At 42.6% G+C, this 275,000-nt stretch overlaps 10 protein-coding genes across 21 annotated transcripts in view; 7 read left to right on the plus strand and 3 right to left on the minus strand.

Annotated features, from left to right (window-relative positions):
- Positions 1–1,161, plus strand: part of boka (BCL2 family apoptosis regulator BOK a) — a 19,507-nt gene extending 18,346 nt beyond the window's left edge. The window contains exon 5 of the mRNA XM_062997214.1: positions 1–1,161. This exon is cut by the window's left edge and continues 321 nt beyond it. The gene's annotated coding sequence lies outside the window, so the exon portion shown is untranslated.
- A 4,033-nt stretch (positions 1,162–5,194) lies between these two features.
- On the plus strand, positions 5,195–26,877 carry atg4b (autophagy related 4B, cysteine peptidase). Its single transcript, XM_062997210.1, has 13 exons — positions 5,195–5,240; positions 14,186–14,287; positions 15,219–15,290; positions 15,384–15,482; positions 15,996–16,097; positions 16,200–16,272; positions 18,033–18,112; positions 18,656–18,846; positions 18,921–18,999; positions 19,449–19,594; positions 22,476–22,532; positions 25,369–25,462; positions 26,323–26,877. Exons 1-13 carry the CDS (start codon positions 5,231–5,233, stop codon positions 26,394–26,396), a joined length of 1,179 nt encoding a protein of 392 aa, XP_062853280.1. The 5' UTR covers positions 5,195–5,230; the 3' UTR covers positions 26,397–26,877.
- Positions 26,878–26,881: 4 nt separating this feature from the next.
- Positions 26,882–31,218, minus strand: dtymk (deoxythymidylate kinase (thymidylate kinase)). The gene is made up of 5 exons (XM_062997212.1): positions 30,969–31,218; positions 28,900–29,008; positions 28,577–28,667; positions 28,024–28,221; positions 26,882–27,060 (listed from the first exon to the last, which is right to left on the minus strand). The coding sequence occupies exons 1-5, from the start codon at positions 31,096–31,098 to the stop codon at positions 26,950–26,952; spliced, it is 639 nt and encodes a 212-aa protein (XP_062853282.1). The 5' UTR covers positions 31,099–31,218; the 3' UTR covers positions 26,882–26,949.
- Positions 31,219–33,203: 1,985 nt separating this feature from the next.
- On the minus strand, positions 33,204–41,869 carry agxta (alanine--glyoxylate and serine--pyruvate aminotransferase a). The gene is made up of 11 exons (XM_062997211.1): positions 41,680–41,869; positions 39,371–39,563; positions 38,859–38,923; positions 38,680–38,780; positions 37,136–37,206; positions 36,039–36,123; positions 35,843–35,941; positions 34,812–34,881; positions 34,193–34,288; positions 33,503–33,631; positions 33,204–33,403 (listed from the first exon to the last, which is right to left on the minus strand). Exons 1-11 carry the CDS (start codon positions 41,836–41,838, stop codon positions 33,296–33,298), a joined length of 1,176 nt encoding a protein of 391 aa, XP_062853281.1. The 5' UTR covers positions 41,839–41,869; the 3' UTR covers positions 33,204–33,295.
- A 1,569-nt stretch (positions 41,870–43,438) lies between these two features.
- Positions 43,439–53,679, minus strand: zgc:103559 (Allantoinase, mitochondrial). The gene is made up of 11 exons (XM_062997213.1): positions 53,488–53,679; positions 50,459–50,610; positions 50,244–50,358; positions 49,895–50,041; positions 49,126–49,171; positions 48,387–48,480; positions 48,063–48,249; positions 46,763–46,901; positions 46,252–46,424; positions 43,798–43,830; positions 43,439–43,698 (listed from the first exon to the last, which is right to left on the minus strand). The coding sequence occupies exons 1-11, from the start codon at positions 53,632–53,634 to the stop codon at positions 43,549–43,551; spliced, it is 1,383 nt and encodes a 460-aa protein (XP_062853283.1). The 5' UTR covers positions 53,635–53,679; the 3' UTR covers positions 43,439–43,548.
- Positions 53,680–58,700: 5,021 nt separating this feature from the next.
- On the plus strand, positions 58,701–139,619 carry kif1aa (kinesin family member 1Aa). Of its 11 annotated transcripts, none has more exons than XM_062997215.1 (50): positions 58,701–58,903; positions 69,027–69,175; positions 77,381–77,454; positions 78,404–78,583; positions 79,720–79,788; positions 80,529–80,707; positions 80,900–81,011; positions 81,839–81,916; positions 82,102–82,167; positions 82,272–82,289; positions 82,384–82,462; positions 83,200–83,278; positions 84,476–84,618; positions 85,911–85,949; positions 88,495–88,628; positions 90,293–90,372; positions 91,005–91,080; positions 92,543–92,622; positions 92,716–92,822; positions 93,774–93,851; positions 94,809–94,989; positions 95,094–95,166; positions 95,684–95,774; positions 95,860–96,008; positions 98,108–98,286; positions 98,521–98,658; positions 103,078–103,196; positions 105,096–105,181; positions 105,256–105,391; positions 106,474–106,627; positions 107,845–107,935; positions 110,855–110,973; positions 111,091–111,146; positions 111,701–111,919; positions 116,685–116,793; positions 119,559–119,625; positions 119,785–119,869; positions 119,959–120,064; positions 120,601–120,627; positions 122,384–122,498; positions 123,387–123,520; positions 124,818–124,879; positions 126,731–126,876; positions 126,962–127,165; positions 129,977–130,048; positions 130,331–130,455; positions 130,695–130,838; positions 132,189–132,381; positions 132,836–132,954; positions 134,334–139,619. In XM_062997215.1, the coding sequence occupies exons 2-50, from the start codon at positions 69,070–69,072 to the stop codon at positions 134,374–134,376; spliced, it is 5,319 nt and encodes a 1,772-aa protein (XP_062853285.1). In that variant the 5' UTR covers positions 58,701–58,903; positions 69,027–69,069; the 3' UTR covers positions 134,377–139,619. The 11 variants fall into 11 exon arrangements, with proteins under 11 accessions (XP_062853285.1, XP_062853287.1, XP_062853288.1 ...); XM_062997217.1 differs by having other exon boundaries at positions 105,262–105,391; XM_062997216.1 differs by lacking the exon at positions 58,701–58,903 and adding an exon at positions 58,966–59,095.
- A 6,760-nt stretch (positions 139,620–146,379) lies between these two features.
- scly (selenocysteine lyase) lies at positions 146,380–159,625 on the plus strand. 2 transcript variants are annotated; one of them, XM_062996492.1, is made up of 14 exons: positions 146,380–146,462; positions 147,891–148,047; positions 148,670–148,773; positions 150,345–150,454; positions 150,525–150,625; positions 151,076–151,253; positions 152,755–152,882; positions 153,540–153,686; positions 156,322–156,428; positions 156,559–156,595; positions 156,673–156,756; positions 156,859–156,961; positions 157,242–157,317; positions 158,892–159,625. In XM_062996492.1, exons 2-14 carry the CDS (start codon positions 147,946–147,948, stop codon positions 159,043–159,045), a joined length of 1,431 nt encoding a protein of 476 aa, XP_062852562.1. In that variant the 5' UTR covers positions 146,380–146,462; positions 147,891–147,945; the 3' UTR covers positions 159,046–159,625. The 2 variants fall into 2 exon arrangements, with proteins under 2 accessions (XP_062852562.1, XP_062852563.1); XM_062996493.1 differs by lacking the exon at positions 147,891–148,047.
- A 1,697-nt stretch (positions 159,626–161,322) lies between these two features.
- LOC134316175 (espin-like protein) lies at positions 161,323–189,924 on the plus strand. The gene is made up of 10 exons (XM_062996494.1): positions 161,323–161,616; positions 162,661–162,851; positions 165,199–165,385; positions 165,461–165,643; positions 165,732–165,863; positions 181,068–181,211; positions 184,127–184,259; positions 184,469–184,602; positions 186,237–186,401; positions 186,494–189,924. Exons 1-10 carry the CDS (start codon positions 161,323–161,325, stop codon positions 187,931–187,933), a joined length of 3,003 nt encoding a protein of 1,000 aa, XP_062852564.1. The 3' UTR covers positions 187,934–189,924.
- Positions 189,925–193,311: 3,387 nt separating this feature from the next.
- Positions 193,312–202,592, plus strand: klhl30 (kelch-like family member 30). The gene is made up of 8 exons (XM_062996495.1): positions 193,312–193,376; positions 194,603–195,420; positions 196,248–196,437; positions 197,284–197,370; positions 198,705–198,860; positions 200,119–200,307; positions 201,019–201,164; positions 202,199–202,592. Exons 2-8 carry the CDS (start codon positions 194,647–194,649, stop codon positions 202,442–202,444), a joined length of 1,788 nt encoding a protein of 595 aa, XP_062852565.1. The 5' UTR covers positions 193,312–193,376; positions 194,603–194,646; the 3' UTR covers positions 202,445–202,592.
- A 1,986-nt stretch (positions 202,593–204,578) lies between these two features.
- The window catches only part of crocc2 (ciliary rootlet coiled-coil, rootletin family member 2), a 75,505-nt gene continuing 5,083 nt past the window's right edge, over positions 204,579–275,000 (plus strand). The window contains exons 1-33 of the mRNA XM_062996496.1: positions 204,579–204,626; positions 206,538–206,685; positions 207,082–207,203; positions 229,031–229,198; positions 229,292–229,375; positions 229,456–229,562; positions 231,422–231,566; positions 232,726–232,832; positions 233,185–233,391; positions 234,453–234,549; positions 234,773–234,862; positions 234,973–235,122; positions 239,719–239,918; positions 240,000–240,182; positions 242,036–242,180; positions 247,567–247,713; positions 249,045–249,275; positions 251,985–252,178; positions 253,177–253,304; positions 254,535–254,704; positions 256,072–256,251; positions 257,497–257,631; positions 257,870–258,013; positions 261,268–261,506; positions 262,450–262,609; positions 265,018–265,185; positions 265,264–265,648; positions 266,288–266,418; positions 266,769–266,889; positions 268,205–268,368; positions 269,582–269,833; positions 269,977–270,165; positions 272,382–272,531. Of these exons, the coding sequence (XP_062852566.1) occupies positions 204,579–204,626; positions 206,538–206,685; positions 207,082–207,203; positions 229,031–229,198; positions 229,292–229,375; positions 229,456–229,562; positions 231,422–231,566; positions 232,726–232,832; positions 233,185–233,391; positions 234,453–234,549; positions 234,773–234,862; positions 234,973–235,122; positions 239,719–239,918; positions 240,000–240,182; positions 242,036–242,180; positions 247,567–247,713; positions 249,045–249,275; positions 251,985–252,178; positions 253,177–253,304; positions 254,535–254,704; positions 256,072–256,251; positions 257,497–257,631; positions 257,870–258,013; positions 261,268–261,506; positions 262,450–262,609; positions 265,018–265,185; positions 265,264–265,648; positions 266,288–266,418; positions 266,769–266,889; positions 268,205–268,368; positions 269,582–269,833; positions 269,977–270,165; positions 272,382–272,531 (5,289 nt within the window). The remainder of the gene's footprint in view (positions 204,627–206,537; positions 206,686–207,081; positions 207,204–229,030; positions 229,199–229,291; positions 229,376–229,455; positions 229,563–231,421; positions 231,567–232,725; positions 232,833–233,184; positions 233,392–234,452; positions 234,550–234,772; positions 234,863–234,972; positions 235,123–239,718; positions 239,919–239,999; positions 240,183–242,035; positions 242,181–247,566; positions 247,714–249,044; positions 249,276–251,984; positions 252,179–253,176; positions 253,305–254,534; positions 254,705–256,071; positions 256,252–257,496; positions 257,632–257,869; positions 258,014–261,267; positions 261,507–262,449; positions 262,610–265,017; positions 265,186–265,263; positions 265,649–266,287; positions 266,419–266,768; positions 266,890–268,204; positions 268,369–269,581; positions 269,834–269,976; positions 270,166–272,381; positions 272,532–275,000) is intronic.

Below are 275,000 nucleotides of genomic sequence, written 5' to 3' on the forward strand. Positions count from 1 at the left end.
TCGCTTATATGAGTCCGATGATGCGTGTGGTCGGTCTGTAACGTGTTTCATTAATGCTATGCTGTCTACGTTCAACGTGTGGCACTTACCAGCGTGTCTGTGTGTACCGCTGGACTCGCTGTACTCCTCTACCCTTTTAGTCCAGCAAATGAACTGACCCGTGGGCAGTACCGTCCTTTTTTTGGTCCGCTGTCTGAACGCTTGAGCTGACGTGTGCTAATCAGGGACTCGTTTTGAGATGGTACGCTCGAGTGGAAGACGTGGACGTGTTAGAAACACAGAACACACAGATAATAAAACACACACACACACATTTAATGTGTTTATAATGCACTGTATAATGCACATAAGGCACTCGAGTGAAATAGGGTGGCTAGATTTGGTTAGCTGGTTCATGCTATGTGCTTCGTAAGGCTAATAAAAAAATGTAAATGTAATGTAAGGACGCGCTTGTGTGCAAAGAGGGTTCATTAATTTATTTGTTCTCATTTTTGATGGACACGTTTACATCGTTCAGGGGAGCACCTACAAGACTCAAGCAGGGTAAAGATCTATTCGTATCCAATTCCCAGATGGTATTTCACCTCCACTCCTGATCGACACGTGTGCAGCACCGACCGCTTCTTTTTACCTGCTTGCTGGGTTCATACAGAGATCCGTATCGTGCACGGAGAGTCACGCACTGATCTCCGGTATCCCCCTTCTCTGTTCAGCAGTTATGAGGAACCCCTACAGCCCTCCCTCGCTCGGACCAGCCAATCGTCGCCCTTGTAAGTGCCCAGGCAGCCGAGATTCCATCATGAGAGTATACGAGGGTTCTTCAAACGTTTCTGCACTCTTTTTAACTCTATTTATTTAACACCGTCAGCAAAAAATGTGTTTGGTTGAGCTCGTAGCCACATGAAAATCTTCTTCCCCTTAAAGCTTCCCTGAGCACCCAAAAAGGTGGAAATCAGATGGAGCTAAATCCGGACTATAAGCATCTCTCGGTCTCTCAGACACGAGCGATTCCTCCTCGGTGGTGTTTATGTTATTCTCAATCTTCTCGTAGATCTTGTAAACGCGGCGTACGTGTGTACGAGTCTGTACGAGTCTGTACGTGTGTGTCTGGGTGGCAGAAAGGAAGTCGAGGGATTAAAAGCATTAAAGAAGTAAACAGAACGAGCCTTTTTATTTCTCATGCACTGTAAACACAGGACGGCAGCGATCGGGAAAAGCTTCAGTTATATGTCGGCGCAGATCTCGTCCCACCGCTACAACAAGCCTGAAGATGATCCGCTTCTAACCGTCTGAACTGAGACGTGATCACTGCTGACCTGTAGTTCAACTTCCTATTGTTTTGTTTGAAATGTAATTCTGTGAATAACGAACGCGTCAAACATCAAAGTCTGCAAAATAAAAGCTGATAAATGGTTTTGTTTGTTTTGAAATGTGACTTTGGTTCCATGCGTGACAGGAACGGTAGTTACTGCTTACCCATGATTCATCAGATCAAGTTCAATATCAAACACAGTCATGGACAATTTTGTCTCCAGTTCACCTCACTTACACGTTTCTGTACACACAGACACAGGGAGAACATACCAAGCTCTGCACAGAAAGGACCCGGATCGCTCCAGCAGGGAATCGAACCCAGACGACGATCAAATCAAAGTTTATTTACATTTACATTTTCAGCACTCAGCAGACGACTTTTATCCAAAGCGACTTACAGTACTGTGACTGTACACAGTCTAAGCAATTGAGGGTTAAGGGCCTTGTTTAAGGGCCCAACAGTGGCAACCTGGCAGTGGTGGGGCTTGAACCAGCGACCTAGTCCAGTAACTTAACCACTGGGTGTCATATACAGGTCATACTTGGCACGGTACACCTAGTAAAATGTTTATTATAACTTCTCGGTCACATTAGTACTAAGAAGAAGAAAAAAACGTGATGTAAACAATAGAAATAATAATAAATAAATAAAAATAATTAATAAATATATAGAAACACAACTGTGCCACTGTGTTTACCCTGTTCTTTAATGGTCAGGCCCCCCACAGAGCAGGTATTATTTAGGTGGTGGATGATTCTCAGCACTGCAGTGACACTGACATGGTGGTGGTGTGTTAGTGTGTGTTGTGCTGGTACGAGTGGATCAGACACAGCAGCGCCGCTGGAGTTTTTAAACACCGTGTCCACTCACTGTCCACTCTATTAGACACTCCTACCTAGTCGGTCCACCTTGTAGATGTAAATTCAGAGACGATCGCTCATCTATTGCTGCTGTTTGAGTCGCTCATCTTCTAGACCTTCATCAGTGGGCACAGGACGCTGCACACGGGGCGCTGTTGGCTGGATATTTTTGGTTGGTGGACAATTCTCAGTCCAGCAGTGACAGTGAGGTGTTTAAAAATCCACTCATACCAGCACAACACACACTAACACACCAGCACCATGTCAGTGTCACTGCAGTACCCTAAATTTACCCAAGCACCTTTATTTATTATTCTTTTTTTTATCTTTGATTTATATCAGCTTTATTGTTACTATTTTATTGAAGTTGTTTAATATGTGCTAAGATTAAAAATTCCACAGTAATAAACGATCCTTTATCACATTTTATGATCTTATCACAAAGGATGATTTACTATGAATGTTTAGCACACATATTTAATGTTTAGATGTCTATATTCACTTTGAATGTTTGGTGTGTACATAAAGCTTTAATTTATGTATTTTTATATGTATATATTGAATGTAATTACGTTTATTTACTTTGTTTACCACAGAATTTGGTTTACTATTATTTTATAAATGGTGATTCAGCGCCATCTGGTGGTGAGTGGTGATACCGCTGCACCGTCACTCCTGTCAACGTGGCATCGCAGGTCAAGTTTCATCATCAGGAGATGAGATGAGAATGATCCTCACACCAGATCCCTTTCAGTTGTTTATCCCAGCCCTGTTTACAAAACAATCTTTACCAGTTACATTAACATTATGTAGAATCTTGTATATAACAGTATAAGTAAATTAGTACATAAATAATAAAGGTGTGATGAGATGTCCACATGAGAACGTTGAAGGTTTTACACTTTAGTTACATTCATGACAGGAACAGTAGTTACTCATTACACAAGGTTCATCACTTCTCTCAAGGTTATATCAAACACAGTTCTGGACAATTTAGTATCTCCAGTTCACCTCACTTACACTTGGGGAGAACATGCAAACTCCACACAGAAAGGACCTGGCCCCACCTGGGGATCAAACCCTGGACCTTCTTGAACATTGAAGGTCGTCTTACTGTATGACAGGACTTGTGGAAGGACTCAAAAGACCAAGGATAAGCTGGATTGACAGCATCATGACATGGATCCCATTATCAGGCGCTGTTGGAGAAAGCTGACCCAACTGTGCAGCCATGACGTGATTTGGTTGGATCAGCAGGACGATGATCCAAAATACACATTAAAATCAACACACAAATGTTTTCATTCTCATGTTTCCAGTTTTATTCTTGTCAGGGTTGTGATGTGTCAGCGATCCCCTAAATCACTGGGTGAAATGCAGTAACACACCCAGAACAGGGCTTTCAACGTCCCCATTTAGCCAATCATGTCTGTATGTAGATGTACGACCATTTGATAGCATGACTGGGGATTCGAACCCTGGGTCCTAGTGAAAACAAGCTAGCATAATACTCCCCTACACCACCCGAGCACCTAAGATTCAAGTTCTCCAACCTTAACCCCATAGACAACTTGTAGAATGAGCATGAACCTTAGAATCTGAAGGTCAGGAGAGATTCTGTATGGAGTGTTCATATCAAGGTGAGTAGTGCTTTCACAGCACCGCAAGAAGGGCCTGGGTTTGATTCCATAGCCTGGCGGCTAGAGTGCTTTCTGTGTGGAGTTTGCATGTTCTCCTTTTACCGCATGGGTTTCCTCTGGGTGCTCCGGTTCCTTTTAACAAGTCCAAAGACTCGTTTACTGCCTTTTGCTCAATAAATCAGACCCACCACAACCCTGACCAGAAAAAAACAAACAAAAGAATGAATATATTAATTAATTAATGTATTTATTAATTCAATAATTAATTAATGGTATTAGGATCTTAGCAAAGGGAATCTACACAAACTACTAAATCAGAGGGTGCCAAGAATTTGAGAAAAATATAATTTTAATTATAAGAGTTTTTTTTATTTTATTTTATTAATTGTATTTCTAATACGGGAATGATGATAATAATACTAGTAATAATAATAATACTAATACTACTGCTACTACTACTACTACTACTACTACTACTACTAATAATAATAATAATAATACTAATAATAATAATAATACTGCTACTACTGCTACTACTAATAATAATAATACTGCTACTACTACTATTATTAATACTGCTACTAATACTTCCACTACTAATACTACTACTACTAATAATAATCTTACTACTACTACTACTAATAATCTTACTACTAAAACTAATAATAACACTACTACTACTACCACTAATACTACTACTGCTAATAATACTAATAATAATTTTACTACTACTAATAATAATACTACTATTAATACTACTACTCCTAATACTAATAATAATTCTACTACTACTAATACTACTAATAATTTTACTACTACTAATAATAATACTACTATTAATACTACCACTAACACTACTACTAATAATACTAATAATAATTTTACTACTACTAATACTACTACTAATACTTCTACTAATAAAAATAATACTAATACTACTACTAATAATAGTTCTACAACTAATAATAATAATACTAAAATACTACTACTAATAATATTAATATCATAATAATAAAAATAATAATAATATTAATAATACTACTGCTACTACTACTACTAATAATAATTGTATTTGTTTTGTTAATAAGCGTTTCCTAACATAACAGAAGGTCAGTATTTCATACATAACTTAAATTTTTTTGTTAAAAAAATAAAAGTTTAATAATTAGAAATAAATAGCAAAACAAAGCTAAACTAAACAAACTCTACATAAATAAACCGAGTTTCCGTGTTTGTCAGGAAAAATTCATCATTTTCAAGAAAGGTGATTGGTTTAGAAATAAGCACCCCGCCCATGTGTGTGATCTGATTGGATATACGGAGGTTGTGTTGGTGCTCTGTAAGTTCCTATTGGCTGGTGAGTGTGTGAGCGTCAGAGTGAAGCTAACAGGCTAGAGTGTGTCAGCAGTGACGGGATGGATTCAGGTAAGATTTTATATAAACAAACACACAAACAATTATATATATACACACTATAAATATATACACTACTGAATCATTATATATACACACTACTGAGTCTAACACTGTACTGTACTGATACATTTATATACACACTACTGAATCTAACACTGTACTGTACTGATACATTTATATACACACTACTGAATCTAACACTGACTGTACTGATACATTTATATACACACTACTGAATCTAACACTGACTGTACTGAATCATTATATATACACACTACTGAGTCTAACACTGATTGTACTGATACATTTATATACACACTACTGAATCTAACACTGTACTGTACTGATACATTTATATACACACTACTGAATCTAACACTGACTGTACTGATACATTTATATACACACTACTGAGTCTAACACTGACTGTACTGATACATTTATATACACACTACTGAGTCTAACACTGTACTGTACTGATACATTTATATACACACTACTGAATCTAACACTGTACTGTACTGATACATTTATATACACACTACTGAATCTAACACTGTACTGTACTGATACATTTATATACACACTACTGAATCTAACACTGACTGTACTGATACATTTATATACACACTACTGAATCTAACACTGTACTGTACTGATACATTTATATACACACTACTGAATCTAACACTGACTGTACTGATACATTTATATACACACTACTGAGTCTAACACTGTACTGTACTGATACATTTATATACACACTACTGAATCTAACACTGTACTGTACTGATACATTTATATACACACTACTGAATCTAACACTGTACTGTACTGATACATTTATATACACACTACTGAATCTAACACTGACTGTACTGATACATTTATATACACACTACTGAATCTAACACTGTACTGTACTGATACATTTATATACACACTACTGAATCTAACACTGACTGTACTGATACATTTATATACACACTACTGAATCTAACACTGACTGTACTGAATCATTATATATACACACTACTGAGTCTAACACTGATTGTACTGATACATTTATATACACACTACTGAATCTAACACTGTACTGTACTGATACATTTATATACACACTACTGAATCTAACACTGACTGTACTGATACATTTATATACACACTACTGAGTCTAACACTGACTGTACTGATACATTTATATACACACTACTGAGTCTAACACTGTACTGTACTGATACATTTATATACACACTACTGAATCTAACACTGTACTGTACTGATACATTTATATACACACTACTGAATCTAACACTGTACTGTACTGATACATTTATATACACACTACTGAATCTAACACTGACTGTACTGATACATTTATATACACACTACTGAATCTAACACTGTACTGTACTGATACATTTATATACACACTACTGAATCTAACACTGACTGTACTGATACATTTATATACACACTACTGAGTCTAACACTGTACTGTACTGATACATTTATATACACACTACTGAATCTAACACTGTACTGTACTGATACATTTATATACACACTACTGAATCTAACACTGTACTGTACTGATACATTTATATACACACTACTGAATCTAACACTGACTGTACTGATACATTTATATACACACTACTGAATCTAACACTGTACTGTACTGATACATTTATATACACACTACTGAATCTAACACTGACTGTACTGATACATTTATATACACACTACTGAATCTAACACTGTACTGTACTGATACATTTATATACACACTACTGAATCTAACACTGTACTGTACTGATACATTTATATACACACTACTGAGTCTAACACTGACTGTACTGATACATTTATATACACACTACTGAATCTAACACTGTACTGTACTGATACATTTATATACACACTACTGAATCTAACACTGTACTGTACTGATACATTTATATACACACTACTGAGTCTAACACTGTACTGTACTGATACATTTATATACACACTACTGAGTCTAACACTGTACTGTACTGATACATTTATATACACACTACAGTACACTGACTGTACTGATACATTTATATACACACTACTGAATCTAACACTGTACTGTACTGATACATTTATATACACACTACTGAGTCTAACACTGACTGTACTGATACATTTATATACACACTACTGAGTCTAACACTGACTGTACTGATACATTTATATACACACTACTGAGTCTAACACTGTACTGTACTGATACATTTATATACACACTACTGAATCTAACACTGTACTGTACTGATACATTTATATACACACTACTGAATCTAACACTGTACTGTACTGATACATTTATATACACACTACTGAGTCTGACACTGACTGTACTGATACATTTATATACACACTACTGAGTCTAACACTGACTGTACTGATACATTTATATACACACTACTGAATCTAACACTGTACTGTACTGATACATTTATATACACACTACTGAATCTAACACTGTACTGTACTGATACATTTATATACACACTACTGAATCTAACACTGTACTGTACTGATACATTTATATACACACTACTGAATCTAACACTGACTGTACTGATACATTTATATACACACTACTGAGTCTAACACTGTACTGTACTGATACATTTATATACACACTACTGAATCTAACACTGTACTGTACTGATACATTTATATACACACTACTGAATCTAACACTGTACTGTACTGATACATTTATATACACACTACTGAATCTAACACTGTACTGTACTGATACATTTATATACACACTACTGAATCTAACACTGACTGTACTGATACATTTATATACACACTACTGAGTCTAACACTGTACTGTACTGATACATTTATATACACACTACTGAGTCTAACACTGACTGTACTGATACATTTATATACACACTACTGAATCTAACACTGTACTGTACTGATACATTTATATACACACTACTGAATCTAACACTGTACTGTACTGATACATTTATATACACACTACTGAGTCTAACACTGACTGTACTGATACATTTATATACACACTACTGAGTCTAACACTGATTGTACTGATACATTTATATACACACTACTGAATCTAACACTGTACTGTACTGATACATTTATATACACACTATAAATATATACACTACTGAATCATTATATATACACACTACTGAATCTAACACTGTACTGTACTGATACATTTATATACACACTACTGAATCTAACACTGTACTGTACTGATACATTTATATACACACTACTGAATCTAACACTGTACTGTACTGATACATTTATATACACACTACTGAGTCTGACACTGACTGTACTGATACATTTATATACACACTACTGAATCTAACACTGTACTGTACTGATACATTTATATACACACTACTGAATCTAACACTGTACTGTACTGATACATTTATATACACACTACTGAATCTAACACTGTACTGTACTGATACATTTATATACACACTACTGAATCTAACACTGACTGTACTGATACATTTATATACACACTACTGAGTCTAACACTGTACTTTACTGATACATTTATATACACACTACTGAATCTAACACTGTACTGTACTGATACATTTATATACACACTACTGAATCTAACACTGTACTGTACTGATACATTTATATACACACTACTGAATCTAACACTGTACTGTACTGATACATTTATATACACACTACTGAATCTAACACTGTACTGTACTGATACATTTATATACACACTACTGAGTCTAACACTGACTGTACTGATACATTTATATACACACTACTGAGTCTAACACTGACTGTACTGATACATTTATATACACACTACTGAATCTAACACTGTACTGTACTGATACATTTATATACACACTACTGAATCTAACACTGTACTGTACTGATACATTTATATACACACTACTGAATCTAACACTGACTGTACTGATACATTTATATACACACTACTGAGTCTAACACTGTACTGTACTGATACATTTATATACACACTACTGAATCTAACACTGACTGTACTGATACATTTATATACACACTACTGAGTCTAACACTGACTGTACTGATACATTTATATACACACTACTGAATCTAACACTGTACTGTACTGATACATTTATATACACACTACTGAATCTAACACTGTACTGTACTGATACATTTATATACACACTACTGAATCTAACACTGACTGTACTGATACATTTATATACACACTACTGAATCTAACACCGACTGTACTGATACATTTATATACACACTACTGAATCTAACACTGACTGTACTGATACATTTATATACACACTACTGAATCTAACACTGACTGTACTGATACATTTATATACACACTACTGAATCTAACACTGTACTGTACTGATACATTTATATACACACTACTGAGTCTAACACTGACTGTACTGATACATTTATATACACACTACTGAATCTAACACTGTACTGTACTGATACATTTATATACACACTACTGAGTCTAACACTGTACTGTACTGATACATTTATATACACACTACTGAGTCTAACACTACTGTACTGATACATTTATATACACACTACTGAATCTAACACTGACTGTACTGATACATTTATATACACACTACTGAATCTAACACTGTACTGTACTGATACATTTATATACACACTACTGAGTCTAACACTGACTGTACTGATACATTTATATACATACTACTGAATCTAACACTGTACTGTACTGATACATTTATATACACACTACTGAATCTAACACTGACTGTACTGATACATTTATATACACACTACTGAACCTAACACTACTGTACTGATACATTTATATACACACTACTGAGTCTAACACTGACTGTACTGATACATTTATATACATACTACTGAGTCTAACACTGACTGTACTGATACATTTATATACACACTACTGAGTCTAACACTGACTGTACTGATACATTTATATACACACTACTGAACCTAACACTGTACTGTACTGATACATTTATATACACACTACTGAGTCTAACACTGACTGTACTGATACATTTATATACACACTACTGAGTCTAACACTGACTGTACTGATACATTTATATACACACTACTGAGTCTAACACTGACTGTACTGATACATTTATATACACACTACTGAGTCTAACACTGACTGTACTGATACATTTATATACACACTACTGAATCTAACACTGTACTGTACTGATACATTTATATACACACTACTGAATCTAACACTGTACTGTACTGATACATTTATATACACACTACTGAATCTAACACTGTACTGTACTGATACATTTATATACACACTACTGAATCTAACACTGACTGTACTGATACATTTATATACACACTACTGAGTCTAACACTGTACTTTACTGATACATTTATATACACACTACTGAATCTAACACTGTACTGTACTGATACATTTATATACACACTACTGAATCTAACACTGTACTGTACTGATACATTTATATACACACTACTGAATCTAACACTGTACTGTACTGATACATTTATATACACACTACTGAATCTAACACTGTACTGTACTGATACATTTATATACACACTACTGAGTCTAACACTGACTGTACTGATACATTTATATACACACTACTGAGTCTAACACTGACTGTACTGATACATTTATATACACACTACTGAATCTAACACTGTACTGTACTGATACATTTATATACACACTACTGAATCTAACACTGTACTGTACTGATACATTTATATACACACTACTGAATCTAACACTGACTGTACTGATACATTTATATACACACTACTGAGTCTAACACTGTACTGTACTGATACATTTATATACACACTACTGAATCTAACACTGACTGTACTGATACATTTATATACACACTACTGAGTCTAACACTGACTGTACTGATACATTTATATACACACTACTGAATCTAACACTGTACTGTACTGATACATTTATATACACACTACTGAATCTAACACTGTACTGTACTGATACATTTATATACACACTACTGAATCTAACACTGACTGTACTGATACATTTATATACACACTACTGAATCTAACACCGACTGTACTGATACATTTATATACACACTACTGAATCTAACACTGACTGTACTGATACATTTATATACACACTACTGAATCTAACACTGACTGTACTGATACATTTATATACACACTACTGAATCTAACACTGTACTGTACTGATACATTTATATACACACTACTGAGTCTAACACTGACTGTACTGATACATTTATATACACACTACTGAATCTAACACTGTACTGTACTGATACATTTATATACACACTACTGAGTCTAACACTGTACTGTACTGATACATTTATATACACACTACTGAGTCTAACACTACTGTACTGATACATTTATATACACACTACTGAATCTAACACTGACTGTACTGATACATTTATATACACACTACTGAATCTAACACTGTACTGTACTGATACATTTATATACACACTACTGAGTCTAACACTGACTGTACTGATACATTTATATACATACTACTGAATCTAACACTGTACTGTACTGATACATTTATATACACACTACTGAATCTAACACTGACTGTACTGATACATTTATATACACACTACTGAACCTAACACTACTGTACTGATACATTTATATACACACTACTGAGTCTAACACTGACTGTACTGATACATTTATATACATACTACTGAGTCTAACACTGACTGTACTGATACATTTATATACACACTACTGAGTCTAACACTGACTGTACTGATACATTTATATACACACTACTGAACCTAACACTGTACTGTACTGATACATTTATATACACACTACTGAGTCTAACACTGACTGTACTGATACATTTATATACACACTACTGAGTCTAACACTGACTGTACTGATACATTTATATACACACTACTGAGTCTAACACTGACTGTACTGATACATTTATATACACACTACTGAGTCTAACACTGACTGTACTGATACATTTATATACACACTACTGAATCTAACACTGACTGTACTGATACATTTATATACACACTACTGAGTCTAACACTGTACTGTACTGATACATTTATATACACACTACTGAATCTAACACTGTACTGTACTGATACATTTATATACACACTACTGAGTCTAACACTGACTGTACTGATACATTTATATACACTACTGAGTCTAACACTGACTGTACTGATACATTTATATACACACTACTGAGTCTAACACTGTACTGTACTGATACATTTATATACACACTACTGAATCTAACACTGACTGTACTGATACATTTATATACACACTACTGAATCTAACACTGTACTGTACTGATACATTTATATACACACTACTGAATCTAACACTGACTGTACTGATACATTTATATACACACTACTGAATCTAACACTGACTGTACTGATACATTTATATACACACTACTGAATCTAACACTGACTGTACTGATACATTTATATACACACTACTGAGTCTAACACTGACTGTACTGATACATTTATATACACACTACTGAGTCTAACACTGACTGTACTGATACATTTATATACACACTACTGAGTCTAACACTGTACTGTACTGATACATTTATATACACACTACTGAATCTAGCACTGTACTGTACTGATACATTTATATACACACTACTGAATCTAACACTGTACTGTACTGATACATTTATATACACACTACTGAATCTAACACTGACTGTACTGATACATTTATATACACACTACTGAGTCTAACACTGACTGTACTGATACATTTATATACACACTACTGAATCTAACACTGTACTGTACTGATACATTTATATACACACTACTGAATCTAACACTGACTGTACTGATACATTTATATACACACTACTGAGTCTAACACTGACTGTACTGATACATTTATATACACACTACTGAGTCTAACACTGTACTGTACTGATACATTTATATACACACTACTGAGTCTAACACTGTACTGTACTGATACATTTATATACACACTACTGAATCTAACACTGTACTGTACTGATACATTTATATACACACTACTGAGTCTAACACTGTACTGTACTGATACATTTATATACACACTACTGAGTCTAACACTGTACTGTACTGATACATTTATATACACACTACTGAATCTAACACTGTACTGTACTGATACATTTATATACACACTACTGAATCTAACACTGACTGTACTGATACATTTATATACACACTACTGAGTCTAACACTGACTGTACTGATACATTTATATACACACTACTGAGTCTAACACTGTACTGTACTGATACATTTATATACACACTACTGAGTCTAACACTGTACTGTACTGATACATTTATATACACACTACTGAGTCTAACACTGTACTGTACTGATACATTTATATACACACTACTGAATCTAACACTGACTGTACTGATACATTTATATACACACTACTGAGTCTAACACTGACTGTACTGATACATTTATATACACACTACTGAGTCTAACACTGTACTGTACTGATACATTTATATACACACTACTGAATCTAACACTGACTGTACTGATACATTTATATACACACTACTGAATCTAACACTGACTGTACTGATACATTTATATACACACTACTGAATCTAACACTGACTGTACTGATACATTTATATACACACTACTGAATCTAACACTGACTGTACTGATACATTTATATACACACTACTGAATCTAACACTGTACTGTACTGATACATTTATATACACACTACTGAGTCTAACACTGATTGTACTGATACATTTATACTATTCTTGTCTCTCCTAACAGCCACTCTTACCTACGACACATTACGCTTCGGGGAATTTGAGGATTTCCCAGAGACGTCCGAGCCCGTCTGGATTCTGGGGAAACAGTCCAATGCTCTAACAGGTACGTGGGACTTGTTTTCTGCTGGTGTCACCAGATATTTTTTTCCATTATTTTCTTCACTTTTCTAGAATGAATATCACAATGTCACACCACAGGACATGATGTCACACCACGGGACATGACATCACACCATGGGACATGACAGCACACACACCATGGGATATGACATCACACCATGGGACATGACAGCACACCATGGGACCATGGGACATGACGGCACACACACCATGGGACATGACATCACAGCATGGGACATGACATCACACCATGGGACATGACATCACACCATGGGACATGACATCACACCACGGGACATGACATCACACCACGGGACATGACAGCACACCATGGGACATGATGTTGCAGCACAGGACATGATGTCACACTGCAGGACATTATGTCACACCACAAGGCATGACGTCTTACCGCAGGACATGACATCAAATTACACCCCAGGACATGATGTTGCACCACAGGACATGATGTCACACCACGGGACATGATGTCACAAAACTTGACGGCACACCACAGGACATGATGCCTTACTGCAGGACGACGTTTTCATCACGGCGCTTTATTTACTGGGAGTATTACTGTAGGATCTCGTACATTTTAAACCTTACAGAGCAAAATAAAATAAATCTGTATAAAATAATAAAGCCAACAAACATGTCCAGCTCTTACTGATTTATGTTATACATCTTTGCATGTTCACCTTATAATAAAATACTAATCAAACACGTCGTCTATCTAAAAGTAAAATCGGTACATAAAACATTTCTTTTTGCATCACTTTTTGGAGGGAAAAACTCGTCTTAATAAATATTTTATTTGATTGCAGTTAAATCAGGAGTCATGTGACCCACAGCACGTTTGTGCTAATAAAATGCTAATAAAAAACCCACAAGGTTTGTTTGTTGTTGTTTTCCAGGAAAAGCAGAGATCCTGTCAGACATCACCTCACGCCTGTGGTTCACCTACAGAAAAAACTTCCAGCCGATCGGTGAGATCCAGCACACACACACACACACACACACACACACTGATGCTGATGTTAGAATAACGCCGTGATGTAAACGCTGTGGTGCTCTTGCAGGAGGGACGGGACCCACCTCCGACACGGGCTGGGGCTGCATGCTGCGGTGTGGACAGATGATCCTCGCCGAAGCGCTGATCCGAAAACACTTGGGTCGAGGTACGTCCGCCCCGCCAGAGGTGTGTATGTGCAAGTGTGTGGGTGTGTGTGTGCGAGTGTGTATTTGTGTGTGTGCATGCATGTGCAGGTGCATGTGTGGGTGTGAGTGAGTTTGTTCGTGTGTGTTTGTGTGTGTGTGTATGTATGTGTATGTGCAAGTGTGTGTGAGTTTATGTATGTACAGTATGTGTGTGTATGTGTGTATGTTTGTGAGTGTGTGTGTATGTTAGTGTGTGTGTGTATGTTAGTGTGTGTGTGTATGTTAGTGTGTGTGTATATGTTTGCCAGTGTGTGTATGTTAGTGTGTGTGTGTGTGTATGTTAGTGTATAGGTATGTTTGTGAGTGTTTGTATGTTAGTGTGTGTGTGTGTTCGTTATGGCCCTCGGGGGATTGGATATGACTAGATTGTGAACAAAATGGGGGGGGGACTTCAGTGATATTATATGTGTGTGTGTGTGTGTGTGTGTGTGTGTGTGTGTGTGTGTGTGTGTGTGTGTGTGTGTGTGTGTTAGACTGGAGGTGGGAGAGTGGTAAGCGGCAGAGAGACGAGTACACCAGCATCCTCAACGCCTTCATAGACAAGAAGGACAGCTACTACTCCATCCACCAGATCGGTACAGATCACAGTCCTGCACTGACGGTGCACTAGCGCATTAGTAATGCTTTACAGATCACACGTATTGATTGAGGAACTTACTGGTCTGTTTTTCTTCCAGCTCAGATGGGGGTGGGAGAAGGGAAGTCCATAGGTCAGTGGTACGGACCAAACACGGTGGCGCAGGTACTCAAGTAAGTCGTGAAGCTCGTACTGATACTGATATTGATGTGAAGAACTCTGACGTGTCTGTACATGACTGTGTATCCACTAAACATCGTCTGTTACACTATAGGTGATCAGTAGTAAACAGGCGGTTTTATAGGTAAAACCAGGAGCTTTTAAATACATTTAAAACTATCCAAGGCTGTAATAACAATAATATTAAAAATGTCCCCCAATATACTGATGTAACATATTTAAATAAACAGATTCCTCTCACTCGCTCTGTGTGATGTTAGGATCTGTCCACAGATTTGTGTTCACATCAGCTGTTAATATGACAGACAGAAAGACAGACACAGCGACAGATAGAGGCCTACAGAGAGAGAGCGAGAGAGATAAAAATGCACAGACAGACAGAGACACACAGATACAGACAGAGAGATAAACAGACACAGGCAGGCAGACAGACAGACAGAAAGAGACAGACAGACACTCACAGAGACAGAGACAGAGAGTCAGACAGATACAGACAGACAAAGACACAAAGAGACATAGACAGACAGCCACAGACAAAGGCACACAGATAGACAGAGACACAGACAGACAGAAAGAGACATGGACAGACATACAGACACATACAGACAGAGCCAGAGAGCCAGACAGATACAGACAGAGAGATAAACAGACACAGACAGACACATAGACAGACAGAGACAGACACAGGCAGGCAGACAGACAGACAGAAAGAGACACCGACAGAGACAGACAGACACTCACAGAGACAGAGGCACATAGACAGACAGAGACACAGAGACAGAGAGTCAGACAGATACAGACAGACAAAGACAAAGAGACATAGACAGACAGCCACAGACAAAGGCACACAGACAGACAGAAAGAGACATGGACAGACAGACAGACACATGCAGACAGATACAGACAGACAGATACAGACAGAGACACGGACATACCGAGACACAGACAGAAAGACATAGACAGACCGACAGACAGAGACACAGACAGACCGACAGACAGTGACACAGACATACAGACACAGACACTCACAGAGACAGACAAAGAGAAAGATAAACAGACACAGACAGACTCTCAGAGAGACAGACAAACAGAGGCACCCAGACAGACAGAGAGAGATACAATCAGACAGATACAGACAGAGACACGAACATACAAAGACACAGACAGAAAGACATAGATACAGAGAGACTGACAGACAGAGACACAGACAGAAAGACATAGACACAGAGAGACCGACAGACAGAGACACAGACAGAAAGACATAGACACAGAGAGACCGACAGACAGAAAGACATAGACACAGAGAGACCGACAGACAGAGACACAGACAGAAAGACATAGACACAGAGAGACCGACAGACAGAGACACAGACCGACAGACAGAGACACAGAGAGACCAACAGCTCTTCTGAGAAGCTTCACATAAGTCCTGAAAGAGTGTCTGTGTATGGGAATTTGTGCCCATTTAGTCAAAATATAACAGCATTGAAATAGCTGGGTGCTGACGTTGGTCAAGAAAGCCTCAGTTCCTCATGTTCCGGTTCAGTCAGGGCTCTGTGCAGGACGCTGGAGTTTCTTCATGTTTTTATAGAGCTCGCTCATGCTGGAACAGGAACAGGCCTTCCCTAAACTGTGTCTCAATGTTCTGTTCATGTAATGTATTTGGGATTTAGAATGTAGTTTAGGGTGGAACACAGTTCTGTTCTAAGTATAAGCTGGTGTGGTAGAACGTGTTGGTGTTTCTCTATCGCAGGAAGCTGTCGGTGTTTGACACATGGAGCCGACTGGCCGTTCATGTCGCCATGGACAACACTGTGATCATCGAGGAAATCAGTGAGTCTGTAATAATAATAAATAATAATAATAATAATAATAAAAATAATAATAATATTAATAATAATAAATAATAAATAATAATAATAATAATATAAAATAATATTAATATTAATAATAATAATAATAATAAATACTAATATTAATAACAATAATGATAAATAGTGATATGAATAATATTAACAATAATAATAATAATAATAATAATAATAAATTATAATAATAAGTGATATAAATAATAATAATAATAAATAATAATAATAATAATAAATGATAATAATATTGATATAATAATAAATAATAATAATAATAATAATAAATAATAATATTAATAACGAATACTAATAATAACAACAACAATAATAATAATAAATACTAATAATAACAACAACAATAATAAATAATAATATGAATAATATTAACAATAATACTAATAATAAATAATAATAATTATAATAATAATAGTAATAATAATAATAATAATATTAATAATATTCCAGTATGCTCACGTCGTTAATGTGTGTGTACGTGTTCCACATGCAGAGAGGTTGTGCATGCCCTGGTTGGACTTCGACAGGGGTGCGAGGGCGGAGTCTCAGGAGATGAACGGGTACGCCGAGGGGGCGTGTGCGCTGCCCCAGGAGGAGGCGGCCGTGTGGAAGCCGCTCGTCCTGCTGGTTCCCCTGCGACTGGGCCTCAGCGACATCAACAAGGCCTACATCGGAACGCTGAAGGTGAGGCGGGCGGTTCCAGAACTCCGGCCAGGGTTCCGGATTTCGGGGTTCTGATCGTGTTCCTGTTTCCGTAGCAATGCTTCATGATGCCTCAGTCGCTGGGGGTGATCGGCGGGAGGCCCAACAGCGCTCATTACTTCATCGGATTTGTCGGTATGTGTTCTCCTGGCTGAAGTTTGGGCGTGTTTTGGTAATGTGGTGTCACTCCTGGGTTTCCTGGCTATATGTCAGCCTTGCTCTCAATGCTTATTAGTTGGCTCTGGACCCACCGTGACCCTGATCAGTATGACGAGCATACTGTTTAATAAAGATGGATTAATTAGTTAAATTATGCGGATTGTAGGGTGCTCGGATGGCACAGCAGTTTATTTCACTCGCCCACTATAGCTGGGATCCAGGGTTTGAATCCCCACTGTGCTATCAGCCGGTTGGGCATCTATATACGGACATGATTGGCCAATGATTAATTTCAACAAGGCATTTCTACATGCAGAACTGCCACTTACTGGATGTTTTTTGCACCGTTCTGTGTAAACTCTCCAACCTGTCGTGCTTAAAAATCCCAACACGTCTGTATGATGTTTCTGCCCCCCCCCCCGCAGGCGAGGAGTTGATTTATCTGGACCCCCACACCACTCAGCCGTCCGTGGAGCCCTGTGAAAGCGGGCGGATCCAGGACGAGTCCTACCACTGCCAGCACCCGCCGTGCCGCATGCACATCTGTGAACTCGACCCCTCCATAGCCGTGGTGAGTAGCGCCCGACCCGAGTGTCGCCATCAGTGGGATTTATTCTAGTCGGTAGAATCGTGACTAACACACGCCCCCTCCGACACGTGTGCAGCACCGACCGCTTCTTTTCACCTGCACCGGGTTCATATGGAGAGTCACGCACCGATCTCTGTTATCCCCCGTCTCTGTGCAGCGCCTCGACCTTCCAGTAGAGGTCGTAATTGCAGCAGTTCCTACATGATAAGTCACCTCCTCGTTTCTACACTCACTGTCCATGTTATCAGCTCCACTTACCATATAGAAGCACTTTGTAGTTCTACAATTACTGACTGTAGTCCATCTGTTTCTCTACATGCTTTGTTACCCCCTTTCATGCTGTTCTTCAGTGGTCAGGACCCCCACAGGACCCCCACAGAGCAGGTATTATTTAGGTGGTGGATGATTCTCAGCACTGCAGTGACACTGACATGGTGGTGGTGTGTTAGTGTGTGTTGTGCCGGTATGAGTCGATCAGACACAGCAGCGCTGCTGGAGTTTTTAAACACAGTGTCCACTCACTGTCCACTCTATTAGACGCTCCTACCTAGTCGGTCCACCTTGTAGATGTAAAGTCAGAGACGATCGCTCATCTATTGCTGCTGTTTGAGTCGCTCATCTTCTAGACCTTCATCAGTGGTCACAGGACGCTGCCCACGGGGCGCTGTTGGCTGGATATTTTTGGTTGGTGGACGATTCTCAGTCCAGCAGTGACAGTGAGGTGTTTAAAAATCCACTCATACCAGCACAACACACACTAACACACCAGCACCATGTCAGTGTCAGTGCAGTGCTGAGAATCATCCACCACCTAAATAATACCTGCTCTGTGGTGGTCCTGTGGGGGTCCTGACCATTGAAGAACAGGGTGAAAGGGGGTAACAAAGCATGTAGAGAAACAGATGGACTACAGTCAGTAATTGTAGAACTACAAAGTGCTTCTACAGGGGTTGGACAAAATAACTGAAACACCTGTCATTTTAGTGTGGGAGGTTTCATGGCTAAATTGGACCAGTCTGGTGGCCAATCTTCATTAATTGCACATTGCACCAGTAAGAGCAGAGTGTGAAGGTTCAATTAGCAGGGTAAGAGCACAGTTTTGCTCAAAATATTGCAATGCACACAACATTATGGGTGACATACCAGAGTTCAAAAGAGGACAAATTGTTGGTGCACGTCTTGCTGGCGCATCTGTGACCAAGACAGCAAGTCTTTGTGATGTATCAAGAGCCACGGTATCCAGGGTAATGTCAGCATACCACCAAGAAGGACAAACCACATCCAACAGGATTAACTGTGGACGCAAGAGGAAGCTGTCTGAAAGGGATGTTCGGGTGCTAACCCGGATTGTATCCAAAAAACATAAAACCACGGCTGCCCAAATCACGGCAGAATTAAATGTGCACCTCGACTCTCCTGTTTCCACCAGAACTGTCCGTCGGGAGCTCCACAGGGTCGATATACACGGCCGGGCTGCTATAGCCAAACCTTTGGTCACTCGTGCCGATGCCAAACGTCGGTTTCAATGGTGCAAGGAGCGCAAATCTTGGGCTGTGGACAATGTGAAACATGTATTGTTCTCTGATGAGTCCACCTTTACTGTTTTCCCCACATCCGGGAGAGTTACGGTGTGGAGAAGCCCCAAAGAAGCGTACCACCCAGACTGTTGCATGCCCAGAGTGAAGCATGGGGGTGGATCAGTGATGGTTTGGGCTGCCATATCATGGCATTCCCTTGGCCCAATACTTGTGCTAGATGGGCGTGTCACTGCCAAGGACTACCGAACCATTCTGGAGGACCATGTGCATCCAATGGTTCAAACATTGTATCCTGAAGGCGGTGCCGTGTATCAGGATGACAATGCACCAATACACACAGCAAGACTGGTGAAAGATTGGTTTGATGAACATGAAAGTGAAGTTGAACATCTCCCATGGCCTGCACAGTCACCAGATCTAAATATTATTGAGCCACTTTGGGGTGTTTTGGAGAAGCGAGTCAGGAAACGTTTTCCTCCACCAGCATCACGTAGTGACCTGGCCACTATCCTGCAAGAAGAATGGCTTAAAATCCCTCTGACCACTGTGCAGGACTTGTATATGTCATTTCCAAGACGAATTGACGCTGTATTGGCCGCAAAAGGAGGCCCTACACCATACTAATACATTATTGTGGTCTAAAACCAGGTGTTTCAGTTATTTTGTCCAACCCCTGTATATGGTAAGTGGAGCTGATAAAATGGACAGTGAGTGTAGAAACAAGGAGGTGGTTTTAATGTTATGGCTGATCGGTGTACAACATGCATGTATGTGGGATCCATTAAGGTTCTCAACCTTTTTGGACATGCGCCCCCCTTCGTGTGCCAACCGCGAACTTGCCCCACAGGTTGAAAACCCCTGCATTAAAACAGCGACAAAGTTCACTAGGGGGATCCAGGGTCCGAATCTCAGCGGTGCTATCGGCCGGTCAGGCGTATCTTAGAAATAGATTTAAACTCGTGCCGCTATTAATCAGGTTTTAATAAACACTGCTTGAACTGGTTGACCTCTGGGTGGCGCTCTCACATACAGCAGATCTAAAACTCTCCCCGTCTTCTTTCACCTACGTCGCGCCTACGTTAACGTTCCCCAGTTTCTGGATGAACGCGGCGGCTCCAGAGAAATGAAAACTAGATGACGGAGCGAACGCAGAAGATTTCAGGAGCGCTGGGAATGAGATCGGAGGGAAGTGGGTATGTTTAATTTAAAGACGTCCCCCCAACAAGAAAAGTTTGGATAAGTTTTGTACGTAATTAAAGCTGTAGGTCATTTTGAACGCAGCTTCGTTCAGTGATGGAAATTATTTCACTTTTTGGATCTTTCAGGGTTTCTTCTGCCAGACGGAGGACGACTTCGATGACTGGTGTATGCACATCCGCAAAGTGAGTCCCTCTTTAGGTCTTCAGGTCAGCTCTGAAGGTTGCTGGTTCAAGCCCACCACCGCCAAGCTGCCACTTTTTTTAAACCTCAAGCGCTCGAGTTGTGTTTACATTTAGCGGACACTACAGGGAAGAGAGTCATACTGTGGTTGCATTACATTAGGTTTCACAACAATCCTCTTATTTCTCAATTATTTGTCATTATACCACTAGCACTGCTCATTGTCTGCATGGTTTCTCTGTAGCTCGGTTATGGCTCTCAAACTCAAACTCAAAAGAAGCTTTACTGGCAGGACAAATAAGGACGTTCGTGTTGCCAAAGCTCAGTTACAGAGAAATAATAAAAATAACAATAAAAAAGAACAAATATATACAAAACAGTTACATGTGCAATAATATAAAATAGAATAAAATATTATTATAAAACGGATAGTTCCGGTCCTAAAATCTGATTGGCTGAGCCCAGAGCCGTAGATAGAGAGAGTTGCGACACTCCTTGATCTCGCCGCCACGCGGTCACGTGGTTCATGTCACCCTCCAATAGTTCCAAACAAACCCGGCGCTGTCATGTTCTCATATGGGACCGGCAGCAGTAAATGAAATATTAAACAGTAAATAATAAACATTTGTACCATTTCTGGGTATTTTTACCTGCCTTTACATTTACTGCATCTGCTTTAATGTCAATTTGGTATATAAAGTGGAAGATTGATGTTTATAATGACTTAATAGGTCGTTCTTGTTAACACACAGTACATTATATTAGCATACATTACATAATGCCATATCATTAAGTAGTTTCAACAGTTTTTTATGTTTTGTTTTTTACATAAACTAATCTCACTTCACTTTCCTGAGGATTCATAATAATAATCATTTTGGCTAAACACTAAGTCATGTGGCTGGATTCATAAGGTTTACCTGCACTAAATGAACAGGTTCATAAACACACTACCGTACCTGTAACATTATAGTGCAGGTACATGAAATAGCTTCATTCATCTATTTCATGAGTAAGTAATAATTTATTTCTACATGTAATACATGAATTAATTCATAATGAATATGCACTAGTTCATTTAGTCTAATGTATGTGGTGGACAAGGTACACAAACCATGTAGGTGAGTTGAAGTAGAGATATCCAAGGTAAAATATTACTCCAGTAAAAGTAGTAGTAAAAGTAAAAATACCTCCACTAAAGTACTAAACTAAATTTACCTTCAAATGTACTTAAGTATGAAAGTAAAAGTAGCATGATTTATTATGGCTCTGATGTTTTATTATCATTTCTGTAACAAGACTCTTGATTAATCAACTTTTAATTAATCAATTTTAGGTGAAAATTTAGCTGACTAAGCTAAATTGGGTTATACCTATTAATTAAGATAAACATGTAACATTTAGTGCTGAGCAAATGCTAAACAATAACAGTATTAAGTATATTAATGACATTAAATTCATAATTTTTTTAAAACAAAGCAACAAACAGCTAAAAATGCTTGATAAATAGTAAAAATGAACGGGGCTCTATGGGATGTTTGAAACTATACTGAGCTCCACAACCCGGAAGCTGCACAGAAAATATGTCCCGCCCCCATTACAACGGTTCCCTATGGGAGAGTCGCCCCTCTGTTCTCTCTACCGCTCTGGCTGAGCCACGTTCGAAGCCGTTGTAAAATCCCCGATAAACGCGCACCTAGGACCGCCTCACATCATTCCATATTAATACGCCACTGAATAGAAAAGTTAATGTTATTTTCGCCCTCATGTTGCCTAGCAACACTGTTAATCGGACTATTTTGCGTCCCGGAAGAACGCTTTATTGTAAGTTTATACACAATAAATACATTTATGATTAAACATTGTTGTATTTATTATATTTTATGTTGACCGGCGTTTTATAAAAGCAATAAGCCACTCGAGACCGTGCGTTACTGTTATGATTTTAGCACGGGGAAAGAAGTCCGCTTCGCGTCGTGCCAAAAACGTCGTCCCCGTGCTAAAATCACAGTAACGCACGGCCTCTCGTGGCTTATTGCTTTAATAAAACAGTGCAAAAGAATAACAATAAAAATTACAATATTTACATTAATGAGGTAATGAGCTCTCTCTCTCTCTGTGTGTGTGTGTGTGTGTGTGTGTGTGTGTGTGTGTGTGTCGCTTGCTCTCTCCGCGATACTGAAAGTGATTTGAATTTCGACAATAAACAGCTCTTATTTATTATGACTGATTGATTCCCTCTACTGATGGAAGCGGAATGGTTGAATTACAGCCGATAAGAACAGCACAGAAATATAAATATGTATATATAACGGCTCCCAGAGGCGCGACTCGCTTCCTTTTGTTCATTTTAAAGAGCCGTTCAATAGAATCGGATCGTTCGCGAACGACTCATCACTATAGGCGACGCACGCAACCCGCGTTGACGTTGTAGCGTGGGGAAAGGGGCGTGTGAGACAAGTTTTGATGTTTGAGGCGGCTGATGGTCTACATTTTCATGATAAGTTGACTTTTTTGTATTTTAAATGTATTTCATAATATCAGTAACGTCAGAATAGTTTTGACGGCACCCCTGACGAAGCCAGACGGCACCCCGGGTGAGAAAGGCTGGTCTAAGCAAATCAGGGTTAAAAGGCCTTGCTCAACCTGGCAGTAGTGGGGTTTGAACCAACAACCTTGTACTTACTAGTCCAGTATCTTAACCACTAGGCTACAACTGCAGCGCTATCTTCTCTCGGTTGCTTCGGAAGTCGATTCAGATCAAAGCGGCCGGTAAACGCCGTAAATGTAAACGCTCGACGTTCGATTTCTGATCGATTAACGTTTGATTTTTTACAGTTATCAGGCTGTCGAGAGGGACTTCCCATGTTCGAGCTGGTCGACAGTCAGCCGTCGCATCTGACCAACAACGAGGTCCTTAATCTCACTCCAGGTAAAATTACTTCTTTATTATTCGGGCGCGCTGGTTAAATTAGGGCTGTCGGGTTTAATCCCTTCATTATAATTCAAATGAAGCCCATAATGAGATAAAATGGGGTCATATAAGACAAAAAAAAAAACACTTATGTACAATTATATACTTATTTATGAAGTTTAAAAGCTTATGGAACACCTACAGTCCTGATCAAGCATTTAACCCTCCAGTTTGACTTCGTTTGGCCTTGCAGTTCTCACACAGATACCATGTTATTAGTTTATTACTGTGGAACTGTTGCTTGTGCTGCTTTCGGGTCGTCCTGCGACTCTCTTTAGTCGACTACTGACTTGTATCGGCGTTCAAAGCACTGTCCGGGGACAATCTGTGGCTCGCCATGTATGTTCCCGCTTGTGTGTCTTCCTACCAGCTGTATTGACAGTGACGTCCACTATCAGACGGAAGGTTTAAGGGTTTTTGATCCAGCCCCACCGAGCAGACACTGCCGGGCCCCTGAGTAAGGCACTTAAACCTTCAGGGGCCCGAATAATGTCTGATGCATACACACACTTCCGGCGACACGTGTGCAGTGTCTTTTCACCTGTATCAGGCAGAGTTCGTACGGAGATGCGTATCGCGCACGTAGAGTCACACTGATCCCCGTCTCTGTGCAGTAGCATCAACCAGCCAGCAGAGGGAGTAACTGCAGCAGCTCTATGCCAATCGTATGCATGTGTAGGTCGTCTGGCTGGCTGATAGCACAGCTAGAGTCAAGCATGCACGTCGCCTCGTTCAGCTCCATTAACCCAATAATAATAATAATAATAATAATAATAATAATAATAATAATAACTTCTCCCGCTTGCGACTCCTTCCAGATTTTTCCGAGTCCGACCGGCTGGAGCGCTTCTTCGACTCCGAGGACGAGGAATTCGAGATCCTGTCCCTGTGAAGCCGAGGGAGGAGGAGAACGCTCGGAACGCGGAGCTCGGTGCCCGAACCTCCCTCAGCCCGAGACAGTCGAGAAGGAGAAGGAGCAGAACCACTGACCACCGGTCCCGTCCGTCTGGCATAAATCTCAGCCTCCCGCTCCCCGGGGTCAGGGGTCGTGGTCTCCGGTCCTCGGGATCGTCTCAGTACGTGCATAATCACACTTAACGTAAAGCCGTCTTCGGTCTTAACTCTATTCGTACACTGTTTTCACGTGATGGTGCCTTTCTTTGTCGCTTGAACCCCGACGCGGATGAATCGGCTCGATTTGGAGCGCGTGCTTTTCACCGCCACCGCTAACGTCTCATGTCTAGCAGCTCATACAGCCGACGGCGCGGTTACGGACCGAGTAAATCAGCCTGTGCGCGTTATTATTATTTATCATCATTCATTTACTCGCTGCATTTTAAGCAAAATGTAAAATAAAAATGTACAATGAGGAACGTGTGGATGGAGTTTTATCTTTATTTATATAAAAAAATCCAGCCTGTTCAGGCTTAATCAGGCTCAACAGTTCATTTCCAGAGTTCTCCGATAGGCAGGTTGGCGGCGGCGTTGATGGCGTTCTCGCTCAGCACTTTAATCTCACTGTGCACTTCCTCTATGCTTCTTGCGGCATCAATGACCTGAAAAAATAATGAATAATTTAATTAGTGACTAAGCTGGAAACAGCACGGCTTAAAATCTGGGCTCATCTAGGAATCAGCCAATCAGAGCGCTTCTTAATTATTATAAACTTAAGGATTAAATCCACCACTGTTGGACCCCTGAGCAAGGTCCTGAACCCTCAACTGCTCCAACTGTATTCAGTCATAATTGTAAATCGCTTTGGAAAGACAATTAGGGCAGTAGTAGCTCAAGTACCAGACTAGTAATCCGAAGGTTGCCGGTTCAAGCCCTATCACAAGCCCCTAAACAAGGCCCTTAACTCTAAATTTCTCAAGTCACTTTGGATAAAAGCGTCCGCTATATGCCACAAATGTAAATACAGTAACGTCTCTAAACCTATTAAAAAAACTACCTAGACGCCCTATAAACCCCAATAATCAACCCCGTAACGTAGCTAATACAACACGTCCTTTAATACTTCACTATTTAACTGTCTTCATAATCCATTTATACATTTATTTAATCATTAATTTACTTTAATTACTCTCGTTTCTGGTCAAAAATTCAAGTTTGAATACAGTTACGTGATACAGCACCACCATGTGGCGGAACGCTGGAACTGCAGGTACAGACCGTCATGTAAATATGGAACATTTTGTAACTTTAATGATATTTTATACATTTTAATGTTTATTTTTATGTGATTCTAAAATTGTTTGTTGTTTTAGGTGATCAGTTTTATTACTACTTTTTTAATTACTACAGTACATTCTTAATATGTAATATTAATATTTTTTAGCTAAATAGTAACAATACAGTCAATAGTTACAGAATCTAATATCATACAAAGGCTGGGGAGATACTCGTCTCTGATTGGCTGGCAGGTTTCACCTTTTAACATAGATAGAATGTTCTAAATAATTGGGACACGTCCTTGCGCGTCACCCTGCACACGACACAAACCGACAGTGGTTGTTTACCTTCCAGTTGATGGACGGGTCGCTGATGAGCTGTTCGAACCTCTGCTGCACCGTCGCCTGAAAAGCGTTCGTCTCATAGCGCTCTCTCCCAAACTCGCCGCGTTCTGCTGCCACGGCGGGGTTCAGCTGCAGGAACATCACCAGGTCCGGCTTGGGCAGCCCCACGTCAGGGTTCTTACACCAGTCCAGAGAGAAACCCTAAACACGCACGGACAGTTAGAGCAAACATGCTTGTTTTAGGAATCCGTAGTAGTCAAAACGAACCTAGTGCTGACATCTCACGCTCATGGGTTCAAATCTCAGCTGTGCTAACAGCCGGCCGGGCACCTATACTGACGACGATCGGCTGGTCCTCATAAATGCTGCAATTACGACCTCTGCTGGCTGATCAATGGTACTGCACAATAATGGGTAGGGATAATGGAGATCGGTCTGCGACTCTCCGTGCGCGATACGGATCTCCGTATGCACTCTCCTTGTGCAGGTAAAAAGAAGCGGTACTGCACACTTGTCAGGAGGAGGTAGTTTTAGGCTTGTGGATTTTGTCACTTACGGGTTTGGCGCTGGTGAAAGCCACTCCGGAGAAGGCGTAGCGGTCCACCACCAGGTTGATGCCCAGATCCAGCTTCTTCTTCATTAAAGGACTGATGGGATAGAATAAAAATGAGATGCTAGAGATTATCTGAACATCTGATAAGGAAATAAATACAGATTTACTGCAAATAATAGAATCAAATCAAATCAAAACAATTTATAGTATTTTCCACTATGCCAGGCTTTCGATTATATTCGTTTAATATTTATACTGAACTGAATTAAACCCAAACTCTGTAGGTAGAAAACTCACGAGTTAACCAAAGGCAAAGAGGAACTTACACCAGCTCCCAGCGGTTTGCTGAGAACAGTAAGTGTACTGTATGGTCCTCCAGGTTGCTCCTTTTCTCCAGGTACGAATTAATCAGCTGGCCGATCTGCGTCGTTCTGTCTGTAGACAAAAAAAAAATACAATGATTAACAGCCAGCCTCCTTATTTACCCTGATATGTGCAGGTAGGACGTTAGGGAGTGAGGTAGGAGAGACTGAGATGATCTGAGCATGTGCAGAGGAGGGATGAGAGTTCTGTGGGGAGAACGGATGAGGGTTGGGGTGACGAAGGGAACGGAGGTGGTGGCGCATGCTTGCCCACCAGTTCTGACATCTCAGGCTCACGGGTTCAGACCTGAGCTGTGCCAACAGCCGACTGGGCGCCTACACTGACGGTGATCGGCTGGTCCTTATAAGTGCCGCAGTTCCGCCCTCTCCTGGTGGATCGATGGTACTGCACAGGTGCAGGTGAAAAGAAGCGGTCAGTACAGCACACGTGTCGGAGGGGGCGTAGTGGAGATCAGCGATCTGCTGTCGTGCCCCCTAACAGGAACAGCCTGTCTCCGTGCACTTGGTCCCTGGTCAGGAAGGGTAACCAAATTTAGCACGGGTGCTCGGGTCACTGGAAATGACCACCAAGTGTGGGACCACAGATTTAAACATGGTGTAAAAGATTAATCAGTGGACACTTTTAATCACAGGACCCTGTTGGCTTTATATTTTTGCGATTGGCGCATTGATTCTGATGTGTTTAAGAAAAATCCCACCACTGCTGCACCTGCTACACTTAAATAGGTACAACACCTACATGCCCAAAAATCATCTGGTCAGTGGGTGTCCGGTAATATATTGATTAATATTAGGGATACAGGGGTGACAAAGAGTATAAAGTACCATAAAAGGCTGCAGGAAGTATAAACAGGTTCACCTGCATACAACAATCAGTGAATGTACCTGTCAGACAGGTGTAGCTGCTACCTGCTCTAACACGTTCACCCAACAGGGGGCGACAAAAGCACGTTCATTTAAAAAAGAGGTCGAGAGAAAGCGAGGACACAAATGTTTGGACGAAAATATGAAACTTTAAGACTCTAAACAGTTTCTTAATCAAAACAGGAAGCTGCACAGCAAGTCTGGAGAACACAAAGTTCGGAAATGAGTCCTTAAAAGTCAACAAAATAGCAAACAGTGAAAATTCTGTGTGTATGTGTGTGGAGCTAAAGTGACAATAGAATTGAAATGATGAGGACCTTAAAAATCTCCTCATGTAGCCTGAAAGTCTATTTAGAAATCAGAAGGAATGTAAAGTATGGAAATACAACATTTTTAACAAACGAAGAGGATCCGAGGGGAGAAGAGAGACCAGAACGAGTAAGTACAAGTTAAATTCAGTCATTTTAGTGTTAATTGTGCTACTGTTCCATGTTCCTGACTGAGATCTGACTTAATTACACCTAATCAAGATAATAAATGTATGATGTTAGTAAGATAAGATCAGATATGATAAGATGGACTTTGTTGTCATTGTAGTTATACAACGAATCTTGGTACAAGTACAAAATATATATGACTATATAATACAGAGCACTTACATAGTAAAAAAAAACGGGACTAATAATACTATTAAGCAAAATACCTCACAAAAGTACAAATTATTATATTAAAACAAATAATAAACAAAGAAAGATTAACAGAACTAGTAGTTTTGTAGTTATTAGTCTGTTTTCGTCAGACGTTCTGTGACATCTCGTATCTTCGGTTTCAGCTTAATGAGTAGGATTATTTCTTCCAAACCTGGCAACCCTACTGTTGTTGTTGTTAGGATTATTTCTTCCAAACCTGGCAACCCTACTGTTGTTGTTGTTGTTAGGATTATTTCTTCCAAACCTGGCAACCCTACTGTTGTTGTTGTTAGGATTATTTCTTCCAAACCTGGCAACCCTTCCTATTCCTTACAGCTATCTGAGACTGATGCAAATAAACCTGTGCAGTTGCAAAATGTGCAAATTTATTCAAACTCTGCGCAATACAGTAAAATAAAGTTAATTAAGGAGATATTAATGCTAATGAATGATAATTACCGGGGAATCTGAGGAGTTCTGCTGCTCGGCCGCTCTGTTGAAGTGATTGTACCAGTTTCTTACACTGTGTAGTTTTTCCTGCCTTATCGACACCCTCAAGAACGATCAGCGCCCCCCGACTACCCGCCATTATCACGATTATTACTGTAGAAATGTATAAAAATATAAACTATAATAATAATAACAATAATAAAAGCACGGCTGGTGATGTAAGTCTCTTCCCGCGTAACAACGTCTTCTCTTTCGGCGGGTTTATTGGCGGGGGGGGCCGAACACTGAGGAGGTGCACAGCGCCCCACCCGGACAGAGACGAAAACACACCGAGTCCGTCACTTAACGTTCACGGTTTCGTTTTGTTCTCGTCGTGGTCGCGGCGGGTCCGGTTTCACCTGGAAACTCGGGGCCCTGGGAACCCCGAGAAATTCCAGCGTGTTCAGAAATCTGTTGTAGGACTTTAACATCAATGCAGGCTTGATGTAATAAAAAAATAAACACACCTTCATCGGTCTGTGGTACATTAACACTGTGTGCCAACAGCACCCTCTAGTGGAGACACTTCTACCTGCCGAACTAGAGCGGCTTAGTGGCTTATGGGGCAGATCCATCAAGTGCTTCACATTTAAAATGTTGAAGTTTAAACATGAATTAAAAAATACATTGTGCATATTTGCCACATGCAAATACTATACTCTGAAATGAACGCATCACAGATTCACCTTTTTATAGAGTATAGTTTGTATTTGCATGTGGCTGTTGCTTGGGGTATAAATTCGGTATAAATTATTATTATTATTATTGTTTTACATATAAATATGCACGGAGGAAAAGAAACACGCGTACACCATCAGTTTTCCTTGAACCGGAACTGTCACAACAGAAGTTATGCTTTATTTTCTTATCTGTCAGCATGTCCAAATAAAAGCACTTACAAGTAGTGTATTCATCAAATGAGAGCATATATTAACACAACTCTAACAGTGGCAAATATGCAAAATTGTGGTTGGGACGGGGGCGTGTTGCCCCCCTGTGTTCCATCAGCGTTCCTGGTAATGAGACGTTTTAATGTGTGAGGAACTGAGGACACTAATGGAATTTTCTCCATTCTTGCTCGCCATCGTCCGATTCTCTTCATGATGCGCTGGACCTTTTTTAATAGGAGACAGATCTGTGCTCAAGCACACAGGCCAGTATAAAGCCTGTCTTGCTAAATTTATTATAGACTCGCTGGGAAAAGACCTCACACGTGTGTAAGGTGCAGTTTAGTTTGTGTGTCCAAATATTGGTGGTGTAATAACGAAGTATGAGCTCTTTTTCTCAAGTTAGGTTAGACAGTCGCAGATTTACTTACCAACCCATTTTCAAGACAGACTTTTCAAGAAAAGCTGGACATCGTTAAGAAAGGACGGGCGACCCCAAAGTTATCATGCCTGTAAGAACAGGGGAAAGGATTCGTTCACCACTTTCAACTGAGTAAATAAAACAGGACAGGCTTGACTTTCAGCATTAGTATTGATGGCGATAGAAAAGGACCTACTATTAAAACGCACGGATACTCTATACACCAGGGTAATTGCTGTTGTAGCCTAGTGGTTAAGGTACTGGACTAGTAAGCAGAAGGTCACTGGTTCAAACCCCACCACTGCCAGGCTGCAGCTGTTGGGCCCTTGAGCAAGGCCCTTAACCCTCAATTGCTTAGACTGTTTACTGTAATTCGCTTTGGATAAAAGCGTCCGCTAATGCCTAAAATGTAATTGAACTTTTCTTAAGGAAAGAAAGGAGGATGGATTTTGTGTATAAATAATCAGGAGTTTTGGTGATAATAATGCAAACTCAGCACAGAAAGGATCCAGACCGCCCCGCCTGGGGATCGAACCCAGGACCTTCTTGCTGTGAGGCGACAGTGCTACCCACCAAGCCGCCCCTGATACAGGAATTATTATTATTATCATTATCATTATCATTATCATTATCATCATTATTATTATTATTATTATCATTATTATTATTATTATTATTATTATTATCTGGGTGATCCTATGGATAGTGTTTCTTTAGAACATTGTAACAGCAGAAATTATTATCAGTTGTAAAAATAATTCATTTTTTGCAGCATTTAATCTAATTCTAATAAAATCACGACCTTTTTTAACACGTCACTGTGGGATCTGGAGTAGAAACACTGCGACCTGCTGGTCCTCCACTGTTTATCATTTATCCTGATTAAAAAAAGACGACTTCTGTTTCTTTAATCATTCTTTAATATTACTTTCTAATAGATTTTATTTGTGGAAGCGTGGGTGATGCAGCGTGTTCTAATCTCCACACTCTCACACTTTACTCTTATGGCAGCGCTGTAGAGCGTCGGCGAGAGCTCCCAAAATCATCTCCACGTTCTCCTTACTGCAGTTACATCCCATCAGCCCCACACGCAGCACCTGGAAACATCAACACCACTCGGTCACGCCACGTACACGCTATAGAACGTCAATCAGTGCGTTAATCCCTTCAGTTCAGGTACAAACTGACGTCCTCACCATGCCGACGGAGGGGCCGAGTCCTCCCGAAATCTCTATGCTGTGATTCTTCATGATGTAACCCGTGATCTCTTTCCAGTCGTAACCGGGCGGCGCTACGATGGTCGTAACGGTGGGCAGTCGAGCTTTCTGTCGGACAGGGCACAAATTCCCACAGACACACTCCAAATTAGCAGATGCTTTTATTTAAAGTGACTTACAATTATGTCCGAGTACACTGAGCTACTGAGTGAGGGTTAGGGGACTTGCTCAGGGGTCCAACAGTGCCAACTAGACAATAGTGGGACTTGAACTGACAACCTTCTGATTACTAGTTAGTAACAGACAGAATGGGCACACATTCCCACAGACACACTCCATAGTACATTTACATTTGGGACATTTATAGCGGACGCTTTTATTCAAAGCAGCTAAGGGTTCAAAGGGTTAGGGGACTTGCTCAGGGGTCCAACAGTGCCAACTAGACAATAATGGGACTGGAACTGGCAACCTACTGATTACAAGTTACCACTGCCCTGCTTTTTTACATCCATTACTAACAGGTGTATACAATGATATAAAATAAACGATATGGCAACAGTTTAGGGAAGTCCCCTTTCTCTTTCAGCATAATTACGCCCCTGAGACGTGCAAATTCACCTATTAATGATGTTAATCAAGGATCTGTGGATGTTTTAAACTCAGTACTACCTTCTCCTCCACAAAAAGCTTCAGTCCCATCTTCTCCAGCCCCGTGTGGAAGTACTCGGCCACCTCCTGGTGTCGTTTCCAGGATTTTTCAAGCCCCTGTAAAAGCCCGAGTGTGTGTTATTAACATTTATTCATTCATTTCTGTTCTACTGCTTTATCCACTTTAACTCGAGGAGATCAGAATTTCAGTGCTGGTGCGCTGGTGCTTTTTTTTGGTCCGCATATTAGACTTGTTACAGACATCCTTCCTGGTCCAGCATTCCTGTTTCTACCCTGACAAGTGCGCCTCCCGGTGCTTAGGCTGTTTTTGGACTGTTTTGGAGAGCACCGGTGAGATTTGAACCCTGGATCTGGACATTTTAGCACTTTTTAGGCTGCTGTCGCCTCACAGCAAGAAGGTCCTGGGTCCGATTCGCAGGTGGAGCAATCCGGGTCCTTTCCGTGTGTAGTTTTGCATGTTCTTCCTGTGTCTGTGTGGGTTTCCTCCCATAATAAAAAGACGATGAATCTTGTGTAAGAAGTGTAATGACCTGTCCTGTCATGAATGGTCACCAAAGAGTGTAAAACATGACGTTTAAATCCTAATAAATAAATATTTTAGGAGGGCGGGGACTCTTACGGTCTCTGCGAGGATGGCCAGACCTTCTCTCAGACTGTAGAATGCGATCACAGGTCCAGTGTGGTGATACCTTTCAAATAAAACATTTGTTATTATTGTTTAATTCTAAACTCTTCGAGTTCGAGTCTCAGCTCTGCTACCGGTCGACTGGGCGCCCCCTAGCAGACAAAATCGGCCGCTAGTCTGCTGGGTGGGAAAAGACGGGACTTAAATAAAAAAGTGGGCGGGGTCTTCGAGGCTGTGTAAAGACCCTGGTTAGTAGCCCGAGGCACCTGTACAGAACTGCAGGAACGTGGAGATCAGCGTGTGACACTCCCTGAGCCAGACCGACCTCAAACGCCGATCCACCAAAGTACGGGGGGATAAGAAGGGGTTAGAGGACTTGCTCAGGGGTCCAACAGTGCCAACTAGACAATAGTGGGACTTGAACCTTGAACTTGTTTACTAGTCCAGTATCTTAGCTGCTGAGCTACCACTGCCCTGCCCTACCACATCCATTACTAACAGGTGTATAAAATGATAAACAAAACCCTGGTGAACACTCAACTGTGACTCTACTGACAGAATGGGCACAAATTCCCACAGACACACTCCATACTACGTTTACATTTGCGACATTTATAGTGGACGCTTTTATTCAAAGCGACTTACAATTATGTCTGAGTAGAGTTTGAGCTACTGAGGGTTAGAGGACTTGCTCAGGGGTCCAACAGTGCCAACTAGACAATGGTGAGGCTGAAACTGGCAACCTTCTGATTACAAGCTTTCACTGCCCTGCTTTTTCACATCCATCGCTAACAGGTGTGTATACAATGACAAAAGGTAAACGATATGCTTTTAATACGATGGCAACGGTTTAGGGAAGTCCCTAAGAAGGGGTCGGTGGAGCGTGCACACGTCGGAGGGAGGGCGTGTCAGGAGAATATACTCTCCTCAGACACCATCGGGGGCTCCAGCAGAGGAAGAGGAACTGGGTATGACTAAATACAGAGAAAAAGGGAGAACATTAATGTTCTCTTTCTGGTACTTACATACGAGCAGGTTTTCCATCACAGCCCCAGTAATTAGCGAGCCAGGTCAGGTCCAGGAAGTACGACACGGGCTTCGTCTTTCTGTTGAAGATTTTATTGCTGTTTTTTTTAAATAAAGAGAAATACAGAGAAATCAGGAAATAATAAATCTTGTAGATTATTAGAAGATCATTTTTAGAGGTAATCCCTCTCTCACCATGCTCTCTCGCTGAAGGAGATGGGTGCGGTGCCCGGAGGAGCGTTCAGAACCTTCTGAGAGCCGGTGTACAGAATATCGATAGCTGTAAACAACAATACTCAACATATTAAAAAAATGCATGTTTAGTCTGTCTTAAAACCTGATGATTCCCCCTCTGCTCCCCTACAAGCTACCTGGTCAGCTCCTCAGTAGAGAGGATTCTAATAAGACCGGGAGCTCATAATCAGATTATTTAGACGCTCTACCTTTACGTCTCTGCGGTTTTAGCTTACTAAACCGCTAGCACGCCAGCTAACGTCTCCCTCCGTGTACCGAAAACGTTTTTTGTGCCGCACTGAATGCTGGGATTGATCTTCAGCGCTGAGGAGGCGTTCAGCTTCAGCGCTCAGTCAGATCATCACTCAGAATTAAGGCGCCTCAGTAGGAGCATTTTAAGGGAGCTGAGGATTTAGACACGCCCTCTTCTCGGGGTGTAGGATGACTTCAGTACTGTCTGAATCCCTACAGTCCTCCCACCCTCGGACCAGCCAGTCACCGTCCGTGTAGGCGTCCGGCAGGAACCAGGAACCTACACAGACAACAATCTGCTGGTCTGAGGGAGGAAGAACCGTAAGGATTCCTCATAACTGCTGCAGTTACGCCCTCTACTGGCTGATTGATGGTGCTGCACTGAAACGGGGGATAATAGAGATAAGTGTGTGACTCTCCGTGCACGATACGGATCTCCGAATGAACCTGCCAAGTGCAGGTGAAAAGAAGCATTTATATTAGCTGACACATACAGTATATCCAAAGCGACTTACAATCATACTGAGGGTTAGGTGCCTTTCTTAGGGGCCCAACAATGGCAACTTGTAACTGATGGGGCTTGAACTGGCAACCTTTTGATTACTAGTCCAGTTCCTTAACTGCTGAGCTGTTACTGCCCATTAGTCAGTGCTGCACACGGGTCGGCAGGGGCGAGTGTTAATTACGACCCTCCTTGTTTAGGAGTGGAGGTCTGCAGCAGTAGAAGGGATATACGATAGGGGAATTAGTTATGACTAAATTGGGAGGGGAAAAAAATGAAATAATATAAATGAAGTACGATATACCTTGCTTGTCCATGTAGACAGGAGCGCCCCCTAGTGCTGCCACAGAGTCAACCAGAAACAAACAGCCGTATCTGAAACCAACAGCACATCAGTACATCACACAGAGGAGCTGATAGATTAAAGCTGGATTGATCAGGGAAGTAAAGAGGTACAGAGGAACCAACATTTAACGGATTTCGTATTTAACGGACAAAATCTGGAAAATCGAATGTCCTGTCTGATTGTTTAAAACTCATGTGAGAAGCGTACAGAGACCAGTAGTTCAGTAATCGTCCGCTAGGCGGCGCTCGTCTCTCTGTTTACATGACTGAGAGGCTTTATTTTGTTGGGAGGCTCACTTTGTTCTCGCCTTTTTCTGTGTTTTATTTACTTACAGGCTTTACACGACATATTTACATATACACCGATCAGCCATAACATTAAAACCACCTCCTTGTTTCTACACTCACTGTCCATTTTATCAGATCCACTTACCATATAGAAGCACTTTGTAGTTCTACAATTACTGACTGTAGTCCATCTGTTTCTCTACATGCTTTGTTACCCCCTTTCATGCTGTTCTTCAATGGTCAGGACCCCCAGAGGACCACCACAGAGCAGGTATTATTTAGGTGGTGGATGATTCTCAGCACTGCAGTGACACTGACATGGTGGTGGTGTGTTAGTGTGTGTTGTGCTGGTATGAGTGGATCAGGCACAGCAGTGCTGCTGGAGTTTTTAAACGCCTCACTGTCACTGCTGGACTGAGAATAGTCCACCAACCAAAAATATATCCTGCCAGCAGCGCCCCGTGGGCAGCGTCCTGTGACCACTGATGAAGGTCTAGAAGATGAGCGACTCAAACAGCAGCAATAGATGAGCGATCGTCTCTGACTTTACATCTACAAGGTGGACCGACTAGGTAGGAGTGTCTAATAGAGTGGACAGTGAGTGGACACGGTGTTTAAAATACCAGCACAACACACACTAACACACCACCACCATGTCAGTGTCACTGCAGTGCTGAGAATCATCCACCACCTAAATAATACCTGCTCTGTGGGGGTCCTGTGGGGGTCCTGACCATTGAAGAAAAGCATGAAAGTGGGTAACAAAGCATGTAGAGAAACAGATGGACTACAGGTAGTAATTGTAGAACTACAAAGTGCTTCTATATGGTAAGTGGAACTGATAAAATGGACAGTGAGTGTAGAAACAAGGAGGTGGTTTTAATGTTATGGCTGATCGAGTCTTATTCTGCAGCTTTGCAGCAACAGTAATCGAGTTAACACCACTTTTCTGAAATATTTCATATCTCTATAATCAGACTCATATTAATAGGCTGGTATGTAAATGTTCTACAAAAATTGATCATTCTAACATTACAAGCTTTAACTTTACACTAAAAATGCTTTATTTTTATTCAAAATAAGCATCTTTAGATCAGTACCGTGTACAGAGAGTCAGGCACTGCTCTCCGTTATTCTCCGTCTCTGTGCAGCAGCTCGACCAGCCAGCAGGGGTCGCTGTTCATGTGTGAAAAATAAACCCCTGTGTGCTCTTACTTGTGACAGAGGTCTCCGATGTCGTCTAGCGGGTGCACCACTCCTGTCGAGGATTCTCCGTGGGTGAGAAAGAACAGGACCGGCTTATATCTGGCTAACGCCTACAGATTTGGAAAAGACGTGTCAGATAAGAGTTGTGCCGACCCTAGAGGCGTGTTTTTAAATAGTCGTGGCGTTACCTGCTCTATTTCATCGTTCGTGAAGTAGCTGCCCGCCGTCGTTACAATGGTGTTCACTTTAGCACCTGTTACACAAGAAATAAACAAATAAATCAATACAGGTCAGGATGCTCACCAAAAAGGATCATTTAAAAATAATAAATGCACTTTTGTATGTACAGTAATCAGCTATCAGCCAGCTGGGCGTCTACACAGACACACAGAGTGGAACAGTGTGTGTTTTCTCATAACTGCTGCAGTTACGCCCTCTGCTGGCTGATCGATGGTGCTGCACAGAGACGGGGGATAATGAAGATCAGTGCGTGACTCTGTGTGCATATGAATCCTCCTGGTAGGTGAAAAGAAGCGGTCGGTTCTGCACGCGTGTCGGAGGAGGCGTGTTTCACTCACGACCCTCCTCCGTCAGGAGTGAAGGTGAATTGGATATGACTAAAATGAAGGTTGTGGTGCATGTGGGGCCTGAGACCCTGGTCAGATGGCAGGAATAGATAATTAAGTATTAAGACTTGTACCGATCCTGCGCGCGATCTCGGCGGCTCTCTCGCCCCAGATTCCGTGGACGGCGATGAGGACGCTCTCTCCAGGTTCCACCGCGTTAAAGATGGCACACTCCATGGCGCTGTGACCCGGACCACTTACGGCCAGAGTCACCCGGTTCTGGGTCTGAAACGCGTACTGGATCCCACTCTTAATCTGATCCATAATCTTAATTAAAAATAAATAAATATATATGTTTACATTTACAGCATTTAGTAGAGACTTTCATCCAAAGTGACTAACAATACTGTGAAGGGTTAGGGGCCTTGCTCAAGGGCCCAGCAGTGGCAGCCTGGCAGTGGTGGGGCTTGAACCAAGAACCTTCTGATTACTAGTCCAGTATGTTTTCTGATCTGGACTGTGTTTCCAAAAGTACTGAGCCTTATCATAACTAATAACAGGAACTTTCTGAGTACACATTCATTCATTCATTGTTTGTCTTACCACCGCTCAATCCTGGTCAGGGTCACAGTGGGTGCAATTCATTGGGCAAATGGCAGGAAACAGCCCTGACAGGTCGTCAGTCCATCACAGTGCAAACACACACACACACACCTAGGTGGAATTCACTCAATAACTTTCTTAACCACTTGGGGGGGGGGGGGGGGGGGATTCTGGAGCCCATCCCAGCTTTTCAATGGGTGCAAGGCACACAGTAACACCCTGGACGGGGCGCCAGTCCGTCGCAGGGCAGACAGACACACACACACACACACACACACACATTCACCTATAGGCCAATTCTGTGACACCAATTAACATGACTGCATGTTTTTGTACCTTGGGTGGAAACCCACACAGACACGGGGAGAACATGCAAACATGCACAGAAAGAACCCAGACCTGGGGATCGAACCCAGAACCTTCTTGCTGTGAGGCGACAGTGCTACTGACCGAGCCACCGTGCCGCCCCTAGGTGGAATTATGTCAGTTAATCTGTGGGAGGAAACCGGAGCTCCTGGGGGAAACCCACACTGACACAGGGAGAACATGCAAACTCCACACAGAAAGGACCCCGGAGAATCGAACCCAGGACCTTCTTGCTGTGAGGTGACAGTACTACCCACCGATTAAACATCGTGTTATGCATAATATCCATTATTATATTATATAACTGAATGATTGGAGGGCGGCACGGTGGCGCAGTGGGTAGCACTGTCACCTTGTAGCAAGAAGGTCCTGGGTTCGATTCCCCAGGGTTCGTTCGGTGTGGAGTTTGCATGTTCTCCCATGTCTGTGTGGGTTTCTTTCTGGTGCTTCGGTTTCCCACAGTCCCACAGTCCAAAGACCTGCAGTCAGGACAATATACCCTAGTGGTGTGTGTGTGTGCCCTGTGATAGACTGGCGACCTGTATGGATTGTTTCCTACCTTTTACCTACTGAATCAGACCCACCGCGACCCTGACCAGGATAAAGCAGTGGTTAAACAGACAAAGAATGAATGAATCGATGATTGGAACATTTTGTTGATTATAAACGGCTCATTGTTGGTTTGATTAAATAGAATAAAATGTACTGGATCAAAAATATGTGGACAGCAATCCTAATATTGTCCCTTATTATTCTCGGGCAGCTTTTTAAAGCCATTAATAAGCTTGTAGCACTAATCTAGGTACATCTTTCACTAGTTTACTTATAGTAGGTATAATAGATCCCAGTTTTGTTATTGTTGTTTTGTTCTGTAGACGTTGTTTTCAGTACATCTGTGTTGTATATGATTATAGGCAGCATGGTGGTGTAGCTGGTTAAGTGGGTGGCACACAGCATTGTAGTACCTAGGGACCTTGGGTTCATTCCTCGCCCCCAGTCTACAACTATGAGGCGTTTAACTCCCATAACCAAAAAACATGAAGGTGTGTGTGTGTGTGTGTTTCCCTGAGATAAACTTTTTTGGGGGTGTGGGTGGATTTGTGCAGCTTGACCCACAACAACCCTGACCAGGCAAAAATAGTTATTTAGCATTTATAATTAAATACATACAATAAAAAAATCTAATCAAATAAAAATTCATTACAAACAAACAAAAAACAACAGATTTAATACTGTAACATGCTACACTAACACTTAACTACAATAACTAGAGAATTAAAATGTGTAGTACTTTATTTTATAATTTATCGTATTAACATCATAATTATTAAAGTTGTGGCTAAACTTGAATCATTTCTAAAACTTAAACATTGTGTTTTATTAAATCTTCCTAACGCAGTACAGTTTTATCTTCATAAATAAATGAACTAAATAAAAGAGGTGAAAGGTCAGTGCCTCTCCTGTGGTGATTTACCTCCACAGTCTCTGGGTGTAGGTGTCCCAGCATGGGTTTGGCCCCGGCGGTTAGGATCCGTGCAGGTACGTTGGAGGGTCCGGGTCCCAGCAGGAGGCGGTTTGGGACAGTCAGTGGTTGTAACAGACATTGTGGTGGTGGGACGGTGAGAGAAGACATGCTGAACAGGTACTGAAGCTCTACTGAGACTGAAACATGTACAGAACTGAGCAGGGGGTTTAGTGGGAGTCCAAAAGGGTCAGAAGAGCTTCAGAGTCGCTCTGACCGATCAAGTGCATGATGATAAACTTCCTACAACCTGGTAAATAATCAATGTACAGCAGTTTTACTGTATAAATTAAATCCCCAAAACTCAAAAGATTTTTAAGACTGAGATCACAAGAATAAAAATATTTTTGTGAAAGTCAAAAATAAAAATGTGTTTGCAGTGGAGTACAGATTATTATTGTTCCCATCATGTACTGTACAAATTCTGAACAAAATAATAATAATAATAATAATAATAATAATAATAATAATAATGGAAAAAAGATAATAATATATAATAATACTAATACCAGTAATAATATATTAGATTATTATTATTATTATTATTATTATTATTATTATTATTATTATTATTATGGGAGGTGAGTACATTTATCATGAATTACATTTGGAGAAATTGGTGCTGTAACGTGTTATTATTTAAATGTGGATTATTTTAATAAGAATTATGATTATTATAGGGCTGCACCAGCAGTTGTACACCAGGTGATACACCTTTAAACTCTCTGCTCTGCTGGTTACTGAATATCAATCATTAACATTTACACTCTAACACAGACACGACCTGTGGGAGAGGGACACATCTAAAACTTTTTAAACCAGATCTGCTCTCTGTGTGAACGAGAACGTTCACGTACGTACGTTCTGTTTCAGATCGTTTTAATAAGAATGTTAAAAATATAAATGTACAGGTTGGACAGGTTAAAGGTTGTAATGCAAAGTTCAACCAACAAACCCATAAAGGAATTTAAACACTTCTCGTACTGGTTTGTTTCAGGCGTGAGTTTGGACGGAAGGTTTAGACTCGAGGGGCAAAATTGATTTTTGTTGTTTCAAAACTACGCAAACAGAAAATGTTAGTTTTAGCTATCAGCAAGTTTTCTTTTGGAATTACTGACAGTCCATTCGAGTAAATTTGCTGCTGTGGTGGGAAAATATTTACACTCAGTGTCACACTGTGCAAAAAACTATAGTATAAGGAATGTGACATATAGACCATATAGATGACTGTAGAGATCACCATATAGTGGCATTTACACCATATAAATCACCATTTAGTGGCATAGTGACTATATAAATGACCGTTTAGTGCCATATAGTGGTATAGTGACTATATAGATGACCATTTAGTGACCATACAGTTGTATAGTGACTATATAAATGACCACATAGTGACATAGTAGTATAGTGACTACCACTGTATGGTCACTAAACGGTCATCTATATAGTCACTATACCCTATATGGTCATACATATATAGTGACTATATAGATGACCATTTAGTGACCAAACAGTTGTATAGTGACTATATGGTGGCATTTTTACCATATAAATAACCATTTAGTGACATATAGTGGCATAGTGACTTTATAGATGACCATATAGTGGCATTTTCACCATATAGATGACCACATAGTGCCATATAGTGGCGAAGCACAATACTCTTCTCATGTGAATGTGAAAAGTAAAATAAACTCCATTAAACTAGTCGTTTACATTTTTATTATTATTATTTTATTTTCTTAATGATTTAACACAATGCACTATACACTCATGCTAATAAAGCTTGTTGATTGTTAGAAGGGTCTGAGTTGCTGCTGTTCACAGATCAGTTCCACTGGAGGTCTGGTTTATGAGTAACAGTTCTCCCAGCGGTCGAGGATTAAAGGTGCCGTTGAGGTAGACGATCTTTCCTCGAAGTACGGTGGCCTTTATCTCTCCACACAGAGTCATCCCGAGATACGGAGTCAGCTAAAATCACACAGAGAGTTCATACATTCAGATTTACACAGTCTGATCACGTCAGACTCTGTGTAGGTGAATCGAATGAAGTAATAATAATAATCTTACTTTATTTTTGTGCTCAATGTTTTCTTCCGTTATCTGGAATAAGAAAGAAATATGATATTAAAAATAAATCCAGAGGCTCAAGAATTTTCATTAACAGAAGTTTTAGACTTTTTCCAGTTTTGCTCCCCTGTCATATTCTGCCTAATGGTGTGCTGCACTTTTTCAATTGGAGGCAAGGCTAGACTGCAGGCAGGCCAGTCTAGCACCTGCAATCTCCTAATATGAAGCTACGATTAGAGTTGCCAGATTGCAACAGTGGTTTCCAGCCAAAAACCTTTTCAAAGGAAAAACCGTCCAAAAGAACACAGGATAAGCAGATGATATTCAACATTTTAAAAATATTAAACCACCATGACCTACAAATTAATATCCTAAAATGTACAGATCAGTCATTCTAAATGATAAAGGACAAATTATTTTTGCTTGCATGTCTCTGAAGTAGCCTACCAAGTTTTTAAAATGCATTATTTATTATAGATCACAACCCTTTGCAAGGAAATAAGAACAAACTTGTATTCCCTTCATATTCAGCTCAGCATCACGTCATTCCAGTTTCCAACTGGAGAACTTTGTAAAAACCGTTAGTCTAGAAACGAGTCCAAAAAAAAAACCTAGCCTATGCTGTTGCCGTCTAACATATGAATCACTGTATTGATGGGCGTGGCAACGGTGTCTTTTGGACTGGAAAGAATAACCTGTCAATCAAACTTTTGACAGCGGGTTGGATGTGGTGGGAGAACGTAGGCCTATTTATATTCCAGCTGCTTTAGAAAGCTTAGTTGTTTATTTATATTTTAAGCCGCCAAAATTATTACAAACCAGCCCAAATTTTGTCCACCCGCCAAAGCGTGTTTTTCCATGCCAATTTCCAACAAAATCTGCCCAATCTGGCCGCTCAGGCGGCGCAGGGGTAAAAACACGCGCTGCAGCCGGAGCTGGATCTCGAGTACCTCGTATCGAATCCAGCTCTGCCTCACCGACCGGGGCTGAGCGGCTATATGGACAACGATTGGCCTGTTGTTCAGATGGGCGGGACTAAGGTCGGAAGTGGGTCTCTCTCTGTCAGAATGGTGCAGTTACGACCTCTTCTGGCTGATTAGAGGCGCCTACACAGAGATGCGTAAGAAGTGCTCTTAGGGTGTGTCTCTCCGCACGCAACGCTAGGTGGCGCCACACTCGTCAATGTGTGGGTGGCAAGATGCATGCGGCTTGCTGCTCATATGTCGGAGGGGATATGGGTCAGCTTCAATCTCCTCGGTCAGGGCAGGGATCGGCAGAGGCAGAGAGGATGCGTGATGCAAATTGGGCAATTGGACGCGCAAAAAGGGGAGAAAAAGGGGAGAAAATGCATTAAAAAAAAAAAACCGGCTTTGTACAGTAGACCCTTGACTTACGAATTTAATTGGTTCTGAAGGGCTGTTCTTAGGTCAAAATGTTCGTTTCCATTAAATAATCATGTAAATAGAATTAATCAGTACCAGACCTCCCAACCCCCCCTTACCTAACTAAGAGTAACAGTAATATAATATAATATAACAGTAACAGTAATGTTACTAACAGTAATAGACATTCCTGTAATAAACAATAATAAACAACAATACACAGTAGTACTGTACATAAACACACATCACATTTCAGTACAGTACGTGTGCTGCACCATACACCATAATACATTTACTTCTTTTATATAAAATGTATCTACCAGAAACAACAATAACTCTCATATTTCTCTATTATTTCCTTCTTTATTTCAGTAGTGTTGCATTTTGTAGGTGTAATTTCACCTTCTCTCTCACTCACTGTCCCCTCTGTCTGATACACAGTGACACCTACTGGCAGGATGAATTATACAACAACAAAAAACTGTGCTCTCTCTGCACCTTCTCTGGGGACATTTTAATATAGAATTTTACAAAATATAAAGAAAACATCCAGAGACGGTGCGAGGCTTCATGTTTTCCAAACTCAGTTCCCTGAGTCGTGTGTTTAGCTGCTTTACACTTCCACACTTTGGACGTTTTGCCTAAGCGATTGCTAACTGAATTGCCGTAGGATTTCATACAGCAGTATTTTAAATCGTTAGTCAGGAAACCAAATTTGGACATTTTTGGAAAGACAACAACAAGCGGCAAGAAGGTCCGATGTGGGTTCGATTCCTAGGTGGGGCGATCAGGGTCCTGTCTGTGTGGAGTTGGCATGTTCTCCCAGTGTTTGTGTGGGTTTCCTCCAGGAGCTCCGGTTTCCTCCCACAGTACAAAGACGTGCAGTCAGGTTAACTGGAAATACTTGGAATTGTACTGTGTGTGTGTGTGTGTGTGTTTGTTTCCTGCCTTTCGCCCAATGAATCAGACCCACCGTGACCCTGACCAGGATAACCCCCTCCCACTCTGTCCTGATTAAATACCAAATTAAAGCAGCTGATTGATATTAAATACTAAATCAAGTTGAATTCACCGTAAATTCCTTCTCCGGATCCCAGATGACCAAGTCGGCGTCGTGACCCGGTACCAGTTTTCCCTTCCGGTTGTCAAGGCGACAGAGGCGTGCCGGTTCATCACACATGAGTTTTACTACATCAGGAAATGAAAAACCTCTCCGACGTGCTGACGTCCAGAACAGAGGCAGACCTGCGAAATGAGGATTATAAATCACACCGACAGGAAAACAGCACCGGCGCGTTATTACCAGCACGTTACTGGATACACAAACACCACCAGTCACTATTTAATATCAATTCTTACACTCAGGTAATAACCACAGAGGAAACGTCGAGGGTTAATTATTATTTCTGAGACATAACCACGTTTACTCTGATCCGTGTGGACCGTGTGTTCAGTGTAGTGACTCTGACCTGCTCAGTAAACATCAGATGCTTCAGCTGTTAATGATTACTCAGTGATTACTGACCCGGTAAACAGACCCGGTTAGAACATAAAGTCTGCAGGACCTTGACCCACCAACGTACCAAACTGCAGGGACGAGATCCCGCCCCAGGCCTGACTGAAGTCCCCTCGGTCCATCAGCTTTAGATCAGGGGTACAGGGGGAATGATCGGACACGACCATGTCTATATCACCGGCTCTGAGCGCACACCACAACTGCTCCTGTTAGGGAGGCAAAAATACTATTGATACTACTAGTTATAAAGAAAGAAAAATAAATAATAATAATAAAAATAAAATAATAATATTAATAATAATAATTAATGTATATTAAAATGATTATAATATTATATTAAATTAAAACAATAATAAAATGTATAATAAAATAATAACTATCTAACTTTGATAATAATCATTTAATAATTATAATAATATTATAATAAAATAATTATCATCATAATAATAACTTCTATTTTAATAAAATAATAATAATAAAATGTATATTAAAATAATAATAGTAATGATAATGATGATGATAATAATAATAATAATAATAAATAATAATATCTACTATTTTAATAACATAATAATAATAATAATAATAATAATAATGATAATGATAATAATAATGATAATAATAATAATAATAATAATAATGATAATGATAATAATAATAATAATAATAATAATAATAATAATAATAATGATAATGATAATAATAATGATAATAATAATAATAATAATAATAATGATAATAAAGATAATAATCATAATAATAATAATAATGATAATAATAATAATTATAATAATAATAAAGATGATAATAATAATAAAGATAATAATAATAATAATAAAGATAATAATAATAATAATAATGATAATAATAATAATAATAATTAATAATAATAATAATAATAATAATAATAATAATTAATAATAATAATAATGATAATGATAATGATAATGATAATAATAAAAATAATAATAATAATAATAATAATAATAATTATTATTATTATTATTATACTTGTAGGAATTAAACTTTGTGCTATTTGTAAACAGTTTCAGGTCTTAAAATAATCTGTACAAATAATTGCATATTTAAAAGTTCATGGAACATTGGTCTCCCTGCACCTTCTACTCAAAGGTTTGTCCAATGGTACAGGTCCACCTAAAGTGTAGAGCAGCAGGGGGCGGGGATTACAGTACCATGCCTCTCTGTGCCTCCTGCTTCTCTACATGTTACATAAAAACAGGTCTGGGGCTCCTGATCCTGTGTTTTTCTGAGCATATTTGAACTCACAAGCTTGAGATCTCAGCCCTGGTCCAGGAAGGACCTGGAATTTGGCCGGAGTGTGTGATGTAGAGTATGTCTGATCTAACCTGGTTGGCTGAGTCTCGGATAGGTGGGCAGCACTTGAACTGGGTGGCTCCTGATGGGACGCTCTCTGAGTTCAGGGTGAGATAATGGTGGGTCGTCTCCACCGTTAAAAGAGCTCCAGACTGACGGGCTGATCTGATCACGTCCAGAGCCTGAGCTGAGGAGAGGTGCACGATGTGGCATCGAACTCTGGCATCGGGATAAGAATTTTAAGAAGTTTAAATCCAGTTCAATATCTATTTCTCATAATGTATCAAATTATATACACAGAACCTATATACAGTATATACAGTATATATCATAACGGCAGTGTTAGCTGAACGTGCCTGTACTGTAGGCAGAGCTGTGCGACGGTTCGAATGGCCTCCAGCTCCATCACATCAGGTCTGGACCTCAGAAAAGTCGAGTACTCTCTCAGATCTACACAAACATATATTTACATTTATCACAAGTGACTTATAACTGTGACTGAAAACAATCCAAGCAATCGAGGGTTAAATGCTTTGTTCAAGGGCCCAAGAGTGGCGGTACTTGAACAAGCAACATTCTGAATACTAGTCATGTACCTTATCCGCTACGTCTGCCCTGTATGTAAACATTATTCTTCATTATTTTTGGTCATTTTAAATGATATCTTGTGTATTACTGTTATATCTAGGCGTCAATTATATTGTCAGTTATATATGTCTGATCAGGTGGCCGAGGCCCTGGGATGGTCGTGTCTTGTCCTCGGTGTGTTGCTGCAATGCGCCCAGTAATTCCAGGGACCCACCATGACCCTGACCAGGATAATAAGCTTTATTAAATAAAACAATTCGGACTCAGGGGTAAAACACGCTAGCACACCAGAGCTGACATCTCGAACTTGCACAAACTTGACTGGTCAGTAAGAGGGAGGATCATAATGGTTCCTCATAAATGCTGCAGTTACGACCTCTGCTGGCCGATTGAGGTGCTGCTCAAAGACGGGGGATAACTGAGATCAGTGCGAGATAAGGATCTCCATATGAATCCGTCTGGTGCAGGTGGAAAAAAGGCGGTCATAAAATAATACAATTTACTCACCCCCGTTCTTATTCACTGGTTGATTGACCTCCTTTTCTGCATGAAACTAAATAAATTAGAAAACGACAAGTTACTTAACCCAGAAAAAAAAAAAAACATTCGGTGTAGGAACATCGTTTATGATTTAAAGTGGTGTTTTATGAGCCTCTCCAGAAAATCTCTTATAAATGTGTGGGAGTGGGAGTGTATATTTATATTGTTGTTTTTTAGATGGAGCGTCCCATTAAAAAAAACCCCCAAACGTTATTAAAACAGAGCGACCGCTTTGTGATCTTTTCAGCTCAGAAGCTTCTCACAAGACTTGGAAGTACGTCTGTGTGTGGGAATTTGTGCCCAGTTAAAACATGACATCATTTGTATGTGTACGGCTGGGCGCTCATTGATCGGTTGGTGTTCTGGTTCATCCCAGAGCTGTTGAGTGGGGCTGAGGTCAGGACTCTTCTTCTTTATGTCTCCATAAAGCTTGATCATGCAGGAACAGGAAAGGGCCTTCCCTAAACTGTTGCTGCAAAGTTTTATAAACTGTTTATTAAATAATCATCATGACTGTTTAATGAGAGCAGAGATCGTTCGAATGGGAACAATCAGAATTGGCCTTCCTGACGCAGCCCTCCTGTTTCTATCCGGGCCTGGGACCAGCACTGAGAGCACACTGATGAGTGCACCTCCCGATGGCTGGGCTGTTTCGACCACCCCTCTCATACATTAACCGATTATTTAGTCGATAGCATCCCTGAGATTCGAACTCTGAACCCCTGAATGCACATACCAGTAAAACACTCCCTGTGCCCTGGAGTCGTCTCATGGCAGCGTGCAGGTCAGCGTCGCTCACGTGAGGGAACTCGTCCACGCCGCTGTGAATTAGGAAACATTTGAACCCGGCCACGCCCGCCTTCACCATGGGCTTCAGCTCCAGCTAAACCAGAGACACACAGAGGATGATAATGATTATTATTATTATTATTATTATTATTATTATTATTATTATTATTATTATTATTATTATTATTATTATTATTATTATTATTATTATTATTATTATTATTATTATTATTATTATTATTATTATTATTATTATTATTATTATTATTATTATTATTATTAATTATTACTGGTACCTGGTTGCCAGGGACGACTCCTCCCCAAAATGCTGTATCCACGAAGCACTGGCCAGTAGCAGCTTTCAGCTTCTCTTGAAAGTGGGCGAGGCTGGTGGTGGGCGGGATGCTGTTCCTGTAGATGATGAAACAGAACTAAAGCTGTGTGTTCTCTGGAGGTCATTTAGGAGTGAGCAGTATTCAGTGTGTATTTATGTGTGTGTGTGTGATCTTACAGGGGCATGTCTACGATAGTGGTGACCCCTCCTGCAGCCGCCGCCCGCGTTGCAGTCCAGTACCCCTCCCAGCTGGTGCGACCAGGTTCGTTAACATGAACATGGCAGTCTACTATACCCGGCATCACCAAACTGTCCCCGACATCCAACACCTACAACCCCAATTCCAATGAAGTTGGGACGTTGTGTAAAACATAAATAAAAACAGAATACGATGATTTGCAAATCCTTTTCAACCCATATTCAATTGAATCCACTACAAACACAAGATATTTAATGTTCAAACGGATAAACTTTATTGTGTTTTGCAAATATTCACTCATTTTGAATTTGATGCCTGCAACACGTTCCAAAGAAGTTGGGACAGGGGCATGTTTACCACTGTGTTACATCACTTTTCCTTATAACAACACTCAGTAAGCGTTTGGGAACTGAGGACACTAATTGTTGAAGCTTTGTAGGTGGAATTCTTTCCCATTCTTGCTTGATGTACAACTTCAGTTGCTCAACAGTCCGGGGTCTCCGTCGTCGTATTTTGCGCTTCATAACGCGCCACACATTTTCAATGGGAGACAGGTCTGGACTGCAGGCAGGCCAGTCTAGTACCCGCACTCTTTTACTATGATGCCACGCTGTTGTAACACGTGCAGAAGGTGGCTTGGCATCGTCTTGCTGAAATAAGCAGGGACGTCCCTGAAAAAGACGTTTCTTGGATGGCAGCATATGTTGCTCCAAAACCTGTATGTACCTTTCAGCATTAATGGTGCCTTCACAGATGTGCAAGTTACCCCTGCCATGGGCACTAACCCCCCCCCCCCCCCCCCCAATACCATCAGAGATGCTGGCTTTTGAACTTAGCGCTGATAACAATCCGGACAGTCCTTTTCCTCTTTGGCCCGGAGGACACGACGTCCATGATTTCCAAAAACAATTTGAAACGTGGACTCGTCAGACCACAGGACACTTTTCCACTTCGCGTCGGTCCATCTCAGATGAGCTCGGGCCCAGAGAAGCCGGCGGTGTTTCTGGGTGTTGTTGATATATGGCTTTGGCTTTGCATGGTAGAGTTTTAACCTGCACTTGTAGATGGAGCGATGAACTGTGTTCACTGACGATGGTTTTCTGAAGTGTTCCTGAGCCCATGTGGTAATATCCGTTACTGAATGATGTGGGTTTTTAATGCAGTGCCGCCTGAGGGGTCGAAGGTCACGGGCATTCAGTGTTGGTTTTGGGCCTTGCCGCTTACTTGCACAGATTTCTCCAGATTCTCTGAATCTTTTGATGATATTATGGACTGTAGATGATGAAATCCCTAAATTCCTTGCAATTGCATTTTGAGAAACGTTGTTTTTAAACTGTTGGACTATTTGCTCACGCAGTTGTTCACAAAGTGGTGAACCTTGCTTGTGAACGACTGAGCCTTTCGGGGACGCTCCCTTTATACCCAATCATGACACTCACATGTTTCCAATTAACCTGTTCACCTGTGAAATGTTCCAAACAGGTGTTTTTTGAGCATTCCTCAACTTTCCCAGTCTTTTGTTGCCCCTGTCCCAACTTCTTTGAAACGTGTTGCAGGCAAATTCAAAATGAGTGAATATTTGCAAAACACAATAAAGTTTATCCGTTTGAACATTAAATATCTTGTCTTTGTAGTGGATTCAATTGAATATGGGTTGAAAAGGATTTGCAAATCATCGTATTGTGTTTTTATTTATGTTTTACACAACATCCCAACTTCATTGGAATTGGGGTTGTAGAATCACAGCACAGAGAATCAAAACACAAAGAATTGCAGCACAGAGAATCACAGCACAGAGAATCACAGCACAAAGAATCACAGAGAATCACAGCACAGAGAATCACAGCACAGAGAATCACAGTACAGAGAATCACAACACAGAGAATCACGACACAGAATTACAGTACAGAGAATCACAGTACAGAGAATCACGACAGAGAATCACGACACAGAATCACAGTACAGGGAATCATGACACAGAGAATCACAGAGAATCACAACGCAGAGAATCACAACACAGAGAATCACGACACAGAGAATCACGACACAGAATCACAACACAGAGAATCACAACACAGAGAATCACATAGAATCATGGCACAGAGAATCACAGCACAGAGAATCATGGCACAGAGAATCACAGCACAGAGAATCACAGAGAATCTTGGCACAGAGAATCTCGACGCAGAGAATCATGGCACAGAGAATCACGGCACAGAGAATCACGACACAGAGAATCACGACACAGAGAATCACGACACAGAGAATCATGGCACAGAGAATCACAGCACAGAGAATCACAGAGAATCATGGCACAGAGAATCACGATGCAGAATCACAGTACAGAGAATCACGGCACAGAGAATCACGGCACAGAGAATCACGACACAGAGAATCACAGAATCATGGCACAGAGAATCACAGAGAATCACGACAGGTTTTTACATTCATGGCCAAATATTTACATACACACATAGTCTTAGAAGCTTTTTCAGGGTTAAGGGCCTTGCTCAGGGGCCTAACAGTGGCAATTTGGCAGTGGTGGGGCTTGAACTGGTAATCTTCTGATAATCTGCTGTGTCAAAAATATAAATACAGCACACCTAACTCCCTTTTTTTACCTCGACCAGCAGCTTTTATATCTACAGTGGTAAAGAGAACTGAATGTTGGTGGTTTTCTACTACGAAAGTAACTTTTTAGTCCAGTATTAGTTTAGTACATACTAATGCATTTCCAAAAAAGTTGGGACGTCTCGTAAAACACAATAAAAAGAACAATGTGACAAATTTAGTTGGTTTTCTAGTACAGACTTGACTTTTTTTCACAGATCGACTTCGTTGTAGGTTGTCAATAGAATTCAGAATTTGATTTCAGCAACACACTCCAAAAAAGTTGGGACGGTAACTAAATACGAGCGAAACACCATTTTTAAACAGTCCACACAGACTCCTGCAGTATCCTGCGTTCTCCACCAGGTGTCTCATCTCACAACTCCCACACACTCACCTCCTCAGCTTCATGTGGGGTCTCTCCGGGGTCGGACAGGATGTCGTGGATCTTCCCTTCCTTTATGGTGACGAGTGCAGGTCGAATCTCACGACCCACCAAAACCCTGCGGCTCCTCACAGCGCTCACGGAGGAACCTGCGTCCATCCCGCCGTCTCTGTCCGTACAGACCACGCGAGGTGCTCCGGTGTTTGTCCTGCACTGTAAGTGACCGGTTCAGTGACCCGCGGCCTGCGAGTGAAGTGCTAGAGTCCATTTAAAGTTTATCTACCTGCTTATCTCACACAAACATGGGGAACTGAGAGGGGAACCGAGAGGGGAAACGAGAGGGGAATCGAGAGGGGAATCGAGAGGGGAATCGAGAGGGGAACTGAGAGGGGAACTGAGAGAGGAACTGAGAGGGGAACCGAGAGAAGAACTAAGAAGGCACCCGAGAAGGGAACCGAGAGAGGAACCGAGAGGGGAACCGAGAGAGGAACTAAGAAGGCATCCGAGAAGGGAACTGAGAGGGGAACCGAGAGGGGAACCGAGAGAGGAATCGAGAGGGGAATCGAGAGGGGAACTGAGAGGGGAACCGAGAGAAGAACTAAGAAGGCACCCGAGAAGGGAACCGAGAGAGGAACCGAGAGAGGAACCGAGAGGGGAACCGAGAGAGGAACTAAGAAGGCATCCGAGAAGGGAACTGAGAGGGGAACCGAGAGAACTGAGAGGGGAACCGAGAGAGGAACTAAGAAGGCACCCGAGAAGGGAACTGAGAGAGGAACTGAGAGGGGAACCAAGAGAGGAACCGAGAAGGGAATTGAGAGGGGAATCGACAGGGGAATCGAGAAGGGAACTGAGAGGGGAACCGAGAGAGGAACCGAGCAGGGCGGGTTGCTGAAAATTCAGCACACTACTGACATCCAGCCCTCATGAGTGAAATGTTCATGATTTAACATTCCGCGGCGGCCCGCTTTACTAGCTGTGCTGCATACTGTAAGGTAGCAGCTTTGATGATGATTGGCTGGTCTGAGGGTGGGAGGGCCGTAAGAATTCCTCATCACTGCTGCAGTTATGACCCCTGCTGGCTGAGCATCGGGGTGTGACTCTCTGTGCGCGATACAGATCTCCGCATGAACCCGCCACCATGATGCAGGTGAAAAGAAGCGGTCTGTACTGCACACGTGTCAGTCAGGAGAGGAGGTGAAATACCAACAGGGAATCGGATACGACTAGATCGGGAAGGGGGAATAAATAAATAAACCATTCATTCATTCATTCACTTTCTGTTTTACCACCGCGTTATCCTGGTCAGTGTTGCATTTGGTACAATTCACCATGAAAAAGATGGGGAAACTTGGGCATTGAACCCAGGCCCTTCTTGCAGTGAGGCGACAGTGCTACCCACCGAGCCATGTGCCGCTAGTTAAATAAATATAAAAATGAGTACATAAATAAGTAAATAAATCAATGAAATAATTAAATAAATAAAATCATTAAATTAGTTATTTAAATAAAAATAATTAGTTAATTAAATAGATAATTTAATAAATAAACAAAATAAGTAAATACAAATTAAATAAGTAAATAAAAATAATTAATGTAATTAAATAACTAAAATATTTAAATAAATAAGTAACTAAAAAAATTTAAAAATGAAAATAAGTAAAGACATAAATAAATAGGTAAAAATAAGTAAATAAATAAATTAGTAAAAAAAATAAGTAAATAAATAAAAAGGTAAAAATAAATGAAAAAACACATAAAAAAATAAAAAAAAATAAAAAAATAAAATCAGTAAGTAAAAAATAAATAAATAAGTAAAGACATAATTATTTAAAAAATAAATAAATTAAAAAGGTGGATAAAAATAAATAAATGAGTAAGTCAGTAAATAAATACATAAGTAAATAAGTAAAAAGAAATAAATGAGTAAGTCAGTAAATAAATAAGTAATAAAAAAGTAAATAAATAAAATAAGTGAATAAAAATAAAGAATTAAAACACATACAATAAATAAATAAATAAGTAAAAAGAAATAAATAAGTTAGTAAATAAATAATTCTTAAAAAAGTAAAATAAAAAAGGTGAACAAAAATAAATAAATAAGTTAGTAAATAAATAAATATGTAAATAAGTAAAAACAAGTAAATAAATAAATTCAATAGTCAATAAATAAGTCAGTAAATAAATAAGTGAAAACAAGTAAATAAATAAATTAGTAAATATGTAAATAAATAAATAAGTAAAAGGCTTTTTAGACAGCAGATCTGCAGGCCCGGTTCTTTGGTTAGATAAATTATTCAGCGCTCTGCTCCACTGAGCTCAGACACTGGAGGAAGGAGGAAGGAGGGACGGACGGAAAGAGAACCACGGCGGTCAAATTATTGGAAACATCATCCTTTTGACCCTCGACCTTTAAAATCTTGTTCTATTGGTGTGGGAAGTGGATACGCCGTGTTATCGAAGCGCCCCGTCAGCGGCTCATTACGGTGATGAGTGACGGGTCTTCTGTATTTAAAAGCCTGGATGAATCACACGCCAACAGCTCATCATGATGTCAGGCTTAACCACCAAACACCAAACGATACAGGCAAAAGTATTGGGACGCCTCGTCTAATCAATGAATTCATGTGTGTCCTGCACAGAGCCCTGAATGAACAGTTCTGGGATGAACCGGAACACCGACTGATCAGTGACCAGCTGTACAAATTCCCACAGACATACTCCAGAGTCTTGTGAGAAGCTTCTCGAAGAGCAGATGCTGTTATAGCACGATGAGGCGTCCGAATACTTTTGGCTGTATAGTGTGTGTGTTAGAGTGGTTCCTCAGGCCTGACCACTGTGTGTGTGTGTGTGTGTGTGTGTGTGTGTGTGTGTGTGCGCATGTTGCATTGTGTTTCAGTCTGGATGAAACCTGAGTGGTGCGTGTTCCGCCCTCGCCGCTTTAATTCCGGACGCGCAAAGTCACTTTGCTTCAGTCAGTCATTGTATACGAGCAAATAAAAGCATAAATCCAGCCTGCAGCGTCCAGAGACACAATGCATCATGGTTAATCCACATGGTTGGGGAGGAGGGGGGGTCTATCAAGGCTATTAGGGCACACACACACACACACTTTACATTCATGGCTTTTAGGAGGGTTCTGAGCTCTCCGAGTTTGAATCTCCGCTCTGCTACCGGTCGGCTGGGCGCCCCCTAACAGGCACGAATGGCAGTGCAGACGGTTCAGCGGACAAAATTGGCCGCTAGTCTGCTGGGTGCGAAAAGACGTGACTAACAAGTGGGCGGGGTCTTCGATGGCGTTTTTATATTCACCTTGTGCTTCCTAAACAATGCAAAACTATTTTTTTATGCTCCCCCCGAAATTTCCTCCCAATCTAGTCGTAGTATTTCAGTTCCACTCCTGTTTGATGAGGGTCGTGACTGACACACGCCCCCTCCGACACGTGTGCAGTACCGACCGCTTCTTTTCAACTGCACCGTGTGTGTGTGTGTAAAATCTATTTCTGCCTTTGCCCAATAATTCTATCATTTTTAACATTTTTCTTTTAATGTATTTTTTACTCAGTGTAATAATATTGCTTATTTTAATTGATCTAAACAGTTGTTTAGATAAATGTGATCAATATGTACAGTAAGTAAATAAATAAGCAAATAATTAAGTAAACAAATAAGTAAATAAATAAATATGTAAATAAAAAAGTAATTAAATAAAGAAAAAATGGATTAAATAAATAAATAAATGACTAAGTAAATAAATAAATAAATCTTTTTAAAAATTAATTTCTGCTTTTGCCCAATAATTCTATAAATATTTCTAAATGTTTAAAAATGTTTAAATTATTTCTAAATTTCTAATGTTTTTTTTTTCATTTAGTTTTGGTTATTTTACATTCTGAAAAGATTGTTTAGATAAATGCGATAAATGCATACAGTAAGTAAATAAATAAGTAAAATAAATAAATAAGTAAAATAAATATATAAGTAAATAAATAAACAAATAATTAAATAATAAATATGTAAATAAAAAGTAATTAAATAAAGCAAAAAAAAAAATTTAAATAAATAAATAAACCCTAAAAATCTATTTCTGCTTTTGCCCAATAATTCTATCATTTTTTTCTAAATGTTTAAAAATGTTTATTTAATTTCATTTTTTATTTTAAATTCTGAAACTAAACAATTGTTTAGATAAATGCAATAAATGCATACAGTAAGTAAATAAATAGTTAAATAAACAAATAATTAATTAAACAAACAAATAAATACATAAATAAACCTTTTTTTTAAATCAATTTCTGCTTTTGCCCAATAATTCTATAATTTTTTCTAAACGTTTAAAATGTTTTTAATTTATTTTTGATTATTTTAAATTCTGAAACAAAACGATTGTTTAGATAAATGCAATAAATTCGTACAGTAAGTAAGTAATTAAATAAGTAAATAAATAAACCTTCTTATAAATCAATTCTATATAATTTTTTTTAAATGTTAAAAAATAAAATAAAATTCTGAAACTAAATGATTGTTTAGATGAATGTGATAAATATGTACAGTAAATAAATAAGTACATAAATAAATAAGTAAACAAAAATTCATTAAATAAATAAGAATCAATTCTGCTTTTGCCCAATAATTCTGTAAATTTTTTTTAATGTTTAAAAATGTTTATTTAATTTAATTTAGGTTATTTTGAATTCTGAAAGAAATGATTGTTTAGATAAATGCAATAAATGTGTACAGTAAATAAATGAATAAATAAATAAGTAAATAAATAAATAAACCTTCTTAAATATCAATTCTGCTTTTGCCCATAATTCTATAAATATTTCTAAACATTTAAAAGTTTTTATAATTTATTTTGCAGTGTATTTATTTAGGTTCCTCTCGGCTCCTCCTGAACCTGAGCTGTATTCTATATATTTGTGTACGTTCCGTATCTGTTGCGTTAATCCCTGAAGCCGGCGTGTGATGGTTGTGATGCCGGATAAACGGATGAGGCCGTGTTATTGTGTGCCGCGTTCCCTCCCTCAGGATTCTGATCCCTCTCCATCACCCTCCCCCCCTCAGTCTCCTCCTACTCCGCCTCGCTCTCGTTGGTCCTCTCTCTCCCCCCTCTCTCGCCCGTCCTGCTGCACCGATGGTGCTTCCTCCCCCCCAATGATGTCACTGCTTCAGTCCGGCTCAGCATCACCGCTCTGAGCCATTTTGGCTCCTGCGTTAGAGAGAACAGCCCGTTCCTGTCCTCCAGAAAACCTTCTCGCTTGGATTACGCAAGTCTATCCGGGCCTCCGGACCCCCTTTTACCCCCCTTCAGGCCTCCGTCTCCACGGGGGGCTCGAGGACGAGGGGGTATTCGTGATTTTCCCACGACCTCTGGGAGCCAATCAGCAGATCTACAGCGGAGGAGAAGGACTGGAGGAGCGGTGAGAAGGTAAACGCCGAGGGTTCGATCAGGTTTCAGGGTACTGCGGTTTTTATGAGGCTCAGATGGACCCGCTCTGGGGTGCGGCTCCAAAAACAAGCCCGTCGTGTTGGTAGAAATGACAGATCAGGGCAGACGATGGATATGATTATGTGTGTGATGTGGGCGTCCGTGATGGATGCCCGGTCATACGTGGAGCTGGTAGGTCACCAGGAGACTGGAAGAACATCCGACACCGCCTGACGTCAAATGAATGAAACACTTCAGGTCACACGTGGGGTCAAATTACCACAGATGAGCCTCCCATGTAATTCGGCACTGAGCTGTGCTGTGGTGTCTGTAAATTTGTTTAGGATGCGAGATCTAACCTGGTTCAAATCTGAACTATTTAACACATCGAGGGTTCTTTATTTAACATGAATTTTATATCAGATAAAGATAATCCGGCAATAAATGCTCATATTCCGTGGTTTATCATTAACTGTTTCATCTATTTATTTTCTAAATGCGCATCAGGGGCAAAATCAGCTGAATCATGTCATAAATTTACACCCACCATTGGGCGACCAAACTGAAAAACATTTAATAATAATAATATTTGACTAAATTCTTGTATTTTCTGGATTATTGATCTTTTCTCTGTCCAGTATTTAAAAAGAAATAAACCAAAAATGTGTGTATAACGTGTTCTTTTAGACGTTTTAATATAATTATGGCACAAATCGTTGAGGTTCTGGTGCAATAAGAGAATATTTGATGTGTATTATTATCAAAGTGATGGTCACATGACCATAAATCTTTGTATTTCATGGTTTAGTGGTAAGGCAGTTCAAATCTCTGCTGTGCTATCGACCGGTCGAGCCTCGAGCTAACGTCTGAGGAAAGGGAAGGCGGTTGAAACAGCTTAGTCATTGGGAGGCGCACTTGCACTTGTCAGTTCGCTTTCAGTGCAGGTCCCAAGCCCAGATGGAAATCTAGCATATATAAGGTTACGGATGCACAAATCCCCACATGCTGAGGTCCATTATGAATACCTAGTCACAAGGCCGTAATTATAACATCAGCATTTTCATCGGTTATTGATGGCAGGAATGTTTTAGAATGGCAGGAGACCCCAAACCCCCCCACCCTCACCCCCTGGTAGATCTGGACCCCTCCCCTTAAAAACAATTTGATTCATGGATGCGCTCTTGCCTGGTCATGCTCCTGAATCGACGTAATCAGCATCATGATATAATAAACGACACCCACCATCAGGTGATCCAAACCAGCCGCCACCCACCATCAGGCGATATTAGAACCAGCCGCCTAATGCGCTGTTTGGTAACGCCATCCTGGTGGCATCACTTCTGAAGATAAAAGATGCATACGTGCCCGATTGTCTGGACCATCTTGGAGAAAACAGGATATACAGTATCAGAGCGGTCGAGGTTCATCCATCGCTCTAACTCATCTCATCACCAGGATCCAAATAGCCGTTATGTCCTCTGGCATGGACCGCTGCGCCTGTTGTCTGACCATGCTGATTTGGCCTCTAAGGCAGATGTTCAGTACGTTCCTGTCCGTCACATGCATCGTTTTTATGAAATGGGCATCAGCGTGAACATTTTTGACTCTTCACTATATATATAAATCGTAATATTTGCTGGCTTCGTGGCTGCCATGGTGATTCTCCAGTCTCACGATTGGTCCATGGGTGGGGTGGCGGCTTTCTGGTTGTTGTGGCACCACCGGGTTTCCTGTGATGAGCTTTAGGGTCATGTCAGTGGCTGTAGCAGTCACACCCGGTAGTCTCTCTCGTGTTCCTTCTTGAGACTTCTGGAGGATGAACATGAATGGGTTAACGTCTGAGGAATGGGAGATGATCAAAACAGCTTAGTCATTGGGAGGTGCACTTGCACTTGTCGGTTCGCTCTCAGTGCAGGTCCCAAGCCCGGCATCCAGGGTAAAAACTGTACCGAGTCTGGTACGACGATCAGATCTGCTGTGGCTTTGGATAACTTAAATATTTGAACACCATATATACTGTATAAGGTTACGGACGCACAAATCCCCACACGCTGAGGTCTGTTATGAATTCCTAGTCACAAGGCTGTAATCATAACATACACCACCTCTCCCCTCATAATGTTAGGATTCGTCCATGTTTCAATCAGTTATTGATGGCAGGAATGTTTTAAGATGTACCCCCTCACCCCCGGGTAGATTTGCCCCACCCCACCCAAAAGAATCGATTCATGGCTGCGGTCTTGCCTGGTCATGGTCCTTAATCAACATAATCAGCAGCACGATTTAATAAACGACTCCGTCACCAGCAGGTGATTCACATCATCATCATCATTTTTTAAATCAATATCCACACGCTGAGTCAAAATATTAGAACCAGCCGCCTAATACACTGTCACAACTTCTGACCTGCCAAAACATGGACTCCACCAGCCATCCGAAGGATTCCTGTAGGATCTGGTACCAGGGCGTTACCAACAGGTCCTTAAATTTCACTACAAGGCATTCTGGTGGCATCACTTCCGCAGCTTAAATATGCCCACGTGGCCGGCCGTCTGCACCATCTTAGAGAAAACAGGATTCGTCAGAGTGGTCAAGGTTCATCCATCGCTCTGATGCCAGTGTGCCCGTGTGCCAGCCGTTAGAAAATACGTGTTTGTTTAAGCTAATGTGAAGCTTTGTGCTTTTGAAAGCTCGCAGTGTTCAGTACTCAGTCATTCACTCTCAGAAATGTAAACAGCATCAATGTAAACACCAACATGTACATTTGATCTGAGGCAGAACCACCAACGTTAGGTTAGTTTTACCTGGAGTAGGTACACATGTGGCCAAAAGTTTACATACACCAAGGCTAATGAATGAATCTGCTCGTGTTAGTTGTTGCCATTCCTGAGGCACAACACTCCTATTGATCCAAGCTTGGGACCTGCACTAAGAGTGCACTGATATGTGCCCCCCCATCCCCAATGGTTCATGTAACGCATTCTGTATTTGTGAGCCCAGTCCGGGATTCGAACCTCTGGAACTCTACGCCACACCAATCCACATCTATTGCTAATGTCTATCAAACTCTACACATTTTATCTCATTATACTTTTATATACATATATATTATATATATATTATATTATTATATAAAATAATAATATAATTAATATAATGACATAATAATAAAAAAAAAAAAAGCAATAGCAATAAAAATAGTAATAATAATAATAATAATAACAACAACAATAATAATAATAGTAATAATAATAATAATAATAAATAATAATAACAACAACAACAATAATAATAATAGTAATAATAATAATAATAATAAATAATAATAATAACAACAACAACAACAACAACAACAACAACAACAATAATAATAATAATAATAATTACTACTACTACTATTAATAATACAAAATCAATAATAATAAATAATAATATTCATAAATAATTATAATAATAATATAATAATAACATAATAATGATAATTAATAATAATAATAATAATAATAACATAATAATAATAATTAATAATAATAATAACATAAAAATAATAATAAATAATAATAATAATAATAATAATAATTATTATTATTATTAATAATAATAATGATTAATAATAATAATAATAATAATAATAATAATAATAATAATAATAATAATAATAATAATAATAATAATAATAATAATAATAATAATAGGCAGTTGTAGCCTAGTGGTTAAGGTACTGGACAAGTAATCAGAAGGTCACTGATTCAAGCCCCATTACTGCTAAGTTGCTGCTGTTGGGACCTTGAAAAAGGCCCCTTAACCTCCATTGCTCAGACTGTAAGTCGCTTTGGATAAAGGTGTCTTCTCAATGTTAAAAATGTAAATGATAATAATAAGTAACAAAAAATTAAGAGTTTATTAGTAAATAAAGTGACATCAGTTAGTGGATCAGTGGTGTAAGTTCTAGGAAAAACAATCCTAATGAGTCCAACATCAGAAGATCTGAGTCGCCTCCACTGTAGAGACACTCGTTGTATAGTTTGATGGTCTGGTGTCTCCTCCAGTGTGTTTTCCTCTCCTGTGTCCATCATTTAGAGATGTGAACCCATCTCGATCTGATAAGAACCGGGTGTTCTTAAACGATGGAATAAATAAATCGGTTAGGCTAATCCAGTCTTCAGAATGGAATCTGTGCAGCTTCATCTGTTTTTATACCATTTTAAAAGGTTAAATACATGCTAAAAATGATCCGTGTCCATAAATGATTGAATAACAGATTCCACATCTACAAGTTTCTTGGTGAACATTTACTTTTTTTCTGCTGGACTGTGGGTGGATGATCGGCTATTCTGGTAATTTTGTTATTTCTGTGGTGCTAAACGGTGACTCAGTCGTGCTGCACATCTCCATCACATGGATCCAATGCCAAGAACAAGCCAGTAGGTGTATTGGCTACTGTAAACGTGTCCTAGGTGTTGGGACACCTCGTCTAGCTGAGGCGATCACATATCGGTCAGGAAGTACAGAAAGTAATAAAGATGCCACAGTGGCTTGTAGATTGGATTTCACTGAATGACAAGATTGGCTTAGTCTTATATAACTGTGATCCAAATCATGTGTGTGGGCAGCAACAACAGTTTCAACTCCAAAAAGGCTGTCCACAAGAGTGTGCCTGGGAATTATTACCCATGCCGTCTTTGCTTTGAGGCACAGCAGTAGAAGGTCCTTCCCTAACTATTGCCACAAAATTGGTAGCGTATATTTTATGTAATATATAATAAATAAATAAATTAGGTATAATAGCATATATTTAATATATAATATATAATACATAAATAAATTAGGTATATTAGGTATATATTTTATATAATATATAATAAATAAATAAATTAGGTATAATAGCATATATTTAATATATAATAAATAAATAGATTAGGTGTATCAGGTATATATTTTATATAATGTATAATAAATAAATTAGGTATAACAGAACATATTTTATATATTATATAATAAATAAATTTGATAAAATAGCATATATTTTATATAATATATAATAAATAAATGAGGTATAATAGCATATATTTTATATAATACATAATACTGTAAATAAATTAGGTATAACAGAACATATTTTATATATTATATAATACATAAATTAGGTATAATAGCATATATTTAATACATTATATAATAAATAAATTAGGTATAATAGCATTTATTTTATATATTATGTAATAAATAAGTTAGATATAATAGCATATATTTAATATATTATGTAATAAATAAATTAGGTATAATAGCATATATTTTATATAATATATAATAAATTCCCACAGACATACTCCAAACTCCTGTGAGAAGCTTCTCAGAAGAGCAGCTGTTGTTCTAGCTGAAGAAATACTACTGTGCTCAGGTGTCCAAATACTTTTGGCTGTATATTTTTGAATCTAGAGACATGTACCATCGTCCCAGCGCTGCTGCTATAACGAGACAACACATACGAGCGTCTTTTGTTTAACTACAACTCACAGGGACTGAGCAGATTGTAGCGCAGCATGATAGTGCATTATGGGAACGACGGCGGCACCGTTAGCAGCGTGTACGAGGACTGAACGTCGTCTAAATAAATAAAACCACAGGGAAGATACGCGGGTTTAAACACCGCCTGTATGTTTATTAGCTTAGTCACACACAGTGATCATTGAATAGAGTGAGCGTCTCCCTTTTTCTCCCAGTTTAGTCGTAGCCGGTTCCTCTTGCTCTGCTGGAGACCCCGATGGTGTACGAGGAGGGTATGTTCTCCTGACACGCCCTCCCTCCAATGTGCAACGCGCTCCACCGACCCCTTCTTATTTGCCCGTACTTCAGTGGATCGACTGCTGAGGTCAGTCTCACACATGGAGAGTCACGCACTGATCTCCACGTTCCTCCACTTCTGTACAGGCGCCTCAGCCTACTAACCAGGGTCCTTACACAGCCTCAAAGACCCCGCCCACTTTTTAGTCCCGTCTTTTCCCACCCAGCAGGACAAAAGTACTGGGGCACCCCGTCTAGCTGAGAAGATCACATATCGGTCGCTCTATTTTAATAACGTACGTGTTTATAACGGGATGTATGACATGCTCACGGTCAGCTGGAAGTCGTAAGAAAAGTGGAGAACTTGCCAAACTCCAGATATTAATAAAGGTGGCACAGTGGCTAAGTATGTAGATTGGATGCCATTTTATGATATAACTGTCACGTATGTGGGCAGCGGGCTGCACGGTGGCTCGGTGGCTAGCACTGTCGCCTCACAGCAAGAAGGTCCTGGGTTCGATCCCCAGGCGGGGCGGTCCGGGTCCTTTCTGTGTGGAGTTTGCATGTTCTCCCTGTGTCTGCGTGTCTCCCACAGTACAAAAACATGCAGTCAGGTTAACTGGAGACACTGAATTGCCCTATAAGTGAATGGGTGTGTGTGTGTGTGTGCCCTGCGATGGACTGGCGCCCCGTCCAGGGTGTTACTGTGTGCCTTGCGCCCATTGAAAAGCTGGGATAGGCTCCAGCACACACTTCCTGCGTCCCCCCGCAACCCTAATTGGAAAAGCGGTTAAGACAGTGAATAAGTGAGTGAGTATGTGGGCAGCAGACTAGAGGCCTATTTTTGCCCGCTAGGGAGCGCCCAGCCGACTGGTAGCAGGGCTGAGATTCAAACCCCTGTTGAGCATCCAAAAGCAACAGTGGCAACAAAAAACTCTTAAAGTATTATAAGGAAGGAACCTTGAGTTATCAGGGGCGAGGCTTGGAGGGTATTGGAGGAAGCTGACCTGTCTGGGTGGACAACCATCACAAAGCCATGGTGGCGTAATGTACAACATCATCGTATTTCAGTTCAGTCTGTGCTAGAATGAAGTCTCAGAGTGAGTTCTGGACATCGGGAGTGCAGCCGAAATTCCGATCATATCAGTCCTTATCAGTCCAGTTATGGTGTGTGTGTGTGTGTGTGTGTGTGTCACATTTAGCCAGACTAGCAGTTCTTTTGTCGCTGCAGGACCCCGGATACACCTCCACTAACAGTAGCTGACTCGGCATCCTCTTTTTGTACCGTGGCTCAACTCGGCTTAACCGAATTACAGCCAAGGGTGTCAGAAACGATCCACCAGTCAGAGCGTCTGTGTGGCTACGGGACCACCAATGCCGATTCCTGCTCTGATTGAGGAGAACGAAGCTAACCCACGCCCCCTGCGACACATCTGCAGCAGCTGTACGCATCTTATCACCTACACTTTGACGAGTGCAGTGCAGCTCAGCTCTGTGTATGGAGAGACACACCCTGACAGCACTCTCTCCCCGTCTCTTGCATCCTCACCCAGATTCACAGATGAAACGTCCTTTGGTTACACTACCTTTGGTTACGTCTTTTTTACACCATGGCCAAAAGTATTCGGACATCCGACCGTGAGCTTGTCGGACGTCTCATTTCCGAAACAAACGATATTAAAACAGAGTGACGTCTGTGTGAGCTCTTCAGCTAGAACAACAGCCAAAATATTTTGAAGTACCTTCAGGCAAAAGAAGACAGCACTTGTATTTGTCTGGCTCCAGGACACTGGAGTCTCTTTAAACCGCGCTTTTCTTCATGTCTTGATAGAGCTCGCTTTTATAATGCTGAAACAGTAAGGGGCCTTCCCTAAACTGTTGTCCTCTTAGCAACTGTTGTGGCTGAAATACATGAATTCAGTAATTAGAAGGGGTGTCCCAATATCTTTGTCCATACAGTGTATTTATATGTATTCTGTTCTGAATGCTTCCCTGACCCTGACCTGTGATTAAACAGTACTGAGGCTTTATTAACCATAATACTACCTCCACCGTGCTTTACATCAATGTTCAGCGGGCATATCGGTGCACCCTCAGTGCTGGTCACAAGCATGGATAAAGAGGACGGTTGGTCAGGAAGGGCATCTGGTGTAAAAACTGTTCCGAATCAAACAGGCAGATGAATGATGCGCGGTGGTGCCCCTAATTGTTCACTACAGAGAAGGACCGTGTTTTATTATTAGTGGGCTATTAGTGTGGGTGAATGGGTCTGTGGGTTTAGTGGTCTAGGTCAGTGGTTCCCAAAAGTGGGAGAGCGCTTCCTAGAGGGAGTGTGGAGCTATTGCAGGGAGAGCGTGTTTCAGAGTAGAAATTTAAGCTACATAGGGCGTGTCACTTCCACTGTAATAATTCCACTGTAAATGTGATTGGCCACTTTGTTTAGGTTTGTTTAATAAAAAGTTGTTGTTCTTTATGGACTACGATGTTTAAAATTAATGTTAGAGGAGTTTGTAAGCAAAAGGTGTAAACGTTGGGGGGGGGGGGGCGGGGGGGGGGGGGGTGCAGGAAACATTTGGGAAGCTCTGCTCTCGGTGATCAGACCACATGTGATGAGCAGTTATAATAGAAATCCAGATCATTCCGAATTATTCTCGATCCGTTTCCTGACGTGAGTTCTTGAGTCCGGATGCTGATGAATCCCAGAAATCGTCCGGCCGGTGCGGTTCCCTCGGTTGCCATGGAAATTGAGTGCCGATATCGATTCCCTCTCGTCATCGAAGCTACGTAATTGAATTTCCTTTCGGATTAAAAAGGTCGTCCGGGTCGATACGGCGTGATCCTTACCGAAACACTGAAGCTCTAACAGATTCCTCGTGTTCAGACAGGAAGTGCTGCACTAAACAGCGTCCGGAATCCACAGCAGTACGCGGGATTAAAACATACTGTCTGAGCAATTGAGGGTTAAGGGCCTTGCTTAAGGGCCCAACAGTGGCAACCTGGTAGTGATGGGGTTTAAACCAGCGACCTCTTGATTACTAGTCCAGTACCTTAACCATTAGGCTACAGCTGCCCATGTTTTTGGGTTGTTTGGGTTGGGTTGTTGCTTCAGACACATCTACAACAATATAACACAGTACAACATTTAGGATTATTAATGTGAAACTGTCGCTATGGATACAGTGCTAGACAAATAGCATAATAAATTAAAAAAGAAATATTAATACACACTGACATTTATTTTAGAAGCCTCTGTTTAAGGATACTGAACCGCTACAACACTGTGGGTAAAAATCATCAAACAAAAATGATTTTGAGAAAATAAAGTAGGTGGCCAAAATAACGGAAACAAAGTACGAAATGAAAAACACATTAACAGGGTGGAGTGGTGGCTCAGTGGGTAGCACATTGTGGTACTGGGTTCAATTCCCAGATGGAGTGGTCCGAGTCCTTTCTGTGTTGAGTTTGCATAAAAAGAATGATAATAATAATAATAATAATAATAATAATAATAATAATAATAATAACAACAACAACAACAACAACAACAACAACAACAACAACAACAACAATGATAATAATAATAATAATAATAACAACAACAATAATGATAACAATAATAATAATAATAATGATAATAATAATAATAATAATGATGATAATGATAATGATAATGATGATAATAATAATAATAATAATAATAATAATAACAATGATAATGATGATAATAATAATAAAAATAATAATAACAACAGCAATAATAATAATAATAATGATGATAATAATAATAATAATTTTAATAATAATGATACTAATAATTATATTAAAATAATAATAATAAAAATAATAATAGCAAAAACAATAATAATAATAATAATGATAATAATGATAATGATAATAATAATAATGATAACAATAATAAAAATAATCATAACAGCAATAATAATAATAATAATAATAATAATAATAATAATGATAAAAAAATAAATAAAATACATTTATTTTTAAATTTTCTGGTAAATAGAAGACACATAAACATCATCCAGTGGAGAAAGTGGACAGAACAGAGACGGTGCAGAACTAAGAACTGATTTTATTTTCAAAATTGATTTATTACACCTGTTAGCAGTTGTTGTGACAGAAACACATAAATTGAATAATTAGAGGGGGCGTCCTGATACTTTCGACCATGTCGTGTATTTACAATATTATAAAAGCTTCAGAATTGAAGAATTTAATGAGAGAAATGAAACACTGCTGCTGCTGTTTTTGGTGATTATTCTGGTTTATTATTAAAATAAACATGTTCAGGAAGTAACGTGTGTTTTCTTGACCCTGACAGGCGTGTTTTCTGCAGCACCTCTGAGGAACCGTGAGAAGGCGCCATGGCGGGGGCCTCGGTCAAGGTGGCGGTGCGGGTTCGACCCTTCAACTCCAGAGAGACCAGCAAAGAAAGCAAGTGCATCATCCAGATGTCGGGAAACACCACCAGTGAGTATCAGCTCACACCCAGACCCTAATGCACAGTCTCAGTTCCGATACATCTCAACACACTGACTGGTGCTTCACATGTTGATTAACCAAGGCATGCAGCCATGTAGAGCTTGCTTGACTGTGAACAGTCACCCATGCTTCCTTTTATTTCTTTAGGCTGCTCCCACATATAGGGGGCACCACAGCGGATCTGCTAAGTATGGAATAACAGTTTTGTGTAGTTTTTAATAGACTGCAGTCAAATGAGCCCTATTTACATGGGCACAGAGAAGTCGTCAGCTATACTGAACCATACATAAAACACACTATTCCTCCAGTGCTGAGATCTGGGGATCCAGGGTTTGAATCTCTGCTGTGCTATTGGCCGGTCGGGCTCCTGCATAGACACGATTGGTGCATGAACTGGAGGTGGGTGAATGGCCAAAACCATTAGCCATTGGGAGTGCGCTCTCAGTGCAGGTCACAAGCCTGGATCCAAATAGAAGGGTTGGTGCATCAGGAAGGGCATCTGTGGATCCAGGGTTCGAATCTCAGCAGTGCCATCAGCCAGTCAGACACCCAACATATACAGTGTATCACAAAAGTGAGTACACCCCTCACATTTCTGCAGATATTTAAGTATATCTTTTCATTAGACAACACTGACAAAATGACACTTTGACACAATGAAAAGTAGTCTGTGTGCAGCTTATATAACAGTGTAAATTTATTCTTCCCTCAAAATAACTCAATATACAGCCATTAATGTCTAAACCACCGGCAACAAAAGTGAGTACACCCCTAAGAGACTACACCCCTAAATGTCCAAATTGAGCACTGCTTGTCATTTTCCCTCCAAAATGTCATGTGATTTGTTAGTGTTACTAGGTCTCAGGTGTGCATAGGGAGCAGGTGTGTTCAATTTAGTAGTACAGCTCTCACACTCTCTCATACTGGTCACTGAAAGTTCCAACATGGCACCTAATGGCAAAGAACTCTCTGAGGATCTTAAAAGACGAATTGTTGCGCTACATGAAGATGGCCAAGGCTACAAGAAGATTGCCAACACCCTGAAACTGAGCTGCAGCACAGTGGCCAAGATCATCCAGCGTTTTAAAAGAGCAGGGTCCACTCAGAACAGACCTCGCGTTGGTCGTCCAAAGAAGCTGAGTGCACGTGCTCAGCGTCACATCCAACTGCTGTCTTTGAAAGATAGGCGCAGGAGTGCTGTCAGCATTGCTGCAGAGATTGAAAAGGTGGGGGGTCAGCCTGTCAGTGCTCAGACCATACGCCGCACACTACATCAAATTGGTCTGCATGGCTGTCACCCCAGAAGGAAGCCTCTTCTGAAGTCTCTACACAAGAAAGCCCGCAAACAGTTTGCTGAAGACATGTCAACAAAGGACATGGATTACTGGAACCATGTCCTATGGTCTGATGAGACCAAGATTAATTTGTTTGGTTCAGATGGTCTCAAGCATGTGTGGCGGCAATCAGGTGAGGAGTACAAAGATAAGTGTGTCATGCCTACAGTCAAGCATGGTGGTGGGAATGCCATGGTCTGAAGCTGCATGAGTGCAGCAGGTGTTGGGGAGTTACATTTCATTGAGGGACACATGAACTCCAATATGTACTGTGAAATACTGAAGCAGAGCATGATCCCCTCCCTCCGGAAACTGGGTCGCAGGGCAGTGTTCCAGCATGATAATGACCCCAAACACACCTCTAAGACGACCACTGCTTTATTGAAGAGGCTGAGGGTAAAGGTGATGGACTGGCCAAGCATGTCTCCAGACCTAAACCCAATAGAACATCTTTGGGGCATCCTCAAGCGGAAGGTGGAGGAGCGCAAAGTCTCGAATATCCGCCAGCTCCGTGATGTCGTCATGGAGGAGTGGAAAAGCATTCCAGTGGCAACCTGTGAAGCTCTGGTAAACTCCATGCCCAGGAGAGTTAAGGCAGTTCTGGGAAATAATGGTGGCCACTCAAAATATTGACACTTCAGGAACTTTCACTAAGGGGTGTACTCACTTTTGTTGCCGGTGGTTTAGACATTAATGGCTGTATATTGAGTTATTTTGAGGGAAGAATAAATTTACACTGTTATATAAGCTGCACACAGACTACTTTTCATTGTGTCAAAGTGTCATTTTGTCAGTGTTGTCCCATGAAAAGATATACTTAAATATCTGCAGAAATGTGAGGGGTGTACTCACTTTTGTGATACACTGTATATATATCTTCTCTGTATTCCTTTAAGACAGGAACAGAACCCTGGGCACCGAGGCCGATTTGATTTCTGCTCCGCGATGCCGTCGGTCAATAATACATGAGCTCTGGTCAAATATTTAAGGTGAAGCCAGATTCATCCTCCACTCATCACGGGTGGCTCGAGCCTGCCACCGCAGCCCTCGTACCCTCTCAGCACGGCCGCTGATGAGGTGCCGACAGTCCCAGTAGAGGTTCCGTGTCGTGGTGGACAGAAGAGCAGCAGGAACAGCAGGAGAGCTGTTCTAATCCCACTGTTTACCAGCACTGGGTTTCATTACGCCGGACGTAATCCTGCACCTCAGGAGCGGTGTCGAGTGAGACCGGCGGTGCCGAGTGTTAACATGGACGCGGTGGATCGTGTTAGCATTTCAGTGTTCACACGCAAGTTTAGATGTTTAAGTTCTAATTTTATTTAAAAAGCTTTGGAACAAATATTATTATTATTATTATTATTATTATTATTATTATTATCATTATTATTATTATTATCATTATTATTGTTATTATTATTATTTTAATTATTATTATTATCATTTTTTTATTTTTATTATTATTGTTATTTTTATTATTGTTGTTCTTTTATTTTTTATAATAATAATAATTATTATTATTATTATCATTATTGTTATTATTTTTATTTGTTATCATTATATTGTTTAATGATTAAAACAAAAATGTATTTATTCATTTACATTGATAATGTTATTTATTAAAAAATTATTTGAATATGAATAAAAATTAATTATAATAATTAATAATAATAGTAGTAATGATTCAAATAATAATAATAATAATAATAAACAACAACAACAACAACAACAACAACAATAATAATAACAATAATAGAAATGGAAATAATAATAATAATAAATATGAAATTAATAATAATAATAATAATAATAATGCAAATGCAAATAATAATAATAATAATAAATATGAAATTAATAATAATAATAATAATAATAATGAAAATAATAATAATAATGATAATAATAATAATAATAATATTAGTAATAACATTGATGAACAAAATTAACATCCTGAACAAACTCTTCCAGTTAGCTGTAGTTCAGCGTGAGGCTCGTTCTGGTGTCCCCAAATAAACAGCAAGTCTTTTAAGCACGTCTGAACCCAGAGAGGCTCTTTTTGTACCTGCTTTGTTTCCAGTTACTGAGCTTCCACAGAGCCGGGGGGGTGAGGAGCTTTATGGTTGGCAGCTCCGGCTGCTCCGGGTGATTTTGCTTTAATGGCAGGACGGATCGGGCGGCTCACACTGTGCTTTTAAGAGAGGGTGAACGAGTTTGGGAAAGGATCCTGGATTACGATGTTCTGCTAGAGTCGAATACTAATGTGGAGCACAGTGAGCGACTGGTTTAGAAGGAGCTGGTTTGGTGCCTGTCAGGTTATAATGTCCATATTTTACTCTATTGCACAGAGCAATGGGACGCGACCTGCAAAGTTTATTGTGCCCTGCCGGTCGTACTGGGCCAGAGACGCCCCAGTCGTCTCGTCCTAGTTTCTCCCAGTCAGCACCACGCCATTAAGAGTCCTTTAGTCCTAGATAGTTTGAAGCACAGTCGCCATGCTGACCTTTTACTTTTACTAGGAAATAAAGCGTGTGGAACGCGGTGAAACGACATTAATAAAACACGCCGCTTAAGCACAGCTCACCCTTTAGCAGCTTCTCTCCGCCTACAGGCACCGAATGACGATTAACAAAGAGTGAATCTTAAACCTCGGCCCTGTAACGACTCCCCTCCCTAGAGCCTGTGTCATAAAAGCTAACAATACTTTTACTTTTGTAACATTATAAGACAGTATTTTCATTAATATTTGATGACGCTTTGCTATTATTATAAAAAAATTATGTGGTAAATCACAACCCCGAAACACCAAGAACAGAAAAACAAAAGCTAAAAATACATTAGCTCATAGAACTTATATCCGTGTGCTCCATCAGGAATATAAGTAAAAAACAAAAATTAAAAAAAAAGTCTCGTTTGCACTCCAGACGAGGTTCTGCAGACGGATGTTATTGCATCCGACACGGCGGGCGGAACTCCTCATAAAGTAAAGTCAGCAATAACAAATCCCCACTCATTTAGCTCTCAGAGAGACGATATGTTTGGTCAGTTTTTACTGGTGTTTAAAATTAGTCTTTCATTGAATTATTGCAGCTGCACTACCAGCCATCAACAGCAGGGGGCGTTCTGTACATGCCTTCTGTTATCTAACCCTTCACGTTCAGGTAGGATTTACAAATCTGCTCAGATTTGTGTTTGTTGAAATCTTGATTTACAAACTATAAAAAGATAAACCAGTGGTCCCCCACCACTGGGCCGCGCACCGGTACCGGTCCGTCAGTCATTTATTACCGGGCCGCACAGAAAGAATGAATAATTAAAGACGCTTGAAAAGCAGTTTTCTATTAGCTTCTATTTTGAGTGTTATTGTCTTATTTTCACCCCTAGGTGGAAGCAGCATCTCGTTGCAGCATAAAAAGCTCATTTTACACGTTTGTGAGCAATATTATTAAATCCTCCCGGTCCCGCCGGTCCATGAAATTGTATCTTATATGAAACCGGTCCGTGGTGCAAAAAAGGTTGGGAAACGCTGAGATAGAATATATAAATGTATTAAAATAATTCTAGAACATCTTAGGCGCTATCTGAGGGCGTAGAGGTCCCTGACGGTTCCCCTCCACTTTACTTATTATACCAGATATCCTAGGAAGTAAAAAGTAAAAACGTTCAGGAGCTCGGTGAAGCAGAACGGACCGGAGGTGATAACAACCACGATGAGCAGAAGAGCGACGGTTTATCTCCAGGGTTTCATGACCTTGTTTGCTTTGCAATAAAATCAAACCTGGATTAAGAGACGAGCCGGTAAAGCCAACGCCAAATCAGCGTTTCCAGAGGGAACAAATAGGAGAACAGATATGACCTGTGCATTTAAGGAACATTCATTTTACACTAATAAAATAAAGTGACCCTGACCGAGGAGGGTCGTGACCAACACACGCCCCCTCCGACACGTGTGCGGTACCGACCGCTTCTTTTCACCCGCACCAGGCGGGTTCATACAGAGATCTGTATCGTGCACGGAGAGTCACACACTGATCTCCATTATCCCCCGTCTCTGTGTAATGCAGCGCCATCGATCAGCCAGCAGAGGGAGTAACTTCAGCAGTTATGACGAATCACCTTCATCTATCGATCTATCTGTCGATAGCAGATCTGAACACTGGCAGCGCTCTCATTGTGCCAGCCAAGCGCCCCCTATAGATCACTTTAAGCTTCAGGGTTGGCTGGGCGCTCCCTAGTGGACACGATTGGCAGTGCAGACAGTGCAGCACACAAAATCAGCCACTAGTCTGCTGGGTGGGAAAAGACTGGACTAAAAAGTGGGCGGGGTCTTTGAGGCTGTGTAAGGACCCTGGTTAGTATCCCGAGGCGCCTGTACAGAAGTGGAGGAACGTAGGGATCAGCGCGTGACTCTCTGTGCGCGAGACCGACCTCACGCTCCAATCCACTGAAGTACGGGCGAATAAGAAGGGGTGGGTGGAGTGCTCACACATCGGAGAGAGGGCGTGTCAGGAGAATATACCCTCTTCGTACACCATCACGGTCTCCAGCAGAGGAAGAGGAACTGGCTATGACTAAACTGGGAGAAAAGAGAGAAAATGCAGAAGTAAAATAGTAAAATGAGCTGAATGGTGGATGAAGGGTGTGAGGTTTACTGGTGTTTGTCTGGTAACCAGGGCAGGGAGCGATCTCCGGAGTGCAGATCACACACACACACACACACAGACACACACACACAGACACACACACACAGACACACACACGACACACACACACAGACACACACACACAGACACACACACAACACACACACACACAACACACACACACAGACACACACACACAGACACACACACACAGACACACACACCCCGGGGGTGGATTACATGATGATGTAACACTGTACATGTGTGTGTGAGTAAGAGAGAATTATGATGTTATGATGAATATCGACTTTATTTACTGTATTTACTTACATACAATTAAAAAATGTATTAATTAAAAAACAATTAATTAACATAAGAAATGATCCTTAGATTAAAAAGTCTGCATTAATAAATGTTTATTATTAAATGAGTTAGCTAAAATGTGTAATAGGAGACTCTGAATATAAGAATTTATATTTAATTAATTATTATACCAGGATATAAAATCTTAATTATATTTTATCGCTTTATTAATATTTACTTTTCTTTCGTGGTCGGGCTGCTCCCGTATATTTGGGCGTCGCCGCAACGGATCATTCATCCGCAAATTCGATTTGGCCTGTCCTGTCCAACCCGCTTATTGATCTGGGTTTTGGACTGGCGCTATGGGTGCACTGATTCGTCCAAACCAGAGATGTTCACAGGTCACAAAATACGAGTCCGAGTCAAGTCAGGAGTCAATATAATCTACACAAAACATATATTATAAATGTAGAGTAGAAATAAAGAAATAATCTGTAAGTTCAGATAAAAACAACGACAGATTAGCGAGTGTATTTAGCCGTTTTACTTCGTGTCTTTACTTTCCTCCTCATTGTGTAAATGAATGTAATTTCTGTAACAAGAAGGTTCCAGTTAAAAGCTTCAACTGATACGTTTTGTTTTCATTACAGAACAAAAGTGCTCGATAAATCACGGCACGGCGGCCAAAATCCCAAACACAGCAAAAACCATCATAACCGCTGCTTACCTTAGCTTCTGTTCTTCCAGATGCTATTACATTTATAAGCGTGCGTCCCATTAGGAACAGAATCCGTTATTTTGTAAATGTGCTTATAATTAAAAACCTCCAAACTTTTCCCGGTGGTGAAGTAAAACAGGAAGTGGTTAGAAAGCCGATCGAGCGTTTCATTACCACGTCATCTGTGTGACGCAAACTGAATAAATGCAAATAACAGCATTTCTTACTAACAATTACAATCAGAAGCTCTGATTGGTCCAGAAAGCGGTTCTTACAATCATTTTAAGTGACATTCCAATCCAAAGGTAACGAAAATGTTCAGATGAAGTGAACTTCAGACTGTGTAGGGAGTAGGGAGCGACGCTTTATCACTACACCGGAAGCTGCTGGAACATTTACACATTGTGTGTGTTGTGGGTTAAGACGGCCGGAGCGTTATTATTATTATTATTATTATTATTATTATTATTATTATTATTATTATTAGAGAGCAGAAAATGACACGATCAGAATGATGTCAGATCATATATATACTATATATATAAATGTCACATGTAACTAATGTTAACACGTGCTGACACTAGGGACTCTTGTTGTTTACGAGTCATTTTTTGCAAGTCACGAGTCGAATCCGAGTCATTTGAAACGAGTCCGACTCGAGTCCCCATCTCTGGTCCAAACCCTGTCCAAACGGTTGGTTCATGTAAAGTCACCCACGTCCTCTCTTTCACTCCAACATAGACCCTTATATTCCAGATCACTCCACCCTGCACTCTCATCGTCCCTCCACTACTCTGTACAATCCACCCTCTGCACTCGTTTTACTCCTGCTATCAAAAATGTGAACTGCCTTGTAAAAAAAAGATCGTACGCCCAAGTGGAGTAGCCGGATATTCCTCAGTTTGAAACTCGACGTTGCCACCGGTCGGCTGGGCGCCATCTAGCATAACTGGCAGTACCTGCAGCAGACACGTCTCTGCTAGGGCGGGGTGACCGGACTATGTGGGCGGGGTCTTCAAACCCTGTGTAAGGACCCTGATTAACAAATAGAGGCGCCTGTGCTCGTTATTCTTGCTCTGGACGGACCGCAGTGACTCAGCTCGTCCTGTAGAGGGCGTTTACCTCAGTGTTCTGTATCCAGCATCTTTTGAATCAGTGAGATATATCCACTTACCCAGCGCTGTCTTCTTCTGTATTTCAGCTATCATCAACCCCAAAGTACCCAAAGAAGCAAAGAGCTTCAACTTTGATTACTCATACTGGTCACACACCTCGGTGAGTACTCCGCAAAATTATATACTTAATTTTATTATTATAATTATAATAATTATATATGTATTTTATATATATTATAATTATTATTATTTTTATTACATGGACAATGATTGGCTCATCTTCATAACTGCTGCAATTATGACCTCTCTCTTTTACTAAAAATATCCTAATTATTTTTAGGATTTATATTTATTAATTTATATGGAATTTATTTTTATTTATTTACTTATTTATTTATATTTTTGTTTATCTATTTATTTATTATTTACCTATTTACTTTTATTTTTTTTACTAATTTATCCATATTATTTTTAGAATTTTTTAAATGTATTTACTTATTTATTTATATTTTTTATTTATCTATTTATTTGTAATTTACCTATTAACTTTTATTTATTTACTAATTTATCCATATTATTTTTAGGATTTTTAAAATGTATTACTTATTTATTTATATTTTTTATTTATCTATATTTATTTATTAAGTTATCCTAATTACTTTTAGGATTTATTTTTATTTGTTTACTTATTTATTTATATTTTTTATTTATCTATTGATTTATTATTTATTTTTATTTATTTAATAATTTGTCTTAATTATTTTTGGAAAAAAGAAGTATTTGGACTCTAGGGGGACGCTTGTGCTACCCCACCGGTACTGACATCTGAAGCTTGTGAGTTCAAATCTCAACTCTGCTACAGATTCCTGATAACTGCTGCAGTTACGCCCTCTGCTGGCTGATTGATGATTAATGGGACTGCACAGAGACGGGGGATAATAGGGATCAGTGCGTGATCTTCATATGAACCTGTCTGGTGCTACACATGTGCCAGAGGGGGCGTGTGTTAGTCACGACCCTCCTTAGTCAGAAGGGGGAATTGGATACGACTAAACTGGGACGAAAATGCATGACATTTTATTCTGTTGTGTTTATTTCTGCCCGTACAGCCAGAGGACATCAACTACGCCGCCCAGCAGCAGGTCTACAGGGACATCGGGGAGGAGATGCTGCTCCACGCCTTCGAGGGCTACAACGTCTGCATCTTCGCCTACGGACAAACGGGCGCCGGGAAATCCTACACCATGATGGGCAAACAGGAGAAGGACCAACAAGGAATAATCCCACTGGTACAGTGCTTCGTCCAGTTTGCCTGATTGGGAGATGACCAGTTCATACTGGAGGCAAAAATAAATGTAGATGAAATAAAACAACCACATCGTTTTTATTTAGGTTTAAATCTTCTTAAAAAATCATTAAACCGTGACATGATCCATGTTTCCCCTTTTTACACCTTAATCTCTGTTTGAGGGGGCCAAGGCTGTTACGGCACCCCCTCTGACATTTTGAGCAATTAAGGGTTAAGGGCCTCGATTAGGAGCCCAACAGTGGCAACTTGATTTGATAATGGGGCTTGAACTGGCAACCTTCTGATTACTAGTCCAGTACCTTTATCGCTGAGCTACCACTCAAAAATATTCTCAGATTGAGGGAGCTGAGGCTGTTATGGCGCCCCCCTCTGACACATGCAGCAAACAATTCAAGCAATTCGGGGTTGAGGGCCTCGCGCAGGGGCCCAACAGTGGAACTTGAACTGTCAACCATTTGATTTCTAGTCTGTTAAGCTACTCTACCCCCAATCTAACATTTATGACGTTATGACTGAATTCAAGCAATTTAGGGTTTAAGGGTCTCGATCAAGGGGGTCAACAGTGGCAACTTGGTTTAATAATGGGGCTTGAACTGGCAACCTTCTGATTACTATTCCAGTACCTTAACCGCTGAGCTACCACTCAAAAAATATAATCAGATTAAGGGAGCTGAGGCTGTTATGGCACCCCCTCTGACACATGCACAGCTAACATTTCAAGCAATTTGGGGTTAAGGGCCTCGCTCAGGGGCCCAACAGGGGCTTGAACTGGCAACCATTTGATTTCTAGTCCAGTACCTTCACCGTTGAGCAACCCTGCCCCTAGTTATACATCTATGACAAATTATGACTGAATTGGCGACTTGGTGATGATGGGGCTTGAACTGGCAACCTTCTCATTACCAGTCGAGTGCTTTAACCTTTTGAAGCACTTCATTATTAGCAGCTAATTTCTACTCGCCGCGGCAGGAACAATGTCCAGATAAACAGGTCGAGAGCGCCGAAGCGGCCACACAATCATCCACTCGAGTCTGCAGCGTCAGTCATTGACCCAGTGTGTGTGTGTGTGTGTGTGTGTATAATGTGTGTGTGTGTGTGTGTGTGTGTGTGTTACAGCTGTGTGAGGACCTCTTCACCAAGATCAACGACAGCAATACCGACAACAGCATGTCCTACTCAGTAGAGGTAAACACACACACACACACACACTTCTCATAACTGCTGCAGTTACGACCTCTGCTGGCTGATCGATGGTACTGCACTCAGAAAATCGTCTCTCGATTGCTCGCAGACGCCCGAAAAATATCTGGAGCTGTCGGCGCCTCTAAATCCTGACGTGTGAAAAATGTCATGGTGAGTGTGCCGTCGAGCTCCAGCCAATCAGAACGCAAGATACGGAGTGATGGGAAACCCGGGGGAGGAGCTTAAAAACGTCAACGAGCATAAACGCCGAGAGCACGATATAGTTTCTATAAGAACCAGGGCCAAAACGCCAACTTATCATACCTACGTGGTTATTCCAAAAATATTTATTTACCCCCGGCTGTCATGCTGGGCATGGATCCCAAAACCCACTCCTTCGCCCGGACTCGTCGGCCACTAGTCTGCTGGGTGGGAAAAGACGGGACTCAAAGAAAAGTGGGCGTGGTCTTTAAGGCTATGTAAGGACCCTGGTTAGTAGGCAGAGACACCTGTTCAGAAGTGGAGAAACGTGGAGATCAGCGCGTGACTCTCCATAAGCGAGACTGACCTCACTTGCGGATTCATCGAAGTACAGGCAAATAAGAAGGGGTCGCGTGTCGGAGGGAGGGCGTGTCAGGAGAATATACCCTCCTCGTACACCATCGGGGTCTCCAGCAGAAAAAGAGGAACTGGTTATGACTAAATGGGAGATGTAAGATGTGATTTTTGATGTGCTGTTTCAGGTGAGTTACATGGAGATTTACTGTGAACGGGTGCGAGACCTGCTGAACCCCAAAAACAAAGGGAACCTGAGAGTGAGGGAGCACCCGCTGTTGGGCCCCTACGTGGAAGATCTGTCCAAACTGGCCGTCATGTCCTACAACGACATCCAGGACCTGATGGACTCGGGGAACAAAGCCAGGTTACTATCATTCTGTTCTCTTTATTTCTGTCTCTAAGCGGTGTGTCGTTAAGCAGCTTATTTGGGATTCTGATAAAAAAGAGTGGACTCCACACCCACAAGAGTGGAGTCTGTTATAGTGGCAAACGACAGGAGGGGGTGTATTCATGTGTATTATGTTTTCATTTCTTCATGTCTGTCTCGTCTCTGCAGGACCGTAGCCGCTACGAACATGAACGAAACGAGCAGTCGCTCTCATGCCGTCTTCAACATCATCTTCACCCAGAAGAGACATGACTCGGAGACAGACAACGTGTCTGAGAAGGTACAGTGCTGCCGCCCATACGGGGCCATACGGGACCATTCGGGGCCATACGGGACCATACGGGACCATACGGGACCATACGAGGCCATAGTAATAATAATAATAATAAAATAATAATAATAACATAAACAACATTAATAATAATAATAATAATTAGTAATAATAAAATAATAATAATAAAATAATGATAATAATAATAATAAAATAATAATAATAAAATAATGATAATAATAATAATAAAATAATAATAATAACAATAATAAAATAATAATAATAATAATAATAATAATGATAGTAATAATAATAATAATAATGATAGTAGTAGTAATAATAATAATAATAATAATAATAGTAATAATAATGATCATAATAATGATAATAACAATAATAATAATAATAATAATAATAATAACAATAATAATAATAGTAATAATAATAATAATAATAATAATAATAATAATAGTGGTGATATTAGTAATTAGTAAGAAATAACTGTAATACTAATAATATTAATAATAATAATAACACAATAAAATAATAATAATAATAAAATAATAATTTTAATAATAATAATAGCAGCAACAACAACAATGATATTAAAAAAAATACAAATAATAATAATAATAACAGTGGTCATATTGATACAAACAACTGTAATAATAATAATGAAATAATTATTAATAATAACACACTATGAAATGAAGATAATAATAATAAAAACAACAACAACAACAACAACAAAATAATAATAATAATAACAATAACATGTTAAATGTATCTGTTGCTGTTCGTCTGGACGTGACTGGCTCTCTGTCTGTTTCCTACAGGTCAGTAAAATCAGTTTGGTGGATTTGGCGGGCAGTGAGAGAGCCGACTCGACCGGAGCCAAAGGAACTCGACTCAAGGTCCCAAAAACTGCACTTTTATTCACCAAAATACAAACATTCAGTATCTCAGCTGCTGTTACTATTTTTATTTTCTATTTGTTTTCTTTATAGTTTAGTCTGTGTTAATTGCTGTATGTTAGGTGTGAAAAGCGCCACCAGGATTGATATCTAATTTATTATTATTTCTTTCTTTCTTCTTTTAGGAAGGAGCGAATATAAACAAATCCCTGACCACCTTAGGGAAAGTCATTTCAGCTCTGGCGGAGGTGGTACGTACCATCCTCTTTTATTTTCTTTTACTGTGTATTTTATTCTACATATTTCAGTGTCTTTAATATCTAATAAACATTTAAAATCTGTCCTGTTTTTTTAGGATTCTCTATCAAACAAGGTACGAACACGTTTCTCTCGTCTGTATTATTTCTGTAAGAGTTTATATTATTTTTTGTGTGGTTGGTGAACGTGTTGATTTGATCTGTTTACAGAACAAAAAGAAAAAGAAAGTGGAAAGTTTCATCCCGTACAGAGATTCTGTCCTGACCTGGTTACTGCGAGAAAATCTAGGTGTGTTTGTGCCTCTATATTAGCTTATAAACTATAAATAATTACAAACCTAATTTCCGAAAACGAAGTTGAATTATTTTACCATCTACTGTACATAATATTGTGGAAAGATTCAGGGAAAAGACGGAAACCACTGCTGCATGTGTGTGATCTTTGAGTTCTCCGACGGCACTGTGTAAAAAAAACTCGTCATGTTACTGTAATAAATATATTTAGCGCTTCAGAAAACTGTTGTTACTTAACACAGAATACCGCTGCATTAAGAAATGCAACCTGCAACTCTATTACACACAGATAAATCTGTACATCAGTTCTAAATGCTCTCTAGACCCGAGCTCACCTCGGATGGTCCGAAAGACAAAACAGACATCAAGTTCTCTGGGCCAGAGATAAGAAGGACCATCCAGACTGTTATCAGTGAAAGGTGCAAAAGCAAACGTCTGTGATGGTATGTTGGTGCATCATTGCTCACAAGGTACCGGCAGGACGACACCAGGCTTCATTCTGTACATGCTACAACACAGAGTGTGTGTGCTTGACCGGCCCGCCTGCAGTCCAGATCTGTCTCCTATCATAAAGAGGAGAATCAGACGACGCCGAGCACGGACTGTCAAGCGGCTGGAGTCTCGTATCGAGCGAGAACGGAGCAACGATTAGCGTCCTCAGATCTCAAAGCATTTCCCAGCACTATTATTTTTATCTTTTAATTGCTGTGTTTGTTTTTATTTTTGGTTCAGGTGGAAACTCCCGCACCGCCATGGTGGCCGCTCTGAGTCCCGCAGATATCAACTACGACGAGACCCTCAGCACGCTCAGGTACCACACTCGTCTCTCTCCTCGACACTTTACATCTCAGTCTAACCAAAATCTGCGCTATGGCTTTACTTTTAGCGAGTTGAATCAATAGGAAAAGTAAGACGTCAGCCTGGCGTCCCTAAATGTACCTAAGTTAGCTTAATCCCCTAAAGCAGCGCTCCCCAACCTTTTTTTGCAACAGGGACCTGTTTCATATAAGATATCATTTAATGGACCGGCGAGGGAGGGAGGATTTAATATAGAAGAACTATAGAATGGAAAATCAGTGTGAATCCTGAGCTGCAACGAGACGCTGCTCCCACCTAGTGGTGATTGGAGACAATAACACCTGAAGAGTATTGGAAATTTAATTGCTCTTGTAGCATCTCTAATCATTTGTTCTTTCTGTCCGGCCCAGTAATAAATGACCCACGGATCAGTACCAGTCTGCTGCCCTAAAAGATAAACGTAGCACATGTGTAGCTAAGGACATTAAGCTAACGCCTTAGTGAGATTTGAACCTCGGGGAGTGAAGTCGTTCAGTTGGAATTGAACTTCCGACTGTAGGGAGTCGTGAGTGACGCTTCATCACTACACAGGACGCTGACAGTGAAATTTACCCATCAGCCACGGCGTGTGTCGTATCATCCGAGAGCGGCGGACGGTACGAGCGGGATTCTGACGCTCTAACATTTCATTAATCGTTACTGAAAGCTAGCAAGGACGTGAAAGTGACCAGCGAACGTCCAGAATTGCCAGTGTAGCTTAGTTTTACACAGCTAATGTTAGCTAGGTTAGCTATCCTGAAGTAAACATTGACTAGCAGCGTGTTTAGCATCAAAGACTTCATGTGATGACGGGATTTAACCAACTGTAGTTCCCTTAGTGGGCTAGTGTACTTCACCGCTGCACCACCCAAATCTTAAGGTGTTATTGGCTGTGTCTGAGGGTGGTGATGGTGGGTTGCTCCCTCTGGTGGCCAGTTGAGAGGTCTGCACAGGAGATGGAAGATTCACAGAAGTATTGTCTGAATCTCCATATGCCATTCTGCTCTCTGTAAGACTGACCGAAGGAGGCGCGTTATAGCCGACGGCCCTCCTCTTGGTCAGGCTGGGGGTCTGGAGGGGGTGGAAGAAGCTCCACACAATAAAATCGTAATCGTTGGCTTTCGTGTTTTTATTTATAACAATATTTAACGCTATGATCTATGTGGTTCAGGTACGCAGACAGAGCCAAGCAGATCCGCTGTAACGCCGTGATTAACGAGGACCCCAACAACAGGCTGGTGCGCGACCTGAAGGACGAAGTGTCCCGCCTGAAGGAGCTGCTGTACGCCCAGGGGCTGGGCGACATCATCGAGAGTAAGAACCTGCCTTTTATTTATATTCCGCTCACATCTCAGCCCCCTAGTGGCCACGATCGGTCTACGATACAGTCTGCTGGGTGGGAAAAGACAGGACTAAAAGTGCGCGAGACCGAACTCACAAGCCGATCCACAGAAATACAGGCGAATAAGAAGTGGTGGGGGGGGGGGTTGGTGGAGCGCTCAGGCATCAAAGGGAGGGCGTGTCAGGAGTTTTACACCATCGGGGTCTCCAGCAGAGAAAGAGGAACCGGCTATGACTAAATTGGGAGAAAAAGGGAGACAATGCAGAAATAAACAAAACCTTCTTTAAGTTTGAACTGGAGGTGGGTAGCACAGTCAAGGACGAATTAAGGATAGTCTGGGCCCCTGGGCAAATTTAAATAATTGCAAATAATTGCAAAATTGCAAAATTAATTTGTGTCTCTGCGCTTAAGAGAAATTGAACATAATAATTTTGAAACAATACAAATTCAGAAACATTAAGTAAGGGCCTGAAGGGCTCGTGATCAAGGGCCCTCTAATGGTATACCCTGCTCTTCTCTAGGGCCCCCTGGTAGGGGCTCTCATAACCAGGGCCCTCTAAAAATATGCCCCCCTCTTTCCTAGGACCCCTAATAGCCAGAAGTCGAAGTCAGAGCAGTGCCACAATGCCTCATCCATTTTCATAAGGGGCCCAAAAGCATGGCTAGGGGCCCCAAAAGCATGGCTAGGGACCCCAAGAGGCCCTGGGGTCAAAGTCCCTAATAGTCAGAGGATCCTTAAAATGGAGGGCCCTCGGAAATAAAAATATATTGTATCATAAATGTTGATAGGCATCGCAAAATGTTTTGGGCAAGGGCCCCCCCGGGGCCCCCTGGCCTCAAGGGCCCCTGGGCGCTGGCCCCACTGGCCCGGTCAGTAATCCAGCCATGAGCACAGTCGCCTCACAGCAAGAGGGTCCTGGGTTCGATTCCCAGGTGGAGCGGTTTGCATGTTCTCCTTGAGTCGCTCCGGTTTCCTCCCACAGTCCAAAGACGTGCAGTCTGGATAACTGAAGATACAAAATTGCCCCTAGGTGTGGCGACCCGTCCGGGGTGTTTCCTACCTTCCGCCCAGTGATATGCACCCACCGTGACCCTGACCAGGCTAAAACGCTGGTAAAACAGACTGTATATGAATGAATGTCCAGCTCTGTTTATTGCTGTCCAGTTAAACACCGTCCAGGTTCCTCTCTGTGTTGTTTATGACTCTCTCTCTCTCTCTCTCTCTCTCTTTTCTCTCATTTCCGCCGCTCTTCTCCTCTCTCAGCGTATCGCAGCGCTCTAGACGACGGCGGCGGTTTGAAACGTGTGTTTTCTTGTTTTTATTTCTCCTGTCCGGGACCCCGGTGCTGCAGGACTGACCGTTCTGTTACCTGCTTCTCTGTTTGGGCTAAGCGAAAAGATGCTATGCTATGCTGAGAAGGAAAATGTTATGCTATATCAAGCACGAAGACGCTACGATATGCTTAACAGGATGATGCTATGCTATTATATGCTGAGATGGAAGATGCTATGCTATGCTATGCTATGCTATGCAATGCTATGCTACACTAAGCAGGACAATGCTGTGCTATGCTGAGATGGAAGATGCTATGCTATATTAAGCACGAAGATGCTATGCTGTGCTAATTCTAAGCTGAGACGTCTCGTCTCGTAAGGTCGAGTCCCAAATAACGTTCCTCAGTGAGCAGTAGCAAGGATTTTATGTCCTTCACCCTCTACAGTACATGATATTATTGAAAGATCACATAAGCAGCACTGAACGGCGGTACTTTCAATACTTTAGACGCCACAGTGTCTGTGTCTGCTTTTCCTCTACAACATAACAACAAACAAACAAACAAACCCCTAAACTGTAAACTTTCAGATATAATTATTAAATATTTAAGTTAAATTTAGGTTAAATATTGTAGCATCACATCAGGGGCAGAAGGTGAAGCTAAAACGCCGTCCTCTCTCACGCGTGATCACTGCTAATGCTAATGCAGCCACGCCCGGCCCCGTGTCAGATATAGATTTTATTCTAAGTGTAATGGAGCTGCTAATGGGGGTTTTATTAGGATCATCCGAGTCCCTGATGATCATCTCGAGCTTTTAGGAGCAACATGAGGAGAGTAAACGAGGGTTACTGTAAGTCACGGATAGTTTATTACTTTTATTATTATTACATTTCAGGAGCACCGAGACCCTGAGAGACCCTGATGTACCAGGATCCCTAAAATAGTCCATCGTTTACTGAGCACCTTTCACCGGGACAAGGGTGGGGTCACTGCACACGTCCAATGTTCATCAGCCATAACATTAAAACCACCTCCTTGTTTCTACTCTCACTGTCCATTTTATCATCTCCACTTACCATATAGAAGCACTTTGTAGTTCTACAATTACTGACTGTAGTCCATCTGTTTCTCTACATGCTTTGTTACCCCCCTTTCACCCTGTTCTTCAATGGTCAGGACCCCCACAGGATCACCACAGAGCAGGTATTATTTAGGTGGTGGATGATTCTTAGCACTGCAGTGACACTGACATGGTGGTGGTGTGTTAGTGTGTGTCGTGCTGGTATGAGTGGATCAGACACAGCAGCGCCGCTGGAGTTTTTAAACACCGTGTCCACTCACTGTCCACTCTATTAGACACTCCTACCTAGTCGTTCCACCTTGTAGATGTAAAGTCAGAGACGATCGCTCATCTATTGCTGCTGTTTGAGTCGGTCATCTTCTAGACCTTCATCGGTGGTCACAGGACGCTGCCCACGGGGCGCTGTTGGCTGGATATTTTTGGTTGGTGGACTATTCTCAGTCCAGCAGTGACAGTGAGGTGTTTAAAAATCCACTCATACCAGCACAACACACACTAACACACCACCACCATGTCAGTGTCACTGCAGTGCTGAGAATGATCCACCACCTAAATAATACCTGCTCTGTGGGGGTCCTGTGGGGGTCCTGACCATTGAAGAACAGCATGAAAGGGGGTAACAAAGCATGTAGAGAAACAGATGGACTACAGTCAGTAATTGTAGAACTACAACGTGCTTCTATATGGTAAGTGGAGCTGATAACATGAACAGTGAGTGTAGAAACGAGGAGGTGGTTTTAATGTAATGGCTGATCGGTGTGTAGAAGACTGACCGGTCGATAGCACTAATAGGACCTCAGGATCTCAGCAGTGCTGGGCTGGCATGATAAACTCTCATATAATACGCCCGAAAGTATTTGGACACCTGACCATGAGATCTTTCAGCTAGAACAACAGCCCAAATATTCTGAAGTGTGTCTGTGTGTGGGAATTTGTATGTATGATGTATCGATCAGTCGGTGTTCCGGTTCGTCCCACAGCTGTTGAGTGGGGCTGAGGTCAGAGCTTTTCTTTTAAGCTGTTGCTGCAAAATCAGAAGCACATCATTTCCTTGATATCACTGTTGCTGAAAGACGTGTGTCCCAATACTTTTGAGTGAGGACGTCTGGGTTGCCGTGCTTTGGCTGAAGCTTTGCTTGGTACAGCAGTGGTACCTGTTCTTGTGCTGCTCCTTATTTTCGGGGGTACTTTATATTTTTGGGCTGTGTTCTCACCCCTCTCCCCCGTCCGGTGTGTTTGCTTTCTCAGATCGACATGTCCAGCTCTCCTGGTTCCACTGAGACTCATTTTAAGCTCTCTATCTGTCTCTCTTCTCTCTTTACTTTCCCTTCTCTTCACTTCCTCCTGTCCTGACCGCTCCTCTCTGTCTTACCCCCTACCCCCCCCCCCCCACCCATACACCCCCCGACGGTCCCCTACAGACCTATCCGATTACAAGAACAATAACAATTCTGGCCAAGCAGTCAATGAAAGGGGTGATCTCTCCACAGTGACCAATGCCATGACAGGGATCAGTCCTTCCCCCACCCTCTCCGCCCTCACCAGCCGGGCCGGGTCCGTCGGGAGCCTGCACGACCGCATCATGTTCAGCCCTGGCAGCGAGGAGGCCATCGAGAGACTCAAGGTGAGTCAAGTCACGAGTCTTTAGGCTATAGAGTCCAAGTCAAGTCACGAGTCTTTAGGCTATAGAGTTCGTCTCGAGTCTTTAGATTATAGAGTGTAATAAAGTCATGAGTCTTTAGGCTATAGAGTCCAAGTCATTATGAGTCTTTAGTCTACAGAGTCCAAGTCAAGTCACGAGTCTTTAGGCTATAAAGTCACGAGTCTTTAGGCTATAAAGTCTAATAAAGTCACGAGTCTTTAGGCTATAAAGTCTAATAAAGTCACGAGTCTTTAGGCTATAGAGTCCAAGTCAAGTAACTATTCTTTGGACTATACAGTCCAAGTCAACTCAAGTCATGAGTCTGTAGGCTTTAGAGTCCAAGTCAAGGCAAGAGTCGTTAGGCTATAGAGTCCAAGTCAAGTCATGAGTCTTTAGGCTATAGAGTCCAAGTCAAGTCATGAGTCTTTAGGCTATAAAATCAAAGTCAGGTCACGAGAATTTAGGCTATAAAGTTCAAGTCAATCACAAGTCATTAGGCTACAGAGTCCCAGTCATGTCATGAGTCTTTAAGCTAAAGAGTCTAATAAAGTTACAAGTAATTAGGTTATAGAGTCCAATTCAAGTCACGAGTCCTTAGGCTATAGTCATGCCAAGTCATGAGTTTTCAGACTATAGAGTCTAAGTCAAGTCACGAGTCTTTAGACTATAGAATCCAAGTCAAGAGTCTTTAGACTATGTTGTCTAAGTCAGGTGATGAATCTGTAGGCTATAAAGTCCAAGTTAAGTCATGAGTCTTTAGGCTATAAAGTCCAAGTCAAGTCAAGTCACGAGTCTTGGTGCTACAGAGTTTAATCAAGTCCACTTACCTTCATGTCTGTATTTGGATTGGCTACTCTAAATTGCTTTTCTGTGAAATAACAAGATATAAAAAATAGACACGAGGCAGGAATCCTCTGAACAGGGTGCCAATCCATTGCAGGGTTTTGGCTATACCATCCTCAGACACAGTGTAGGTTCTCATTCATCCAGGTCATGGTAGTCTTGACTGATTGGCTCAAAGGTAACTGGATATAAAGTTTTTTAGGCTCTTGGAGATGTTCCACCACTTATCCCAAAGGCTTCTTCAGTTCTAAAAGCTGAGGGGGAGTCCCAGGTATTGAACCTCTATTGGTCTAGTCATCTCAGAGGTGGTCCTGAGAGTCGTTGACCCACCCTGCTGTTAGGTCACATGGGTCGAGGGTTAAATGAGTAAATGGGAGTTTTGAACCATTTAGGAAGGGTCTCAGGTCTAATTTATAGGTGGCTGTTTGGTGTTGGAGGCCACCAAAGACCATCTTTGAACAGAGGTGTTGGCTTACGACCAATTGTCAGCCTCCTGTAACGCGATCTTGAGACCCTTTCTAGCATAAGAGACCACTGTTCCACCCGAGCACCTACACCTTATAATGTCACTATGAATAAATACTAATAATAAGTCACTACATGTCCCTGTTTTGCTGCAATGACAGTGAATGAACGCATGACTTCCTCAGGGCTTAGATCAAGCGACCATGAAGGAAAGTTCCTGATGGGTCGTATTCCTGATGGGTCGTATTCCTGATGGGTCACATGACTGCCTATAATTAAACCTTTGAAGTGTTGACGACATGTTTTAAATTAAAATCACTTATGGTTTGTGTTACCAGGAAACCGAGAAAATCATCGCTGAGCTTAATGAGACGTGGGAGGAGAAGCTGCGGCGTACAGAGGCCATCAGGATGGAGAGGTACTGAGACTCGATTCCTTCTGAGTGAGACGCTTCATCAGATAACGGAAAGTAAAAACAACGTCCGAGACAGCAAACTGTTTACTGAATATCAGAGATCAAGTTATGAGTCAAGTCACGGGTCTTTACACTAGAGAGTCCAAGTCATGAGTCTTTAGGCTGTAGAGGCCAAGGCAAAGTCACGAGTCTTTACGCTATAGAGTCTAATCAAGTCACAAGTCTTTACGCTATTGAGTCCAAGTCAAGTCATGAGTCTTTAGGATATAGTCTAATTAAGTTGCGAGTCTTTAAACTATAGAGTTCAAGTCAAGAGTCTTTCTGCTATAGAGTCCAAGTCAGGTCACGAGTCTTTAGGCTATAGAGTCTAATCAAGTCATGAGTCTTTAGGATTTACAGTCCAAGTCAAGCCACAAGTCTTTAGGTTATAGCGCCAAGCCTAATCAAGTCGTAAATCTTTCTGCTATAGAGTCCATGTCAAGCTGCTACCCGGCGATATCCATTGCACCACCATGTCACTTATTTATTTTATTTAATGTATGTAATTAGTTTATAATGTCATTTAATTTAATTTGATTGCATTTCTATTATCTTGGAGCTTTTGTAACTGATATTTGTACTGTTGGGATTTCCAGAGAGGCTCTGCTGGCTGAGATGGGCGTGGCCATGCGAGAAGATGGAGGCACAGTTGGCGTCTTTTCACCCAAGAAGGTAAAAGAACATCACAGCAGGGTTCTGCTTTATTATATAATATATATTATATATTATATAACTTCATTATATACTACATTACACTGTATATTTGACATGAGCAGCTTTATTGTTTATTTTGATGTATTCCTCTGAAGTCTGCAGAAAAGAGGAAACCTCAGGCCATCTTTATAGACACCGTTGGCTTGTTCTCACCCAACGAGGTCGGTTCTAGAGGGATTCGGAGGACCGGGTTTGATCCCTGAGTGCTCACTTCTGTTTCTCACTGCAGTGTTTCACTCTAAGCCTCTATTTTAGGGGTCGATCTGTTTCTCTTATAGAATTCTCATGATTATTTTATAATAGAATTATCCTCGGTACTTATTTTACTTAAATTTAAGAATTAAGTCTAAGTTTAAGGTCTTTCTGATCTATTGTGTGTGTGTGTGTGTGGTTGAACCTCACATGTTCTGCATGCATCTTTCTCTTTGTATCCTGGATCTGGTCCTCATTCCAGACTCTGTAAAGATTTTACGCCGGATGCCCTTCCTGACGCAACACTCCTACTTCTATCCGGGTTTGGGACCTGCACTGAGACGCACTGACAAGTGCACCTACCAATCGCTAGGCTGTTTTGGTCTGCCCCCTTCCTTGGCCATTATCCAATCATGTCTATGCGGACGCCCGACCAGCCGATAGCACTGCTATCTAAGATTCAAACCCCAGATCTCCTTTACTGCTGCTCAACCCGAGCGCCTTTAGGTACACGATATGGACAAAAGTATTGGGACACCCCTCGTAATTTTTGAATTTGTGTATTCTAGCCAAAACAGTCGTAAACAAGTGTAATAAATCTGCTATATAAAGGAAATCAAACGGTTCCAACTTTTATATGCAGCAACAGTTTAGGGAAGGTCCAAGTCAAGTCATGAGTCTTTAGGCTATAGAGTCCGAGTGAGGTCACAAATCTTTAAGTCAAAGAGTCCAAGTCAAGTCACGAGTCTTTAGGCTATAGAGTCAGAGTAAAGTAATGAGTCTTTATACTACAAAGTCCAAGTGAAGTCACAAATCTTTAAGTTAAAGTCAAGTCATGAGTCTTTAGGCTATAGAGTTCAAGTCAAGTCATGAGTCTTAAGCTATAAAGACCTTATGAAGCCCTTTTACAGCTCTATAAAGACATGCTGGCTCTGGGATGAATCGGAACATCGACTGATAAATCAGCGCCCAGCCATACAAATACAAACAAATTCCCATACGCAGGCTTGCAAGAGTGTTGCGAGAAGCTCCTCAGAAGAGCGGCTGTTGTTCTAGCTAAAAAGATGAACACAGAGGTCTCAAAATGTGACGTCCAAGCTCATGGTCTGGTGTCCGAATACTTATGGCCATATAGTGGTTACCGAACACCCCTCAGCGTCTTTATTTCAGAATCATTAGCGTGTTATTAATGTCTGTGTTATGATTTTAAACCTTTTTTTAATTTCAGACGCCTCATCTAGTGAATCTGAACGAGGACCCTCTGATGTCCGAGTGTCTTCTGTACTACATCAAGGATGAAATCACCAGGTTCCGCCTCATCCTCATCCTCTCATCTAGCTTCAGCTAAATTAAAGCCTCGTTAGGCGTATTTTCTCTAATCACGGTTCCCTGTTTGCTCAGGGTGGGACGAGAGGACGCGGTGACCCGGCAGGACATCGTCCTCAGCGGACACTTCATAAAGGACGAGCACTGTGTCTTCAGGAGCGGCGCGGGACCTTTAGGAGAGGGTAAACCGAAAACCTGGTGACCCGTCCTTCTCCATACTAGCTACCTGATCAGTTGCATCAGTAGAGAGGATTCTAATAAGACATGCAGCTCATAATCAGATTATTTAGACGCTCTACTTACTAAGCTAACACACTTAGCATCAGGACGTTCAAACCGACGCTAGCACGCCGGCTAACGTCTCCCTCCATGTCCCTGACGAGCCCGAATTTACAAATAAACCACACTCCTATAATTACACCTTTATACACAATAAACATCAATGAGAATTGTTTTACATTTGAAGAGAACTCTGTTGGTTGCTCTGCATTATATTCGTCCACCATGTTTGTAGTTTTGTGTGAGTAAAGTCGTGCCGCACTGAATGCTGGGATTGATCTTCAGCGCTGAGGAGGCGTCGGACGCTCCCTCGTCATTCAGTCAGATCATCACTCAAAATTAAGGCGCCTCAGTAGGAGCATTATAAGGGAGCTAAGAATTTAGACACGCCCTCTTCTCGGGAGTGTAGGATGATGGGAAATGAGTCTGTGTGGAGAGACCTAGGTTGTCAGACACCTAGACACCCAAATAAACAGGTTCCGAACTGGGAGTGTTGGTTACCAGTTGGAACCGAGGAACTATGATGCACAAATCCCCACAGATAATCTACACGCTCCACCTCTTCTTACTACTGTTTGCTTCCATTGTGTGATGTGCAGCGCCCCCTGCTGGTGATGCATCCTCAGTTCCTATCAAAAGTGGTGCAAACGTGAACGTGCGACGGTTCTCTGATTAGCACCAAGGTTCTAAGAACCAGGTCGAGATCCACAGCTTCCAAACGAGCTGTACACTGTTTATGTACATAAATACATTTTTGTGTCCCACAAAGTTCCACCACGTCCAACACGGTAAAAAAAAAAGGATTTCCTCACATCATTTCCTTTATTTTGCTGCTTGTTCCTTGTGGTTTGCAGTGATCCTGGAGCCGTGTGAGGACGCCGAGACCTACGTCAACGGGAAGAAAGTGTCCGAGCCCACTGTTCTCAGATCAGGTGTGTTTACAACGTGCCGCCTTCACCACACAGGTATGAGGGATCTTCAAAAAGTTTCCTCACTTTTATATTGGAGGAGGAATCAGGCGTGTCTGAGAGACTGAGAGACGCTTATAGTCCTGATTTAGCTCCATCTGATTTACACCTTACTGGTTCTGTTCTGTTTGGTTCTGTTCTGTTGGGTTCTGTTCTCTTCTGTTTGGTTCTGTTCTCCTCTGTTTTCTTCTGTTCTGTTTGGTTCTGTTGTCTTTTGATCTGTTTGGTTCTGCTCTGTTTGGTTCTTTTCTTTTCTGTTTGGTTTTGTTCTGTTCTGTTTGGTTCTTTTGTCTTTTGTTCTGTTTGGTTCTGTTCTGTTTGGTTCTTTTGTCTTTTGTTCTGTTTGGTTCTGTTCTGTTTGGTTCTTTTCTGTTCTGTTCTGTTTGGTTTTGTTTTGTTCTGTTTGGTTCTGTTTGGATCTGTTTGGTTCTGTTCTGTTTGGTTCTTTTCTGTTCTGTTTGGTTCTGTTGTCTTTTGTTCTGTTTGGTTCTCCTTGGTTTGGTTCTGTTTGGTTCCTTTTTATTCTCTTTGGTTCTTTTCTGTTCTGTTTGGTTCTGTTCTGTTCTGTTTGGTTCTGTTCTGTTTGGTTCTGTTCTGTAGTAATCACTCGTGTCTGGGAGACTGAGAGACGCTTACAGTCCTGATTTAGCTCCATCTGATTTTGGACACTGAAAGAAGCTTTAAGGGGAAGGAGATTTTCATGTGATGATGATGTGAAAGCACCGGCGCATCAGTGGCTACGAGCCCAACCAAAAAAAGTGCAGAAACTTTGTAAAGAACCCTCGTACATACACTGAAGACCACGCCCACTTTTTGGCCAGTCGTGCTTGCTAGGGGGCGCCCAGCCGACTGGTAGCAGAGTCGAGACTCGAACCCCAGTGCTGTGTTTTATCCCTTTATCGCGTCTCATGTTCCTTGCAGGGAACCGCATCATTTTGGGGAAGAGCCACGTGTTCCGCTTCAACCACCCCGAACAGGCCAGGCAGGAGCGGGAGAGGACCCCGTGCGCCGAGACCCCGGTCGAGCCCGTGGACTGGGCCTTCGCACAGAGAGAGCTGCTGGAGAAACAGGGCATCGACATGAAACAGGAGATGGACCAGAGGTACGGCGTGTGTGTGTGTGTGCGTGTGTGTGTGTGTGTGTGTGCGTGCGTGTGTGTGTGTGTGTGTGTGTATGAATGATTAATGGTATATCTGGTATGCTCAGGCTGCAGGAGCTGGAGGACCAGTACCGCCGAGAGAGGGAGGAGGCCAACAACCTACTGGAGCAGCAGAGACTGGTGAGGAACTACAAGAGAAGGTTCTGGGTTCAATTCCCCGGGGTCCTTTCTGTGTGGAGTTTGCATGTTCTCCCCGTGTCCGTGTGGGTTTCCTCTGGGTGCTCCGGTTTCCTCCCACAATTGGAGCTACTAAATTGACCCTAGGTGTGTGTGTGCCCTGTGAAGGTGTTTCCCACCTTTTGCTCAGGGAATTGCACCCACTGTGACCCTGACCGGGAATGAATTAATGAATGTTTTAATGATCTGCTACTGCTTAGATCTGGGTTTGAATCCCAGAAGTGCTATCAGCCTCTCAGGCGTCTACACAGACATGATCGGCTATATTCCTACCCGTAGGAAGGTGGGGAGGCTGAAGCCCTGCGATGGATTGGCACCCAGTATTTCCTGGTGGGTCCAGGGACCCTGACCAGGATAAACACAGTCTCATGCTGAGGATCAGCTAAGAGAACAGGGGCCACGCATGAGGGCCCCACATGTGATGGAAATAAAATACAGTATAATTATTTACTCTGTTTAGGACTATGAGAGTAAGTTGGAGGCTCTGCAGAAGCAGGTGGATCGTTGTTACCCTGAAGCAGCAGAAGAAGACGATGAACCTGAGGAGGAAGGTCAGCCGTCCATACATTCCTAAAATCCTCGACTCTGCGTCCATAACGAATGTATAAAACGATTCCTAAACTTGATTACCCACAGTGCAATGGACGGAGAGGGAGACCGAGCTGGCTCTGTGGGCGTTCCGAAAATGGAGGTGCTACCAGTTCACCTCCCTCCGAGACCTTCTGTGGGGCAACGCCATCTTCCTCAAGGAGGCCAACGCCATCAGCGTAGAGCTCAAGAAGAAGGTCGGTCACTTATGGTTCCAAAAATAACCTGTTAAACCATTTAGGTCCTTGACAGACCCGTTCCACCAGCATGGGACGAGTTCTGGCCCATTTTCACCAAAACGCGGTTCTTGACCTGGAACGTTCGTTTCCTTAGTAGTAAGTTGCCCAGAATGAACCGTGATGACATCAGTGGGCGTGTTGAGCTGTAGAGGAGTGTGTGGCACAGCGCCTTCTGTATTTAGTGCAAACATGCCAGTTCTCTAGTAGCGCTTTTCCACCAGTATCCCCTTTTCACCAATGTGGATCCGGCTCTGTTCCGGTTCCCAAACTTGATTTTGAACCGGTTCTGCGTGTTTCCGAAAAAAAAGAGGTTCCAGACAGCGAACTAGCATCTAATCTGGCAGAACGAACAACGCTTAACGTGAAAAATAAAGCATAACGTGACTTGTTGAACTAAAACAATGACTGATGAATTTGGGCATAATAGAGCACTTATAACCAGTACAGAGCTCTTATAACCAGTAATAACAGAGAGGTTTAGTTCCTGTGTGGTACTGTTAGTACATTCAGCCACGTTACACTTTATTTAGTTGAAGCTTTATGTGGATTCAGAACCTGGAGCTGCAGAACCAGCAACGTGAAGTAAATCCAGTTAAACACAGATACATGTGGAGCTGTTAGACTGGGTTTGATGGTTATTTTACACAGATGTTTGTTCGTGTCGTGGAACTCACATTAATGAACTAAAGAAAACAACAACTGAGACAAACACGTCACGTCTTCTTATCACCGACAGTTGATCCATGCTTTTTACATAAAAACCAACATCTGTAACAGCAGCACAAATCCCCACAGTTAATCTACACGCTCCACCATCATGTTACTCTTTACTTTCTTTATGTAACGCCCACCGTTGATGACGCAGGCCTGGTGGAAACGCGGGTCGGTTCTCTACAAAACACCAAGGTTCGAAGAAACCTGAACAGAACCGGTTCAAGAACCAGAACCAGGGTTCTTTTGGTGGAAAAGCACTACAAAAGAACTCTGGTTCTGGACGGTGGGCGTTACATACTGACAGTAAAGAGTAACATGATGGTGGAGCGTGTAGATTATCTGTGGGGATTTGTGCTGTTGTTACAGATGTTTGTTTTACAATGCATTCACTTTTTTTGGTGGAAACACGCTCAACCAGAGCCTGTTCCACATCGGTGATAAAGGGGTTTAAGTAGCACCTGAACGGAACCCTGACCAATACGGAGATTTATGAATCGGATACGTCTAGTATATAAAGTACTGTATTAATACTACTACACAGCAGTACAGTTAAACTGGACGGCAGTCGGTTCTGGGAGTGATGTTGAGTTTTAAAGACGTTGAGTTTCGAGATATTTTTCCCCATAAGTTTGGGGAACCTGTTAATGCGTCCATGGTCCCGTGGAGCTGCAGATATTTTAGTCTCATGTAAAATAATGAGGTTGTTTTTGACACTTAAACACTGAAAATAACACAAATATAATATAAACACACTGAAATACAATTACAAACAGTTACACATCAATAAAAATACAATAAAAGCTGCACTTTAGTTTTACTTCTTTATTGTATCCTGACGCTTCTTAATGCTGGAGATGCTCGATGTTGGAATACCGTATTCCCTTCAGCACCGGTGCATTCACATGAGAAGAGATAAAACCGCTTCTGCGTCGCTGTGCCGTTATTTCCTATGAAGTGTGACGGCGGTGCACAAAACTCACCGTGACTTATTGTAGTAAAACAGCGAGTGAGGAATGTGATTAGTGGAGGAACTTATGAGCAGTAATAATGAAGAGAAGTTTAGTGCTCCTGTCTCCTTCTTTTACTACATTAAACCACGTTAAGCTTTATTTTCAACCAGAAGCGTTTTAGACTCTGGGAGAAGCTGATTCTGATTCTCACCATTTCTCAGAAGCTGGAGCTGTAACACAAGTTTAAAAGTGAAACAGGGAGGAGAATCCAGATAAACACAGATACATGTGGAGCTCTAACCCTGGATCTGACGCTTATTCCACACTGATGCAGATTCAGATCAGATTCACACACACGGTTGTTAAAATTGTCGGCCTGGTGTGTATGTGCAGGTCCAGTTTCAGTTCGTTTTGCTGACCGACACGCTCTACTCCCCCCTGCCCCCCGACCTGCTCCCAGCCGAGGCGACTAATAAGCGCGAGAGGAGCGCGTTCCCTCGGACCATCGTTGCCGTGGAGGTGCAGGACCAAAAAAACGTAGCCACGCATTACTGGACGCTGGTGAAGCTCAGGTACCGTACGTGGTCTTACTGTTTATATCTATAGTGATGGGAATAAAGGTGTGGTGGAGTAGTAATCAGAAGGTCACTGGTTTAAGCCCCATCAGTGCCAGGTTGGGCCCTTGAGCGAGGCCCTTAACCTCAATTGCTTAAACAATATACTGTCACAGTGCCACTGTAAGTCACTTTGGATAAAAGCATGTTAATGTAATTATGATAAACGAAGTGTTCTGGCGCCCCCTGCAGGCAGCGTTTGGAACTGATGAGGGAGATGTACGACCGAGCCGCAGAGGTGCCCAGCAGTGCCATGGAGGACTGTGACAGCATGCTGACCGGTGGTGACCCGTTCTACGACCGCTTCCCTTGGTTCCGCCTGGTGGGCAGGTGAGTGCTCACGTCTTTTGATCAGAGGGTCCTGAGTTATTTTACCAAACTCCGGGTCGTATCCGATTCCCAGATGGTATTTCACCTCTACTGGTGCAGACCTCCACTCCTGACCGAGGAGGGTCGTGACTAACACACGCCCCCTCCGACATGTGTGCAGTACCGACCGCTTCTTTAGTTGTTTATATGCAGATCCGTATCGCGCATGGAGAGTCATGCACCAATCTCCATTATCAGCCAGTAGAGGTCGTGAGTTTAGCAGTTATGAGGATTCCCCACGATCCTCCCTCCCTCAGACCAGCCAATCATTGTCCGTGAGGTTCGAACTGGTGGGTTAGTGCGCTTTACCGCTGTGCCACCCAAGTGCCCAATGCTAAATCTTTTTGAGGTGCCACTCAGGACTTTCTGGAGGGGTTTTAACACCTAAATGTATAAATGTTATATTGTTTTAATATCTTGGCACTCGGATCAGGTGACCCAACCATGACTTAAACAGTAACTAACTAGTCTTACTAAACTGTGGCTACGCCAGACACTCCCTGTTCAGCTCGTGCCTCACTAAGGACTCGAGCGACCCCGCCGCCTCCCCGCCCCGCTCCAAACCCACCTCCACCACCGAACCCACCGAGCTCGCCCGGACGTGGCACAAGGGGTCGCCCGGGGCCGAGCCGGAGGACGCCACCGACGACCTCTGGTCGGACGACCTGTGTTCCGAGCCCGGCGACGAAGACGGTAAAGACGACGACGTCGGTAACGACGGCGAGAAGGGGGCGGACGGGAGCTCGGACGAGGACCCGTTTTACGAGCGCACTGCTTTGTTCAGTGTAGTGGGAAGGTTGGTGAGGTTTATGGAGCATGCTGGGAAAGGAAACGAGCTCTTTCAGCCTGAGACACGACGCGATTGGTTCATCACATTTACCCAAACATGTAGGAACGTTGTAATTTATATTCCAGGTAAGATCACTTAGGGTTTTAGGGCGGATGAACCGGTTCTTCATCCGCCTGTCCGCAGTGCGGCACGATACCTGGATGGACACGTATTTGAACCGGACGCTTGTAACGATCAGAATTAATTTTACCCATTAATTAATCCACCACTTTATTGTGGAACGTCCGGCCCTGAAACACTCGTTAATTACTAAGTTTTAATAATCGTCATGCTGTCGACACGCCAAAACCAAAACCAGCGTCCAGCTCTGAGTGTCGCTCAGCACCCACTCATTTAGAGGATTCAGCAAGATTCATTTCAGGATTTTTTTACTAAAGTATTGTCTGATGTTCCTCCTTTTTGGGGTCTGATGTTTTTCTTTTTGGGGTCTGATGTTCCTCCTTTTTGGGGTCTGATGTTCCTCCTTTTTGGGGTCTGATGATCTCCTTTTTGGGGTCTGATGTTTTTCTTTTTGGGGTCTGATGTTCCTCCTTTTTGGGGTCTGATGTTCCTCCTTTTTGAGGTCTGATGTTCCTCCTTTTTGGGGTTTGATGTTCCTCCTTTTTGGGGTCTGATGTTCTTCTATTTGGGGTCTGATGTTCTTCTTTTTGGGGTCTGATGCCGTCCTTTTTGGGGTGTGATGCCATCCTTTTTGGGGTGTGATGCTCTCCTTTTTGGGGTCTGATGTTCTCCTTTTTGGGGTCTGATGTTCTCCTTTTTGGGGTCTGATGTTCTCCTTTTCGGGGTCTGATGTTCTCCTTTTCGGGGTCTGATGTTCTCCTTTTTGGGGTCTGATGTTCCTCCTTTTTGGGGTCTGATGTTTTCCTTTTTGGGGTCTGATGTTCCTCCTTTTTGGGGTCTGATGTTCCTCCTTTTTGGGGTGTGATGTTCCTCCTTTTTGGAGTCTGATGCTCTTCTTTCTGGGGTCTGATGTTCCTCCTTTTTGGGGTCTGATGCTCTCCTTTTTGGGGTGTGATGTTCCTCCTTTTTGGAGTCTGATGTTTTTCTTTTTGGGGTCTGATGTTCTTCTTTTTGGGGTCTGATGTTCCTCCTTTATGGGGTCTGATGTTCCTTCTTTTTGGGGTCTGATGTTTTTCTTTTTGGGGTCTGATGTTCTTCTTTTTGGGGTCTGATGTTTTTCTTTTTGGGGTCTGATGTTCTTCTTTTTGGGGTCTGATGTTCCTCCTTTATGGGGTCTGATGTTCCTCCTTTTTGGGGTCTGATGTTTTTCTTTTTGGGGTCTGATGTTCTTCTTTTTGGGGTCTGATGTTCCTCCTTTTTGGGGTCTGATGTGCCTCCTTTTTGGGGTCTGATGTTCTTCTTTTTGGGGTTTGATGTTCCTCCTTTTTGGGGTCTGATGTTCTTCTGTTTGGGGTCTGATGTTTTTTTTCTTTTTGTGGTCTGATGTTCCTCCTTTTTGGGGTCTGATGCCGTTCTTTTTGGGGTCTGATGTTCTCCTTTTTGGGGTGTAATGCCATCCTTTTTGGGGTGTGATGCTTTCCTTGTTGGGGTCTGATGTTCTCCTTTTTGGGGTCTGATGTTCCTCCTTTTTGGGGTCTGATGATCTCCTGTTTGGGGTCTGATGCCCTCCTTTTTGGGGTCTGATGTTCTCCTGTTTGGGGTCTGATGTTCTCCTTTTTGGGGTCTGATGCCCTCCTTTTTGTGGTCTTATTTTCCTCCTTTTTGGGGTCTTATTTTCCTCCTTTTTGGGGTGTGATGTTCTCTAGGATCTAGGATTAGTGGCATGCATTTCCCACAATGAAGTTAAATGAATGTAGGTTTCAGTATCACGTTCAGTATCTCAGGATGAAAGAGCTGGGTTCTGGAACCGCCGTCTCTATAGGCATGCTGACGTCTCTCCGTCCGGATTATCGGATCGGCCGCCGCTCGTTCCTCTCTGTTTTCGGCTCGGCTGCTGCACGACCCGCTGAACCGTTCGACCTGGCTGTTCTCCGTGTTTGGGTGTCGTGTTGGTCCCGGTCCCGGTGCTGACTGAGCTCTGCTTCATATTTTTTATTTGGAGTTGAAAGCATGCCGTGTTTTTTGTCCTGAGCTGTTCATGCACCTCACCAATCTTTACCTTGGCTGATTCTGCATCTTTAAATGTCGGCCCACCAGAGGCTCATGGGAAATGTTGTTTAACAAGAGATTAAAGCATCGTGCTGTAATTATAAATAAACTTACATTAAAACTATTCGATTATATTTGCGATCTTCCCTGGAACCATAATTTCAGTCTCTGTAAAGAGACCACCACACACAACACGCCTTCTTCTTCTTCTAATTATTATTGCTGCTTCCATTAGGGGGCGCCACAGCGGATCGTTCGTCTCTATTCCGTCCTGTCCTGAACCTCCTGCATGCCCTCCTTCACCCTCTTCAGCACCTTCTACTTCTACAGAACTCTCATCCCTGTTCTGCACATGCTCAAACCGTCTCCCTTTACCAGTTACAGTGCCCACGCCAGCTTGTACCTCCACCTTCCTACCCTCCCGCCTCTCTCTCTCCCCTATGCAGGACGTTCTTTCCTAACCCGGCCTCGACCCTGTTTTTTACGCTGGATGCCCTCCTGATGCGTCCCTCCCTATTTACCCAGGCTTGGGACCTGCACCGAGAGCCTGGATGAATAGGAGTCGGCGTCAAGATGGGTATCGAGTCGAACGATGCGCCCTGGCGACGCCTAACGGGAGTGTCATAAATACCAGGACGAAAAGGTCCTTTCCCCAAAACCTAAATGTAGGGTAAAAAGAGCACAGTTTCATTCCTAGCTCATGCTCCTCGTACACCATACGGTCAAAAGTATTGGGACGCCTGACCGTGAGTTTCAAAAACAAACGGTCTTATAACAGAGCAACGTCTGGGTGATCTTTTCAGCTAGAACAACAGCACTAATGTATGTCTGTGTGTGGGAATTTGTGCCCGACAGCATTTGTCTTTATATGGCTGGGCGCTGATTGATCAGTCGATGTTCCAGTTCATCCCAGGCACCGGGCGAGCTCATATAAAGATCTGTATCATGCACATAGAGTCGCGCACTGCTCTCCATTATTCACTGTCTCTGTGCAGCACCAGGATCAGCCAGCAGAGGGATTTTTTGTCCATTCATTACTTGTGCGACTGGGCGCCGATCCATCAGTCTGTGTTCCGGTTCATCCCAGAGCTGTTGAGTGAGGAGGTCAGGGCTCTGTGCAGGACACTGGAGTCTTTATAGAGCTTGCTCATGCTGGAACATGTTGAGAAAGGACCTTCCCTAAACTGTTGAGGCTGACACACATGAATCTGAGAATTAGAAGTGGGTGTCTCAATACTTTCGTCCATATAGTGTTCCTATAAAAGCTCTTTGAAGTAGAAGAACCCAGGTTTCCAGGGACAGGCGTGTATCTGAGGGGTCACTGCGCCCCCCGCTGGTTTGGTTGCTCCGTGTTGTGCCCGTCCTTAAATCTGTGCCTGTATATCCCGTTGGTGACATCTCCTCACGCTTCTCTCCTCCAGGGCGTTTGTGTATCTGAGTAACCTCCTGTACCCCGTACCGCTGGTGCATCGGGTCGCCATCGTCAGCGAGAAGGGAGAGGTCAAGGGTTTCCTGCGCGTGGCCGTGCAAGCCATATCAGGTAAGATCGAGCCGGCTCATGTTTATATATATATATACATATAAATATTTAAAAAAAATCACCCCAGGGCCTAGAAAAGGATGCAATCGAGGGTTAGGGGCCTTGCTCAGGGGTCCAACAGTGGCAACCTGGCAGTGATGAGGCTTCAACCAGCAACCTTTCGATTACTAGTCCGGTACCTTAACCCACTAGGCTACAACATTTATCCAAAGTAACTTAGAACTATGACTGAATACAATTTGAAAAATTGAGGGTTAAGGGCCTTTATTAGGGGCCCAACAGTGGAAATTTGGCAGTGGTGGGGCTTGAACCAGTGACCTTTTGATTACTAGTCCAGTACCTTAACAGCTAGGCTACACCTGCCCTGCTACTACAATGAAATCTTAAAGCTGGGGTCAGAGCGCAGGGTCGGCCACTGTACGGCACCCCTGGAGCCAGAAGGGTTAAGAGCCTTGCTCAGGGGCCCAGCAGTGGCAACCTGGCAGTGGTAGGTCTTGAACCAGCGACCTTTTGATTATTAGTTCAGTACCTTACTGACTAGGCTACAACATTTATCCAAAGTAACTTAAAACTGTGACTGAATACAATTTGAGAAATTGAGGGTTAAGGGCCTTTCTTAGGGGCCCAACAGTGGGTGGGTTCATGTGGAGATCCGTATTGCGTACAGAGAGCCACACACTGCTCTCTGTTATTCATGTCCCTGTGCAGCACCTCGACCGGCCAGCAGAGGTCATAATTGCAGCAATTATAAGGAATCAGTAAGCAAACAACAATCCAAGCAATTGAGTTTAAAGGGCCTTTGGCAGGGATGGGGCTTGAACCAGTGACCTTTAGATTAGCTAGCACGTTGTCTGCTCTAAATACATCACACCAGGATGGGTGTGGTCCCGGTCAGTTGCTGTTTCCCTTTAAGGGTCAATAACGTTATCAATAGGGTAGTTGTAGCCTAGTGGTTGGGGCACTGGACTAGTAATCAAAAGGTTGCTGGTTCAAGCCCCGCCACTGCCAGATTGCCACTGTTGGGCCCTTGAGCAGGGTCCTTAACCCTCAATTGCTTAGATAATACACAGTCACAGTACTGTAAGTCACTTTGGATAAAACGTAAATCAATCAAGTAATCAATCAGTTTATACACATCAGTTTAGGATGAGTGTGGTTGTGGCCTCAGCCAGCAGTTACTGATGTTATGGTAAGCTGGTAGCTTCGATAGGTGCCATGTTCTTCTGGAAGGTTCAGGAACGGCTTGGCGTTACAGCGTCAGATCAGAAACTTGTAATTAGGAATTAGGATTTAGGAATAAGGAATAAGGAATTAGGAATTAGGATTTAGGAATAAGGAATAAGGAATAAGGAATAAGGAATTAGGATTTAGGAATGAGGAATTAGGAATTAGGAATTAGGAATTAGGATTTAGGAATTAGGATTTAGGATTTAGGAATGAGGAATGAGGAATTAGAAATTAGGAATTAGGAATGAGGAATTAGAAATTAGGATTTAGGAAATAGGAATTAGGAATTAGGAATTAGGAATTAGGATTTAGGAATGAGGAATTAGAAATTAGGATTTAGGATTTAGGAATTAGAAATTAGAAATTAGGAATTAGGAATTAGGATTTAGGATTTAGGAATTAGGAATTAGGATTTAGGAATGAGGAATGAGGAATTAGGAATTAGGAATTAGGAATTAGAAATTAGGAATTAGGAATTAGGATTTAGGATTTAGGAATGAGGAATTAGGAATTAGAAATTAGGAATTAGGAATTAGGATTTAGGAATGAAGAATTAGGAATTAGGAATTAGGAATGAGGAGGTGCGCAGGTCTGGGGTGACGGGACCTAAACGACACGGCTCGTGTGACTTCACGAGGAAGTAAAGTGAAGGCGCTCTGGTTTTTCCTCCAGCTGACGAGGAGGCGCCCGACTACGGCACCGGCGTCAGGCAGTCCGGGACGGCCAAGATCTCCTTCGAGGATCAGCAGTTCGAGAAGGTACAAATACCCAAAGTTTCATTATTTCTAATGCTGTTAGAAGTAAAAGCTCCTCTAATAGAAGCTTCTGTCAGTTCCAGTCGGAGTCCTGCCCCTCCGGTCTGTCTGGCGCCGGACACTCGCAGGAGGAGCTGAGGATCGTGGAGGGTGAGGGACAGAATCCAGAAACGCTGCCATCTGCAGACGAAGTCAACAACAACACCTGCGCAGGTAACGAACCGCTTCCTCTCAGGGGTCCTTCTTATCATATTTGGGGAGTTTTTCACGCTTAGCTGTTCCGCAGGAAGGTATTTATAGGACCGCTGGCACACACTGAACAAAGAAACCAAACTCTATGCCAATGCTGTGCTAATGCTAAGGCTAATATATAACCGAAAACACCAAGAACAGCTCCCTAAAAAACAAACAAACAAATGAGGGCTAAGCTAAAACAACAAACAAATGAGGGCTAAGCTAAAACAACAAACAAATGAGGGCTAAGCTAAAACAACAAACAAATGAGGGCTAAGCTAAAACAACAAACAAATGAGGGCTAAGCTAAAACAACAAACAAATGAGGGCTAAGCTAAAACAACAAACAAATGAGGGCTAAGCTAAAAACAAATAAACAAGGGCTACGCTAAAAACAAATAAACGAGGGCTATGCTAAAAACAAATAAACGAGGGCTATGCTAAAAACAAATAAACGAGGGCTACGCTAAAAACAAACAAACAAGGGCTAAGCTAAAACAACAAACAAACGATAGCTAAGCTAAAACAAACAAACAAACAAGGACTAAGCTAAAACAAACAAACAAACAAGGGCTAAGCTAAAACAACAAACAAATGCGGGCTAAGCTAAAAACAACAAACAAATGAGGGCTAAGCTAAAACAACAAACAAACAAGGGCTAAGCTAAAACAAACAAACAAACAAGGGCTAAGCTAAAACAACAAACAAATGCGGGCTAAGCTAAAAACAACAAAGAAATGAGGGCTAAGCTAAAACAACAAACAAATGCGGGCTAAGCTAAAAACAACAAACAAATGAGGGCTAAGCTAAAACAAATAAACGAGGGCTAAGCTAAAAAGAACAACAACAAGGGCTAAGCTAAGACATTAGCACATGGATCAGAAACTACTCCGAGAGCAGCTAATGAGCACAACAGCGTCCTTCATACACGGTACAGTAATGCACACATGAGGAAGAGCTGTGGGTCATGAACCTGGGGGTGAATCAGAAGGCAGACGGACACAGAGGGGTGTTGAAACGAGACGTTATTAACAGCTGGTGAATGTACTGATTTCTTTTAGCCGACCCGGATGACCGGTTGCGCTCGCTGAAGTACGGGATCGTGGACGGCGCTCTGGACCACCTGAGGATGGGAGAGCTCTTCACCTTCAGGGTCACCGTGCTGCAGGCGTCCAGCATCTCGGCCGAGTACGCCGACGTCTTCTGCCAGTTTAAGTGAGTGCGCCGCATCGACAGTACCGTCATTTAATCACTTTGATTTTGGGCGTGGCCTCGGTGGGTTGATTTTTGTTTCGGTGTTGTGATGTCATTTTGTTCTAAACAAATTATTTCAACTTTTATTTCCAAATCATTTCATTTATTCTTCAATTAATTATTTTAATTTTATTCTTTATATAATTTAGTTTTTTCCAAAACATTTAAAAATTATTGTACAAATACATTTAATTTTACTCTCAAATAATTTTATTTTGATTTTATTCTCCAAATCATTTTAATTGTATTCTTAAATTATTTTCTTTATATTCTCCAAATCATTTTAATTGTATTCTCAAATAATTTTAATTTTATTCTCCAAATAATTTTAATTTTATTCTCCAAATAATTTAATTTTTATTCTTAAATTATTTTATTTTTATTCTCTAAATTAATTTATTTTTTATCCTCAAATTATTTTATTTTTATTCTCCAAATTAATTTAATTTTATCCTCAAATTATTTTAATTTTATTCTTCAAAATTATTGTAATTTTTTTCTCAAATCATTTTAATTTTATTCCCCAATTTAATTTAATTTTATTCTCAAACATTTAAATTTTATTCTTAAATAATTTTATTTTTGTTCTCCAATTTTTTCCACTTTATTCTACAAATCATTTTTATTTTATTCACAAGTTCTGCCCGCTGGGGCCGGGCCATGAGGTTTAGACCCTCAGATCTAGAAGAACAAATGAAATAAAAAGCTTCATTAAGATCCGACACTCGTTCATCTTCATTTATTTAATCAGTGAGTGTATAAAACTACGTAGGAAAAAATATTCTGACACGTTGATGTTTTTACTGGGGCGGTAGAAGCAGGGGTGGAAATTTTGGGGTTGGTGGGCGGGGGTAGAAAGTTGCCCCCCTCATTACTATTGCTATATATAGAACAGCTATATAATTAAAGAAGAAACATGACTATAGAGCACCATCTACAGGCCATACTTGGTATTACTGCTTAAACATTCTAACTTGTAGCTTATTTAAAAGATTTAACACAACGGCAATTTAGGTCATTTAAACATACCCACTTCCCTCTGAAATTAGTAACAAGAGATTCTTAATGTAGGCGTAATGCTGTTAACCCTAGTACAACAAATAAGAGGGGGCATGGGGCAGGCGAACATACCCTCCTGTGTCATGGGGCAGATTCTGACCCTCTTCGATCCCTTCCAGCTTCATCCATCGACACGACGAGGCGTTCTCCACAGAGCCGCTGAAGAACACGGGGCGAGGGCCACCGCTGGGGTTCTACCACGTTCAGAACGTAAGAATCCTCAACATCAACTCAACACCAACTCAACACCAACTCACATCAACTCACATCAACTCACATCAACTCACATCAACTCACACCAACTCAACACCAACTCAACACCAACTCACATCAACTCACATCAACTCACATCAACTCACATCAACTCACATCAACACCAACTCACATCAACTCACATCAACACCAACTCACATCAACTCACATCAACTCACACCAACTCAACACCAACTCAACACCAACTCAACACCAACTCACATCAACTCACATCAACTCAACACCAACTCACATCAACTCAACACCAACTCAACACCAACTCACATCAACTCACATCAACTCACATCAACTCACACCAACTCAACACCAACTCACATCAACTCAACACCAACTCAACACCAACTCAACACCAACTCACATCAACTCACATCAACTCAACACCAACTCACATCAACTCAACACCAACTCAACACCAACTCACATCAACTCACATCAACTCACATCAACTCACATCAACACCAACTCACATCAACTCACATCAACTCACATCAACTCACACCAACTCAACACCAACTCAACACCAACTCAACACCAACTCACATCAACTCACATCAACTCACATCAACTCACACCAACTCAACACCAACTCAACACCAACTCACACCAACTCAACACCAACTCAACACCAACTCAACACCAACTCACATCAACTCACATCAACTCACATCAACTCACATCAACTCACATCAACTCACACCAACTCAACACCAACTCAACACCAACTCAACACCAACTCACATCAACTCACATCAACTCACATCAACTCACACCAACTCAACACCAACTCAACACCAACTCACACCAACTCACACCAACTCAACACCAACTCAACACCAACTCAACACCAACTCACATCAACTCACATCAACTCACATCAACTCACATCAACACCAACTCACATCAACTCACATCAACTCACATCAACTCACATCAACTCACACCAACTCAACACCAACTCAACACCAACTCAACACCAACTCACATCAACTCACATCAACTCAACACCAACTCAACACCAACTCACATCAACTCACATCAACTCACATCAACTCACATCAACTCACACCAACTCAACATCAACTCAACACCAACTCAACACCAACTCAACACCAACTCACATCAACTCACATCAACTCACATCAACTCACATCAACTCAACACCAACTCAACACCAACTCACATCAACTCACATCAACTCACATCAACTCACATCAACTCAACACCAACTCACATCAACTCAACACCAACTCAACACCAACTCACATCAACTCACATCAACTCAACACCAACTCACATCAACTCACATCAACTCACATCAACTCACATCAACTCACACCAACTCAACACCAACTCACATCAACTCACATCAACTCACATCAACTCAACACCAACTCAACACCAACTCAACACCAACTCACATCAACTCACATCAACTCAACACCAACTCACATCAACTCACATCAACTCACATCAACTCACATCAACTCAACACCAACTCAACACCAACTCAACACCAACTCACATCAACTCACATCAACTCACATCAACTCACACCAACTCAACACCAACTCAACACCAACTCACACCAACTCAACACCAACTCAACACCAACTCAACACCAACTCACATCAACTCACATCAACTCACATCAACACCAACTCACATCAACTCACATCAACTCACACCAACTCAACACCAACTCAACACCAACTCACATCAACTCACATCAACTCAACACCAACTCAACACCAACTCACATCAACTCACATCAACTCACATCAACTCAACACCAACTCACATCAACTCAACACCAACTCAACACCAACTCAACACCAACTCACATCAACTCACATCAACTCAACACCAACTCACATCAACTCACATCAACTCACATCAACTCACATCAACTCAACACCAACTCAACACCAACTCAACACCAACTCACATCAACTCACATCAACTCACATCAACTCACACCAACTCAACACCAACTCAACACCAACTCACACCAACTCAACACCAACTCAACACCAACTCAACACCAACTCACATCAACTCACATCAACTCACATCAACTCACATCAACACCAACTCACATCAACTCACATCAACTCACATCAACTCACACCAACTCAACACCAACTCAACACCAACTCAACACCAACTCACATCAACTCACATCAACTCAACACCAACTCAACACCAACTCACATCAACTCACATCAACTCACATCAACTCACACCAACTCACATCAACTCAACATCAACTCAACACCAACTCACATCAACTCACATCAACTCACATCAACTCACACCAACTCACATCAACTCACACCAACTCACATCAACTCAACATTAACTCAACACCAACTCAACACCAACTCACATCAACTCACATCAACTCACATCAACTCACATCAACTCAACACCAACTCAACACCAACTCACATCAACTCACATCAACTCACATCAACTCACATCAACTCAACACCAACTCACATCAACTCACATCAACTCACATCAACTCACACCAACTCACATCAACTCACATCAACTCACATCAACTCACATCAACTCACATCAACTCACACCAACTCACATCAACTCAACATTAACTCAACACCAACTCAACACCAACTCACATCAACTCACATCAACTCACATCAACTCAACACCAACTCAACACCAACTCACATCAACTCACATCAACTCACATCAACTCACATCAACTCAACACCAACTCACATCAACTTAACACCAACTCAACACCAACTCAAAACCAACTCAACACCAACTCCTGAAGATTTAATCCGGGTGAAAGAAATAAAACCGTCTGTGTGTCCGTCTGTTCCTCAGATCGCGGTGGAGGTCACCAGATCTTTCGTGGAGTACATCAGGACCCAGCCCATCGTGTTCGAGGTGTTCGGGCACTATCAGAGACAGCCCTTCCCCGCTCTGTGCAAGGACCTCATCAGGTGGGTGGCGGCTCTTACGCTTTTATTATTATGTTAAATTTCCTGTTTGCATTAAAGTCACATTAAATTTTTATTGAATCGTATCGTGTCTCTCTCTCTCTCTCTCTCTCTCTTCAGTCCTCTACGTCCCTGCCGGAGACAGTTCCCCAGAGTCATGCCTCTGTCCAAACCAGGTGAGATTAGCGACGTTTTCTCAGCGGTGTGATGATAGTATTGCTAGCATTTTGTTGTATAGAATAGAATAGAATTTAATAGAATTATTTGTCTTATATACGTCGACATGTATACATGTGCATTAGAATGAAACTATTCTTCCCCGTATCCCAGTTTGTTTGGAAGCCGAGGTCAAAGCAGAGCGCGGGATCAGCCGTCGTACGGCACCCCTGCAGCCGAGAGCTTTAAGGGCCTCGCTTAAAGTTTAGGGCCTTCCCTAAACTTTAGCTGTACAGCTGGAAGCATATCATTTCCTGTGAGCTATTGAGAGTTGCTCAGGGGCCCAAAAACAAGGTGGTGGGACTTGAATTGACAACCTTCTGATTACTAGTCCACTCCATGGATTATAAAATTAGAAGGGGCGTCCCAATACTTTTGTCCATATGGTGTATTTGGTTTATTTGATTATTTTTGCGCTACAGCTTTAGCACGCTAGCATTAGCACGCTAGCTTTAGCCGCGTGGTTGCTCCGCCATCGATGTGACGACTGTGTTGTTGTGGGCGGGGCTTATAGCCGGAGACGGCGACGACCCGTCGGACCGGGAGAAGAGGATGGAGCTGATTCGCTACCTGGTGCCCGACGTGTTCAACGGCCCCCTGGTGGACTCCCTGTCGGGCCACGCCCTCAGCGCGGCAGGGCTGGCGGCCTCCTTCCTGCTGGACGGGGAGGGGCAGGCCAGGCTGACGGCCCCGCCCCTCTCCATCTGTTCGGTCATTAAGGCGCAGACGCCGGGTTCGTAACGGACGTGTGTGTGTGCACGGGGTGTGAGGGAACACGCCAAACGAACGCTCTTGGATCCGAGATTTTGGACTCGACTGTGGGAATTTGTGCTCATTCGGTTTTAAAAAGTTAAAATAAATAAAAGTCATTCCTGAATGTTTGGACGGACGAGAGCGTTTAGTTTCAGTCTTCCCTCAGACCCGTGAGTAACGTGAGTTTCTCTCTCCACCCGTTTCTCCTCTCAGTGATTCTGCAGTAACTGGATGAACAGTGAATCGAGCTCTGTGGTACATTTGGGGTTTACTGGTGAGGGGTGTTTATTCTGTCCTGAATCTGCACCGCGGGTACGAGACCGGGGTGAGACGGTACGTTTGGGTCCATCGGTTCAGTCGGTCCTTCAACATCTGCAGGATTTTTGGGAACATAGACACCATAGTACACAGAGGGGAACCCTCAGGACCCCTCACAGGGAGCCTAAAATATTCTAAACATAATATAATACGTGTTCAGGTCTTTATTTTATCTGCTCATAATCTGACGATGGGTGTCACAGTGCTACCCACCGAGCCACCGCGCCATCCGACAATAAAAATGACCAGTTATTTTATTGATTGTATTATTGGTAGGGGGGGAGGTCTAGCTGTGTTTTTTCCTAACAGTGTCAATGTAAGGCTATGCGAGTCCCAGTTGGTCTCGTCTTTCGAGTACATGATCGTTAAGATCCTCGGTCGTATCACAACATATATAGTATTGGTATACCGTCCTCCCAAGAACTCTATCTCTGTATTTATGTCTGAGCTGGCTGAAGTTCTAAATTTCATCAGTGCAACCTCTACTTCCATAGTCCTGTTGGGTGACTTTAACATACATCTCGACGTTAACTCTTCCCCCGCTGCAGACTTTTTGTCACTGTTGAATTGTTTTGATCTCCAGCAGTATGTAACTTTTCCAACACATAAACAAGGCCACATTTTAGATCTCATATGTGCAACTGGCAATGTTGTCAGTAATGTGTCTGGACATATTACTGGTGTTTCTGACCATCTCTTCATTACTTTCTGTCTCTCTCTTCCTATTAACAAATCCTCTCCGAAGACATTAATTTCCTATCGAAATTATTCTGCTATCAGTCCTCAATCCCTCATGGCTACTCTGGAACACTCAAACTTTACCAGTATTACTTCTGTATGCTTACTGGTGGAGGCTGTCTCACTTTACCATCAATCGATCGCATCTGCCATTGAGGTCCTAGCTCCGGTGAAAACCAGGTATGTTCCACGGTCCCACTCCTCTCCCTGGTTCTCCCCGGAACTACGTGTATTAAAAACTACTGGTAGACGGTTAGAGCGTCTATACAGGAAAACCAGGTCATCCGTGCATTCCATTGCTTTTTCTGCTCACCTAGACAAATATAAAGCGGCACTTAATGCTGCTCGAACTACTTACCTTACTGATAAATTTAAGATAGCAGGACAAGACCCCTCTCACTTATTTTCTACTGTCAAGAGGCTACTGCATCCCCCATCTGACTCTTCTCCCGCTTCACGGGAGCTTTGTAATTCTTTTTTGACATTTTTTGAGGATAAGGTCTCTACTATTTATAAGACTTTATCAAATTCTACAAATCAAACTCCGTTTACTGTTCCTTCACTCTCTTCTCCTAGTTCTCTGTCATCTTTCACTGCTGTCGATTCTTCTGCTATTTTAAAGATCTTGGCCGCTTCAAAGCCCACTACCTCATTTCTTGACCCCGCTCCTACTTATCTTCTGAAATCCTGTGACTCGCTCTTAGCTGCTCCTATCTGTCATCTTGTCAATCTCTCACTCTCTTCTGGTTCTGTCCCTTCTGATCTTAAAACTGCCGCTGTCACTCCCATCCTAAAGAAACCGGGTCTGGACAGATCTGTGTTAAACAACTTCAGACCAATCTCGAATCCTCCATTCCTTTCTAAGGTTCTCGAAAAAGTCGTAGCTTCTCAGCTTCTTGACTTTATGAGCACAAATAATCTGTTTGAAACTTTCCAGTCAGGTTTTCGTTCCCAACACAGTTCTGAGACTGCTCTACTCTATGTGCTGAACGATCTAATACGTTCCTCGGACTCTGGTTTTGTCTCGTCTCTTCTTCTTTTAGATCTCTCTGCTGCCTTCGATACGGTTAACCACAACATCCTTCTGTCTCGTCTGTCTGATATTGGGATTTCTGGCATTGTACTCTCCTGGTTCAAATCCTATCTATCTGACAGGCATTTTTTCATTCGCTTGGGTAATCATGTTTCCGACACTGCTTTGGTGAAACAAGGGGTACCGCAAGGCTCTGTACTGGGGCCTCTTCTTTTCATTATTTATATCATTCCACTTGGTTCCATCATACGCAGACATGGTCTTAACTTTCACTGCTACGCAGACGATACCCAACTCTACCTTGCCTTCAAACCATCCATCTCTTTTCCTCCCGCCTCGCTCACCTTATGTATCCAGGAACTTCAATCCTGGCTGCATTCAAATTTCTTGCTGCTTAATCCCCTTAAGACTGAGCTTCTTTACGTGGGCACTAAAACTTCACTTTCCTCTTTCACAAACTCTCCCCTCCTCATTGGGAATGTTTCCATCACACCTTCCAGCTGTGTACGCAATCTTGGTGTTCTGTTTGACCCTCTGCTTTCATTCGGTCCTCATGTGAAATCACTATCCAAATCAGCCTTCCTTCAGCTTCGCAATATTACTCGTCTCCGTCCATATCTTTCATTTGAGGTGGCGGAAACACTGATACACGTTTTTGTCACCAGCCGTTTGGACTACTGCAATTCTTTATTGCACGGACTTCCCGCCAAAACCCTCCGTCCCCTGCAAACCATACAAAATGCAGCTGCTCGGGTCCTGACATTTACCCGAAAGTTTGACCACATCACCCCTGTTTTGGAAGAACTACATTGGCTGCCAATTTCCATGCGCATTAAATATAAAATTCTGGTCATGACTTTTAAAGCACTTCATGGTCTCGCTCCCGCCTATCTTACTAAACTCCTCACACGCCACACACCATCACGCAGACTAAGGTCATCAGACAAAAATCAGCTCTCTGTTCCTAGATTTAGGATGTCCACTATGGGTGGCAGGTCCTTCAGCGTTGCCGCCCCAACACTCTGGAACTCTCTGCCCTCGACTCTTCGCTCTATTTCTTCTCTTTCTGCTTTCAAGGTGTCTCTAAAAACTCATCTCTTCTCACAACATTTTCATTCTACTTCTTGAACTTATATCTCTAACCTATCCTTACACACTGTTGAATTGTTTTTGTTTTGTTTTTGTTTTGTCTTGTTTTGCGTGTTGTCGTTTGTTTTCACTTTTTATACTGTACAGCGACCTTGAGCTTGGTGAAAGGCGCTATATAAGTTGAACTTATTATTATTATTATTATTATTATTGATCACTAACTTTATGACAAGTTCCGCCCGCTGAGGTTTAGACCCTCAGATCTTATTGGTGAAACTTTACCGAATCTTCAACATCCTTCATTTTAACACCAGGAGAAGTTATGACCAAAATATTTCAACTTTATTCTACAAATCAATTTAATTTTATACTCAAATTATTTCAACTTCGATTTCCAAATTATTTTTATTTTATTGTCAAAAAATATGGGGTTAGGGTTAAAGTTAGGGTTAGAGTCATTTTAATTTTATTCTCAAATTATTTCAACTTTATTTTAATTTTATTCTTAAATCATTTCAACTTCATTTTAATTTTATTCTTAAATTATTTCAACTTCATTTTAATTTTATTCTTAAATTATTTCAACTTTATTCTACAAATATTTTAATTTTATTCTTAAATTATTTCAACTTTATCCTACAAATTATTTTAATTTTATTCTTAAAAATATTTTAACTTCATTATCCAAATTATTTTAATTTTATTCTCAAATTATTTCCACTTTATTCTACAAATTATTTCAATTTTATTCTAAATTATTTCCACTTTATTCTCCAAATTATTTAAATTTTCTCTCCAAATTATTTTAATTTTATTCTCTAAATCAATGGAATTTTATTCTTAAATTAATTAAACTTTCTTTTTATTTTATTCTTAAATTATTTCCACTTTATTCTACAAATTATTTTAATTGTATTCTCAAATTATTTTAACTTTATTGTTTTTAATTTTATTCTCCAAATCAATGTAATTTTATTCCCACTTCATTTTAATTTTATTCTTAAATTTTTTCCACTTTATTCTACAAATCATTTTAATTTCATTCACAAGTTTCGCCCACTGTGGCAGAATGCCGAGGTTTAGACCCTCAGATCCAGGAAAACAAATGAAATATAAAGTCGGGTTGAGGGCCTTGCTCATAGCTGAGGCTGGATTTGAACCAACAATCTACCAATTGACAGGCCAAAGCTCCACCTAGACTATTAATGTCCCACGCTAGTTACCTTTCACAAATATTGAATATTACTAGTCTAGTACCATAACCAGAAGGTTACAACTGCCCTAAACTTTATGACAAGTTCCACCCGCTGTGGCAGAGTGACAGAACTGCAGATGTGAGGGGCCACTGTACAGGAGCCACGCCCTGTTTCCTGGGTTCCTAATTCCGCTCACCTTTAGTCTTTATTTCCTCTAAACTCTGTGTGTGAAACTTCTCTCCTTTTTTGTTCTCCTTTTGATCAGATTCCTCCTCTCCAGCGTGTGGGTGATCAGACTCCCGTACTCACCATTACAGACCTGATAAATAAATAATACTAAATAATAAAACACTGTTTTTTACCTCTGTTAGTTCCTGCCACCAAGCTGAAGACGCTGACCAGACCCACAGCCGGACCCTGTCACTGTAAATACGACCTGATGGTTCTCTTCGAGATCTGTGAACTGGAGGCCAACGGAGAGTGAGTTCTGTTCTAATGCTTTAGGACCCTGTATCAGATCTAGTCTAGATCTAATAACGGAGAGTGAGTTCTGGTTTAATGCTTTAGGACCCTGTATCAGATCTAGTCTAGATCTAATAACGGAGAGTGAGTTCTGGTTTAATGCTTTAGGACCCTGTATCAGATCTAGTCTAGATCTAATAACGGAGAGTGAGTTCTGTTCTAATGCTTTAGGACCCTGTATCAGATCTAGTCTAGATCTATTAACGGAGAGTGAGTTCTGGTTTAATGCTTTAGGGACCCTGTATCAGATCTAGTCTAAATCTATTAATGGAGAGTGAGTTCTGGTTTAATGCTTTAGGACCCTGTATCAGATCTAGTCTAGATCTATTAACGGAGAGTGAGTTCTGGTTTAATGCTTTAGGACCCTGTATCAGATCTAGTCTAGATCTATTAATGGAGAGTGAGTTCTGTTCTAATGCTTTAGGACCCTGTATCAGATCTAGTCTAGATCTATTAACAGAGAGTGAGTTCTGGTTTAATGCTTTAGGACCCTGTATCAGATCTAGTCTAGATCTAATAACGGAGAGTGAGTTCTGTTCTAATGCTTTAGGACCCTGTATCAGATCTAGTCTAGATCTAATAACGGAGAGTGAGTTCTGGTTTAATGCTTTAGGACCCTGTATCAGATCTAGTCTAGATCTAATAACGGAGAGTGAGTTCTGGTTTAATGCTTTAGGACCCTGTATCAGATCTAGTCTAGATCTAATAACGGAGAGTGAGTTCTGTTCTAATGCTTTAGGACCCTGTATCAGATCTAGTCTAGATCTATTAACGGAGAGTGAGTTCTGGTTTAATGCTTTAGGACCCTGTATCAGATCTAGTCTAGATCTATTAATGGAGAGTGAGTTCTGGTTTAATGCTTTAGGACCCTGTATCAGATCTAGTCTAGATCTATTAACGGAGAGTGAGTTCTGGTTTAATGCTTTAGGACCCTGTATCAGATCTAGTCTAGATCTATTAATGGAGAGTGAGTTCTGGTTTAATGCTTTAGGACCCTGTATCAGATCTAGTCTAGATCTATTAATGGAGAGTGAGTTCTGGTTGAATGCTTTAGGACCCTGTATCAGATCTAGTCTAGATCTATTAACGGAGAGTGAGTTCTGGTTGAATGCTTTAGGACCCTGTATCAGATCTAGTCTAGATCTATTAATGGAGAGTGAGTTCTGGTTTAATGCTTTAGGACCCTGTATCAGATCTAGTCTAGATCTATTAATGGAGAGTGAGTTTTGGTTTAATGCTTTAGGACCCTGTATCAGATCTAGTCTAGATCTATTAATGGAGAGTGAGTTCTGGTTTAATGCTTTAGGACCCTGTATCAGATCTAGTCTAGATCTATTAATGGAGAGTGAGTTCTGTTCTAATGCTTTAGGACCCTGTATCAGATCTAGTCTAGATCTATTAATGGAGAGTGAGTTCTGGTTTAATGCTTTAGGACCCTGTATCAGATCTAGTCTAGATCTATTAATGGAGAGTGAGTTCTGGTTGAATGCTTTAGGACCCTGTATCAGATCTAGTCTAGATCTATTAACGGAGAGTGAGTTCTGGTTGAATGCTTTAGGACCCTGTATCAGATCTAGTCTAGATCTATTAATGGAGAGTGAGTTCTGGTTTAATGCTTTAGGACCCTGTATCAGATCTAGTCTAGATCTATTAATGGAGAGTGAGTTTTGGTTTAATGCTTTAGGACCCTGTATCAGATCTAGTCTAGATCTATTAATGGAGAGTGAGTTCTGGTTTAATGCTTTAGGACCCTGTATCAGATCTAGTCTAGATCTATTAATGGAGAGTGAGTTCTGTTCTTTCAGCTCCACAGTTCGACCCGTCCGTGCTTTACGACCCCGTATCAGATTTAGGAGAACAAACGAAATATAAAGTCGTAATATTATGGACGGTGGGTTTTTACTTGTCTCAGCTCAGACGCCACGACCTGAGAGTTCTGCTTCAACAAAAGAGACTCTGAGTTCGTCCGGTTCTTTATCCTAAATAATCACAGTTTTATATAAAGTGGTTCCAGCGTCCGTATATTAATGACACACTGATATTGACGTGCAGGAGATCGAGCTTCTTCATTAGTGACACTGATACGAGTCCTCGACGTCCCTCATTTTATCACCAGGAAGAGTAACGACCACAATATTTCCACTTTATCGTCCATTTTATTATTTTAATTTTATTCTCCAAATCATTTAAATTTTATTTTCCAAATAATTTTAATTTTATTCTTCAAATTATTTTAATTTTATTCTCCAAATTATCTCCACTATTTTTTTTCAAATCATTTTGACTTTATTCACCAAAATGAAACTTAAAAAAACACATATATATCTTTATAAATAATAATAAACATAATAATAATAATAATAATAATAATGAAAATAATAATAATAATATAATAAAAATAATGATAATAATAATAATAAAAATAATAACAATAAAAGTAATGATGATAATAATAATAGTAATAATAATATTAATAATAATAGTAATCATTATTATTATAATAATAAAAAATAAAATAATAATAATAATAATAGTAATAATAATAATAATAAAATAATACTAATATACAAATAATGATAATAATAATAATAATAATAATATAATAATAAAATAATAATAAGAATAATATTAAAACTAAAGTAATTGTGAAACACCCTTGTTATTATATACAGATGAATTAAAATAATATGATTAATAATATTTTGTATTTCTCTGTCTGACAGTTACATCCCGGCTGTAGTGGATCACAGAGGAGGAATGCCCTGTCATGGCACCTTCCTGTTACACCAGGTTTGTTTACTTATAAACATTCTGCGACTCTATAAGTCAGGGTTTGATATTGGAGGGTTTTTAAGCCTGATATGTAGCAGCTACATCTCTGGGACCTGCACTGAGGTGCACTGATACGTGCAAAATGTTATTTTAATGTATATTTCTATTGTGTTACAGGGAATCCAGAGGAGAGTGGCGGTGACTATAGTGCACGAGACAGGAGGAGATATTATGTGGTCGGAGATTCGAGAGCTGGTGGTCGGTGAGTCACTGTGATGATAAATAAAATAATTTAACAATAAAATTGTTTAAGTCGATTATTTAACATCGAGGCGTCCGTTCACGTTTCAGGTCGTATCAGGAACACGCCCGAGACCGACGAGACCATCGTAGATCCCAACATCCTGTCCCTTAACATCCTGTCCGCCAGATACGTCCAGCCCTCGCCTGATGACAGGTACGTTAGTGCTTCATTAAAAACACACATTATTTATTATAATTATTATTATTAAACCCTCTGAGGAATCTTCTCAGGTACAAAATCTGCGCTTTTATTGTGACGGATCGTTAAATAATAAACCGTAACGATAGTTCTCTGGTTCACCTCCTCACTGTCTGTATGATCGAGTGTTTATTCTCCATCCTCCTGCTCTCAACTCCTCATTTTAACTTAATTCTACACAATATTTCAACTTTATTCTACAAAATATTTCAACTTTATTCTACAAAATATTTCAATTTTATTCTACAAAATAAATTTTAATTTTATTCTACACAATATTTCAATTTTATTCTACAAAATATTTCAATTTTATTCTACAAAATATTTCAATTTTATTCTACAAAATATTTCAATTTTATTCTACAAAATATTTCAACTTTTTTCTACAGAATATTTCTTAATCTGCAACCTAATTAGTAATTAAAGGGGTTAAATGTGCTGTAAATGTGCTCAGGTTCTCTAACTAATTGCTGTTTTGTGTGTTTTTGCAGACAGTTTCTTGACTCTGACATGCCGAGGTATTTCACTCTTCTTTTACTTCCTCCTGTTCTCTTCATCTGTGTATTTTGCTTCCATTATTTTTAATATCTTGCTGCTCTTTAATGTTTCTTGTCTTTCTGTTCTTCGTCCTGTGTGAATGTCTGTGTGGGTGGATGTGCATCCTTGATGCGTGTTTGTGGGGCATCTGTAGGGCTGTTGGGTGGGTGCTTGGATGGCTTGGCTTTGGTGGGGCTGCGTTTGGTCCCTAAATCTTTTCAGGAGGTGGGGTAGAGATCGAACCTTTACCTGGTTTGATTATGTTACCTAGTTATTTAGTTATTGTACATCCGGCGTTGTGCATCTGGTTTATTTGGCGACACGAAATACAGAGCAGCCGAAAGAAAAAATACGTGTTAAATTGACCATTCTGGCTTCTATAACATGAGGAACACGTCTGAGGAGCTACAGAACGGAATGGTTATGGTGACATTACCCTACATATAGACGTTAGTATTCTTGTTCCTTTGGTGATGAGGACTGGATTTTGGTTGTTTTGCTCCTCACACGTATCGCTGCCGGGTTCCAGCTTGTGTAACTTTTTTATCCTTATTTTAATAACAGATCCGCCTAATGAAAAGCCATAAATATAAAATATAAACCTAAACGAGGCACTGTGGAAAACCGGCGTCATTTCCAGAAATGCACTCGGACACGGGGGATTAGTTGGAGCACACCTTCCGTTCTGGAAACACCAAACACCAAGAGTCCTGCAGTTTCTCCTCCAGCAGAGCCATTACCTCAGGACTCAGGGGCCCCGTGCACCAAGCTTTGGTCCTTCGGTCCTTAAATCTCAGCTGGACTGGTGATGGAAGTGGAGCCAGAGGGTTTGACAGGAATGTTTTCCTCACACGTGCAGCCAGGAGCGTGACGGAGAGGCTGGATGAATAAAAAGTTATATTGAGGAGGAGGAAGCACTATTATTTATATTCCTAAAACAGTTAATCAGAGTCATTACTAATCCTGGAGTCCAAGTCGAAGCCTAAGTGCTATTGTTCCCATTTGGACTCTTTGGGGTGTGTCTAAAAACACTTTTTGCTTTAGTCTACATTTAATATTAGAAAATTACTTTTGATACTTAAGTACATTAAAAATCAGATACTTTTAGACTTTTACTCAAGTAATATTTTAAAAGGTGACTTTTACTTCTATCAAAGTAAATTTCTGGTAAGATACTTGTACTTTTATTGAAGTATTCCCTTCAGGTACTTTATACACCACTGACGCTGGGAATAAGTTCAGAGGGAAGTGGGTATGTTTAACTTAAAGAAGTATAATCATCTTCCCGTTAGGATTATAAACCGGTGAGTGAAATCCTGACACTGTGGACGATAGATCATTAAACACTCAGATAAACAGGAGAGTCTGTGGCCCGGTGGTAAGTGCACCTACCAATGGCTTGGCTGTTTTGGCGACACTTCCCTCGGTCATTAGCCAATCGCGTCTGCGTAGACACCCAACCGGACGATAGCACTGCCGAGATTTGAACCCTGGAGCAGTAATAAGCCAGCGTACTTTAACTCTGCACCACCCGAGCGCCCTTGTGTTGATATTATGCAATGTTTAATAAATATAAGGACACAGAAGCATCATCAGTGGTGGTGGTACAACCAAACCTACCATGGCACGTTATCCATACATGTGGCATTATTTGTGTTTGGGCATTAGCTGCACCCTCCGCTTGCTTTGCTGTGCCTTGCTTTGCCACTCATCTCTCTACCTTGGTACCCTGTGCAGGACCTTCTATCGTTTCGAAGCCGCCTGGGATTCATCCATGCACAACTCGCTCCTGCTGAACCGAGTAACTCCGAGCGGAGAGAAGATCTACATGACGGTCTCGGCTTATCTGGAGGTAATTAAAAATCATGAACGTCACGTTCGCTTTCTGATTTAGCATGTTCTCTAACAGAGAGCTGAGCTGAGGTCATTTATTAATCCAGTTCCCTCCTTTACTGACCCTGAGAGACGTAAAAATGTGGAGTAAAAGTAAAATAAATGGTGTTTTTAATCACTGAAGTATAACTTTTACTAGGGCATGTTTATACTAAGGGCGGCACGGTGGCTCGGTGGGTAGCACTGTCGCCTCACAGCAAGAAGATCCTGGGTTCGATCCCCAGGTGGAGTGGTCCGGGTCCTTTCTGTGTGGAGTTTGCATGTTCTCCCCGTGTCTGCGTGGGTTTCCTCTGGGAGCTCCGGTTTCCTCCCACAGTCCAAAAACATGCAGTCAGGTTAACTGGTGACACTAAATTGTGTGTTTGTGTGTGTGTGTGGACTGGCACCCCGTCCAGGGTGCTACTGTGTGCCTTGCGCCCATTGAAAAGCTGGGATAGGCTCCAGCACCCCCCCCCCCACGACCCTAATTGGATAAGCAGTTAAGACAGTGAGTGAGTGAGTGAGTGTTTATACTGACAGCTTTCAAAGGAACACACTATGCTCTCAGTAATTCTCCACCACTCGTCAGCGCTGGGGTTCTAAACTCTCCGAGTGTGAATCTCAGCTTTGCTACCTGTCGACAGGCGCCCCCTAGCGGGCACGATCGGCCATGCAGGTAGTCTGCTGGGTGGGCGGGGTCTTCGAGGCTGTGTAAGGACCCTGGTTAGTAGCCCGAGGCACCTGTACAGAAGTGGAGGAACGTGGAGATCAGCGCGTGACTCTCCATGTGCGAGACCGACCTCACGCGTGCATGTGGTTTCATCTGTAGGGTGTCTTGATACTTTGGTCATTTTGTTTTTCACGCTAGATGGAGAACTGCACCCAGCCCGCCGTCATAACCAAAGACGTCTGCATGGTCTTCTACTCCCGGGACGCCAAGCTCTCAGCGTCTCAGTCCATCAGGAACCTGTTCAGCAGTGGAACCCTGAGACCGACCGAGGGGTATCGCATCTCACTTTTAATCTTTACATTACCTTCGTTACACATACATGACCAACGGTGGACACCGGTCTTAATTATTATTATTATTATTATTATTATTATTATTAATTACAGACATTCAGGACACGCCCATGTAATGCTAAGTTCACATCACACGACTTGATCTCTTGTTATCAGGAGTCTTTTAAATCATGGTTTAACGAAATGAGCTGCAAGTGTGTTTTACCGCTGTGCCACTCATATGTCATTTTATTTATTTATTTTCTTACTTATTTCTTTTTCTTTACGACTTTTTAACAATTAAAGAAAATCTTACACAAAACAGTTTTAATCTTCCTCACAGACTTAAAAATAAAAATATAAAATGTCCCAAAATATAAAGACAAGATAAAATAAGCAGACAGAAACATGATAATCATCTTATCATGTCATACAATGACACAAATGTCTTAAACATGGCATTAAAATCCAGATAAGTAAATAAAATAAAGTTTTTATTGATTTTATAACCTGTATTTTTCTTATATCCTTTAATACTTATAACATAATATATAAAATAATTATTTTATTTTACTTTTATATTATTTTATTTTATATTTTTTATATTTTATTATTTTATTTTACTTTCATATAATTTAATTTAAAAATGTTTATATTATATTTATTATATTATTTTACTTTTATATTATGTTATTTCTTTAAATATTGTATTTAATATTTTATTATTTTATATTTTTATATTATATTTCATATTATTTTATTTTACTTTTATGTTGTTATTTCTTTAAATATTGTATTTTATATTTTATTATTTTATTTTATTTTTCTTTTTTTTTCTTGTTTTAATCAAACCTGTATATTTTGTTTAGTTTATTTTACATAATTTATTTACTGATGTACATGCAAAAGGATTCGCCCCACTCTTAATTTCTTCTATTTTTGCTTATTGTTTACACTTAACTGTTTCCCCCGGCTGTCTGGGCATAATGGGCATAACCCGTTATCAGAAAATGTGAAACATCTCTGACCGTCTTTTTGAGAGGTGGTCCTAATGTTTTGGCTCACCAGTGTAAAGTTGATTATACATTTGTGACGTGCCCGAACATTTGGGGGCTCAGTGCTTTTCCCCACAAATTTGTTTATTGAAATGGGCACCAAATATAATGGAAAGCCTTGTAAACAATGTAAACACTGATAAAGCTGCACGCTCAGGTGTCCAAATACTTTCGGCTTTAATAAGTGATTCCTAGGCACTTGATAAAATGCAGTTTTGTTTTTATGTCTTATTCTCATCCAGAAACCGAGTCACCGGAGTTTATGAGCTCAGTCTGTGTCACCTGGCAGACACCGGCAGCCCAGGTAAACCACCCGCCTGCCACGCCTCTTCAGACGCGTTTACCTTATTTACATTTACATCCGAGACATTTAGTGAACAATTGTATCCAAAGCACCTTGCAATCATGACTGAATTGAATTTAAGCAACTGAGGGTTTAGGGCCTTGCTCAGGGGCCCAATAGTGGCAACTTGGCAGTAGTGGGGTTTGAACCGGCAACCTTTTGGTTACTAGACCAGTACCTTAACTTCTGAGCTACATTATTTCATTATTACATTATATTTATAAAAAAGAGTCTTTTATAGAACTATTTCTAAAAGCAAGCGGCCTCACAGAGAAGCGGCCTCACGAGAAGGTTCTGGGTTCGATTTCCCATCATCCTTTCTGTGTGGAGTTTGCATGTTCTCCCCGTGTCTGTGTGGGCTTCCTCCGGGCGCTCCAGTTTCCTCCGACAGTCCAAAGACGTGCAGTCAAGTGTGTGTGTGCCCTGTGTTGGACTGGCGACCAGTCTGGGGTGTTTCCTGCCTTTCCTCCCAATCTACAGGTATAGTCCCCACTGAGACCCTGACCAGGATAAAGCAGTGGTAAAACAGACAATGAATGAATGAATGCCACCTTTTAAAGTTGGCATCAAAAGGTTATGCGCCAGGGGCGTTTTTCTTGTGCAACATCCTCCAAGCAGTATGGGTTCTCTTCCTGACCTTGAAACGACCCCACCCCCTTCCCGTTCCATGTTCTGCCACGCCCCCCCCCATCCCTATTTTTATAGGCACAGAGAAGTCATCAGTCATGCGTTCTAAACAAACGTGTGTTTTCGGATCGTTTAAACCAGCGATTCTCAACTGGTGGGTCGCGACCCAAAAGTGGGTCACGGACACGTTCTGGGCGGGTCGCAGACAGCTTGTAAAAAATAAATACATTTTAAATACATACAAAAATTTTTTTTTTAATAATTAATGCTCATCTGATTTTGTACTCGTCTTTTATCTGGAAAAAAAAGAGACAGAGAGAGGCACGCATCAGACGCGCACAGCATTCTCGTTGCCATGGTAACCACCATTCGTTTGCCGGTTACCCTTCTCTTTAAATTTGTGATGATGTTCGGAGGCAAGATGGCGAAACGTAAATATAACCCGGAGTATTTGAAATGTGGATTTTCGTTCATTGAGGACAAACACGGACAGAAACCCCAGTGTGTTATTTGTAATGAGGTGCTGGCACATGAGAGCATGAAACCATCCAAACTAATGCGACATTTACAAACGAAACATCCCGCATGTAAAGACAAGCCGGTGGAGTTTTTTCAAAGACGACTTCATGAGCTGAAGGTATCACAGAAGTGTCTGACAGCATCTTGCTCCAAACAAGAACATGCGCTCCGGGCGTCTTACCTATCTTTGTGAAAGTGGCTTTTCTACCTTGGTCCAGCTCAAGTCAAAGCAGAGAAACAGGTTGAACACTGAGCATGATCTGAGAGTAACTCTGTCTACTGTCACCCCAGACTTTGAAACTCTGATCAGAAGTAAAGTACATGCCCAACTGTCTCACTGACTTCCACAAAAGACAGGTTAGGTGAAAGCATCTTGTTTTGTAGCCTTATTTATTTTATGCAGTTTTGATATTTAAATTTATTGTAGTAACTTTTATACATGCAGTTGGCATGGTCCTCCTCAGTTTCTTTAAAAAATTGCTCTTAAATTCACTTTGCATGCATATCTATGTTTAAATGTGTTTTTGAAGGCTATTTTTCAAAAATAAATTTGTTTGGTTTGTATTCTATAAAAGTGGGTCGCGACTTAATGACCATGAGAAAATGTGGGTCCCGGGCTGAGACCAGTTGAGAACCCCTGGTTTAAACGATTGTGTGGTTTGGCAGGGATGCAGAGGCGGCGCCGGCGGGTGTTGGACACGTCAGTGGCGTACGTCCGAGGGGAGGAGAACCTGGCTGGGTGGAGGCCCCGCAGTGACAGCCTCATCCTGGACCACCAGTGGGAGCTGGAGAAGCTCAGCCTCCTGCAGGAGGTACGAGATACCACCTCACGCCAACCTGGATTAAAGCGGAACCCGACGTTTTAAAAACTCTGTGTCCTCCTCGTTCCGTTTTTAGGTGGAGAAGACGAGGCACTACCTCCTCCTGAAGGAGAAGCTGGAGTCCACCCGGCTTCTGGGCCAGGAGGCGCTGCTGTCCTGTGGGAGTGAAGATCCGGCCGAGTCCTCCTCACCCTCTAGATACCCGGGGCAGGGCTACGACCCCGACGCCGACCCCGGTAACGAAATCACCAACGAGAGGCAGCGCAAGCTCGCCGCCAAGGTAAATAACTGAGTGTTAATACATGTATTCATTATTCCTCTTAGTTTAGTCATATCCAATTCCCCAATGACATTTCACCTCCTGCGACTGATTAGGGTCGTAATTAACACTCCCCCTCCACGTGTGCAGTACCGATCGCTTCTTTTCACCTGCACCAGGCGTGATCATACGGAGATCCGAATCATGCACAGATTTTATTATCCCCCGTCTCTGTGCAGCACCACAAATCAGCCAACAGAGGGCGTAACTGCAGCAGTTATAATGAACCCCTACGACCCTCCCTCCCTCAGACCAGTCAATCGTTGTCCATGTAGGGGCCCGACCGGCTGATAGCAGAGCTGATATTCGAACTCGCAAGTGTGTTTTACCACTGTGCCACTCAAACACCACCTGACTTTTATTTATTTATTTATTTTCTCACTTATTTCTCTTTCTTTAGGCTTTTTAAACCTCAAAAGAAACACAAGATCAGTTTTACCCTCACAGCTTTAAAAATAAACATAAAAAATGTCCCCAAAATATAAAGACAAGGTAAAATAAGCAAACAGAAACATGATACATATCTTGCCATAAAATGACACAACATGGCACGTTTTAAACATGGCATTAAAATCCAGATGAATAAATAAAGTTTTTATTGATTTCATAACCTGTATTTTTCTTATATCCTGTAATTCTTATAATATAATATAAAATATAATTATTTTATTTTAATTCTATATTATTTTATTTTACATTGTTTATATTATTTTACTTTCATATTACTTTATTTTTTTAAATATTATACTTTATATTTTACTGTCATATTATTTTGTTTTATATTTTTATATTATATTTTATATTATAATATATATATAATATTTATTTATCATATTTATTTAACTTTTATATTATTTTATTTCTTTAAATATTATATTTTATTATTTTATTTTACTTTCATATTATTATTATTTTTTTATTATTGTATTTTATAATTGTATTTTATTTTTATTTTTTAAATTGTTTTAATCAAACCCATATTTTTTGTTCTGTTGATTTTATTTACTTTATTTACTTACTCTATAAGCAAAAGAAGTAAACTTGATACTATTAAAGTACACAAGGCACTATTTTATTTTCAGAATAAAAATGTATTTTTATTCTAATTTATATATATATATACAGTGTATCACAAAAGTGAGTACACCCCTCACATTTCTGCAAATATTTCATTATATCTTTTCATGGGACAACACTATAGAAATAAAACTTGGATATAACTTAGAGTAGTCAGTGTACAACTTGTATAGCAGTGTAGATTTACTGTGTTCTGAAAATAACTCAACACACAGCCATTAATGTCTAAAAAGCTGGCAACATAAGTGAGTACACCCCACAGTGAACATGTCCAAATTGTGCCCAAATGTGTCGTTGTCCCTCCCTGGTGTCATGTGTCAAGGTCCCATGTGTAAATGGGGAGCAGGGCTGTTAAATTTGGTGTTTTGGGTACAATTCTCTCATACTGGCCACTGGATATTCAACATGGCACCTCATGGCAAAGAACTCTCTGAGGATGTGAGAAACAGAATTGTTGCTCTCCACAAAGATGGCCTGGGCTATAAGAAGATTGCTAACACCCTGAAACTGAGCTACAGCATGGTGGCCAAGGTCATACAGCGGTTTTCCAGGACAGGTTCCACTCGGAACAGGCTTCGCCAGGGTCGACCAAAGAAGTTGAGTCCACGTGTTCGGCGTCATATCCAGAGGTTGGCTTTAAAAAATAGACACATGAGTGCTGCCAGCATTGCTGCAGAGGTTGACGACGTGGGAGGTCAGCCTGTCAGTGCTCAGACCATACGCCGCACACTGCATCAACTCGGTCTGCATGGTCGTCATCCCAGAAGGAAGCTGACGCACAAGAAAGCCCGCAAACAGTTTGCTGAAAACAAGCAGTCCAAGAACATGGATTACTGGAATGCCCTGTGGTCTGACGAGACCAAGATAAACTTGTTTGGCTCAGATGGTGTCCAGCATGTGTGGCGGCGCCCTGGTGAGAAGTACCAAGACAACTGTATCTTGCCTACAGTCAAGCATGGTGGTGGTAGCATCATGGTCTTGGGCTGCATGAGTGTTGCTGGCACTGGGGAGCTTCAGTTCATTGAGGGAAACATGAATTCCAACATGTACTGTGACATTCTGAAACAGAGCATGATCTCCTCCCTTCGAAAACTGGGCCTCATGGCAGTTTTCCAACAGGATAACGACCCCAAACACAACCTCCAAGATGACAACTGCCTTGCTGAGGAAGCTGAAGGTAAAGGTGATGGACTAAACCCAATTGAGCACCTGTGGCGCATCCTCAAGTGGAAGGTGGAGGAGTTCAAGGTGTCTAACATCCACCAGCTCCGTGATGTCATCATGGAGGAGTGGAAGAGGATTCCAGTAGCAACCTGTGCAGCTCTGGTGAATTCCATGCCCAGGAGGGTTAAGGCAGTGCTGGATAATAATGGTGGTCACACAAAATATTGACACTTTGGGCACCATTTGGACATGTTCACTGTGGGGTGTACTCACTTCTGTGTCCAGCCATTTAGACATTAATGGCTGTGTGTTGAGTTATTTTCAGAAGACAGTAAATCTACACTGCTATACAAGCTGTACACTGACTACTCTAAGTTATATCCAAGTTTCATGTCTATAGTGTTGTCCCATGAAAAGATATAATAAAATATTTGCAGAAATGTGAGGGGTGTACTCACTTTTGTGATACACTGTATATATAGCCACATATAAGGATTTTATTATTTAAACTCTTTGCATGTTTTCTTTCAGTGTTTGCGTCTGCTCACACACACCTTCAACAGAGAGTACAGCCACGTGTGTGTGAGCGCCAGCGAGAGCAAGGTAAGCTGACCGGACGGCAGGTCAGGGGGTCCTTATAGCCGGTCACTATTTTTAAATGTAACAAATAACCTAAACTAATGAATTATATCATGCTGAGAAGTTTATTTATTCATTTATTAAAATACTGTATTAGATCATGTGTAATTTTATCTACCTTTTTTCAAAAATGTCCATTGGCGCCCCCTGTGGGTTCTAAGCGGAAGGACATCGTTTGTACACTTTAAATTAATACGTGTTATCTGTGTGTGTGTGTGTGTGTGTGTGTGTGTGTGTGTGTTTTAGCTGAGTGAAATGTCAGTGACTCTGATGAGAGATTCCACCTCCATCTCGGAGCTCAAAACACTCACGCCGTCCACGACCTGTCCGTCGCTGGTGGAGGGAAGATACAGCACCGGCGCTCAGCTCAGGTCAGCCGCACTCAGCATTTCACACTTGTGAGCTGAAGTTGAATAATTCTCTTTTTAGGTCCTTAAGACGTTCCTGTTGTTATTCTTGTGTCTATCACATGCAATGAAGCCAGCCCTATTTATACGGGCACAGAGAATTCCCCCAGCATAAAGCACACCACAAATTGCAAAATCTTCAGCTTGTGAATGCAGCATTGTTGTGAAAACGTTTTAAAATGTGAATCCGAACCCTCATGCAGACCTCCGGCACCTCGTTCCCGTACCGTGAGCCCTAGTCGCGACTCGACGCCCGACGGAGAGGGCAAGAATCCCCACAGCATCACTCAAGAGTCCAAACTGAGGACCCGCATCTTCGTCTGCGACATCCAAGAGATCCGGATCAGGTCAGTATGTGGACGCTTGGAATCTGAGTTGAGTCCATCCCTAAAGTGTTGAGTTGGGTTTAGTTTTCACCAGGGCTCGTATCCTTATTGATCTTGGTGAAAGCACTGACATGGTTGATAAACAAGCAGACAGACAGGTGGACAGAAAGACAGACAGAGACACAGACAGACACAGACACAGACAGACACAGACAGGCACAGGCACAGACACACACAAGCACAGACACACACAAGCACAGACACACACAAGCACTGACACTGACAGACACAGACAGACAGGCACAGACAGACACTGACACAGGCAATGACACTACAAGACACTGACAGACAGACAGTCAGACAGAGACAGGCACTGACAGACTCAAACAGGCACTGACAGACACACAGGCACTGAGACACAGACAGACTCACAGACAGACATACACTGACTCAGGCACTGACACTGACAGACACAAACACTGATGCTGACACACTGATTGACACTGAAACACAGACAGTCAGACACTGACAGACACTTACAGACATGGACACAGACAGACAGACACTGACACACTGACAGACACAGGCATTGACTGACAGGCACACACTGACACAGGCACTGACAGACATAGACAAATACTGACAGACACTGATGATGACACAAACAGACACAGGCACTGACAGACAATGACAGACACAGGCACTGACAGACACAGACAGACACAGGCACTGACAGACACAGACACACACTGACAGGCACTGACAGACATAGACAGTCAGACACTGACAGACACTGACAATGACACACACTGATAGACACTTACAGACAGACACAGACAGTCAGAACTGACAGAAACTTACAGACACTGACAGACAGACATAGACAGACACACAAAGACACAGACAGACACTGACAGACAGACACAGATAGTCAGACACTGACAGGCACAGACAGACACAGGCACTGACAGACATAGACAGTCAGACACTGACAGACACAGACAGACACAGGCACTGACAGACATAGACAGTCAGACACTGACAGACACTGAAAGACACAGACAGACACTGACGCTGACACACACTCACACCGACAGACACAGACAGACACTGACAGACAGACACTCACAGACAGTCAGACAGAAACAGGCACTGACAGACACGTGGAAGCGTTTGCACACTACTTTGGTGTGTGTCTGTGGGGATTTGTGCCCATTGTTTAGTCAATAGAGTCAGTGAAGAATTAAATTCGATCATTACAGGGTGTCCACATACTATTGGCAATACAGTGTGTATATACGTTCACGTTATACGTTTTGTTGTGTGTGTGTGTGTGACTGTTTTATTAACGGTTTATTATGTTATTTACAGCCCCATCGTGTCGAAGAAAGGCTACCTGCACTTCCTGGAGCCGCACGCTAACGGGTGGGTGAGGCGCTACGTGGTGGTGCGCCGGCCGTACGTCTACATCTACAACTCGGACCGGGACACGGTGGAGCGAGCCATCCTCAACCTCTCCTCCGCCCAGGTGGAGTACAGCGAGGACCAGCAGGCCATGCTCAAGGTCAGAAACTTTCGCTGTTGCCACGGTGGTCTCGGTACGGTTTTTACGCCAGATGCCCTTCCTATCCGGGCTTGTGACCTGCACTGAGAGCACTGACAAGTGCACCTACCCCCCCTTTTCTCGGACATTAGCCCGTCATGTCTGTGCAGACGCCCGACTGGCCGATAGCACCGCTGAGATTCGAACCCTGATCCCCAGCTTTTCCTATCTACCTTATTATGGTGGTGCAGAGGGTGCCGCTGCCACTTCACAGCAAGAAAGGCCTGGGTTCGATTTCCCAGGGTAATTTCTGTGTGAGGTTTGCATGTTCTCCCTGTGCCGGTAAGATCAGGCACTGATGCCGGAATATCACCTGGCAGTCCGAGTTGATTCCATCCCTAAAGTGTTGAGTCTTAATTTAATTATTAATGTAAATAATTAAACGTACGTTATTATTTCCTCTGAACTGTTCCAGACCCCCTACACGTTTGCCGTGTGCACCGAGCATCGTGGGATCCTGCTGCAGGCCGGTAACGATAAAGAGATGCACGACTGGCTGTACGCGTTTAACCCCCTCCTCGCTGGATCCATCAGGTACGCCCGTCAAACCCAAAATAACCGGAGAGGACAGGCGTTCCTTAAACAGCGTGTCTAAACTACAGTTTAGGGTTATCACAGAATCCTGCGATGCTAAACTAGTTTAAAACTTATAAATAATACAATTACAATTAAGTTTAAAAATAAATAAAAGTTTTATTAAGACGTGATTTATACAAAATTGAATTACACTATTAAGTAACAATACATCTACTGTAGTATCTATCTGTCACCTAATAAAAAGCTTTTTGTATTTATTATTATTGTTTATTCTCTTTATGTTGGTTTCAAAGCAGCGGCATCTGAGGAATGAAATAAGAAATTCAGACAGACAGACAGACAGACAGACAGACAGACAGACAGACAGACAGACAGACAGACAGACTGACTGACTGACTGACCGATAGATAGATAGACAGACACTCAGGTACAGACATACTGACACAGACAGATAGACGGACAGATAGACAGACAGAAAGAACAATTCAGGCAGATACAGAAAAGCAGACACAAACAGACAAACAGATGAACAGAAAGACAGAGACAGACTGGCAGATACGGAGAGGCAGACAGACACAGACAAACAGATGAACAGAAAGACAGACACAAAAAGATAGACAGACACAGACAGACACAGAGATAGACAGGTACAGATAGACAGATGGGTACAAAAAACAGACACAGACAGACAGACAGACAGACAGATGAACAGAAAGACAGAGAAAGACAGAGAGACACAGACAGACAAACAGACAGACAAATACAGACACAGACAGACAGATACAGACACTGATAGGCAGACAGACAGACGGGTACAAAAAACAGACAGGCAAACAAATACATTATATTATTTATTACATATTATTTATTATATTTTATTATATTATTTATTACATATTATTTATTATATTTTATTATATTATTTATTACATATTATTTATTATTTTAAAATATATTATTATATTATTTATTACATATTATTTATTATATTTAAATATATTATTATGTTATTTATTTACATATAATTTAATATAATTTATTATATTGTTATATTATTTATTACATATTATTTATTACATATTATTTATTATAGTATATTATATTATTTATTTACGTTATTTTATATAATTAATTATTTATTTAGTACATATTATTTATTATATTTAAATATATTATTATATTATTTATTACATATTATTTAGGATTTAGTGTTCTGTCCCTGAGATTCAGAATAATTTTATAAAAAATAGAAAAAAAAGTAAATAATTATTTTCTGACGCGTTTTGGTGTCTCATCCTCGTCCTTGTAGCTGTAGGTTCTAACACATGTACAGATTCTTATAATCTATTAAATCTGGATGTTGTTTCTCTCTGCAGGTCTAAGCTGTCGAGGAGGAGAACGACACACATGAGGCCTTGAGACGACGAACACGAACCATCAAGTTCACAAAAACTAAAGACTTTATTTATTCTGTTGTAAATAGATCCCCGGTCTCTGAATCTCGTCACACTCCTGCGTACCTAACGACCTAGCCGCACTCGCCCTGTCTGGCACGGATGACCTTCACTCCTCATGCTGTGTGGGGGCTACGTGACCCATAAAGATGTTAAACTATCACGTCATTAGGTTCTCATTTGTAGGGTAAAAATGCACCGCTGAGATTCGAACCCTGGATCCACGGATCTCAGCAGTATTAGTACCATACCATACCCCCCCCCCCCACACACACACACACGCCGTATATAAATACAAACAAGGGCAAAGAAATGTGACACACATACGACACCGACTTCAGGAGCTCATAACTCATATCAGCTTCTTCATATCTGATAGTTTGGAGGGTTTGGATCGTATCATAACCCACTGTAATATTTTTAGAATGCACTTCTACTCACTTGATGATCTTATCACAGGTGGATGAACTTTACAGCCCGGTTAGCTATTTATTTAATAAGGATTTATCTCTTTACATTGTATATTTGTTGATTATTTTGAAGTCTCGTGCAATCGTTAGCATACGGCACTTTTTGGTTTCGTTACGCCTCGTGCTGCTCTTCCTGTCTGAGCCACAGAACGTTTTTGGGGGTGTTTTTTGGGGAGGGGGATAGTTGACGTCGGAGGCGACGCCGTGACGGCTGCTGCTGAATCGTTTATTATATCGCTCTGAGGTGTTCTGAGGTGTTCGGGTCTGTCCCAAATTGTGCGTCGCATTTCGACTACGACAGGGTGGAACAGTCGTGCTCTGTTGGTGTAATTATTCAAGTGCTTATAGGATAAAAATCGAATAATCGAGGGTAGATGGGACGCCTTTATTTATTTATCATATATACTGTACGTCTACACACGTGCTGCACAATGAGAAGCTTTTCTACATATCACGGCTTGTTTGGCGCCCCTGGATCTGAGAGGGTTTAGGGCTTTGCTTAAGGGCAGAGCCGGGATTCGGACCCACAACCTTCCACTTGGTACCCACAGCTGTACCCACTAGTGCAGGGTGTTTCAAACTTTTTTTTAAGCGACCTAGCCAACACAAACAATGCATCTTACTCTTGTGGATTACAAGATGTAGCATAAAGCCTCCACAAGGGGGTGCTCGTGTACACGTTTATTTAATTATTATTATTTTTTCCTATCGATTTCTGCATTTTCTCCCATTTTCTCCCAATTTATTATCTGGTGGGTCCCTGATTGCAGTCGATGTGGGTATATTGCTGCTCACGCCTCCTCCGACCCGCATGCAACCCTTTTCCACCTACGCACTCTGCTAATCAGGGTCCTTACACAGCGTTTGAAGACCCCGTCCACATAGTCCGGTCATCCCGCCCTAGCAGAAACGTATCTGCTGCAGGCACTGCCGATTGTGCCCGCTAGATGGCGCCCAGGCGACCGGTTACAACGACCCGAGGAGTTTAGAATCTCAGCGATGGTTTGCTAGGCTCCCACCGTCCCTACAACTAAAACCTACAACCTACACACTAAGGCAAGGACTAGTTCAGGTAAAATACTAGTAATTCTAATAGCGGAACACCGACTGATCGATCAGCGCCCAGCCGTACAAACACACACGCTTTCATGTTTTGACTGAGCGGGCACAAATTCCCATACACAGACTGTAAAGATCGCACGGGCGTCGCTCTGTTTTAATATTGTTTGTTTATTAAATAAGCTGACATTCAGGTGTCCGAATACTTTTGGCTCTATAGTGTAGCTGTATCGAGAGCTAGATAGAGAAGATCCCTGATGGCCTGTGTGCATCAAGGCACTTTGGGATAATGGGAGCCTAGTGGGTAGAGCGTTGGACTGTCAATCTTAAGACTGTGGGTTCAAACCCCGGCTCGGCCATGCAGCCACTGTCGGGTCCTTGAGCGAGGCCCTTGACCCTCTCGGCTGACCCTGGGCTCTGACCCCAGCTTCCAATCAAGCCGCTATACTGTACATGGAAAAGGAATTTTGCTGTACTGCACACGTGTGTAGACATAAATATTACAAATTCTATTATTCATCAGTGCAGCACCTCACCCTCGTTCCTGGGGTGTCTTCAGCTCCTTCACAAGCCCCAAATTTAGGGTTTGGAGTGTTTAGAGTCTAGGAAATGGCTCATGTGTTGCCTCTGGGATGTTTTAGGTCCCTGGGTTGAAAGAAAGCTAAAAAAATCTGAATCTCAAAGAAAAATAATAATAATATTAATTAAATATACCTGTACACGGACGGGGCGGCACGGTGGCTCAGTGGGTAGCACCGTCGCCTCACAGCAAGAAGGTCCTGAGTTCGATCCCCAGGCGTGGTGGTCTGGGTCCTTTCTGTGCGGAGTTTGCATGTTCTCCCCATGTCTGTGTGGGTTTCCTCCAAAAACAAACAGTCCAAAAACATGCAGTCAGGTTACTTGGATACACTGAATTGCCCTATAGGTGAATGTGTGTGACCCTGCGATGGACTGGCATCCCATCCAGGGTGTTACTGTGTGCCTTGCGCCCATTGAAAAGCTGGGATAGGCTCCAGCACCCCACCACGACCCTAACTGGATAAGCGGATAAGAAAATGAATGGATGGATGTACGCGGACGCCCCCTTGTGGAGGCTTTATGTTACAGCTTGTAAACCACAGAGAGAGAAAGATGTATTGTTTGTGTTGCCTGGGTCGCTTAAGAAAACCCTCCTTTAGGTCACATGTAAATAACTCTGAATAAACCTAGATGTGCTATTTGGGACGGAGCCGGATGTAAACAGACAGGCTCAGTTTTTAAGCCCTGAAGGACGAGGTGTGGAATGTTTTCCTGTTTGCTGCTTTAATATTTATTATTTAATATTACCTGAACCGTATCGACCTGTAGACCCGACTTGTCATATCCTGGTATGTGATGCACTGTGGGACGTTTCTCCTCCCTCGTACGCCGCGGCGTGTGACGTCGGCACTTAGACTGCGTGAACTGTGAGTTTAGGATTCGTGGAATGTATTTCTGTAACGACCCCCTCGGGTTTGATGCACTGTGACCGCCGGCTTGATGTTTGACCGGTCGTTGACTGTTTGGGGTGAAGTTCAGTACCCACGCTGCACTGGGTGGCTCGCTGGTCATACTCGACCGGTCTGGTTCATTTTTAAGATGAGTGTTTGCAGTTTGTTTTCGTGACCTTTGGCCGAGGCTGTGGACCGTTTGTTAGTGGACACGTGCACGACCGAGGCCACAGACCTACTGAGCATGCTCAGCACATCCTTGCCACCCTGGAAAATCATGCATTATTGTACAACAGATAAAACAGCATTAACAGCAACTGTTTGAATTGGAATCTCAGCTCTGCTACCAGTCAGCTGAACAGCAGACAAAATCAGCCGCTAGTCTGCTGGGTGGGAAAAGACGGGACTAAAAAGGAGGGGCGGGGTCTTCGAGGCTGTGTATAGAAGTGGAGGAACGTGGAGATCAGCCCGTGACCTCACGCGCCGATCAACTGAAGTACAGGCGAATAAGAAGGGGTCGATGGAGCGCTCACGCGTCAGAGGGAGGGCATGTCAGGAGAATATACCCTCCTCGTACGTCATCGGGGTCTCCAGCAGAGGAAGAGGAACTGGCTATGACTAAACTGAAGGAAAACGAAGGAAGAAAATAGTAAAAATAAATAAATAAATGTTTAGCATCGTGCTCTGGACCAGCTATTTACAACTACGCTGGATTATATTTTTATTGATCTTAATAACAGAAATATCATGAAACTACTGGTAAACCCAAAAACACGAACAATTTTAAAACATCGGAACTAGCATCACATTACACGTATCACAAACTGTAAAAATGGAACCTGAAAAAATCACCTTCATTTAAAGATTTAACGTTCACGGTGGGATTTGTAACAGTAGGTGCTGCACAGCAACACGGGTCTTAGGGACCTAGGTTCAGTCCGCTTACACGAGGTGGCACCGGACCCACCCCCGACAAATTTATGTACTAACTGCTACCAGACGATAAAATTTGAGTTCCGTCTGAATGCATTCAGAGCACTGTGGTGGACTTCACAGCAAGAAGCACCCGGGTTCGATTCCCCAGCCGGACACCCAAGGTTCTTTCTGTGTGGAGTCCAGAGACGCACAGTTAGAACTATATGAGCGGCCCTGACCAGGATAAAGTCGTGCAAAACAAACAAACAATACAATAATAAATTGGTTCTAGGTTCAATCCGCTTACATGAGCGTTTCAGTGTGGTGCAGGACCCACCGCAACCCTAATCAGGGTGAAGCAGTGGGTGAAAATAAATGGATCCAGTGTCTGGATTTTACCGTAGTGGACGTTTATGCTACGTGCAAGTAATTACTTACTAAAACTGGCTTCTAATAATCATACTAGACAATAAAATGAGTTCCGTCTGAATGCATTCAGAGCACTGTGGTGGACTGGGTAGCGGCGCTTCACAGCAGGAAGTCCCCGGGTTTGATTCCCCGGCCGGGCACCCAAGGTACTTTCTGTTTGGAGTCCAGAGACATACAGTCAGGACTAAATGAGTAACCAGGATAAAGGATAAATGCATTCAGAACACTGTGGTGGACTGGGTAGCGGCACCTCAAAACAGGAACTCTCAGGGTTCGATCCCTTTCTGGTTGAAGTCCAAAGACGTGCAGTCAGAACTATATGAGCGACCCTGACCAGGATAAAGTCGTGCGAAACAAACGAACAGTTAATAAAATAAATAAATAAATAAATAAATGAATCTGTTCTAGCTAAACAGCACAAGCTGCATTTTCCGAGTTATCAGGATGAGCTGGAATCGAATCACTTGAGCATGAACCAGATCTTCTTCTTGTTATAATTATTATTATTTTATGTGTAACAAAAGAAATGAAAATAAAAGCGCAGTAAATGTGTGGTTGAGATGTTTGCACGTCCTGAAGCCCTGACAGAACTTTCAGCGTCCTGGTGGAGGAGAAGAACGATGGATCCGCTCGTCGTCGTTCGTCCGTGTGCTTCCCTCTTCATCTCGCTTCACTTGCCTGATTTTTCTACGCTGGTGGCTTATTTTGCTCTGTAACACATGATTGCTGTGAATATTGTAGCGTGCGGCTGTTACCCGGCGGTTGTTTAATGTTTTTATTTTTCGAGTGTTGGAGTCCAATTTTTGCAAAGCAAAGATCTAAACGTCTGATCAAAAATAAATGTGGAACTTATGCAACGTCAGAAAGCTTCAGTGTGTTTCTGTTTTAATTATGAGACTTTTGGAAATAATGTAGATGTGATTCAACAGAACATGATACTACAGGAGGGTGGCATGGTTGCACAGTGGGTAGCGCTGTTGCCTCACAGCCTGAAGGTCCTGGATTCGATTCCCCAGGATCCTTTCTGTGTGGAGTTTGCATGTTCTCCTTGTATGTGTGCGGGTTTCCTCCCACATGCAGTTAGGTCAATTGAAGCTAATAGAAATTACCGTGTGTGTGTGTGTGTGTGTGTGTGTGTGTGTGCACGCACTGTGATGGACTTCACCCAATGAATCGAACCAACTGCGACCCTGACCAGGATAAAATTATTTAACCACAAAATTATTCAACCACAATTAACATAGAGCCAAGACGGGGGATAATGGAGATCAGTGCGTGACTCTCCGTGCCCGATACGGATCTCCGTATGAACCCACCTGGTGCAGGTGAAAAGAAGCGGTCGGTACTGCACACGTGTCGGAGGGGGCGTGTGTTAGTTACGACCCTTCTCGGTCAGGAATGGAGGTCTGCACCAGTAGAGGTAAAACACTATAGTGGAAATGGATACGAATAAATTGGGAGGGAAACTGAGGAGAAAATGCATTTAAAACATCTTCACCATCCCACTATTGTACAATAACAAGTGGAAAATTGATAGAACCACAAATTATTACTGGACACGAACTAGAACTGACCGTCTGTTAGATGGACACTTCAGGAAAGCTCAAGACGATTTGCCAAGAACCCCAATGTTTAGAAATAAATAAATAGTAAATTAATTTGTCACCGACATCTTTAAGCATTTCCAACAGGGCAGCGGTAGCTCAGTGGTTAAGCTACTAGACTACTTATCAGAAGGTTGCTGGTTCAATCCTCACTACTGTCAAGTTGCCACTGTTGGACCCATAAACAAGGCCTTAAACCCTTAGTTGCTTGCATGTTCAGTCATAAATGTAAGTTGAATGCTAAAAAATTTAAATATAACCTAACAGGACCTAAATGTGGCCTTAGCAAAGACTGATCTTTGGTCACAAACCATTGAGACTGTGTCTGTTTACCGTGGCAGGTGTAAGCCAAAACAAAATCAAAAAGTATGTCATAATAACTTAATTAAAATTAATCTAAATGAGCATCATGAAAACCCTAGTAAAGTTAAACTAAAGTTAGGACTTCTAAACATCAGGTCACTTGCATGCAAAACAGTAATTGTAAATGAAATAATTACAGATAATTGTCTTAGTGCCCTGTGTTTAACCGAGACCTGGGCTAGACCTGATGAGTATCTAGGTTTAAATGAAGCATCTCCTCCGGGTTACAGTTATGAACATAAGCCACGTCTTAGCGGTCGTGGTGGAGGAATAGCCGCAATTTATGATAAAGACATAGGTCTTACTGTAAAATCATCTCCCATAACAAACTCGTTTGAAGTTCTTATCTCTGACATAACCAATAAATGTTCATCTGATAAAAATAGTATGTTTAAACTGGTTACTGTTTATCGACCCCCTGGTCCTTACTCAGAATTTCTTAACGAATTTGCCGATTTTCTTTCTAAATTAGTCTTATCAATTTCTTAACGAATTTGCCGATTTTCTTTCTAAATTAGTCTTATCAACTAAGAAAGCTTTAATTGTTGGTGACTTTAATATTCATTATGAGGATAAGTGTAATCCACTCAAAATTGCGTTTGATTCTATTTTAGAATCCTTAGGCATCACCCAAAATGTAACAGGACCCACTCACCGCTGTAAACATACCTTAGATTTAATACTTACTTATGGTATAAACATAGACAACCTGGAAATTATACCACAGAATGACTTAATCTCTGATCACTCCCTACTAATATATGAAGTGTCCCTGTCCAATAATATACAGCAACCAAATCGTTTTAAATGTAAGCGCACTATTACATCTGCAACTGCAGCAGCGTTCATAAACTGCCTACCAGAATTACCAAATATATCAGCATCAGAACCTAAAGAACTAGATCAGGCAACTCAAAACCTAGAGACCGTACTGCGCACAACCTTAGATAACGTAGCCCCACTCAAAACTAAACTGATTAGGGAGAAAAAACTTGCTCCTTGGTACAATGACCACACATGCGCACTTAAACAAGCAGCACGGAAATTAGAACGTAAGTGGCGTCACACTACACTGGAGGTGTATAAGATTGCTTGGAAAGATGCTCTAACTGAGTATAAACATGCACTTATAAAAGCTAAATCTTTATATTATTCATCCCTAATAGAGAAAAATAAAAACAATCCTAGATTCCTTTTTGAGACAGTGTCCAAATTAACTAAAAACGTCAATGAAACTGAATCTAATATACCGCCCGACTGTACCAGTGATGATTTTTTAAAATTCTTTAATGACAAGATAGAAAAAATACGACTTCAGAGTCAGAGTGTGTCACTTGCCAATGTTAAGTATGGACTCACTCCGAGCAGCATTGGTGATAATAGTAACGAGTTAATCCAACTAAATTCCTTTAATCCAATCTCCCAAAATGAACTAACTGTGTTGATTAAATCATCGAAGTCATCATCGTGTATACTCGATCCTGTTCCAACTCGTTTACTTAAAGATTTACTCCCAGCTATTGTAGAGCCCCTGCTTACATTAATCAATGCATCCCTTAGCCTTGGGTATGTACCTAAATTGTTTAAAAGTGCTGTTATTAAACCCCTGATTAAAAAACCTAATCTTGATCCACATGTTTTATCTAATTATAGGCCAATTTCAAACCTTCCTTTTGTCTCAAAGATATTAGAAAAAGTCGTTTCCAAACAGCTATGTTCTTATTTGAATGAAAATTGTATTCATGAAAAATTTCAATCAGGATTTAGACCCAACCATAGTACCGAAACCGCATTAATTAGAGTAGTTAACGAGTTGTTAATGTCTTCTGATAATGGATGTGTCTCTTTTCTTGTTCTATTAGATCTTAGTGCAGCGTTTGATACGGTCGATCATAACATTTTACTGGAGAGGCTAGAAAATACAGTAGGTGTTAAAGGACTCGCACTCTCTTGGTTTCAATCATATTTGACTGACCGCTCTCAATTCGTTTATGTAAATAATAAATGCTCAGAAACTACAAAAGTAAAGTGTGGTGTTCCACAGGGGTCGGTACTTGGACCGCTATTATTTACACTCTATATGCTTCCACTAGGTGAAATTATTCATAAACATGGCATAAACTTTCACTGCTATGCAGATGACACACAGCTGTATATATCAGCCAAACCAAATGATACTGACACAATCAGTAAGATAGAAGATTGTGTAAACGACATAAAAAACTGGATGTCGTGTAATTTTCTTTTACTTAATTCAGATAAAACTGAGGTTTTACTTGTTGGCTCTAAAGCTGCAAGAGACAAGTTGTCTAACCTGGTGCTAAACTTAAACACGTTCTCTGTTACTCCCAGCCCAGATGTAAAAAACTTAGGTGTCACAATAGATTCAGATCTCTCCTTTGATACACACATTAATAATATTACTAGAGTTGCTTTCTATCATTTGCGTAATATCTCTAAAATAAGAAATATACTATCTGTTAATGACGCCGAAAAACTGATCCATGCGTTTATAACTTCTCGGTTAGATTATTGTAATGCTCTTCTAACTGGATGCTCTGGTAGATCCTTAAACAAACTCCAGTTAGTTCAAAATGCAGCAGCTCGAGTGCTAACTAGAACTAAAAAATTTGATCATATCACTCCTGTTCTATCATCTCTACACTGGCTGCCAGTTAAATTTCGCATTGATTACAAAATACTTTTACTAACCTATAAAGCGCTACATGGTCTGGCTCCACAGTATCTGAGTGAGCTTATTAATTACTACAACCCAGCACGTCCACTTCGTTCACAAGATGCAGGGTTACTTATAGTTCCTAAAATTAAAAAGACCAAAGCTGGTGGAAGAGCATTTTCTTACAAAGCTCCACAACTCTGGAATAATCTTCCTGCCTCTGTTCGGTATTCGGACACAGTCTCAATGTTTAAGTCTAAACTGAAAACATATTTATTTTCTCAGGCTTTTGATTAGTATAGACAAAGGCGCAGAGCTTGGGGGTTCTTGGTCATAGAAACTTGTGGTGATCAGGGATGTTGGGTCGCTGTCGTTCTGCCTCTCTTGTCCAATCACTCTGGTTTGGGTAGGAGAGGTGGGCGCTGATGTCCTGTGAAAGCCTTCATGACCTTGTTACCTGCTCGCTCTCCCTTTTAGTTATGCTGTAATAATTAGGGCTGCCGGAGTCTAAAACTCTCTGTAAAACTGTTTGTCAACTAGCATTGTACATTATTAACTACATTCTCTGTTGTTTTACCCCGAGGGCATTCTGATGGAAACCTGTTTACCCGCCGAGGTTAAGGATTAAAGTCGAGACTGCCGGGACAACGATGCTGCTCCTGTCAGATGTGACGGGTCTGGAGTAATTGCAACGACAAGAAATCACTACAGACTTTATTGAAGACTAGAGCGGATAACAACTCTATTATTATTTAATTGTTTATTTATCTATTTATTACCACTGTATGACTTTTAGATCATTCAATTCTGTGTTTGTATGATTTGTGTAAATCGTGTATTTATTTAAAGTATCCTCCAGACCACCCAAGAAGGATGGGCCCTGTTGAGTCTGGTTCCTCTCAAGGTTTCTTCCTGTAATTTTCAGGGAGTTTTTCCTTGCCACAGTCGCCCTCGGCTTGCTCAACAGGGGTTTTTGTATCTGTTGGTCCTGGATTTTGTAAAGTTGCTTTGAGACAATGTATATTGTAAAAAGCGCTATATAAATAAAGTTGACTTGACTTGACTTGACTTGATCTGTAACCCCATTAAATAGTCATTTTAATCATTTGTGGTGTCAGCAGCATTCCACATTGGGAACATGATGCTAAATGTTACACGTGGTGGTAGAGTGATGTTGTGGAACTACCTCACTGCTTTAGGGTTTGGTCATCAGTCTGTGATTCAGTGCATTCGGAATATACAGGGTGAGTCAAAAGTCGCAGGACACTCTTTTGGTTCAGAAAAGAAAGGGAAAATGACATATCTGAATACCCCAGCAAGTAATGGGTGAGGGACATGGCCGCCATCTTGAATGCCGCCATATTGGATCAAGGGCAAGTTATTCCAATGGGAAGGTGGTCATGTAGCGTATCAAAGACGACCAGAATCTTCTCAGAAATCGATTGCCGCGATCAGATTTGCAATTTCTCTTGTGGTTCAAAAGTTATCAACACAGAAAATTGCAACAACATCCGGGAATGTTCCATGTAAAGCACGGCTATTTGACGTGTTCGGTGTGTCGTCCCCGGTGCCGAACACAGAGCTGAAGGCGCTGGATCCAATCGTTATGAACCCGCATGAGAATCTCTGGAGAAATGCTGTCACAAACCTCCACGATGCGGTGCTGAAGCTGGTGTTTGTTGCGGATTTGTTTGAGATGACCCCAGAGATAAAAGTCGAGTGGTGTGAGGTCGGGTGATCTGGGCGGCCATTCCACAGGACCACGACGGCCAATCCAATGACCAGGGAATTGAATATCCAGCCACTGACGAACACCTGCTCCGTAGTGTGGTGGAGCCCCATCCTGTTGGAAATAACAGGGGAGACTGCCATCTTCGGTCAGAATGGATGGGAACACTTTTTCCTGTAGCATTGTCAGGTAGCGCTGAACATTTAGGGTCTGAAAATGGGTCCCATTACACGGGTTACCTACGACTTTGGTGTCTGCCGTCCAGTGAGGGTTTTTGTCACTCCAGTACCTCACGTTCTGGCGGTTGACCTCACCACTGACATAAAAATTGGCCTAACCAACAACAAAAGTTTTGTTGAACCACAAGATATATTGCAAATCTGATTGCTGCAATCGATTTCTGAGAAAATTCTGGTCTTCTTTGATATGCTACATGACCACCTTCCCATTGGAAAAACTTGCCCTTGATCCAATATGGCGGCTTTCAAGATGGCGGCCATGTTCCAGACATAGCCTAAAAGATAGGCCCTCACCCATTACTTGCTGGGGTATTCAGATATGTCATTTTCATCACTTTTTGACTCACCCTGTACATCAAATAAAGTGAGCTAATCCACCTCTGCGTGTCTTCATGGTCTGGTGACGTCTTAAACTCTACTGAGGTGCTGTGGCTGGACTTTCAACAGAAAGTCCATCCTTAAATGACCTCAAATGTGAATGCTAAAATAAAGCAAGTGTTTAATGTTTAATGTTTAAGACATTGGATTACTAAGTTTTAACCTCCACTGTGGTTCTGTTCTGTGTTCTGGTGCCAGGAGGTCAGAAAGAAGCGGCGCAACAAGTTATCTGCTCTTAACGGATCTAAATTTGATTACAAGCACAAACAGGAGTGAAAATATGGAGTAAAATTTAGGATGGGGGTACAGTCAACGGGTGCAGACAAGTAAACCGAAATCTGGCTTCAACAGACAAAACACAGCACGAAAACAACGTGAGTGTGTGGTGAAATGTTACAGATGTGTGCAGCACACAGTGTTTTAGAATGTCAGTGGTGTATATAAGACAGACTGAGCAAAAATCATGTCAAATAATTAGAAATATACAATTGAATCTGACACGAAATATAATTCTCAATGATATTGAAACAGCGCCATCTAGAGTCACACAATTTAGCGGTTACAGGATTCGGTGTAACACGTGTTTGAAGGATGATGTAAGCACTTGGGTGCTGAGGTAGTTCACTTCCTGTTTAGGCTTTACGTGTGTGTGTGTGTATATGTGTGTATATGTGTGTGTGCATCGCTGAGGGTGTCAGTAAATCATTGACCATATATAAGTAAGTACAATTATAGCACTGCTGTAATTATGTTTATTACTGCTAAACCAATACACTCATTATCTCTGAGCGCGTTTGAACGCTGCACGGTGTGGCTGTGAGACAGGGCTGGTTACACGTGGTGTTTCTGTGATGCTTTTATATCTCGTTTTATTATCATTTAAACTGTTAGATTTGTATAATTCTTGCACATTCTATATATTTATTATGTCTTTTATGTAAAATACAGAAAATACAACCGGGTTTTGTTTCTATTAAGCTTCTAAACTGGAAAACTTAAAAGAAAAACGTCACTTTTTTAATGATTTAGTGAAACGTCACCCAAAATAGGTTCAAGAGCTTTTGTCTTTCTGACTGAATTGCATTTTAAAAAGTATTTAAATAAATGTACTATTTATTTAACATTATTACACTGACTAGAATCCCAGCTGTGCTCAGGTCAGCCACAAATCTGCACTATTGAATTCAGATCTGTTGACTGGGAGGGCGATTGAATCACGGCGGTAAAGTTGGTTTTATATTCGCATATTCGGATTTCTTTCTTCAATAGCTTTTAAAAGATGCGTCCAAAAAGGCTAATCTGTGTAACTGGTCATTGTTGGCAAGCAAGACAATCAACTACATCTCAGTTTACTACAGTAATAGATGCTTTTAAAAATGTAAACAATACACTGCTTTTAATTAGAGCTCAGGGAGGGTCTAAAAACTCACATAACACAGAAACAGCAGCAAATAGATTTTAAAAACAGATTTTTATTAATAACTTCAATAGTTTTTAAAGTATTCGTCATATTGCTCTAAAACAAGTTGTATTTTATCAAGTGTAACCCACATTTCATACTACAACTCTTATACTGACACTTTTACCCTTTAGCATTGCACACCATGCACACATGCCTGTTTATATGTATAATGTACGCATGTGTGCATGGTGTGCAATGCTAAAGGGTGACAGTGTCAGTATAAGAGGTGTAGTATGTAATGTGGGTTACACTTAATAAAACACAACTTGTTCTGGTGCACGTTTAGGACAGTCAGTGTAAGAGTTGTAGTATGTAAAATGAGTATTTTTATAATATTTAAATACATATTTAAATACATTCATTTAGCAAATGTTAAAGCTACCAGTTGTGTAGAAGGCAGATGTTTATTTACTGCTCGTAACACTGTCATTTGATCAAAAGATTAAATAAAAGATAAATTCACCAATATATGTGGTGTAGTGTAGCGTATGGTTTGGACTACATCTTGTTTTGAAGCAATATATTTTCAACAAGATTGGAATTTTCGCAAGAACCTTTCACTACAAGCCTGCACATGTTAAAATCACCAGTATAAGAGGTTTAGTAAGTCATATATTAATAAAATAACCTGTGAAGTGCTTTTTCCCTCGCTGAGCTTCACTTGTATTTTTACTGTGTATTGTAGTTTGTAGACGGTCCCTCAGCGCTCGCTGTGCTCATGGCTGCATGTAGAACACAACATGCTGTGTGGATTTCAGAGGACAAACATCTGTGAAGTAAAAGTTCAAAAGCTATTGAAGAAAGAAATCCGAATATGCGAATATGAAACTAACTTTACCGCGGTGAGAAAAACGTCACATTTTTTATGATTAAGTAAAACGTCACCCAAAATAGGTCCAAATACTTTTGTCTTTATGACTGAATTGCATTTTTAATAGTATTTAAATAAATTCACTATTAATTAAACATTATTATACTGACTAGAATCCCAGTTGCACCCAGGTCACCCACAAATCTGCTCTGTTAAATTCAGATCTGGTGACTGGGAGGGCGATTGAATCACACTCAACTAACCCAGTTTATTATAATGCTAAATACAGACAGACTCATTAATAGATCTCTGGTAGAATTAACATCCATCTATACATGTTTTTCTTTTGAATTAAATGAGAAGATCAGCTGTATGGAACACAGAGTACTTCGACCAAGGCCATGGGCATGAAAATTGTTATTATTATACTACTATTATTTTTATTTTATTCTGATTATTATTAGTAGTATCAATATTACTACTATTATTATATTATAATATGATTAATATTACAGTAATTATTATGTTATTATATTGTTATTATTACTCATTATAAAATGAATAAGCATTATAATAATAATGCTTATAATAGTAACAATAACAATAATAATAATAATAATAAACACTATTTTTTGTGATGTTATTGAAATTAGACGATGTGTGAGAAGGCCGGTCTCTCAGTTGCTCTGGACCAGAATCAGAACGACAGCACCCATCATGATCCACTGGGACACCAGGACGGTCCGGTCCTGGACAGGTAAGAGATGCTGGGGTCAGTAATAACGCTCCTAAAACTGGAGGTACAGATCTGTGACCTGTGGGCTGATATTGACCTGCTTCAGTTCCTGCACCTGCTGTCAATTAAACATCAGAATTTATATTTGTTATTTAAAGTTCCTCCAGTTTTCCAGTTATAACATCATAACATTTTTATTGGACCAGTGGTTTATATTTACTCACTAAAGTGAAGCTGATCAGTGAAAATGTTGCAAATCTTTTATTTCTACTTTTATCAGGTACATAAAGATTTAGGAGGATTAACACGTCACAGATTCTTCTTTTTACTGTCTTTTACTAAACGTCCCAACTTTACTGGAAATGTTGAATTTGTAATTGGAATCCAAAATTAAAAAGACACACACACACACACACACACACACACATTACAGTTACCAATCCAATGATGTCATGCAGTGATGAGGTTGGTCAGGGCTGTACTGGACTGTATTAGATAATTCTGGACTGTGCTGGTCTGTACTGTACTGAACTGTTCTGGACCGTATTGAGCTGTACTGGACTGTACTGGACTGTACTGGACTGCACTGGACTGCACTCGACTGTACTGAACTTTACTGGACTGAATCAGTTTGTATTGAACTGTATTGTACTGTACTGTGCTGTACTGAACCGGACCATACTGGACAGTACTGGGCTGTTTTGTACTGTACTGGACTGTATTGCTGTATTGTACTGAACTGTATTATACTGGACTGGACTGTATTGAACTGTACTGGACTGTATTGTATTATACTGGACTGTATTGTATTATACTGGACTGTACTGAACCGGACCATACTGGACTGTATTGTACTGTACTGGACTGTACTGGACTGTACTGGACTGCACTGGACTGCACTGGACTGTACTGAACTTTACTGGACTGAATCAGTTTGTATTGAACTGTATTGTACTGTACTGTGCTGTACTGAACCGGACCATACTGGACAGTACTGGGCTGTTTTGTACTGTACTGGACTGTATTGCTGTATTGTACTGTATTGTATTATACTGTACTGAACTGTATTGTACTGGACTGGACTGTATTGAACTGTACTGGACTGTATTGTATTATACTGGACTGTATTGTATTATACTGGACTGTACTGAACCGGACCATACTGGACTGTATTGTACTGTACTGGACTGTACTAAGCTGTACTGAACCGGACCATACTAGACTGTACTGGGCTGTTTTGTACTGTACTGGACTGTATTGTACTGGACTGTATTATACTGGACTGGACTGTATTGTACTGTACTGGACTGTACTGAACCGGACCATACTAGACTATTGTACTGGACTGTATTATACTGGACTGTATTGTACTGTACTGGACTGTATTAAACTTTACTGGACTGTATTAGCCTTTATTGGACTGTGCTGGACTGTATTGAGCTGTACTGGACTGGACTATTAAACTAGACTGAACTGAACTGTACTGGACTGCACTGTACTGGACTGAACTGTACTGGACTGGACTGGACTGGACTGGACTGAACTGTACTGGACCACATCTACAGATTCACCGTATTTTATTTTTGGATCAGAATCTATATGGACTATAACGCCACCACACCGATCGACCCCGAGGTGACCACAGCGGTCACTGAGGCTTTGATTGACGCCTGGGGGAACCCGAGCAGCACCTACCTGCCAGGTGAGTTCTTCTTCTACGTGTTCTCTACTGTATGAGGAACCGACTCACTCACACGCTGCTCCGTTCTCAGGTGTGAAAGCTAAAGCTATCATCGACCGCTCGCGGGAGAGCGTCGCCGGGATGGTGGGGGGGCGGCCGGCGGATATCATATTTACATCAGGAGGCACCGAGGTGAGGAGCTAACGGCGACCAACACCATAAAAACATTTCCTTGTTGGCGTTACTCTGCGAAGTATCGTTTTATATACGCTCTGTGGACAAAAGTATTGGGACGCGCCTTCTAATCATTGAATTTATGTGTTTCAGCCACAACAGGTACTAACAGATGTATTAATTAAATAAAGCCGGGTCTTTTAAACCCTGGGTCGTTACCCTTAGTGTCCGGTTTATTACACCAGGCTGTAGAACCAACGAATATAGGACACGTAAATATAGGATGAATCTTTGGCCCCTCTGTGTGGAGTATGGCCCCTACATTGTGGTTGTACATCATTTAGTAAAGTAAATAAATAAATAAATAAAAGCATAAAAGTTCAGGGGTCCTTCCCTGTACGGCTCACATCGACGATCGTTTCCCTGTAAGGCGGTTACATACAGTAACTCCGGTTTCCTCGATTTCAGGCTAATAACATGGTCTTCCACTCTGCCCTGGAACATTTCTGGAGGAGCAGGGTGTCGGCGGAGGGAGGAGGAGAGAACGGCGACGGCGAAAAGATCCTGCCGCACATCATCACGTCCAACGTGGAGCACGACTCGGTCCGACTCGCCGCCGGGCACCTGGCGGAGACGGGCAGGGCAGGTAATGATGAGGGTCGTGACTAGAGATGGGACGATCGATCGGCTACGAATCGGTATCGGCCGATTTTTAATCAAAATATGCTATCGGCGATCGGCCGATATTTCCTAAAAGTAGCCGATCCGATCGTGTGATATATAAAGATCTCGTTAAGCTTAACAGCTCAGTGGATTGATCCAGACTTTGAGCTACGAAGCGCCAACCATCACATCACCATTCATCAACCATCGTACAGAAACCATCGTGAAAGCTCTTCATGACCTAAAATAACATCATTAACGTTGTGCATCATACATACGATGTAATTTTGCTGATTGTAATAGTTACTTTAAAAAGATAATTCAACCCGGTCACATCTGAGTGGATTCTATCAGCACGTTATATAAACTCCTGGTTCACTTTGGTAAATCGTGAGCGGTTCTTACTTGTGATGTAGAGGAGAACAGAAAACGTTACAGAGCCAATCAGAGGCAAAAGTTTATTCATTACCAAATTCGTTAGTTCAGGATCATCTGCTGAACTTTTAGGATCAGAAAACTTTTAGCTGCTTAGACGGAACGAGTCTGACTCGGTTACAGATCTGTGGTAATAACAGTGTAATGAAGCTTTTTAATGTAAGAGAGTCACACAGAATGTTCTGTAGTAGTTGGTGTTTATTTAAAACCACGACATTTAATTAATAACAGTAAACACGGAGAGATAACTGAGAAGAGAAACTTACGCTTCACATAAAAACGAATCAACTCATGAATCAATGAATCACTTATAGCGATACTGTGAACAAAACGTCTCTTCTAAAGGCACAAACACACACACACACACACACACACACACATGCGTGCGCTGCTCCGGTTTATCTTCACTGTGAGGCTCTTTTTAAGTTTATTTATTTTATTTACTGCTAAACCTCACGTGTTTAGACACGTGTGCAGCACCGACCGCCTCTTTTCACGGAGATCCATATCGCGCATGGAGAGTCAAGCACCGATCTCCGTTATCCCCCGGGTCACTGGTTCAAGCCCTTATCACTGCCCCTTTACCCCTTTGTACGCCCCTTTAAACACCCCTTTAAATGCATGTGTTTCATCTACAACAGTCACTAATAAAGGTGTAATAAGTCATGTATATAAAGGACATTATATGCTTTGACTTTGCAGCAACAGTTTAGGGAAGGTCCTTCCCTGTTTCAGCATGGTTTAAAGAACATGCACAGAACCCTGACCTCAGCCCCACTCAACAGCTCTGGGATGAACCGGAACATCGATTGATCAATCAGCGCCCAGCCATACAAATACAAACACTGTCATCTTTCATACTACTGATTGGGCACAAATTCCCATACACAGACACACTTCAGAGTCATGTAAGAAGCTGAAAAGATCACACAGATGTTGCTCTGTCGAGCTCACGCTCAGGCGTCCGTATACTTTTGGCCGTACACACGCCGTGTTCCGGTGATGCCGGTTTGTGTTTACGTCAGTGTTTGTATTTCTCTCGACTCCAGACGTGACGTTTGTGCCCGTGTCTAAAGTGAGCGGTCGGGTGGAGGTGGCGGATGTGATGGCGGCGCTGCGTCCCTCCACCTGTCTGGTGTCGGTGATGCTGGCTAACAACGAGACGGGCGTGGTCATGGTGAGTGGGCGTGGCCGTACCTCACGAAGTCTGAAAAAAAGGAAACCATAGCGGTTCTCTTGATTGATTGATTACTTAATTTATGTTGTGCAAGAAAATTCAAATATATTATATAAAAACATAAAAAAAATATATAAAAATATAAAAAATGTAAGAAATGTATACAAATATAAAACATATATAAATGTAAAAAATATAAAAATGTAAAAATATAAAAAATATAAAAAAACATACAAATAAAAAAAATATATAAAAATATAAAAAAACATAAAAATCTTAAACAAATATAAAAAATATATAAAAAATATTAAAAATATATAAAAATGTATAAAAACAAAAATGAAAAAAAAACATTCAAATATAAAAATATCAAAAATATATAAAAATATAAAAAAACAGAAATATAAGAAATATATAAAAATATAAATAAAACTATAAGGATATAAATACGGAAGTTTGTTTTGTTTAAATTTGTTAAATAGAATTCAGTTTGTCTTTGAAATCAATGCAGATTTTTACTTTTGTCTGTTAATTAAAGGTTGAAAAGTCCCAACTTTTTTGGAAACAGGTGTTTTATATATATTTATTAAATATTTTTTTGTAAAACAAATCACCTCGTATCACCTTGATGTTTATGTCGATTGTATTCTGATGAAGCCTGTCCGGGAGATCTGTCGGGGCGTGAGGGCTCTGAGAAGAGCTACGAGGATTCTTCTGCACACGGACGCGGCGCAGGCCATCGGGAAGATCCGTGTGGACGCTCGGGAGCTGGAGGTGGATTATCTGACCATAGTGGGACACAAGGTGACCTCATCACATCACACATCATCACATCCCTCTGTTCATCACACATCATCACAGCATCACATCACAAAGCATCACATCACACAGAATTGTGTGTGTGTGTGTGTATGTGGGTGTATGTGTATATATGTGTGTGTGTGTGTGACCATGTGTGTGTATATATGCCCGTGTGTGTATAAGTAAGCATAATTGTGTGTCAGAATCTACATGCATGTATGTATATGTGCAAGTGTGTGTGTGGATTTATGTATGTGTGTGTATGTGTGTGTGCAATTAAGTATGTAAGTGTGTATGTGTGTAAGTAAGCATAGTTGTGTGCCAGAATCTACATGCATGTATGTATATGTGCAAGTGTGTGTGTGGATTTATGTATATGTGTGTATGTGTGTGTGCAATTAAGTATGTAAGTGTGTGTGTGTGTAAGTAAGCATAATTGTGTGTCAGAATCTACATGCATGTATGTATATGTGCAAGTGTGTGTGTGGATTTATGTATGTGTGTGTATGTGTGTGTGCAATTAAGTATGTAAGTGTGTGTGTGTGTAAGTAAGCATAATTGTGTGTCAGAATCTACATGCATGTATGTATATGTGCAAGTGTGTGTGTGGATTTATGTATGTGTGTGTATGTGTGTGTGTATGTGTGTGTGCAATTAAGTATGTAAGTGTGTGTGTGTGTAAGTAAGCATAGTTGTGTGTCAGAATCTAAGTGATTTAGTATGTATGTATTTGTGTATGAGTGTGTGTGGATTTATGTTTGTGTATGTGCATGTAAGTTTGTGTATGAGTGTGTGTGTGAATGTGTATATATGTGAGTAATTATGTGTTAGTGTGTGTGTGTAAGTAAACATAATTGTGTGTCAGAATCTAAGTGTTAGTGTATGTATGTACAGTGTATCACAATAGTGAGTACACCCCTCACATTTCTGCAAATATTTCATTATATCTTTTCATGGGACAACACTATAGACATGAAACTTGGATATAACTTAGAGTAGTCAGTGTACAGCTTGTATAGCAGTGTAGATTTACTGTCTTCTGAAAATAACTCAACACACAGCCATTAATGTCTAAATAGCTGCAACATAAGTGAGTACACCCCACAGTGAACATGTCCAAATTGTGCCCAAATTTGTCGTTGTCCCTCCCTGGTGTCATGTGTCAAGGTTCCAGGTGTAAATGGGGAGCAGGGCTGTTAAATTTGGTGTTTTGGGTACAATTCTCTCATACTGGCCACTGGATATTCAACATGGCACCTCATGCCAAAGAACTCTCTGAGGATGTGAGAAATAGAATTGTTGCTCTCCACAAAGATGGCCTGGGCTATAAGAAGATTGCTAACACCCTGAAACTGAGCTACAGCATGGTGGCCAAGGTCATACAGCGGTTTTCCAGGACAGGTTCCACTCGGAACAGGCTTCGCCAGGGTCGACCAAAGAAGTCGAGTCCACGTGTTCGGCGTCATATCCAGAGGTTGGCTTTAAAAAATAGACACATGAGTGCTGCCAGCATTGCTGCAGAGGTTGAAGACGTGGGAGGTCAGCCTGTCAGTGCTCAGACCATACGCCGCACACTGCATCAACTCGGTCTGCATGGTCGTCATCCCAGAAGGAAGCTGACGCACAAGAAAGCCAGCAAACAGTTTGCTGAAAACAAGCAGTCCAAGAACATGGATTACTGGAATGCCCTGTGGTCTGACGAGACCAAGATAAACTTGTTTGGCTCAGATGGTGTCCAGCATGTGTGGCGGCGCCCTGGTGAGAAGTACCAAGACAACTGTATCTTGCCTACAGTCAAGCATGGTGGTGGTAGCATCATGGTCTTGGGCTGCATGAGTGTTGCTGGCACTGGGGAGCTGCGGTTCATTGAGGGAAACATGAATTCCAACATGTACTGTGACATTCTGAAACAGAGCATGATCCCCTCCCTTCGAAAACTGGGCCTCATGGCAGTTTTCCAACAGGATAACGACCCCAAACACAACCTCCAAGATGACAACTGCCTTGCTGAGGAAGCTGAAGGTAAAGGTGATGGACTAAACCCAATTGAGCACCTGTGGCGCATCCTCAAGTGGAAGGTGGAGGAGTTCAAGGTGTCTAACATCCACCAGCTCCGTGATGTCATCATGGAGGAGTGGAAGAGGATTCCAGTAGCAACCTGTGCAGCTCTGGTGAATTCCATGCCCAGGAGGGTTAAGGCAGTGCTGGATAATAATGGTGGTCACACAAAATATTGACACTTTGGGCACAATTTGGACATGTTCACTGTGGGGTGTACTCACTTATGTTGCCAGCTATTTAGACATTAATGGCTGTGTGTTGAGTTATTTTCAGAAGACAGTAAATCTACACTGCTTTACAAGTTGTACACTGACTACTCTAAATTATATCCAAGTTTTATTTCTATAGTGTTGTCCCATGAAAAGATATAATAAAATATTTGCAGAAATGTGAGGAGTGTACTCACTTTTGTGATACACTGTATATGTGCAAGTGTGTGTGTGTGCTTGTGTATGTGTGTGTGTATAAATGTGAGTATGTTTCACAGTCTTAGTGTGTGTGTGTGTGTCCTGATGAGCTGTTTGATGCTGTACCAATATATCTGAGATTCACTCTCCTTCTTTTCGCTGTGTTTCAGTTTTACGCTCCTCGGATCGGTGCCCTGTTCGTGAACGGCCCCGGTACAGCAACCCCTGTTTACCCTCTGCTCTTCGGTGGAGGACAGGAGCGCAACTTTAGACCGGGGTATTACATGATGACCATGAGTGTTGTGTGGCCACGCTGAACCTTTCAACTCACAATATAAATAAATAAAGTGAAGCGTGGACTCGGAAAGCGATATCGATCCTAACTTTCCTTTTTTTTGCTCCCTCAGCACTGAGAACACGGCGATGATCGCCGGGCTGGGCAAAGTAAGAGTCTCGTTACCGTCAGCGCCGTATTTTTAATTTTATTCGTGTATTATATTCATGACGGCGTGTTTTTACAGGCTGCAGAGTTAGTGAGCGCAAACTTGGCGAAATACGAGACTCATCAGCTGGATATCAGACTCTACCTGGAGCGGAGACTGTTGGTTCGTCTTGATCGTCTATAAATCATCACTTTTATACACAAGTTCCAATAGTTACTGCCCTCATGTTGCTTTATCTTTTAAGAAAAGGGTATTTTATTCTAGGCTGTATTTGGGAAGGAGAATCTTCGATTTAACAGCCACTTCCCCGACTCAGACACCCTACCCAACACGTGTAACGTGTCTATTTCAGGACCAGGACTGCAAGGTGATTGCATTTACACCCCTGTACGTACTGTATATATTAGGGTCTGTCCTAAAACTTAGTGACCCGCCCTGCTCCCTATACCTACCTGATCAGCTCCTCAATAGAAAGGATTCTGTTCTCTTGGTGTATTCCACATTATACTGTTTATAGTGCCGAACTCGTTTTCACATAGATCACATGACCCGAGCATAAGCGGGTGAGCGGGCCGGGTCATGACCTCGGCCATTTGTAAAACATAATAGCGGCGGTGAATAATTGATCTGACCGGGCTGTGTTGCAGGCCGCCGAGTGCTGTCCACATGTAGGAGATTACTGGCCAGTGTGGGTGCTGCCTGTCACTCAGACCGAGGAGATCAGTGAGTCTTGCGCACACACACACACACACCCAACACACACACTCTTGCTTCCCGGACTACACAGTGACACTTTCATCTTTGCACAATATTGCATTTGTGCACATTATTCTTTCATATTTTTAATACTCAGCAGTACCTTGTAACTCGACGTCCCCTAAACTCCAAATCTTTGAAACTTGACGCCCTTTGTGGAGAAATTTGTACCCTTAAACTCTACGTGTTCAGTCTTGTGCGGTAAAACCTGACCAGCGTGTGAATCTGATCTGAATCTGCATCAGTGTGGAATAAGGTGCAGATCCAGGGTTACAGCTCCACATGTATCTGTGTTTATCTGGATTCTCCTCCCTGTTTCACTTTTAAACTTGTGTTACAGCTCCAGCTTCTGAGAAATGGTGAGAATCAGAATCAGCTTCTCCCAGAGTCTAAAACGCTTCTGGTTGAAAATAAAGCTTAACGTGGTTTAATGTAGTAAAAGAAGGAGACAGGAGCACTAAACTTCTCTTCATTATTACTGCTCATAAGTTCCTCCACTAATCACATTCCTCACTCGCTGTTTTACTACAATAAGTCACGCTAAGTTTTGTGCACCGCCGTCACACTTCATAGGAAATAACGGCACAGCGGCGCAGAAGCGGTTTTATCACTTCTCATGTACTGAAGGGAATACGATATTCCAACATTGAGCATCTCCACCATTAAGAAGCGTCAGGAAACAATAAAGAAGTAAAACTAAAGTGCAGCTTTTATTGTATTTTTATTGATGTGTAACTGTTAGTAATTGTATTTCAGTGTGTTTATATTATATTTGTGTTATTTTCAGTGTTTAAGTGTCAAAAACAACCTCATTATTTTACATGAGACTAAAATATCTGCAGCTCCACGGGACCATGGACGCATTAACAGGTTCTCCAAACATCCTTATGGGGAAAAATACCTCGAAACTCAACGTCTTTAAAACCCGACCTTTGTCACCCCTCTGTGCCCCCGTCTGACCCTCACAGACCAGGTGTTGTTTGGGTGGTGCACAATTCTCAGCACTGCACTAACATCATGGTATTGACACTACAGTATGTGTTGTTGCATCAGGTGCAGCAGTGTTGTTGGGATTATTAAATAGTGTTTAAACTTACTGGCCTCTTTATTAGGAACATGAACCCTGTTCGTCAGCGCTCGTCATAGGTGGACAGTGAGACGAGACCCGTTTTCTTTTATCATAAACAATGTGTGTCAATCTTTCTCCACTCTTCAAGTCCAGTCCAGTCGTTTAAAAACATCCCAACAACACTGCTGCACCTGATACACTAGTACAACACTCAAACAATGGTCCAACCCAAATAAAAGCTGCTCTGTAGGGGTCGTATAGGAATCCCTTTTTGATTGATAAATGGGGTACAGAGAAAACAGATGTGTTACCGTCAGTAATTGTATACCCACAAAGTACATCTGTCTGGCAGATCACTTGTACAGTAATCATTAATAAGTAATCAATCACATTAAAGCCTCCTGAATCTTGTCCCCCAGATGTGGATCCAGATGTGTAGGAACCGTATTTGGTGATTTATTTCTCTCTGCAGGCCTTCACACATCCTCCTTAACTGTGGAGTCCCGTACGACGTGGCGAGCAACGCTCTGAGGATCAGCGTGGGTAGAGGAACGTCCCGGGCAGACGTGGACGTCGTGGTGGAGGACCTACGAGAAGCTGTGGAGCAGCTGGGGCGAAGGGACTGAGATGCCTAAAACTTTCCTGTGAGGTGTGGAGGGTAAACGATGAAACTGGATAGAATTATTAGTCTCGGGTATCATCGATCTCTTATCTAGTCGTATTTAATTCCCTGATCGTATTTCACCTCCACTCCTGACTGAGGAGAGTCGTGAGTAACACACGCCCCCTCTGACACGTGTGCAGTACAGACCACTTCTTTTCACCTGCACTAGACGGGTTCATTTGGAGATCCGTATCACACACTGCATACTTTTGGACACATTGGGTCTGTTAAATAACCTAGTGCCCCGCCCTGCTCCCTACTACCCACCTGTTTTTTGTGAGAAATGTTTTTGTGCCGCACTGAATGCTGGGATTGCCAGTAGGAGCATTTTAAGGAATCTAGGAATTTAGACACGCCCTCTTCTCGGGAGTGTAGGATGATGGGAAATTAGTCTGTGTAGAGATCGAACATGCAAAAGCTCTTTTTGACGTTTTTAAGATGGTTTATTTCTGCTGTTACAGGGTTTTATTTAAATGATTTATTTATGGATATTAATGTGTGTTCTTTTATATATGTGGGTTTTATTAAAACATTTCCAAGAACTGAAAGAGATTTATTATTATTATTATTATTAATATTATCACTATTATTATTATTATTATTATTACTATTATTATTATTATTATTGTTATTATTATTATTATTACTATTGTTATTATATTGTTGTTTTGTTATTATTATTAATATTATTTTTATTATTATTATTATTTTTATTTTTTTATTTTTTATTATTATAATTCAATTTATTATTATTATTATTATTTTTTTAAATATTATTATTATTTTTATTATAGTTATTATTATTATTATTATTACAATTATTATTATTATTTATTAATATTATCATTATTATTATTTATTATTATTATTATTATTATTATTATTATTACTGGTTTGAATGGAAGTGTGTGTACGGTTGAGTATTGATGAGTATTTATTAGCTGTTAATTAAATGTAAATATTGACCTGTCGTGTTAAATAAAGATCCTGAGCTCTAATCGGACCGCACCCGTCTGATCCTGTGTCCTGTTTTTGGGCTGCACCGCTCGGGTTATTTCGAGGATCATTAAAATTTAACACAGGCTGCAGAAATGAGAGCAGCGACGTGATGCTGAAGATCAGTCCGAGCAGCGTCAGCCTTTCTTATGCTAATGCTCGCGTCTTCAGTCCTTGTCCGGGTATACATGGTTCTAGGGTTCGATTCCCTTTCCAGGGTCCTTTCTGTGTGTGGAGTTTGCATATTCTCTCTGTGTGGGTTTCCTCAGGATGCTCCAGTTTTGGAGCTACTAGAAATTACTTTAAGTGTGTATGTGTGTGTATGTGTGTGTATGTGTGTAGCAGTTAAGGTAATCAGAAAGTTGCCAGTTCAAGCCCCACCACTGCAGGGTTGCCACTCTTGGGCCCCCTGATACTTAACCCTCCTAATGTGTGTTCATGTGTCTCTGTGTGTGTGTCTGTGTTTGTCTGTGTGTGTGTCTGTTTGTCTGTGTGTGTTTGTCTGTGTGTTTGTCTGTGTGTGTGCCCTGTCATGTACTTGTACTCAATGAATCAGACCCACTTTGAATCAGTGAATCAGACCCTGACCAAGATTTTTCCATTATATTTCATTTTAATCAACCACTTTAGCCTGGTCAGGGTCACAGTGGGGGTCCGGTTTTGCTGGGAATCACCGGGCACAAGGCAGGAATAGCCTGGACAGGGCGGCCATCCATCACAGGGCTTTGGACACAACCGGTTATGTCTGTGTAGACGCCCGGGTGACCGATATGTCGGGTTTGTACCTGGATCTAGGGTGTGTGTGTCATGCCAGTAGGTGGATTGGTTAGTATAAATGCCAGCTGTGTATTTCCAGGTGGCTCCGGATCCCCTGTGATCTTGATCAGGGCCAAGCATTCAGAAAATACGACTGAATGAAGATGAATATCGTTACCATGCTGGTACAGTACTCGTGTTTCCTCTGATGCCCGTTCTCAGGTTTCGGAACGTCGTTAGCATCTGGCGTTGGCGCGTGTGTGTGCCCGGGCACAGAAGAACCATGAGTGGTCACGCCTTTGTGCCAGCGGCGTCTTTCATTAACGTAACAGCTCGGCGATCCTGACCCGAGCCTTTCGTCCGCTGACACACTTCCCGCCCTGCCAGCCGGCTGTCGGCGCGGTGTCGGTTTGCACCGCGTGTGGTCAGGTTAAGCCGAGCCTCCTCGGTCTCGGGTGGCCAGAGTCGTCGGCTCGTCTGTCGAGAGATGGTGCTTCACCAGGCCATAGCTGCTGTCCGCGCCGGAGATCTGGACGCTCTGAGGCGTTTGGCGGCGGCCGGGCGGCTCACGGCGTCCGTCGTGGATCCTCAGGGCGCCGGGCCCGTCCATCACGCGGCACGTTGCGGTCAGCTGAGCTGCCTGCGCTTCCTGGTGGACGAGGCGGGGCTGGCGGCGAACGGCAAGGCTCTGAACGGCGCCACGCCCGTCCACGACGCGGCCGCCACCGGGCACGTGCAGGAGCTGCAGTGGTTGGTGCAGAAGGCGGGTTGCAGCGTGCAGGTACGAGTCTTCAGTCCTCAGTGGACGTTTTGTTTGTGTGTGTTGCATGACTGTTGTAATCGGGAGCAGATGAGGGGCGCAGGGGACGCCCCCGCTGCATCTCATGCGGCCCCCGCTGAGCCCCGGGGCCCCTGTGCTGCTAATGCAAACCAGTTCTTTTAACCTCGATGACCTCTCGATCGAATTCATAGCCAGCTGCTTTGGATTAACGTACACGTTTTAGGCAGCGTGTTATCGTCCACTAAAGCGATAACGTTTATCAGAGTTGAGGGTCATGATGGAGTTTTTAAGAGCAGCTTGTTGATGAGGGTTTTTAAATTTAATTATTTATTTATTTTGGTTCAGGCCTCAGGAAGCTACGAGGGCTGGATTATAAATGTTTCATTTCCTTTACCAATTTAAATAAAGTCGATTTGCCTGACTCGATTACGCTGGCGGGCACAGCAGCTAACAAACCTGGTCCTTATTACAAACGGAAACGATCTTCTGGCAGATAAATAAATAAAAACATTATCGTGGCATCTCGAGCGCTGCTAACGACCAGCCGGGCGTCTACACGAACAATGGCTTTTTCAAGAGAGGGCTGTTAACTGCTGCAATTATGATCGATGAGACTCTCCGTGCGCGATACAGATCTCCGTATGAACCTGCCCGGTGCAGGTGAAAAGAAGTGATCGTTACTGCATACACGTCGACTAGATTGGAAATTTGGGAGGAAAGTAAGTGCATGTCCCTTCTAATTATTGAGTTCAGGTGTTTCAGCCACACCCGCTGAGAACAGGTGTGTACATTCTATTCTATAAAATTAATTCTATGCGTCCACTGAGCGGACAAATATGGATTATTAGGCGATGAGGAGGCTCATAAGGGGGTAAGAAAAAAACCTTCAAAGGTCCTGTGAAGAGGTGGTATTTTTTAATGACTTTCCGTAATGTGCCTGTGGGGATTACATGCCCTTCTAAAAATGCAGATTTATATGGAGCATCGGTGAGTTCAGATACTGATATTAATACGGATCTTCTCTCTCTGGATTTTGGGTTACAGGAGCGGGATGCTGCGGGGACCACGGCGCTCCACCTGGCGGCGCGGTTCGGGAGGGCGGAGGTCGTGGCCTGGCTGCTGGGCCGCGGGGGTCGAGCCGAGGACGAGACGGACTGCGGTGCTCTTCCCGCCCACTACGCCGCGGCCAGGGGCGACCTGACGTCTCTGAAACTACTGATGGGTGAAGCACCAGGGTAGGAACCTACACCCACATGGACAAAAGTATTGGGACACCCCTTCTCATTTTTGATTTTGATAAGTGATAATCTTCCAACTTTGCAGTAACAGTTTAGGGAAGGCCCTTTCCCAGCATGCTCCAGCATGACTGTGCCCCTGTGCACAAAGCCCAGCCGAACAAACACAAACGCTGTCATGTTTTGACTGAACAGGCACAAATTCCCACATGCAGAGAAGCCTTCTCAGATGTTTATTATTATTTTCCAACTTTATTTATTGCATTTTTAGAAAAACATGAAAATGTCGAACCACCAGTCTTCATAATAAATATTTAAGCAATAATACTTTAGTAAGACATTAACAAAGGAACTATAAAAAAATAGAAATACAATAAAATAAAATAAAAAATACATAAATAATAATAAAATAACAATAAAGAAATACATTACAAAGGAACTGGTATATAAAATAAAAAAGAAATACAATAAAATTAAATAAAAAATAAATAAATAATAAAACTTACAATAAAATGGAACTTGTCTATAAAATAAATAAAAGAAATAAAATAAAGAATACATAAATAATAATGCCATAATAAAAAATACATTAAAAAAGGAACTTTATATAAAATGAAAAAGAAATAAAATGAAAGAAAATAAAAAATAATAATAAAATCATAAAAAATACATCAAAAAAGGAACTTGTCTATAAATTAAATAAAATAAATAAAATAAAATAAAAAATACATAAATAATAATAAAAACATCATAAAAAATACATTTAAAAAGGAACTTTTAAATTAAATTAAATATTAAAAAGAAAATTAAAAAAGAAATAAATTAAATTAAATTAAAAAATACATATATACGAGACGCTAATGAGTCTTCGGAGATGATTAAGAATCATTATTTTTTTGTCTATAGTCAATTAAATCAGTCCATCGCTGCAGTCCATCCATCTGTAGCTGCTGTGATGCTTCATGGTGTGAAATTAAATGCAAAAACTCCCTCTGCAGCAGTAACATCTTCTGTGTTAGCTGCTCTTTACCTGCTGATTCTCTCCTTTAGCTGCAGGTTTGTGTTTTGCTGAACATAAACGCTTTTCCAGCGGCTGCTTCAGTGGGACTATCACCGAACCCTGAGAACCCCACTCACCCCACTGTGCTAAATAACCCACTCTGATAATCCCGGTGGGTGGACGTAAGGTTCGTACGATCCCCTGAGCGGTGGGAAGTCTGGTCATGTCGAACCACATCCGACATCAACAAGCTTTAATTCAACACGCACATTTCTGCACGTCCTGATTGATTTTACAGCCGATTTTTACTAATACCTGCAGAGAAAAGTTGGGACGTTTAGTAAAACACAGTAAAAAGAAGAACCTGTGGGGTGTTAATGCTCTTAAATCTTTATTTAACTGATAAAATAAATGATTTAGAATGTTTAGAATTTGATGCCTGCATAATAAAACATGCTCCAAAAAGTTGGGACAGGGGCAAAATAAGACGGGTAAACAAGGAGCCACCAAGGGATTAGTCTGTACAAACCACTACTGTGTTCCAACCTTCATGAGAGAATCAATCAGATCAAAAACAATATGAGTTTTTCACCATCTACTGTCCATAATATTGTGAAAAGCTTCACGGAATCAGAAAACATTTGCATTTACGTTTTCGGCATTTAGCGGACGCTTTTTTCCAGATTTACAGTATACAGTCTAAGCAATTGAAGGTTAAGGGCCTTGCTTAAGGGCCCACCAGTGGCAACCTGGCAGTAGTGGGGCTTGAACCAGCAACCTTCAAGCTCTGAGACAGCATTGCATGAGAAACCATCATGCTAGTGTGAATGTAGCCACGAGGGCTTAGAGGAACTTCAGAAAACCGTCGTTGTGTAACTCAGGCCGCCGCTGCATCAAGAAATGCAACCTGAAAATGAGTTTTATATAGAAACGCCTCTGAGTTCTCTGGCCCCGAGCTCATCTCGGATGGACCGACAGACAGTGGAAAAGTGTTCCGTGGTCTGATGAGTCCACGGTTCGAGCTTGTTTTTTGTAAACAGCGTTTGCAGTCGTGATCAAATAAACAAGTAATTGAGGGTTGAGGGTCTTGTGCAGGGGGACGTCTGAGATTTGGACTTTACCACTGTGCCACCCAAGCGCTCAGGTAGTCCAGGGTGAGGGGGGAGTCAGGGCCATGTTAGGGATCGACTCTTAGGGCCTTCGGTTCAGTCCGTGGCGCACCACTGCAGGTCCAGCGCCAAACTGGTAAGGTATGGACTTTTCGGGAGTTGAATGGAATTTCGGACGCTGTACGTCCCTCAGGATCGGGTGTATAAATGCGCTGGTGTTGGTTTATTGTTTTGACAGGTGTGTGAACCGTCAGACTTTAATGGGAGCTACGCCGCTGTACCTGGCCTGTCAGGAGGGTCACCTCGATGTCGTGGAGTACCTGGTGAAGGACCGCGGCGCCAACGTGCACCTGAGAGCGCAGGACGGCATGACGCCTCTCCACGCCGCCGCCCACATGGGTCACCACGCCCTGGTCGTCTGGCTGGTTAGTGCTTAATTCCGTTTAATTAATTTAAGCGTTTAAAACAGGCTCCTGTAGTCGGGTTCTCGCTCTTCTCAGGCCACATTTACGGAAATCAGCCTGTCCGGTCAGGACAATGAGGGCACCACAGCATTGCATTTCGCTGCCAGCGGAGGTCACTGCCGCATCCTGGAGAGGCTCCTGCGCATGGGCTCAAAAGTCATCAAAGATTACTGGGGCGGCACTCCTCTGCACGACGCCGCCGAGAACGGGGAGATGGAGGTACGCGTACCGCTGACCTCGAAATATAATAAAAGCTAAGATTTGATATTAAATAATCTGTATTTATAACGAGCGGTGGTTTCTTCAGTGCTGCAGGATCCTGCTGAGTCACGGCGTCAGTCCGTCAGAACGAGACGTGGACGGCTTCACCGCTAAAGATCTGGCCGAGTATAACGGACACCACGAGTGCGCCCGGTACCTTCGATCTGTGGAGGGAAACGTAAGAGCAGAGATTTACTTTATTTACTGGCTGGTTCAGATTCTTGTCATCATGTAGCTTGAATGTGATGGAATGAATGTGAAGTTTTTACGCTATAGAGTCAAAGTCAAGTCATGAGCCTTTAGGCTATAGAGTCAAAGCGAAGTCATGAGTCTTTACGAGTCTTTAGGTTATATGGTCCAAGTCGAGTCACGAGTCTTTAGTCGATAGTTCAATCCAAGTCAAATGTCTTTGTGCTATAGAGTCCAAGTCAAGTCACGAGTCTTTAGACTATAGAGTCTAATCAAGTCATGAGCCTTTAGGCTATAGAGTCCAGGTTAAGTCACGAGTCTTAAGGCTAAAGAGTCTAAATCAGGTCATGAGTCTTGAGGCTACAGAGTCTAAGTCAAGTCACAAGTCTTTAGGCTATAGAGTCAAAGTTAAGTCATGGGACTTTAGGCTATAGTTCAGTCCAAGTCATGAGTCTTTGGGCTGTAGAGTCTAATAATTCATGGGTCTTTAAGCTATAGAGTCAAAGCAAAGTCATGAGTCTTTACGAGTCTTTAGGTTATAGGGTCCAAGTCAAGTCAAAAGTCTTTAGTCGATAGTTCAATCCAAGTCAAAAGTATTTGCGCTATAGAGCCCAAGTCAAGTCAGGAGACTTTAGGCTATAGAGTCCAAGTCAAGTCACGAGTCTTAGGGCTGTAAAGTTACAAGTCTTTAGGCTATGGTGTCAAGCCGAGCCCTGAGTCTTTGCACTGTAGAGTCCAAGTCAGGTCAAGAGTCTTTAGGCTACAGAGTCTAATCAAGTCATTAGTCTTTAGGCTATAGAGTCAAAGTGAAGTCACGAGTATTTCGAGTCACTAGAGAAAAGTGGCTGCGTCCCAAATATACTTTAAAGGCACTTATTGTTCATGTGTTATTTTTGGGATACTGTGCTCTGTGAGACCCCAGTGCACAGTTTCGGTACCCTCGAGACCCCCTTATGGATGCAAAAAGAGGAACAGATTGCTCACTCGGCTAATATTTTGACAGGATTGATTCCTCACCAGCAGGAACAATCGGGACGTGAACTGCATGTCGTTTACTAAATAAAAATCCTCACTTGTGCTTTATTTATCCTGACATGTTGTATGAAGTACCTCTCACATGTTATTATTTACTTTAGCGTGGTGTCGACCTCGATGTTACGCTCCTCATAATAAACGTAAACTCGTGACTTCAGCTTCGCTTTGAAGCGTCGGGTCCCACCAACACAACATCAAAATACTTCAAACAATCAGTTTAGCTTCACGATCACGATCACAATCGTCTAAAGAAACGTCAAACAGCGTTAAACGTCGGGCGGAAAATAAAAACAGTATGAACGCTCGACTCCGGCACCGCCATGTGGAACCGTTTGGCTTCGTGCACAAACTGTACAGGGATCAGAAACTCCGTGTTTAGCTGCTTTGCCCCAAGGGTCACCACTCAGTCACAGTTTAGAGGGTAGGTGTGGCACAGATCTGGGACTTCTAACTGCACCGAATCATAAAACCAGATTATGTTTTGCCGTATTGCAGACACTTTAATCCAAAGCAGCTTCTGTAAACGAGCAACCTTTCGATTAATCCAGTACCCTAATCACTGAGCCACCAATACCAGTAGTTCTATGTAGTAGGTACAAAGTGGTTAGTAGTAATGGTGTTGAACAGGGCACACTGCATCTGCAGGGTGGGAGCCCGGACTATGTGTGGGTGGGTGGGTCTTCATACGTTGTGTAAGGACCCTGACTGGCGGAAGAGACGCCTGTGCAGAATGCAGGGGCGAGAGGAGGAGGGCTGTACACGTGTCGGACGTGCTCTCCTCGGATGCAATCTGGTATCTCTCAGCAGCGGAAGACAAAATTGAGTCGCTAAATCGGAAGGAAAATTAGGAGAAAATGCAAAAAAAAACCAAAAAACAAAGCAGTACATTCTGATAAACCATAGTTGTAGTGACCTTCTTAAACCAATAAAAACAATCCTATATTAGGCCACTACATGTGATGAATACCTTTTGACGCGTTCCTTTTGTTTGAAATAAAGTTCCATGCCGTTCATACTGTTGGATATGTCAATCCATTTATTGTCCATGTTCCAACATCCAAAGCACAAACATAGTTCATAGTAGCGCTGACACAAACAAATGCTGTAAACCCACTGTATTACAACTTCGCCCTTGGTTCTCATTACGATCCGATACGGTCAAAATACAGTTTGACTTCTTCTTCTGCTGCTTCCTCCCTGCTAGCACCTTAGAACCACTTTTATTCATTATGTACCACCTAGTGGCCAAACTAAACATAACTATTAAATCAATACAAATGGCTCTTACAATAGTATTTATATTTTGTAATATTACGAGGATGTATTTGTATCAGTATTGACAATTTTTATATTAAATAAATCACAATACGCCATTTTCATTCCAAAACAAAAGTGTGCGATACATCATGGCACCAAAGTACATAGAACATAAAAACAAAAGCTCAGCTCAGCTCGTGTTCTTCAAAATAAAACCAAATTTATATGTGTTTTCCTTCAGGAATATATATATATATGTATATATATATATACAGTGTATCACAAAAGTGAGTACACCCCTCACATTTCTGCAGATATTTAAGTATATCTTTTCATGGGACAACACTGACAAAATGACACTTTGACACAATGAAAAGTAGTCTGTGTGCAGCTTATATAACAGTGTAAATTTATTCTTCCCTCAAAATAACTCAATATACAGCCATTAATGTCTAAACCACCAGCAACAAAAGTGAGTACACCCCTTAGTGAAAGTTCCTGAAGTGTCAATATTTTGTGTGGCCATCATTATTTCCCAGAACTGCCTTAACTCTCCTGGGCATGGAGTTTACCAGAGCTTCACAGGTTGCCACTGGAATGCTTTTCCACTCCTCCATGACGACATCACGGAGCTGGCGGATATTCGAGACTTTGCGCTCCTCCACCTTCCGCTTGAGGATGCCCCAAAGATGTTCTATTGGGTTTAGGTTTGGAGACATGCTTGGCCAGTCCATCACCTTTACCCTCAGCCTCTTCAATAAAGCAGTGGTCGTCTTAGAGGTGTGCTTGGGATCATTATCATGCTGGAACACTGCCCTGCGACCCAGTTTCCGGAGGGAGGGGATCATGCTCTGCTTCAGTATTTCACAGTACATATTGGAGTTCATGTGTCCCTCAATGAAATGTAACTCCCCAACACCTGCTGCACTCATGCAGCCCCAGACCATGGCATTCCCACCACCATGCTTGACTGTAGGCATGACACACTTATCTTTGTACTCCTCACCTGATTGCCGCCACACATGCTTGAGACCATCTGAACCAAACAAATTAATCTTGGTCTCATCAGACCATAGGACATGGTTCCAGTAATCCATGTCCTTTGTTGACATGTCTTCAGAAAACTGTTTGCAGGCTTTCTTGTGTAGAGACTTCAGAAGAGGCTTCCTTCTGGGGTGACAGCCATGCAGACCAATTTGATGTAGTGTGCGGCGTATGGTCTGAGCACTGACAGGCTGACCCCCCACCTTTTCAATCTCTGCAGCAATGCTGACAGCACTCCTGCGCCTATCTTTCAAAGACAGCAGTTGGATGGGACACTGAGCACGTGCACTCAGCTTCTTTGGACGACCAACTCGAGGTCTGTTCTGAGTGGACCCTGCTCTTTTAAAACGCTGGATGATCTTGGCCACTGTGCTGCAGCCCAGTTTCAGGGTGTTGGCAATCTTCTTGTAGCCTTGGCCATCTTCATGTAGCGCAACAATTCGTCTTTTAGGATCCTCAGAGAGTTCTTTGCCATGAGGTGCCATGTTGGAACTTTCAGTGACCAGTATGAGAGAGTGTGAGAGCTGTACTACTAAATTGAACACACCTGCTCCCTATGCACACCTGAGACCTAGTAACACTAACAAATCACATGACATTTTGGAGGGAAAATGACAAGCAGTGCTCAATTTGGACATTTAGGGGTGTAGTCTTTTAGGGGTGTACTCACTTTTGTTGCCGGTGGTTTAGACATTAATGGCTGTATATTGAGTTATTTTGAGGGAATAATAAATTTACACTGTTATATAAGCTGCACACAGACTACTTTTCATTGTGTCAAAGTGTCATTTTGTCAGTGTTGTCCCATGAAAAGATATACTTAAATATCTGCAGAAATGTGAGGGGTGTACTCACTTTTGTGATACACTGTATATATATATATATATAATTCCGGTGGGCGGGACTTGACATAAAGTCAGAAATTTAGAACAATTGTTTTTTTGCTAGTGTTCTCCAGCTTTTGTTTTACAGTAGACACATTTAGGGTTTTGCAGCTGTCATTGGCACTTTTGTACAGCTCTTGGTACACACTTGGCAGCTCTGAAGTTGAACTTGGTTGGCATTGCAGCTTTCTGGTTCTGTTCCCTGTCCTGTTCCTCTGGGGGACATTTGGGTTGTGCAGCTGTAGCTAAGCGCTATTTTTTTTATGTATTTTTTTGATCCTATGTTTTATGTGTTGCTGGAATGCTACAGTAATGTGGTCACCGTTTTCTCTCGAGTCTCAGCTTTGGTTTTGGTTTTGATTTATTAATTTTCCAGGTTTAATCATTTATTTTATTATTTTTATTTTGTTTTTGTGCCTTTGAGCTACAGTGTTGTTCTGCGCTTGGTTTTGGATTAAACCTGTTGGTGCTCACCACCCTATGACATTTGTAAACGTTACCACATCTCTCTGTTTTGATTATATTTTATTGTAATCTGACACTCATATCGCAGTGCTGATAAAGACCTGAAGCTGTAGCTAATCTGTAAATAATCCTGTCTGAACAGTACGTGGTTTATCAGTACCGAGGTTCTTTTGAGAGGCGTCCGATGTTGCGGTATGCACTCTCTACAATCGGAGGGTATCTGATACCATCTCTCCGCTGGTCGGGCACCGGTGGAGTCGGTTATGGGATCCGTGCGGCTCAGTTTCCGTTGCTCGGAACCGGAAACATGATCCAGGGGTTCGAGAGAGCGACGTTTAAAGAAGTGAAGATGCCAGTGATGTAGTTTCTAGCGCATTTTCATTTCATTTTGTTTCGTTTAGTAAAAAATATATTATATAAACACACCTCATGTTTTATTTGCATACTGAAATAAGTAGAATGATTGTTTTATTATTGTTTAAGACCAAACACAGAATGTAAACGAATTAAATAACATGGCTACATGTTTAGTGATGCATTTGCCAACTATTTAACAGAAAAGCTGTCTTAAACTGTCTGTATTTCTTTTTCTTCTGTGGATTTAGTGAATCAGGATGCAGCTACTTTTATTATTTTTATCAATTTTATAGCTATTTGTTTACTTTATGAAACTAATGAGCTTTGTTAGCATTGTTAGCAAAACTGAGCAGGTTCGGTAATGGCGTCTGCTCTGTCGCTCGGCCACTAGAGGGCGATGAAGGCGCTGTTTTGTCATTTTAATATTAAACTCATATAAACCAGCGGTTCTGTTAAACGAGCTCTCTTATTGTTCTTTTCTTTAATTTTTCGGTATTAATTCAAATAAAATTAAAATGTAGTTTATCACACAGTCAAAGAGCGTCAGAGATTCTTTCTGGAACAGTTGTACACTGGTACAAGGTCCTCAAACTTCAGAAAAACTGAAATAAAGAAGTGCTGTTTAACTAAACATAGATGACTGTTAAAAGTTTGCTTACTGGACTTGTTACTTCCATAATCCCAAAAAGGAGGAACATCAGGACCCAAAAAGGAGGACATCAGACCACAAAAGGAGGGCATCAGACCCCTAAAGGAGAACATCAGGCTCCTAAAAGTAGAGCATTAGAAAAGTAGACCCCAAAAAGGAGGAACATCAGACCCTAAAAAGAAGGAACATCAGACCACAAAAGGAGGACATCAGACCCTGAAAAGAAGGAACATCAGACCACAAAAAGAAGGAACATCAGACCACAAAAGGAGGACATCAGACCCTGAAAAGAAGGAACATCAGACCACAAAAAGGAGGAACATCAGACCACAAAAGGAGGGCATCAGACCCTAAAAAGGAGGAACATCAGGACCCAAAAAGGAGGGCATCAGACCCCTAAAGGAGAACATCAGGCTCCTAAAAGTAGAGCATTAGAAAAGTAGACCCCAAAAAGGAGGAACATCAGACCCTGAAAAGAAGGAACATCAGACCACAAAAGGAGGACATCAGACCCTGAAAAGAAGGAACATCAGACCACAAAAAGGAGGAACCTCAGACCCTAAAAAGAAGGAACATCAGATCCTGAAAAGGAGAACATCAGACCCCAAAAAGGAGGAACAACAGACCCCAAAAAGGAGGGTATCAGAACCCCCCCCCCTCCCCAAAAGGACATCAGACTCCAAAAAGGAAGAGATCAGGGCCTAAAAAGGAGGAACATCAGACCCCAAAAAGATCAGACCCCTAAAAGAAGGGCATCAGTACATCAAAATCCAAAAAGGAGGACATTAGACCCCAAAAAGATCAGACCCCTAAAAGAAGGGCATCAGTACATCAAAATCCAAAAAGGAGGACATTAGACCCCAAAAAGGAGGAACATCAGACACCAAAAAAGAAGAGCATCAGACCCCAAGAAGGAGAACATCAGAACACGAAAAAGGAGGACGAATACATGTCCGTCTAGCCGTTGTGTTGGACCGTGGACAGGCAGAAGAAAAACCGGATCATCCGCTCTAAACCCGGACGTATGGGCGCTCTGTTACTCACACCTGTGTGTAACGACCCTCAGCTTTTTTCTCTGAGCACATTATTGGAGCACAAACAGAGGAACACGAATTGAAGTCCTTTCATAAGTTTAGATGGAAAATCTGAGGTTTCTGGGTTAAAAATAAACACTCAGCACCTAATAACCGCTCATACGTCCCTCAGGTCTCGTTACCTCCAGCGGCTGCTTTTGAGAGCCATTACCGAGCTGCTGGCACGACTCTGCCGGGATCTTTGATAACTCCGCCTGGCAGAACTGGCAGAGCTGAACCGAATGTGTTGATGGTTTTGGCGTAGACTCGACTTTTCACTACGGTTCACGTGTTCCTGGATTAACGTCAAAGCTTTTCTGAGGCTCTTTTATGAAAATACAGAAACTTAAATAATTGTTTTATTGGTGTGGAAAGTTGGACGATGTATTGGAAGTACTGGGCGTGGCCTCTCCATTTATCATTAAACATCAATAGGACAAACATGCCGTCTAGAAAAAAATAGTTTTAGATGAAATTATTGTCCAGGATTATGTTTAGAGGAGATATGATATTCATTCCCAACAACACTGTACCTACTGCTGAACACTGTGCTGGTACAGTAGTGTTATGCAGTTCTGTTTTTGCCCTCTTTTTGCACCATAATAGTCAGAAGAGGGTGCAACTGGCACAGCTTTCATATTGGTCGCTCTTTCTGACCCCCAAAAACAAGGGCGTCAGACCCAAAAAGGAGGAGATCAGATTTAAAAAAGGAGAACATCAGACCCCCAAAAAGGAGGAACATCAGACCCTAAACAGGGGGAATCAGACTCCAGAAAAGGAGGAACATCAGACCCCAAAAAGGAGGAACATCAGACCTCAAAAAAAGAGAAAAACAAACCTCAAAAAGGACATCAGACCCCAAAAAGGAGGAACATCAGACCCCACAAATGGAGTAACATCAGACCCCAAAAAGGAGGACATCAGACCCCCCAGAATGAGGGCATCTGATTCCCAAAAAAAGGACATCAAACCACAAAAAGGAGGGCATCAGACCCCTAAAAGGAGGAACATCAGACTCCAGAAAAGAAGAAGAAAAGAAGCGCTGAGCTGCAGAAGTGAACTCATGATCACCCCAGTGGATCCGGCTACACCGCGCGGTTCTCTGTGATTGTCTATACGCGCTTTATTAGTGGATCAGCGGAGCGGTCAACCGTAGTCGATGCATCATGGTCACTCATCAGGACTCTAAACACCGTGTTCTTACATTACACAGCGCCAAGAACCTCAACAGCTCCACGTTTACTTATGAACCGGCTCTCTGACTCGCTCTGACTCACTCTGACTCAGCACCGCGCCGGGGCTGATAAAGAAAAAGTGACCGGCCGTTACTGATCTGAGATATCTACACCAGGAAGGACTCACAATGGGACAGAGAACCAGGTCGGGAGGTTCATCACGCTGCTGCTAATTAGGGTTTAGGTGAAGTGTGTAGCTGTCCATCACCAAACAATCACGTCCTGAAGATGAGGAGCGAGGAACCACTGATGAGCTACAACCCGAGTCTCAGCCACCATGTTTCAGGTGTTTCTGTGTCAGGTGACATGAATTAAACATGGAGCAGAAGAACATTTATATGAAGTGCTGGAATTAGGGAGGCCACTTTCACAACCCCAAAAAGGACGTCAGACCCCAAAAAGTAGGACATCAAACCCCAAAAAGGAGGAACATCAGACCCCAAAAAAGGAGGACATCAGACCCCCAAAAAGGAGGACATCAGACCCTTAAAAAGAGAACATGAAATACCAAAAAAAGGACACCAGGCCTCAAAAAGGAGGACATCTAACTTCAAAAAGGAGAACATTAGAACCTAAAAAAGAGATCAGACCCCAAAAAGGAGGAACATCAGACCACAAAAATAGGGACATCAGACTCTAAAAAGAAGGACATAAGACCTCTAGAAAGGAGGGCATCAGACCCCAAAAACGAGGAACATCAGACTCCATAAAGGAGGACATCAGACCCTAAAAAGGAGGAACATCAGACCCCAAAAAGAACATCTAATTTCAAAAAGGAGAATATTAGAACCTAAAAAAGAGGAGATCTGACCCCAAAAAGGAGATCAGATTCCAAAAGGAGGACATCAGCCTCCAAAAAAGAAGAACATCAGACCCCAAAAAGGAGGACATCAGATCCTAAAAAGGAGAACATCAGACCCCAAAAAGGAGAAAATCAGAACCTAAGAAGGAAGACGTAAGACCACCAGAAGGAGGAACATCAGACCCCAAAAAGGAGAACATCTAACTTCAAAAAGGAGAATATTAGAACCTAAAAAAGAGGAGATCGGACCCTAAAAAGGAGATCAGGTCCCAAAAATGGGGTAAGACCTCAAAAAGGAGGAACATCAGACCCTAAAAAGGAGGAACATCAGACCCTAAAAGGAGGAACATAAGACCCCCAGAAAGGAGGATATCAGACCCCAAAAAGGAGGGCATTGTGCCAGACTGCAGAGAAACAGATGAAAAACCGGATTATCCGCCCTAAAACCGGATGTATGGACACTCTAGCTGGAACTCCTTCTCATGTCGACTGTGTTGATTGACCTGTTGAACTTTGATTTTATTGCATGTTTTTAACTCTCTGCCCCGGTTTGTTTGGTTGCCCGCCTGGCAGACACGGGCACCCTCGTGCCTGGTGAAATCAGGGCAAATGAAAATTATGGGCTGATTATTATTGGACGCTCCTCAGTGTTGGATGCAGCGTGGATTAAAACGAGCAGGATAAAGACGTTATTGTAATCAAAGTTTCATCATCAGATCTGAAGATGCCAAACCTTCAGGCTTGCCATGCTACCGGCCGCTGATTATTATCATTAGCGGTGATTAGCGAGGGCATGGCGTGGTCAGAGCTGACCGAGAGCGGAAAAGCTAATCAGCTGAAAGCAGGAGCTCTGACCTCCGCCTGCTGGCCTCCTGATTCCCGCTGAGCTTTTCCGTGGAGCTGTTTGTTTGTTTACGTGTTGCCGGCGGGTTGATCCTCCGTTAACGTCAACGCCGGCCATCTAATCTACCGCCTGAATTATTGAGAACCTTCTTCAATCAGAGGTGATTGCTTGTCGGAAGCGATGCCAGCGTGATGGTCAGTGTGATGCCAGCGATGAAGCCGTTAGCCACGAGCTCTGGATTCTCCTCAGACGAGTGAAGGACAGTGGAGTCACTGTTTACTGAGGTAAATAATTATTTACTATTATTTTCTCATAGCCAGTTCCTCTTCCTCTGCTGGAGACCCTGATGGTGTACGAGGAGGGTATGTTCTCCTGACACGCCCTCCCTCTGATGCATGCGCCATCCAACGACCCCTTCTTATTCACCCGTACTTCGGTGGATTGGCGCGTGAGGTCGGTCAACTTCAAAAAGGAGGAACATCAGACTCCAAAAGCAAGGGCATCAGACCTCAAAAAGAAGGACATCAAATCCTAAAAAGGAGGACAACAGACCCCAAAAAGATGGACATCAGACCCCATAAGGAGGAGCTCAGGCCCCAAGAAGAAGGGGCATCAGACCCCAAAACGAAGGACATCAGACCCCATAGGGAGGGCATCAGACCCCAAAATGAAGGACATCAGACTCCAAAAAGGAGGAACATTAGACCCCAAAAGGAGGAGCTCAGACCCCATAAGGAGGAACATCAGACCCCAAAAAGGAGGACCATCAGACCCCAAAAAGGAGGACACCAGACTCTAAAAAGGAGAACATCAGACACTGAAAGGAGGAACATGGGACTCTAAAAAGGAGAACATCAGACCTCAAAAAGGAGAGCATCAGACCCCAAAAAGGAGAACATCAGACCCCAAAAAGGAGAACATCAGACCCCAAAAAGGAGGAACATCAGACCCCAAAAAGGAGGAACATAAGACCCCAAAAAGGAGAGCATCAGACCCCAAAAAGGAGGAACATCAGACCTCAAAAAGGAGGAACATCAGACCTCAAAAAAGAGGAACATCAGACCTCAAAAAGGAGGACACCAGACCTCAAAAGCGAGGGCATCAGAACCCAAAAAGGTGGATATCAGACCCCATAGGGAGGAGCTCAGACCCCAAAAAGGAGGGCATCAGACCCTGAAAGGAGGAACATCAGACTCTGAAAAAAGGAGGGCATTAGACCTCAAAAGGAGGACAGCAGAATCTAAACAGGAGAACATCAGACCCCAAAAAGGAGGAACATCAGACCTCAAAAAGGAGGAACATCAGACCCCAAAAAAGGAGGAACATCAGACCCCAAAAAAGGAGGACATCAGACCCCAAAAATGAGATCAAAACCCAAAAAAGCAGGACATCAGACCCCAGACTTGTGGCTGATTTTGACCGATCATGCCTGCTAGGGGGCGCCCAGCTGACCGGTAGCAGATCTGAGATTCCTACTCGCCCGTTTTTAATCATTATAAAGGTGAATTATTTGATTTCTGGTTTTGATTAGAATTATGAACGTCTGTATACAGTGAGATTAGAAGTCGGGGTCAGTCACTGTACGGCGCTTTGCTCAGGGGTCCAACAGTGGCTGCATGGCAGAGCCAGGATTCCAACCTACAACCTTTCAATTGACATCCCAAGGCTCTACTCGCCAGCCTAACTTCTAAACTCTTGTTGGTCATGTGTGTAAGTGTGTGTGGGTACAGAGGGGGTAAGAACGACCCCGCCCTAAAGGCTTTGAGGACAGGAAGTGTAAATCTGATGTAGGAATGTGGATCTGGATGCTGACGTACGTGTGTTTACGTTATACGTATGGCGTATAGAACAGAGCTGAATTTATACCACGCTTTATGGGACCCACCTGCTCTGTTTACGTTGTGAGGGGTGAGATGAGGCGCTCCTCCACCTTCCAAAAATCAGACCTTCTTAAGGTCCTCAGAGCCGAGGGTATGAAGGTGATTTAAGGTGGTCTGGTGGAGCTGAATGGTAACAAAGGTTGGTGGTCTTAAAGCCACTGTTGACGTTTGTGTTATGTGTATTTTGACCCCAGGTGCCCATGTGCCAAGACCCCAAATTCAGTTGCGTGTTCCTCTAACCGTAAATTGGCATCTCTAGACGTGTGTGATCAGAGACATTGGTAGACGTACCAGGGGTCCCATGGAACGCCAGCTCAACCAACCCCAAAACATTATGGAGCCACCAGTAGCCTCTACAGTCCCCTGTCCCCTGGACGCTTGATTTGATAATGAGCTTGTTGGACACTCCACTCCAAAAGCCGTGGGTGTAAACATGGGGTTCGCTCCCCCATCCTTGAGGCTATAACAGTTTAGGGACGGCAGGTTGTGGGAATTTGTGCTCGTTCTGTCAAAAGAGCCTTTGTGGGATCAAGCATTGATGTTAAAGTTTGGACACCTCTGCAGGAGTGTGCTGTCGTTCCCTGATTGTAAGTGGTGGCACACTTTGATGTCCACTCTTTGGACATGGTGGACATCAGACCCTAAAAAAAGGAGAACATCGAACCTCAAAAAGAAAAAACATCACACTTGAAAAGAAGGGCATAAGACCCTAAAAGGACGACATCAGACCCCAATAAGGAGAACATCAGACCCCAAAAAGGAGAACATCAGACCCCAAAAGGGAGGAACATCAGACCTCAAAAAGGAGAACATCAGACCCCAAAAGAAGGACATCAGTCTCGAAAATGGAGAACATCACACCCCCCAAAGATGAACATCAAACCTCAAAAAGGAAACCATCAGACCCTAAAAGGAGGACGTCAGATCCTAAATAGAACATCAGACTCCAAAAAGAGGAACATCAGACCCCAAAAGGAGGAGCTCAGACCCCAAAAAGGAGAACATCAGACCCAAAAAAGGAGGAACATCAGATCACAAAAGTAGGACATCAGACTCAAAAAAGGAGAACATCAGAACCTAAAAGGAGGATGTCAGACCCTAAATAGAACATCAAACCCCAAAAAGGAGGACATCATACTTGAAAAAAGAGGACATCAGACCCCATAAAGAGGAGCTCAGACCCCAAAAAGGAGGAACATCAGACTCCAAAACTCAGTTGAGTGTTCCTCTAACCGTAATTCGGCATTTCTAAACGTGGGTGGATAGAGATGCAAAAAGGAGGAACATCAGACCCCAAAAAGGAGAACATCAGACCCCAAAAAGGAGAACATCACACCCCAAAAAGGAGAACATCACACCCCAAAAAGGAGGAGCTCAGACCCCAAAAGGAGAACATCAAACCCCAAAAATGAAAACATCAGACCCCAAAAGGAGGGCATCATACCCCAAAAAATAGAACATCGGACCTCAAAAAGGAGATTAGACCCCCAAAAGGAAGACATCAGACCCCAAAATGAAAGACGTCAGACCCCAAAAAGAAGATCAGACCACCCACATCCTTTGATTTCGGACACTTTGATGTCCGCTGTCTGTTGGACATGTTTGAAAAGCATGACACGCCCTGACACCGCTGGGCTGAGATGATGCCGCTTCCCTAAAGTCGTGCAATCATCTGTAAACACAGGCAGAATAAAATACAGCGTTATCCCATCGCCGACCTCTTCTCACCGGTTCAACGTCCTCGCTCGCTAAAATCAAAGCCAGCGGCCGGCGCGGCGCATTTGGTTTTCGTTAGCTGAGCCGCTCTGCTGATACAGCGGTGAACGCTCGAACCCCGCGGCCCTCGTATCCTCCGCTCAACCTCGCAGGCCACACAGGAACTGATAAGAAAACCGAGAGGCCGAACCGAGGCAGCAGAACGTTTCACATGTGGCTTCATTAGTGACGGATATCATTAGAGATCCCTCAAGGAACGGTGCTGCATCAAATCTAATTCACACACTCACCCCGTGTTGTTTAGTTTTTCCTCTTAATTTTGTTTTAATACCAGATCGTATTAGCTGTAGATCTACACTGACCGTGGAGGGTCGTAACTAACACACACGTGTGCAGTACTGGCTGATGTGGTTCAGCAGCTCCTCCTCTGTTCTGGCCGTCTCGTCCACATGCTCAGTGGTGATCATCTTCCTTAAGCAAGAGTCTGAGTCGAGTCACGAGTCAATATAATCTACACAAAACATATATTGTAAATGTAGCGTAGAAATAAAGAAATAATCTGTAAGTTCAGATAAAAACAACAACAGATTAGCGAGTGTATTTAGCCGTTTTACTTCGTGTCTTTACTTTCCTCCTCATTGTGTAAATGAATGTAATTTCTGTAACAAGAAGGTTCCAGTTAAAAGCTTCAACTGATACGTTTTGTTTTCATTACAGAACAAAAGCGCTCTATAAATCACGGCACGGCGGCCAAAATCCCAAACACAGCAAAAACAATCATAACCGCTGCTTACCTTAGCTTCTGTTCTTCCAGATGCTATTACATTTATAAGCGTGCGTCCCATTAGGAACAGAATCCGTTATTTTGTAAATGTGCTTATAATTAAAAACCTCCAAACTTTTCCCGGTGGTGAAGTAAAACAGGAAGTCGTTAGAAAGCCGATCGAGCGTTTCATTACCACGTCATCTGTGTGACGCAAACCGAATAAATGCAAATAACAGCATTTCTTACTAACAATTACAATCAGAAGCTCTGATTGGTTCAGAAAGCGTCTCTCAACCATCAGCACCGATTCTGTAGGAGCGTTCCATTCACCCTGGTCGTTACTGTGAAGTGCACTACGTAGGGTATTCTACCATTTTAAGTGAGATTCTGATCCAAAGGTAACGAAAATGTTCAAATGAAGTGAACTTCAGACTGTGTAGGGAGTAGGGAGCGACGCTTCATCACTACACCGGAAGCTGCTGGAACATTTACACATTGCATTATAATTATATATAATTGTCACACGTAACTAATGTTAACACATGCTGACACTAGAGACTCTTGTTGTTTACGAGTCGAGTCTGAAGTCGCTGTGTGTGCGAGTCCCCATCTCTGCGACACACCAGCTCCTGTAGTTCTTCTGGTGATGGGGCCATTGATACGTCATTAGCATCCACCAATCCGAATCCTTCGCTGAACCATGCTGTGGACAGTTGTAAACTATTGCTTAAGATACTGGACTAGTAATTAAGAGGTCGCTGGTTCAAGCACCATTACTGTCAGGCTGCCACTGTTGGGCCCTTGATTGCTCAGACTGTAGAGTGTAACAGTTCTGTAAGTCACTTTGGCTAAATGTAGAAAATGTAAATGTAAATATAAATGCTGTCGCGTGATTGGCTGTCCTGACAGCAGCAGGTTGCCAAACCAGGTTCGAGGGTACGCCGGCTATCCGTAATCTGTTCCGTATCGCTCTACCGTGTGGAAAGCCCTTGTGAGTTCCATTTGTACCAGAGTGATACGGGTGTTGAGTAACTCTGTCACGTGAATAAATCGTATCTGTACGTAACGTGTTTTCGTTCCGCTTCGTTTGCTGTAAAACGTTCAGTTTAACGACCTAACACCATTAGACCTGACAAATCTGCCGAGGTTAAAGGAGCGTGACGTTAAACAGACGTTTGTTTTGCAGCCACGCGGTGCCGTCCGGCTGCTGGAGGTGAGCGGCCCGTCAGAAGACGAGCGGGCGGAGATGCCAGCGCCTTCGAGAAGGTCCGGCTCGCGTGATTACTACAGACGCATCAGTGAAACTCAGCGGGAGCCCGACGTCCCCAAGGTCAACTGCAGTAATCCTTAATAATTCTGTCCTGTGAGGTTAAGATTTATAAATACGGCATTGAGCCGAACGTATGTGGACACCTGAGCATTCGCTTGATCAGATATATAAAAATACCTGCATTCTTGAGGCTTTTTTTTACTATTTATTTATGCATTTTAGGCTTTTGCCTCTGTGGATCCCAATTGCGTCCGAAAGGGGGTATATTTGCCAACTCCTTGCCCCTTTCGATGTGTGCGCGGTCCGCAACCCCTTCTTTTTCACCCATTGCACATGAGGCTCATCCACTTCTAAACCTGGGTCCTTAAACAGTGTTTGAAGACCCCACCCGCTAAGTCCGGCCTTTGTTCCACCTAGCAGACTCGCTGGCCCAGCCGACCGGTAGCAGAGTTGAGATTCGAACTGGTTGTGCCACCTGGGCACCTATTTGCGCCCCGGCTCACTATCCATGTCCCAGTTCATCCCAAATCTGTTTAACAGGGTCGAGGTCTGGGTTTTGTTTAGCGTGCTGAAGGTCCTTCACCCCAAACTCATTAAACCATGTGGTTCTGGACTTCGTTTTCCGTGTGTGGTCAGAAATAATCCAAGAACCGCTTAACAAAAAGAAGAAGTCACTAATTCCACGTCTTTAGTGATCAGCAGGAACGTTTTTACGGCATAATGGGCGTCTTTTGTTTTAGGATTATATTAGACCATTGGGACACATTTCTGTATAGTATGAGGTGATACTCAGGGCTTCTTTTCGTCCAGGTCGTTAGTTTTCCAAACTCGGTTACCCGAGTCGTGTCTTTAGCTACTTTACACTTCCACATCTTGGACGCTTGACTAAGCGATTACTAACTGAATTGCCGTAGGTTCACTAGGACGCCTCACAGAGTTTCTTACATTGACTTTGACTTTTATTAGATGTCAGACAGGATGAAGCTGAGATATTTCATCTTTTATCTGCTCAACTTCATTTCATTTATTAATAAACATCCATTCCTGCATTTCAGACCTGCAACACATTCCAAAAAAGTTGGGACGGTAAAGCATTTACCACTTTGTAATGTTGCCGTTCCTTTTCACCACTTAAAAGGCGTTTTGGCACCGAGGAGACCGAGTGATTTGGTGTTTCAGCTTTTATTTTGTCTCGTTCTTCCTGCAAACACGTCTTAAGATGTGCGACAGTACTCGTTTAATTATATTATGCACTGTAGAGGGAGAACATGCAAATCCCTTCTGATCTTCCTTTGTGGACAAACTGGAGATCCTCTGATCATCTTTGCTCATCAGAGACTCTCAGCCTTTCCTGGATGCTGCTTTTGTACCAAACCATGATCACAATCACCTGTTCAAAATCACGTCATTATTTAGTTTTTTCACCTCATTACTCGCCCTAAATTCTCCCCGTCCCAACTTTTTTTGGAATGTGTTGCAGGCCTGAAATGCAGGAATGGATGTTTATTAATAAATGAAATGAAGTTGAGCAGATAAAAGATGAAATATCTCAGCTTCATCCTGTCTGACATCTAATAAAAGTCAGTCAACGTGTTGTTATTTTATTATTTGCATTTTCCACCCTGTCCCAATGTTTTCTGATTTAGGGTTGTCTATTTTTTTATCTCGCACAACCTAAATAATATCCTGGATGATATCCTGGAAGGCCTGGGGATCCCACCAGAGGGGCTGGTAGAAGTTCCGGAGGACAGAGACGCTTTCCCTGCCCTGCTCTCCCTGCCCTGTGGCCACTGCGACCTTGATGATTTTGAAGTACTTAGTATTTAATTTGTGGACGTTTTATTTTCAAGTGTTCGTTCACGGCTGAGAAACATCTTGCAGAAATCCGTATCTCTCCGGCGTGTGTGTACGCTTTCATTTTACACTGATGAGGAAGGACACGTTTAATCCCCGGATTCCCAGAAGCATGACGCCGGATCATTACACGCACGAGCGACCGGCGCTGTGATTGCGCTGCCATCTTACGGGTTCCGGGAAAGGGCACGAATGCGCCAAGTTTCACCACTTACTGTGGGGTCGGGCGCATGTGAAAGCAGGGGAACCTTTGGTGGGGGGGTAAATGGTTGATTGTGGGTTTTTGGGCAGGGGTACAGAGGTACAGTTGGGGGGGGGGTCATTAGTTAAGGTTTATTGTGAGGTCAGGACTTATTACAATCAAATACGCTTTTACTACTCAGCTCCTAAACCTTTTAGTTCCAATTCCCCAGGTTATATCTCTCCTTTACTGCTCCAGACCCCTACCTAACACCCACCCCTTCTGACACATGTGCAGCACAAACCGCTTCTTTTCACCTGCATCAGGCGGGTTTACAAGGAGATCTGTATTGCACACTGATCTCCGTTATCCCCCGTCTCTGTGCAGTGCCATCGATCAGCCAGCAGCGGTCGTAACTGCAGCAGCTATGAGGAACCCCTTACAGCCCTCCCTTCCTCAGATGAGTCGATTGTTGTCCATGTAGGCGTCCAGACAGCCGTTAGCAAAGCTGAGATTCGAACTCACAATTTGAAATGTCAGCACACACTCCTCAGAACTCCTCAGTTCGAAACTCGGTGTGGCCACCGGTCGACAGGGCGCCATCTAGTGGGCATTATTGGCAGTGCCTGCAGCAGACACTAATTGGCAACTGTGTCTGCTAGGGCGGGATGACCGGGCGGGATGACTATGTGGGTGGGATTTTGAAATGCTGTGTAAGGACCCTGATTAGCAGATAGAGAGGTGCCTGTGCAGAACGCATGGGTGGAAAAGAAGGGCTGTTCATGGGTCGGAGGGGGCGTGAGCAGGAAATATACCCTCCTCGAATGCAATCAGGGATCCAAATGCAGAAATAAATAGACAAAAAGACAAATTATTACAAGAACTTCTGTGACAAGAACAATGACAAAAATAATAATCTGTAAACATTTTCCGCCAGCAGTCGGAGCCTAGCAGTGACCGCCAAGCCTTCAATCGACCTGGATCACCTGCTTCTCCTTCTTCACCCCCAACTCCGTTACCGTCGGAGGGGAGCGCGCCCAGCTGCGCCCCACATGTCCAAACATCCGGCACAGGTAGGTGACCCTCACCAGGACTGATTTTACCCCTTTTGCCCTGAGCGTGCCTCTTATTTACTCATGAAAACACAGGAACTGAGATCATAACTGATTCATCCTGCGTTAACTTCCAGCTCGGTGAGTAATGCTAATCAGGCTGTGTAAATATGATGGGGGCTGGAACACAAACATGTAAGAGGAATAAATAACGTTTGGTGTAATTGCAGCGATGAAGAACGCGAGCTCTGGAAAACCAGCGCCGGAAAAGGACCAGAAGCTTCTGGGGAAGATGAAACTGGGCGATCTGAGGTCGATCACCTCGCTCAGAAAGTCTGGATTATCGGAGCGCTTGACGCCTGCTGTACGTACATTCAGATTTTTGTTTGTTTGTTTGTTTATCACAAATGCACATCCACTGACCACTGTCCACATAACCATGGACCACCGTAGATGGACAAAACAGTCAAGCTCCCAATATAAAGTCCAAATCCCCCCTAAAGGGATCACTGGGGTGGAGGTCGGTGCTCTCTGCCGGGTCCTTCACACCAAAATCGACAATCTGAGTCTTAATGGACCTCCTTCCTGATGCAACACTCCTATTTCTATCCGGCCTTGGGACCTGCACTGAGACGCACTGACATGTGCACCTACCAATGACTAGGCTGTTTCAGCCACTCCCCTCGGACATTAGCCAATCAATTCTGTGCAGACACCCGATCAGCCGACAGCACCACCTAGATTGGAACCCTGGCTCCCGAGATCTCAGCAGTAGTGGGCTAGTGTACCTCACCGCGAAGCCACCCGAGCGCCCCATTTGGAGACACATCCTCCACTCCACAATAAGGTCAGATTCTTCTGTAAAGTGTCCAGCAATCCAGAGGTACAGAAAGATACCACCAACATCAGAGGCAAAATCTAGAGGAGAGGTCGTCATCTAGATTCTAACTCTCGAGAAGAACGTCTTGAGCAACTGTACAACTAGCAAGTACACCGATCAGCCATAACATTAAAACCACCTCCTTCTTTTTACACTCACTGTCCATTTTATCAGCTCCACTTACCATATAGAAGCACTTTGTAGTTCTACAATTACTGACTGTAGTCCTACATGCTTCGTTACCCCCTTTCATTCTGTTCTTCAATGGTCAGGACCTCCACAGGACCCCCACAGAGCAGGTATTATTTAGGTGGTGGATGATTCTCAGCACTGCAGTGACACTGACATGGTGGTGGTGTGTTAGTGTGTTGTGCTGGTATGAGTGGATCAGACACAGCAGTGCTGCTGGAGTTTTTAAATACCTCACTGTCACTGCTGGACTGAGAATCGTCCACCAACCTAAAACATCCACCCAACAGTGCCCCGTGGGCAGCGTCCTGTGACCACTGATGAAGGTCTAGAAGACGACCGACTCAAACAGCAGCAATAGATGAGCGATCGTCTCTGACTTTACATCTACAAGGTGGACCGACTAGGTAGGAGTGTCTAATAGAGTGGACAGTGAGTGGACACGGTGTTTAAAAACTCCAGCAGCGCTGCTGTGTCTGATCCACTCATACCAGCACAACACACACTAACACACCACCACCATGTCAGTGTCACTGCAGTGCTGAGAATCATCCACCACCTAAATACTATCGCTCTGTGGTGGTCCTGTGGGGGTCCTGACCATTGAAGAACAGCATGAAAGGAGCTAACAAAGCATGTAGAGAAACAGATGGACTACAGTCAGTAATTGTAGAACTACAAAGTGCTTCTATATGGTAAGTGGAGCTGATAAAATGGACAGTGAGTGTAGAAACAAGGAGGTGGTTTTAATGTTATGGCTGATCAGTGTATATTGACAAGAGGTTTATCTTCTTGGGTTAGAGAGGTACCCTGGTACACTGTGCCAACAGCTCTTGAGACTCTTTACCTGTTAAACATTCAGTAGAACTTACGACCAAGGTCCAGAAGGTCTATACATGCATGTACTATATCGTCCTGCCTCTCTTTAGAATAAGATGGTGGTGTTGCCCACGGAGGAGGCAAACCTGTCTGATATCGACTACCTGGTACCAACTCTTGACGAGAAAGGGAGACCCATCGCTGAATGGAAGAGACAAGTCATGGTGCGCCAGCTCCAGACCAGACTTCTCGACAACGAGGCCCAGAAGCGGAAGGTCATGAAGGTTTTGTGTATCATGCATATCTATTTCAGAAGTCTGACATCTCAAAAATGTATAATATTTATTCCGTTCCTTGATGTACACAGGAAAACGGAAACAAATACGCCAAGATGGACAGCTGGAGGTACTCCCAGGCTCACAACGCCATTCTGGGACCGTTCGGAGAGATGCTGACCGAAGACGACCTGGTCTACCTGGAGAAGCAGATTCAGAGCGTGTCCATGCAAAAGAACGGCAAGGGTTACGAGCTGGAGCTGGCACGGCTGGTGGAGGAACTCCGGAGCACCCTTCCGCCCGCCATAGTCAACATCACGGTCAACACTCACTGCCGGAACCCGAACACACGGGTCAAACTGCCCGCCTGGTGTAACCGGATCTCCGGCATCGTCATGAGCATGTCCCTGCTCATGAGCAACCTGACGGACGAGTCCAACTTCAAAATGCCCAACTCTGAACTGGCGACGGTCTTCTCTCAAAACCCCGAGAGGCGCAACTCGTCCAGGGGGCGGAGAAAAGAGATCGAAAACGAGCTCCATGAACTCGGGGTGTCGGTGCAGAGTCTGAAGTCCACCTTCGAGAACAGAGACTCTTTGATCGCCGAGGATCCCGAAAGCGCAGAAATACCTACGCCAGTCGATGACCCCCGTGAGCAGGACTCGAGAGGGCTTCCTGAGCAAAGTGATGATCACAAGAGCGTCATCGAGAGCACCAGCTTGCGCAAGGAACGCATCGTGGTCCTGTTCCTGGGGCACTGGAAGAAGTCCGCGTACGCCGCGGCGGTCAAACTCGCCCAGAGAAAGCTCAGCACGGACGGCGAGGAGACGCCAGACGTGAGCGAGGTGCGCCGAAAGACCAGCCTGGATATCACACCCAAGAAGATAATGGAGCAGGGTTCTTTGGGACACTTCTTCAAGCAGAGGAGCGCTGTCAACAAGATGATCGGCAACTGGAGGAGCATGATATCCATCGTCCCGTCGCGGCAGATCCGCCGGCTCAACCGTCAGCAGGCACTCTACTCGCCCGAACAGTTTCTCCCCCGGGTCAACGGGGCGCCTTTCGAGTACGACTCCCTGACCCTGGACCTGTTCATGCTGGGTTACTTCCACATCCTGGAGCAGGACCTCTCGGCGGACGAGAGGAAGATGCGGCACCTGCTCTGCTTCGAGGTGTTCGACCACCTGGGTCATTTCAGCTGGGAGACGGTCAGGGATTTTCACAAGGCCGTCATCCGGGACATCCAGGCCGCTAACAGGGACTGGAACGACGGGTTCGAGGACATCAAGATCAGGTTCTTCGGGGAGTCCACCAATCAACCTGAAGTGAAAGACCTTGAGAGGAGAAGAGCGCCGCCGGAAGCGAGACAAGTTCCCAAAGTCATCATCCAGACTCCGACCCCGGATGAGGACGACGTTCTGTCCAGGAGTGCCGACTTCACCAACCTGAGCAACGAGGAAATTTGCAGGTACATCGATCGGAGCTTCGCCTTTTGGAAGGAGAAAGAGGCGGAGATTTTTGACTTTGAGTAGCACGGACCAGGAGCTTTTTAGTTTAGCCGTAGCCAATTCCCAACTTGCTCAGTCTTCCTAACATTTACCATCCCAGGCGGTCATGAATCACGTTCTTCCTCAGAGACACTTCCAAGAACTATTAAAACCCTTGGAGAAGAGCGCTACCTGTCCTGTTCTACATGCCTGAGGGAACATCTACCCATGACCACTATATCTGTACCCTATCAGATCTGAACTGAATGTTTTGTGTGTTTTTTAGGTTTGTCATTTAGATGAGAAAAGGGGTCAAGTGTCTCAGTTAGACAAACAATACATTTAAAAGACTAAAATTTACAAAGATTACAATAACAACAATAACAATAATACACAAATAGAACGTCTGTCAGTAACGAGCTGGTGGAATTGCACCTTGCCCTTTGTAAACATTCCCCCTAAAATTGCACAGTCCCATGTGTTTAGTGAAATCACCTTATATAGAGGTATTTAGGGTTGGTACTGCGGTGGTGTAAGAGCTATTTTTGAGCCGGTTTGTCCTTGTTTATTTGTCCATTACAATTTTGTTGGCTCTTTGAAGGCAGCTGGACCTGTGTGGGTCCTCCAGGGTGGGTAGAGAGCACCCGGTGATCTTCTCCGCAGACCTCACGATCCTCTGTAGTTCTTTTTAGTGTGCTGCAGTGCAACTGGAGAACCACACGCCAAGGGTGTGAGTGAGGACGCTCTCTATGGTTGAATGCTAGAAGGAGACCAGCGGTCTCTGATCGATGTTGTTTCTCCTGAGGGTCCTCAGAAAGTAGAGTTTAGTTCTGCGATGTTCACGCCCCAGGTTAGGTCCTCCTCGATGTGAATACCCAAGAAGCGATAATCCGTGACCCCTTCTACACAGTCCCCATTGATGGTTATGGGTGACGCTCCTCACCATCCTAAAATCAATAAACAGCTCTTTTGTCTTTGCCGTGTTCAGAAGCAGATTGTTGTCCACCACAACGACAACCGCCCCACTTTGTCCCGGTAGGCAGTCACATCGTCTCCTGAGATAAGTCCCACTATGGTGGTGTCGTCGGTGAATCTAATTATTGAATTAATGCGTTTTTACCACAACAATTGCAAACAGGTGTAATAAATCAACAACAGTAGAAGGAAGGCCCTTTCCTTTCCTAATGACATGGTTTGAAGAAATTCCAGTGTCCTGTACAGAGCCCTGACCTCAGCTCCACTCAACAGCTCTGGGATGAACCGGAACACCGACTGATCGATCAGCGCCCAGTTATGCAAATACAAACGCTGTCACGGGCACGAATTCCCATACACAGACACACTTCAAAGTCTTGTGAGAAGCCTCCAACTGAAAAGATCACATAAGATCACTCATTTGTTTTTGAAAAGCGATACTTTTGGCCGTATAGTGTAGCTCAAGAACAATATATGAGGGTCAGTAGTAGCTCATTGGTTAAGGTACTGGTCTAGTATCGGAAGGTCAGTGGTTCTAGCCCCACCTCTACTAGACCGCCACTGTTAGAACAGGTGGTGCAGCAGTAAAACACACACTAGCACACCAGGGTTGACATTTTGAACCCATCTGTTTGAAACTCAGCTCTGCTATCCGGCAGACTGGGCGCCTACATGAACAACGATTGGCTGTTGTTCAGTTACGCTGCAGTTACGACCTCTTCTGGCTGATTGATGGTGTCTGCACAGGGTCAAGGAATAATGCTGATCAGGGTGTGGCTCTCCGTACACAAGGCTGATCCGCATATGAACTCACCTCGCGCAGGTAAAAAGATGCAGTCGGTACTGCACACGTGCGAGGGGACGGATCTCCTCAGCATCAGTAGAGAGGAAGCATAATGCAATCGGGTGATTGGACACGACTAGATTGGGAGGAGAATTGGGGGCACTGCCATCCTGCACCAGTGGATCTGAACGGGACTAACGGCGGGTTAAAGTGATGATGTGGGTTTTTAAACAGAGCAGCAATAAAAGACTCCAACATGTTCTTGTTTAATTTAAAAGTGTTTCGTTTTTGAAATGATTCATTAAATATTTTGTAATATTGTGTAACAATTTACATACAAGCAACTTTTACACTGAGCAGGCATAACATTATGACCACTGACAGGTGAAGTGAATAACACTGATTATCTCTTCATCACGGCACCTGTTAGTGGGGGGGTATATTAGGCAGCAGGTAAACATTTTATCCTCAGAGTTGATGTTAGAAGCAGGAAAAATGCAAAACTGCGGCTGCAGCTCTTGTGGGGTGTGTCCCGGTCTGCAGTGGTCAGTATCTATCAAAAGTGGTAAACCGGCGACAGTGTGATGCTTTGGGCGACGTTCTGCTGGGAAACCTTGGGTCCTGCCATCCATGTGGATGTTACGTTGACACGTAGCACATACCAAAGCATCGTTGCAGACCACGTTCACCCTTTCATGGAGACGGTTCCCTGATGGCTTTGGCGCCCTGCCACAAAGCTAAAATGCTTCAGGAACGGTTTGAGGAGCACAACAACCAGTTTGGCCTCCAAATTCCCCAGATCTCAATCCGATCCAGCAGCAGTGGGACGTGCTGGACGAACAAGTCCGATCCATGGAGGCCCCACGTCACAACTTACAGGAGTTAAAGGATCTGCTGCTGACATCTTGGTGCCAGATACCACAGCACACCTTCAGGGGTCTAGTGGAGTCCATGATTCGACGGGTCAGGGCTGTTTTGGCAGCAAAAGGGGGACCAAGACAATATTAGAAAGGTGGTCATAATGTTATGTGGTGTACGTGTAAGACGGATAACTGGAGAAAGTGATTCTGGGCGGCGTCACTATTTCTCACTGGTGTTTAAATGCAGATTATTGAGTTTATCAAAACTCTGGGGTCACATCCCAGCAGCCACCACTATTCTCCATATTATTTGGATGATAGGAAATGAAATCTCCATCATTTTTATGTTCAGCTTGAATTATGACTAAAATTAAGCCTGAAGAAACGTCCACAATCCAACCATTTAACTTCAAACGATTCTACACTCCCGTTAGCTGGTGTTTCTCCAGGTCTGTGAGATCAAATGAACGGCTTTCACCTGAATAAATACCACGCGGCGCCAATCTAGCGCCATGAACGGGTTTATAATGTTTATCTACGGTTCTATCAGGTAGGAGGGGGAGAAGCTGAAACTCTGCAGGGCGTTTAGTCACCAGACCGAGAGCCAAGAACTTAAATAATGATTCAGTTAATTAATTCTCCACAGATTTACCATAAATACAGTTTATTACTTCAACACAACGTTCCTTCCTTAGTAGCTCAAACTGACATCCATCTTCAGATTACCATAACCATCTGAAAGAAAAACCAACCTTGGAAAAGAGACCATTGTTCCATGCACCAAGATTTAAAATAAATAAAGTCGAAATTATTTGGAAAATAAAGTCAAAATATTTGGAAAATAAAGTCAAAATTATTTGGCAAAAAAAAAAAGTCGAAATTATTTGGAAAATAAAGTCAAATTATTTGGAAAATGAAGTCAAATGATTTGGAAAATGAAGTCAAATGATTTGGAAAATGAAGTCAAATGATTTGGAAAATAAAGTCGAAATGATTTGGAAAATAAAGTCGAAATGATTTGGAAAATAAAGTCGAAATGATTTGGAAAATAAAGTCGAAATGATTTGGAAAATAAAGTCGAAATGATTTTGATATTAAAGTCAAAATTAATTGGAAAATAAAGTCGAAATTATTTGGAAAATAAAGTCGAAATTATTTGGAAAATAAAGTCGAAATTAATTGGAAAATAAAGTCGAAATTAGTTGGAAAATAAAGTCGAAATTAGTTGGAAAATAAAGTCGAAATTAGTTGGAAAATGAAGTCGAAATTATTTGGAAAATGAAGTCGAAATTAGTTGGAAAATGAAGTCGAAATTAGTTGGAAAATAAAGTCGAAATTAGTTGGAAAATAAAGTCGAAATTATTTGGAAAATGAAGTCGAAATTAGTTGGAAAATGAAGTCGAAATTAGTTGGAAAATGAAGTCGAAATTAGTTGGCAAATGAAGTCGAAATTAGTTGGCAAATGAAGTCGAAATTAGTTGGCAAATGAAGTCGAAATTAGTTGGCAAATGAAGTCGAAATTAGTTGGCAAATGAAGTCGAAATTAGTTGGCAAATAAAGTCGAAATTAGTTGGCAAATAAAGTCGAAATTAGTTGGCAAATAAAGTCGAAATTAGTTGGCAAATAAAGTCGAAATTAGTTGGCAAATAAAGTCGAAATTAGTTGGCAAATAAAGTCGAAATTAGTTGGCAAATAAAGTCGAAATTAGTTGGCAAAGTCGAAATTAGTTGGCAAATAAAGTCGAAATTAGTTGGCAAATAAAGTCGAAATTAGTTGGCAAATAAAGTCGAAATTAGTTGGCAAATAAAGTCGAAATTAGTTGGCAAATAAAGTCGAAATTAGTTGGCAAATAAAGTCGAAATTAGTTGGCAAATAAAGTCGAAATTAGTTGGCAAATAAAGTCGAAATTAGTTGGCAAATAAAGTCGAAATTATTTGGCAAATAAAGTCGAAATTATTTGGCAAATAAAGTCGAAATTATTTGGCAAATAAAGTCGAAATTATTTGGCAAATAAAGTCGAAATTATTTGGCAAATAAAGTCGAAATTGTTTTAAGATTGAAGTCAAAATTAACACCAGAGCTGGGTTTTCGAATCTATCAAATCTCAGCTCTGCCATCCGGCTCGGCTGGGCTGGGCGGCAATATGAACAACATTTGGCTTGTTGTTCATCCAGGGAGGGGAGCTGGATAGGGAGCTCATAACTGATGCAATTATGACCTCTGCTGGCTGATTGATGGTGCTGCACAGAGTAGAAGAATAATATGCTGAGGCTGATTCGCACATGAACTCACCTCATGCAGGTAAAAAGATGCAGTCGGGTACTGCACACGTGTCGGAGGGGGCGTGTGTCGGTTCGCTCTCCTCAGTCGGGTTGGGGGTCAGCACCAGTAACGCAATCGGGTACAACTTGGATGCGGTAAAAATCGAGAGAAAATGCGTAATAAAATAAATGTTTATCATAGTGACAGAGATCGATAAAAAGTCTTTATATACTTATACATGACGATGCAGTTTTCTATAAATAAATGATCGATATCAGAGTGTGTGAAACGCAAGCAAGAATTGGACCTAGAGAAGGAACATATTATAGCACAGACGTCACCCTGAGAACCGAATCCCTTCCGAGTTGGGCTAACAAGCCGTGTGCTTCTCTTTAAGAGCAGGTGGGGGGTTTAAAGCCCTGCTGATCTCAGTCTAGATTTAGTTCCTCACCATGGTCAGGACTAAAAATAGTCCGGTGGGAGAGGAGCACGCCGTCCCCGTGAGTCTGCAGAAGTATTTTATAGCCCTGACGAGCAAGCAACAAACATCGAGTCTTTAGCACTTCTTCAGAAGCGATGTGTGAGTCCTGCTCCGGTTCTACTGAAGGTAAGATCAGATCTTTGCTTTAAATCGATGTAAAACTGTTGTTGTGGAGGGTAAAACCAGCGTGTGTCACGTGTAAGTGCTAACTGGTGTGAACGACACGTTTACCGAACGTCCATGTGGTGTCGTAATAAAGCACCGGAACATGTGGATGTAAACACAAGGCCGACAGAGTAAACACAGTAAAAGGACGCAGTAAATCTGTGATGTGTTCATTCTTTATTAGACTAAGATGTAAGAAGAAAAGATTTCCAGGGTTTCACTTGCAGCACACTCTAAAAAAGTTGGGACGGGACAAATTAGAGTGTAAAGTTCACAGAATATCGAAGGTTCAATGTTTTGAAACGTGAACTGGTAACAGGGGAAGGAATCATAACTGGGTATAGAATTACATGTATGTAGGGAAAAAGGTCGACAATTTAGTGTCCTCAGTTCCCAAACTACAACCCCAAATCAGAAAAAGTTGGGACAATGTGGAAAATTTACATTTACATTTTACAAAAATACATTTAAGAGTTTCTTACATTTACTTTGACTTTTATTTGATGTCAGACAGGATGAACCTGAGATATTTCATGTTTTATCTGCTCCAAAAAAAAGTCCCAACTTTTTTTGGAATGTGTTACAGGCCTGAAATGCAAGAATGGATGTTTATTAATAAATGAAATGAAGTGCTGGAGCCAATCCCAGCTTTTCAATGGGCGCAAGGCACACAGTAACACCCTGGATGGGGCACCAGTCCATCGCAGGGCAGACACACACACACACACACACACATTCACCTATAGGGCAATTCAGTGTCTCCATGAACTTGACTGCATGTTTTTGGACTATGGGAAGAAACCGGAGCTCCCGGAGGAAACCCACGCAGACACGGGAGAACATGCAAACTCCGCACAGAAAGACTCCTAGCCATCTGGCAGGGAAATCGAACCCAGGACCTTCTTGCTGTAAGGTCACAGTGCTACTCATTGCACCACCGTGCCACCCTGTAACATACACTCAATGATTATTTTATAAGCAACACCTACAGTACAGATGAACATTTTGGGCATACAGTTACTGACTGTGGTCTATCTGTTGCTCTGTACATTTTGTCATTTCCACAAACCACTCCCCCATCCCTGTACTCCATGATGGACCATTTTCAGCACTCCAACGGCAGTAACACGGTAATAGCATGGTAGTGTGTGTGTGGTACTTGACCGGTACCATCTCTCCTTTTGCAGATTAACTGAACACGACTGGTGGAGGAGACCACTGGAGAGCCATCATGGTGCGTAACGTAGACGACCTCGACTTCTGCCTGTCCTCTCACGCGCAGACGATCCTGGAGGGCCTGCGCTCCCTCTGCTCCAACCCCAAATTCATAGACGTCACCCTGAGCGCCGGCGGGCGCGACTTCCCCTGCCATCGGGGCATGCTGGCGCTCTGCAGCCTCTACTTCCGCTCCATGTTCTCGGGGGACTTCATAGAGAGCATATCCGCCCAGGTGGAGCTCCACGACGTGGATCCCAACGTGCTCGCCATGCTTTTGGACTTCGCCTATACGGGGAAGCTCACCATCAACCAGGGGAACGTGGAGGGCCTGATCCGCACGTCGAGTCAGCTTCAGTTCCACACGGTGCGCGCCGTCTGCAGCAGGTACCTCCAGCATCAGATAGATGCCACCAACTGTCTGGGTATACAAGAGTTTGGGGAGATCCACGGCTGCCCTGAGGTGGTGGTGAAGGCTAAGGCGTTCCTTTTGGAGAACTTCGAGGCAGTGCAGCAGCATGAAGAGTTCCTCCTGCTGCAGAAGGACAAACTGGTGGCTTTCCTGCAGGAAGAATGTCTGCAGGTGAGGGACGACCGTGCTCGGGCCGAGGCGGCTCTTGCTTGGGTCAGGCATTGTAAGGAGAGCCGGATCTGTCACCTACCAGAACTGCTAAAGCTGGCCAGACTTCCTCTGCTATCTGATTCCTACATCACTGAGGTCCTGATGAAAGATGAACTACTGCAGGACTGCCTGGAAGGTCAGAAGCTTCTAGAGGAGATTTCCAAAGAGGTTGGTCATTTCATAACATCAGAACCACCTCCTTGTTTCTACACTCACTGTCCATTTTATCAGCTCCACTTACCATATAGAAGCACTTTGTAGTTCTACAATTACTGACTGTAGTCCATCTGTTTCTCTGCATGCTTTGTTACCCCCTTTCATGCTGTTCTTCAATGGTCAGGACCCCCACAGGACCACCACAGAGCAGGTATTATTTAGGTGGTGGATCATTCTCAGCACTGCAGTGACACTGACATGGTGGTGGTGTGTTAGTGTGTGTTGTGCTGGTATGAGTGGATTTTTAAACTCCTCACTGTCACTGCTGGACTGAGAATCGTCCACCAACCTAAAACATCCACCCAACAGCGCCCCGTGGGCAGCGTCCTGTGCCCACTGATGAAGGTCTAGAAGATGACCGACTCAAACAGCAGCAATAGATGAGCGATCGTCTCTGACTTTACATCTACAAGGTGGACCGACTAGGTAGGAGCGTCTAATAGAGTGGATAGTGAGTGGACACGGTATTTAAAAACTCCAGCAGCACTGCTGTGTCTGATCCACTCATACCAGCACAACACACACTAACACACCACCACCAGGCAATGGTGATTGCTGTGGCTAAAACACATGCATTCAAGAATGGCATGTTTCGGCATTTAGCGGATGCTTTTCATCCAAAGCGACTTACAGTTGTGACAGTATACAGTCTGAGCAATTGAGGGTTAAGGGCCTTGCCCAAGGGCCCAACAGTGGCAACCTTCTGATTACTAGTCCAGTACCTTAACCACTAGGCTACAGCTGCCCTTTTGTTTGACGTGTTCTGTCTATTTAACTAGAAGTCGAACCTGAAGCCGGGCGAGTCAGAGCTGGGCGTTATCTGGAACACCCCTCACAACCTGCAGGAGGTGTTATTCGTCATGGGCGGCCGTTCCTTAGACGACTCGGACAATGAAGACGAGGAGGAAGAGGGTGAGGGACGGATCAGGGTGCGTCCCAGAAACTGTGCCTTCTACAACAGCAAGCTCAGTAAGTCCAACCAGTTTTAAAGATGTTGAGTTTCGAGGTATTTTTCCCATAAGGATGTTGGGAACCTGTTAATGCGTCCATGGTCCCGTGGAGCTGCAGATATTTTAGTCTCATGTAAAATAATGAGGTTGTTTTTGACACTTAAACACTGAAAATAACACAAATATAATATAAACACACTGAAATACAATTACTAACAGTTACACATCAATAAAAATACAATAAAAGCTGCACTTTAGTTTTACTTCTTTATTGTTTCCTGACGCTTCTTAATGGTGGAGATGCTCGATGTTGGAATACAGTATTCCCTTCAGCACCGGCGCATTCACACGAGAAGTGACAAAACCGCTTCTGCGCCGCTGTGCCGTTATTTCCTATGAAGTGTGACGGCGGTGCACAAAACTTAGCGTGACTTACTGTAGTAAAACAGCGAGTGAGGAATGTGATTAGTGGAGGAACTTATGAGCAGTAATAATGAAGAGAAGTTTAGTGCTCCTGTCTCCTTCTTTTACTACATTAAACCACGTTAAGCTTTATTCTGAACTAGAAGTGTTTTAGACTCTGGGAGAAGCTGATTCTGATTCTCACCATTTCTCAGAAGCTGGAGCTGTAACACAAGTTTAAAAGTGAAACAGGGAGGAGAATCCAGATAAACACAGATACATGTGGAGCTGTAATCCTGGATCTGCACCTTATTCCACACTGATGCAGATTCAGATTAGATTCACACGCTGATCAGGTTTTAATGCCTGATTAGAAGCTCGATTTTCTTTTATTAAATCGACGGCACTTGAAAGCATTATAAGTGATATAAAAACATGTCTGTATGTTGTGTTGTTTTGACAGAGCAGTGGCACCAGCTACCCGACTTTCCCAACTACAACAAGTGGGGCTACTCCATCGTCTCGTTAAATAACGACGTTTATATCACAGGTTGGTAGCACAACACGACACATTTTAATCCGTCGTACTCTATATGACCAGAAGTATGTGGACACGTGACCACAATGTTGTCCAAACAATGAGCATTATTATACATTTGCTTCCCTATAAGAGCCTTGAATATTTTGGGAAGGCTTTCTTGAAGATTTTGAAGTGTGTATTTGGGAATTTGTGGCCACTAAATGGTCAGGACCCCCACAGGACCACCACAGAGCAGGTATTATTTAGGTGGTGGATGATTCTCAGCACTGCAGGGACACTGACATGGTGGTGGTGTGTTCGTGTGTGTTGTGCTGGTATGAGTGGATCAGACACAGCAGCGCTGCTGGAGTTTTGAAATACCTCACTGTCACTGCTGGACTGAGAATCGTCCACCAACTAAAAATATCCAGCCAACAGCACCCCGTGGGCAGCGTCCTGTGACCACTGATGAAGGTCTAGAAGATGAGCGACTCAAACAGCAGCAATAGATGAGCGATCGTCTCTGACTTTACATCTACAAGGTGGACCGACTAGGTGGGAGTGTCTAATAGAGTGGATAGTGAGTGGACACGGTATTTAAAAACTCCAGCAGCACTGCTGTGTCTGATCCACTCATACCAGCACAACACACACTAACACACCACCACCATGTCAGTGTCACTGCAGTGCTGAGAATCATCCACCACCTAAATAATACCTGCTCTGTGGGGGTCCTGTGGGGGTCCTGACCATTGAAGAACAGGGTGAAAGGGGGTAACAAAGCATGAAGAGAAACAGATGGACTACAGTCAGTAATTGTAGAACTACAAAGTGCTTCTATATGGTAAATAATCTCAAGGTAAAAGTGATTCTAAGCACATTTATAATAACAACAATCGTTCACAGTTCTTTAGGAGCGTTACTTTATTATAAAACGCTGCATTAGGCTTCAAAAACACAGAGTAAAGAATCAAAACAGCCAAAAAAAAAAATGATTTTTGGGATATTTATGTGAAATGGAACAAAGATCTGAGCAAATCTGTGGGTTCAGTGCGTGTATTCGAGGCTTTATTACATAAACAGAACAGCAGCTCAGTGTGGGATTTAAACAGGATTAGGGAAAATATTCTGCAGCTACAGAGCAAATCTCTCTGAGACTCTTAAAGGAACTGGAAGCACTTAAGACACGTCAGGACTTCTGAACACACTCGCTAATGGAGCACCGAGCTACCTGCGCACTTACTGCTTTAATACTCCGACGCTTCCATCAAAGCCGGTGAAATCTGGCTGGTACAAAGCGGGCATTGTTGCCCGAGTAATATTTAGTACCCATGACTAAATGAGGATTATGTTATATTTCTCAGGAGGATCCAGAGGTTCCCAGTCCAATACCTGGTCCACCACGCAGACCTGGAAGTATATCACTCGGGAGGGGCGGTGGGTCACCGTAGCGCCGATGCTGCGGCCCAGGACTAACCATGCCTCGGCGACCCTGAACGGAGAGATTTACGTCATCGGAGGTGAGAAATACGACCCGCAGCCATCAGGGCTCACAAGAACACGTAACATATCACTGATATCTACACTTACATGTCTATAGTGCAATACAAAAAGTGCAATACAAAAAGTGCAATATGTAATATATTATTCATATTTTTACAACCCCAAATCTGTGTCAGTGGTTGTGTCAGTGCCAGGGTCTGTCATGGTATGGGGGGTGTTATGTTATGGGGGTGTGTCAGTGCCAGGGTCTGTCATGGTATGGGGGGGTGTTATGTTATGGGGGTGTGTCAGTGCCAGGGTCTGTCATGGTATGGGGGGGTGTTATGTTATGGGGGTGTGTCAGTACCAGAGTCTGTCATGGTATGGGGGGGTGTTATGTTATGGGGGGGTGTCAGTACCAGGGTCTGTCATAGTATGGGGGGGTGTTATGTTATGGGGGTGTGTCAGTACCAGGGTCTGTCATGGTATGGGGGGTGTTATGTTATGGGGGCGTGTCAGTGCCAGGGTGTGTCATGGTATGGGGGTGTGTCAGTGCCAGGGTCTGTCATGGTATGGGGGTGTCTCAGTACCAGGGTCTGTCATGGTATGGGGGTGTGTCAGTGCCAGGGTCTGTTATGGTATGGGGGGTGTCAGTGCCAGGGTCTGTCATGGTATGGGGGTGTGTCAGTACCAGGGTCTGTTATGGTATGGGGGTGTGTCAGTGCCAGGGTCTGTCATGGTATGGGGGTGTGTCAGTACCAGGGTGTGTCATGGTATGGGTGTGTGTCAGTACCAGGGTCTGTTATGGTATGGGGGGTGTCAGTGCCAGGGTCTGTCATGGTATGGGGGTGTGTCAGTGCCAGGGTCTGTCATGGTATGGGGGTGTGTCAGTGCCAGGGTCTGTCATGGTATGGGGGTGTGTCAGTACCAGGGTCTGTCATGGTATGGGGGTGTGTCAGTGCCAGGGTGTATCATGGTATGGGGGTGTGTCAGTACCAGGGTCTGTCATGGTATGGGGGTGTGTCAGTACCAGGGTCTGTCATGGTATGGGGGCGTGTCAGTGCCAGGGTCTGTTATGGTATGGGGGGGTGTCAGTACCAGGGTCTGTCATGGTATGGGGGCGTGTCAGTGCCAGGGTCTGTCATGGTATGGGGGCGTGTCAGTGCCAGGGTCTGTTATGGTATGGGGGGGTGTTTTTAAAGCAGAAGCTGAAACATTTTCCCTTTTTTTAATATTTATGTTGAAATATCTTTCTGTTACTATTAAATTTCTTGTTTTTATTTATTTCATTTGAAGGTACAGCAAATGACGTGGTGGAAGTGGAGCACTACGACCCCTACACTAACAGTTGGGCCCTTACGGCTCCTGCGCTGAAATACGTCACCAACTTTACAGCCACGGCGTGTCTGGGGAAGCTGTACATCATCGGCTCCTGCGCCGTCAAGTACAACGCGCTGACCCTGCAGTGCTACAATCCCGTCATCGGTAACGTGGATTGCACATAGAATTTAGTTTAGTAGGGTCGGTCATGGGGTCTAACGGGATTTCTGGGGAACATCTTTGCAATCGCTGGAAACAGACTTAGTTTATCACAGTTTAACACTAGAAGCATTTACATTTATTTACATTTACATTTTCGGCATTTAGCAGACGCTCTTATTCAGAGTGACTTACAGATAACCGATTTGCTCAGCGCTCGACTCGAGAGATAAAACACTAAAGTTTCACGACACGAACAAACATCAGTGTGAAATAACCATCAAATCCAGTCTAACAGCTCCACATGTATCTGTGTTTAACTGGATTTACTTCACGTGTGCTGGTTCTGTAGCTCGGGGTTCTGAATCCACTTCTCGGGAGAGTCGAAAAAGCGTAACGTAAAAATAGGTAACAAATCTGAATGTACGATATAGGAACAGAGATGCAAGATCTCTTTTCTCTCAGCAAATGTCGCGAGGATTTGCTCATGCTAGTCTGTAACCACATACCAGATGTGATTTAATTCATGAAACGGACATATCAGCATCTTAAATATCAGTAAACGATCTAAGTCTTTAAAAGAAATCTATATTTTGCAAGTAGGCTTACTGTTTGATTTAGTTCTCGCTACATAGTGTGTAACATCTGATGCTTCATCCACCTGCTTGAGCTGGGAGTTCTGTTTTAATGTTTGCATTGAATGTTTTTGTTCCTCAGATGGCTGGAGTATCATCTGTTCCCCGTTCATCCCGAAATACCTGTCCTCCCCTCGCTCCGTCTCCATGGACGGGGTCATTTATTTGGTAGCGGACAACACCAAAAAGGTTTACCTGTACGACCCGGTCGCCAACGTGTGGCAAAAGGTGAGGCGTCATTTACTTCTGTGTGTCTACACTGTACAAACATTCAGTCATGTAAGATTGTCATCATGATTTATTCTATTCCAAAAAAGTTGGGACTGTAAGTTAAATGCAGTTTACATTAAAAAAACATACTAGGCTTCACTTTTATCAAATCAAATGTGTTGATTTAATTAAATTTATGCCAAATGTGTGCCTGAAACACCTTCCAAATACAGTAAGTTGGGTAATGCACAACTGGCAACATTTTTCCATTTAGAATTGCAAGGGGTTTTGGGATTTCACCATCTACTATCCAAAACACTGGTGCAGAATAAAAACACTGAATTTCCTATACAGTGGTACCTTAAAACTGGACGCCAGTCGGTTCTGGGAGTGGTGTTGAGTTTTAAAGACGTTGAGTTTCGAGGTATTTTTCCCCATAAGAATGTTTGGAGAACCTGTTAATGCGTCCATGGTCCCGTGGAGCTGCAGATATTTTAGTCTCATGTAAAATAATGAGGTTGTTTTTCACAAATATAATATAAACACACTGAAATACAGTTACACATCAATAAAAATACAATAAAAGCTGCACTTTAGTTTTACTTCTTTATTGTTTCCTGATGCTTCTTAATGGTGGAGATGCTCGATGTTGGAATACCGTATTCCCTTCAGCACCGGCGCATTCACACGAGAAGTGATAAAACCGCTTCTGTGCCGCTGTGCCGTTATTTCCTATGAAGTGTGACGGCGGTGCACAAAACTTAGCGTGACTTATTGTAGTAAAACAGCGAGTGGGGAATGTGATTAGTGGAGGAACTTATGAGCAGTAATAATGAAGAGAAGTTTAGTGCTCCTGTCTCCTTCTTTTACTACATTAAACCACGTTAAGCTTTATTTTCAACCAGAAGTGTTTTAGACTCTGGGAGAAGCTGATTCTGATTCTCACCATTTCTCAGAAGCTGGAGCTGTAACACAAGTTTAAAAGTGAAACAGGAAGGAGAATCCAGATAAACACAGATACATGTGGAGCTTCGTGTCTTGTGTCTCCTCAGGTGCAGCTCCTGCACAAGCTGCATGAGAACGGTGGACTGGTGGTGCTGGGACGGCAGCTGTATGTAACCGGTGGTCACTGGAAGGGGATGGAGGGCGATTACAGCGTGGAGGTGGAGGTCTACACCCGGGCGTCCGACTCCTGGAAAGTGGAGTGTTTCCTGCCCCGACTCTGGTACTACAGCGGCTGCTGCACCGTCTTCTTAGACACGTCCCAGTGGCCCGAGCGCTTTCCTGAGGACATGTAGCGCGGCGTGGCGCGGCGCGAGAATTCGGATCGGCTCTGAGCTCCTGTTTAATCTCGAACGTCTGAAGTCATGATGTTTGATTCTTTTTTGTAATTTTGTAAGATTTAGTCTGAAAACCTGGACAATAAAGTGTTGAAGAATGTTTAAACTTGGATGTAAAAGTTTTGGCACCCTTGATAAATGCAGGTTTTAGTGTTTTTTTTTTTAATTTAAGGTAAGTAACTCATCAAGGATTAAAACTTTAGTAGGACAATGCAAATAAAACAGATTTTTATCTGTATTTAATATATACATATAAAGGATGAAAACGTTAATTAAAAGCTCATCTAAACACTTGGGTGTTATTTCTTAATGCAGCGGCCGACTGTGTTAAGTAACAACGGTTTTTTAAAGCACATGTAACTTTTATAATCACAGTAGCATGATGGTTTCTCATGTAGTCTAACCTGGTGGGTCATAACCCTCTTCCTAAATATGCCGGGATCGTCCAGAGCCCTCGGGTCGTCAGAAAGTTCCAAAATGACCTCTAGCAGGCTACTGGTGTGCATGTCTCCGACTCCAGTTCACCCAGATAAGCCACTAAAAAGTGCTAAATGCAACATTAAAAGCAATAAAAGCAAATAAAATACATTTAAAAATGCAAATGAGCATGTTAAAAGGATTAAAATGGTAATTAAAAGCTGATCTAAACACTTGGGTGTTATTTCTTAATGCAGCGGCGGACTGTGTTAAGTAACAACGGTTTTCCAAAGCGCATGTAGCTTTATTTATCACAGTAGCATGATGGTTTCTCATGTAGTCTAACCTGGTGGGTCCTAACCCTCATCCTAAATATGCCGGGATCATCCAGAGCCCTCGGGTCGTCAGGAAGTTCCAAAATGACCTCTAGCAGGCTACTGGTGTGCCTGTTTCTGACCCCAGTTCACCCAGATAAGCCACTAAAAGTGCTAAATACGACATTAAAAACAGTAAAAGCAAAGAAAATAACATTTAAAAGTGCAGGTGAACGTGTTAAACAGAATAAAACGTTTAATAAAATCTCATCTAAACACGGGTGTTATTTCTTAATGCAGCGGCGAACAGCATCTATCTACGTATAATACTATCTGTCTGTCTATCTATAATCTGTCTGTCTGTCAGTCTGTCTATCTCTATCTATCTATAATACTATATGTCTGTCTGTGTGTCTGTCTATCTATAACACTATATTGTACACTATACTAGTATATTTTAAATACTCTTAACTACGTTGTTTTTACTAGGGTATCTGTTCTTCAAAAAAGTGCTCCGTGTCTTTAACGCTCATGTTTATTATTAACGTGAAGCAGAAACAGGCAGTAGCGCTTACGGTGCTGGACTAGTAATCAAAAGGTCGCTGGTTCAAGCCCCATCACTGCCGGGTTGTGACTGTTGGGCCCCTGAGCAAGGCCCTTAACCTTCGATTGCTTGAATAATATACTGTCACAGTACTGTAGGTCGTTTTGGATAAAAGCGTCCGCTAAATGCTGAACATGTAGAAACGAGAGCGGACTTGAACCTTGTGGCGTCCTGGTAGCCATGGAAACGCAAAACTAGCGTCTGTTACCACAGCAACTGCCCGGGGAGCGTTCTGTTTCCATAGTAACCAGGAAGTTTTCCTGTTGTCCTGTGGTTAGCTGTGATTGCGGAATCGCTGCGTGAAGTTTTACAACTTTTATCACGTCGCTCGCAGGAGAATTTGGGTTTATTTTGAGGGTTTAGTTTGATTTGATTGTTTTGCTTTTGATCTTTAAACGCATTAAAAGTTTGGACTGAACTGATCTGTACTGTTTCTGAACTGGTTCTGCATTGGTTCTGCATTCTTCTAAACTGTTCTGAACTGATCTGAACTGTTCTGCACTGGTTCTGCACTGGTCTGCACTGGTTCTGCACTGGTCTGCATTGGTTCTGCACTGATTCTGCACTGGTTCTGCATTGGTTCTGCACTGGTTCTGCATTGGTTCTGCATTCTTCTGAACTGATCTGAACTGTTCTGCACTGGTCTGCACTGGTTCTGCACTGGTCTGCACTCTTCTGCACCCGGATCAGGTGTGAATAATAAATAAATAAATAAATAGTGCATCACTGTGCTTGAACTGAAGGTCAGTTTTTCATCATGGATGGTGACGGCGAGTCCTTGTCCGGTCTACCGGCTGTGATTCAGGTTTGTGCTGCTTCTCTAATTTTATAAATAAGCCAAAATATTGAGTAAAGAAGCTCAGATAGACTGGTGCATGTACAGCACCATTTACAAAAACATTGGGACAGTAGGATGAATGTAGATGTATTTATTTTATTCATTTATTATGATGTTTTACACGTTGGTTCCATTCATGACAGGACAGGTAGTTACAAGATTCATCAGATCACATTTAATATCAAACACATGTGGGAGGAAACCCACACAGACACGGGGAGAACATGCAAACTCCACCCAGGACCTTCTTGCTGTGAGGCGACAGTGCTATACAGCATGTCGGTGATTTGAACGTCCTGTTTTTGACCTGTATTTAACAGCACCGTGCAAAGACATTTCATGTTTCATACAAACGAAAACAGTCCTCAGTTTTTTGGGAAATTCGGTCTGAAAGAGCGAGTCTAAGGAGCAACACTGGACAGAGAATATAAACTAAAATATGAGAATTATCTACCCTTCCTAAGGTGAATAGAACCACAGTATAAACACGGCGTGAAACATCTAAATAAATAAATACGTTTCATACAAACAACTCATACTGGTTTAAAATTTATTATAGTTACAGTTGCACTTAAAAATAGAAAAAAATAAGCAAATATAACTCTAAACGTTTCTGCTGAGATTGATTTGGTCTCAAAAGATGCAGCAAATAAACGTATTACTGCTGATCTTAAAACTAACTGCTGGGCTGTAGGACCTAAACGTGGGTTCCAACCTGATTAAACCATTAGGACTCAATAACAACCCTTAATGTGCTTCAGCTTTAATGAGTTATTTAAACACCAGTGAGAGATTCAAGTGTTTGAGGTGTTTTGCAACCACAGTGTAAACTAAGGAGCTGCTCACAAAAACTGAGAGAGATCAGCTCATTACCCCCCAAATTTTGTCTAATGAGGCTTTTTAATGCTTTGGGAACTGTTTTGCAGTCTGTTTTTGCCATTTTGCCCTTAATGCACCATACATTTTTACTATAAAACAGATTTTGACTACTGGCAGGCCAGCCAAGCACGTGTACTCACATTGTCTTGCTAAAATAACCAAGGAACTTGTCATATATGCCTCTGTGTCACAGTTAAATTCATTCATATGCATGTCGTGGACACGGATGCACCCCCACAGCATGACGAAATGTTGACTATTGCATCTTTCACTGATAGAAGTCCGGATGGCCCTGGTTTGTCCCACAGAACTCGGTGGTGTTTCTGCATATTTACATTTACACTTTTGGCATTTTGCAGACGCTTTTATCCAAAGTGACTTACAGTACTGTGACAGTATACAGTCTAAGCAATTGAGGGTTAAGGGCCTTGCGCACGGGCCCAACGTTGGCAACCTGGACGTGGTGGGGCTTGAACCAGCAACCTTTCGATTACTAGTCCAGAATCTTAACCACTACAACTGCATATAATCGATGTACGTTTTTTCTTTTTGTGTAATATAATTTAATATCGTTTCTTAATGCCGTGGTGGACTGCGTTAAGTAACAACGGTTTTCCAAAGCGCATGTAGCAGGATGGTTTCTCATGCAGTACAAGCTGAGTTCTTGAAGGTCACTCACATTTAACAGTGGTTTTTGGCTTTGCTCTACCTAGACTGAGATCCCTCCAGACTCTCTGAATCTTTTCACAATATCATGTCCGGTAGATGTTAAAAGAACTGAATTATGCAGTCTTGCCTTAAGAAGAGTTTTTTTAACCAACTGATGAGTCTCTTCTAAAGTTTGGTGCACAGTGGTGAGCCAAGATCCATCACTTCTTGCAAAGATAGCCTTTGGTGGGATACTTGACCACGGTTCCATCACCTTGTTGACCTGCTTATTGTGGAACGTTTCCAGACAGTCACAGATGTTGAATGTTGGATGTCTGGTCGATGTTACAGAAGTTAGGAGACTCGCTGCTGAATCCAGACAGCAGTACGGAGGAGAAGCTCCTCACTGTACATGGAGATGATGAAGATTCCCTCTGTACACCAGTTCCTGCCCTCATACGGCAGATCATCACCCGGAACCTGGCAGAAGCACCTTCAGGTAACACACACGTCTTTTATTAATATTTTATCTCTGCATTTTCTCCTTTTTCTCACAGTTTAATCATAGCCAGTTCCTCTTCCTCTGCTGGAGTCCCTGATGGCGCACGAGGAGGGTATATTCTCCTGCCGCACGGTCCAGTGCCTCCTTCTTATTCGCCTGTACTTCGGTGGATTGGTGCATGAGGCGCTGATGTCCAGGCGCCTCGGGCTACTAACCAGGGTCCTCACACAGCCTCGGAGACCCCGCCCACTTTTTAGTCCCTTCTTTTCCCACCTAGCAGACTAGCGGCCGATCAGAGCTGAGATTAAACCTTGGAGAGTCCAGAATCCCTGTGCTGGTGCGCTGGTGCGCAAATCCTAATTCTTTATTTGATCTTGTTTGATCTGCTTCTAGTTTCCGGTGCTGCCGCTGATCAGAGCGTTCAGGAAGAAAACAAACGTCTGAAGGATCTGCTGTCGCAAACGCAGACGGACCGAGACGAGCTGCTAAGCAGACAGGCCGCACTGACCAGCAGGGTAGGAACGATCACACCTGATCTTCATGTAAAGCTTCATACGTTCAGGATATCACACACTCACCATGTCCAAGAGTTTCCTTTCATCTCTTAAAATCATGAATCTGCCCCTTGTTTCTTACCCGTCCTCCTGTCCCTGCCACGCCCATAAAGCAGAGATGTTCGCAAGTCACAAAATACGAGTCCGAGTCAAGTCAGGAGTCAATATAATCTACACAAAACATATATTATAAATGTAACGTAGAAATAAAGAAATAATCTGTAAGTTCAGATAAAAACAACGACAGATTAGCGAGTGTATTTAGCCGTTTTACTTCGTGTCTTTACTTTCCTCCTCATTGTGTAAATGAATGTAATTTCTGTAACAAGAAGGTTCCAGTTAAAAGCTTCAACTGATACGTTTTGTTTTCATTACAGGACAAAAGCGCTCGATAAATCACGGCACGGCGGCCAAAATCCCAAACACAGCAAAAACAATCATAACCGCTGCTTACCTTAGCTTCTGTTCTTCCAGATGCTATTACATTTATAAGCGTGCGTCCCATTAGGAACAGAATCCGTTATTTTGTAAATGTGCTTATAATTAAAAACCTCTTTTCCCGGTGGTGAAGTAAAACAGGAAGTGGTTAGAAAGCCGATCGAGCGTTTCATTACCACGTCATCTGTGTGACGCAAACTGAATAAATGCAAATAACAGCATTTCTTACTAACAATTACAATCAGAAGCTCTGATTGGTTCAGAAAGCGTCTTTCAACCATTAGCGCCGATGAGCGTTCCATTCACCCCGGTTGTTCCTGTGAAGTGCACTACGTAGGGTATTCCAGCATTTTTAGTAGGGAGCGACGCTTCATCACTACACCGGAAGCTGGAACATTTACACATTGTGTGTGTTGTGGGTTAAGACGACCGAAACGGGTTAATTGTCACATGTAACTAATGTTAACACGTGCTGACGCTAGAGACTCTTGTTGTTTACGAATCATTTTTTGCGAGTCACGAGTCATTTGAAACGAGTCCGAGTCGAGTCTGAAGTCGCTGTGTCCCCATCTCTGTCATAAAGATAATAACCCTAGTGAAGATGGGACACCTTTATTTATCATAAATACATCTGCACGTACAAGTTTGTTTGGAAGCTGGGGTCAGAGTGCATGGTCATTGTATAGCACCCTTGGAGCTGAGACGTCTAAGGGCCTTGCTCAAGGGCCCAACGGTGCCTTTTAATTACTAACCCAACACTCTACTCACTAAGCTACCACTGTAGCTTGTATTCGGGAAGGCGGAGAGAAGGGGGGGGGGTCTTGCTTCCTCTAAAGCGGGTACCATGCAATGCCGTTTTTGGAGGGCAGTAAAAGACGGTCGCCGGTTTGCTCCCACGAGGCCGCGGAAGAAACGGCTCATTATTTACGCCCCACAAAGCCGGCGTTTGTGATAACAGTGGCGCTTTTTTACAGCACCGACGCTTTTTAGTGCCCGAGCTATAAATATAGTCGAGCTGGTGTAAATAAACTGTTTATTTATTGATTTATTGATGTGAAATTTTAAAGCCTTCAGACAGAACTCGGTCTGTTTGGGACTTTAAATGTGCAGTTTTTTTACTTAATCACTGTTGGGGGTTGGCGGCACAGTGGCTAAGTGGATAGCACTGTCGCCTCACAGCAAGAAGGTCCTGGGTTCGATCCCCAGGTGGGGCGGTACAGGTCCTTTCTGTGCGGAATTTGCATGTTCTCCCCGTGTCTGCGTGGGTTTCCTCCGGGTGCTCCGGTTTCCTCCTACAGTCTAAAAACAACCGCTAGATGCACAAACCAGTGCACTGTAGTGCCGGTCCCAGGCCCGGATAAATAGGGAGGGTCGTGTCATGATCCGCCGGCGACCCCTAGCGGGAAGAAGCAGAGGAAATTGATTGATTGACTGTTGGGGGTTTAAATCCAGAATTTATGGAACAAAATAGTAAAAAAACGTGTTTTTTAATTCATTTTACCTCCAATGTATCCCAACTTAGTCACCGACCGCTTTTTTTCACCTGCACCGGGTTCATACGGAGATCCGTCAGACACTGATCTCTATTATCCCCCGTCTCTGTGCACTACCATCGATCAGCCAGCAGAGGTCGCAACTGCAGCAGTTAGGAGGAATCTAACTGTGTACCATCGTCTGTGTAGATGGGCGTTAACAGAGCTGAGATGTCAGTACTGAGGAGCGCATGTTGCATGCCAGTCAAAGTGCCCATTCTGACTCACGTCTGCTGTCCAAAGCACCAACAATGGGCACCGGAACTGGACGCCAAAGCAATAGAGGATGGTCGACTGTCCTGACCAATCCTGTTCTCTTTGAGATCATGGAGAAGAGTTGGCACCACCTCTAAAGTCCCTCAGATGTCGTGTGGACTCCATATCTGTGGGTTGGACCTTCTCTTCGTCAATAAAGCAGCACTTAGTCTTCTCCTATAACGTCTAATAAGGTTGAAGAACACAGAGCTGGACATTCGAGACCGTTCCTCTGTCTGTTTACTGAAGCTCTCCAGATCGACCAGGGTCCCTGAAGCCTAGCGTTTCACGGTGGCGGAGTGCTTAGCTCTGTCGCATCGCTGACTCCGCCCACTCAGCTCTAATTGAAAACGAATGACAGTCGCATCACTGCCGGTGTGAACGCACCTCAAAGCTCCTCCAGTGAGACGAACTGTTTGATATGATGCTGTAAAAGCGACTCGCTTGACTCCCGGTGTTTCTCCAGAATGTCCCGTCTTCTTCTCGGCTCTTCAGGCTTCCTAATACTCCTAACATTCATTGTCTCCGTCTATCTAATTGCTGGCCGTCCTCTCCCTCTTTTACCCTCACGCTTTGTTTGTGTAGTTTTTTCCTCTCGTGAATCGTCCTGGTTTGGAGATCTGGGCTCCATTCGAGAAGTTAGAAGTTAGCTCTGACTTATTGGGATCCAGACCTCATTCCGGAGGGGTGCTGAGGGTCCCCGCCCCCCCTCCGATGATCCTGATGAGTCTTGGATGAAGCGCCGGTGCCGCTGGAGTCTCCGTGTCTATGGCCTCATTGTGTCTCCTCCGGGGCGGGGCGGGGCTGTAGTTGAACCAGAGCCACCGTGGCACATGCTAAAGCGTTCAGCTAATTGAAACAGAGAACGGCGTGCCTTTAAACCCCCCCCTCCACCACCACCATTAGCTCCCCCCACGGCGCTTTCGGGTGATTTCAGAGGGCCTCGTTGTTCTGAAAACACCCCGCTGAGGAGGAACATTCGAGCGCGAGCTGACCTCCGTGTTCCGGCAGAGCTGCCGGGGGGGGCGTCGTGTCGCCCTTGAACGTCGCCGTTGAACCCGGATAAACCCTGACCCGGCTCCAACCCGGATAACGCGGGGCCCGGTTTGTCTCACGGGGCCGGGGGAGCTGGCTGGGGCGAACTCTGACCCCTCTGTGTTGATACTGGTGTGCTGCCAGATTCAGATTTTCCCAGGCACCCACCCGACTCACTTTATATATGTGTGTGTATAAGTGTGTGTGTGTGAGGGGGGTCAGTTTGTCCATGTGGGTGTGTGTTTGGGGATTCCAGGGGTATCATTTAGCCCCCCCAGGCACTTTTTGTAAGACACCGCCATCCTCCCACCACTAGAGGGAGACCGCGTGCCACACCCAGGGATAATTAAGCTGATTGACATCAGCTGTGCAGCACCTTTATAAAGGCTGCGCACGGCTCACTCGGCGCAGAGTCTTGTGTTAATGTAGTAATACCAGACCTCGCCGGTAATTTGGTATTCTCTTCTTAAGAAAGACATCTTTCGTCCTCTTTTTCTCTGTTTCGGGAACATTGGTTTTCCCCTAAAAGAAAGACCTTTTTGTTTATCTCCCTGTTTAAATAACTGAAACAGTTTTAGAAAAGTAAAGTAATTTATCATTTCTTTAGTAACCTCACACCTTTGTGGAGGTCTCTTTGAGTTCTGAAACGACTACCCAACAGCCAGCGGGTAGCTCATCAGATTAGTTTTTCTTTGTGTATTTTTTTGGGTTTGTTTGGCATCCTTTGTTTCGTTTCCCGCCTGTTTGAGGCGCATATGTTAATAAGTGATTCAGATCGCTGTTTCTTTAGTTTACCCTATAGAGTAGTGGTTAGGGCCTCAGTCTCTCGAGCGCAGTACGCTGACGTGCGGGGTTCGAAACCACACCTTTTATTTTTTTATTATCAAGTTGCGGTCTCCGCTATTTCAGTCAGTCTTTCCTCTCTGTTTTCCCTTTTTTTCAACAAACACACAGTTCCTTTATATATATATAAATACACATATATCTTCTGCTATTTGTTTACATTTAAGGGTTATCATTTAAAACCGTTAAGTAGTTTAAAGTCACAAGCACTTTAACCAAGCCCATAGCGAATCGGGTAGAGCAAAGCTCTTTAACACCCGCGATCCCGGTTCGAATCTCATTCACTGCGATTTTTCAAATCTGCTTTTGGGTCCCACCAGACCGTTATTTAAGATCTGGGAAAACACAACACGAGGCGTTTGAGCCCCGTAACAGAAAGACTCTGCCAGCATGGACCCAGCAGACAGGAATATGTTGCAGCAAGCCATAACAGCCCAGGGGGCCCGGTTAGGGGAGCATGAGGAGGCGCTGAGCCAATTGGCCCAACGCATGCATGAACTAACATTGGCAGTCCAACGGTTAAACTCCCCTCCCAAGGAGGAGACACCTTCTGTTTCACCTGATCAGCCACTCCCCTCTATCCACCAGGACGTCATGCTACCAGCACCCATTAGATTCAGTGGTGAACCAGGGGCATGCAGGGGATTTCTGCTTCAGTGTTCCCTGACATTCCAACTAGCACCCACCCGGTTCCCCACTGAAGGAGCCAAGGTCGCATATATGATTTCTCTCCTCACGGACAGAGCTTTAACGTGGGCTACAGCCTTGTGGGAGAGCAAGTCTTCTGACTGTAGCACCGTTGCGGATTTTACCGCAGCTATGAAGCGGACCTTCGATAGTCCTGTACGAGGTGCCGAAGCTGCTTCAGCCCTTCTGAATTTACGGCAGGGCTCACTCTCAGTCGCCGATTATACCATCTCCTTCCGCACTTGGGCAGCGGAGAGTGGTTGGAACTCGGAGGCTCTGATGGCCGTCTACCAACAGGGGCTTAATGAGGACCTTAAAGACCTCTTGGCCACCAGAGACCCTCCTGCCAGTTTGGAGGACCTGTACGAGGTCACTACCAAACTTGACAACCGCCTACGTGAGCGTCGGCGGACCAATAAGAAGGCACAACGAGCCCTGACCCCAGAGGAAGCGCCTGTCCGCCCCCGACTTGCGGCCTCTTCCGAAGGAGGTGAGCCCATGCAGATTGGGCGGGCTCACCTGACTCCCCAAGAGGTTGAGCAACGTCGCCAGGGGGGGCGGTGCATGTACTGTGGGGAGGGAAGCCACAAGCTGGCTCAGTGTCCAGTCAGGCCAGTAAAAGGCCAGGCCTACCCCCGGTAGGGGGCCCCAGGGTAGGCCCAGTTCTAGGCCCCAGGTCCAGTGGGTTGTTCCTTCCTGTCACGTTGAGCTGGAACAACTCGCGCGCCGAAAAAAGATTGCAGGCCTTCATAGATTCCGGCGCCGCAGGTAATTTTATGGACCTCACAATGGCCCTAGAACTAGGGCTACCCATGGAACCTTTGGTGACACCGCTACCGGTGGCTGCCATTGACGGGTTCCCACTCCGGTCTGGGGCCATCAAAAGACAGACCAGACCCATTACTGTGAGTGTAGGTCAACACTCGGAGTCACTTTCATTTTTTTTAACGCAAGCGCCGGATTTGCCGGTCATCCTAGGATTCCCCTGGTTGGTCAGACATAACCCCCGAATCGACTGGCTTTCCAAATCCATCCGACACTGGGGCCCATATTGTCAGGGCTCCTGTTTGGCTCCTAGGTGTCACCCAGGCAGCCTCTCTCAAGAACCAGTCGATTTGAGCAAGGTTCCGGTGACCTACCATGACCTACGAGAAGTCTTTAGTAAACGGAAGACGGAGGTGCTACCCCCCCACCGCTCGTTCGATTGTGCCATTGATCTGCTACCGGGCACATCTCCCCCTAGGGGGCGCCTTTTCTCTCTCTCTGGACCCGAGAGAACAGCAATGGAGAAGTACGTCCAAGAAGCCTTAGCCCAAGGCTTTATCAGACCCTCATCCTCTCCCGCTGGAGCGGGCTTTTTCTTCGTAGGCAAGAAGGACGGAGGCCTACGGCCCTGTATCGATTACAGAGGCCTTAACAAAATCACAGTCAAAGACCGATATCCCTTGCCCCTTATGACATCTGCTTTCGAGACACTGCAACAAGCGTCTGTTTTCTCTAAACTAGACCTTCGCAGTGCCTATAACCTCGTGCGAGTTAGATCTGGGGATGAATGGAAAACAGCGTTCATCACCCCGACCGGTCACTATGAATACTTGGTCATGCCGTTCGGGTTGATGAACGCACCAGCTGTCTTTCAGCGCCTGATCCACGAGGTCCTCCGAGAAACACTTGGTCTCTACGCCTTTGTATACCTTGATGATATTCTCATCTTTAGTAAAACTGTGAAGGAACACGTCGGCCATGTACGACGAGTGCTTCAACTACTCCTTGAGAACCACCTTTTCGTGAAACTGGAGAAATCCCAGTTCCACATACCCGAGGTCCACTTTCTAGGGTTTGTGGTTTCCCAGGGCAAACTGGCCATGGACCCTGCTAAACTCAAGGCTGTGGCTGAATGGCCACGTCCAACCTCTCTCCGGCTGGTCCAACGCTTTTTGGGTTTTACCAACTTTTACCGACGGTTTGTTAGAGGTTTTGGGTCAGTCGCAGCGCCCCTGACGGCTCTTACCCGAAAAGTGCCAGGACCTTTTCGGTGGACAGACGAAGCACAGAAGGCGTTCGACGAACTTAAGCGTAGACTGATCTCGGCGCCCATTCTTCATCTTCCTGATCCCCAACTTCCTTTTCTAGTGGAGGTAGATGCCTCCGAGGTAGGGGTAGGGGCAATCCTTTCTCAGCGCTCGGGCGTGGACAGGAAACTTCATCCTTGCGCCTACTTCTCCCATCGCCTAACGCCTACTGAACGCAATTATGGTGTAGGAGATAGAGAACTCCTTGCAGTCAAGATGGCTCTCGAAGAGTGGCGGCACTGGCTAGAGGGGGCCAAACATCCGTTCTTGGTCTGGACGGACCATAAGAACCTTGCATACATTCAGGAAGCCAAACGACTAAACCCCCGGCAAGCCCGTTGGACGCTATTTTTTAGTCGCTTTGACTTCACCCTCTCATACCGGCCAGGCACCAAGAACGCCAAACCTGACGCCCTCTCCAGACAGTGGGAGGAGCCACAAGCCCGACCAACATTACCCATCCTTCCTCCAGAACGCATAGTGGCACCGCTGCGTTGGGGAGTTGAGGAAGTAGTCAAGAGAGCCCTTCTAGCCGAACCCGACCCAGGGGGAACCCCTACCCATTGCCTGTATGTCCCCGCATCAGCCCGGACTCAGGTCTTGCAATGGGGGCACGAGAGCTTCTTCGCAGGACACCCTGGAGCTACTCGCACCCTGAAGTTAATTCAGAGGCGGTTCTGGTGGGCTAATATGGCTCGGGATATCCGGCAATTCGTCTCTGTGTGTGAAACGTGTGCACGCAACAAGGACTCCAGAGCCAAGCCACCAGGGTTGTTACACCCTTTGCCCATTCCCCATCGTCCATGGTCACATCTGTCTCTGGACTTTATCACTGGCCTGCCCAATTCTAAAGGCCTGTCAGTAATTCTGGTGGTGGTAGACAGGTTTTCTAAGGCCGCCAGATTCATTGGCTTGCCCAAACTTCCCTCAGCCAGAGAGACGGCCCACCTCATCCTTCAACAGGTTGTGCGGTATCATGGCCTGCCCACAGACCTGGTTTCAGATAGGGGTCCTCAGTTTGCTAGCCAATTTTGGAAAGCTTTTTGTGCTTCCCTAGGGGCCTCTGTCAGCCTCTCTTCAGGTTTTCACCCCCAGTCCAATGGGCAGACTGAAAGGGTGAACCAAGATCTAGAGCAGTCGCTAAGGTGTCTGGCTTCAACCAGCCCCTCCACCTGGGCGGATCACCTATTGTGGGCGGAATTCGCCCACAATACTCTCTGGCACTCCTCTTTGGGCATGTCCCCCTTTGAGTGCCAGTTTGGCTATCCACCTCCCCTGTTCCCTGAACAGGAAACTCAGCTGGCCACATCGTCAGCCAGCCATATGGTACGCCGTTGCAGGTCCACCTGGCGACGAGCTCGGGCGGTCCTGGTAGCCCAAACAACCTCACGGAAGAGCACAGCAGACCGTAAGAGAAGGTTGGGAAATACTTTCCGCCCGGGCCAACGAGTATGGCTAAGCGCAAAAGACTTACCTCTGAAGGTCAGCAACAGAAAACTGGCGCCTCGATACGTTGGACCATTCAAAATAGTCAGACGCATCAACCCAGTTTCCTACAGGTTGCAACTCCCGCCCTCGTTCAGGGTTAATCCAACCTTTCACGTTTCCCGCCTCAAACCATACCTGTGTTCCCCTGGGACCCGATCACCAAAACCTCCCCCTGTTCGCATGGTTGACGGTTCTCCAGCCTACACAGTAAATAGGATACTCGATTCCCGACAAGTCCAAAATCGAGTCCAATATTTGGTGGACTGGGAGGGATATGGCCCGGAAGAGCGTTCCTGGGTACCGGCAGCGCAGATTCTCGATCCCGATCTCATCCGGACCTTTAACCGGGATCGAGTGACCGGCCTGGGGATGTCAGGAGACACCCCTCGGGGAGGGGGTCCTGTAAGACACCGCCATCCTCCCACCACTAGAGGGAGACCGCGTGCCACACCCAGGGATAATTAAGCTGATTGACATCAGCTGTGCAGCACCTTTATAAAGGCTGCGCACGGCTCACTCGGCGCAGAGTCTTGTGTTAATGTAGTAATACCAGACCTCGCCGGTAATTTGGTATTCTCTTCTTAAGAAAGACATCTTTCGTCCTCTTTTTCTCTGTTTCGGGAACATTGGTTTTCCCCTAAAAGAAAGACCTTTTTGTTTATCTCCCTGTTTAAATAACTGAAACAGTTTTAGAAAAGTAAAGTAATTTATCATTTCTTTAGTAACCTCACACCTTTGTGGAGGTCTCTTTGAGTTCTGAAACGACTACCCAACAGCCAGCGGGTAGCTCATCAGATTAGTTTTTCTTTGTGTATTTTTTTGGGTTTGTTTGGCATCCTTTGTTTCGTTTCCCGCCTGTTTGAGGCGCATATGTTAATAAGTGATTCAGATCGCTGTTTCTTTAGTTTACCCTATAGAGTAGTGGTTAGGGCCTCAGTCTCTCGAGCGCAGTACGCTGACGTGCGGGGTTCGAAACCACACCTTTTATTTTTTTATTATCAAGTTGCGGTCTCCGCTATTTCAGTCAGTCTTTCCTCTCTGTTTTCCCTTTTTTTCAACAAACACACAGTTCCTTTATATATATATAAATACACATATATCTTCTGCTATTTGTTTACATTTAAGGGTTATCATTTAAAACCGTTAAGTAGTTTAAAGTCACAAGCACTTTAACCAAGCCCATAGCGAATCGGGTAGAGCAAAGCTCTTTAACACCCGCGATCCCGGTTCGAATCTCATTCACTGCGATTTTTCAAATCTGCTTTTGGGTCCCACCAGACCGTTATTTAAGATCTGGGAAAACACAACACGAGGCGTTTGAGCCCCGTAACACTTTTGGACTGAGTTTGTGTGCTTTTACACAGCAGGGCTGTACATGCGAGGCTGCTTGTATGACAGTCAAGCCACACAAAAGCATCCAGCTGCATGTGTGTGTGTGTGTGTGTGTGTGTAGGGGGTGTCCATCAAAAACCATCCACTGTCAGATGTGGTTCCTCAACCCAAATAACTCTGTTCCGTTCAGGCTTCTCAGAACCTTGGTGCCAAGTGTTTGCGCCGGTTTTTATGCGCCGGAACCGAGGATGTGCCACCAGCAGAGGGCGCTGCACATCTTGTGGAGTGCGTAGACTATCTGTGGGGATTTGTGCTGCTAGTTTAATCCAAAGATTGGCGATAGGAATGCGTCCTTTTTTCTCTACGGATGCCATCAGGGTTGTCCTGAATGTAGGAGTTCACGTGACCTGCAAGCACAGTAGTGGATGAGTTCTAGACCTCCACCCTAGTCCCCTTGTTTCCTGTTATTCAGGTTTATCGTTTTGTGCCCAGGTGGCGCAGCGGGATATTCCACTAGCACACCAGCGTCGAGATCCTGAACTCCTCGGTTTGAATCTCGGCTCTGCCACCGGTCGGCTGGGCGCCACCTAGCGGGCACGATTTACATTTACATTTTTGGCATTTAGCTTTTATTCAGTATACAGTCTATACAGTCAGTATACAGTGTACAGTCTAAGCAATCGAGAGTTAAGGGCCTTGCTCAGGGGCCCAACAGTGACAACCTGGCAATGGTGGGACTTGAACCAGCGACCTTTCAATTACTAGTCCAGTACCTTAACCGCTAGGTTACAACTGACTCCCTAATTGGCAGTGCCTGCCACCGTGTCTGCTAGGACGGGATTACCGGACTATGTGTTTGGGGTCTTCTAACGCTGTCTAAGGACCTTGATTAGCAGATAGAGGCACCTGTGCAGAAAGCACGGGCGAAAAGAAGGGGTCCGCGGGAGTCGGAGGGGGCATGAGCAGAAAATATACCCACCTCGAATGCAATCAGGGATCCCCCAGCAGAGAAAGACAGATTGACTACGATAAATCGGGAGATAATAAAAAAACAAACCAAGACATTCTCCAACGGCAATTCCGTCAAACAAACGCCTAACGTCCTCAGTAGAGGACAAAGTGTCGGGCGGCATCGTGAGTGCCCCCCGACATGCAACAGAAAAGGGGGCAATCAAGGGTGGGGGCCAAGGAGAGCCACAGACTATCACACGGCCCCTCACATACCTGGGCAGTCACCCAGTTGCCAGCCGCTTCTTTTCACCGACTGGTATCCAGTGCACCTCCAGCTGAACGCATCCTGGGAATCTGGGTCCGATCCCGGCCTCTGGTCACTGTGGATTTCTTAAATTCCTGGCAACCTGAATCCCCCCAAATTCCACAGACACACACATGGTGGATTGGCATCTCCACTTTGGCTCTGTATGTGAGGAAATCAAAGTGTGATCCGGTGCCGCCTTAAAAACGATCGGTGCCCCGTCCAGGTTTGGCCGTGCTCCAAATCTAAGCACACCCACCGTGACCCTGACCAGGACGAAACGCTCAGTAAGAATAATGAAAGGCACGTTCCTGCTGGCACGCGGGGCGCAGGAGATTGCACCATTCTGGCCGGGCGCTGGCGTCCTGCGGGGCACGAAAACAAGCGCTCACTCACAGGAACACAGAGCACGACACGAGCTGGCGAGGGGGCGCAGGGTAATTAAACACACCCCTAATAACCCCCCGGAAAGGGGTCGACACTATTGGATGGGTCCAGTGTGGCGACCCTCTTTGGGTACTAAACCATCACAGACTGATTTACTTTTCTGTGGTTCCCACTGCGAGTGAAGGTTCAGGTTTGGGGCCCCTTCACATCAAACCTCGTCTATATGGACCTGCTTTAGGTGCAGAGGTGCTGGAACGATGCAGGACCTTCCCAAAACTGTTGATACTGATCCTCACTCACTCACTTTCTTAACCGCTTATCCAATCATGGTCGCGGGGGGAGCCTGTCCCAGCTTTTCAATGGGCGCAAGGCACACAGTTACACGCTGGACACAAATATACACACACTCACATACCCACACACTTACACACACACTCACACACACACACACACACTCTCTCTCTCACACACACACACACTCACACACTCTCACACACACACACTCACACACTCACACACACACACACACACACACCTATAGGGCAATTCAGTGTCTCCAGTTATCCTGACTGCATGTTTCTGGTGGAAGGAAACCGGAGCTCCTGGAGGAAACCCACACAGACATGGGGAGAACATGCAAGCATCCACACAGAAAGCACCTGGGGATCGAACCCAGGACCACCTTGCCGTGAGGCGACAGTGCTACCCACCGAGCCACCATGCCGCCCGAGACTGATCCTCTGGTTTGTAAACCTGGCGCTGATGAGAGCTGTTTTGTTTGGGAGGAAGCGTGGAGTCGTTTTTCCTCACCTCGGTTTGTTTTCCTCTCTCGTGTAAAAACGCTGATCTTCGTTCTTCTACACGACGCCTCCGAGCCAACCAGGCCACGTAAAAAATAATAATAAATAAACAATGGGCACTTTCCAGACTCGTGCCCCCTGAGACGGGTACATCACGGAACCATCGCTCTGATTTCCTTTCTCGTCCTCCTGCGTCTCGTTAGCGTTCGCTTTTTGGCGACGGCGAGCTTCAAAGCCTCATTGTGAAATGTTTCGATTTTGCCCCGCAGGTTGAGCGGGGGGTTATTAGGGGTGTGTTTAATTACCCTGCGCCCCCTCGCCAGCTCGTGTCGTGCTCTGTGTTCCTGTGAGTGAGCGCTTGTTTTCGTGCCCCGCAGGACGCCAGCGCTCGGCCAGAATGGTGCAATCTCCTGCACCCCGCGTACCAGCAGGAACGTGCCTTTCATTATTCTTACTGAGCGTTTCGTCCTGGTCAGGGTCACGGTGGGTGCACTTAGATTTGGAGCACGGCCGAACCTGGACGGGGTGCCGATCGTTCTTAAGGCGGCACCGGATCACACTTTAATTTCCTCACATCCAGAGTCAAAGTGGAGATGCCAGTCCACCATGTGTGTGTCTGTGGAAGAGGGAGGGATTTGGGTTGCCAGGAATTTAAGAAATCCACAGTGACCAGAGGCCGGGATCGAACCCGGATTCCCAGGATGCGTTCAGCTGGAGGTGCACTGGATACCGGTCAGTGAAAAGAAGCGGCTGGCGACTGGGCGACTGCCCACGTATGTGAGGGGCCGTGTGATAGTCTGTGGCTCTCCTTGGCCAGCGGAGGGGCGATTTGTACGGCAAAGGAATTAGAAAAGATTTAGATGTGCTCAAAATGCCCCCACCCTTGAATTTGCCACCCACTAGCGATGCATAATGTTCGAATCCCATCAGATGATCATGTGACCAGTATGTTTTATAATAGAAAGACCCTCTGACGCCCCCCACCCTAGTAGATTAGCCCCTCCACTTCGCAAATGTTAAATTCTATGCAAGATACTAAATAAAGAAAACTACTCTAGCATGGGCTCTGTTTCATTTAATGGCACGCGTGCCATACACCAAGAGAACGGCACGGACCTAAATGCTAGACCACCCACAGTGACATACAGCAAAGCACCTGGACCAGAGGCTTGCAAAGCACCTCCTTGCATGTGCTATGGCAGTAGTAGCTCAGAGGTTAAGGTACTGGTCAAGTAATCAGAAGGTTGCCGGTTCAAGCCCCACCTCTACCAGGTTGCCACTGGTGGGCCCTTAAGTGAGGCCCTTAACCCTCAGTTGCTCAGACTGTTTACCGTCACAGTACTGTAAGTCGCTACGTCCACTTGTATTATATACATATATATATATATATATATTATTATTATTTTTTTTCTTATATTAGCGGCCATGCCCGAGCCGGATGCTAACTCTAACGCTTGGATCTCCGCCAGCTTTCGGCCCGTTGGCGCTCGTACCCGCGTTGTGCAATCACACTGAGCTGCAAAACAATTTCACAATCGGCTCGCTGGAGTGACTCCTACAACGGGACTCTGGAAAGCGCAGGCTGTCCGGGCTGGATAGCGCTGTGTGTGTGTGAGTGTGTGTGTGTGTGAGTGTGTGTGTGTTTGTGTGTGTGTGTGTGTGTGAGCTTCAGCTGTGTTTGGGAATCTGACAGTGCATTTATTCCCTTTATTAATACGCTGGTGCTCGGCCAAAGCAGAGCGAAACACAACCAGCTGTAACCCTTCACACACACTGAGAGACCGAGAGACTGAGAGACGCTTATAGTCTGGATTTAGCTCCATCTGACTGGTTCTGGTACCAAAATCTGGAACGGTTCAGCACTTGGTGCTGGTGCCAAAAGCTGGAACGGTTCAGAACTTAGTGCTGATACTGGTGCCAAAATCCGGAACGGTTCAGAACTTGGTGCTGGTGCCAAAATCCGGAACGGTTCAGAACTTGGTGCTGGTACTGGTGCCAAAATCTGGAACGGTTCAGAACTTGGTACTAGTGCCAAAATCTGGAACGGTTCAGAACTTGGTGCTGGTACTGGTGCCAAAATCCGGAACGGTTCAGAACTTGGTGCTGGTACTGGTGCCAAAATCCGGAACGATTCAGAACTTGGTGCTGGTGCCAAAATCCAGAACGATTCAGAACTTGGTGCTGGTACTGGTGCCAAAATCCGGAACGATTCAGAACTTGGTGCTGGTGCCAAAATCCAGAACGGTTCAGAACTTGGTGCTGGTACTGGTGCCAAAATCCGGAACGATTCAGAACTTGGTGCTGGTGCCAAAATCCACAACGATTCAGAACTTGGTGCTGGTACTGGTGCCAAAATCCGGAACTATTCAGAACTTGGTGCTGGTGCCAAAATCCAGAACGATTCAGAACTTGGTGCTGGTACTGGTTCCAAAATCCGGAACGGTTCAGAACTTGGTGCTGGTACTGGTGCCAAAATCCGAAACGATTCAGAACTTGGTGCTGGTGCCAAAATCCAGAACGATTCAGAACTTGGTGCTGGTACTGGTGCCAAAATCCGGAACGATTCAGAACTTGGTGCTGGTGCCAAAATCCAGAACGGTTCAGAACTTGGTGCTGGTACTGGTGCCAAAATCCGGAACGATTCAGAACTTGGTGCTGGTGCCAAAATCCAGAACGATTCAGAACTTGGTGCTGGTACTGGTTCCAAAATCCGGAACGGTTCAGAACTTGGTGCTGGTACTGGTGCCAAAAGCTGGAACGGTTCAGCACTTGGTTCATGGTTCTTCCTCATTTGTACGAGAGGATCATCGTTCGTGTGGGCGCCCGACCGACTGATAGCACAGCTGAGCTGAACTTTATCACACCAGGTTTTGATGAAGTGAATTTAAAGCTGAACTGAAGCCAGACGACCAGTTAGCGAAATAAAAAAAGAAAAAATAAGCGCGGCGCTAAACGTATTTGGCGCCTCCGTAACGCTCCTGTCCGGACAGACGGATGCTGAAACCGAATCCCGCGGCGGTGAGTCTTGGCCCTCGCTCTGAGAGCTGTCAGTGGCTCCGGCAGCCTGGCGTCCGGATCAAAGTGCCGCCGCCCCTTCATGTGCTCCGAAATATTTATCAGACGGGACAATACGAGGAGTGGCACAAATCATAAATATTAACTAATATAAAACATTAACACGAAACACATTTCGGGATGAGGGGAGGGGGGCGGCGAAGGACCGCTCCTGAGGACGGATCGGGGGGGTAAAACGGAACCATATGGGGGTATAAAAACGCTCGCGCAGGAAGTATCTCGCGGTATGAATCGCACGCTGTCCATTAGCAACCATAAGCGGACGACCTCGGATGGCATGTGGACGGGTTCAGCGCGCCACATGCTTTCTCTTCTTTTTCCCCCAGAGGGGGGCGTGTGTGCACCCCTACATGTGTGTAAGGATCAGCGTAAATCCACGGCCACCATCCCCGACCCCAGTGTGTGTGTGTGTGTGTGTGTGTGTGTGTGACTAGAGTCAGCATGTGTTAACATTAGTTACATGTGACATTTATAAATATATATATCTAATTATTATTATTATAAATATTCTGCTCTCTATTAATAATAATAATAATAATAATAATAATAATAATAATAATAATAATAATAATAATAATTAATAATAATAACAACGCTCCGGTCGTCTTAACCCACAACACACACAGTGGGTAAATGTTCCAGCAGCTTCCGGTGTAGTGATGAAGCGTCGCTCCCTACTCCCTACAGTCTGAAGTTCACTTCATTTCAACATTCTCGTTACCTTTGGATCAGAATCTCACTTAAAATGGTGGAATACCCTACGTAGTGCACTTCACAGTAACACCCGGGGTGAATGGAACGCTCCTACAGAATCGGTGCTGATGGTTGAAAGACGCTTTCTGAACCAATCAGAGCTTCTGATTGTAATTGTTAGTAAGAAATGCTGTTATTTGCATTTATTCGGTTTGCGTCACACAGATGACGTGGTAATGAAACGCTCGATCGGCTTTCTAACCACTTCCTGTTTTACTTCACGACCGGGAAAAGTTTGGAGGTTTTTAATTATAAGCACATTTACAAAATAACGGATTCTGTTCCTAATGGGACGCACGCTTATAAATGTAATAGCATCTGGAAGAACAGAAGCTAAGGTAAGCAGCGGTTATGATTGTTTTTGCTGTGTATGGGATTTTGGCCGCCGTGCCGTGATTTATCGAGCGCTTTTGTTCTGTAATGAAAACAAAACGTATCAGTTGAAGCTTTTAACTGGAACCTTCTTGTTACAGAAATTACATTCATTTACACAATGAGGAGGAAAGTAAAGACACGAAGTAAAACGGCTAAATACACTCGCTAATCTGTTGTTGTTTTTATCTGAACTTACAGATTATTTCTTTATTTCTACGCTACATTTACAATATATGTTTTGTGTAGATTATATTGACTCCTGACTCCTGATATTTTGTGACTTGTGACAGGGCGTCCGAATACTTTTGTCGCAGTACCTTTGCGTGCCTGTTAGAACAGCTCCGCGAGGGCGCGCACACAAAATAAAGTTTCATTTACCCAGAGCTTGGATCGGTGTGGCAGCGGCGACCTCGTACGCCTTTAAACGCCTCGATCAAAGCGCTGCTTATTTAACGTTTTACAATCGAACGAACCCGGTCACCGTTCGCCCGTCCGGAGCGCCGCGTTCGCCAAAAACTGCGCCGAAATAGCTGAAGCGGCACATAAGCGCCTGCGCTGCGCCCGGCTGTTTCAGAGGGGCTTTTAAACGCAGCTGTTCTCCCTGGTTCTCGAGTCCTCCGCCCATGTTTTTCACTCGACGCTCGCTCCCAGAAAGCTGTCGCCTTAACAACGGACGGTAAAAACAGGCCCCCGGTTCCCTCCCGGGGCCCGAACGCCCAGAGCCGCCCAGAGCCGCCCCGAGCCGGGTGCACGCTAAGCTTTCTGTGTTGGAAATGATTTTATTAAGGTTTGGGAAGCGCTGGGCTCCGGCGAGAACAGGGGGGGTATTGTCCAGGCCTCGTAGCCCCGGCACGAGATGAGGCGGGTGGGGGTTTGGGAGATGTTAGCATTGTGTGTGTGTGTGTGTGTGTGTGTGTGTGTGTGTGTGTAGGTATAGCCCCTCGTGCACTCGCTGTTAGCCAGCTGGACCAGTTTGTTGATGTGTTTGGGGAACATGTGGTTTGTGTTACTGGGGACAGGGTGTCTGGCACCAGACTGGGAACGGGAGGAGGGGTGCAGTATAAAGAGGGGGGGTGCAGGAGGGGGTCGGGGAGATTAGGAGACGTTGAGTTTGAACACCCATGACTGGAGTTGGAAGGTCAGGGTAGGAATCTGGACGTGGTTTCTGAAGAGCGTGGAACAGCAGTCGTACCGTAAACCTTCAGTTACACAAATGACGTTTAGAATCAGATTATTTATACATTTATTCTTCGTGTGGACTGATCTCTCAGTTTGGGCCAAAAATAGAAACAGAGAGACTTACTCAGGGGCCCAACAGTGGCAACTTGGCAGTGATTGGGCTTGAACTGGCAACCTTATGATTACTAGTCCAGTTCCGTACATAAAAAGACTTCAGATCAATATGAGGGCGGCACGGTGGCTCGGTGGGTAGCACTGTCGCCTCACTGGGTTCGATTCCAAGGTGAAGCGGTCCGGGTCCTTTCTGTGTAGATTTTGCATGTTCTCCCCGTGTCCATGTGGGTTTCCTCCGGGAGCTCCGGTTTCCTCCCACAATTGGAGCTACTAAATTGCCCCTAGGTGTGTGTGTGTGTGTGCGCGCCCTGTGATGGACTGGCTTTAGGGTGTGTGTGTGTGTATTTATATAATTATTCATGTGTGTGAGTGTGTGTGAGTGTGTGTGTGTGTGTTTGCATTGTGTATTTGTGTGTATGTATATACGTATGTGTGTGTGTCTGTGTCTGTGTGTATATACGTATATATACAGTGTATCACAAAAGTGAGTACACCCCTCACATTTCTGCAAATATTTCATTATATCTTTTCATGGGACAACACTATAGACATGAAACTTGGATATAACTTAGAGTAGTCAGTGTACAGCTTGTATAGCAGTGTAGATTTACTGTCTTCTGAAAATAACTCAACACACAGCCATTAATGTCTAAATAGCTGGCAACATAAGTGAGTACACCCCACAGTGAACATGTCCAAATTGTGCCCAAATGTGTCAATATTTTGTGTGACCACCATTATTATCCAACACTGCCTTAACCCTCCTGGGCATGGAATTCACCAGAGCTGCACAGGTTGCTACTGGAATCCTCTTCCACTCCTCCATGATGACATCACGGAGCTGGTGGATGTTAGACACCTTGAACTCCTCCACCTTCCACTTGAGGATGCGCCACAGGTGCTCAATTGGGTTTAGTCCATTTTTCGAAGGGAGGGGATCATGCTCTGTTTCAGAATGTCACAGTACATGTTGGAATTCATGTTTCCCTCAATGAACCGCATTGCAGCCCAAGACCATGATGCTACCACCACCATGCTTGACTGTAGGCAAGATACAGTTGTCTTGGTACTTCTCACCAGGGCGCCGCCACACATGCTGGACACCATCTGAGCCAAACAAGTTTATCTTGGTCTCGTCAGACCACAGGGCATTCCTGTAATCCATGTTCTTGGACTGCTTGTCTTCAGCAAACTGTTTGTGAGCTTTCTTGTGCGTCAGCTTCCTTCTGGGATGACGACCATGCAGACCGAGTTGATGCAGTGTGCGGCGTATGGTCTGAGCACTGACAGGCTGACCTCCCACGTCTTCAACCTCTGCAGCAATGCTGGCAGCACTCATGTGTCTATTTTTTAAAGCCAACCTCTGGATATGACGCCGAACACGTGGACTCGACTTGTTTGGTCGACCCTGGCGAAGCCTGTTCCGAGTGGAACCTGTCCTGGAAAACCGCTGTATGACCTTGGCCACCATGCTGTAGCTCAGTTTCAGGGTGTTAGCAATCTTCTTATAGCCCAGGCCATCTTTGTGGAGAGCAACAATTCTATTTCTCACATCCTCAGAGAGTTCTTTGCCATGAGGTGCCATGTTGAATATCCAGTGGCCAGTATGAGAGAATTGTACCCAAAACACCAAATTTAACAGCCCTGCTCCCCATTTACACCTGGGACCTTGACACATTACACCAGGGAGGGACAACGACACATTTGGGCACAATTTGGACATGTTCACTGTGGGGTGTACTCACTTATGTTGCAGCTATTTAGACATTAATGGCTGTGTGTTGAGTTATTTTCAGAAGACAGTAAATCTACACTGCTATACAAGCTGTACACTGACTACTCTAAGTTATATCCAAGTTTCATGTCTATAGTGTTGTCCCATGAAAAGATATAATGAAATATTTGCAGAAATGTGAGGGGTGTACTCACTTTTGTGATACACTGTATATACATACATACAATGTTTGTGTGTGTATATAATGTGTATGTATGTGTGTGTGTGAATATAATGTGTGTATATATAATGTATGTGTGTATATAATGTATGTATGTGTGTATGTGTGTATATAATGTATGTGTGTATATAATGTATGTATGTGTGTGTGTGTGTGTGTGTGTGTATAATGTGTGTATGTGTGTATATAATGTATGTGTGTATATAATGTATGTATGTGTGTGTATAATGTGTGTATGCGTGTGTGTGTGTGTGTATAATGTGTGTATGTGTGTATATAATGTATGTGTGTATATAATGTATGTATGTGTGTGTATAATGTATGTACAGTGCCTTGCAAAAGTATTCAGCCCCCTTGAACTTGAACATTTCAGGCTTCAAACATAACGATATGAAATTGTAATTTTTTGTGAAGAATCAACAACAAGTGGGACACAATCGTGAAGTGGAACGAAATTTATTGGATATTTTAAACTTTTTTTAGAAATAAAAAACTGAAAAGTGGGGCGTGCAATATTATTCAGCCCCCTTGCGTTAATACTTTGTAGCGCCACCTTTTGCTGTGATTACAGCTGCAAGTCGCTTGGGGTATGTCTCTATCAGTTTTGCACATCGAGAGACAGAAATTTTTGCCCATTCTTCCTTGCAAAACAGCTCGAGCTCAGTGAGGTTGGATGGAGAGCGTTTGTGAACAGCAGTTTTCAGCTCTTTCCACAGATTCTCGATGGGATTCAGGTCTGGACTTTGACTTGGCCATTCTAACACCTGGATACGTTTATTTGTGAACCATTCCATTGTAGATTTTGCTTTATGTTTTGGATCATTGTCTTGTTGGAAGGTAAATCACCGTCCCAGTCTCAGGTCTTTTGCAGACTGCAACAGGTTTTCTTCCAGAATGGTCCTGTATTTGGCTCCATCCATCTTCCCATCAATTTTAACCATCTTCCCTGTCCCTGCTGAAGAAAAGCAGGCCCAAACCATGATGCTGCCACCACCATGTTTGACAGTGGGGATGGTGTGTTCAGGGTGATGAGCTGTGTTGCTTTTACGCCAAACATAACGTTTTGCATTGTGGCCAAAAAGTTCGATTTTGGTTTCATCTGACCAGAGCACCTTCTTCCACATGTTTGGTGTGTCTCCCAGGTGACTTTTTATAGATATCTTTGAGAAATGGCTTTCTTCTTGCCACTCTTCTATAAAGGCCAGATTTGTGCAGTGTACGACTGATTGTGTCCTATGGACAGATTCTCCCACCTCAGCTGTAGATCTCTGCAGTTCATTCAGAGTGATCATGGGCCTCTTGGCTGCATCTCTGATCAGTCTTCTCCTTGTTTGAGCTGAAAGTTTAGAGGGACGGCCGGGTCTTGGTAGATTTGCAGTGGTCTGATACTCCTTCCATTTCAATATGATCGCTTGCACAGTGCTCCTTGAGATGTTTAAAGCTTGGGAAATCTTTTTGTATCCAAATCCGGCTTTAAACTTCTCCACAACAGTATCTCGGACCTGCCTGGTGTGTTCCTTGGTCTTCATGATGCTCTCTGCGCTTTAAACAGAACTCTGAGACTGTCACAGAGCAGGTGCATTTATACGGAGACTTGATTACACACAGGTGGATTCTATTTATCACCATCAGTCATTTAGGTCAACATTGGATCATTCAGAGATCCTCACTGAACTTCTGGAGTGAGTTTGCTGCACTGAAAGTAAAGGGGGCTGAATAATATTGCACGCCCCACTTTTTAGTTTTTTATTTCTAAAAAAAGTTTAAAATATCCAATAAATTTCATTCCACTTCACGATTGTGTCCCACTTGTTGTTGATTCTTCACAAAAAATTACAATTTCATATCGTTATGTTTGAAGCCTGAAATGTGGCAAAAGGTTGAAAAGTTCAAGGGGGCTGAATACTTTTGCAAGGCACTGTATGTGTGTGTGTGTGTGTGTGTATAATGTGTGTATGTGTGTATATAATGTATGTGTGTATATAATGTATGTATGTGTGTGTATAATGTGTGTATGTGTGTATATAATGTATGTGTGTATATACTGTGTGTATATAATGGATGTGTGTGTATATAATGTATGTGTTTGTGTGTGTGTGTATTTGTGTGTATATAATGGATGTGTATATAATGGATGTGTATATAATGTGTGTGTATATAATTTATGTGTATATAATGTATGTGTGTGTGTGTGTGTGTGTGTGTGTGTGCAGCTGCAGCAGATGTTGTCGGTGCAGTCGGGGGACTCGGATCAGGAGAGCGCGTACGGCGCCGAGCAGCGGCGGCTGCGGGACGAGAGCCAGGCGTATAAGCTAAAGCTGCAGGCCTATCAGGAGAGTCAACAGAGACAGGCTCAGCTCGTCCACAAGCTACAGGCCAAGGTCCCAGTGAGCCCCTTCTCCCTGTAGCTCCTCACGCTCAGCGCTGTGCCAGTTCACTCACACGAGGCGGTCGCTGTGGTTCCTCTGTTTCAGGTGCTCCAGTATAAGAGGAGGTGTGGAGATCTGGAGCAGGAGGTGCTGGAGAAAACCTCCGAGCTGGAGAAGCTTCGGCTCTCGGTGCGTATGGACCCACGACAGCACGGGGAGCAGGGCGGGTCGCCAGGTTCTCATTCTAACTCTGTTTGTGTGTGACGTAGCTGCAGTCTCACCTCGACTCCTCGGCCCAGCAGCTCCAGCGCTCGGAGCAGGAGCGCAGCTTCGACACCCAGAGCAAACTCGCCCTGCTGGAGGAGGAACGTCGCAGGTGAGAACATCAATAACAGTCTCCCCTCTGTTCTCACCACATCGACCTCTTTATTTATCAGTAGATGTTTATCGGACTTACAATTATCACCGAATACAATTTAAGCCACTGAGAATTAAGGGCCTTGCTCAGGGGCCCAACAGTGGCGACTTGGTGATGGAAGGGCTTGAACCGACAGCCTTATGATTACTAGTCCAGAACCCTAACCCCTGACCTTCCATCAACCCAAAGAAATACAGAGTGACTTACAGTATCCTTGTCGAAATGACCACAAATCCCATGATGCACCTGTTGTCTTGAACGTTTTGGTAAAGCACCATAAAGTAGCGACGGTACAAACGCTCGGCATGTTTAAATATATATTTTTTTTTTTACATTTTCAGCATTTAGCAGACGCTTTTATCCAAAGCGACTTACACAGTGAGCGGAACACAATGAGCAATTGAGGGTTAAGGGCCTTGCTCAGGGACCCAACAGTGGCAACTTGGTGGTGGCGGGGCTTGAACCGGCAACCTTCTGTTTACTAGTCCAGTAACTTAACCACTGAGCTATCACTGGCCCTATTATATATGTAAATATAATAAAAAATTTTACTTGCTGTCTTTACAGCTTTCAGCCTCTAGGGGTCAGTAGTGGGAGTAGTGCTATTCTGTAGTGTTCAAATAACTACAAATCCCATGATGCACCTGTTGTTTTTAACGTTTTGATAAAGCACCATTAAGTAGCGACAGTACAAACGCTGGACATGTTTAATAATAATAATAATAAAAAATTTAACCTGCTGTCTTAACAGCTTTCAGCCTCTAGGGGTCAGTAGTGGGAGTAGTGCTTTTCTGTAGTGTTCAAATAACTACAAATCCCATGATGCACCTGTTGTTTTTAACGTTTTGATAAAGCACCATTAAGTAGCGACAGTACAAACGCTGGACATGTTTAATAATAATAATAATAAAAAATTTAACCTGCTGTCTTAACAGCTTTCAGCCTCTAGGGGTCAGTAGTGGGAGTAGTGCTATTCTGTAGTGTTCAAATAACTACAAATCCCATGATGCAACTGTTGTCTTACTGTTTTGGTAAAGCACCGTAAAATAGCGACGGTACAAACGCTAGACATGTTTAAAATATATATATATATAATAAAATAAAACCCGCTGTCTTTAGGGGTCAGTAGTGGCAGTAGTGCTATTCTGTAGTGTTCAAATGACTACAAATCCCATGATGCACCTGTTGTCTCGGCCACCCGAGAACCTGTCGAACCGTTGTGGCTCGTCCCCCCACAGACCAGGCTCCCTGTGACCCTAAACCCAGGTGGTCTTTCCATAACGATCTCAGCTCTGCTACCGGTCGACTGGGCGCCCTTAGTGGTCACAATCGGCCGCTAGTCTGCTGGGTAGGAAAAGACGTGACTAAAAAGTGGACGGGGTCTTCGATGCCGCGTAAGGACCCTAGTTAGTATCCCGAGGCGCCTGTACAGCGTGTGACTCTACATGCGTGAGACCGACCTCACGCGTCGATCCACCGAAGTACGGGCGAATAAGAAGGGGTCGCAGAGGAGGGAGGGCGTGTCAGGGGAATATACCCTCCTCGTACACCATCGGGGTCTCCGGCAGAGGAAAAGGAGCTGGCTATGACTAAACTAGGTCTCCTGCCTCCTGAACGTGGCGAGCTTTGTCCGTCCCCGTAAATGCACCATGTATGATTACAGACTTTGAGGAGAACTTTATAAAGCCGTCACGCGCGTTCCACCTCGCAAACGTGGCTGGCAGAGATAAACGCCAAGTCGAATTTACGAGCTTATAAACCCAGCGCTGCCAACCCGCCCGAGCTTTCCCTCCTAAACGGGCGTGTGTGTGCCGCAGGTGCTCCAGCCTGAGCCAGGTGAACGCCCTGCTCCGAGATCAACTGGACCAGGCCAACGAGGCCAACCAGGCCCTCGCCGAGAGTCTCCGCAGGACCCGCGAGGAGGCGGAGCTACGAGAGACGCGACAGAAACGCGAACAGGAGGTGAGAACCGAACGGACGAAGCTTTTTTCTTCTTATATACAGCTCAAAAAACGCTTTTTTTAAACCTGGAACCTGTGGAATTCCGGCCCCCGGCCCTCGGCCCCTGTTTTAAATCATTGTTGTGATTTTCTCCACTGTTGTTTCCTGTAAAAACAAAAGATCCGTTTGGGGATAAAAAAACGAGTGCAATAATTTAACATCTGGCAACATTACGGCGTGTGTGCTGTGTTCTGTATGTTTTCTGCTACACGTGTGTGTGTGTGTGTGTGTGTGTGTGTGTGTGTGTGTGTGTGTTCATGCGTAAGTGGCATCTGCATCCGTGTATGTGGTTCTAATCTAGCACTGGATGAACCAGAGATCAGAGCGATTCTATTCTAATTCTAATTAATCTCAGCACTGGTGGGTAAACAATCACTAACTGTAGCTCATCTGTTAGTCGGGACACTTTGCCACCCCATGTACCCTGTCAGTGTTTCTTCAATGCTGGTGGATAGTAAAGCTCCTGTCAATAGAAAGTGGACACTAATGGAAATACACATTTGAGCAGCGTCTAAGGGATCCCAACAACACTGCTGTACCTGCTGCACTCACACCAGAACACACACTGTGCATGAAAAAAAGAAAGAGGTTCTAGTTCCTAAATATGCACCCACAACCAGCACTAACAGAGTGTGTGTTCCTAATAAACCAACCACAAGATACCAACAACACTGCTGTACCTGCTACACTCACACCAGAACACACACTGCCACGTTATTACCCGAACCCAAACCTCATCTAGTCAGTGTGGGGGTCTGTTTTTGTTGAAAAGGGGGTGAAATGTGTGTACATTTAGTAATTGTATACCTCAAAGTGTGTAGATATATAATACAGGGCCAAAAGTATTTGGACACCAGACACAAGACTTTGGAGTGTGACTGTGTGTGGGAATTTGTGCCCATTCAGTCCACTGACTAATCAGTCGGTGTTCCGGTTCATCCCAGAGCTGCTGAGTGGGGCTGAGGTCAAAGCTGGAGGGTCTTCCCTAAACTGTTTGCAAAGCTGGAAGCATATTTTGTGGCTAGATGTGGTGTCCCAATACTTTTGTCCCTATAGCGTGTGTACAGTATACCCAAAATCTGCTGACCATATGATGACCCCCGTTTCCCCTGTTCCTCAGATGACGGCTACGAGGCTCGGCCGGGAGCAGGCGCGGGTTCGAACCCTGTGGCGCCAGGCTGCTTCTCTGAGGAGCACCTTCACCCAGCTCAGAGCGTTCACTGACAGGTAAGCGCTTGAAAGCGTTCGGGATCAAAGCCGGGCGGGTCACCGGGGTCGCCCGGCTCGCCGGGTCCTCCCGGGAGGAGCGATGCTTGGCGTGCCCCAGGGTTTAATCCTGGGCCATCCATCAGGGCTCGCGTGCGCGGGTCCTGTGATCGCGGCCCAGCAATTTGCCGTAATGCCGATTACTCAGCGCGCGGCCGGGAACGTCCGGCGTCGTTCAAAGAGCGGGCGGCCCCCGGTCACGGCACGCGGCCCCCGGTAACCGCCGCCATCTGGCTCTCCTCAGCCCGGAGCTGGACGCGCGCCATCCTCAGCCCCGGTTCTTTCATCTGACTGTTTGTTTCCTCCGTCGCAGGAGCCTGTCCGACATGCGCGGCGAGTACGCGGCGACTAGCCGGCGACTGCACGCGGCCTGCGTGAGCCTGGAGGCCGCCGCGGGCGGGCGCAGTTCCCCCGCCGGCCTGGAGGTGTCGGCGCTGGGACGGCAGCTGAGAGACGGACTCAGGGAGGCAACGCAGCTTCAGAGTCGCTTCCACGCCGAGAAACTCGACCTCAACTCCAGGTACCCGAACATGACGTGGTCAAAAGTATGTGGACGCCTCACTGTGGGCTTGTTTCCTCATAATCCAAAACCAGTGGTGTCACTTTACAGTATAATGGTTTCCAGTAATTAAAAGAAAGAAAGACAAACAGACTGACAGACACAGAAAGAAAGAAAGAAAGAAAGAAAGAAAGAAAGAAAGAAAGAAAGAAAGAAAGAAAGAAAGAAAGACAGGTAAAATGTAGAAAGGCAGAAAGAAAGACACAGACACAGACAGAATAAGAGACAGAAAGAAAGGACAGAATAACAGACAGACAAAATAACAGAGAGACAGATTAATGGAGATCAGTGCGTGACTCTGTGCATGATATGGGAAGAAAGAAATTAAAAGAAAAGACAAAAAAAGAAAGAAAGACAATAACAGACAGACAGAAAGAAAGAATAACAGAAAGACAAAATAACAGACAGACAGAATAACAGAAAGACAGAGTAACAGACAGACAGAATAACAGAAAGACAGAGTAACAGATAGAATAGAAGACAGAAAAAAGAAAGAAAGACAATGACAGTAACAGACAGACAGAAAGACAGAATAACAGAGTAACAGACAGACAGAAAAAGAGAATAATAGACAGAAAGACAAATTAACAGACAAAAAGAAATACAGAATAACAGACAGAAAGACAGAGTAACAGACAGACAGAAAGACAGAATAACAGAAAGACAGAAAAGTAGAATAACAGAAAGACAGAGTAACAGACAGAAAGACAGAGTAACAGACAGAAAGACAGAATAACAGACAGACAGAATAACAGACAGACAGAAAGACAGCATAACAGAGTAACAGACAGACATAAAGACAGAATAACAGACAGAGAGAAAGACAGAATAACAGACAGAGAGAAAGACAGAATAACAGACAGAATAACAGACAGACAGAAGGAAGACGATCAGTGAACACTGTAAATCTTGTTACTTTCTCATGTAAATAAAGATGTAAGAATTAAAGTCTCTTTATTAGAGCCTGTAGACCAGCCTGTAACCAGCAGGTTGTTTGTTCTCGTCTCTTGACGTATCTGCAGGATTCTGGAGCTGGAGAACATGCTGAAGCAGCTTCAGGATCAGAACGCTGAGAGAGAGACCCGAGTGTCCTCACTGCAGAACGATCTGGACAGGACGGTGAGACGCTGCAGAACCTCACGTCATGGTAGACGGTGACGGTGACGGGGGGGGTGTTGTGTGTTGGGCGTCTTTAACCCCTGTCCTTCATGATCCACACTGCTTCTTCTCAGAGCTGTTAGGAGGCACCAAGGCACCATCATCCTGGTCTGTTGTGTGTCAGGACCGAGCAGGTCTAACAGGGTTCATCAGAATTATTGGGTCACTTTTCTTTTCTGTACAGGAGCTTCGTTGTTCCGAGGCCGCAGCAGAGCGAGATGTTCTACACGCTGAGCTTGGTGGTCTACAGCAGATCCTGAACAGCATCCACCAGGTCAGCAGACAAACAACAGGAGTCCATCCTCATCCTGACAAGTTCAGATCCCAAATCCTTCCTACAAGTCCTGGAACCCCAGGGTCACTGTTTTTTGGCCACTGTTGCAGGCTGTACGTGAGGACTTGGACGGCAGCAGCTCGGACGGTCCGGTAGAAGAACTTCTCACCACCTCCCCTGGTCACCTTTGCTCTGGTCAGCATGCGGGCACTCTGAGAGCCGTACAGAGAGCATTATCTCAACGACACATGAGAAATCAGGTCAGGAAAAAAACTGTCGAGGGATTCTAGTGGGGTCAGGGTTCGAGCCTGCGCCAAACCATACTTCCATTCATTCATCCAATCATTTATTCATCCGTCCATCCATTTATAAATTTTTCCATCCATCCATCCATCCATCCATCCATACATTTATATGTATATCCATCCATCCAAACATCCATAAATTGATATGTATATCCATCCATACATTTATATGTATATCCATCCATCCATCCATACATACATTTATATGTATATCCATCCATCCATCCATACATACATTTATATGTATATCCATCCATACATTTATATGTATATCCATCCATCCATCCATCCATACATTTATATGTATATCCATCCATACATTTATATGTATATCCATCCATCCATCCATCCATACATTTATATGTATATCCATCCATCCATCCATACATACATTTATATGTATATCCATCCATACATTTATATGTATATCCATCCATCCATCCATCCATACATTTATATGTATATCCATCCATCCATCCATACATACATTTATATGTATATCCATCCATACATTTATATGTATATCCATCCATCCATCCATCCATACATTTATATGTATATCCATCCATCCATACATACATACATTTATATGTATATCCATCCATACATTTATACATATATCCATCCATCCATACATACATACATACATACATACATACAGTGTATCACAAAAGTGAGTACACCCCTCACATTTCTGCAGATATTTAAGTATATCTTTTCATGGGACAACACTGACAAAATGACACTTTGACACAATGAAAAGTAGTCTGTGTGCAGCTTATATAACAGTGTAAATTTATTCTTCCCTCAAAATAACTCAATATACAGCCATTAATGTCTAAACCACCGGCAACAAAAGTGAGTACACCCCTTAGTGAAAGTTCCTGAAGTGTCAATATTTTGTGTGGCCACCATTATTTCCCAGAACTGCCTTAACTCTCCTGGGCATGGAGTTTACCAGAGCTTCACAGGTTGCCACTGGAATGCTTTTCCACTCCTCCATGACGACATCACGGAGCTGGCGGATATTCGAGACTTTGCGCTCTTCCACCTTCCGCTTGAGGATGCCCCAAAGATGTTCTATTGGGTTTAGGTCTGGAGACATGCTTGGCCAGTCCATCACCTTTACCCTCAGCCTCTTCAATAAAGCAGTGGTCGTCTTAGAGGTGTGTTTGGGGTCATTATCATGCTGGAACACTGCCCTGCGACCCAGTTTCTGGAGGGAGGGGATCATGCTCTGCTTCTGTATTTCACAGTACATATTGGAGTTCATGTGTCCCTCAATGAAATGTAACTCCCCAACACCTGCTGCACTCATGCAGCCCCAGACCATGGCATTCCCACCACCATGCTTGACTGTAGGCATGACACACTTATCTTTGTACTCCTCACCTGATTGCCGCCACACATGCTTGAGACCATCTGAACCAAACAAATTAATCTTGGTCTCATCAGACCATAGGACATGGTTCCAGTAATCCATGTCCTTTGTTGACATGTCTTCAGCAAACTGTTTGCGGGCTTTCTTGTGTAGAGACTTCAGAAGAGGCTTCCTTCTGGGGTGACAGCCATGCAGACCAATTTGATGTAGTGTGCGGCGTATGGTCTGAGCACTGACAGGCTGACCCCCCACCTTTTCAATCTCTGCAGCAATGCTGACAGCACTCCTGCGCCTATCTTTCAAAGACAGCAGTTGGATGTGACGCTGAGCACGTGCACTCAGCTTCTTTGGACGACCAACGCGAGGTCTGTTCTGAGTGGACCCTGCTCTTTTAAAACGCTGGATGATCTTGGCCACTGTTCTGCAGCTCAGTTTCAGGGTGTTGGCAATCTTCTTGTAGCCTTGGCCATCTTCATGTAGCGCAACAATTCGTCTTTTAAGATCCTCAGAGAGTTCTTTGCCATGAGGTGCCATGTTGGAACTTTCAGTGGCCAGTATGAGAGAGTGTGAGAGCTGTACTACTAAATTGAACACACCTGCTCCCTATGCACACCTGAGACCTAGTAACACTAACAAATCACATGACATTTTGGAGGGAAAATGACAAGCAGTGCTCAATTTGGACATTTAGGGGTGTAGTCTCTTAGGGGTGTAATCACTTTTGTTGCCGGTGGTTTAGACATTAATGGCTGTATATTGAGTTATTTTGAGGGAAGAATAAATTTACACTGTTATATAAGCTGCACACAGACTACTTTTCATTGTGTCAAAGTGTCATTTTTTCAGTGTTGTCCCATGAAAAGATATACTTAAATATCTGCAGAAATGTGAGGGGTGTACTCACTTTTGTGATACACTGTATATCCATACATACATACATACATACATTTATATGTATATCCATCCATCTCTACATCCATACATTTATATGTATATCCATCCATACATACATACATTTATATGTATATCCATCCATCTCTACATCCATACATTTATATGTATATCCATCCATACATACATACATTTATATGTTTATCCATCCATACATTTATATGTTTATCCATCCATACATTTATATGTATATCCATACATACAGTGTATCACAAAAGTGAGTACACCCCTCACATTTCTGCAAATATTTCATTATATCTTTTCATGGGACAACACTATAGAAATAAAACTTGGATATAACTTAAGAGTAGTCAGTGTACAACTTGAATAGCAGTGTAGATTTACTGTCTTCTGAAAATAACTCAACACACAGCCATTAATGTCTAAATGGCTGGCAACATAAGTGAGTACACCCCACAGTGAACATGTCCAAATTGTGCCCAAAGTGTCAATATTTTGTGTGACCACCATTATTATCCAGCACTGCCTTAACCCTCCTGGGCATGGAATTCACCAGAGCTGCACAGGTTGCTACTGGAATCCTCTTCCACTCCTCCATGATGACATCACGGAGCTGGTGGATGTTAGACACCTTGAACTCCTCCACCTTCCACTTGAGGATGCGCCACAGGTGCTCAATTGGGTTTAGTCCATCACCTTTACCTTCAGCTTCCTCAGCAAGGCAGTTGTCATCTTGGAGGTTGTGTTTGGGGTCGTTATCCTGTTGGAAAACTGCCATGAGGCCCAGTTTTCGAAGGGAGGGGATCATGCTCTGTTTCAGAATGTCACTGTACATGTTGGAATTCATGTTTCCCTCAATGAACTGCAGCTCCCCAGTGCCAGCAACACTCATGCAGCTCAAGACCATGATGCTACCACCACCATGCTTGACTGTAGTCAAGATACAGTTGTCTTGGTACTTCTCACCAGGGCGCCGCCACACATGCTGGACACCATCTGAGCCAAACAAGTTTATCTTGGTCTCGTCAGACCACAGGGCATTCCAGTAATCCATGTTCTTGGACTGCTTGTTTTCAGCAAACTGTTTGCTGGCTTTCTTGTGCGTCAGCTTCCTTCTGGGATGACGACCATGCAGACCGAGTTGATGCAGTGAGCGGCGTATGGTCTGAGCACTGACAGGCTGACCTCCCACGTCTTCAACCTCTGCAGCAATGCTGGCAGAACTCATGTGTCTATTTTTTAAAGCCAACCTCTGGATATGACGCCGAACACGTGGACTCAACTTCTTTGGTCGACCCTGGCGAAGCCTGTTCTGAGTGGAACCTGTCCTGGAAAACCGCTGTATGACCTTGGCCACCATGCTGTAGCTCAGTTTCAGGGTGTTAGCAATCTTCTTATGGCCCAGGCCATCTTTGTGGAGAGCAACAATTCTATTTCTCACATCCTCAGAGAGTTCTTTGCCATGAGGTGCCATGTTGAATATCCAGTGGCCAGTATGAGAGAATTGTACCCAAAACACTAAATTTAACAGCCCTGCTCCCCATTTACACCTGGGACCTTGACACATGACACCAGGGAGGGACAACGACACATTTGGGCACAATTTGGACATGTTCACTGTGGGGTGTACTCACTTATGTTGCAGCTATTTAGACATTAATGGCTGTGTGTTGAGTTATTTTCAGAAGACAGTAAATCTACACTGCTTTACAAGTTGTACACTGACTACTCTAAGTTATATCCAAGTTTCATGTCTATAGTGTTGTCCCATGAAAAGATATAATAAAATATTTGCAGAAATGTGAGGGGTGTACTCACTTTTGTGATACACTGTACATGCATACTTTTATATGTATATCCATCCATCCATACATACATTTATATGTATATCCATACATACATACATACATACATTTATATGTATATCCATCCATCTAATGGTTTTGTGATCTCCTGCAAGCCCATCATGTCAAGCAACAAGTACTTGGGTCCCACCATTAAGGTTGAGAACATCTGTTTACCAAAAGAGCATTCATCATAGATTCAGAATATAAGTCCTTGTTTATAAAATGTGTACATTATTATTATAAAAAGGCAGAAAATCATTTTCCTTTATAATCCAAATGTTCAGATGATGTTACGTGTGGGATAAATCTTATAAATCTAACAGGCAGCATAACCAGGTAACACCATCCTCACCACAGACGACTGGACCATATAAAGATTAAAGATTAATAATGATAGTTTCCTGATCGCAGGAGCTGCAGGCGTGTCTGGAAGCCTCTGTGGCGCAGGCCGCCGCCCTGCGAGAACGTCTCCACGACGAGGAGGCCGATCGCTGCAGGCTGGAGCAGAAGATCACACATCTGGAGCAGGAGAACCACCGAGCCGGGAGAACCAGCGAGGAGAGCGTTCAGGACGCCCTGCGATACCGAAGCTCGCTCAGCGTCGTCTCCAGGTACAGGGATCTTCCTAGACGTCCCACAAGCTTGCGGTCAAGGTCAGACAGTGTGCATCAGTGTTATTTCCGTGTCTGCAGTGAGAGAGATGATCTGGAGAAGCAGTTGTCCACCCTGCAGCAGCGGTTGAAGAGCGAGCAGGCCGAGCTGGATCGTCTGAGGAGCTCGTCTCTGGATAATCAGAGGCAGCGAGAGCTTCTCCGGCAGCAGAGAGAAGATCTGGAGAGGCAGTTGGTTCGAGAGCGCTCTGAGGTGGAGAGGGGGTACGCTGCTGCGCCAATCGTATTTCCCTAACGACTCGTGTTTGATTAAAGTCAAAGATTTGTTGATGGACCCGGAACTTTTTCTGATTTGGGGTTGTAATTGTTACAACAACCACAGAAAGTCTCATTACAGTGTCGATCATTGTGGGGACGTGTGTGTTACGTATTAGATGGTAGAATGATTGTAGAATAGATTTGCCCCCCCCCGAACCTAGTCATATCCAATTCCCAGATCATATTTCACCTCCACCCCTGAACGAGAAGGGTCATGATTAACACACGCTCCCTCCCACACGTGTACTGCACAGCACGGGTTCATACAGAGATCCGTATCGAGCACTGAGAGTCACACTGATCTCCGTTATCCCCCGTCTCTGTGCAGCGCCATCGATCAGCCAGCAGAGGGCGTAACAGCAGCAGTTATGAGGAATCCCCTCTCTACGGCCACCTAGCATGTTTTATTTCTGCGCCACATGACCGCCCTACCCACATGTTCAAGGTGCGGTGGAGGTACTGCTACCTGACAAATGCTGGAATTTTCCTCAGTTCGTATTCTCCGGTTTTCAAGACACCCAGGGCTCAGAAATAATAATAAAAAATAGCATTAAATGTTTATAAAAGACGACACACTATTACCCCTGACCTAATATTAAGGACACACACTCAGTGTTTATGGAGAGTGTTTAGCCTGTGTGTGGAAGTAAGGCAAGGCAAGGCAAGGCAAGTTTATTTGTATAGCACCTTTCATACACAGTGGCAATTCAAAGTGCTTCACATAAGGAAAAATTAAAAGCATTAAAACATTCCTGAGATCTAGAACCTCAGAAAGACTTCTTGCAAACATTTAGTTACAATTAAGACAACATGAAATTCAAACAAGAGAGATAAAAATTAAGAACATGAAAAATTTAAAGAAAATATTGTAAAATATACCCTACAATTTGGGAAATACGAAATTAAAACAAGAGAGATAAGCAATTAAAACATGAAAACTAAAAGAAAATATAGTAAAATATACACTACAATTTAGAATGTACACTACTCTATAAAAAGAATTATTAAGAGCATGAAAAACTAAAAGAAATAGGGTAAAATGAGGGTAATAGCAAACATTTCGAGCTCAATCATAGGCACAAGAAAAAAGAAAAGTTTTTAACCTGGATTTAAAGATTTCTACATTTGAGGAACATCTAATATCTCCTGCAGTCTGTTCCAGTTATATGCAGCCCAACAGCTAAATGCTGCTTCACCGTGTTTAGTTTGGACTCTGAGCTCAACTAGCTGACCTGAGTCCATGGATCTAAGAGATCTACTGGGTTTATATTCTCTAAACATATCTGAGATGTATTCTGGGCCGAACCCATTCAGTGATTTATAGACCAGTAGCAGAACTTTAAATTCTATTCTGTAACTAACCGGAAGCCAGTGTAGAGATTTTAGAACTGGAGTGATATGCTCAGTTCTCTTCGTCTTAGTTAAAACTCTAGCAGCAGCGTTCTGAATAAGCTGTAACTGTTTAATGGTCTTTTTGGGAAGTCCAGTTAAGAGACCATTACAATAGTCCACCCTACTGGAGATAAAAGCATGGATCAGCTTCTCTAGGTCTTGTTGGCACACTAGACCCTTGATTTTGGCTATATTACTAAGATGGTAGAAGGCTGTTTTGGTGATGGTTTTAATATGGCTGGTGAATGTAAGATCTGAGTCTACAGACTTGTGAGTGTTTAAGTTTAACCGCATTTACACATGTGCTTGTAACTGACACTGCAACGTCTTAAACTGTGTTGTGTTTCTGACCGCTGACGTGTATGTGTGTGTGTGTGTGTGTGTGTGTGTGTGTGTGTTCTGCGTAGTCACCGGACTATTGAACAGCTGGAAGCCAAACACTCGGATGTTCGTAAAGAGCTGGTGATGGTAAAGGAAGCTCTGAATCAGCTCACACTGCAGAAGGAGGTTCTGGAGGATGAGAAGAGCAGCCTAGTGCAGGCTTTGTCCAAGGTAACGTTACAAACACACACACACATACTCAAACACACACACACACACACACACACACACACACCAATAAAACACCAGTTAGGTCTTAATGTGTGAAGGCAGCCCACAGTCACCAGTACAAGATGTACAAGTGTCAACCAAGCTAACAAACACCCGGTTATAACATTCAGATCAGATTTTAAGGTGGACTGTTAGGATGGGATGTTATTCTGTATTGTGTTCCCACAGCACCGTTAGAGGTGCCTTAACACAGACGTAATTCTTCTCCTCACCTCACTGTCTGATCTACGTCTTCCCTACACACCACCCCACACCCTCAGCTCCTCCTCCGCTGGGTCACTCACCATCCCACCGTCCAGCCAACATACGCATGGCGATCGTGTCTCCTCTATTTTTATTATAATAAGTATTTTTACGTGGGGTTTGACGCCCCGGGAAACGATACCGTAAAACCCGGGCGGTATTGAACCCAGGTGAGAAAGTCGTGTGTGGTGTGTCGAGCGGAATAGAAACCAGCAGAGGAATGTTGGGACGAGATGCAAACCTGATGTGTGGAATAACAAACAAAACAAAATGAAATTAAATTATAAATAAATAAAACAAAACAAATAAAATAAAATAAAAAATAAAATAAAACAAATAAAATAAAAAAACAAAACAAAAAATAAAATAAAACAATTCAATAAAATAAAACAAAACAAATACAATAAAATTAAAAAGAAATAAAATAAAACAAATAAAATAAAAACAAAACAAATACAATACAATAATATAAACAAATAAAATAAAAAACTAAAAGATAAAATTAAATAAAAAATAAAACTAAAATAAACTAATAAAATAAAATAATAAAACAAAAACAAAACAATTAAGATAAAATATAATAAAACAAAACAACAAAACTAATAAAATAAAAAACTAAAGAATAAAATTTAATAAAACTAAAACTAAACTGAACTAATAAAATAAAACAAAAAATAAAACAATACAGAACAAATAAAATAAAAAAATTAAATTAAATAAAAAATAAAACAAAACAAATTAAATTAAATTAAAAATATAACAAAACAAATAAAATTTAAAATAAAACAAAACAAAACAATTCAAAATAAAACAAAACAAATAAAATAGAACATAACAAAAACAAAACAAAGGAAATAACAAATAAACCAAAACAAAACACAACAAATAAAATCAATTAAAATAAAAAATAAAACAAAATCAATACAATAAAATAAAACAAAACAAACCAAAACAAATCTTTAAACAAATAAGTATTATCTTTAATAATTGTAATTATGTAATTACTCAGAGGAAACCCACATGGACATGGGAAGAACATGCAAAATCCACACAGAAAGGATTCTGGGGAATCAAACCCAGAACCTTCTTGGTGTGAGGTGACAGCCCTACCCACCGCACCACCCTCCAACCCTCCTTCATTTAGCTTCAGATGTTTTAGGGAGCAGTTACTAAATTCCCTCCAGTCTCTAACCCACTTCATTATCCAGCACATAATTCTGTATCATAACTCATCCCACCTGTACTAAACCCTGTCACGCCCCCACCACGCCCCTGCTACATTCCTGCCACGCCTCCGCTACGACCCCGCCACACCCCTGCTAGGCTCCTAACGCCGCGTTTCTAACCAGCGGTGGTATTTTCCTGTCAGAGCTCCAGCTCTGTTACTGGAAGTGATGTTTACTCGGAGCTCAGACGCTTATTTACACTGTTTGATGTTCTCCGTGCTCCAGCCACAGATTCTCGGATCTTTGATCAGTCGGACATCTTTGATCTTCTGGTTATAGAGCAGCTCCTCGTTTTTTTATTGCTCGTATAACCGAGCCCCGGGGGGGCGTGGGGTTCGACGCCCCAGGAAACGATACCGTAAAACCCGGGTGGTATTGAACCCAGGTGAGAAAGTCGTGTGTGGTGTGTCGAGCGGAATAGAAACCAGCAGGAATGTTGGGAAGAAAAGCAAATCCTGGTGTGTGGAGTAACATCAATAAAATAAACAATAAAATACATAAAATAAACAATACTGTATAATAAAATAAATAAAATTAACACAATATAATATAATACAATAAAAAAATTAAAAAAATAAACAATACAAGACAAACAAAAATACAATCCAGTATAATAAAATAAATAAAATAAACAATACAATACAATAAATACAATACAATACAATAAAATAAATAAATAAAATAAACAATAAAATAAAATAAACAATACAATACAATACAAACAAAAATACAATCCAGTATAATAAAATAAATAAAATTAACAATACAATACAATAAAATACAATAAAATAAATAAATAAATAAAATAAACAATAAAATACAATAAAATACAATAAATACAATAAAACAGTACTATACATAATAAAATATAGTAAATTAAAAATAAAAAATTACAATACAATACAACAAAGTAATACAATATAATACAATAATAAAGTAAAGTAAAATAATACAATAAAATAAAATAAAATACAATAAAATAATATAACACAGTGCAATAATATATATATATATATATATATATATATATATATATATATATATATATATATATATATATATATATACAGGTGCTGGTCATAAAATTAGAATATCATGAAAAAGTTGATTTATTTCAGTAATTCCATTCAAAAAGTGAAACTTGTTTATTATATTCATTCATTACACACAGACTGATATATTTCAAATGTTTATTTCTTTTAATGTTGATGATTATAACTGACAACTAATGAAAACCCCAAATTCAGTATCTCAGAAAATTAGAATATTGTGACAAGGTACAATATTGAAGACACCTGGTGCCACACTCTAATCAGCTAATTAACTCAAAACACCTGCAAAGGCCTTTAAATGGTCTCTCAGTCTAGTTCTGTAGGCTACACAATCATGGGGAAGACTGCTGACTTGAAGGAGGGCAAGACACAAAAGGTCATTGCTAAAGACGCTGGCTGTTCACAGAGCTCTGTGTCCAAGCACATTAATAGAGAGGCGAAAGGAAGGAAAAGATGTGGTAGAAAAAAGTGTACAAGCAATAGGGATAACCGCACCCTGGAGAGGATTGTGAAACAAAACCCATTCAAAAATGTGGGGGAGATTCACAAAGAGTGGACTGCAGCTGGAGTCAGTGCTTCAAGAACCACCACGCACAGACGTATGCAAGACATGGGTTTCAGCTGTCGCATTCCTTGTGTCAAGCCACTCTTGAACAAGAGACGGCGTCAGAAGCGTCTCGCCTGGGCTACAGACAAAAAGGACTGGACTGCTGCTGAGTGGTCCAAAGTTATGTTCTCTGATGAAAGTAAATTTTGCATCACCTTTGGAAATCAAGGTCCCAGAGTCTGGAGGAAGAGAGGAGAGGCACAGAATCCACGTTGCTTGAGGTCCAGTGTAAAGTTTCCACAGTCAGTGATGGTTTGGAGTGCCATGTCATCTGCTGGTGTTGGTCCACTGTGTTTTCTGAGGTCCAAGGTCAACGCAGTCGTCTACCAGGCAGTTTTAGAGCACTTCATGCTTCCTGCTGCTGACCAACTTTATGGAGATGCAGATTTCATTTTCCAACAGGACTTGGCACCTGCACACAGTGCCAAAGCTACCAGTACCTGGTTTAAGGACCATGGTATCCCTGTTCTTAATTGGACAGCAAACTCGCCTGACCTTAACCCCATAGAAAATCTATGGGGTATTGTGAAGAGGAAGATGCGATACGCCAGACCCAACAATTCAGAAGAGCTGAAGGCCACTATCAGAGCAACCTGGGCTCTCATAACACCTGAGCAGTGCCACAGACTGATGGACTCCATGCCACGCCGCATTGCTGCAGTAATCCAGGCAAAAGGAGCCCCAACTAAGTATTGAGTTCTGTACATGCTCATACTTTTCATCTTCATACTTTTCAGTTGGCCAACATTTCTAAAAATCCTTTTTTTGTATTGGTCTTATGTAATATTCTAATTTTCTGAGATACTGAATTTGGGGTTTTCATTAGTTGTCAGTTATAATCATCAACATTAAAAGAAATAAACATTTGAAATATATCAGTCTGTGTGTAATGAATGAATATAATATACAAGTTTCACTTTTTGAATGGATTTACTGAAATAAATCAACTTTTTCATGATATTCTAATTTTATGACCAACACCTGTGTGTATATATAATAAAAAATTATACAATATAATAAAATATTAAAGTACAATAAAAAAAAATAAAAAAATAATAAAAATAAAAATAAAATAAAAATGATACAATTCAATAAAATCAAATTATACAATTCAATACAATATAGCAATAAATAAAATAATAAAATAAAATTATATAATAAAATATATAATATATAATATAATATAATAATATAATGTAATAAATAATAAAATAAACGATAAAAAATTAAATAAAATGAAAATAATTGATAATTGTTTCAGAATATCAGTTCAGTAATTAAGATTATAAAAAATTAATAATCTTGTTTGCATTTCAAGCAGGTGTCTATATATTTTTGGAGCGTACTATACTAAACATCAGGGGTGGGGAACCTCCGGCCCAAGGGGCCGTATACGTTGATGATGAATGTCGTGTCTTTCAAGAAAACGCATTTCTTTTTTGTTGAAGTGAAAGGAACGCCAGTATGTTTAATTTGTGGACAATCTCTCGCTGTTCTCATGAAAACTAATACTGAAAGACATCATACCGCCAAACACACAAAGTATACCGCTCTGCAAGGACCGGAACGAGGGGAGAAAATAAAGGTGCTCAAAAATAATTCTTGTGTGACTGAGGTGAGTTATGTGCTGAGTGAACTGATTGCAAAACGAAAAGGTAAAAGGTTCCCCACCCCAGCTGTACATGAAAACTATTGTTCTAGTGTTTAATTACATTCATTAATCACATTATAATGTACACTGTACGACCAAAAGTATTTGGACGCCTGATCGTGAGCTTGTTGGACCAAAAAATAGAGCTTCCTCTGTGTGATCTTCTCAAAGGCTTGACGTATATCTGTGTGTGGGAATTTGTGCCTGTTTAGTTAAAAGATGACATCGTTTGTATTTGGTATATGTACGGCTGGGTGCTGATTGATCAGTCGGTGTTCCGGTTCATCCCAGAGCTGTTGAGTGGTGCTGAGGTCAGGGCTCTGTGCAGGACACCAGAGCTTCTTCAGGTCTTTGCAGAGCTTGCTCATGTTGGAACAGGAGAGGGCCTTCCCTAAACTGTTACTTCTAAGTTATATCATGTCGTGGCTGAAGCACATGAATTTAAATATTAGAAGGGGCGTCCCAATACTTTTTTGTTTTACTCTATACAGTGTATAAATTGAGATATAGAGGTATTCCCGTACTAACTGTTAAACATTCCCAACAGGCAGAATCCCAGAATGCCGAGCAGGAGCTGGAACATACCAAACTACAGAGCGAAGAGGCGGCACTCAGAGACTCGCTGGCCAAGATGGCTGCTCTGAGCGAAGGCCTGGCGAAGGACAAAGTGGAGCTAAATCGTGTCCTGCTACAGGTCAGAAACACACAAACGCTAAACGGGCACCAAAGTGGCACGGAGCGAATTCTGACGGAGAAACGTCCTAAATTATCATAAAAATAAAGATCAGGAAGATTTAAAATGAAAAGCAGCAGGTGAATGATTAAAAGCTAATAGAGACGTGAGGTGAGAAAGTCGTGTGTGGTGTGTCGAGCAGAATTAAAAGCAGCTGGAATGTTGGGAGCAAAAGCAAAACCTGGTGTCTGAAATCAAATCAATAAAATATAAACAATACAATATAATACAACACAAAAAAATAAATAAAATAAACAATACAATATAATACAACACAATAAAATAAATAAAATAAACAACACAGTATAATACAACACAATAAAATAAATAAAATAAACAACACAGTATAATACAACACAATAAAATCAATAAAATATAAACAATACAATATAAATCAACACAATAAAATCAATAAAATATAAACAATGCAATATAATACAACTAAATAAATTAATTAAATAAAATAAAACAATAAAATAAATAAAATATAAATAATACAATATAATACAATAAAATATAAACAATACAATATAATACAACACAATTAAGTAAATAAAATATAAACAATACAATGTAATACAACTAAATAAATTAATAACTTAAAATAATACAATACCTGTTTGGAATCACATCATCATTTAGTTTTTTAACTAAAATAAAATAATAAAATAAAAAAAAACAATAAAATAAAATAAAATAAAAAAAAAAAAACAACAAAATGAAATAAAAATAAAATAAAATAAAAAAATAATTAATTAAATTAGATTTAATAAAATTAAATAAAATATTTAAAAAATGCAATACAATACAATAAAATAATACAATAAAAGAAAATACAACAAAATTAATTTATAAAAAATTAATACAATTAAATAATACAATTAAATAAATAATAAAACAATGCAATACAATATGATAAAATAAAATAAATTAAAAAGTAATATAATAAAATGCAATAAAATTAAATAGAATTAAATAAAATGAAATAATACAATAAAATATATGAAAAAAATTTTTTTAAATACAATACAATAGAAATGTATTCAAATAAAAGTGATAATTGTTTCAGGCAAAAAATGAAGATCAGGAAGATTTAATACAGAAAGCAGCAGAGTAATGATTAAAGCTAATAGAGACGTCAGAGATCACTTGAAAAGTGTGGCAGGATGATCTGAAAACAGCAGGAACAACATTTTATTTTATTGTTCAGCTGCTTCTTTATACAGGGGGCGCCACTGGGGGTGGATCTGGTCCCCCAGTCTTAATGTGTAACCTCTCTTCCTTCCTGTCAGGTGGAGGCGGAGAAGGCGGAGCTTGGCGAACGTAAGCGCGAGGCGGATCTGGAGCGCTCGTCGGCCCGGGAGGAGCTGGCGCGCTCGCAGCAGGAGCTGGTGGACGCCATGGCCGAAAAGCGAGCGCTCAAAGCGGCGCACCTTCACCTCCAGGAGGCGCGAGGGAGCCTGGAAGCTGAGCTGAACGTCCTGCAGAGGGAGAAGAACTCGGCGCTGGAGCAGCTTGCGCAGGTCCGAACCGCCGCCCTGATCCGCCGCCCCGATCCGCCGCCCCGATCCACCGTCCCGATCCGAACCCTCCGAGACTCAACGCCACTCAACACCTCTCAACACCTCGCGCTCTAAACGGCCGATGTTTTATGGAGCTCACGGGGATGGGAAGGGGAGCAGCGGGGTTTTAAAGTGAGGAGGGAAATGATCTAGCAGACGCCTGATATTTTGGGGAGGGGAGCGGTGGGAGGGGCAGTAAATCATCACCCTGATCTAACAGCTGTGGACCCTAAATCCTAAAAAATAATGAACTTCAGGACGATATTTTATCTAAACTGATCTGTAACTGAAGACGTAGCAGACACCTTCTAGCAGCTGTCAAAATGATGTGGACCACAAACACGGCTTTCTAATCGCACTAGCGTTCACGCTGTACCTACAGTGGAGGCCACAAAAAGCCTGTAAGCAACGGCAACGTAAAGCTTACTTGACCTGGGACAGTCGAATTTGCTGTTGTTCCACGTTCCACAGTCAGAGTCGGTCTTGTTCCACGTTCTGGACCTTTTTCCTTGACGATTACAGTCAGAGTCGCTCTTGTTCCACGTTCTGGACCTTTAGCTTAGCGGTTACAGTCAGAGTCGCTCTTGTTCCACGTTCTGGACCTTTTTCCTTGACGATTACAGTCAGAGTCGCTCTTGTTCCACAGTCAGAGTCGCTCTTGTTCCACGTTCTGGACCTTTAGCTTAGCGGTTACAGTCAGAGTCGCTCTTGTTCCACGTTCTGGACCTTTTTCCTTGACGATTACAGTCAGAGTCGCTCTTGTTCCACGTTCTGGACCTTTTTCCTTGACGATTACAGTCAGAGTCGCTCTTGTTCCACAGTCAGAGTCGGTCTTGTTCCACGTTCTGGACCTTTTTCCTTGACGATTACAGTCAGAGTCGCTCTTGTTCCACGTTCTGGACCTTTTTCCTTGACGATTACAGTCAGAGTCGCTCTTGTTCCACAGTCAGAGTCGCTCTTGTTCCACGTTCTGGACCTTTAGCTTAGCGGTTACAGTCAGAGTCGCTCTTGTTCCACGTTCTGGACCTTTTTCCTTGACGATTACAGTCAGAGTCGCTCTTGTTCCATGTTCCACAGTTGGAGTCGCTCTTGTTCCACGTTCTGGACCTTTATCTTAGTGGTTACGGTCAGAGTCGCTCTTGTTCCACGTTCCACAGTCGGAGTCGCTCTTATTCCACGTTCCACAGTCAGAGTCGCTCTTGTTCCACGTTCTGGACCTTTTTCCTTGACGATTACAGTCAGAGTCGCTCTTGTTCCACGTTCAGGACCTTTATCTTAGTGGTTACAGTCAGAATCGCTCTTGTTCCACAGTCAGAGTTGCTCTTGTTCGACATTCCGGACCTTTCTCCTTGACGGTTACAGTCGGAGTTGAGCGATTGAAGTTGAATCAGATCCCTAGATGTTGATTTATTTTCCTTTGCCAGACGTTAATCGTGAAGGTCCATACACTGTTCCGTGGAATTTAGGGCCTGTGGGGTAAATTGGGGGCCCCTGGAGACTCAAGTGTTAAGTTCCAAACTACGTCCAACCAGCTCAGATCGACCCAGGTGAAGTTCTAGATACGTCTTGAGGATAATCAAGCAATGAAGTACTGTGGAGACACCACAGCCAAGGGTCTGAATACTTTTGTAAATAAAGTACGCTAGTTCACAACTGCTGAGATCTGGGGATCTGGGGTTCCAATCTCAGTTGTGCTATCGGTCGGTCAGATAATGTCAGAGAAGGTGGACAGTGGTGAAACAGCCTAACCATTGGTAGGTGCACTTTCAGTACAGGTCCCAAGCCCAGATTGAAAGAGGAAGGTTGTGCCAAACTGTGTCGAGTCTGGTATGAGCACCAGATCCGCTGTGGCGACGACTAACTTAGTGGTTAAGGCACTGGCTTTTGCAGCTTTCACTGATAAAAGTCTGGAAGGTCCGGCTCAAGCCAAACCACCACTGAGTTGTCACTTTTGGGCTCCTGAGCAAGGCCCTAACCCTCAATATCTCGCACTAAATTGAGTCTTGGCTAACTGTATACGCTGGTGTGCAGAATATTAAGGACGCTAGTTTGCAGGTGCACAGTTTGCCACGTGGCATGAGCGCTCCTCGTGTTTAATATAAAACGCTTCACCGCTCACCCGGTAGGAAGGAGTCTCGTGTTTCGGGGAAATATTTGGACAGCCTGCTGTTTGGCCGCGCGCCGTAAACAGTTTGGCCTCGGTCCGCGCGCTCGTTCACAGCCGATCGACGCGTTAACGAACTTTCCAACGAGGGTCGGATTTATGTCCGCACGTCGGAGAGGATCTGATTCCCCGGTGCGGTGTGTGAGGGTTCGTTTTCAGGTGAAGTGAGCCGAGATTCTGGACGATTAGCACAGACGTTCGTTCCTACGTCTTTTTCATACTGAGAAAAGGATGGAAAATGTGGTGACTATATGTACAGTTAGCATACAAATCCTATTTCCACCCTGTGTCCCATCAGCGTTCTTATTAATGAGACTTTTTAATACTTTGGGAACTGAGGACAATCTGATTTGTATTACTTTAAACAGGAGACAGATCTGGGCTGTAGGCAGGCCGGTCAAGCACATGCACTCTGTATTATACTGGGTAAAGACTAGTATAGTCCATAAAAGATGAGCCAGACATGAAAACCTTAATATCTGATGCATTTTTGGTGTTGAAAACAGGTGACTAAGCAGAAACAAGTGGCTCTGGAGCAGCTCAGCGTTTGCCGTAAAGACTCGGAGGTCCAGAGCGCCTCCCTGCAGAGGGCGGGCCGGGAGAGAGACGAGCTGGCGAGGGATAAGGCCGCTCTGAGCGTCCAGCTCGCCACCGAACAGCGAAAAGCCAAGGCGCTCACCCAGGAGCTGGCCACTCTCCGGTAAGTGTGTTTGCGGATTCCTCTGTGTGGGTTTTAGGGGTGAATGTGGACCAGGTTTGGGTATTTACCTTGGACTGTGGGACTGGCAGGTCGTGTTAAGCTCCAATGTTCTACAGCAGGATTTTGGCCAGTAATCAATAGAGTCTTTGAGTCATCAAACTCTTCCTAATGACCGCGAGCATCATCGGTCAAACTACGAGGTGAGGTCGGGCGTGTCTTCAGCCGTTTGGATGGTCAACCCACCGTCCGTTCTGCTGTTTCCGTGACAGTGGGCAGTTTCATGTTTTAAGTGGGTTTTTATTGTAATTTCAGTCATAGACAAACAGAACTGCAGTACAAAACAAACAATGCAGGACAAAATGATTATTGTGCTACCTTAAATCTATTGCTGCTGTTTGAGTCGGTCATCTTCTAGACCTTCATCAGTGGGCACAGGACGCTGCCCACTGGGCGCTGTTGGCTGGATATTTTTGGTTGGTGGACGATTCTTATTCCAGCAGTGACAGTGAGGTGTTTAAAAACTCCAGCAGCACTGCTGTGTCTGATCCACTCATACCAGCACAACACACACTAACACACCACCACCATGTCAGTGTCACTGCAGTGCTGAGAATGATCCCTCACCTAAATAATACCTGCTCTGTGGTGGTCCTGTGGGGGTCCTGACCATTAAAGAACAGCATGAAAGGGGGTAACAAAGCATGTAGAGAAACAGATGGACTACAGTCAGTAATTGTAGAACTACAAAGTGCTTATAACAGACAGACAGACAGACAGACAGACAGACAGACAGACAGACAGACAGACAGATAGATAGATAGATAGGCGTCCAAATACTTTTAGCCATCTAGTGTATGAATTCATGACTTCAGCTGTAAGTGTATTAGAGTTTTAGCCTGTAAGAGATTCGGTTTAGAAATGCTAGCATAAATATTTATATCAGATATAATAAATGTTAGGGAAGTTCCTCTGCCTCTAACGCCTCCCGTCTCCCTCAGAGCTGACTGGGACTCTCTGGATTCGGCTGTGTTTGACGGCCAGGAGCTGATCTCCTCTCTGGAGGCCGATCGGACGCGGCTGGAGGGCGAGAGAAGCGGCCTGCAGCAGGCTAACGAGGCTCTGAAACGTGAGTATCACTCTCAGGGGCCCCGGGGCCTGGAAACGACGCCTGTGGGGTCCATAATTCACGTGGACTTCGGATATTCTGGAGATTTATTTCATACTGTGGGGTTCAGTCACAGCTGTAACTGCTCAGTGGTTTAAGTACTGGATTAGCAATCAGAAGGTTGCCGGTTCACGCCCCACCACTGCCAAATTGCCACCGTTGGGCCCCTGAGCAGGGCTCTTAACCCTTTGCTTCAGTTGTATTCAGCCATAATTGTAAGTCGCTTTGAATGATTTCAGGACTCTGGTACAGTATATGGACAAAAGTATTGGGACACCGCTTCTAATTATTGAATTCAGATGTAATAAATCAATGATGTAAATAAAGGAAATGATGTGCTTCCAACTTTTATATGTAGCAACAGTTTAGGGAAGGCCCTGTTTTTGTAAAAAGTGACCTCTAAACTTCAGTGTCCTGAACTGAGCCCAACATCAGCGCCCAGTCATGGTCAATTATTATCATCATCATCATCATCATCATCATCATCATCATCATCATCATCATCATTATTAATATTATTATTATTATTAATTATTATTATTATTAACATTATTAATAATAATATTATTATTATTATTATTATTAACATTATTAACAATATTATTATTATTATTATTAGTGTTATTATTATTATTATTATTATTAATAATAATAATATTATTATTATTGTTATTATTGTTGTTATTATTATTATTTTTAATAGTATTATTATTTTTAATAGTATTATTATTATTATTATTTATTTTTTTTTTTTGTAGTATTATTATATTATATTGATCTTATTATTATTTTTTTATTATTATATTAATTTTATTATTATTATTATTATTATTATTATTATACTATTATATCAGTAATATTATTAATAATATTATTATTATCATTATCTATTTGTATTAATATATTTATAATGAATAATTATTATAAATTATTATCATAATTTTATAATACTATTATTAATTCTTATTATTTTTATCATTATTAATTATTATTGCTCTCACATTTTTTTGTTTATTATTATTATTACTATTATATTATAGCTGAAAAGGTCACATGGAGGTCGCTCTATTTTACTATCGTTTGAAACGGGACGTCCAGCAAGCTCACGATCAGGTGTCCGAATACTTTTGGTGGTGTGGTGTAACTGCAGTAGTAGATTTTTATATTTACTCGTGTACCTTGTGCACACAGGTGAGGTGTCTCGGGTCCAGAGCGAGCTGGAGCAGCAGGTAGCTCAGGCTCTGCAGGAGAGAGAGAATCTGGAGACAAAGCTGGTTCAGGTGGAGAGAAACGCCCAGAGGAACCTGTCAGTCGCTCAACACTCGCACCAGGAACAACTGGAGGCAGAGCACAAGGACAAGGTATCGCATACACATGTACCCACGTTCCCTGGCCTACCCACAGAGCCACGGGCTCTACCACACGCCTACTTCAACGGGTGGTGTAGTGGTGTAGTGGTGCACTGGTAGGTGCACTTGGTGCGCTTTCAATGCAGGTCCCGAGCCCGGATAGAAACAGAAGGGTTGCATCAGGAAGGGCATCAGGTGTAAAAACTGCGTCTGGTATGAGGCGACTCTAAATTTGGGCCGTAATGACAAAAACACTCCACATATCATAGAATTTAATTTATATCAAGAAACTAAATAATCCAGCAGGTGTTGCATCCATGTGGAAACGTAATTCCTCTCTTGGTTATTCAATCAACCAGTTTCCCAGAATTCCATCTGTAAGCCTGTTTATGTTATTGGAACACAGCCAGGCAGCCATGCTGTAATCTCTAAGTTTCTACAGAAACATCATGTTAGCATGTATGCATGGAGCTGCTTACAGATTTCTAAGGTTCTAGGACTTTACTGAACCACAGTAAGGGCTATTATCTAAATGTAATGTGATAGACCGTGATAGATATGCCCAGTAAAAATTTTCAGAAGCTCAGCGACAATTTATTCTTTATTAATTTAGTAAAATTATTATTCATAATTTTTTATTATTATTATATTGTATTATAATGTATTATATTAGTAAAATTTTTATTATTAATTTTAATCATTATTATTATTATTTTAATAAAATTAATATAAATAATTTTTATCATTGTTTTATTTTTATTTTTATTATTATTATTATTATTATTATTATTATATTTTATTATATTAGTAAAATTATTCATATTAATTTTTATCATCATTTTATTATTATTATTATATTATTTTAGTAAAATTATTATTGGTAATTTTTATCATTATAATATTACTATTATTATTACGTATCATGTTATTATTATTATTAATTTTATATTATTATTTTAGTAAATTTATTATTATTAATTATTATTATCATTTTTATATTATTATTATTTTACATTATTTTAGTAAAATTATTATTGGTAATTTTTATCATTATTATTATTATTATTATTTTATTATAGTTAATTATAGTTATTTTTAATTATTATTATTATTATTACGTACCTCATTATTATTGTTAATGTTATTATTGTTAATATAATTATTACTATTAATTGTAATAATTAATTATATTATTATTATTATTGTTGTTTTGTTATTATTATTATTAATTATTATTATTATTATTGTTTTGTTGTGCACATCACTGCACACGTCACATTTATTATTAAAATAAAAGAAATGATCAGTAAATTACGTTCATAAAGTATTAAATGTGATTATTGAGTTTGTAAGCTGACCATGCTTCTGTTCTCCATCAGGAGCGTATCACTGTGACCATGACCGCTCAGAAGGAGCAGATAGAGGAGCAGCTGAGGAGAGAGTGTGAGGAGCTGCGCCTCCACGCTCGCAAGGAACTGCAGCAGCTGCAAGAACATCTGGATAAAGTACAGCAGCAGTGCACAGAGAGCCTGTTAGAGGCCGAGAGCACCAAACAACAGGTTAGGGTGTGTGTGTGTGTGTGTGTGTGTGTGTGTGTGTGTGTGTGTGTGGGTGTGAGTGTGTGTGTGTGTGTGTGTGTGTGTGTGTGTGTGTGTGTGTGTGTGTGTGTGTGTGTGGTGTGTGTAAACCCTCTGATGGAAATGTGGTATTGCAGAAGAACATTTTGGTAAAAAGGAGTGAGTGATAAGCTGGTATAAGTGAATGAGTTTTAAAGGGATGGGTGATTAAGTGACTAACTGAGTAATTGGGTGGTTGATTAAGTGGTTGATTGGGTGGTTGATTGGGTGGTTGGTTGATTGGTTGATTAAGTGGTTGATTGGTCGAATTGAGTGAGTGGTTGGTTGATTGAGTGATTGGATTGGTGAGTGATTGGTTGATTTGATGATTGGTTGATTGAGTGATTAAGTGGTTGATTGGGTGGTTGGTTGATTGAGTGATTGGGTGGTTGATTGAGTGATTGGCTGATTGAGTGATTAAGTTGTTGATTAAGTGATTGGTTGATTGAGTGATTAAGTGGTTGATTTGATGATTGGTTGATTGAGTGATTAAGTGGTTGATTAAGTGATTGAGTGATTAAGTGGTTGATTAAGTGATTGAGTGATTAAGTGGTTGATTAAGTGATTGGTTGATTGAGTGATTAAGTGGTTGATTAAGTGATTGAGTGATTAAGTGGTTGATTGGTTGATTGAGGGATTGGGTGGTTAAGTGATGGAGTGGTTGAGTGATTGGTTGATTGAGTGATTGGTTGATTGGATGATTAAGTGATTGGATGATTGAGTATTTGGTTGATTAGGTGGTTAAGTAATTGGTTGGGTGATTGAGTGATTGAGTGAGTGATTGGTTGACTGGGTGATTGATTGAGTGATTGGTTGATTGGATGATTGAGTGATAGGGTGGTTGATTGAGTGGTTTATTAAGTAATCGAGGGGTTGAGTGATCAAGGGATTGGGTGGTTGAGTGGGTAAATGATTGGGTGTATGAGTGAGTTAGTGGTTGAGTAATTGAGTAAATGAATGAGTGAGTGGTTGAATTCAGTCAGCCAGTGTCCATCACCATCATGAACTCACCAAACATCCACCATGAAACCATGAGGAGCACAGAAACATAACCAGGGTTCTTTAATTGATTGGACACAAGAAGCTTATTCGGAACTTTTGGGGCGGGGCGGGGCTGGGGTTTGGGACCCAGGACGCCCAGATCAGAGCTTCATGGGGACCCGGTGGGATCTGTGTGTGTTTCGGCAGGCTCTGTCTGAGATGGAGGCGGAGAAGGCGGCGCTGGCTGAACGGGTTCTGGCGCTGCAGCAGGACATGGAAGCGGCCGCCATGGAGACGGAGCGCATGAGGCGGGACTTCCTGGCCAAACAGGAACAGGATAAGGTGTGATGCTTCAAACATGTGTCCCAATATTTAATGATACCGTGTTATCACCAAATTTACCATGAGAAAAAATAAGTGAACCCCTTAAAATAATGTAATTAGTTACTCAGAAAACATCAAATATTTCAGAATATAATGTAAACACTAAATGATCAAAAGTATTGGGACGCCCCTTCTAATGATTACACTCCACGTCGTACAGCCTGAATATTTAGTTTTGGTGTGGATTTCTCCGCAGGACACGATGGAGGGGCTGCAGGCGGACCTGCAGCAGCTGCGCTCTCGTTTCGAGGAGTCCCTCGGCTCGCGGGAGGCGTCCGATAAGAGGCTGAACGAGCAGATCCGGGAGCAGTCCCTGCTCAGGCACGAGGCTCAGCAGGAGGTACGATGGACTGTCCCCGGATCAGTCAACGGGTCGCTTCATTAATCCCACCATATTGTCTTTAAAAATAAAGAATAGAAAATGAAAAATACCGCCGGGTGAAGGTTTGGCGTCTTGGGAGGCGGGTTTGTTTGGGCTGGCGGAGCGGAACGCGCCCAGAGGGCAGCATGAGGCCCCCTGGGAGGATCCTGATTGGATAAATTGTCGTGAGTGAGTGAGTGAGTGAGTGAGTGAGTGAAAATGTGGGTGGGTGGAAAAAGTGGGTGGGTAAATGAGTGAGTAAGCTGGTATAAGTGAATGAGTTGGTTTAAATGGGTGGGTGGGTGTTTGAGTAACTAATTGAGTTTTTGATTAAGTGGTTGATTAAGTTATTAGGTACTTGAGTGAGTGATTGGTTGATTGGGTGGTTGATTGAGTGGTTGAGTGATTAGTTGATTGAGTGATTGGTTGACTGGGTGGTTCATTGACTGGTTGAGTGAGTGGTTGATTGGGTGATTAGTTGATTGAGTGATTGGTGGACTGGGTGGTTCATTGACTGGTTGAGTGAGTGGTTGATTGGGTGATTGGTTGATTGAGTGATTGGTTGATTGGGTGGTTGATTGACTGGTTGAGTGAGTGATGGGTTGATTGAGTGATTGGGTGGTTGATTGAGTGGTTAAGTGATTGGTTGATGAAGTGATTGGGTGGTTAAGTGATGGGTTGATTAAGTGATTGGGTGGTTAAGTGATGGGTTGATTAAGTGATTGAGTGGTTAAGTGATTGGTCGATTGAGTGGTTAAGTGGTTGATTAAGTGATTGGGTGGTTAAATGATGGGTTGATTGAGTGGTTGGGTGATTGAGTGATTGGTTGATTGAGTGATTGGTTTATTGAGTGATTGGGTGGTTGATTGAGTGATTGGTTGATTGAGTAATTGGTTGATTGAGTGACTGGGTGGTTGATTGGTTGAGTGAGTGGTTGATTTAATGATTGGGTGGTTGAGTGGTTGATTGAGCGATTGGTTGATTGAGTGATTGGGTGGTTGATTGAGTGGTTGAGCGATTGGTTGATTGAGTGGTTAAGTGATTGAGTGGTTGATTGAGTGATTGGGTGGTTGAGCGACTGGTTGATTGAGTGATTAAGTGAGTGGTTAAGTGATTAGTTGATTGAGCGACTGGTTGATTGAGTGATTGAGTGGTTGATTGAGTGGTTAAGTGATTGGTTGATTGAGTGGTTGACTGAGTGGTTTAGTGGTTGATTGAGTGGTTAAGTGATTGGTTGATTGAGCGACTGGTTGGTTGATTGAGTGATTAGTTGATTGAGCGACTGGTTGATTGAGTGATTGAGTGGTTGATTGAGTGGTTAAGTGATTGGTTGATTGGGTGGTTGATTGAGCGACTGGTTGGTTGATTGAGTGGTTAAGTGATTGGTTGATTGAGCGATTGGGTGGTTGATTGAGTGGTTGACTGAGTGATTCCCGAATGTTTGGCGTCTTGGGAGGCCGGTTTGTTTGCACTGGCGGAGCGGAACGAGCCCAGAAGGCAGCGTGAGGCCCCTGGGGGCCCGGTTGAGGAGAAGTGTTAAGCGCTGTTGACGTTGCTTGGAGTATGTGGACACCCCTTTTAATTATTAAGTTCAGGTGTTCCGGCGTGGCTGTGGAGGAACACCAGTGGATCGCACCAATTCCCATCTTTAACCTAACTGGACCATATTTGGGATGAATCGGGATGTCTGTTGCCAGCCGGACCTTAGTGTTCCAGACCTCACAGATGGAGCACAAGTGAATGGGCACAAGTTCCATCAGACATGGTCAAAAATCTTGTCTTTACAGAGATACATCTCGGATGATCAACAAACCTTAAGGGTTCCATATTTGGACAACAAGGGTGGGCGCAGAATTTACAGGTGGCACGGTGGCACAGAGGGTGGCGCTGGCACTTCACAGCCCGTGTTTGATCCCCAGGATCCTTTCTGTGTGAAGTTTGTGGAAACAATATAAAATTAAAACAATTACGATCCTAGAATAGAACCTTGTGGCACGCCGTGTTTAGCTGCAGCAGGATAACTGTGTGTATATGTGTACGTTGGCCCCGTGGCCCCGTGCCTCTCTCTCCCGGTGTTTGATTATTTTAGCTAATCCCTCTCTGACCCACCCCGGTCAGCTGTTGACTAACCGCCGGCAGCGAGAGTCTGGGGTGGTCGTGAGACGCGGTCTGATTTAGCGGCGGGCTTAGCCGCGTCCATAAATACTCAGGTGTCAAATAGTTTATTTTTCTCCGGCGGAGGACTAGCCGCGTTCGCGCTAACCCCTTTAAGCGCTACATTAACATAAACAAACACAAACCTACCCCCGCGTTCACCTCCCGCATCATCCGACCGAACGCAGGCGCCCGGGGTCGTGCCGGCGCGGCGCTGTTCCTCTGGCGTTAGCGTTTATGAGAAGCGAGCGTCGTGTGTGGCCCCGTTAGCATAATCCTCCTCGGCGCTCTCTCACACGCTCTCTCACAAGCCTGACGCTTCCCAGCACGCTCCTGATTTCGGCGGCGGATCAGACGGCTTGGAGTCGGTCCCGGCTTTCCTGGCGTCGCCTCCCTGCCCCCCGCGTTCCTCCTCTCCGATTACGCCTCGGCACCGGCGACCCCTAATAAACCCTCACCAAAACGTGGCTCAGGTCGCCGCGCGGTCTCGCGGATGAGCCCGGTGCGACCGAGCCGGGGTTCGTTCCCAAACTATTCACACCCCCGTTCCAAAAACAGACCTGGGAAGATAGCAGTAACGAAACGAAAATAAGATCGGCAGTTTATTTGTGTATAAACTTAGCAGGTACACAATTACTGACTGTAACTACAGTTACTGGTTCAAACCCCACTACCACTGTTGGGCCCCTTAGCAAGGCCCTTAACATTGAACTGCTTGGAATAAAAAAAAAATTGGTAAAAGTTCCCATCGATTGGGACCCCAAATGCCGAGCGACTTCTAATAAACCGCCATCAGCGGTTAATCAGAAGGTTATTGGTTTAGTCCCCACTACCACCAGCTTGCCTTTGTTTGACTTCTCAGCAAGGCCCTTAACAATTAACTGGGGACCCAGTTGGGACCTCAAGGGACATTGTAAGGGACAGCGGTAGCTCAGCGGTTAATCAGAGCTATTTTTTTTAATAAAAATATAAAATTGGGTTCAATTCCCACTATTGCCAAGTTGCCTCAGTTGGGCCCCTGAGCAAGGCCCTTACTTTTGGCCACGCCTGTGTAGATCACAGCCTCTGTTCCTGTGCAGGTGGAGCGTCTGAGGAGGGAGCTGGGCGAGGCCGAGGAGGGCCGGGACGCCGGGCGCAGGGAGCTGATCGAATCCCACCGGCAGCTCCGCGAGTGTGCAGAGGAGCGAGACGGCCAGCGGCGGGAGAGCCTGGAGCTGAGGAGAGCGCTGGGGGACGAGAGGAGGGACCGAGAGACCCTCCACGCCTCCAACCAGGAGCTCCGAACCACCGTCAAGAGGGCTGAGAGTGACAATAACAGGTACGCTGGAGGACTGATCAGAGGGGTGCTGGTTCAAGCCCCAGCCTTAGTTTGACACATTTGGGCCCCTGACATAAGTGTAAGTTACTTTGGTTAAAAGCATCTGCTAAATGACGTAAATAATGTAAATAATGTAAACATTTAATTCTGATGCTTTTGACTTTATGCCAGTCAGCAAAAAAATAATAAAAATACAAAAAAATTAAAGAAAAAGCAAATAATAAATTAAATAAAAATAAATAAATAAATAAAAATATTTTTATAAAAATTAAAAAAAAAAAAAAAGTTGGGTTGAAGCAACGTTTACTTTTCATGCTTTCAACTGTATGCCAGTCAGCAAAAAATAATAAAAATACAAAAAAATGTACAAATAAAATAAAAATCTATTACAAATTAATAAAATAATTTTTTAAATAAAAATAAAAAATTGGGTAGAACCAACGTTTACTGATGCTTCAGAAAAAAATTATAAAAATACAAAAATAAAAAACTATAAAATAAAATAGAAATAAAAATCAAATTAAAAAAATAAATAAATAAAATATTTTTTTTAATAAAAATATAAAATTGGGTTGAACCAACATTTACTTTTCACGCTTTCAACTTTACGCTAGTCAGCAAAAAATAAATAAAAATGTAAATTAATTTAAAAAATAAATTAAAAAAATGTTTTTAATAAAAATAAAAAATTGGGTTGAACCAACATTTACTTCTGACGCTTTCGACTTTACATTAGTCAGCAAAAAAAAAAATAATAATAATAATAATAAATCAAATAAAAAATAAATAAAAATATTTTTATAAAAACTAAAATAAATAAAAAATAAAAATATAAAAATTGGGTTGAAACAATGTTTACTTATTATGCCTAGTCAGCAAAAAAAGTAATCTCTGTTATATGATTGATTTATTAGAGCTGTCTGTCTGTGTGTCTGTCTGTCAGTCTGAAGCGATGTCTGGAGGAGAAGGAGCAGAAGCTGCTGGTTTTGGAGGAGTGCAGGTCCTCCCTCCAGCAGGAGGCACAGAAACTGAGGTCCAGCATGCGGGAGCTGGAAAAATCTCACCTGCAGGCTCGTCGTGAACTACAAGAACTGCGCAGACAGGTCAGTAACTGCTCGTATCGGACAGTAGGAGTTACCAGACAGTAGGAGTGAGCGGACAGTAGGAGTCACCAGACAGTAGGAGTCACCAGACAGTAGGAGTCACCGGACAGTAGGAGTCACTGGACAGAGGCAGTCACCAGACAGTAGGGGTCAGCGGACAGTAGGACAATAGGAGTCACTGAACAGTAGGGGTCACCAGACAATAGGAGTCAGCGTACAGTAGGAGTCAGCGGACAGTAGGAGTCAGTGGACAGTAAGAGTCACTGGACAGTGGGAGTCAGCGGTTAGTAGGAGTCACCGGACGGTAGTATTCACCGGACAGTAGGAGTCACCGGACGGTAGGAGTCAGCGGACAGTCAGAGTCAGCGGACAGTAGGAGTCAGCGGTTAGAAAGAGTCACCGGACAGTAGGAGTCACCGGACAGTAGGAGTCACTGGACAGAGGGAGTCACCAGACAGTAGGGGTCAGCGGACAGTAGGACAATAGGAGTCACTGAACAGTAGGGGTCACCAGACGGTAGGAGTCAACGGACAGTAGGAGTCACTGAACAGTAGGGGTCACCAGACAATAGGAGTCAGCGTACAGTAGGAGTCACCGGACAGTAGGAGTCACTGGACAGAGGGAGTCACCAGACAGTAGGGGTCAGCGGACAGTAGGACAATAGGAGTCACTGAACAGTAGGGGTCACCAGACAATAGGAGTCAGCGTACAGTAGGAGTCAGCGTACAGTAGGAGTCAGTGGACAGTAAGAGTCACTGGACAGTGGGAGTCAGCGGTTAGTAGGAGTCACCGGACGGTAGGATTCACCGGACAGTAGGAGTCACTGGACAGAGGGAGTCACCAGACAGTAGGGGTCAGCGGACAGTAGGACAATAGGAGTCACTGAACAGTAGGGGTCACCAGACAGTAGGAGTCAGCGTACAATAGGAGTCACCAGACAGTAGGAGTCACCAGACAGTAGGAGTCACCGGACAGTAGGAGTCACCGGACAGTAGGAGTCACTGAACAGTAGGGGTCACCAGACAGTAGGAGTCACCGGACAGTAGGAGTCACTGAACAGTAGGAGTCACCGGACAGTAGGAGTCACCGGACAGTAGGAGTCACTGAACAGTAGCAGTCACCGGACAGTAGGAGTCACTGAACAGTAGGGGTCACAAGACAGTAGGAGTCGTCAGCGTACAGTAGGAGTCACCGGACAGTAGGAGTCACAAGACAGTAGGAGTCGTCAGCGTACAGTAGGAGTCAGCGTACAGTAGGAGTCACCGGACAGTAGGAGTCACTGAACAGTAGGAGTCACTGAACAGTAGGAGTCAGCGTACAGTAGGAGTCAGCGTACAGTAGGAGTCACCGGACAGTAGGAGTCACTGAACAGTAGGAGTCACTGAACAGTAGGAGTCAGCGTACAGTAGGAGTCACTGAACAGTAGGGGTCACCAGACAGTAGGAGTCAGCGTACAGTAGGAGTCACTGAACAGTAGGGGTCACCAGACAGTAGGAGTCAGCGTACAGTAGGAGTCACTGAACAGTAGGGGTCACCAGACAGTAGGAGTCAGCGTACAGTAGGAGTCTCCGGACAGTAGGAGTCACTGAACAGTAGGGGTCACCAGACAATAGGAGTCAGCGTACAGTAGGAGTCACCGGACAGTAGGAGTCACTGGACAGAGGGAGTCACCAGACAGTAGGAGTCACCAGACAGTAGGAGTCACCAGACAGTAGGAGTCACCAGACAGTAGGAGTGACCGGACAGTAGGAGTCACCGGACAGTAGGAGTCACTGGACAGAGGGAGTCACCAGACAGTAGAGGTCAGCGGACAGTAGGACAATAGGAGTCACTGAACAGTAGGGGTCACCAGACAGTAGGAGTCAGCGGACAGTAAGAGTCACTGGACAGTGGGAGTCAGCGGTTAGTAGGAGTCACCGGACGGTAGGATTCACCGGACAGTCAGAGTCACCGGACAGTAGGAGTCAGCGGACAGTAGGAGTCAGCGGTTAGAAAGAGTCACCGGACGGTAGGAGTCAGTGAACAGTAGTAGTCAGTGGACAGTAAGAGTCAGCGGACAGTAGGGGTCAGTGAACAATAAGACAATAGGAGTCACTGGACAGTAGGGGTCATCGGGCAGTAAGAGTCACTGGACAATAAGAGTCACTCTACTACTGTCAGGTAACTCTTATTGTCCTACTGTTCGCTGACCCCTACTGTCCAGTGACTCCGACTGTCCGGTGACTCCTATTGTCCTACTGTTTGCTGACCCCTACTGTCCGGTGACTCTTACCAACCGCTGACTCCCAATGTCTGGTGACTCCTACGTTCCGGTGACTCCTACTGTCCACAGCTAGCTGAAATTAGCCGAACTGTCTCAAATCCGTTAGCGAAAGAGGAGACGTTTACCTGTTGAGGTGTGTGTACAGGTGAAGACTTTGGAGGCGGAGTCTACGCAGCGCGGTCAGGAGCTCCAGGAGGTTCAGGCCCGTCTGGTTCAGGAGGAGCAGCGAGAGGAGGAGAGCCGGAGAGAAAACTTCACTCTGAAACAGCGGGTCCTGGAGAGCGACGCGGGACGAGAGGCGGCGCTAACGGAGGTCAGACCGCCGGCCCGGGTGTTTATGTTTGCGTTCCGTGTCTGCAGTGGCGTATATCTGTTTGTACGTGTTTGCTAGGTGGTGGGTTTGCAGCGGCGGTTAGCGGAGATTGAGGAGGCGCAGAGGGCAGAGCGGGACGCCCAGCGCCAGCGGGACGCCGGCGCCCAGCAGAGCCAGCAGTCCCTGCAGGAGGAGGTGACCCGTCTACAGGCAGCCCTGCAGCACGAGCAGGCGCGGCTCAGGGAGCAGCACGCGGAGCTGAGCCTGGCACAGGGGCGGGTACGAGGCCTGGAGGAGCAGCTCGCGCGGGCGGACGCGGCCCGGACGGACCTGGAGCGGAAGATGAGCGGCCTGACCTCTGCCCTCAGGCGCACTCTGGGCATCGGGCGTGGACCGAGGTCGCCCACGCCGGCGCCGAGGGGGAGGAACCCGTCACCGTGGAGAACGGGCTCGCCTGTTAAAGGTAACCCCGGATACAACACGTGGTATAAAGTTTGTGGACAGTCCTTCGAAATACCGGGCAGAATTTTTATGAAGCATTATAAGCTTTTATATGTGTGACATCAGTTTGGGGAAGGTCCGTTCCTGTTCCAGCATAAACGTTTGTGTTGTGTTGTAGTTTGAGGAGTTTGCTCTGGGTGGAGGAACTCCTGAACCTCAACCCTCGATCGCGAGCCAGACCTCACAGATTGTCTTTGGACTAAATTAGGCACAAATTCTCACAGACACACTAGAAAATCTTTGTGTGTGTGTGTGTGTTTGTTTGTGTGTGCATTCACGTTTGACCTGTTTATTTTTAGGACGAGTGTGTGTGTCTGTGTGTGTACTTCTGTGTTTGTACGTGTGTGTGTTTACGTCTGTGTATGTGTGTGTACATGTGTGTGTACATGTTTGACCTGTATATTGATGTGTGTGTGTGTGTGTGTGTGTGTGTTCAGGAGGAGAGTGTGTGTGTACATGTTTGACCTGTATATTTGATGTGTGTGTGTGTGTGTGTGTGTGTGTGTTCAGGAGGAGAGTGTGTGTGTACATGTTTGACCTGTATATTTGATGTGTGTGTGTGTGTGTGTGTGTGTGTGTGTGTGTGTGTGTGTGTGTTCAGGAGGAGAGTGTGTGTCCGGTCGTCCCTCCTCCTCTCCGTCCCGGTCAGAAGAACCAGACGTGGATCTGGACTCGGTCCAGGCGGCGCTTCGGAGTTTCCTGCAGGAGCTGCGAGACGCCCAGAGAGAGCGGGTACGACACCCAGGGCATCAGGACTGTAACTATGGGATTCATGACACACTCATTCTGTTTTATCCTGGTCAGGGTCACGGTGGGTGCAGTTTACCCCCTTGTCCATCACACGACACACACACACACACACACACACCTCCAATTAACTTGACTGCACGTTTTTGTACTGTGGGAGGAAACCTGAGCACCCGGAGGAAACCCACTCAGACACGGGGAGAACATTCACACAGAAAGGACCCGGACCGTGCCACCTGGGAATCGAACCCAGGACCTTTCTGCTGTGAGGTGACAGTGCTACCCACCGTGCCACCCTCAGGATGAATGAACTAACCGTCCCCTGTCTCCTGTAGGACGAGGCTCAGTCCGAGGCTCTGAGTCTGAGCCGACAGCTGACGGATCTGCAGGCGGGTCAGGAGAAGAGTAGTGCACGACTTCAGCAGCTAAAACGAACCCTCAGAGAGCTGGAGCAGGGTAGGACCTCCACCACACCACACCCTCTTTCCTTCTGGTGCCAAAATCTGGAACGGTTCGGTGCCTTTTCCACCTCACGCATCCTCTGACGTGCACTTGTTTTGACCTGCACCAGATGGGTTTATACGGAGATCCGTATAGCGCACAGAGAGTCACACCGATCTCCGTTATCCCTCGTCTCTGTGCAGCACCATCGTTCAGCCCTTTTTGACCATCGCGGGAAGGTTTTACACAGTTTCGGCACATTTCTGACAAAAATAAGTAGCATCCGAACCAACACTGATCTTTTTTGTTTACTATTACTAAAGATATACAATTTATATATCATCAGTTTATATATATAATAATAATAATAAAATAAGATATAAAATTAAGATATATTTTCACTCATAGAGCACTTCGTTAGGTAGCTAATTAGGATTCCCTGAATCTGTCTACAGTATAATGTACGGTAGATGGTGAATGTTCTACAAACATTATATATAATAATATGTAATATTTTATTTACACTCATGGAGCATTTTATTCGTTATTTTATTAGGATTCCATTAATCTTTTTACAATATCGTGTACGGTAGATGGTGAATATTCAAAAAAAAATTTATATAATAAAATATATAATAATAACATAATAACATAATAACATATATATATATTACTTTATTCTCCTTAAGCAATTTATTAGGATTATGAGATTCTTTTTACAATATTATGTTCATTAGATGGTGAATATTCTATAAATTTTCACCTGTATCAGTTTATACATAATATTATATAATGTTTTATTTACACTGATCAAGCATTTTATTAGTTATTTTATTAGGATTTAATGAATCTTTTCTCAATATTATGTACAGTAGATGGTAAACGTTTGATACAAATTTCACCTGTATTTATTCATATATACAGTATATATATACAGTATATACAGTATATATATATATATATATATATATATATATATTATATATACACATAAATTTACACTGAAAGAGCACTTTATTAGTTACTTCATTAGGATTATGAGAATCTTTTTACAATATTATGTACAGTAGATGGTGAATATTCTACACAATGCATCTCAACGTTCCAATATTTGTTCCAAGCTGGAACCGTGTTGACTCGTAGAGGAACGAGAACGTCGTCTTATCACCGATAGTTGATTCGTGCTCTCTGTTCACATAAAAACAAACATCTGTAACAGCAGCACAAATCCCCACAGATAATCTCCGCACTCCACCCGCTTCTTACTCCTCTTTACCTCCACTGTGAGTTGTGCAGCGCCCCCTGCTGATGATGCATGATGTGTGTGCAGGGAAGCGTGATTTAGCCGAGCGTTTGGAGGCGTCTCAGGCCTCTCTCGCGCTACAGGAGGACACGGTGAGACGCGGGGACAGAGAGAGGAGGATGATGGGAGAGGAAATGTCCAGACTGAAGAGTAACCTGCAGTCCGCTAAGGCTACAACCAAAGCACTGCAGGTAATAACGTTCAGAGCTCCAATCTGAGTCCCGGTCTGAATGTTTCACCACTAACAATAGTGTGTACGTCTGTGTGTGTGTGTGTGTGTGTGTGTGTGTTTGTACGTCTGTGTGTGTGTGTGTGTGTTTGTACGTCTGTGTGTGTGTGTGTGTGTGTGTGTGTGTTTGTACGTCTGTGTACATGTGTGTGTGTGTACATCTGTGTATGTGTGTGTGTATCTGTGTGTGTATTTCTGTGTGTGTGTGCGTGTGTATGTGTGTGTGTGTGTGTTTGTATGTGTGTGTTTGTGTACATGTGTGTGTATGTGTGTGTGTTTGTGTACATGTGTGGTCATGTGTGTCTTTGTGTACGTGTGTGTATGTGTGTGTGTGTGTGTGTGTGTGTTTGTGTACATGTGTGTGTACATGTATGTGTGTGTATGTCTGTGTGTACATGTGTCTGTGTGTGTTTGTGTACATGTGTGTATGTGTGTGTCTGTGTGTGTACATGTGTATGTGTGTGTACATGTGTGTATGTGTGTGTGTGTGTGTGTGTGTGTGTCTGTCTGTGTGTGTATGTCTGTGTGTACATGTGTATGTGTGTGTTTGTGTACATGTGTGTATGTGTGTGTCTGTGTGTGTGTGTGTTTGTGTACATGTGTGTATGTGTGTCTGTGTGTGTGTACATGTGTATGTGTGTGTACATGTGTGTATGTGTGTGTCTGTGTGTGTCTGTGTGTGTGTACATGTGTATGTGTGTGTTTGTGTACATGTGTGTATGTGTGTGTGTGTGTATGTCTGTGTGTACATGTGTATGTGTGTGTTTTTGTACGTGTGTGTGTGTCTGTGTGTACATGTGTATGTGTGTGTTTGTGTACATGTGTGTATGTGTGTGTCTGTGTGTGTGTGTGTGTTTGTGTACATGTGTGTATGTGTGTGTCTGTGTGTGTACATGTGTATGTGTGTGTTTGTGTACATGTGTGTATGTGTGTCTGTGTGTGTGTGTGTGTGTTTGTGTACATGTGTGTACGTGTATACATCTGTGTACATGTGTGTGTACGTCTGTGTGTGTGTTTGTGTACGTGTGTGTGTGTGTGTGTTTGTGTACATGTGTGTGTACACTTGTGTGTTTGTGTACATCTGTGTAAATGTGTGTGTGCATGTGTGTGTACACTTGTGTGTTTGTGTACATCTGTGTACATGTGTACATGTGTGTGTGTGTGTGTGTGTGCAGGAGAAGCTGGAGAGAGCTGAGGTATCTTCTGCAGGTCTGGGTGACGAGTGTCGGAGGTTGAAGGAATCCTGCGAGGCGGCGGAGGCGAAGGCGTGCCGGTTGGAGATCGGATGCCGCGCCCTGGAGGGGGAGCTACAGCGCTCACAGCTCCACGCCGCCGAACTGGAAGCGGAGCGTAACACCCTGCTGGAGAGGGTCAGCGGCTTACGGAGGGAACTCGGCGACAGCGAGCAGCGTACAGTCCTGCTTAAAGTACGGGATCCTACAGTGTCCCTTAAAATCTCAGCGCTAGCCTTGTGTTCCATTTGTACGATTCCCTGAATCTTTCTACAATATCATGTACGGTAGATGGTAAACATTCTATAAAACGTTAAAGCTCTGGTGCTGCGGTACAGGTGGAGAGCGAGAGGTCAGCGATGGCTTTCGCCCGGGCGGAGCTGCAGGAAGCCGAGCTGCGCGACAGATTGCAGAACGTGACGGCGGCGCTGAGCGAGAGCAGCTGCAGCGCCGGAGCGGCACAGGAACACGCCGGAGAGCTCCAGAGCGCCCTCGCCAGCAGCGAGCAGGAACGCAGGACGCTACAGGTCAGTGAGTGAGAGAGATAGCGATGATGTCTCAGAGATTTGGGACTCATGAAGTGGGACGTTTTTTATTTATAATGATAATAATTAAATAAATAAATAAAAATATAAAATAATATAATAATTAAAAAAAAAGTTAATACATTAATTAAAATTATAAATATATAATGATATAATTAAATAAATAAATAAAAATATAAAATAAAATATAATAAATTAGTAATAAATAAATACAGTAATTAATTAAAATTAAAATTAATAATATTTAATCGTATAATTAAATTAATTAATTAAATATAATAAATTAGTAATAAATAAATGCATTAATTAATTGAAATTAATAATATATAATCAAATAATTAAATAAATAAAAATATAAAGTAAAAAAATACAAAAGACAATAATTAATTAAAATAAAAATGTATAATATATAATGATATAATTAAATAAATGAATACAAATATAAAATATAATAAATTAAAAATAAATAAATACATTAATTAATTAAAATTCATAATATAAATTGACATAATGAAATAAATAAATTAGTTAAAATATAAAATTTAATATAATAAGTTAGTAATAAATAAATACAATAATTAATAAAAATAAAAATTTATCATATAAATTGATACAATTAAATAAATAAATAAAAATATAAAATAAAATGTAATACGTTACAATAAATTAATACAATAATTTATTGAAATTAATACTATATAATAGAATTAAATTAATACATAAATAAAAATATAAAATACAATATAATAAAATAAATAAATACATGAATTAATTAAAATTAATAAATAAATAATGTTGCTGAATCTGTTAGATTAAAACTGTTATACTGTAAGGAACCTCGTTACCTATAAACAAGGACAAAGTAAATATTTATAAAGTACAGAAGAGCATTGAGCGTTTTTCTTTAGCTCATGTGTTAGTGTAGCACTTAAAAATGTAACCGCACAACTCCGCTGTGCTTCCAATTCCATAAAATGTGCTAATGAACATCTTAATTCACGGCGTCTCGACCACACGTAGCCTCAGACCGCGGCTCCATGTCGAACCCCGGTGCTCTAAATCATGAGGTGGAACTTTCAGACTGAATCGCTCGTTTGAGTCCGAGGCTGCTAGTGAGTTTTCCAGGGAGAAAAAGTTGCCGGTTGTTCTGAGCACGTTTCAGCACAGACGAAGGGTTAGATGAAATACTGTAAACTATAAACAATACACAGAGCGTCTCAAAAGTAAAGAAACGCCCGTATTTGGAAGGTATTGAAGCACACTGTTGTTTTTGTGGTAAAATTCTCTACCAGTTTGATGTGTCACACGCCTACATTCCATTTGAAAAATTGAATTTGAATCCAAGATGGCGGAATTTAAGATGGCCACCATGTTGCTAACGCTAACATTGCCCAACAGGTTTCCCCTTTCCCTTACAGCTTGTGTGTCAAATGGGATCACGGTCTGCCAAACCATTATTAGTTGATATGGGCATTTCTTGACTTTGCAGACACCCCGTACCACTTTTGAAGTATTTTAGGATTATATACGGGATGCGGGGTGTTCCTGGTCCTGGCTGCTTCACAACCATGCAACCATCCATTTTCCACCAGATAGCTGTCCGAAAAAATATGAATCCCTTAATTTACTGCACGGTTGGTGGCAGTCATTATTATTGTCTTACAGCTATCATGTCATGTCACGTCACTACGCTGTCATGATGGCACTGTCAGGCGTCCGAATACTTTTGGGTACGTAGTGTATGTGAAATTTTGAGTTTTAAAATGTCCACCAGACAGATAAAAGTGCTATAAAGTGGCTAAAAATCAGTTATTAGTATAAAATGAATAACACACATTAAATACACTTGTTGCAGCTCCATGTTAACAAACATGACATTGGAGTGGCGTGTCCAACAAGTTTTCCTTAGGGCGTCCACACACTTTTGGCCACTTTTGGTGTCGCCGATATGTGCTGTTAATCTGCTGTCAACACGGTAATCAGGGTTCAACTGGATTTATAAATTAGATTCAGTCACGTCTGCGTCAAGCGTCTTTCTTATGTAGTATGTAGTGTTTCCATTATTATGTCCAACACACGGCATGTGCTGTGTAACGTATGGAGAAGAGAACTGTTACCCAAAAAAACGGAAACATTCAAACATTTTGCCTGTGTGTGTGTGTGTGTGTGTGTGTGTGTGTGTGTGTGTGTGTGTACAGGAGCAGGTGGATAAAGCTCGGGCGACTCTTTCGGATGCTAAGAAGCAAAACCACGCCCTGACCGACAGGCTGCAGAAGCTGCAGAGGAATCAGGAGGACCTGGAGCTGAGGGTCACTGATCTGGACCGAACCACGACCAGCCTGCAAGAGGTGACCAGTATCTGACCAGTATCTGACCAGTATCATTACAATTATTCAAGCAATTTTATTATTTTATCATTTATTCTTCTGTTTGCACTCTAATCCAGTCGTGGTTAACTGGAGCTTCTCCCAGTTGGAGCCCCCTGTGACTCGCATGCAGCGAATCGCTTCTTTTTCCCTGTAAGGGGATTCGTTTATTGCTCATATTGTTTATTAATATTGTTGGTCGTGGTAATAGGTACCGACGTTTATCACATTTTACAGGGTTTGGTGTTGAAAATTGTTAAAATTCTACTAATAGACTAAATTAAATAAATAAATAAACAAATAAATAAAAATATCAAATTAAATATAATAAATTAAAAATAAATAAATAATTATAAAATAACTTAATAATATATAATAATATAATTAAATAAAAAAATTTACATTTTTAATATAATATAATAAATTCAAGATAAATAAATACATTAATTAATTGAAATTGAAATTAATATTATATAATAATATAATTAAATAAATAATTTAAAATTGTAAATAAAATGTCATAAATTAAAAATATATAGCTTAATTAGTTAAAATTTAAATTAAAAATATATGATAATATAATTAAAAAAAATTAATTAAAAATACATAATAAAATATAATAAATTTAAATAAATAAATACTTTAATTAATTTAAATTAATAATATGTAATGATATAAGTAAATAAATAAAAAATATTATATAATAAACTAAAAATAAATAAATACATTAATTATTAAAATTAATAATATGTAATAAAATAATTAAATAAATAAATAAAGATATCAAATAAAATACAATACATTAAAATAAATTAATACAATTATGAATTTAAATTAATAATATATAAGGATATAATTAAATAATAAATAAAGATATAAAATAAAATACAATAAATTAAAATGAAATACATTAATACATTAAAAATGATAATACAGTGTATCACAAAAGTGAGTACACCCCTCACATTTCTGCAGATATTTAAGTATATCTTTTCATGGGACAACACTGACAAAATGACACTTTGACACAATGAAAAGTAGTCTGTGTGCAGCTTATATAACAGTGTAAATTTATTCTTCCCTCAAAATAACTCAATATACAGCCATTAATGTCTAAACCACCGGCAACAAAAGTGAGTACACCCCTTAGTGAAAGTTCTTGAAGTGTCAATATTTTGTGTGGCCACCATTATTTCCCAGAACTTCCTTAACTCTCCTGGGCATGGAGTTTACCAGAGCTTCACAGGTTGCCACTGGAATGCTTTTCCACTCCTCCATGACGACATCACGGAGCTGGCGGATATTCGAGACTTTGCGCTCCTCCACCTTCCGCTTGAGGATGCCCCAAAGATGTTCTATTGGGTTTAGGTCTGGAGACATGCTTGGCCAGTCCATCACCTTTACCCTCAGCCTCTTCAATAAAGCAGTGGTCGTCTTAGAGGTGTGTTTGGGGTCATTATCATGCTGGAACACTGCCCTGCGACTCAGTTTCCGGAGGGAGGGGATCATGCTCTGCTTCAGTATTTCACAGTACATATTGGAGTTCATGTGTCCCTCAATGAAATGTAACTCCCCAACACCTGCTGCACTCATGCAGCCCCAGACCATGGCATTCCCACCACCATGCTTGACTGTAGGCATGACACACTTATCTTTGTACTCCTCACCTGATTGCCGCCACACATGCTTGAGACCATCTGAACCAAACAAATTAATCTTGGTCTCATCAGACCATAGGACATGGTTCCAGTAATCCATGTCCTTTGTTGACATGTCTTCAGCAAACTGTTTGCGGGCTTTCTTGTGTAGAGACTTCAGAAGAGGCTTCCTTCTGGGGTGACAGCCATGCAGACCAATTTGATGTAGTGTGCGGCGTATGGTCTGAGCACTGACAGGCTGACCCCCCACCTTTTCAATCTCTGCAGCAATGCTGACAGCACTCCTGCGCCTATCTTTCAAAGACAGCAGTTGGATGTGACGCTGAGCACGTGCACTCAGCTTCTTTGGACAACCAACGCGAGGTCTGTTCTGAGTGGACCCTGCTCTTTTAAAATGCTGGATGATCTTGGCCACTGTGCTGCAGCTCAGTTTCAGGGTGTTGGCAATCTTCTTGTAGCCTTGGCCATCTTCATGTAGCGCAACAATTCGTCTTTTAAGATCCTCAGAGAGTTCTTTGCCATGAGGTGCCATGTTGGACCAGTATGAGAGAGTGTGAGAGCTGTACTACTAAATTGAACACACCTGCTCCCTATGCACACCTGAGACCTAGTAACACTAACAAATCACATGACATTTTGGAGGGAAAATTACAAGCAGTGCTCAATTTGGACATTTAGGGGTGTAGTCTCTTAGGGGTGTACTCACTTTTGTTGCCGGTGGTTTAGACATTAATGGCTGTATATTGAGTTATTTTGAGGGAAGAATAAATTTATGCTGTTATATAAGCTGCAC

Source organism: Trichomycterus rosablanca, chromosome 6, assembly GCF_030014385.1.
Source record: "Trichomycterus rosablanca isolate fTriRos1 chromosome 6, fTriRos1.hap1, whole genome shotgun sequence".
NCBI classification, from domain to species: domain Eukaryota; kingdom Metazoa; phylum Chordata; class Actinopteri; order Siluriformes; family Trichomycteridae; genus Trichomycterus; species Trichomycterus rosablanca.

Excerpts from the sequence above, each read along its gene's own strand:
- agxta (XM_062997211.1), bottom strand. The coding sequence starts at position 41,838 with ATGTCTTCTCTCACCGTCCCACCACCACAATGTCTGTTACAACCACTG. Across the intron at positions 36,124-37,135 it reads TGTCTACATGGACAAGCAAG|CTATCGATATTCTGTACACC; the intron begins GTATATCGTACT and ends TGTTGTTTACAG. Across the intron at positions 35,942-36,038 it reads TCCTTCAGCGAGAGAGCATG|CAATAAAATCTTCAACAGAA; the intron begins GTGAGAGAGGGA and ends TAAAAAAAACAG.
- kif1aa (XM_062997215.1), top strand. The coding sequence starts at position 69,070 with ATGGCGGGGGCCTCGGTCAAGGTGGCGGTGCGGGTTCGACCCTTCAAC. Across the intron at positions 81,012-81,838 it reads CAGACAACGTGTCTGAGAAG|GTCAGTAAAATCAGTTTGGT; the intron begins GTACAGTGCTGC and ends TGTTTCCTACAG. Across the intron at positions 103,197-105,095 it reads GGCCGTGCAAGCCATATCAG|CTGACGAGGAGGCGCCCGAC; the intron begins GTAAGATCGAGC and ends TTTTTCCTCCAG.
- klhl30 (XM_062996495.1), top strand. The coding sequence starts at position 194,647 with ATGGTGCGTAACGTAGACGACCTCGACTTCTGCCTGTCCTCTCACGCG. Across the intron at positions 195,421-196,247 it reads TAGAGGAGATTTCCAAAGAG|AAGTCGAACCTGAAGCCGGG; the intron begins GTTGGTCATTTC and ends CTATTTAACTAG. Across the intron at positions 201,165-202,198 it reads TCGCCAACGTGTGGCAAAAG|GTGCAGCTCCTGCACAAGCT; the intron begins GTGAGGCGTCAT and ends GTGTCTCCTCAG.
- dtymk (XM_062997212.1), bottom strand. The coding sequence starts at position 31,098 with ATGGCGGGTAGTCGGGGGGCGCTGATCGTTCTTGAGGGTGTCGATAAG. Across the intron at positions 29,009-30,968 it reads AGAACTCCTCAGATTCCCCG|ACAGAACGACGCAGATCGGC; the intron begins GTAATTATCATT and ends TTTTGTCTACAG. Across the intron at positions 28,668-28,899 it reads GCAAACCGCTGGGAGCTGGT|TCCTTTAATGAAGAAGAAGC; the intron begins GTAAGTTCCTCT and ends CTATCCCATCAG.
- LOC134316175 (XM_062996494.1), top strand. The coding sequence starts at position 161,323 with ATGGTGCTTCACCAGGCCATAGCTGCTGTCCGCGCCGGAGATCTGGAC. Across the intron at positions 165,644-165,731 it reads CCGAGAACGGGGAGATGGAG|TGCTGCAGGATCCTGCTGAG; the intron begins GTACGCGTACCG and ends TGGTTTCTTCAG. Across the intron at positions 184,603-186,236 it reads CGGAGCGCTTGACGCCTGCT|AATAAGATGGTGGTGTTGCC; the intron begins GTACGTACATTC and ends GCCTCTCTTTAG.
- scly (XM_062996492.1), top strand. The coding sequence starts at position 147,946 with ATGCTGTGTGGATTTCAGAGGACAAACATCTGTGAAGTAAAAGTTCAA. Across the intron at positions 148,774-150,344 it reads GACGGTCCGGTCCTGGACAG|AATCTATATGGACTATAACG; the intron begins GTAAGAGATGCT and ends TTTTTGGATCAG. Across the intron at positions 156,429-156,558 it reads GAGCGCAACTTTAGACCGGG|CACTGAGAACACGGCGATGA; the intron begins GTATTACATGAT and ends TTGCTCCCTCAG.
- atg4b (XM_062997210.1), top strand. Across the intron at positions 15,291-15,383 it reads AAAAAACTTCCAGCCGATCG|GAGGGACGGGACCCACCTCC; the intron begins GTGAGATCCAGC and ends GTGCTCTTGCAG. Across the intron at positions 16,273-18,032 it reads ACGGTGGCGCAGGTACTCAA|GAAGCTGTCGGTGTTTGACA; the intron begins GTAAGTCGTGAA and ends TCTCTATCGCAG.
- zgc:103559 (XM_062997213.1), bottom strand. The coding sequence starts at position 53,634 with ATGGACGCAGGTTCCTCCGTGAGCGCTGTGAGGAGCCGCAGGGTTTTG. Across the intron at positions 46,902-48,062 it reads TCCGAGACTCAGCCAACCAG|GAGCAGTTGTGGTGTGCGCT; the intron begins GTTAGATCAGAC and ends CCTCCCTAACAG. Across the intron at positions 46,425-46,762 it reads GATCTCGTCCCTGCAGTTTG|GTCTGCCTCTGTTCTGGACG; the intron begins GTACGTTGGTGG and ends CTCATTTCGCAG.